Below are 280,166 nucleotides of genomic sequence, written 5' to 3' on the forward strand. Positions count from 1 at the left end.
GATATAAGACCCTTTAGGGACTACTTGTGTATTGGTATGGGCTACATAGGAGGATGGTCACCAGCAGATTGAGGGAAGTGATTATCCCACTCTGCTCAGCATGGTGAGGCCACATCTGTGTCTGGTTTTGAGTACCAAATTCAAGAGAGAAGGGGTGAAGCAGCAGAAGCCTCCAGCAGACAGGTACTGAGATGGTCACAGTGAGAGCACGTGACCTGCAAGGAGAGGCTGGGGCAGCTGGGCTTCTGTGGTCTGATGAAAAGGAGACAAAGATGTGAGCTAACAGCCATCTACAACTACTGGAAAGATGATAGTTACAAACATACTGGAGAAAAATTCCACCAGGTAGTGCCAGATGCCATAGCAGGGGATAACAGTCACATATCGAGCTTGGGAGGTGAAGGTTAGGCATTAGGAAAATGTTTTCTCTAGGTGGCTAGTACAGGGCAGGAACAGGTTGCTTGGGGAGGTTGTGGACTCTCCATCTTTGGAAGGTGTCAAGAGTTGTCTAGATTAAGCTACATCTGATCTTATCCTGTGTTGGCAGTAGTCCTGTTTCAAGTGGAAGTTTGAACTAGGTAAGATCTTCTCCAATCAATACTTCTGTTACTCTGCATGCTGCCCTGCCTTCGCTAGTCCTAGCTGGAATGGTTTGTGAACGCAAAACACTTGGAATACATACATGTTTTCACAAGCTGATCTTTAATATCGGGGTTTCACATCTGCAAATTCTTATTTTTAAACCCAAAATATATTTTCCAACAAAACTATATTTCTATTTTGTTCTAAATTCAATGCAGAATATAAAGTGGTTTCGAAAAGCTGATATGGAATGGAACCAACATCCCCCAGTTAATGATCATCCTCTTGCCTTACTAGTAGCTCTAGAATACTAGATTTCAGCATTTGCTTGCAGTGTTAGTGCTTATGTTTTATTCCTCCTTTTCTTTTCATTATCTTACTTAGTCTGCACAGCTTTGTGGTAAACACTACTGGTTTACAAAGCATGAAACAAAGTGATGTTGCTATAGAGATGTTTGCTATAATGGTAATACCTTATTATGTATTAAGATAATAGAATATTATACTCTCTGAGAGGAAGACACGTACAAATCTTGACAAACATGAAGTGCAGTGTAACATGAATATTTAATATCCAGCAACATCTCTTTCAGAATAATTTTAGATATATACAGTGAGACAGTGAACATAAAAATACATATTCTTGTAGATGCTATTTCAAAATTTATGTATGATGACGCACATTGATGTTATGGTCATGGTGGTGTGAAAGAAAAAGTGACAGAGAAAAAGAAAGAAATTAAATAATTTTGCCAATAACCAGCATCTGCAGTGAACCTCAAAATTTTGAAGAGTCTCTGTGGATAGGTGAGCACCTCAGGATAGCTACTGAAAAACTTGGATTTTCTAAACTGCATGGGTAGGGACATCCAATGAAATGGCAGACAGCTGTATGAAATCAAAGACCTGGAACTGCTATAGCAAAGGGTAGATGGGAACAGAGAACTTCTGCCTTTAATCTAAATCTGCTCTGAGACAAGCAGTTCCTCACAGCCAAGACTGTCCACAGTTTCACTGTGTTCTCATTTATTTCTCTAAAACTCATTCAGCTTCAGTAGCCACCATGTCTGCTGGCCTGTTTGCAGACCTGTTCTAGAAAGGAGGACATGATGGCAGTGTTAGGAAGCATCAACAGGTCACACCATCCCACCTCACTGAATTGATCAGGCTCACCCAAATGTTAGAAGAGTAAAATCTTCAGAACCAGTACACATTTGTGGAGCAGATAAGCCTGTTTTTTATTTACTCCTCCTCCTCCTCCAGTTTCCTGGGGTGCAACACTCAGAATAAAACTATGTGTTACCAGATCATTATCATGGCTTTTGGGCTATCACTGCATATGTGAACTTAGGGGAACATTTCTCTGTTTTTGAAAGCTAGTTATTTCACAGCACAAGGTGTGTATTTAAATGGTCTTGAAATTATCTTCACAGGAGCTGTCCCTTTCCCAAGGAGTAAAACAAAATATTTGACAATATTTTAGGTACAAAAAGGTACTGGTAATTTCAGCTACAATTATGAATCTGTGCGGATCCTCCAAAACACGAAACTATTGGCTTTCTCAGTGACCACAGTCAGGAACAGAAGTCTTCATGGCTGTCACCCCCTCATGAGTCTCAGGTATCTGTCTCTTCAGCACGCCCATTTCCCTGCTAGCGGAGGTGAATCAGGCTGGGAAGCACCGGAGCAACACCACTGGGAAATTATAACTGCAGCTGGGGGTTAGTAGCCAGACAGCTCTAGTCCCCAGAGCGTGGCAGTCTCCCTGTTAGCAATGATTTGTTGCCTTCCCTATTCACCAGCCCAGTTCTGTTCAAAAAAGTCCGTAAAAAGTGTGAAAGGCCATAATTTATTGATAAAAGTCAAGCAGCACAGTGTCAGACTATAAGCTCTTCAAAGCAAGGGCTCGGTCACACAACAGAGCGGTGATTCTGGCTGGGGCCATGTCTCTTACTGCAGTACAAATAATGAAAATACAAAATGTACAGTGCTGCCCAAATGGAGAAGCTAGGCACAATACAGATGCATTTTCACTCTCCAGATGAATGAGCTCTCTGTGCAAGAATCCAAACTGGATGTGAATCCTGCCTTTCTTCTTGAACTTTAGGAGATCTTCATCATACACGTAAGCAATGTTATTGCATAGCACCTGTCCCATGCTTTTAGCTGTGCCATGTAAAAAACCTGGAGGGCATTGTTTAAAATAATGATCAGCTTAGGTCCTCTTCCGTATAACTGCATGTGAAGCAAATAGCTGACTGGCAAATTGGTTCCTGTTCAAAAGTATCCTAGCAACAAAACAGGTAATGCAGCAAGCAGCAAGTCAGGCTGTATACTGTCAGCATCTCAAATGATGAGTTATACACAAAAAAGTGCTCTTTATATAACAGATACTTGTTCTAAGACTGAATGGTGCCTGCAGGACTACTTTGTGAAAATGAAGTCAGGAATACAAAAAGCTATGGCCCTCAGCACTCTGTTACAGCATTGTTATCCTCTCTAGTCAATAGTTTGCAATTTTTGGATAAGAATATAGGGGAAATTCAAACCAGGAGAGGTAACAGCTGCTTGGTCCTTTGTTAACGTTTGCTATAAAGAGAGACATCGATATTGTTAATGGGGCTTGAAGGACAAATAGGTGTTACGAATATCTCTTTAACGTCCAGTCAAATGCCATGCCAAAAAATTACCATTAAATCATGACCACAATTAATGCCTTTTCATTCTGACTCAAATATTTTAAAAAATTAGCTTTGCTTTGGAGCTTTGGAGATTTTTTTTTTTTTTTCAGTTGGCAGTACTTTGGGAACAGGACTATCTGTTGAATTTGTACAGCACCAGCCCAGTGGGAGCCTCTGGGCTAGGCTTAGCCTGCATTTTAGTCATCTAGTTGCCTTGGTGCCTTGGAAGCGCAGATGGTAAGAGGTCCCTCTCGTGACCTTCTGCCTCCTCCAGGCATTTTTCCCCCGCTGCAGGTTGCCTTCCCCTCCGCTGTGTGTAGCACAACCTGCCTGGCTCTCTGAAATCCCATATGTACATTTTCCTTCTGTTTAAACAGCATCATGTGAAAGTCCAGTTCATGCAGGTGGACACGGAGAGAGGCAAGTGGATATGACTGAGGAGGCAGCAAGGATCCAGTAACGAGTGGCTTCAAAAAAAGCAGGAAGGGTCCTACACTGGCTGTGCAACTGCAAAGTGCACCAGAGCAGGTCAGCAGGTGGTGAGCAATTGTGCTGTGCATCACTTGTTTTTTATAGTCTTTCATTAGTATTAGTATTAGTATTAGTATTAGTATTAGTATTAGTATTAGTATTATATTATCTTCCTTTTCTGTCCTATTAAGCTGTTTTTATTTCAACCCATGAGTTTTACCTTTTTTTTCAGTTCTCTCCCCCATCCCCCTGGGGTGAAAGGGGAGTGAGCGATGGCTGTGTGGTTGTTTGAGCTGCCTGCTGGGTTGAACCACACCACTGCCTCACATAACTACTTCAGAGGACGTTGTGATTAACTTTCAATATTATGCAGGGGCTCCTGCTTTTCCTTGTTTCATGTGTGAGATTAATTTTAAATTGAATTTCCTGATGTATTATTCACCTTCTAAGCCTTAGAGTAATCATGTTTCATTTTATTAATCTTCATCCAAAACTACTCACCGCCCTTGAGCCTGGCATTTTGAGTTTCATAGCGATTCCACCATAAATACGCCAGATCCTTACACTTACACCGAAGCCATGTTTTGCTGTACTTTGACAAAGGTGGTGCACTTCTATGTACACCCATCTTTCTTGGGGCTTTTTGTCTTTAGCACTCTCCTTTGAAGTTGTTAGGATATGTTTTATGGTGGAGGAGATATTTTAACTGTAAGGGTAAAAAGGAAAGTTTCAGAGAATCAGAAAAGCCGCAGTAAATAATGGTGGGAGTTTTAGTTATTTATAAATGGCGGGAGATGTTGAGGCCACATCTGCATGGCCTGCCAGGGTTGTGACTCTGCGCTGGGACTTGGTCCCAAAGCCCCAGGGAACTGCGGCAACTGAGGTTTGGGGATTTTGTGTGAGGGTTGAGCATGCCAACGGGTTTCTAGCTATTGACTGTACAAAATGAACAGGGACACTAAGGCAACAATCTTTCTGTGCCTAACACTGGGGTCATGTCAACACCTCTCTCCTTACTGATGAAGGCATTGCCTCGACAACCAGGGTGGTGATGATGCTTAATCACACAAATAATTAACATCATCCAGTCACACTCTGGAAGACAACAGCCTATAGCATGACACATCCCCAAGGTGACTTGTCTCCTGGTGAGACTCCTCATTGAAAGGGGACTCCTGGTTTTCCATCTGCAGCCCAGTCCTCCATACTGTTCTCCTCTGTGTAACCAGACGGGCTTCTCTCACAGAACTGAAAATTTAGATATAGACAAACGTGTTCGCTAACTTGCAATTTCAGATGGTGAGTTTGCAGGTGGAATAAGCTTTGAGCTCAGGATTTTTTTGTGAAAATTATGCGATAAAGCATTAGAAACCAAGCTCCAAACATTAGCAAAAACACCAAGGTTTCTAGCTACAGCAGAAATAGTCCTGCCCAATCAAGGGAAAAAAAAAAGAAAAACAGAACAATCAGAAATGTAACTGCTTCCTAAAACTGGTACAATGAAGCCACAGCATCAAAGAAAAGTCCTTTAGCAGCTTTAAATGCTACAGAGTGCCGAAATAGCAATTCTGACAGTGATACTGATTTAGAAATAGAAGCACATTGTAAAACAATGGATTTTTGCTATGGAATCAGAGTCAGCTATATCCTAATGGCATTTTGTCCTTTATTCTTCAAACCAACCAGCATTCACACACGTGCCCTGAGGAGAGAGCAAGCAATTTCAGACTTCTAATTTTCTGCAGATTTTGCACACAGCTTTTTATTGCAGGGGAAAAGGGGTCATGCTTTAAGCAGTTCATACTGAAAATGTTAAATTGAATACACGTGCAGCAGCTAATAGTACAGTTATTAGCTTTGGGAAGGCTCAGGTATCTCACACTGGAGAGATCTGGCAGATTAGTTTCTTTTGAATCAATCCACCTTAAAATATTAACAGAATGTCAAAATCCCTACCTCTCTATTTTTCAGGGTCAATCCTACATGTTCAACAAGAATGGTCATGGTGAGGGTCTAGCTACCAGGAGACAGTCAGACTCTGGAGGGCAAAATAAGCTCATTGCACAGTGGATTTTGGGGAAAGTTGGGAAAGGTTAGGTCAGTCATTGAACTTTAGGTGTTTGCTGAGGTCGACTGAAATCAGAGTGCTTTCCCCGGACAGACCTATGAGCCTATTGCTCAGTGTTGCAACTACTACCACCAGTCATCTTGTTACTACTCTCACCTCCTTCCCTATCTGAAACCTTCCCAAGCAGTGTCTGGGGTACAGGCACCTGCAGTCCAGCTCCATGATGTCCACCAGTGAAGAGCACAAACTACAGCTCAATCCTGCAGCCCGGGGGGAAAAAACCAGCTTTTTAACTCTGGTTGACACACACACACATGTTGCTTAGAAAAGAAGTCACAGGTGCATCTTCCAGTGATGCTGTAGTTGAAGTTAGAAAGAAATTAAAGCGGCTGGAAGACCCTAGGTCACTGTGGTCCCTAGTGAGGTCAAATGAAGAGGGGTGGGGCATCAGGTCAAGCTGATAAAAATTCAGGAGTGTTCAGTAATCCAAGCACAGGATGGCAATAGCCAGACATGGCACTCACACTAAGGACAGCACCAGCTTTTGCACAGCAATGAAATTTTGATAAAGGATGACATTAAACACACCAAAGGAGACCTGAAGTATAAGGACACATAGTGGCTGATAAGAGAGTTCCCCATTCAGCAATGTCTGAGGTTTATCATCCATCATCAGCTGACAAAAGATAATTAAAATCTCAAAGATATTCTTGAGATAAATGTTTTTCAATTGAATAAAACTGGATTTAAGGCAAATGGTTGGTTTGAACACATCAAAACATCTTGTTCCAATTTTAATGGGTTTTAAACAGTGACTTTTTAGTATAAATCAACTGTGCTGCATAAACAAGTCATTCTCAAGTGGAAAATGAAAATTTTCCTTTGAAAAAGGGTCAGTACATTGTATTCTGACATTTTCTCCATGTTGTTACGTTGCAGGATTCTTATGAATGGTTTAGGTTTCAGTAAATGCACATTTTGCTATGAAAAAAATCATAGTTAAGAAATTGCTAGTCACATCCAGAGACAATTATACAACCACCATATTAAAACACGACACATTATCATTTTATGAAAGAAATTAAAAGCCCGAGGCAAACAGGCAGATTATAGTGTAGGAATATTAACATTAGAAGGCAGTGAGGGACCCTTTTCAGCATATCGATGAAGATCAGCATATGCTAATCATAGACCAATCAGATCCATAGAGAGGGAATGTGGACTTATGTTCAAGGCTGTATAACCTGTCAGATGCAAGATTCACTCTTATCTTAGAAAAGACTTCATGGCTAATTAAATTTAAGCTGCAATGCAGAGGGTTAGCAGGTGAAGAGGACTGGTGAACTGGAAGAAGAGAATGAAGAAGTTAAATGTTGCAGCTTCCTATGCTGATGGGATCAGATTTACGATTCCAAGAATAGACATCAAGGGTGAAAAGCTGTCAATAAAATGATCATCTAGATATTGTATAATCTATAATGATGTTATTTTCATGGGCATTGCTCAGGAGGAAATTGTATCCATTTGATAACATACTATGTTAGTTCACTTTACTATATACATGCTATATTTTATTATATTTACCTATTTACATTTATGTATTGGAAGATATACATATTTGAAACGAGTACTGCCTTCAAAGAAGTAAATATTTGTGATGAGATTTAAAAATAAAGATATAGCTGAAATGAAAGCCTTAAAACTTATTGTAATGGAAAGAGAAGTCTTTCACATATAAACTAAAATGAATTGTAAAAATTCAAACTTCTTCCTCCTCTGACAATTGTCTTCAACTTTCTTCTGGAAGGACTAAATCTGCAATTTAGTTCACTTGCTGTGGCAATTCAATTCAGTTGCTGTGGCATTTCAATACTTGGCAACTAAAAAAGTAAAAATAAGGATTCCATTTATTAACACAAATTTGGCACAAAGCTATCTGCAGCATGATGTGAGTAGCAACAGTCCATTCCCCTTTGTTTCTCTTTTTGTTATCTTCCCACTCCTCACTGAAAAAGAAGAAAGTGAGGTGAAGGGCAGAAGCAGATCTTTCCCTTCTCAGTTTCAGAGAATTTTGAGAATTTCATATTTCACTTTTTTTTTTTTCTTGCCACTAAAAACATTGGATCCAAAATAAAATTCTGTCCAAGGGTTCTGGGAAAATGTCTTCCTGCTCTTACTAGTTTTAACTGAGAAGTGCCTATCATAGCACAAGGTTACTTCTTCAGTAACATCACTTTGTTACTTGACAGTACTTAGTTATGGCTTTTCCAATGCATTGTTTGCTAATTTAATCTTTTAATTTTCTGCCTTCATTCTGCCTTTATTATTTAATCTCTTCTAACAAGATGAAAATATAATTGACATTTTGTAAACAGTGCATTTAAGGTGAATGATATTTTTATGAAATACCCCCTTGACCATCTGTTTTCCAGATGTCTCTGAATGTGCACGTAAATACCATTAGCACTTACAGGAGCTATCATGCGCATCAGGGAAAAATACATGCTTTCCTGCATTCTTCTCCTCTGAGCATTACTGCCGTGTATTCTGTTGTGCTGAAGAGGCAGGAGGCTGTAACACTGAGAGAAGTTTTTCCTACTAGAGGCGAGTAGCCCATCTTCTAACCAATGCTTTGCTATTTGCAATTTCAGTATTTCATCATCTAGTTGAGAAATTTTGTGACATTAACAATACAGACATCTTTGCAGTTAATTTGGCACTTCTAAACAAATGTGCGTGTACTGTTCTCAGGACCCGATTAGGACAACGAAGCTGTCGTTGAAGCAGACAATACACAGCTGAAGTACTGCAGAAATCATTGCCACAGTCAAGTAAGGGATGGTCTCACCAGGACAGCACTCTATGATTGTCATATCATTCCATCCTGGGCCCCTAAAGTGATATGTTTAAGATGAAAGAAGACAACTATAAAACCAAAAATACCTAAACTAGTAATAACAATGAATGAAACTGATGAAGTGACTCCCTGAATTGTCTGAAAGGTTACTAAAGTAGAATGATCTTTTTGAAGTCACCTTGCTTTTTTTCTGTTGGGAATACCTCTTTCTCTGTACTCTTTCAAAAATGCTTGTCTTTCTTACTGATATTCTTCTGCAGTGGCCTCTGGCTCTGCATCGCCTCACTGCCACCACATAGTCTGGCTGGACCAGCTGCTGGTAGCAGGTGAACCCATTTGGCAAGTTCTAGCAGACGCAGATTATTCACTCCAGAGGATGCATGCAGCATGTGTGACATCCAGAGTCCATGGGATTTAAGAGGTTGGGTTTGCCTTTCAGAAATATGCTGCATATAGCAGGAGGTTTTTACAGGAAAGCCCATGAGGAATGCAAAGTTTGATGCAAGGAACAGCAACAGCAAAGAGACTGGCAGGTTTGCTGGGTCTCCCAAAATTAAGAGAACACGTTTAGGATACAGGTGGTGAATAAATGAAACTCTCCCAAGAGACTGAACTCCTGCAGGTTCACTGAAACTAAATCAAGGCAGGTTTGTCTCATTAATTCTTATTAGTGGCTGGTTACAGAGAGTGTGATTGAACAGGAAAATGTTAACGGTAACGATGGCTGACTTTGCACTAAACATAATTGAAAGTTGATGCTACTTAGGGAACTGGTCCATGCACCTAAAATCAAGACTAAAGATATAGCATTTTTAAATCAAGTGAGATAATTTCTTCTCATAGCCTTAAGTTCTTTTACATCTTAACTGAATAATTATAACCAAAAGGATATTGCTTTCTTTTGATGATGGACATGAAGGAAAGCTTTCCTTGTCTACTGACTTACTCAAACTTGCAACATCATTTCCCTTTGGTTAATCTGACTGTTATCTAATTAATTTGTGTGTCCATTAGTGTGTGTCCATTAGGTGTCCCACACCTTTTTTTTTGCAGAATCTTTTGAATCTGATGGTCAATTTCAACTAGTTGTGTCAGCAGGATTAAAGAGAATCAGGTTCCTAGAGGTTTTGTGAAAACTGGTAGTGCTTACACTATGGTAGGCGGTGTGAGTTCACTAGGCTTCTGTTGCACTTACCGTGGGGCGGGCCTGTCACCGTGCTGTGACAGGCAGCAACGCGCCATTTGGGATAGGCAAGAGCAGGCACCACTACTTGCTTAGTTCAGTAGTGAAGCAACAAGAGGAATCTCAGGTGCTGTGAAGGGTGTAGAGAAAGTGGGAAGGGGGGAAAGCAAGGTTTGTGGTGGTAAGGGTGTGTGCAAGGACATACAGGACAGACACATACAAATAAGGGACTTCGTTCTATTAGATCCACAGCAAATGGAATACCCTGGTTTGCTCTGGACACAGTATTGCAAATGAATTTCAAAATGTAAAATAGCATACATAAGAAAAGTATGTCTGAATATCGGCAACACACGCATGACTCATCTTCCCAGTTTTTGTTCCTTTTTCTTAATTGCTTCTTCCGAAGCCCTTTTCAGTATAGATTAATGTCACTGAATAACCTTATCCAAAAGCAGAGTAAAATGTGGTAGTAGTATAACAGCTAGCAGCAAATAAGACCAGAAGAAGTTGGATTTGGGGGCTTTTTGGTGAAACAGCAAAGCTAGTGTCAGAAACACACAAGGAGACTTCACAGAAATCTCCTGCAATTTCAGGGATAATGATTTGTGTAACTGCTATCTATTTACAAAACTTTTTGTATCATGAGAATAGTAAACATTTACCCAGAATTTCATGATGTAAATTCAGGGAACTCAACTCTTCCTGATTGGGTTCGACAATGGTTGGTGCTAAAATCTCCTCAGCTGTTGAACAAAGAGCACAGAAAATCCTGATGGCCATCAGCTCCCAAAGGCTTCGTCCTTGCACAGCTGATTAGAGATCAGAAGTAGAACTAGAGCCCCAGGGTCACGCTTGGAGTCAGGGAGTTTCCTCTTGTCCCCAACCCCTTACATTCAAAGATAGGATCTGAAGATGTATTTCAGGCTCCTTTCTCATTTTCCGAGCTTGAAAAGATGATAGCTGAACTTGGGCCCACTGGAGCACTGCACACTCCATGGTCTAATCGCCTCGCTTCTAATTAGTTCCTTCTGAAACAGTTGTTGTCTTAAAAACAGAGTTAAGGGTATGAATCAACTCCTTTTTAATATAGTTATATGAATCAAACTGTATTAACAAATTAACTTCACTGTGCAGGAGAGCTGTGGTTTATGTATTATTGCAATTTGTTTCCTTTTCTCAGAAGATACAACTGATTACTTTTTAATTGCATGTCACGCTTTATTTTTGCAATTTTTTTTGCTGTGTCAGTCACATTCTCTTGGTCTACCAGCAGAGTGTGCTGACTCACAAGGACAGTATTTTTCAAGTAAACATAGGGCTGAAAGGAGACTTGAAACAGAAATTTTAGGATAGTAAAAAGGTAAAAAAAACCCCAACCCAAAACCTTGTCTTTAGGGCTGCATATTTTTTCCCCACTTTTTTACCTCTGATGGCCTTAGAAATTCTGTTTTTATGAGTCGCCCAAACTGACTAGATGATAATAAAACTCACAGTTGATCATTCTAACTTTTAAATCTGAATTTAAATTTCAGGATAAACAAAAAAAAAAAAAAAAAGCCTTAGATATTTTGAACTCACTCCAAATATTTCTCAGGTTTTGTTCCCTGGAAGTATTTTGTTCCAAAGATTCTAAATTTTGCTCCAGAACTGTTTGGAAGTACTCTGTTCTTTATTCCATGATGTGATGATATATGATTACAGTTCAAATACAAACCATTAATGACTTTGTTATTTAATGCTAATTGAAATAAGTTATTTCCTGCTTTCAGATACCCACCTCTTGACTAAATTTCATTGTAGATCTCTGTGGCATCCTCAGGACTTTTTGTGGTAGAGCTGCAGAGTGCAGCAGAGCACAGCTAGCCCTGCTGCGTGCATGTGAGATTTGGGAGGTTGGGCAGAAGCTGTTTAGAGACATGTTGTCACCTCAGTGACAAAGCTTTAGTTGGAAATATTCTACATTGACTAGCCATTGTAGTACTGGATGCAGTGACAATCTCAGCCTGCAACAGCAGCTGGATAGAAATCATATATGCCCTCCACTGAAAGCTAACGGGGGGTGTGGGGTGTGGGGGTGTGTTCTGCATTGTGGTGGTCCCTGTGGCAAAATTTGCAAGTGTTTCCTAAGTTTGGGGCTTTCTAAATGTGTCCACGGGAGCTTCGTATTATTTCCTGGAACCAATAAATGAGAATAGCACCTACAGTCCATTTTGATTTTATGGAGTTGTTTTCTCTCAACTGTTTCTACCTACCTGAGTACTGGAATCTTCTTGGTCCTAACTTAAAAGGTGTGGGCTGTCTTCTCCAGCTAAACAGCTTCAAGCTTACCCACCAATGCTTTCTCCTCTACTGCTTCTAGGCAACAGCTGACTGAAGAAAAATCAGCACAGTTACAGCCCACACGATGCACACACCCACACACCGAATATGAGAGGCTTGCTTGAGGGTTTTCAAAACATTGAAAAGAAAGCTAAGTAACTTGAGAAAGAATTTGAATTGCACATTTTCTGAGCTTATTGACTGATTCAAATAATTTTCTCTTCCTAAAAATCTGAACACTGACTGTGAATAGTAAGTTTCAGAATACCATCCCAAGATGAATTTTTAAACTTTTACATATCTGAAGATATAGTTGAAGTATCAAAGATGCTTTTTGCAAGCATGTACATACCAATGAACTTCTTTAGGCTTTAGTGTTTAGCCACTGACATCTGCTTACATGGGCCAAGACTTAGTCCATCTAACTGATGAATGGTCGCACCCTAGGTTTTTTTTATCATGAGGTATCATAAGTCACATTCACAATGCATGTTACACAGGGGACAAATTTAGGGTTTAGGTTCTAAAGCAGCTTGCGCTTAACCCAACAGGCCCTAAATTTGAGGCCCTTCATCTGACCATAGATTGACCTTAGGACAGGCATTGAGTCAATACAGCTCGTGCTTAGCTACTTTATACAAACAAGCATTAATGTAAGAATGGTTAACCTTATTCTATCCGAATATTGTTCCTGGCACATTCTGGGCTACTTTTACTGTGAGCTTTCCCTGATCCTCTACTAAACACATTTGTGCTTGGGCAATAATCAGTCCTGAATATTAGCAGTACACTTCAGAAGTTGTTAAATGATGATGGAAGCAGGTAGATGTAAATAAGTAACCAGATATTCCCTTAAGGTTATGCAAAGGGGAAAATGTTAAGGAGTACCTAGAAGGGATTGCTTGCTAGTTGCAATTCTTTAGCTGCAACTGGTGATATAATCAGAACATAACTAGCTTAGTCTGTGGCCCTCTAGTTCAGGAATCAGTTGGGTAGTAGAAAGAATGCCTAGAACATACAGCTGGCCTCCATCTTGACTTATTTATCAGATATATTGATTGATACACCAGCAATAGTTTTGCTAACTGCCTGAATTTCTGCCTGTTTGAAAGCTAAGATGTCATACACAAAATGACAGCTAAGGGTCATACAGAAAACATGAACAAATCCATGTGGAACACATGGTTTGGATGTGTTCCAAACTTACCTTGGGACATCTGGAGTTTGAGTGGCCTGAAATACCCTTTAGACATGGATCTTTCTCTCCATCAACTATAGAGGTGGATAAGGTTATAACTTAAGTGTCCTGACTAGACGCATAGAGTTGTGATTCATCAAGCCAGAGTCTAGGTGGTCTTCCCCTTCCGTGTGCAAAGGATTCACTGGCATTACTGAATGGGGCTTTGCTAGAGCCATAACTCAATCTCAAACACCACCAAAACTGTTAGTGTTGTTCATGCATGTCTGCATAACTTTTGTCTAATTTTCAGGCTAAAACCAAAAGCAATAACCAGTTTAAGAACAGCATCTTTAATGATATGCTATGCACAGTTGAAAAACTGGATTTTTATTAGAAATATCAGACATCACAGAATCTGTCAGGACCCTGAGGGCACCAGTGGGCCTTAATGGCCTTGACCAGCCTCACTGGGGACATCCACCCACATTTTTTGCCCACTGCTTCAGGACCTCCTTTTAGTGCACCTGGAACCCTTAGATTAGGTTATTCAGGGCCCTGCCAATTCAAGTAATTTACATTTCTAGTGAGGAGATTTCACCACTTCTCTGGGCAATCTCTTCCAATGTTTAATTGCTCTCATGATGAAGAACTTTTTTTCCTTATACCTCACAACAGAGAACAGTAGAACAGTGATATCCAAATACTCTAAATAGATTAAACCCTTTCAGCAATTGACGTTTGCTTGTTAGTAGGTGTTTTCCAGTGGGTGCAGTTGTGTAGTTTATGCGTTGAACCAGAAGCACAAACGATGAAGTCCTGACTCATGTGGGATCAATTCTCTGTATTTTCCCTCTTTGCTATCTGCAACTGGAACTTTGATTTCCTTCCGTAAAGATATTGGCTGGCTCAAGGTGTCCCTAAACTTCTGGGGAGGAAACCATCAACAAATGTCACATTACATTTCCATAGGAAAACACTAAAGAAAGCCATCAGGCTATTGCCACTGCTGCTATGTCACATCATCCCTGTTAAGTGATGGAGGACAGGTCAAAACACAGTTCAGTCTTTCCATCCAGGTATTGGGTGTAACAAACCCTCCTTGAAAAACACTGAATTTTCAGACCTGGCAACACATGTTAAAACATGTTAAAACATGTTATTGCTGAGGTGACTGACAAGGTATCTGTATTCACCACTTGTTTTGTAATTGTTCTCTTCCTTTTTTGTTTTTGTTTTGTCTTTAGTTTTTATTTTTATTTTAAATGAGTTCTAACATCACCCAGAAAAGCCATCGCTTATGACAATAAGCTACACACTATTCGTGTCACACTGGGCTGATTTTACGTGCTTAAATGAAAAGAGCCATAATTAGTCAGACCTTAGTTTCTGGCATGATTCCTGGTAGACGAGGGTGAAAGCATACCATTAACATGACCTGATTCAGGCGGCTTCAGGTGATACAGACAGTGATCTCGTGGCATCTTCCTCATCCATATCTCAATCTATATAACTAATGGCTATTGAGCCCATTAGAAAAGAGAAGAGATTCATATGAGATGACTCTCATTTGCTCTCATTTATAGAATTCTATTTTTATTTTGCCATAGTTCTTTAGATCCATTTGGTAGTCAGACACAGATTATTTAAAGACAAACCCTTATTAAGAACAATAATGTTAAAAATATTATGAGATGACTGACAAACCATTTTGTCTCTTCAGATCAAAAGGTAATAAAATAAAGAGGGTGCCCCAAAACAGTTGTTCCCTATACTCAGTCCATAAGTGAAACAAGTAGAAATATATAAACTGACAAGGATTCAATTCACCCACTAAATTTTAAATTATGTCCTAGGGGAAGAATCAGTTCAGTTAAAGAGATCTACATTGCTGCAACTTCTGCTTCAGAAAGTATAAAATACTATTTTTCCTAGACATTCACTGGAATAGAAGTCAGTTTTAGAGTAGCAGAGGTCCTTTTGTGTTGATGTTTGGAAACTAGTCCAAAAATTTGCAATGACCACAGTTTTGGTGGGAAGGGAAAAATGAAATGCAAGACCTTTATAAGGGATGAATGAGAGCAACTAGTGTTATGCTGACATGAAAATAGAGCGGGGCATGCACTAGCCTAAAAGGGCACAGTGTAGATGGCAACACTAAGTGCACAACAATCCTCAGAAAATGTATTTTTTTAATGGAATGTGACAGCAATGACTGAGAAACTTCACAGCTGGTAACAGAACAAGAGGTCAGCTTCTAGATGGGAGGTCTCGGAAATTAGTGCAGGAGCCTTTATATGGTATCACCACAAAACATCACTGAGTGTGAGACTGCAACACAGAGATAGCCCCCATGAGTGTGAAACTAGGCAAAGCAAGCAGACTCCCACTGAGAAGCTAATTCCAGTCATGGGCTTTATCAATATCAAGGAGTGCTTGTCTTCACAAAGCTCTATGAGATTTAGCTGATTTATCCTCCTGAAGTTGTTAATCAATAAATACTGAGCCACAGTTTAGCTGGAGAGCTGGGAAAGAAATGTTAATTGTAAGAAATGTAAATTTAGTTCTTAGTGTTTCTCCTTTCTCCCAAAGTGCTAGTTTTGTGCAAAATTTTCAGTAAGCCTGTCCATTTCCATCCATAGGGAAGAGCTCAGCTGAGTTCCTCTGTTCAGTCCCTCCCATTTTACCTTTCTCAATCTGTTGGGTCAACTACATTGTTCTGCTCAGTTTTTCTGTTTTCTATCCTTAAATGAGTTTTGTTGTCCTCTTCCTTAGCCCCACTAGCCACTTTCTTCTCAGCTTAGTGTTGCTGTGCTCAAGACCATTCAAACTTCACCCCATTTCCCTGTTTTTTCATGTGCCCATAAAAACACCTTCTATTTATACAGTACTTGTATCAGACAAGATTTCTCTAAGCCTAGTCTGAATCTTTGAAAATATCAAAAGGACAATACCAAAAATCAGTAATTTTAAAAGGATAAGTGAAAATATTACCAACCTTTTTACTCTTCTAGTTTGGATGGCTGAGAGATCTGTCAGATTCACCCCAAGTCCTTTAGCAAGAATCCCAAAGAACAGCATCCCAGTCTGAAGTCTTGTGGCTTTTGAGAGAAAGAATCAGTGAAACCAGAATAGGAATGTTGACATCAGTGCCCTAAATTCACAGCACATACATACAGTAACGTGCACATACTGGACAATGGGCATGCCGGCCCTTGATATCTTAAATCAGAGCTTGCTAATAGTGCACTGAGGGGAAGTTATGGATGGTTCCTCTTCCAAAGCAAAGGTAGGGTTGGGAGCATTCCCGTGAGAAAGTTGGTCTGTGAGGCTTCTATAATATTTTTAAGGAGTGAATGGCTTATCTTTGGAAAGAACCAGATTCCCTCAGGTGGCAGAGATTAAAAAAATAATATTCTCTGAGGGGAAAGAGGCTAGCATAAATATAGCAGGCAGCCAAGCCATGTTTTTCCACCTGGAAGGGCCCAAAGTTTCTCCTCTGTATCACCTCAGTCAGCACATTTGTTCTCTAAAGTGGCCAAATCACTTCGAAGACCAGTTTCTCTACAAACTTTACAACTTCATACAAACTTTAAGTGCATTTATGGCTTGGCCAGTAATGAGTTTGATTGAATGTATATATGCAGTGTTCATCAACAGACTTTCCCCAAAATGCTGATGCTATGAAGCTCCAAATAATGCCAAATTATATTATTAGAATTTATTACCTTTTTAATTCAAAAAAGTCTCAAAAGTGCTTGCTATGCTATATAGAGGCAATTTTTTTCTAGAGAAAAATAATTTCTTTGGACACAAGACTGAATTCTGTTGGATACAGAGAGGACAGTCCTGGGAAATAAGAATTATGTCCATAAATGAAGCATTAGAGCATTAAGAACAGAATGAGAATGATGCCTTGCTTTGATGAATGCCTTTGTGGCTTTTATACTTTTCCTACCCTTCCACCAATTCCCTTTCTTTGAATTCAAAACAGGACTAAAACCTTTTCTCTCTCAATTTCTCTGCTCAGCAAGCAGGAAAAACACAAGAAGCTGTGCAGGCTGCTGTTCTGGGATGTGAGCTTGCCAGGGTTTGGCTTAGCTGAGGAATGAAACAGCCCACATGTGCAGCACTACAGGCCTTTAGTTGAGTTTAATTGCCAGATAAGAATTCTTTTAGGAGAAAGCACACCCAGCATCATCTGTGCCATAGCCTGGCTATGTGAATGGACTCTTTTCCTTCCTCATCCTTTCTACTCTGCTAGGAACTGGCATACTCCTAAAAAAAACAAGGGTGGGAACTGCACCACTGATATATTAGAGACAAGGACAAGCAAGGCATCCCTTTACCTGTTAACTTACGTCCTGCAGTTGTACCTCAAAGCCATAACGGAAGTGATGGCCCAGTTTTTCTGCATACTCAGGATGCTAATACTGAATGGCAGTCCCTTGATATGAAGAGTTTACGATAAAAATAAGTAAGATAGATAGAACAAATACTATTATTTTCTCCATTTTGCCATAAGGAGGTAAAATATCTTCTGAAAAATGGCACCCAGACCATTTGAAGCCTATGCTAGGATCAGCTAAATCTGCATCTCGCCATCTTCCAGCAGATGCAAGCTACAGCCTTGCCCCAGTTGCCAGTGCCAGTTGTGTCACCACAACATGGGAGAACAAAGAAGCTTTCTCAGGTGAAATTAGAAGAACTTAGCATTTTTTTTTTTTTTAAATCAGGTATCTGACACCAAGATACCAATTCTGCAAATAACTCAGAAATGTGTCCATAATATTACATATTTGAAAAATAGATGAGGCTAATGTTTTTCTTTATACATATCTCTGTTACTTCATCATTTCCAGCTTTGAATGTTCCTAGTGGACTTCTTCCCAATACACAACTTGTGAAGCAGCCAAAACCATAATTACTTATCAATAAATGGCAACCTTCTGCACCATGTATCTTCCTGTTTAAATGTCTCCTTGAATCCACATGCTTCATCCAGTTTACATAAGCTCTTGCCTAACTTCACAAAACAACTTACACATTCCTTTCTTTGCTCTCTTGGTCTGAGAGGTTCCTTATTTTTTTGGTAATCACTGAGACTAAATTATGACAGCTTGCTTTTGGTTTTTCATATTTGTTTGTTTATTTATTTTTCTCTTTAATGGCCAGACCTTGCCAATTTATTGTAAAGGAAATGGGAAAATAAACATAATACTGCCTTCTTCCTGGAAACTTTATTCCAGCTACTCTGTAATAATAAAGTCTCCTGATAGGAAGATGCCAGAAATACTACAAGTTATTAGCAGTGGAAAGACATGACCTTCAGAGGGCAGATACAGATATTTCACAGTATTCTTCCAAATAAAAATTATGAGTGTTGAATGGGAAACTGCAATGCTCAGATCCCTACCAAAAACTTACGTGACCATTTCCAGACTTATTTTCAGTCCACTGCCAAGCAAGTGTCATGTCTGTTGTACTGTATCCTGTTAAATTTATATTGAAGACAGTAAGCAGCAATTTTACATTTGGAATACCTTGGGCATTAGTTGACCTTTAGATTAAATTGCAGCAGCAGCAATATTTAAGGTAACGTTGGAGACACAGTGCAAGCTTATTGGACTGGCGCACCGGGAGTTTTTCCCCAGGATGTCCCCATCAGCCCAGTGCAATCATATCTCGGAGGTCAGTCAATAAAAGCCTTAAGTCTTAATTAAAGGGGTGCAGCTTTTGTTTCTTTCAACCTTATAAACGTAGACTTTGATGATCTCTCTTGGAGGAATGAACATGCTTCTGAGAACACTTTGCCTTCACTGTGTAAGGGAGGATATTCTGAGACACTACATTAAAGTTGCAGAGCACCCTTCAAGTAAGTTCCTCAGTCACCTTTTCTTTCATTATTGGATTTATACAAGGGGTTTGTGAAATAATGCATCTTTTAGATTGAAAAAATTATCAATTACGTCAATGGCAATGTTTGGTTTTTAGCGAATAATGTTACTTTTCAATGATCTATGAAATTATAACACAATGTTCAAGGAATATCAAAATGAACTTCAAATGAAAATTCTTATTATTCCTTTGACTAAAAACCTGAGTATTTGAGTATTTGTTTATTGTAATTGTGCGGTTGTCTCTTTATTAATGGTAATGTCTTGGCTTCTTTGGAGGATGTAACAATAAACAAAGCAGCTTTTTCCTGTAACTGTTCTCATCATTTACCTTGCAACACAAAACCACCTTTTGAATTCTGATCTGTTATTCATCGTTTCAAATCAGGCAGCATAAGTCAGAAATTGCCCGCTATTTATTATTTTGGTCATATTACTAAACACAATGCAAAGGTCAAAAGTCAGCTTCTTTTGACTGAATGATTCAAGAGTGCAAATGTTATAAGCAGGTGTTACCTTTTGTTCAAGACAGAAGGTAAAGGCCTTTTTTTAAGATGTTAATGTAGACTGAATTAATGTCCTCCTGAAGGGTGGGAATTTTATTCTCAAGTTATCCTTGTATGCTAACTTGAGTTGAACTGTGCATTTATTCACATTTTGGAGACTCTTACTCTGTAAACATTTCCGGTAATGGCTGGAATTGCTTGCTCCAAAAGCATCATCTAAAATGGATAAAGGACTGGACCTTTAATAGAAAGATTTGAATTCTCTAAAGACAGCTTAATTTCTGTCTTTAATAATGTTTTAGTGGCACTAGGTTGTCTAACTGGGTTGAACTTTAATAAAGTAAAAAATGCAAGCTATTTTTCATTAATAGTATTTCCTCAAATACTATTTCTGCAGTACAGCAAGATGATACGGTATTTTGTTTGCCGAATGCCAATTAATGATACTAACATATTTTTGCAGGTGTTACACATTTCTATAGATCACCTCTCACATTAATGTTCAGAAAATCCATTTTGGGGGTCAGCAACTTTGGGGTTGGCCATGCACCCCCTCCTCTCTCCCATCACTCTGAAAGCCCTATCTGAGCTCTACCACAATCTCCAGTTGCATCTCCACCGGCTGGAAGGTGTCGCCTCACTGTAGGAATCACTGCCATCAGATTCTACCCATAGATAATGCCTCCTGCAGCTGCTGCATCCAGTTGTCTCCAGTGTCTCTAGTTTTGGTCTCCTTTCCTGTTCTTCAGACACCACCGCTGTCCAATTCTTCTTGTTCCTTGAAACCCTTTTCTCAACATTCTCCACAAATGGCTGTTTTACCAATCTCTGTTGCCTCCACTATCAAGGGGTGAATTTTTTCTCACTGCCTGGATATTGCATCTGTTTGTCTTAGGCATGCTTGGATGCAGGATTATGTATTGTCTGCTCACCAAGTCCTGTCTTCATTACATCCCTTACATCCCTTCATTATGTCTCTTACATTCATTAAGTCTCTTAAATCTGATGGATTAAATCTGATGGTTTTCCTACACTGGCTGCTCTTTTTTAGTGCTGCCAGCAAACGCTTGATCTATAGTTGACATTATGCGCAGAATGAGCATTTCATTTGCATTAAGCAGAGCAGAAACTGACGTTCTTTTTCCCTTAGCTGCACTAAACAGCAATGAAAATAGCTTTCTTATATCTCTATCAGGGCACAACTGTGAAAAGACAAAACATAGGCATTAATGATATCATTATGTAGAACAGAAACACGGAAACCACATTAGCCAATTTTCAGCATCAAAATCTACCTTCTGAGAGGAATGCTTTTTTAATGCTGGATAAGCAAAGTTATAGTTGGCAGACTAGGGAATCTTGTGGTCAACTATAAAAATATTCCTCCTGTTATTTTCTCAGTAAAAAAAGCTAATGAACAAGAGGTTAGTTTATGTAGCCTTTCTTGTTTATCTTCACTGTGGACTCTTTGTCATTCAATCATGCATGAATTTTATGGCTTCAGCACCAACTGGCAGAGTAATTTCAAAAGTGTCATTGCTGTTATACTTTAGAGACTCCGTTCTTTCCAAAGAGCTGATCATATTTGACTAGATGATTAATGGTGACCAATATATCCTGCATGCTACATAGCACCTAGACAGCTGTGCCCTGATACCCCCCATCCCCACATGGAGCGATGAGCTAGCATGTGGCTTCTCAGAGCCAAATCAAAATCACCAAAGCCCAGTGTGCCTGAAGAACTCAAAGGAAGGACCCTGTGGTCTGGCTCACCGCTTACAAGCTGGCCAATGACTAAAAGTCAGTCTTTTTCTTGTAAGAAAGAAAGGCCTATTTCCTAACAAAATATTTGTTGCCTTCCTACTAAATCTTGTGAAGAAAAAAAGGCCAGAAGGAATGGCTGTGGTAAATATCAGAGCATAAAAGCAAAATGTTGTTTCTTCAGACAGTGGGCAATGTTCCCGTTGCTCTCTGTATGATTCAGAGGGAAGGATGCATGACAAAGGCTGCAAGCCATATTTATATCTTCTGTGATTGATGGATATTGGTGGCACATTGGTCTCTGGAATAATTTAGAGGGCTTTGAGAGGAGAGTTTAAAAAAGATAAGCCTTACCTGCTGTATTCAGCTGTTTCTGTATCGTGGTGCATGAAGCTTGACTGATTATTCCACACCTCAGGTGAAACAGCACACCTTTAGTAAGTAAATTAAATTTAGTTATAAAGGACTGGCTTCTGCTCTCACATTTATGTAAAACATATAATTCTCACAAAGTCAGAGGAGTAACCCTGGGAAAAAACCCAACCCAAACCAAACCAAAACTAGATACTAAAGAAGAAAAGGATTTGTCAAAATACTACTGGGTATATTTGAAACAGTTGCCAGTAGGCACTTATCATGTGTGTTATTGAAGTAAGTAAATAGGCTTGACCCAGAGTAACAATACTTTTGAATGCGATACCTAACTTGGCTGAAAAAAAAAAGAGAAGTTCCAAGTTTCACATTTTGGTATAATCTCATTTTTTGCTCTTGAAGATTCATGAGTTGTATCTGAATTTTATATAACTTCCATGAATGCATGACTTACCCTAAGAATAAGTTTGAAATTAAATGATTAAAAGAAGAAAAGAGAGCAAGGGCATATTCTAGCTATAAAATATTCACTTTTATTTAGAGGTACTATTTTTACAGCTATTTTTTTCCGTAAGGTGTAAGACTCTCCCGCATAATTCCAACTTTTGGTTACTAATGAACTTAACAAAAACCCCTTGACCTCAAAGATGTTGGTATTTGTTGATTTTCTAAAGAAAACAACACCTACAGTTTCTGTCATACTGTTTGCTATTTTATATAGAGTTTTTATAATGCATAGTTTGAAGGAATATTGCTGTGGTCTTAGTAGTATCTCCAAGAAACTGAGACATGTCTTTTTAAGTTGTGCTGTTCACATAACTTCTTAAGTATTGTGACTTCTTTTCTGGTCTTCATTGTAATATGTTGCTTGATCGCTTGAATTGTGTGAAAGTAAAAAAAAAATTCTTTGAAAGGTTTCATTTTACACATCTAGTGAAACATGCATTGAACATAATTTTGCCTTAATTATAAGTAGGTTTTGCTCAGAAAAGCAAGATATGTATATCACAAAACAAGAGCCCTCTGAAGAAATAATATCCACTGACATGCCATATACAGAAATCTGATAAATTCTCATCATGAGAATCAGAAAACAAGACGAGTGTAGTATCTGTAATTAGCACAGTGCCTATCTTAAATTTGTGACCAGGTTACAAAGGCGCTTGCTTTTCAATGTCATGAGCCAAGGTGTTCTCCAAGAATATTAGGCTTCACAGTGCAGGTAGTAGAAAAATTATTAAGTCAGTGGCATAACAGTAATAGTAAAAGATCCATTCCTGCTGCCTTTATTAATTATCCTTACATGACCCATGTATGACTCTCCCTGAATGGCCATTAAAACTGAATATTGCATGTTGGAGTTGTTTAGTGATGTCACACCTGTCACATATGATGAGATACCAGCAGGAGACATTTACTTCTGAATCCCACAGTTTTCCCCCTCCTTCTACACATATACACAAAGAACCTTGTTCATTTTTGCTGCTTCCAGTGCAAGTGAGGTGAGGTACACATGGGATCAAGTCAGTCAGAAATCAGTGATAACAACCTTTTACAATAATATCTAATCTGTGTTAAATTTAATTCAGCACAGTTTTTGGAAATTGTATGCAATGAAAAGGAAATCTGAAAATTCATACAAATCTCCCCCAAACATGCCACAGAACACTAAAGATAGAAGAGAATGATTCACTCCCTGTCACAGAGCAGCCTCCTCAGTGGATGAAAATCTACTGAAGTGACATTAAAGCTCTTCCTGAACCTTATTTTGATCTTCATCTTCCCACAATCTCTTAACCTCTTCAGAGCTCAGAAGCCTCAAGTTCTGCCTCATACTTTTAAAACTTGAAGTTTTGTTATATATAAGAACTAATTCCTATTTGAATTGTTTACCAAGGAGACAAAGGAAAAAAAACCAGATGCATTTAGCAACTCTATAGCTTACAGGTAAGACTAATTACATATTCTACTTCCATTCACTTGAGTTAAAGTATTTCCCTTAATTTATATGCAATCATATGCAGCACAAATGTTCAAGAGATTTACCTATCCACTCATCTGTAGAGTCTTCACAACTTATGCATCCCAGCTAATTCTAAGATGTTCCTGGATGGTTTTACAAAGTCCTGCAGAAGGGATATGTGGGGTAATGCAAATGGTTGCCTAGAGACACATATGGACCTTCCACATTGACTGGGGGTGAAGGGAAGTGTCTGGGCAGTGTCTTCTCATAGGGTGACAAAAGCACATACCACATGTAGTGGTATTAATATGTGGGAAGGTAAAGTTGCTGTAGCTTCCCTTCCCAGCATGGGTTTCTCTCTGACATTTTTACAAGGACAGTTTGTTGCTGGATCGTGGCTGGCTGAGCTGCTCCGTCCCTGCTGCGTCAGTAATGGGAACATTATGTATCCCTGCAGAGAGAGTTCCCCAGCTCAGCAGAGGACACAGCACTGTCTCCTCGCCTCCAAACATCAAAAGCTGCCAGGTTTTAAAACTGGCATTTCCATTTCTCTAACAGGTAGTGAACTAACAGATTGGAAAATAACCATGTTTCCTTTAGGGGCCTGATAATATTGTAGCCATAGGTTTGCATTGTAAAATTGCCTTCCAAAGTCCAGTGTCTACATCTATTTTTGGTGCCTAAGAGGCACTTTTGCAGAGGTACTGAGCACAAAGAGGTCCCAGTGAATGACTGAGTACAATGATAGGAACCTTGTCAATACGGATGTGCCAGCACTATTCTTTTATCTGCATTAATAAGGCGAATAAAGCAGCCTAATGTTCTTTTCTAGACTTCAAGACAAATGTCTCTTTTTAAACAAATTTCTTAACAATTTGGGAGAGACTGACTATAATGATATTAAATATTTCAGAACCTACCTTAAAATACATAGTAGAAAAAATACACTGAGGTTGTACTTGCTGTGAGGCAGCAAAATTCAACATTTTAAAAATAAATTGTGAATGTGTTAAGCCATTCCTCCTTCCCCGGGCATGAAAGAGTAACGCAAGCTTGGTGTAGATGTTAGTGTTCCGAGTTTTGACCTGCCTTTGGTAAACAAACATTGGATTAGATTTAAAAGCACAAATGGCATTAGGTTCTCCAGTGTGCAGACATGTGCTGCATGTATCTGTCTACAGTAAATTCTTTTAAAAATTAACTTTAATTTTAAAATATGATATTTCATGGTTTTAGCACATGTTCTGCTCAGTACAACTAAATATTGCACATCGGAATAATTTTCCAAAGGAAATTCTAAACTATAAAGGTTCAAAATGTCAAATCAAAGTATTCATAACAATTGGTGGTGTCATTTCTCAGTTTACATACCTGTTTATCTGTTGCATATTCTCCATAATTTTCTTGTTGAGTAGCCAGACAGACTTTTCTTTGTGATGGATTTGAGACACCACTAATTTTTCAGGATTATAGTAATTCGATCCTTTATGGATTAGTAAAGGCTACCTTGATATTATGAGATGACAAAGGCACAAATAAAATTGCAAATTAGCGTACAAATTATTCTCTGATACCAAACCCTGCAGAAAAGCCTGTAGACAAGTTGACTGCAAATAGTTAACTGCAAAATAGCCATACTAATATTTATAATTTTTCTGAAGCAAATCACTGCTTTTAGCAAGGTGCATTAAGATGTAATTTTTTAAATATTTTGCATTCTGAAATCTCTGTACATTAACAGCTACAATCATCCATTCAGTTAGTCATTCAGAATTTGCTAATAAGCATGCACCACTCTCTTGATTTAATTCAATAGTACTCTATTGATCTAATTCAGATGTCTTGGGAGCTGTTCTCTGCTTTAGAAATGTGAAGAAATATTTGCTAATTTGTTCTTTAATCCAATACTTGCTAAATTTCTCCATAATGTAACTCTTTCATTGTTTCTCTTCAGAAAAATGAAAAGGACTGATAATGAGAAGGGCCAGTCAATTATAATAATGAAGTGAAATGGTCTTTCGCCTTCTTTCTTCTGCAGTGGAATGGAAGAATGGTGGTTCAGCATGCAGAAAAGTAGCAGGATTTCACTTATGAACTCCAGGTAAATTAGAAGCAGCTTGCTAAATATCTGGCTCAGATATCATAACTTAGTGTGTTTTTTACAACAATCTAGCTTTTTTTTCCTTTTCACTTTGTGTTTGTACCTTAAACCTACTTAAAAAATGTCATAAACATGCACAGAGCATAACTACCACAGACCACTATTAAGCTCCATCATTTTGCTGAACAGGTGTTTAGAGCACTCATACACTTATAGCAGAGTTTGTGAGGTGTGCTGTGATGACTGTGAATCTTCTCTAGACTAATCTGGCAGGCTAATTACCGTGTAGGTCTGCATTTCCACATCTTCATCATTACATCAGTGGTGGACAATAACTGGGATATTGTGTTGTAAACACTCTGTTGTAAATATGTCAATGTCTATTATTGTTAATTTCTTTTTATTGCTCTCACTTCACAGCTTGTTTGTAGGTATCCTCCATATAACATCCTTCGGTGACATCATTTTATCCTCTCTGTACCGTATATGCACAGTCACGTGTGCGTAATTTTTTTTCATGAGGCCCTGATGTTTAAATAACTATATCCAGCATCAAAAGAATTGTTGCAAGGAAAGCCCAAGATCTTGCATTTAGTGCCTTTGGATTTAAATAACTTGATGGTATTTCTTTTCTAATAACCACAACAGTTGTGTGTGAAGAAAGCAAAAAAGATATGAGGGAAAATAAACTGCTTATTTAAATCATATTTTGGTATGAGGAACTGGAAGAAATCTGCAGATAGCAGCCAACCTAACTAAACCACTTTTCCAATGGTGCTACCATGGTCGTTGAGAACGCTGGGTCTCTGCCTATAGGCTGGCCTCTTAATGCGCTTAATATTTTTTTTTTAAATCTCATCTTGTTTGTCTACGCCATTCTATCTGTTTTTCTGCTGTATCTTTATGTGCAAGGGTCTGCTAGGAGACTTGATGATTTAGAAAGTGTTTTGTGCTATTAGCATCTTCTGAAATTCATATGAGCTTCACAATGTGTCTGCATAACTTTTATCCAAGACTCCACAGCTAAAGAAAAGCTTATCATAAATCATTTGGATATATGAAGAAAGGATAAGTTCTTTAAAGCAACCATTAATAAAAGTCTTTGCTGGACAGAACAGGGTGAGAAATTAATGGATTTGTAATCACCATCACCGAGTCACTCCTCCATTTTCCTGTTAACTGCCAGAACTGGGAAATCTGGATTTCTATTGGCTGGGTTTCATCCTTCCTTCCCATAACGCAAGTGGCAGGAGGGCACTGGGCCTCCCTCGCTGCTCCCTCTAACCTGTCCTTCTCAGCGATATCCCATAGCTCCAGAGCATGGAACCATGAAGCGCACACCAAATAGCCAGTGGGATTTCTGATGATGGCAGGGACTAAAGTTGTTACCAAATCTTAACAATATTCTGAAAAGAATATTTTGACCATAAAATGGTTTTGTGATTTTTCCACCTTTCTTCCTAATATGTCTGTGCAATTTTAGTGTGTTGCATTGCATGGAACAGACTGAAAAAAGGGAAGGATGAACAATCCCTGTCCTCTACAACCTTTGTGGGGATGGACCTTGAGCACAGACCTGCACAGTGAGACCTCAGTTCCTTATTTACTCAGGAGTTCCCCTCACCCCCCATCACCTCCCAGACTGGTGAGTGGAACGAGCTGGGACACTGACTTTTGCGAGTTCTTCTGGGAGACCTCAAAATTTTGGTGGGGCTTTCTCTTCATGCTTAATCCCCTTGAGCATATAGCACTGAGCACAGCTGTGTCAGATGAGCACCTCACCAGCCCAGTCTACACTTGCTGGGGATCCGAGTGCATGGTTTGCTCCTCCCTCAGTCTCTTTATCTCTGTTTTCTCATTGCTTCAGGAGTGTCAGACTCTAAGGCATAGTTTTCCCAACACATTGTTTGTCTAATAAATGCTGCAAAAGGTTTGAAATGTTTGAAGCTATTATGTACGAAAGAGAACATGGGACTTTCTGAGAAGGGGAGAATTAAATCACCTTATTCAGCATTGTAACAAGATTTTACAGTACTATAATCACTTAATCTTTTCTTTGTGCTCTTTATGGACCCTTTCTGTTTACTGTATTCAATGCACTATAAAATGTAAAAGCTATTTACACATAAATTATGCTACCGATAATATTCAAACCAAATACAACACCGTTATTGTTACCAAGAGACTGAATAAATCCTTGATCATTTCAGATGGCTCTGCTGGAATTTAATACTATAAAGTTACTTCGTTAATGGCATTAAAAGAAGGATAATTATTCTTTGTGCAAATGCATGAAAAAATCTGTTTCAGATCTGAACTGAAAATGTTATAGTAGATTTAAAGTAGAATGCTGCTCAGAGTTTTCCTGGCTGATGAAAAAATTACAAGTGCTAAACAGGTGATGTTTTAAATATTGATTGCAAATTTCATCCCTAGGGAGAGAAAATTAGATATATTTTTATTTCATGTCAGAAGAAATTTATGAGAAGTCTCTGAAGAATTTTATAAAGTTAATTTAATAGCAACAAAGTGAAAGGAAGCAAAATAAACTGTAATTACGAAATTGGTTTTGGTTCTCACTGACATTTAGAATATCAGCGAACAACTCTATTGCATTTGCCAGCAGTTTGGCTTTCATTTGATTCCTGTCTCAAGAACTGGTATTGTCAGAGGGAAACGGCTGTGTGCATCTTTGTGGTAGAGTGTGTGCAGGGCTATCCTATCACCAATGGGAAGGTCTGGCCTGCTCAAGCTTTTTGGTGGAGCTCTTCAGTGACTGCACAGGGAGACATTTCCTGTTTTGATTAGACAGCTTTACTCACACCTCACCTGGAAGATGCACAGAGATATTCCACATGTACAATAGAAACTGGGACAAGAATCCAGTCTCAAACAAATAAGAATAAATTTGTGAGTTTTGATAGCATGTATACAAAATTGAGAGGACACAGAAAGGTTTTGTCTCTCAACTCACTTTTTAGAGGGACTGACTTATCCAGAGCATAGACGTGGCCAGTAACAACCAACAGGTACTGCCTTTCAACTACAAGGAGCCAGTCTTTTTACATAGTCTAGATAAAGTTGGGCATGTACAGCTCTATTCTATTTCCTACTCTGTTCAATTAAATTCCTATTCCATTTTCTGTTCCCTCCAGCAAGATCATACAATTATAAAAAAGGAAGCAGTGTTGTAGAAATCCTGACTCACTTAGGTGTTAAGCTTTAGGATCAGGTCCGGGAATACTTAAGCAAACTGGACATACATAAGTCCACGGGCCCTGATGGGATGCACCCACGAGTGCTGAGGGAGCTGGCAGATGTCATTGTAAGGAAACTCTTGATAATGTTTGATCAATCGTGGCAACTGGGAGAAGTTCCTGAAGACTTGAGGAAAGCAAATATCACTCTTGTCTTCCAAAAGGGCAAGAAGGAGGACCCAGGGAACTACAGGCTGATCAGCCTCACCTTGATCCCTGGGAAGGTGATGGAGCAGTTAATCCTGGAAACCATTTCCAGGCACGTGAACAACAAGCAAATCAGCAGGACTAGTCATCATGGCGTCACTAAGGGTAGGTCGTGCTTGACCATCCTGATAACCTCCTATGATGAAATGATTTGCCTAGTAGAAGAGAGTGGATGTTGTTTACCTAGACCTCGGTAAGGCCTTTGGCCCTGTCTCTTGTATGATCATCTTAGAGAAGCTGTTGAAATATGGGCTGGATGAGCAGATGGTGAGGTGAATTGAAAACTGGTTGAACAGCTGAGCCCAGAGGATAGTGATCAGTGACACGAAATCTAGTTGCATGCCAATAAGTAGCAGTGTACCCCAGGAGTCAATACTACGTCCAATCCTGTTTAACTACTTCATTAATGATCTTGATGAGGGGCAGAGTGTGTCCTTAGCAAGTCTGTGGATGACACAAATCTGGGACAACTGGCTGATATGCCAGAGTCATGCTGCCATCCAGAGGGACCTTAACAGGCTGGCGAAATGGGCAGACAGGAACCTCATGAAGTTCCACAACGGGAAGTGAAAAGTCCTGCACCTGAGGAGAAACAAGCCCATGAACCAGTATATTCTGCAGGCTGCCTGGCTGGAAAATGGCTTTGACAAAGAGGACCTAGGGGTCTTGGAGAATAACAAGTTGAACATGAGCCAGCAATGTGCCCTTGTAGCAAGGAAGGCTAATGGTATCCTGGGCTGCATTAGGAATGTTACCAGCAGGTCGAGGGAGGTGATCCTTACCTTCTGCTCAGCAGTGGTGAGGCCACACCTGGAGTACTGGTTCCTGTTCTGGGCTCCCTAGTACAAGAGAAACATGGACATACTGGAGAGGGTCCAACAAAGGTCCATGAAGATGATTATGGGACCGGAGCATCTCTCCTATGAGGAAAGGCTGAAGGAGCTGGGACAGTTTAGCCTAGAGAAGAGAAGGCTCAGGGGAATCTTTTAATGTATACAAATACCTGAAGGGAGGGTGCAAAGAAGATGGAGCTAGGCTTTTTCCAGTTTTGCCCAGTGACAGGACAAGAGGGAATAGGCACAAACTGAAACACAGGAGGTTCCCTCTGAATATTAGGAAACACTTTTCTCCCTGTGAGGGTGACCAAGCACTGGCATAGGTTGCTCAGAGAGGTTGTGGCATCTTGGAGGTCTTGGAGATACTCAGAAACCATCTGGACATGGTCTGGGACATCTGACTCTAGGTGGCCCTGCTTGAGCAGGGGGGTTGGACCAGATGACCTCCACAAGTCCCTTCCAACCTCAACCAATCTGTGGTTCTATAATTCTATGAATCTGTGGTCTTTCAATTTAAATTACTAGATAACGAGAGGGGGTTTTCTGTCCCCAAGAGTTCACCATCAGCACCCTAATAGGCTGCTACAGCAACTTCAGAAGCTTCCGTTGCTTTGAGGATGCTCATCTTCCAGCTCCTGTGCTGAGGCTGGAATCACTATGAAGCACTGGCATAAACCGCGGCAGTTGCATCACCATGTGGTGCAAACACACTGCACCAAGGTCTGTGCTCAATATTTGCTCCATTTAACTGTGGAAAACATGCTGCTTATAAGCTGGCTTTAGGCATATGTTCTGTGACTTGAGCCTTGCTACTTTCAGGTGAAGTAGGAACAAAAATAGACTTCTTTTCTAAGTCACTGTATACCTCCTGGTACTGCTGTGAAATGTAGCTGATTAAGCTGGGAATAAAAATAATTGCAGAAAACATGTGAAAATAACATTACTATAATTTGTATTACACCTATTTCAATTTCTCTGTTGGTAATGGTTGTCACTCTGCTGTGTGAAAGCAAGCTTCAGGCCATTTCTTCAAAATGAGCTGAAACTTCATTCCAGGCACTGGAATGCATTTTAAGGTAATTCCTTTGACTGAATGAAGCTATGTTATAGAAACTGATAGGTAATAAAGTGCCCTTTGACAGTATCTGAAATAAATATTTTTATCTAGTCTCCCTACAGTATTTTTACTCTAGGTTTCTTTTCTTTTGCCATCAACTTGTTTAGGTTTTAGCTATCTGCCTTCCATCTATTAGAGAAATTTTACCAATAAGTGGCACTGTTTAGTTCTGCAGTCTCTCAGCACTTAGGAACAGTTTTTTCTATCAGGGATGCCATCCTTCATGAGATAGCCATTTGGTGTAGTCAGAAAACAGATAAATGCCTCTACTGCCTACCTACTAAAGACAGTTCACTAGTCCCAGGAATCTCTTAAGTTATGACTGAAATGGTTTATCACTGATTTCATTGCTAACTGGCTTTAAGGTCTGTACTGCAAACCTTACTGAAATACAGTAATAAAGAGTTAGAAAGTTATTTACCTCCAATACTTGTGTCTGCTCTGGAGGCCTCATGGTCACCAAGCCTTCTGGATTGTAAAGGAACAGAAATCTTTCCTTGTGTTGCTATTCCAAGGTTAAACATAAATCAGAAATACAGCAATATGTCATAGTACTGCTTTCTCTCATCAACCATAGTATAGGAAATTTACAGAACTGTGCCAAAATACTAGAAGCTAAGACCATGACAATTAGATTCTCCCTGTAAAAGAAAAAAACTACAAGCTTTTTGTATGTGGACCTCATTGAAATGGACCTTTCTGTCCATCTTCAATAGACTTTGGCTCTCATTCTCCGGCAAAGTCAAATCTCCAAAGAACCCATCTAATGCTTCAGATGCAAAACCTCTCTTTAATGTAGTTTAGATCTGAACAACTCTGTGTGCAGTGATGTTAAACACTTTAAGGACAACAACAATAAAACAATGAAAAGTGCTTCCTTTTCTAAAAGATAAAGCTTTGTTTTTCATGTGCTCTGATGAAAGAGTTCAAACTGCATTTGCCTACAGGAAAAGAGGTGATTACTCAAACCAGTAACAAACTGCTTTATGCAATATGGTTATGATTTATCAAGGATTTGTATTTCTTTCCCTCCTAGAGCAGAGGCCAGACAACCGTATCACTGAAATGAGCCAGATGGTTTCTGCTTGATGAGTGATTATATCTCCATGGCAAAATACCAAGAGGCAAATACATCAGTTTTTCTTCAAGCAAGCTCTCACTAATGCAAATAGGAGGTTTGCCTGATGAAGTATCATGTTTTGGCCACACACACACACACATACACCCCCCCCCCCCAAAAAAAAAAAAAACCAAACCAAAAACCAAAACAACAACTTCTATACATAATCTGACTGAAAGCCCACTTAGATCAGAAAACTTGTTACTGGTGTCCCTGATCTTTGTTCCAGGCTCTCCAGGAACATTATTTTCTTCTATTTTGTATTAAATCACTATGAACTAAAGGATTTCAGTTAGGCATTTGATTTCATCCATCACCAAGCAAAAATAGTCAATAAACTTGTTGTTGCTTGTATACAGTCTACTTGATATTTTCTATGAAATTCTGTAGGAAATTTAATGCACATAATGAGACACTTTGTAAGTAATCAATATAACTTATGAGGCCAAAACTCTAGGAATAGAGTAGTTTTCAATTAATTTCAAACTCTGCTGCACTTTCCAATTTTTTTTGATTTATTTTGGAATTGGTGAAACAAGACGCTTCAACAGCTTCTGAAAGTCAATCATGATCACCAGTCCTTAGTCTCTCTGTTCAATCTGGCAATACTTTATGTAGCAAAAAGTTTGTTTTTAAAGTGAAATAAAGCTACCAACTCATTTTATACATAGCTCTTACCTTCTGACTGTGTTAGCCTTAACCTCCATTTAAGCTGTGACCTACAGGATAGTCTTTTTAGCACCATGTATACTCCTGCACTGCTGTTGTTATGTGCCTTAAAGAGGCTGAACATTTAGTCAACACTACTGCAAAATGACCTTCACTCTTCCACAGTCAAAATAGCAAATTCTGCAAATCTCCAGCTGCTAGAGAGCAGATTCCCACACCAAAGCTTTCTGGCAGTTTGGCAGTTGCTGATATTAACAGTGCTCTGGATATGCTGTATTTCACAGACATGGCACTTTGCAGGCTCCTGTCAGTAGTGCCACTGCTAAGATTTCAATTGTTTGTGCATCGTGGTGACTCTTAGTTTTCATAGTCGCAGTGCTAACTAACCTGCTTACACTGAATACATTTGTTTGCCATGACCCCAATGCCCTTTTCACAGCCACTTCTCTCTGCAAGTGTAACCAAGTGTTCATTGTAGTGGCATGACTTTGGCTATAATAAAACACATTTTACAGTGCCCTGTTTGCCAGATGAACCACAGCATTATTTATCACTCTATCCATCTGTGCCATCTGTAAACTTTTCCAGCAACAATGTCATAGTGTCTTCATAGTCACTGAGAAAACCCAATCAGCATTTGGCCAGGAAGAAGGTCACAATGGTGCATTCATAGCAGTAGCTCATCTGAAAGCTGCCTGCAGGCAGGAAAACATCCATACAGGTAGGAAAAGAGAATGGCAAATAAAAGACTCCTTAAAACATATCTGGTGGGGTCTGTTCAGGAATAAGAATATGTAGTGTCTGAAGAAACAAATGTTCATGGTCTGTACATAGTTACACACACTGCTATAAGTGAAGACTGGTGTTACTGATGTAACATGATTGCAGAAAATCGCAATCCTTGATGACAACCACCTCAGCAAGGCTCTCTCAGAAACCACTCAACAGTCTGCCAAAGTAGTTCCTGCCTCCTGTGCCTTTCTGGGTATGGTGATCAACACCGTCAACTTCAGAATATGAAGTGAAACGCAAACTCAGTGACAACATTCCCTCATGCCTATGTGCTAATTTCACCCTGTCTGTGTGGTTAGATTAAAGTAGGTGGTTGCCCTCATAACCAGATGCTCAAGCTCCTGCCTTACGAAACAAGCATCTCTGCCATGGTCTATTTGCAATATACAAAACCATGGGCATGCGATTTCCAGTACTTCAGAAATCAGCTCAGGTCTGTCAGCTCAGATATTTCTGCTTTCCATGGTTTATTGTAGACATACCTTCTGAGTGCTGAGAGACTTTCACTGCACAGGTATAGTAACAGAACATTGCCTGAGCCTAGCTCATAAAGACCTACTTTTTCCATCATCCACTTACGTTTTAAATACAGATATTTTTTAATTAAAATCACATCCAATTGTATTTTCTTCTTCAGCTGTTGTCTTTGGGCTTCTTTATTTGTCATTCACCATGGAAACAACATACTTGAAAGAGGAGTGATAGCTTTACAAGAGATACTGGCATTTCAAGTTCATGACATTGCAACCCTTTGCTTACAACACGACAAACATGGAAGGAAGCAGCAAAAGATATACAGTGACAAAAAAAAGCAAACTTACAGAATCATTTTTCAGTGAATAGTTATATATTGGAGTTTTCCTTGAAAAGCAGGAGATTTGAAGTCAAGTATAGCTACTGCACTCTTTAATAGAGTCATTTTATGATGGCAAGATTCTAATGTTATGATCTTAAAAGATTACCTATTTATAACAGGACCAAGCCAATAATTGCTTTTTCAGTTCACAACAGCTAAAATCAAAATAATTTTGGTTTAGCCTGAACAAAGTTTGGATATTTTGGACTCTCACCATACTAAAATTTGCCAAGAATGATCTCTATGTTGTGAAATAAATCTTTCCTTTCAACCTAAACCAAAATATTACACTTTGAAGGACAGAAATAAAATGCAACTGGATTTGAAGTCCAGGCTCACCAAATCTGAATACATGGGATGGTACGATGCTGTTATTTCTCACTCTTTCTAGAACAATTATGCAGAGAAGATATTCACCCACAGTGTAAAATGTGAGGAGGAGGTCACAAGATAGATACACAAAATACAGCACTCCTAAGGCACTGTAGCCACATTTCCAAATGTAAATACTTGGGGTTTTTGCCAAAATGAAGACATATTTTATTTTTTAACCATTTCTTTGTTAAAACAATCGTTAGGACTGCAGAGTGCAAGTACTATTCCCAAGATTATACTAATTCCAAGGTGGCCTCCTGTCCCTTCTCTAGAGGCAACAAAGCCAGAGCCTGTTTCAGACTTGCCTGAAGTTTGAGGACAGGGAAGATGTCATTCCCACCACCACACTGCTGTCAGCTCTGATGACAGAGTAACCTTCAAGTGTGCTTTCATTTTCCTATGATGTAAGCCCATTGTCTACCCACGTATTTCCATAACAGCTGCTTAATCTTTTTTCTACTTAAGGACTGCTATGTCTTGCATAGAGAGGTTGTTTGTATTCCAGTGTGTCCACATCTCCTAGATATTTCACACATATTTAAGCAGGATTGCCCATAGATAATAAATGTTAAAGTAGGCTCTCTTAGTCTTTTGCAGTTTTTTCATCATCCAACTGCAAGAACTTGGTTTCCCATTCATAGTATCAGTGGAAAAAATTGTGCTCTTCTATTCCTCAGCCTACTGCCCACTGCTTTCTCCCAGCGTTGCAATCTTAGTGTAGGATGTGAACTTGTTCTTGAATACGTGCTTATGGAAGCAAGAACATCAGAGGCAGCAATGCTTTTAGAGCTTCTGTGTCTTTTTGGCAGTTGTTGGTTGTTAATATTTGAAATTAAAATGCTTCTGTATAAAAATTCTTTTTTATTACTATTAGTGATGCACCTACTGAGAAGGCATTTATAAACTATGAGTAACTGGATTGGCTTTTACCCTGTTTCCTCTCCACAGATGTCCAAAGCTGGAGCAACCAGGATGAAAAAGTTAACTTTAGTAAAAGAGTTGGATTCCTCCCCCATCCTCCTGATTGATAGTTTTTTACTTCCATTATAATCCAATAGATTGTAACATCTACCCAGACCATTTCTCATTAATAGGCGAATGAAGTCAAAGCCCAAGGCAAAGTACCAATTAGCCTTGTCTGTATCCATATTTTTTGTTGAAATTAGTCCTCCAAATATATTTTTATGTCACGTATTCTGATATATGCCTCTTGTCAACGGAACAGCACAGAAACCATTTCCACATCCAGACAATTTATTCTGGAGGTGACCTAATCACTAACAACTTGTCATTAGTCTACATGCTGTCATTTGCTTTTAATGCAATAAATTTCAGGAGCCACATTTTTATTTCCATAGGGCCAAATCCCAGTTTGTATTGTGCATAGCCATAGACGGGAAGCATGTGTCCACTCTTAAGCTTTTCAAGAGAAATCAGCTTTAAGAGTCAATTGACAGAAAGATGTTTTAACTGTCCAGGATAAATAAACCTGAGACCTTTATTAATTTGATATAATGTAATGGTTTTGCTATATTTGAAGGTGTCTCTATTTTCACATAGTTCCTTTCATCAGCCTGATGAATTGGGATTTGTTGGGATCTGTGCATAGTCATGGAGTAAGAGCACTTTAAGTAAGCTAAAACCTCACTGGAGAACAATCAAATCTGTCTACTTACTTTTGATAGAGTAGTCTTTTATTTGGAAAAAACTGCCATGAGATGACCTTTCAGTGTATTTTCCTCTCTTTCCTCCTTTATTTTGTTTTTTATTCATTGTTAGTACTTCCTTGACAGTTTGTGGACAGGAAGGGTAGAGAAAAGAATAAAGGGAACTCAATTTAGGTAAACCTATGGGGAATGCTTGACAAAGTGGTCCTTGGGAAGTGTGTACAAAGCAGAGCAGAAGAGATATGTACACCATGACTTCTGTTTATTTGAGGTTTTCATTTTGTGACATTCTCACCTTGCATTCCCTCATTCCTTCCCTCACATGAGCACCATAGCTCTGCAGCATGCTCAGCCTCCATGTCTTATTTGTGCCCTACCATTACTCCATTCCTCTTTTGCCTCCAGGATTTTAGCAATAGTTTCCAAGAAGGTCCAATGATGTGGTCACATAGAGTTTGGGATGGGCCACAACATGCTGCCACATGGGTAGTACCTTTGCAATCCCAGAGAGATTTGGTGTGGAGACCTGTATAGCGTGCTTGCAGTGGTCTCCACACACCTGGAGTTATCTCATTTCCCAAGCTGCTTGCTTGGTCAGTAGGACCGATAACATTGGTGGGCTTAGCTCAACTGTCCCTGCAGGTCATACAGCCTGGAAGAGGTTTTGAGAGGATCACAGCAAGCATTAAACAAGAGAATCAGGTATGCTATCCAAAACATATATTTTAAATAAAAATAACAAATTTCAAGATAAAAAAAAATGTAAGTACTGGATGATACCTTTAAAATCATTCAATATTTTTGCTTTACGCATTTTTCATAAAACTTATCTCTGGCTTGTTCGGGTAAGGAGGAAAGTTACTTATAATTGTGACTTTTTGAGGTTGGAAACACTTCAGTAGCACAGTGAAAAAGTTAGAAAAAAGTGAGTAGACAAGGTAATGGTGGAAAGTCTGATAAGAATGAAACAAGGGTAAAAGATCACCATTCTGAAGTAGTTGCACTTTGTAAATGGAAGTGTTGCCTCTCAAACTGGCATCCACAACAGAGAGAACTGAGAATGAACATCCTGTCACGGACCCACCAGAAAACTCTCAGGTCCATATCTTAAAAGATAATTAGGTCAGGAGCTTCTATTGATTTCCCATTTATACGCCCTAAAAACCTCTGTGCCTAATTTGCTACAAGGAAAGCTCAGCATGCTGAGAAGTCTGCAGGAAATGACTCTAATTAAAGTTTTGAAGAAATGTTAGAGTAATGGTGAGATGCTGCATTTGTGCAGCAAGCACAACAGTACATTCAAAAAAACCCACACTTGCTCTGGCAAATATTTCTAAACAATTAAAAAATATCAATGCTAATACCTTCTTTAAATATATCAGTTGAATCTACATGTTGTGGATGCCCCATCCCTGGAAGTGTTGAAGTCCAGGTTGGATGGGGCTTTGAGTAACCTGGTCTAGTGGAGGGTGTCCCTGCCCATGGCAGGGGGGTTGGAACTGGATGATCTTTAAGGTCCCTTCCAACCCAACCCATTCTATGATTCTATGAACAAGTTGCTATCCAAGTCTAAGATTTTAAATTTATAAAATACTTTGAATGTCTTATTCTTTTGCTTTAAACAAATATTAATATTGTTCTTTCATAATTTTCTCATTAAAAAAATGATAAATATTTTTAAAAATCTAATAAAATTATCCAGGATCCCTAAAGTTGCCATGAGAAAACAAGGACTGTTTATGAAAAATACAGTTATTTACACTACTGTTTATCAATTTCTAATGGCACCATAAATTTTAGCTGCCATAAACCAATGAATTTTCTGAAAGTTATTTTTATGTCTTAATGACAAAACAGCGGAAAAGAGCCCTCAAAATGTTGAATAGTTTTACCAGAATTAATACCTTTAGAAAACTTATGCTTTAGAACAGTAAAGACTTGCAAAGCTGCTAAATTAATATGTCCATCTGTGTCTGCATCTGGATTTCCTTTTTTAAGTGAAAACTTCTGAATTTGGATCCTCATTTTTACTGACTGAAACTGTGTTAAACTAGCAGGAAATAGAGTCACGAATATTGTTCCTTCCACGATATCCTATCTAAAAGATCTTTTCAGCCATCTGTTTGGCCATGCGAATAATTCATCTGGAAGGCACTAGTTTTTAGGCCTTGAGGTGGCTTCTAGATCGTATTAACTTGACGTGATTCATGAAAGCATCTTTTCAGTCCCTCATACCCTGGCATAAAATTAACTTAATCTCTGAAGGTGAGACTGGGCTCATGGGTAGCAAAGCACATTCACAGCCCCTGTGAGCAGCAAAGATTAGGGAAGTGGGCTGTAGCGTGACACAAACAAAGCACATGGGTGCGATGGATACCCAAGTGCCCAGAGTCAGGCCTCAAGGGACAGGGATCCCTCCCCTTCTGGCCTGCAAATTCTTTCTCTCTCTGAAGAGAGTAGCTACAGACAGCAGATGCTTCATTGACTCTTGGATGTTTACTGAACTCTGAATTTGCTATCAACTTTTCTGTCTAAACAATCCCACTCAGATCTTCTGCTTCATATCCAAACCCCTTATCTGAAGCAATTCTCCCTCTTGGCATTTTTCATGCAGTGAGGGAAAGCATGTTTTTTAACCGTAGCTCTCCTCCACCAGTACACAGATCTCTGTGGTCTCAGCCTTCTGCATCCATATGGTGGGTACCTCCAAATGCTCCTTCCCTGGGACTCTCCTGGATCAGCCTCCACCAGCTGAGCTCTCAGCCGACAGTTTTGAACAAGGCATCTCAGCATTCTCCAAGGGAAAAGTGTTCCCAGGAGGTTGCTCTCTGGCTCTAATCAAGATGAAAGTTTTGGAAGATAAATTCTCTGACACAATTCCAAAGTAGAAAGGTCATAGTACTTGCCTCATTTCCCAGAAGGCTAGATATCTGGAGATGCTGAAACAGACAATAAATCTGATCTTTAGTTTTAATAGTAAAAAATGCCAAGTGGATGATGTTGTTCCTTTTTTATTTTTTTTCCCCCAAATAACTACAGAGGTTTTATTTTGAACTTTCCACAGCCAGAGGTACAATGCCAATTTAAGACTTTCAGACCTTTCCCGTATGTGCAGACTGGGTGTATGGAATATATGGAACTGATACACCACAGCCTCTGCAGTACCTAAAAGACTGCAAATTTTAAAACTTTATTAAGCTTATATATTTATAAACTTTAAAAAGTTAAACTTTATATTTATAAAAATAAAACTTTTAAAAGTTTATATTTATAAACTTTTAAAATGTATAAACTTTATTAAGTTTTGGGCGTTTTAAATTTTTTATTTAAATACAGATTTCCCAAACTGATACTTGCACCCTTGACCAAAGGGTGAATGCTTTTGAGAAAGACTTTGGTTTCACTCAAGACTTTGTAAGGAAGAACTGCACAGTAAAACTGCCTGCAAACCCTATATGAATCTAGAATGCAAGAGTAAGAAATGTTCAGCAAACCATCTAAAGGGAAGTGACCCTTCTAGAATTTGTCAAGCTAACTCTTGTCAAAAGAGGAAGAAATAACAACAACAGAGACATCAGTCCAATTTGGATCAATCTCTCATTGCATTCAAAGAATATGTGATAGGGAAAACCATTTGACTGAACAGAAAACAACTCAACTTTTTTTATTTTTAGAGCATGCTAAGTAAAGTGATTCTGTAAAAACGTCTATAAAATTCCTCTAAGAAATGTGCCTGAAGGAAATGCTCTTCAGTTTTAAACACACCTAAAATCTGTCCTACAAAGAAAATGAATTAAATCCATGGAGGGAAGAGCAACATAGAAAGATTGCAACATTGAAAATGTGGGAGGAAAGATCATAAGTCAGGCTATACACACTGTTGTAAAGGTAGCTTCAGCCGCAGAAAGTCCTTCTTTTACAAATGGTCAGGTTACCTCAAAATCTCTGTGATCACCTTATGTTCCTTCCAGTCCAGGAAGATGTTTTGTTCTGTATTCTATATGCGAATGTTGACAACCCTTAGGTTTTCACCTTCAGTTCCTGGTTCATAAATGCTGAGAAGCAGAAATTTAAAAAGAGTTTTCTACTCATATCCATGTCTTAATCATTTTGTTGAGGGCCAAAGGAAGGTTATTACATGGAGCAGAAGACCCATTTGTCTACAGGCAGGATTACGCTGAAGATGCATGTCTTGGCAGAGATGCACTCGGCAGAAGCAGCTAGATGGCCTCTCATGGTATCCTTACTCAGAGGAGCTCTTTGGAATGGGACATGTCTCTGCTGCAGCCCCTCACCATCTGCATTGCTCCAGCCAGACATGAAACAGATGCTTTGATGGGAAGTAATTTCAAAAGTCTTAATTTTGAAATTTAGCTTCAAGGAGGAAGTTTTAGGTTAGACAGCTATAAAGTTAGATAATGATTATGTCTTGAGAGCTAAGCTGCTTCATTTTCTTCCAATTTAGGATGCAGTTGACGTTGACAAAGTTGAAATTTATAATGAAATAGGTGGTGATATTTTTAGAATATATCAGCTGATTGTTCTAATGATTACTGAATGATTCAGCTGCAGCTGATACTTAAATTGCAGGACCAAGACTAATTGGTTGATCTGATGGTCTCAAATGGATATTAAATCAGTCATCTAAACTCTTCAGCAACTCCTAATATTGTTACCTGGATCTGCAGACCTTTTCACATATTACTTATAAGAAGTAAGATAAATTCTCTGTGGAATAGCCAAATGTTCTCAACCCACGAAGTGAGCAATGGTATACAGATACAGCAATGGTATACAGGTTGTTTTTTACAGGCCACTGAACAAAAAATTCTGGAAATAAGGATTTTCTGTTGTTTTTACTGCCAGTTTTGCTATTGATTCCTCCTGTGTCTATCTTGTGAATACCATTACCACTTTTCTGTCAGAAGGCTTTGAGAGGCTCATTTAAACCAGGAACGATAGTTGCAATTAGCCTACTGTTTATATTGAGCAGAGTCCTGACCAACCCAGGAGTAGCTCCAACCCTAAGCTCTTCCTTTCACTGATTTCTTCTCTGCTCTCCTACAGCCAAAAACTTCCAGCAGTATTTCCATGGTTTTCCTGCCAATGGATTCTTTCTGCTTTATAAATACCTGTTGAAACATGGTTTTGCCCTTTTTAGTTTTGTTTTAAATTACTGCACCATATGGCCTGCTTGGCTTTGCTTGAGGTCTTATTTCTTTCTTTTGGTATGTTCTGCTTTTGCTGTTCAACTGGGAGATTGGGTTTCTGCGCCTCGTTTTTCCTCTAATCTTTACCCAATATACACACCACAGCTTTCCTTCATGACCACAGTAACATTCTTAGAAAAAGCACTATCATCTTCACTGATGTATCCATAGATCTTTATAATGGAAAACCCTCTCTGTATTACTGAAATTTTAAAATGAATTCTTTTCTATAGACATTTTCATCTTTTTCAAAGTGTTTTGCCTGGATTACTTTATTATCTTACATTATTTGCTACTACTCAGCTATCCCACCACAAAACCAGCATAAATTGATTTTTCACTGCAAAGGTTTAAAGACACTCTTGGTAGAACAGCATTATCAAGTCATAATGTCTGAACGCAAGCCTAACATTGCATAAACATTTCAAAATAAATTAATTTTTGCTAAATGACATTCTTGTGAGGAGATAAGCATTTTCCCAGTGTTAAGGACAGAAAATTGAAAAACATTATCCAAAACCACCCATTGTATCTGTGGTAGAGACTCAAAATCTTTTCCCCTCGTGTACATGTACCCATAGGGCATCACCAAATCCTATTACTGATTAATTATATTTTAAAAGCAGTGGTTTATACTTAAGCAGCCTGCAGAAACAAGAACAGAAATATTTAACTGAGCTAAGTCCCAAAATATTTCTGAGAGCAAGAAGTGGCTAGTTTACATGAAGGCAATGAATGCATGTCTACACTTAACTTTTTATTTGGAAAAAGAGAGGGATTTTCCAAATGCTGCAACACAAGCACATCTAATGGACTGCTTCCTTTTGCTTATTGATGTAGTTTACTCAAGGGACTGCAGTCTTTACAATAATTAATAATAATTAATTAACCACTGCAGCATTCCCTGGATAATATCAGTCTTCCAAAGGCAAAATGGCCCTTGTGAACTACCAGTTGTATAAGCTTGTAGAACTTAGAAAACCACTGATTTCAGTTCTAAAAATGTTTGGACAAAATTCAAAACTATCTGGAAAGCACAGATAAAAATCTAAGCTTCTCTGTTCTCGGTTTTGTGCTCTAACTAAAGTTAAGGTCCTTATTCTTTTCCTGGCCTGATGAACCTGTTCTTTACCACCCATAAAGAAAATCTCCAGTAAAGGTCTCATCTTCAGGTCCTGTTAACTTTAAAAGTCCACCCGCACTGCAGAAGCTAGCTGCGGAAGGACACCAGAAATCACATAATTGAAGAAAACTCTGGCAGCAGATCTTTATTGGAAACATGCTGTCAGGAAACAGAAGGAGATGGCAGGGTACCTCAGAGCCAAAGCAAGGAACTGGTTTTTCTTCCACTAGCTTTTTTGTTTACCAGCCTCCTTAGGTGCCTTGGCAGGATTGTAGGGTATGAAGGAAACAGACTGTTGCTTCCTCTGTGTGTATGTGGGCATAAATCCTATCCCTTGCAATGATAACACCAACAGAAGTTTTGCAGGATTCTGGAAAAAATTCAGGATGAAGCTTGTACAGGAAACATGAATAATTGCATGGCCCTCGTGTGAGCATTCTCCTTTCAGGCAGTGACTGGGCCCTGGCTATTAATATGTACTGATGCAGAAACAAGTTTCATCGGATATCTACACACTTCTAACCCATGACTACAACATTATAAAGCTGCTGAGACTATAAACATCAGTATTCCATCAAGCACAGAGTGCCCCACTGCATGTGTACAACTGCCTACACTCTTCCCAAGGCACAACAGAAACCTGTATGACAAGTAATTTAGTGGGTTTTTTTACTGTGTTCTGTGAAAATTCACACAAATCAATGCCGTATTTTGTAGTGTTCCCTGCTGTAGGGACCATGACATTTTACAGATTCTTAACCAAATGTTTCTGTGAGGAAGCTCTTGAGTTAATCATATGTAGTCTTCACTGTCACTATGCTTTTATAATGTCAGTGTGACCTAGGGTGGAACATCTATAAAAGTAATGCCTGAGCTGTATTTTTATCAGTTTAAATTCATAATTTTGTAATGCATTTCCAAGGTCGATCAGGTTTTTCTCTACAGGTGACAGACACGGGCCTGGTTGGCTCTGCCCCACCAAGGGCCCTGTCCTCAGGGCACAGGGGTCTCCCTGCCCTGCCCTGCCCAGCCGCTGGTCCCACACAGCTTGCAGGGCCCTGGCTGCCCTGCAGACGTTTTGCCCGTCTCAGATTTCTTAAGAAATTGTTCCTTGGAGTCCAAAGTGAGCTTGTTGTAAGCAATTTTTTGGCAATATCCTGCCAGGGCCTTGAGCGCAGTCCCCACTGAGGCTGGCTGCAGGGGACTTCAGCGCTGACGCAGCCCAGGGCGGCCCTATTTTGCTGTCACCTGGGAGAAGCTCCCAGACGCATGGTAGGGCAGCTTCAGCTATGGCCAACCCCCAGCCCGTTGGGGGCTGCTCTCAGCTGAGGCCCCACTGGTGGCATCCCTCAGCTCCAGCCCCGCCACATTGCAGTCAGGCCTGGGTCCGCCATGGGCCCTGCTAAGTCAGACCCAGGTGCACCTACGGGCTGATGTCCCGGCCTGGCCTTGACCTGTCCCCAGGGAGGTGTCCAATGTCCAGGGCTGTGGCAGCCCGGGCTGCCTTCCTGCCTCCCTGCTCCTTGGCTGGGGCACTGGGACAGGCCCTGGCTGTGGGGCCTGCCAAGCCTTCCCAGTTATACTCAGTTTCCTTCTTTTTTCAGTCTCAGGCTCAGCTGGTGAATGAAAGCTAAGCACAATGAAGGCAAGAAGGACTCTTGTATCCTTTTTTCCTTTCCCCTCATGATATCTATGATTAATAAGCTTCAAAGTGTACAAAATTCTCCAAAGAGAAAAGGTTTACATAGAAGTAAGTTTTAAATTTTCCTGATGAGAAGTTAGGGAATTTTCATGTAAGGACACTTAGCTTCTTTTTTGTTAAAAAGAGAAAATGTTAATATGTAAATTTTTTTTTCTTTTAATTTTTTTTTTTTGGATAATGGCAAGGAAAGGAAATAGTCTATTCTAGATGTTGCTTATTTTCAATTCTGGTATGCTTACTAGGAAAACATTAGAATATGGAAGTATTCAGTTGGTAAAACAGCCCTTTTTGTATTTATAACACTAATTTTCTAACATTCTCACTAATCTAGCAGAAAATAAATTGGGGAAGAAAATTGAATTGGATGAATGGACTGAAACTCATCTACTTTACAGCTTATATCCCTTAGAAGGATACACAGAGTGCTTTAACATGTGCCTGATGAAATGTAGAGGGATAATTAGTGTTCCATATTTTCAGTAGTTCTTTGGCCATTATTAGCTCAAATGTGCTTCAAAATTAAGGCTTTCCAGTTTTAATCAAAGATACACTGATTCAGTATTTTCTTTGTTAGTGTGCAAACAGAATGCCTGTTCCTCTTTACCTAAGGGGTTTGTTAACTCTGTAAACTAGTGTTATGCCACAGGAACATTAGCCTTGGGATCATTTTTTGCTTTTAAAGATAGAAGTGGAGAGCGATCTCATAATGATGAAAACAGTCATGTAACATCCCTGAAAGTATATCAAGAGGAGTGAACAGAGGACTTATGCAACTTCCCAGTGACAAAAATCTCTAGTGTGCTGAAACCTGAAATGTCTCCTTTTTCTGGCAGGATGGTAAAATCCTGACTGTGAATACGGTTAGTTTTCAACATGTTTAGGTCTCCCTTAAAGACACTTCTAGTAGGAACCCTATTTGTTTTTAATAAGAGCAATATCTGTGGTGTGCAGAAAATTTAGAAGTATAACATGCAGTGACAATTGAAATTTAGCTATATTTGTTTAATTGATTTTTAATGCGATGCACTTCTCAAAAAAATAACCAGTTACCTTTTAAGAAATTATCTAATGGTGCTGGATATTGATTTTGGTACCACCATCAAAATGCAAGAGAAATCAGGAGACTTTCCTTAGAGTGCAGTTTAGCTTGTCCTATTGAACATATGTTATATCAGCTTGCTTTTTTTCTGCTATGCTCTAACATTGACTGAGTCAAGTACCAAAACAAATGAAAATATCAGAGACAACACTGGTCTTTGTGAAGAATATAGGAACATTATCTGTCCTGGAAGGAAGTAAAAAAAATCTCTCCAAATACCAAATACTAATGCTGCAGAATGCAATTAGAGTGAAGATGGAAGAGAAATGTTTGAATCATCTTATTATTACAGACACCTTGTGATTCTGCCCTCACCACCACCCCCACCACCCCCGATATCCAAAAAGCTGTTATTCTGAAGATAGCATCTATATTTAAATAACATATTGACCTCTAAGAATCTGGCTTATCACAAACTCCAGATAAAAGTCCACTGCCTTCTAAACCTGTTCAAGAGTTTTGACATGAATTAACAAATAACAGTACTTTCTTCATGTCCTATAAATATGCTTCATGTGCTTCAGTGTAAAATTGTGTAAAATTCTCCATTGGCTGTAATTTATGTGGCCTCAGGCGTGATCATTCTTTCTGTGGAACAACAATATAAAGAGACCGGTTCCGAATATTTTTTCAGGAGATATTTAAATACTAGCAAGCAGAAATAGACACTGGAGAGTGATCAGTTTGCAAAGGCATTTCTGTATGTAGAAAATGAGTCAAAAATTAGACTTTTCCCACCCTCACTGTTTACAGAAATGAACAGGCTGCACCTGTATCATATGCAGAAATAATGTCAATGTTATTTTTAATGAAGAGGCTAAGATGTCAACATTTAGCTTAATTAATGTAAGTTAATTACAGTTATATAGTTCTTCATTCAGCAGTATTTGAGCACTCAGGTGACCCCATCAAAACTCAGCTCATTCAATGACAACTTAATATTTCCTTCAATTTGCAGCCTGAGTAGAGTTTCTGAGAAGTAGGGAAAGGGAAAATAATTATGGTTACAATATAGGGGTGTTGATATTCAACTTCTACTGAACACTATTATGAACAAATTATACTGAACAAATAGCTCTGTTTGGTCACCTGAATGTAGGTTACTACTTCTTACTTTGAGACATGCCAGGGAATCTGAGACATGAGCACAGGGCTGGCAGATATGACAGAGGACTTACAGGGTGCCTTTGGGGGCAGTAGCTGATGGTCAGGTGGGAGCATTTCAAACATGTCTAGACACCTCCCTTTGTATAAACAAGTGATTCCTGCCCTGTCTCTCTCCTTTCCATTATCTCAAATTCTGCTTGCTGATGCCCAAGGAACATGGGGGACTGGGCTTGGGCCTGGAACTGAACTAAACCCAGAACTGCCTCTCCGTGATTTCTTTGGCATTTGGGGGAAAAAAAAAAAAATTGTGGAGGGTTGAGCCTGGCTGGAGGCCAGGTGCCCACCAGAGCCGCTCTATCACTCCCCTCATTCACCAGACAGGGGAGAAAAGGTATAATGAAAGGCTTGTGGGTCGAGATAAGGACAGGCAGAGATCACTCACTAATTATCGTAATGAACAAAACAGACTGAACTTAGAGAAAAAATTCATCTAATTTATTACCAAGCAAAATGGACTGGAGGAATGAGACATCAAATCTTAAAACACCTCCCCCCACCCCTCCCATCCTCCCAGGCTTAACTTCACTCCTGGCTTCAACCTCCGGCCCCCTCAGCAGCACAGGGGGACGGGGAGTGGGGGTTACGGTCAGTTCATCATGCGGTGTTTCTGCCGCTTCTTCATCCCCAGGGGGAAGACTCCCCTGCTCCAGCATGGGGTCCCTCTCACAGGAGATAGTCCTTCATGAACTTCTCCAATGTGAGTCCTTCCCACGGGCGGGCTACAGTCCTTCATGAACTGCTCCAGCGTGGGTCTCTCCCACAGGGTGCAGACCTTCAGGAGCAAACTGCTCCAGCGTGGGTCCCCCACGGGGTCACAAGTCCTGCCAGCAAACCTGCTCTGGCGTGGGCTCCTCTCTCCACAGGTCCACAGGTCCTGCCAGGAGCCTGCTCCAGTGTAGGCTTCCCACGGGGTCACAGCCTCCTTCAGGTGCCTCCACCTGCTCTGGTGTGGGGTCCTCCATGGGCTGCAGGTGGAATCGCTACACCCCCTCATCCTCCCTCCATGGGCTGCAGGGGGACAGCCTGCTTCACCATGGTCTTCACCACGGGCTGCAGGGGAATCTTGCTCCGGTGCCTGGAGCACCTCCTCCCCCTCCTTCTTCACTGACCTTGGTGTCTGCAGATGTTCTTACATCTTCTCCCTCCTCTCTCTGGCTGCAAAAGCTCTCTCTAACTGTTTTTGTCTTTCTTAAATATGTTATCACAGAGGCGCTGATTGGCTTGGCCTTGGCCAGCGGCGGGTCCGTCTTGGAGCCGGCTGGCATTGGCTCTGTCAGACACAGGGGAAGCTTCTAGCAGCTTCTCACAGAAGCAACCCCTGTAGCGCCGCCCCCCGCCCCCCCCCCCCCCCCCCCCCCCCCCCCCAAATCTTGCCACCCAATACAAAATGGAAAAGCATAAATTTTGGGGAAAAAAAAAAAAATTGAAAGTTACAAAACCTCAACATTTATTTTCAAAATTGTTCTTGTGTATATTCTGCATTCTTTACTTTTCTTCTGATTTTTGGTTTATTATTTTTAATTTGGTTTCCTAAGGAAGTGAGATTTGTACGATCATATGGACTTCCCATTTGTCTGACTCCCCAGTTGTCAAATAAGTAAAATTTCCATGACAACTTAAAAGTTTCACTGGAATCAGTGGGTTTGTAAAGAAGAACTAATTGGCTCCCTCTCTGAGGGACCAGGAAGAAGAACACATTGTTATCCCTTCTGCCGGGCACTAATCCACAGTTAGTTAGTACGTAGGAATGGTACAAAGGTCCTTCTAGATGCTCTGCAGACTGTAATGGCTCTTGGCCAGACAGCAGGATACAAAAGGCAGCTAGAGAACACAAAAGGAGCTGGAGCATCAGAAGGTCCTATAGACCAAAGAGCTGAGGGAACTGGGAAAGAAGCAGAGGTACAGAAGAGACGGATAGGGAAACACTGTGACTGGCACGAAGGGCCATCATATGGGAAGAACCACAGTTATTCCAACAAAGTGGAGGTGACATAAGTGCTTTATCAGTTTTGTTGTTCATAGTATAAGTGTTCTTACAACCTGTCAGTAGTAACAGAACAACCTAACATGAAATCTCTGTGCTATTCTGTTCTAGCTATGGCATGCTATTATTCACAATCTAAAAGACTAAAATGTTGTGAACTAGTGTTATCAAGACAAATGTCATCGAGACAAATGAGACTAACCACTAGATACGCACTTGAGTAGATCAAGGGTAATTACGCATTTTGCACAAATATAGATACTCCATTTATGAATTAGTGCTGTAAGAGATCTGTGGATATTCACACATGTGGAGGCATTCACAAGTAAAACTCCATGGGTTGACTCCACCTGATTAGGAAGAATATTTTTCTGAACTCAAGGCTGACACAACTGTCCTAATGAGTTTTAAACTAAGACAAGAGGAATATATGAAAGACAGATGATCTCTGAGCCCATTTTTACAATACAGAAAAAATCTCCAGTGAAAGGAGATCAAGGAAAAATAGATAAAGGAACTCTACAAAATGAAAGGATGAGAAAGAAACTAATAGCAGAAGAAACAGTCAGATAAACAGTACTTACAGAGATGGGACTACACCACAATCTGGACAGGAAGCTGAATGAGATCAGTAAGAATCAGCTGAGAAATTAATACGTAAATTTGAAGACCATAGATAAGAACTGGAGGACTGAAGAACATAAAAATGGATATTGTAAAGGATAAAAGAGACAGGGAAGAATAATAATAATGAAGGGAACAGTTATTACAGAGAGGAAACTTCAGAAAATAAAGGTAATGGTGGATTAGCATTGTATATTACTGCTATGATAGACCATATTTAGAAAAAGGTATTACATAGATAAAACAAATTTTTTTGTGTGTGCAAAAATCAATTTAGGGAAGGGTTACTAAGAAAGAGTCTCCTGGGGACATATGAGGTGTCTGGTTCTGAATATAGATAGATTCTGCTATATTGCTCATAGAAAGATAACTGCCACTACAAAGTACTTCATTATAGGAAGCTCTAAACTTTCAGACACAAACTGTAGAAAGAAGTAGTACTAATCATAGAATAGAATTATAGAATCCTTTTAGGCTGGAAAAGACCGTTAAGATCATTGAGTCTAACCGTAAACCTAATACTGCTAAGTCCACCATGTGCCTAAGCATCGCATCTACATGTCTTTTAAAAACCTTCAGGGATGGTGACTCAACCACTTCCCTCGGCAGCCTGTTCCAGTGATTGACGACCATTTCTGTGAAGAATTTTTTCCTAATATCGAAACTAAATCTCCCCTGGTGCAACTTGAGGCCATTTCCTCTCATCCTATCACTTGTTACTTGGGAGAAGAGAGCAACACCCTCACTACAACCTCCTTTCAGGTAGTTGTAGAGAACAATAAGGTCTCCCCTCAGCCTCCTTTTCTCCACACTAAACAACCCCAGTTCCCTCAGCTGCTCCTCATAAGACTTGCTCTCTAGACCCTTCACTAGCTTCATTGCTCTTTGGATGCACTTCAATGTCTCTCTTGTAGTGAGGGGCCCCAAATGTCACTGATATGGTAACTTACATTCTAGATAAATATTGGCATCTTATCTATCTGAGGGAACTTTTTGCTAAGGTGTTCAGTTGGAACACCTTGGGTAAACTGGAGAAGATAGGTGTCTGAGACTGTCTAAGAATCTGAAGGTACACAAGTCCATGGGACCTGATGAGATGCATATGTGGGTCTTGAGGGAACTGGCAGATGAATTTGCTAAGCCACTATCTATCATGTTTGAGAAGTCATGGCAGTCCACTGAAGTTCCCACTGACTGGAAAAGGGGAAACATAATCCCCATTTTTAAAAAGGAAAAAAAGAGCGAGCCAGGGAACTACAGGCCTGTCAGTCTCACCTCTGTGCCCAGCAAGATCATGGAGCAGATCTTCCTGGAAGCTCTGCTCAGGCACATGGAAAATAAGGAGATGATTGGTGACAGCCAACATGGCTTCACTAAGGGCAAATCGTGCCTGACAAATTTGGTGTCCTTCTGTGATGGAGCTACAGCGTTGGTGGATAAGGGAAGAGAACTGACGTCATCTACCTGGACTTGTGCAAAGCATTTGACGCTGTCCCACATGACATCCTTGTGTCTAAATTGGAGAGACATGGATTTGACAGATGGACCACTCGGTGGATAAAGAATTGGTTGGATGGTCACACTCAAAGAGTTGTGATCAACGGCTCAATGTCCAAGTGGAGATTAGTGACGAGTGGTGTTCCTCAGGGGCTGGTATTGGGACCAGCACTGTTTAACATCTTTGTTGGTGACATGGACAATGGGATTGAGTGCACCCTCAGCAAGTCTGCTGACGACACCAAGTTGTGTGGTGCAATTGACACGCTGGAGGGAAGGGACGCCATCCAGAGGGACCCTGACAGTCTAGAGAGGTGGGCCCGTGCAAAGCGCATGAAGTTCAACAAGGCCAAGTGCAAGGTCCTGCATGTGGGTCGGCACAATCCCAGCATGACTATAGGCTGGGTGAAGAATGGATTGAAAGCAGCCCCGAGGAGAAGGACTTGGGGATATTGATTGATGAGAAGCTCAACATGAGCTGGCAGTGTGCGCTTGCAGCCCAGAAAGCCATGTGTACGTGTCTGGCTTATACCACAAACCTTATCCTAGAACTGAGAAACATTTGTAAGGTAAATTAAAAGCTATTATTACAAGCCATATTAAAAGGTAAATTAAAGCTGGACATGACCCGGCAATGCGCGCTCGCAACCCAGAAAGCCAACCGTATCCTGAGCTGCATCAAAAGAAGTGTGACCAGCAGGTTGAGGGAGGTGATTCTCCTCCTCTACTCCACTCTCATGAGACCCCACCTGGAGTACTGCATCCAGCTCTGGAGTCCCCAGTACAAGAAGACATGGACCTGTTGGAGCAAGTCCAGAGGAGGGCCATGAAGTTGATCAGGGGGCTGGAGCACCTCTCCTATGAGAACAGGCTGAGAGAGTTGGGATTGTTCAGCCTGGAAAAGAGAAGGCTCCGGGGAGACCTTATAGCAGCCTTCCAATACCTGAAGGGGCCTACAGGAAAGCTGGAGAAGGACTGTTTACAAGGGCATGGAGTGATAGGCCAAGGGGTAATGGCCTTAAGCTGAAAGAGGGTAGATTTAGACTAGATATTAGGAAGCAATTCTTCACTGTGAGGGTGGTGAGGCACTGGAACAGGTTGCCCAGAGAAATTGTGGATGCACCATCCCTGGAAGTGTTCAAGGCCAGCTTGGATGGCACTCTGAGCACCCTGGTCTCGTGGAGGGTGTCCCTGCCTATGGCGGGGGGGGGGGTTGGAACTAGATGATCTTTAAGGTCGCTTCCAACCCAAACCATTCTCTGATTCTATGATATCCTCACTGTATTTTTCATATATTCCTTTTAAGACCAACTTCTTTGGTCAGCTCAGCCTGACCAATTGCAACAGGATACTACAGCCTCATTAGCAAATTAACCTCTATTGTAAAAATGACTGTATTACAGATACAGGAGGTCAGGACTATCTGCTGCAGCAGGTCATGTCCTGGCTCTGCCTGCATGCCCGGATGCTTAAGAATCATCCAGACCCAGATCTCAAAGCTAGCTGGACATGTTTGCACATGTTTGTAGCAATCTACTAAGTTGTGCCTTTGAGAGGGACTTTCTCATACAGACACAGTTTGACATGTATATGGCCACGTGGTTTCCAGACTTGCTCATGCCCCATGGCTGTCCATGCCTGAGCATGTGAATACAGGGATATTTGTCTGGCTTCTGGAGCAACCATGCTGAAAGTTGCAGGTGAGGAAGGCCACTTTTAAACCTGCTGTGGGTATTCAGCAGGAGTGTTCTCCAATTAATAGAGAAAGGAGCAAGAAAATTGTGATAAGTAGGAGCTTATTACTTTAACTTTGCTGTTATCTTTGTTTATGATTACAGATAAACTTCACTTTTCTGAAGCTGATGAATGATGTGTAGAAGTTTCAGCTTCCCAAACAAGTTCCCACCACCATTTTGGCTTTTTGTAGTTGGTAAGTTTGTGACTCATTACCAGTGTCACGTGATTTTATCTTGTCTCAGGCTGAATAATTTTTCCTCCTCCTGCAACCTCCCAAGAACTTTCAAGATAGAGGTGTATACACACATGAATATTCATAACCCTTTTGGGAAACATTTATGCAAATGGGTATCCACTGGTATGAATGCTTTTGGAAACAAGAACAAAGAGTTCTAAGTGGGAAAGCAAATTTGCATTTTTGTTTCAATAAATAGGTGTGGATTTTTTTCCTGAGTATTCAATCAATTTGACAAACTGGGACTGAGTAGACCCCTATTGCCTAAATACTGTATAGTTAAAGATTTGCATGTTCTAGTTCATGGTTTGCTGGTAGATCATGGTGAAGGTAAATGGTGAATTCTGAAATCATCATTGCAGTCAAAAGGGCTGAAAAGGGTTCATAGAGGTTTGTGAGGAAATTTGGAGGGTCAACAGCCATCCACTCATGCAAAATGGTTAGAACTCCCTGGCATGATAGAAACTGGGAAAAGGGGAAACCTGGAGTGTTTAAAAAGAAAAAAACCTCTAGTGATTCCCAAGACACAAAGAGACTCACAGAGGTTAAACAATACAGATTTCCTACTTGCCCCTTGCAGGTCAACTCTGTGTTTTGTATAGCAGCCTTTATGAAAAGTCATTAGACTTTCTCCTTCCAGACTCTTCAAATTCAAGCTTTAGCACAAAGTCCAGTCACAGTGACACACATAACCCTGGTGTTTGCTACCCCTTATCCTCCTCCTGGGCACTTGCCAGGGAAGTCTGGCTTCAGCTTCTCTATCATCTCCCAGTAGGCAGTTGAGGACATCAATAAGATCCTCTTGTAGCCTTCTCCTTTTAAAGCTGAAGGAAACTAGTTCCCTCAGCCTCTTCTCATATGTCATACGCTCCAGCAAATGCTTCCATTTTGCATGGAAATGCATTTCAATGTAAAAAGTTTTGGGTTTGGTTTTGGTTTGGTTTGTTGGTTTTGGTTTTTTTTTTTTCTTTGGAGAGGGGAATAGTTTCATGACTGCTAGAAAACAGTTCATGGTAGAACAAGAAAGCTCTTTCAGGAAAAAATGATGATGCCATAATACCAAGGCTAAACTGCTTTTAATACTGAAGCCAATATTTATAACATCACTAAGCCATAAGACTATGAGAGAGTGGATAGCACCAGTTCAGGAGATACTGGTACTCTCCCTCACAGACCTCAAAAATTTGGCCAGAAGAGGTTCTAGCTTGGGATATGTGGTCTTCACAAAATAATACTATCAGATAAACTCTGAATAATTCTACATTTAATGATACTGATTTTATAATGTGGTTAATCTTGATCATCAGTGAAATACAGAAGATAATTAATGATGGCTTATTACAAATCAAAACACTATATTCATATCTTTTACATTGGAAAAGGATCAGATTTTCTTCTTCAGTAAAGGGTTGTACATATGTTTGAGGCACTTGACCAAATGGACAAATCCATTCCCATCCAGTTTACGTCTGTTGTATCCTGCAGAGCTTTAGCTGATCCAATCTTTGCCATGATGATATTTTCTGCTATGTTACTATAAAAACTATAAGGGGACAGAACAAAACTTCATATTAGAAATAAGTACAGAAAGGCAGTACCAGGGATATTTTTATAGCTTTAGTTTACCTGTGATACACCACTGACATAATGAATCCTTTGCAAGGTAAGAAGCATTAACCTGCTGTGGGAAACTGTAAAAGATGCTTTAAAGAATTATAGAGATATTAAAGTGTCATTTTGTATTAAGATCTTGGTCCTAGTAGCATTATAGATGTAGCATCTAATAAGTAATTGAATTTATCCATGTGAATGATCCTCATTTAAAGATATCAGGATTTGGTGATGTAAAGCATGTACAAGTAAACTAAAATGCAGTAATAAGCATTTAAAGAAAAGTTACTGAGAGCTCAGAAATTAACCATAAGGTTGTGCAGGAAGAATGGGAATTTTGGCAGAAGGGCAGCTTGGTTAAGTATGGAGTTTTACATGATCTAAAATGCCAAAAGAGAGTATGCAAGAAATAGAAACAAGAACAGGCAAGAAGGGAGAAAAATGAAACCACTCCAATATGGACTTAAGGTTGAAATCAGGAAAGTCAAAGCCCACTGGAACTAAACCTAAGTAGGGACATACAGTATAACAAGAAAGGATTCTACAAATTATACAAATATGCTAGCAGCATAAAGAATTTCAGAAAAAATGTGTATTCGTGGGTGAATGGTGGAGATGACATATTGGTGGACAACATAGAAAAGGTTGAAGTACTCAATGCCTTTGTCATCTCAGTTTTCCCAAGGAAAGTCTACTTCCAGGCCTCTGTATGCAGTAACATAGGTTGAGAAGAACATCCTACAGTCTTCAGTAGGATACAGCAGGTTTGGGGCTGCTTAGAGATATTAGTTGTGTTCACATCCATGAGGTTGGGTGGAATATACCCACAGATGCAAGGAACTGGCTGATGTGACTCTGAGGGAGGTATCACCCATGAAGAGTCTTGGTGAGTGGAGAAGGTAGAAGAAAAGCAAGAATGACACCTGCATAACTGTAGGTCAGTCAACCTCACCTCAATCCCATGAAATAACATGGACCATATCCTCTGGGAACAGATTTCCAAACATATGAAGGACATATGAGGAGTCAGTACAGGTTTATTATGAGAAAATGACACTTGACTGACCTGACTGCCTTCTATATATGACTGGCAAAGTGTGCTTACTTACTAGTAGAAGAAAAACCTGATGCATCAGCACAGGCTTGAAATAGACTGGCCAAGTATAGCTCTGCCAAAAGGGGTGATGGTTATATAGGTTAAATTGAATATGACTCAGCAGTATGTCCACCACATGCAAACTGCATTCTGATCTACAGTAGAATAACGTGGTTACATAGATGATAAAGTGTCCAGTTTTGGGCTCCAGTTCACAAAGAATTTGCAGAAACTGCGGGGAGCCCAGAGGTTTGCCAAGATTAATAAAGGCTACAGTACTTGACTTATGAGAAGACATTGAGGAGGTTGATCTCATTTCACCTGTCAACGAGGAGGTGAATGGGTGAGCTAATAGCTACCTACCACTGCCTGAAGGGGAGTTACAAAGATTAATGGAAGCAAACTCTTCTCAGTAGTGGCATGAGGAGCAGTGGCCAAAACTTCTGGCTTGGGAGGCTTTCCATGAGGGAATAATTCCTCACTAGGAGGGTAGAGATTTTCCTGAGCAGTTTGTCCTTGGACATTTTCTAGACTTAGCTAGACAAAGCTACAGCTTCTTTGATCTAGTTTTCAGCAGTCTCTCTTCAAGTGGGAGATTGGATCATAGACCTCCAGAGATCATTTCTATGATTCACACTGCTTTTTCACTTTGAATAAGCAATGCAATGATTATTCTTGGGTTTTTGCATTATTAAAGCCTTTACTATCTAATCATTAATTATTGACTTATTAAAATGGATGTATATGCATAGAAAGCATTGGTGCACAGGAAGTTAATCAAATGTTATTTTCAGGACCCTGTGTTTTCAAGAAAATAACAACCACAGCAAGTTTCCTTTCTGATATTATTTCCTCAGATTCAGGACATTTTGAAAAGAATCTTGTCAGCCCTTTTTCCATTTCAGTACTACTTGGGAAAAACTGGGCTGTTCTAATACTGTTAATCCTTCCCAAGATCTTTCTTGCTAACTGTAGCAGTTTCAAAAACCTATGTTTTTATAGTTAAGAATGACAGATAAGGTCACAAAGCATGTGTTATAAAATAGACTTAAGCACGATATTGTTTACTACAATATTGCACTTTTAAGATCAATAAATGCTAATGAATGTAGTTTGATTGGATAGAATAAATTTAGTAATAATCCAGTTTACCACTAAGGCATAAAACGAAAGAGGTGGTCAGGCATCTTTTGGCAATTATCTCTTCCGGTGGTCATCTCTTTTGGTGATTAGTTATAAACAGACGAGTAGGATGTAGCATAGAGTGGTGTCCTCTGGTGTCTATTTGCAGCAATATATTCATTTACCATGCTATTAGTTTAGTTTCAGGAAAATCAAATACCACGAAAATAAGACCTTAAACAGTCACTATAAATAGTCATGCATGTGCTAAAGCAGTGTATTCAAACACAGGTGTTGATACACATAGGTAAAGAAATAGAATTATTTCTTGTTGGTATTATTGATCTACTCCATAGTTTTTGCAGCATTCCTCAAACCTAGAGTGGTGTGGTGATCACTTGTGCTTTCAACATAGTGCCTGGTATTTTGTACACAATCTGTCACATTGCCTGTAAGTTCAGAAGGACAATATTGCTTTCTGTGTTTACACACTCAACAGTAGCCCTTTATTTCTCATTAATAAGGCTCCTGAACTTGCTTGTATTTATAGTTCTTCCATGGCAGCTGACAGTTTCTTCAGCTTCTTCATCTGGAATGCTGCTGTAATGAATGTGGGTGATACCTGTCAGTAAAAGCTGCCTATGTTTTAAATAAACCTGCCTAGAGATCCATTGCCTCACCTTGTAGAGAGCTTGTGCAAGTATTTCCTTTGGATTTATTTTATGAGGGTTAGGTCCTTCCCCTGACTCCTGCTATTAGCAGTTGTTGGAAAGTCCATAAGCCCTAAATGAAAACGCTGTCTGAGTGGAACTTCAAGAAAAATCACTCTGAGGCATCAGACTCTTCTGCAACTACAGGAAACTGCTTGTACACCTTTTGTGGAAGCCGTCCTCAACTTAGCTCCAAGGCTTATGTAGACTTAAGAAGTTGCAATCTTTATTGCTCTACTTGGTCCTTGCTTGGAAACCACTGCTGCTTTATCCTGGGATAGAGATAATAAAGACTTGCCTGAATGAGATTATAATTGAAACCTGTCAGGTTGTCTAGTACCTGTCTAGCTGTCTATCCATGTGGAAAGCTTCTTACAGATAATTTCTTGTTTCTTTTTCTGTGTAAAAAGCATTTAGAGATCTTTCAGAACAGTAGTCCTATCCAAAAGATCTTTTCCCTATTCAAAACATAAGGCCAGCACTTCTTTTTTTTTTTTGCCCAAACAGCTATGTCTTGAATTTTGCAATCCCACAGTCTTCTTTTGGGCTTTGGCATAAAACAACTCTTTCTCATGTGAAAACTTTCAAACTGTTGCTGCAAAAATCAAACTGATTGCTTGAATTACACGGCTACTGCTTTGACTTCCTGCAGTGGTCTCCTGTTTTCCATTCCTCTCCTGGAGATGTAGTCCCATCTGGCCTGTCATCTCTTAGAAAGTGAGTAAATAATCTCCTCCCCAAACCACTTCCACCTTAATTTTGCCAAAGATTCTGAACTTAATTGTCTTGTATTCAAGTTTTACCACAAAAAACTGAGCTTTTTTCTGTGTTGCTCTTTATGTAAAGGAGGGCTCTTCCACAAAATTTTGTGAGCACTCTTCATTTTTTTACCTTTACATCTCCCCTTCGACTCCTAACAAAATGCCTGAAACCAAACCAAACCAACCAACCAAACAAACAAAAAAAAACAAACCAAAAAACCGAAACCAAACCAAAACCTAAAAAAGGAAGAGATTTTGGGCCAAATTCGTCCTGCGTACCTTTGGATAATTATTATTTAAATTAGGAGACTAGTCACAGTAGGTTGTCTTTATCTGTCAATGAAGAGAAATAGTCATCACAATAGAAGGGTATGTGCTTTAATATTGCCATAGGCAATAATAATATGAGTCTAGGGCAAGAAAAGTGAGTATCTCACTTCAGCTCCTTGGTAATTCCAGACCTTGGTAGGCAGCTAACACATGGTGACTGCTCCATATTCGTTACCATGACCATTCCACTCCAGCTTGTCCTAACTCCATCTGTCTGAATCACATCTGGTGATTGTCTTTATTAAAACTGGGTCTTGTTTGGGCTTCTCTTTGGGTCTTTTGTGCAGAAGGGGCTGGCAGCTCCTCTTGAAGCAGTCTGAGTGCTAGAGGTCTTCAGCAGAGTTTTAGCTCAGGATGTATATTGTAAATGGCTTTTATTTTTTTGTTTCCAAACTTAATGCCTTTAAACATGTTGAAATACTCATGAAGTTTAAAGCCTTCCCATGTGATATGAAAACATTGCAAAAAGCTAATAAATGCATGTTTTGTAGTCTTGCATAACTCAGAAATGGCTGACCCTATGAAAATCAACATGATGTTGAAGGAATTATTTTCCATTTCATGTGCAAATATAAAATTTTTTCTCAGTTGTGGAAAGAAAAAGGATATGAAGATGGATCCAAGTCTCCACTATGCTTTCAAGTTTCTATTAGTTCCAGATCTCTTATGCCTTCGACATTTGTATGAGATCTTTGCCTGGAATTTATACTGACTAGACAGAAGAACAGGACTAAATTATTATTCCTTTTTTGTTTGATGCATTATATGGAAATGTAGTTAAATCTTTTTTATTCTTCTGCTGAGATGCAGAAGAAAAGAATGTTGTTGGTGCCTCAGACAGAGGCATTGAATATGTGTTTCTGTGAGAATTTTATCACGCCTGGAATTTGGGAAGGAGCAGATAGGAATGGGAGAAATGCCATGGAAACGCCCGGGTTTACAACTACATAAATGTGTAACTATACCATCACTCTACTAGAAAAAGCCTTATTTGATTGGTTTATTAAATCCTCATGCTCTACATTTATGGACTGTCCTTATTTTTCAATTTGTTTCTAACAGATTAATTTAAAGCACAATTATAATCCACAGAAAAGTTAGGGCTGGAGTTTGACTGTAGTCTTCACTGGCTAGGTTTCTTATTATTACTTCTCCGTGTTAACTTTTCTCTCCTTTTCAGTCATGTTGGGTGAAATTTTCTTGATGAGTACATATCACAATAACTTGAAGATCAAACCTCAAAATTCAGAAATCTGGGAGATTTAACACAGATAGATGGTGTTCAGGAGAAGACCAGACTTGAATTTTCCACTAGTTCAAGTATTTTTTTTGTTATGGTCAGGTGAATCAGGATTTCTCATCAAATCCATAGTAAAATACCACAGCAGATAACGATTTCCCCCATTAGCTGGGCATTAAAGTATTTAGCCAGACTCTGAAGCTGCAGTGGCCTAAGAATAATGCCTGCTGTCAGCAAGATTTTTAGATGCGCTGTACATGCTGCATTGGAAATGCCTATGCCTGTGCATACTTTTATGTTCCTGATGATGCACTTGGCAATCCAACAAATAGAAGCGTTGTGGTGTTGGTCAGTTCTTTCACTAGATGACAATAAGCGCCAGGGCCTTTAGTCAGTATTTGTTGTGCTTTCCACGGTGCAGAAGTCACTTGATTTCTGACATATCCGCTTGGTGCAGTTTTACAACCACTTGTGACTTTTTGGGAATTATTCAGGTTTCCGGTCCAATGATTCCTATCTCTCTAAAATTGTCTGAGCTCAGTCAGCCAAAAGGAAAGTCCAAAACTGGGAAAACATCCTATTGGTTTTAAATCTACTTGTTTTTTCTACATGGCCAACAAGTTACTTGCAGACAGGGATAATACAGACATCAATTGCTTTTATACCTAAGACTGGCAGTATTTTATTTTTTGACAATAAGTTTAAAGCTAGGTGAGTTACACAGCTTCAAATTCTACCAGGGTCTTTTTCCTATTGTTTTTGCTTTGTGATCTGGTGTTTGAGTCAAGTCTCTTTCAGTGGAGGCTCTTGCCTGTTCCTTCTGTGTGTTGTTTATGAGGTTGTGGCTAGTGAGATGCATTACTCCAGGAGTTTGCTCCATTTTGATGACCACAGCCTCCTGTTCTGAGAGTGAGAACAAGACTGTCGTGGTTTTGCCCCAGCCGGCAGCTGAGCACCACGCAGCCACTCACTCACTCCCGCCCATGGCGGGATGGGGGAGAGAATTGGAAGAATTAAAGTGAGAAAACTCATGGGTCAAGATAAAGACAGTTTAATAGGTAAAGCAAAAGCTGCGCACGCAAGCGAAGCAGGACAAGGAATTCATTCCCCACTTCCCATGGACAGGCAGGTGTTCAGCCATCTCCAGGAAAGCAGGACTCTATCATGCCTAACAGTTACTTGTAAAGACAAACGCCATCACTCTGAACGCCGCCGCCCCAAGCTTCTTCTTCCCTAAGCTCCTTATAAATTGAGCATGATGTCATATGGTATGGAATATCGCTTCAGTCAGTTTGGGTCAACTATCCTGTCTGTGTCTCCTCCCAACTTCTTGTGCACCCCCAGCCATCCTGCTGGCAGGGTAGTGTGAGAAGTAGAAAAGGCCTTGACTCTGCGGAAGCACTGCTCAACAACAACAGGTCTATATAACAAAAACATATTATCAACACTGTTTCGAGCACAAATCCAAAACATAGCCCCATAATAGCTACTGTGAAGAAAATTGACCCTCTCAGCTGAAACTAGGACAAAGACAAACAGTTTCTGAATGTGCAGAAAAATCATGACATCCCTGCCCCTGTAAGCATGTATCACATGATGGATGCCAACTTCTCCTGGTCAGTGATAGGAAAGCTAGAGAACTGGCTTATCTGCTGTAATTTAAAGTATGTAATGCAAGTGACTTTCATGATAGAGCTAAAGTTTTGAAAGCACAGATCATGTGTTGCTGTGGTACGTTACCATTTTATGTATGTGTCCTCTGAGCACATGGCTATGCGGAGAATAAACTTTAAACATGCAAATCAACAACCTGTTCACCAGTCTGAAATTAGAAAGGAAGTTGGATATGAAACAGACTTATGAAGTTGGACTAGAAAAGCCTGACAACTCACAGTGCAAAAAATAATTGATTTATCAGACTGCATTCTTTCCTCTATGCTGAGGGAAAATCTCCAGGAAATATACTTCCTGAGAGATCTTCCCTGTTTCTGTCTGTATCAGAAAAGCAACAGAAATAACCTTTCTGGTGGCTTCCTCCCAGTCTCAAACTGTGCAGACAAAATAATTTAATGATGTCTACATTCATTGTCCCCTTTGTAGTTGGAGAAATTCTACTGTTGTTTTTTCACTTTTTGAACTTCTCAAAGAGTGCAGTGTCCAGAGCCATTTACTATATGTGAAGATATGCACAATTTAATTTCTTTTTAGCTAATCCATTTCCTATATTTCTGAACATATAATGAACTTTTTATACCTTCTGGGCGAAGACAAAAAAAACTGCAGAAACATTTGAGCCTTGATACTGCATTCTGTCTTTACCCAAAGGAAACACAAATGGTAGGGCTCCAAGAAAGATCATTTTAATTATTTTTGCTTCGTGGAGCCTGAATCATAAGTATGTAACACTGGTGATCTTATTGCTATGATTTTAGACCTCTTGCTTTCCCATGAAAAATGTCTCTTTGCAATTTGTTTCAGTACATTTATTTCATGGTGCTGCTAATGATGTTGATCATACCCCAGAAGGGAGTGGGAGAATAGCTGGTCCTACATCAAATGGTTACAGGCAAGAATACAGCTTCCATCTACTGAGAAATCGGTCCCGTTTCCAGGACAAAGGTACTTTCCTCTTATCTTTCTATTCTCTTTTGAGCTCACTGTAATTACGGTGAACATTTCCATAGCTTCCAGAACATGGAAAAGGCAATTACAAATAACTAAAGTTTGAGCTCAATGAGTTTTGAATAACCAAAGTTCATGAAGTTAGCTGGCATAAATCTCAAAGGATTCAGCACTCACTTTGAATATTTCCAAAATTAAATCCATTAATTAAAGTAATTTAACTTGAATTACAAAGTTGTGCTGTAGCAATACAATGTCCAAAATGAACTCAATTTAGTGAGACTACTTGGTTTAATTAGATGCCACTCTATAGCATTGTACTTATACTAATGATGTTGGATGGCTTGGTTGAAACAACAGTTTGTTTATGTGAAGGACAAGACTTTTATTTCTTTCAGAATGATCTTTTTCCAGAAGAGTTCCTAAAAGAAATTGTCCTTGCCCCTTTTAATGTACAAAATGACACAGCCCCTCTAGACTTCTCTCTCCTTGAGTTTAGGTCCTCTAATGCACCAAAAAAGGTTGCAATAACCTTTTATTGCATCTTATTGTTATAGCATCTAATTTTTCAAATGGTAATTACAGATGAATGAAGAAGCATGAGCAATTTTAAACAGTGATTAGCAGCATTTATATGCCAGGGAAAAAACACAATATGCCAAAGAAAATGAAGCTTATCTGGCCTTTCCACTTGTCTTACAAATCATCTACAAATTAATAACCACTGACAGTTTCATGAAACAGTGTCAATCTTCATGATGACTGGCTGCTGTTCAAAGAAAAATGAGAAATGAGGGGATAAAAAGGTTTTATAGGAATCATCTATTCAAAAGCAAGCACAGAAGGAGGGGAAGGTGAGACAAAACAATGGAAAACACTTACACCAGCTTTTAGTCAATCAACAAAACTCTTATTTAGCTTATAGCACCAAAAGAATTTGGCTACATCAAAATGAAAATCAAGATAATAGGTAGCAATTTACCATACGAAATGGGAACTGGTTAATGTAAAATATGGTGGGTTTCCTTAACAGAATCACTGAATCCCAGAGGTCATAAAAAACTACTGTGGTTTAAAAGTTTCTGTGAAATCAAATTAAATATTTCCTTCCCATCATGTTCCACCAGTGAACATTGAAGCTTTGGGAGCTATCATATTCTCTAAGTCTTAAGGCTTGCTAATACTAAGGACTTTTTAAAGTTTCAGTGTTTATAAATCAAGGTGATGACTCAAGATGTTCTGGCTAGAATAAACATTAGAAAGACTGTTCACTTTTCATCAATGCATGAACAGGTCATCTATTACAATGGGGAAGCAACTTCTGGCATTTGATACAGATTTTAGGAGAGGGCTACTTATATGGAAAACACAATAATTATCTGAGTGCAGAGATGTTGTCCCTTCCACCATGTTGACTTCTATATCTTTATCTTTCTATTCCCAGCTACTTATTCCTTTCATTCCATTTCATTCCAACAGGTCATCAGCACATTAAACCAAATGTCTGAGACTATCAGGAACCATTTTCAGTACAGTCACCATTATCTTAATGGAGCCCTAGAACAGAGCACTCACTGTTAAAAAGGTAATGCTTGACAACAAACAAATCTTTCACGTATTATGATTTGTTATGCTAAACTTAATCACTCCCTCAGAGTGTTACTATTTCAAATAGCTCTGTGACAGAACTGTAGCAAGTGTTAAAATTTTGAAACTGCACTGTTGTTATACATTGCATGTTACTGCAATAAAGACTAGAGTTTCCTAGCAATTCTAGCCAGCAAGCATGTATGAAAATGTTGATTTAGATATTGCTTACCAAAATGATGCGGTGCCCTTCTTGATAATGTTTTTATAGTGATGTGTTTGTGTTGGCTTGTAAGTTTATGTGTAGGAACCATGTTTAATGATTTTAAATTATTTTTGTTAAAAACTTGCTCCATTTATGACTAAATATTCTACTGCTTAATCCTGAAAATTCCAGTTAAGTTCTGATTCTTTCACAGATAACCCAGGTCTGCCTGGGTAGGATTCATCTCCACCTAGCCTCAAATATCTACATCTGAACTAGCCACCTTGGAATCCCTTTAAAGTCAACACAGACAAACTGGTCTTACTGGAGTCAAGCATACAGTGCTCCTCATCTGAGAGTGCATATCCAAATTAAGTCAGATGAATCAAATCCTCATCTTTTTTCTAGTTCAGCCAGAAGCGCCCACATGGTGAGCCCCTAAAGAAGGTGAAATTAATTCAGGCTCTGAAACCTTCAATTCTACTTATACATGTTTGAGCTTGTGTAGTCCTAATGCTCCCAGTAGGTACTGTGCTTATGGCACTTGGGAAACACTTCTCTTGATATATAAGAAGTAACAAGTTCAGCTCGTTCTTATGCTTCATCATAAGAAGTGACTAAGAAGGAAGTAACTTTGAACTTACTAATGATCAAATCTGTTGAGTAACAAATTTTGGTATTTACATAATCACTTTCTATGAAACCTTGAACTGAAGGAACAGCAATAGAAAAAAATCACTGGAAAGAGAACTGTGAATAATTTTTCTTTTAATTCTTTCTCTGCCTTTTTTTTTTCTTTGCAGCAATTATCAGGCTGATAAAGTAAGAATTGCCATTCCAACAACTATAGCAAAAAGAAATTAGCACCAGATGAGATGTTTGATTTAGATTATCACACAGAGTCTCTCAAAACTGAATGAACAAAATATTGGAAGGATATCTAAACACAGGCTATGACCTCATTCTTCATAGAGAATGAGCATTTTATTGTTGCTTCCTTCATCTGGAGGCATACCAAATGCTGCACACACATGTGTGTCCAATAATTCAAGCATCAGCCTCTTTTAACCCTGGCCAGCACTTAGCTAGTCTGTGTAGCCAGCTGAGCAGGTTACTTGGGCAGAATTTTCCTGATTTCAGAGGACCAGCATAGATCCATGTATCTGGTTCTAACATTTGCTGATTTTCATTAGCATTTTGTTTCTCAGTGCAGTACTTCACAAATATCTTTACTGAATTTCATCTAGCTGCTTTTAAGCCATGTCTCATCGTGTGAATTTTGAGCCTGTTCTCCAAGCCCTTCTCAGGGCTTAATGTCAGCTAAAACCTTTATAAATCATACTCTGCATTCTGTTATTCAAGTTGCTGATGAAAATGCAACCAGTTATGACTCCAGTTTGGACCTTTGTGGAGCCTCACATGAGAGTCTTCCAGTTTGACATCAAACTCAGTTACGAACTGCTCTCTATGCATCTGTTTTATGACTGTTCAATTTGGACCCCTTTACTGCATCGCCAGCACCTCTTCTTAGGTCCAAACGTATAATGTTGGTTACTGCCACCTTTCCTGCTAAGCTATTTACCCTGTAAAGAGAGAAACTGGTTTGACAGTGTTTGGTTTTGACAAACGCATTTAAGCTCTTGATTTATCACCTTATTATCCTCTAAGTGCTTGTAACTTGATTGTTTAACAATTCCATTTAACCAGATGACTAGCTGGCAGGGAATATTTTGTTCTCAAAGGTTTTCAAGGTGGCATCTAATTATGCCAAAAAATGCTATCATAAGTACATCACTGTCTGCATGGGTTGAAACACAGGGGTCCCCCAGGTCATGCTGGAACTAGACCAACTACTACTGAATTAGCTGCTCTGGAAGTGGCCCCAGTACAGAGTTATGCAATGACACAGCAATTCTGACCTCAGGGCAGCTGCTCATGACTCTGACGGATGCCCTGCCGCATCATGCAGATATACCTGTTTTCTGGAAACTAGATCAGGTATGTCCAACATGGTTGTCGCGTACCAGAGAATCTGCCCCCCCTGAGTCCAGCAAGAGCACTGGTCCACAGCCCTGGCCATGCAAGGAAGCCATGTCAAGAAGCACACACAAATCATAAAATGAAAAATACAATAGAATAGTGTAGTGACAGGAGCCGGCCAGTGCAAGATCAGTCACAGCAGCTGCTCCTTAGACGCAGTCTTTCTGAGTATAAACAGTTTCAAACAGCTGAACACCACAGAAAGCTTGAATCCACTCAGACATTTTTTTAAAGGATGCACTCACAGCTCAGCACAGATTCCAGCACACCATATGCTATACAGGAGGACCAGTTTGGTGACAAAATTATTCTCTTGTGGTCAAGAAATCTATAGAACCCAGAGGAAACAAGACAAATAAAAAATTAACTCCAAAACATTTTCAAGTCATTGTCCTGGTTTCAGCTGAGAGGATTGATTTTTCTTCATAGTAGCTAGTGTGGGGATATGTTTTGGATTTGTGCTGGAGACAGCATTGATAATATAGAGATGTTTTTGTTCTATGGACCTATTGTTGAGCAGTGTTTACACGGGGCCAAGGCCTTTTCTGCTTCTTGCACTGCCCTGCCAGCGGGATGGCTGGGGGTGCACAAGAAGTTGGGAGGAGACACAGACAGGACAGGTGACCCAAACTGACCAAAGGGATATTCCATGCTATATGATGTCATGCTCAGTTTATAAGGAGCTTGGGGGAAGAGGGCGGGGGGGGCAGCGGCATTCAGAGCAATGGCGTTTGTCTTCCCAAGTAACTGATATGCGTGATGGAGCCCTGCTTTCCTGGAGATGACTGAACACCTGCCTGCCCATGGGAAGTGGGGAATGAATTCCTTGCTTTGCTTTGCTTGTGCGCGCAGCTTTTGCTTTACCTATTAAATTGTCTTTATCTCAACCCATGAGTTTTCTCACTTTAACTTTTCCAATTCTCTCCCCCATCCCGATGGGGAGGGAGTGAACGAGTGGCTGTGTGGAGCTCAGCTGCTGGCTGGGGTAAAACCACGACAGTCATTCAGTTTCCTTAGGTGATACTAGAAGTGATAGCTGATGATGTACCACACCATACACAAGCATCTGGAAATTACCCTGGTTATCTGCTATGGCCTGAAAGTAGTCTCTTAGGCACCATGACACATTTCCCATTAAGGTTAACAAGGGAAATCCCCAGGACTGACAGATTTTTAATGGAAAGCATCCATCTCTGAATACAGCTAATTTCAGCACCCTAGAGAAATGTTACAAAACATCTGACTTTCTTTTTTTCCCTACAGACAGAGTATTCTTACTAGTATTTTATTACAAACCTTCACTTCCATATGCTAAAATATAATCTATGTCTTAAAAAGATTTTTCTGTTTTTCTTGCTGTCAAAGAACCTATATAGCTTTGCAGGTATGCAACAGGAAGGTAAAGTACTAATAGCTTGTTTAGCATGCACATAGTAGATAGCTAAGGTTTCCTTTTGCCCGTGTGTTTTGCTTATATTTCTGAATGCTATTTGAATAAAAAGGACATTGTCTCCTACGTTTTAGAGGAGAAACACATTTTAAAGATATTTCTAGAATCCATAAAGTATTGATTGCTGTGCATTGCAGACCTTCATGCTACTGTCAGTCGAGAACGGATCTCTCGTGAACCTCTGTCATTAGGTGGCACTGTAGAGCAATTCTGACAGTTTTTAGACTTCTTACAGCTCAAAAGGGACCTTTTTGATTATCTGACTTCCTACATACTGTAGGCTATAGAAATCCAACAAGGAGTTCATGCCACACTCCAAAACTGTGCTTCAACAGAAGCATATTTTTAAATATAGAGTTTGACCTCAAGGAAAATTAAAACAAACATATAATACCGCAAATCCCTAACAGTCTGGGGATTTTATGTTCTCTTTCTGAGAACATAAAACAGTTTCTGTCCCAGATCTTAATTTCTCTATTAAATAATTTGGACTATTTAAACATAACTAAAATAAAATATCTGTTTAAATTCAGAGTAAGCAAAAGGATGCATGTTCCTAATACTGCAGAACAGACCAGCACTGAATTCAGCGTGACAGTAAATTCTCATTAAGTGTCTCCTTAGGGCAGCACCAGTCTCAGAAAGAAGTGTTTGCCTTTTATGAATGCTGGTACTCTGATGCCCCTACACGTCAATTCCATTTAAAACACTTTTACTTTTGACTGACTTTATCATCTCCACCTGTCCTTTCTGCTAATAGCCTATTTTCTACTGGCTGCGTAGAAGGTTGTGGCACGTCAATTTTTAAATTTAATTCCTCCAGCTGTGACTGTACACAATTTCCACTGTTCACAGTGGCATCAAGCAGTGACTTTGGGCTTTCCACCGAGAGCTCTGAAGCTTCATGCTAAAGAGCAGACCAAGTTGTGTTTATGCTGTTATCAATAGCTGTATAGTAACAGCTGTATAGTAACAGACTGCACTACAAGAGGGAAGGGTGCATGCTAACCCCTCTTCAGTTTTGTGATAAATTCAGACCTTTCTGTGTTTACTGCCACTCTCCAGCAAACACTTCTTGTGGAAGCGGGTTTAGAGTGCTTATAGATACAGTTATAGTAAGAGATCGGAAGAGTTGGTTCCTTGGGTAGCAGATGACAAACCAGTGGGAGACCACAGGCTCTGAAGCTCAGTAACAGCCAGAACTACCTCCAGCCCCAGCCTCAGATGACTGCCTGAGCCAGCCTTGATGTCAAGACCTCAGAAACGCTTCAGGAAAGGCCTTTTGGGTGAAATGATGACCAAAAGGCATTTGCTGGTGTGAGCAGAAAAAAAAAGACTACTTTATTGCTTCCTCCTGTACACAAGAAAGAGAGATTTGGTACGTATCTATAGATAAACAAGATCTATCAGTGAAATCTGACTCCATCAGTTCTTCCTAAATTGAGATAAGCTGTAAAACCAGTCAAAATAAGTAGTCAATATTTTACAATATACATATTTTTTAAAAAAATAAAAAATTAAAAGCTGTTTCAAAGTGGAAAGATCGAGGTATTCCATTCTGGAATGGTAAACCCCAGAACATTTCAAGAGTGTTTTTTCTTTTTGCAACCAGAAATTAATTTTGTCAAAACTGACATGTTTCAAAATATAATTATATTTTCCATTTTGAAGTGCTTTGTTAAGTCTCCCACCCAGTCTTGGTTTTTTTCCTGAATATTGTAGAGCTTTCAGGCAGGGTTAATCAGCTGTTATGACCTTCTTACATACAAAGTGAAGAATTGTCTTTGATTCTCTATCCAGAAGAGATGAGAAGGGTTCCTCCCCTTGGAGATTAGCAAGTGAAATCAAAAGACCTTGAGTTAGACTTTTCATTTCTTCCTGTGCAATTTCCATAGCCGCAGTCTATTTTTGTATGAAGTCCCTGTGGGTATCTATGAGCTAAGCAAATACACATTCAGAGCTTGCTTATTGTCAGTAATGAAGTAAAGGTCAATCTTTGTATGAAGCCAATGCTTGAGACTGACAGAAAGAAAAAACACTTGTATCATTTAGCATCAAAAGAAAGGGATGGCAAATAACCAGGTGTGCTAGGAACAAACACTCTTTCACTTGAATTAAAAACCCAGAACTTGTGAGAGCCAAATCAGACTCTCTGTTTTGTCTCTGTGATATCTAGTTCTGGTAAAGCATCCTGACCAAGATTCTGGTACCTTCTGGCCAGTTCCCCTCACAAAAAGAAAATGCACCTGTTGGACTGGAGGAAGTAGCTGTCAGCATTTCTCAAGGAATTAAGGCTGACAGCATAACAAGAGAAAAATCAAGACTGGCAAAAAAAGAGCTCATCTAGCGCATCCTTGAGATACAGAATCCTATAGTGACCCAGCGTATTTTCTGTTTTCATTAATGACCCTGGCCCCATTAGACATGAGGGAATAAAATTGGCTGATGACACAAGGTGGAAGATACTGGGAATACAGATGAATATCAGAGCATCCTGCTGCAAGAACTAGATGACCCAGAGGGCAAAAATAATAGAAGTGAAATGAAATGTAACAATGCTACATGCAATGCCATGAATTTAAGAGAAAAAATTTTTGCTGTAAGTCGGAGAATCTCTTTAGTTGGAAACAGCAAACAGAAAAAGATCAAGATACGAGTTTATCACAAGATAATCAATAGGTATAAATGTGATGTGGTATGAAAAAAGATAACATGGTATTAAGGTGTATCAGGAGTGGGCTTTCTAGTAGAGCCAGAGAAGTGATGGCATGTACAATTTCAAAAGTAGAAAGCTGGATGGGAAAAAAAGGCAGAGAAAATGTGAATATTGAAAATTATAAGCTCACAATAATGCAATCAGGTCTGCAAGGAATATAGGGTCAAAACTCACTGATGTAGATGGGAGTCATTCTATTGAACTCAGTGGAGGATGGGTGGATCTCCAGACTCATGGATGTGGCCTGGAAAGAAAAATCTCCATCTCATGTGTTTTAATCAAAAACACCTCTTTGTGTTGTTTTAATCCAAAGGCACTCAAGTCACAGTATTCCAATAGGCCATATAGGTTGTTCACTTAGTCTTTCTACTAATCTGACTCAAAAAGTTTATGAAAATTATGTCCTGGAATGCACCATAGTATTTATAATGGCTCCTGTTCTTTGTTTTAGCACCTGTGATTTGTCAAGCAATAGAAAAGTCTAGAACAAAAGATCACTGATACTTCCCCAGCACATTGACTGACCTTTATGCCTACTTTTGCTATTTATATTGGCAGTGAAGTATTGAGAACAAAAGTAGGCAGGAAAACTTCTGATTTTTAGGAAAACTCTTTTGAAAATTGTGATTCTGTTGAAGTCACCTCTTACCTTAGCTCTTCAACTTAAAATTTACTTGGCAATTTTCCATTTGTAAAGGTAGAAGTTGTTTGGTTGTCGTGTGGGCTTTATTTTGCTACATATTGCTGTATCGGTCAGGTAAACAGTTGCTAGGATGAAATAGAAAATCATTGACAGTCTTATTTTCCTGGGCCAGAACAGAGCACAGTACATTCTTTTCAAGCAAAGAGTAATGGAGTAATCTGTGAAAATGTAAAGAAATTTATAATCATTATTTCATATTGCTATGCTCTACTTGCCCTCTACAAAGATATAAAGCAGAAAGCAAAAAATAAGAAAAATCAGAAAGTCAGAAAGTTCATTATTCCACTCATTCTAATTAATAGCTACTAGTACCACTAAAACTTTTGATTAATTTCTAGGTGACTTTTATCTAAATAACTTGTGTTTCAGTGTAAAAGTTTCAGCCAGTGATGCTAAGTAGCAACTGTGGCTTCATCAAAGAGAAATATCAGAGTGAACATCACCATAAGTTTCATTTCCCCTTTTTGCTATTTTAATATGCATCCCATAATTTTTAAGCTGTTGGTACTTGCTTTTGAAAAATGAGTTAAGAAGTGGTACATTTCTTATTTCCAACTTCTTCCACAGCAGAACAGGTTTCATTGCAGTGAGCAATGTGAGCAGTGCAGTTGTGAAACTGAGCCCTCTTAGCCGCTACTGCACTTTATGACTTTGGCTGTATAGACAGTAAGGGAAAAGAGGTGCTTCCAGAGTCTGGAGGCTGGAAGAGGTGAGTGTCAAAGGCAGATTGGAAAGCAGGTAAGCAGGGCAAAGGCTGACTGAATTACTTTGAGAAACATCTAGGGCAATAGAGAGTAATCTGATAGGCTATAAGGTTGCATGAGGGGCAAAGGAAGAACGAAAGGCAATTCTCTATATATCTAGCTTTAAGAAATGTCTTAGTCCTCTCTTGAAGCTATCTAGCCTTATGTAGAACTACTGTAGATTTCACAGGAGTGGACAAAGAAAAGCGTCCTACCTAGTCACACGGATGAGGATGTTATATACAGAACAACCAGCTTTAGGCTGTCGCCTACGTGATGTACAAACTAAGAAACTCTGAAGTAAAACTTGTTGCACTCTCAGCAAGCCAGTCTGTTCTTATTCCTACAGGGTGTTTACATTTAGCCTTGAAATGTGTCTGAGTGGCTCATAGTTTAATTAATTGCTCTAATTTGCACATTTAATTCTGAAAGAATTATTCATTGCAACTCTCTCTCTCTGGGGCTGTCAGTCCTGTCCTTCCATTTAATAAATACACAATATTTATATTTTGGGCCTCTATCAGCCGAAATGCTGGTTTGTGTCTAAGCTACAAGCCATTCAAGCTTCTAGTTTGTGTTGGATGTATGTCAAGTTTCCCGTATGAATGTTTATGGGTTTGAGGCTGATTTTCCTTGTATGTGTTCCAGCCAGACCTTGTCAGTCGAATCCCTAAGTTATAATGCAGACAGGAGGTTATACTGGTAAGCATGTTCAGAGAGAGTGCACAGCAGAAAGCACAGTTCCTAACTCACCCACTGGCATTCTCGCAGGTCCTCCTTTTACCTCTGTTGCTTTGATCAATGGCCAAACGATACACTGTGCAAAAGTTTAGAGGCATAAGGCTTTCATTTTTTCCTTTCCTGAATTCTTCTCTAATTTACAGCACTGGAAGTCCAAAAGAATTTAAAAAGTTTCAGCACAGTTTTTTCATACCCACATCTGTGTAATATATAGAAGTCAGAGATTCTTGTCTCTGTGAGATAAAAATTATGAGTTTGCATATAATGAAGGGAACTCCAAAAGCTATTGTAACCATTAATAAATATGACCTTGCTTAAAAATAACTTATTCTTCAAAATGTCAATGCACATTGTCACTAAAGCTGAATATTTAGAAAAGTTTTTTTTTTAAAAAACAGCATTCACTTCATAATATATTATTCATGTTTTTTCTACATGTTGATTTGTCTATCCTAATAAGATATTTTTATTAGGATTCTTGTGCTAAGATCACCATCTCTTAGAAATTTACAGTATACTGATTTTTTATGAGACAGCCTATGAAGGACCTGAAGAACCTTGTTCAGATGCTGCCCACCTGATTCCAGGACTGGACCCTGCCTGACTTTTAGCAGTCATTTAAACATTCTTTGTCACTTTGAAACTGGGTCTTTTCATCTTGTATCTATAGATCTAGGCAGCTAGTGAAAAAAATCAATGTGTATTAAAAAAAAAGCACTTAGAATAAGCCAGATTTAAACCTATACACATTGCATTGTCGCTATGTACAGTGTGTCCCTTGTCAGGGACCTTTGTTAGAAATATTTTCTAGTAACTAGATGAATATGTATGATCAGGCAATTTTGTTACCTAAATGAAAAAAGAGAGCTGAAGTCTCTTTTCAGTTGTTCTTGAGATGAAATACTTAAAATTTAACCAGCATTGTTGCCATTCTGTGGAAGGTTTCCATTCTTGTTCCAAGATCCCAGGGGGAACTGTACAAAGCCCAGCCCGGCTGCCTTGTATCTGTCTAATTCCGCGTATCTTCCCATGTCATCATTTAAGGGCCTGGACATTTCCTTAGCGTTGTGTTTACAAGGCAGCTGCATATAACAACAGCCCTCTCTTGAGGCTACATCCAAACTGCCACAGAGATCCCTTTTCATTGTACTATTAAAATTGTGCTTTGACTACTTTGATGGCAAGAAGTTTTGCAGGCTATATCTCCACTGCAATGTACTTGTTCAAATTTTTGTACTGCTGTTCTGAAACTTAACGTCATTCATATTAGGCATCTTAGAAAATTTATTTTATTCTTTTTCTTTGTTTAAATTGATCTTTTGCTGGGACTCTGATGACAAAATGTATCAGTATAGCTAAAAATCAGTACTTTAAATGTAGAGGGAAGGCAGAGGTGTTTTCAGGTTAAGTGACTGCTGCGATTTCTTATACTGAGTCCTCACTCATCTGGTATCGACACAGATACACCACAGAAATGCTTTATAAATTGACTCTTCTGTATTCTTCCAAAAACATTATTTTGCTACAGCAGACCAAATAATATCTGCCAGAGGATATGGTGTGATTCATGTTAGCCGAACTGAATACTGAGTAGGTGGATTTTTAGTGATAAATGAGAATGAAATAGAGGCAGCATATAAACACATTCACAGGTGATATTGTAAGGACCGAATGAGATAGATTGGATTAGCAGAGATAGTAAAGGACAACAAACTTCTCAAAATGTGAAAGGAGGCATAAATTATTGTTCTCGAACAAATCTGTTCTGCAGCATCCAACTACAGTACCAGAGAAATGCTTCAGCAGCAGGCTGGGCTGGCTCTCAGGGTTTGGCCCCAGCTCCCATGCTCCCTTCCAGCTCGCCTTGTGGGGTCCCTGGGCTTCGGGACTCTGCCAAGGGCACTTCTCACCTCTTTAGCCTCCTCCATGCTGCAGGCTAGCGACTGGCGCATGGGGATAGCTTGGCTCATGTTTGCTGTCCTTTCTACCTCTTCCCTTTCACTCCTAATATGGAGAAGCTACCTGTGAGACTGTAAGTGTTTAGCCAGCAACAAAATTTTCCCAGCCCACTCCATTTTCTGCCCAGCTAAACTCTGTGGAGCTAGCAGTGGTTATCGCAGTGTGCCATGGCCATGCAGTGCCAGAGCAGCGCCTGGGGAGGTTTACGCAAAGCCATGGTTTGAACTGAAGCCAGTTAAAGAAAGTGATGGAAGTAGGGATAAAGCCAGGAGAGCACATGGAATATCTTGGGACAAAAGTATCTCCAGTAAGGCAGAACTACACAGCAAAGCTGAAGGAAGTGACCTCTGCTATTGCTGTAGAGGGGCTGGGGATGAGGATGGGGCAGATGAGCAGAAAAGAGGGGATTTCTCGTTTGGATTATTCAGCTGCAGGCAGACAGCTAATGCCACTTCATGTCCTCATTTTGCAAGTCCCATCCAAAGTTTGGACTATGAGTGAAGGAAGACTAACATGAACAGGAATGAGTTGCATTTTTAAACTTGAACTGATGACTAAGGAAAAGAAGAATCAGTCAGGATTACAGCTTAGCAAACAGGCGTGTGTGTCTTGGAAAATGCTGTGCTTTGCAGCTGTTGCACTGAGGGCAGTGAGGAAGGGTACAAATATTTGCATTTTGGCATTTTTCCCAGAAGCTTATTAAAAAAAGTAATCTGTAGCTGAATGAAAGAATTCCACCAGGATGGTGATATTCAGCATCTTGACAGCCCATTCTTGGCACTAAGGTGCAGGTAGCACTTTGAGCTGTGGGAAAGCTTGGTTTCCCTGAAGCCTTGTTTGCTGAGGATCTTGTAACTCTTCCCCCTCTCCTGGCTGCTGGGGCTTCAACAACCAACACACTGGCGTGGTTCCTGGAAAGACCTACCTCATCGCCCAGCACACAGCCAAGCATTACAGCCAAGCTGCTCCCTGCAGGTCTGTGTTTTGATTGTTTTAAGGTGCACTGAACCCCAAAACCTTTATTTTTCTATTCATTCATTCATTCATTTAAAGCAAGCTAAATAAGAGATCCCTCCTGTGCTGTGTGGCTGTGACAAGTGGGCTAATACTAGCCACTTTGCCCCAAGCCACTGGTCAGAAATGAAACTGAACTACACCAAATGTCACCTGGTGACCTGGTTATGACAGGAAGATGTGGAGTAAAAGTTGGTTTTTTTCTTCACACAAACTATAATATGTTTTTCCTTTCTCTGAGCAGTTCTTTTGCTGGACTTAGAGCCTAAAGGGCTGTGACCCAACAAGGGGGCTGTGAGAAAAGGAAAAATTTGAGAAGAAATTAATGTTTGAAGTTCACCCACTTTAGCTTTAGAGTTAGAAGCTAAGGGTACTAGAAAAAATAGGAGAAATGGAATAGGGAGAAAGCTATGGAATACAAAGGAATTGTAATTCCACAAATGAAAAACTAAATTAAAAGTCTCCATTTCTTCTCCAGATTGAATTCATATGGTGACAAAGCTTGTTCTTAATAGTAAAAATACTCTGATATGACAAGCAGGGAAATTCTTCACTGCTGCATAAAGCATCCTGTTTATCTGTTGCCATCACAGCCTCCTGAACAAAACACTGAGAAAACATGCTTGAGAAAACATGCTTAAGAAAACTAATGTTTAAAAGCTACATTAGTCTTGCTATTGGTATAAATTAAGAAAAATAAACGTATATTTATTATTTTTGTCACCTTCTCCTCCCCAGTCATCCTGTCCACAATTGCAATGCACCCCTCCAAAATTCAGGTCCCTCTGAAACAACTGGGGGTTGTCTCCACCATTGTTCTTCAGCTGCTGTTGACAGATATGAGCACCATTCACAAACTGCTGGCAAAGTGTATATGAATTAAGAATATGAAATCTTTGTCAGACGCTGCATTTCCAGATCAAGTGAGTATTCCAGTATTTCAGTAAGACCATCTAGCCTGCACAGCAACATCCATAGAAAAGGAAGTCTGAGCACATTCCCTGAGAATCAGGTCTGCAATGTGCTGGGGGCTTGAAAAATTAAGTTCTAAAAGGCAAAACCTGTAAGCACCATGGTGCAAGGTCTGGACAGAGAATGGAAGGACCAAGCTGTAGGCACAGCAGTGCATGAAGAGGCTGCCTCCTGCACCTGTGTTGCAAGGAGGCAGCTGAGCAGTGACAGAGGCAGCAGCAGCTTTGCCATCTCTTGGGTTTGCTCCTATGCCAGGAGTGGCAGGAGCCATGTGGGGAAGAAGCTGGGTACCCTTGAGACAGTAGTTCCCCATGGGTTCAGGACATCATACTGCATGCATCACCCTCGGCCCCAGGGCTGCATTTGGCAATGTCTTTTGCAGGCAGAGGAGCACCACCACTGATTCATTTACCAGATTTATACTACAGACATGACATCTGCCATCTTGGGCACTTTTTAGCTATTGGAGATCATGTTAGAGTTTTTAAAACAGGTTCCCTAAAGAGTTTCCCAGCACCTGCTAAAAAGAACTGTGGGTAGAACATCTTTCATATGTTGCTAATTTTTGTTGAATGTTAATTTTCTGTTTGCAGTAAAAGTATGCCTACCGGTTGTGCTGAACTGCATGGCATCCCCTAAATGAGCTGTCAGCTTGAGTATTGCAAGCATTTAAGTCAACTTAGCTATGTATATTGAGCGCAGCACCATACTCCTTGTAATACTTAAGGTGTCTCACTTAACAGCAGATTAGGAACCTTCCTGGGGTTAGGTCACATAGACAATATGTCAGTGCTAATGAAGCTTTGGAAAGTCTCAAATAATTTTATCTATGAAATACCAGCACTTCATATATATTTGTTGCTCTTTAGGGGTGACAAGGGCCCACAGCTAACACTGTGTCATTAAACGCAGAGATAGGAAGGTAGGTTTTTTGTCATTCAGAACAGTAATTATGTTACTGCTGCTCCGTAGAAGCCAGGCTGGCTGCACACTCACTGCCCTGTGATGATAGCTGGTTGCATGTGGTAGGCTGGAACAATGAAAGTTGTAAGGCAGAAATACTAATTGATACTTTAAATGGGAACTGCACTCAGCTCTTCTGAAAGTGAAATTAATTAGAGCTGTGAGAATTTTGGCAGAAGATGACAGTTCTTTGTAACCAAATTTTTTGTTATAAAAATAGATTTAGTTCACTGACATTTCATAGAATCATAGAATAGTTTGGGTTGGAAGGGACATTTAAAGGTCATCTAGTCCAACCCTCCTAGCATGGGCAGGGACATCTTTCAACTATATCAGGGTGCTCAGAGCCCCGACCAACCTGACCTTGAATGTAACCAGGGATGGGGCATCTACCACCTCTCCAGTGTTTAACCATCCTCATTGTAAAGAATTTCTTCCTTACATCTAGTCTAAATCTACCCTCTTTCAGCTTAAGGCCATTACCCCTTGTCCTATCACTCCATGCCCTTGTAAACAGTCCCTCTCCAGCTTTTCTGTAGGCCCCTTCAGGTACTGGAAGGCTGCTATAAGGTCTCCCTGGAGCCTTCTCTTCTCCAGGCTGAACACCCCAACTCTCTCAGCCTGTCTTCATAGGAGAGGTGCTGCAGCCCTCTGGACTCGCTCCAACAGCTCCATGTCTTTCTTGTATCAGGGCCCCCAGAGCTGGACACAGTACTCCAGGTGGGGTCTCACAAGAGCGGAGTAGAGGGGCAGGATCACCTCCCTTGGCCTGCTGGTCACGCTTCTTTTAATGCAGCCCAGGGTATGGTTGGCTTTCTGGGCTGCAAATGCACACTGCCGGCTCATGTTGATCTAATTTACCTTTTAATATGGCTTGTAATAATAGCTTTTAATTTACCTCAGTTTCTCAGTTCTAGGATAAGGTTTGTGGTGCAAGCCAGACATACCTAAAAATAGGATGTTGAGGATCCTCTGCCCACGACACACACTCTGGTCCAAATAAGCAATCTGAAATGGGGCCTCTTCCAAACGAGTACACCGACCGCTGCTGACTTGGATAAGCTTGCTCCAGCTCCAATTGTTGCAGTTTCTGAAAGATTTGACTTGAAATCTAATGAGAAGAGAGTTTGGGTTTGTGTGTTTTAAATCTTGATGTTTTTCATTAAAAGGAATTTCTTATCTAGACAATGTATAAGAAGTTTGATATTTAATATTTTTAAAGATTCTCTGAGATTTTCTGCCATTAAAGGTTCAGAAGTGTGCAGGATCTCAGGTTCATTTCAGGAGGTTAGATCAGGTCCCTAGTTCTTAACTTTTGTATAAGACTATATTTATTTTCAACAAAAGCATTCCCAGGAACTCTTTCTTCACAACAGCTGGGTTTTTTCATTCCTTCTGTTATCTGACCTTGTGCAGTCTCTCTCCAAAAAAAACCCCAAAACTAAACCACTCTGATGATTGATTGTTAAGCCCTGGTAATCAGAGATGGCAGATGACAAATTTAATTGTGTTGCAGTATTACTAGCATGGTTTTCTGTGTGAGAGATTGTACATGATGAAATACACAAAGGAAGAAGGACGCTGAGCAAAATGAGATGAAGTATTTTATTGTTCAGCATAGCTAAAAGCTAATCTTGCCCCATTGAAATTAATAGAATTGTTGCTACAGACTAATACATGTGAAGAGTCTGTCCTGATCTAAATGAAAGGAAGTAAAATCATGTTTCCTAAGAGCACTTGAGACTCTCACAACTTTTTTCATCCATGCTGGTGATCATATGGACCCTCTCTTAATACAGTGACATGCTGTGATTTTTTCTTTTTAGACTAAAATAGAGTAAAAGGGATGCATAAACATTTGCATTAAGGGAAAAAAAGCAAAACCAGGTGGCAGCAGAATAATAGTAGTCAGAAGACAGCTAGCTTTACAGGCATATCAGTGTGTTGAAAGAGCCTGGTCAACCTGATGACAATGACCTTTCTTGGCAAAAGCTTCGCCTCTACTTTCCAGCGCATCTTGTCTCTTGTCCTTCTTTTGCAATTATGCGTCAAAGAAAACCCAGCATTTTTAGTACTGTTTGTTGATGTTTTTTATACGTGAAGCCTTTGCCATTCCCAGTCCTTGTACGGAAGGATGGGTGTTCCCTTTCTGTCCTTGCAGTACAGCCACAGGCTGAATCAGCAGCAGAGCTCCCAATCCAAACTCGTCTCTCACTGCTGGAGAGCCAGCCAGTCCCACTGATGTCTGCAAGACTGGACACTTTGCTGGGCTGACGCCAGGCCTATAACTGTATGGCCTGCTGTCCCCGACAGACAGGGCAAGGCATATGTGCAAATGGTAGTTATTTTCACCTCAGATCTGAACATATGCCATCTTCAAGAGCAACCTGCAATGCAGAAGGAAAAAGAAGTAAGGTTTTCATTCAAGGTGTTGTGCAAAATGAATTTTAAAGGAGCACTAATCCCTAGCTCCAGGAGAGATACGTACCTATACTGATTAATTTATAGCTACCTATCTGTCCAAAACCCAGCATTTATCTAGCCATTTAGCAGAGAACTCTTCCTATCACAGGAGGTTATTACTCTTGGTAGCTCTCAGGACTGTATCAGCACTTCTATAATCACATTTGCGCTCATTGTTATGAAAGAAATGAACTATTTATTCTCAAAAAGGAGAAATATGTTTGGGCATGTCCAGTGAAAATTGAAGTCACGTAATCTGTTACAATGCAGAAGTGAGACTGCCTTCAGGCACCAGTGAAACATGACCAGTAAATATACAGCGAACATGCTGATAAGACTATCTGTCATGGTCAGGAATGCAGAAGCTGAAGAGAGAGTGGAGACCATATTTACTTCTGTTTTATTTTACTGTAGGCTGCTAAAAGCCAGAATCTTAATGTTCTGTAGTATCTTTTAAAAAACAGATAACATATTTCATTGAGTTTGTTGGCCAGTTTTAATCAGAAGGGTAGAGGTCTCAATGATAATTAAGTGCCTACAAAATTTATAAAAGGGAGTAGAGGAAAGGTCATTGTGTGAATATTTGCAGATTCACTCCACCACCTTTTAGGTATCATCAGCACTGTTACTCTGTTGGCCTGTGCCCTAGGGGAAGATGCCACAGGAATACAGGGCACAACTGAGAGCCTCTGACCAGTGTTCCCACTGGATTTTACATCAAGGAACAAGCCATAGCCAGGCTTCACCAAGCCTCTGGTGCTTGTGGAACTGGTTGTTTCCAGAGACATTTCTTCTTACTTCAGAGCTCTAGGAGCAAGACAGGGCTGTAAGTGAATTTTGACAAAAAGGTCCAGCTACGGGATAAAGGGTCCCCAGAGCTGCCTGCTATTGCCTTGCCCTCACTGTCCTACAGAGATCCTTTAGCACTGTGCCATTTTTTAACTTAAATACATATTTTGAATTATTATCCTTGCCTATTCTGGAGTTAATTTTCACCCTCCTCCCAACACTCCTCCATTTTTGTAATTCCTTAATTATTTGGATATTTCTATTGTTGAGTAAATAAGGAAGTGCAGCTTGCTAAGATAAACTGGTATGTGCTTGGAATCATAGATGCAAAACGAATGACACTTTTTGCGGTTAATAGAACTTCAATATTTCCAGAACACCTGAGGTTTTAATGTCCTCCTCGAAGTTTACTGAATTCATGGAGATAGTTGCAATCTCTTCAGATAATATCTGCAATGAATGTAGAAGTTTAATGATGTTTATAAAACTGCATAAAGAACAAGGAAGAAAAATCTGATGACTACACAACAGCTTTTTTTTTTTTAAAAGGGTTTCAGTTGGTCCTAGGATTACCCTGTCATACTTTTTCTTCTTGGTTTTTTAAAGGGGGAAAAAAAAAAAAGTTGATTTATCAAAGAATGAAGTCTTTCCATGGAAAGCTAGATATTAGTTTTGACTATTTAAATATTCAGGATATTAATCTTTGCATAACTAACACAAGAGACTATAAGAAACTAAGAGGGGAGACAATTTACCTCTCCCTCGCTCCTCAGTTTTAGGAAGAGAAAAGCTTTTCTAGAGACACTGATTTAGCTTAGTGGTACAGTGAAATACTGTTCATATAAAGGAAAAAAATGAAAACAACATCATAGCAGGATCAAGAGATTCTATAATGTGCGGTTATCAATTGTGACGTCTGAGCAAAATAAAACATACAGAAAATAAGAACTTGAAAAAACAATTAAAAACTTCAAATATTAACAATTTTGTCATAATTGATTTTGGTTAGAAATCTCTTGTATTTAAGAGTGACCAATAAACCATATTGACCTTGCACCATGATTAATACCATTTGGCATTATCTCACTAGGATAAATGATTGATGGGCTTCTTTGATTTCTCTCTATACAGTTACAGCTTAATTGTTCTGTCTCACCCACTGAAACATTTTTGGGTCTGTTTCCTTCTGCCAGTCTAAGCACTTCAGAGAAAACTGAGGACAAATGGATCACCGAGAAGACAAGCAGAATTCTCAGTAACAGGGATTCTCTATGGAGAACTCGAGGCAGAGTCTGAAGCCCTGCCACTTGCCTCACAGATAGCTTGATAGATATAAAAGTTATAAAACTCATTTGAAGAATGGCTGTAGTCAGCCACCCACAGATAAAACAGAGTAAAAAACCCATCTGACAACAACAAGCCCAAAACTGCCTATGTGGTTAGGTCCTTGACATGGCATCTTAATACATTGCATGTCTTTGTATGAAAAATAGACTTGCTTCTTGCATTTTAACTAAGAACCAAGGAAAGTATCTTTTTTTTCTCAAGGTATTAAAAGTAGGGTCTAATTAATTATTAGCTATGGATATTTTATACACTCACTTTTGGTTCTTTTCCCATTGACAAATAGATCCAGATTTTTCCCAGGCCGTAACAGGTCTCTGAATGGTATATGCAGGCAATTTAAACCACTGGGTGGCTCTTGAACCTCACCTACCTATTACTTCTATGACCATGGCCTAGTTTTTCCTCTGACAGAACTATAAACTTTAATAAGCTAAAGGATAGCTATTGCCTAAATGGGAATATAAAGAATTTTCTATAGTTTGTTTATGACTTACCAGCTGAAAAATCCAAAGTTCATCACATTTCTAGGATAGGTTTTCTTTTTAAAAATGTGAATGTTCATGCACATGTATGCAGAAATCATTTGTTCTTATGAATACTACAGAAGCAGACTGAGATTAGGGCAAGACTACCATCAGATTTCTCTCTGTTCTGTCTAATCTGGTCTAGAGAACAACAATAAAAAATCAGTGGGGTCAAGGAGAAACAGAAAGTAACATTTCTTTATGCTAAGGAACCCAGATGTTCTACACAGATGATGTAAGGTGCTTTCATAAGGATAAACAAGTCTTTACAAGGTACTTTATGTATGATTTTTACCTGCTTTTTGGGAACCATTGTACAATTAGCCTTTTTTTTTTTTTTTTTTAATTAATCACGGAAGTTTTCACCCATGCTTAAAAAGACAAAAAAATGTTAGACGATGAATCATCACACAGAGGCAAAGATCAATGATGACACCTTGTGCAAACAGCACTAAGAACTTTCTGTAATGAGAGGCTGCTGAATGATAACATCCTACAAAAAAGAAACTGGTTGATTTATTCCTTACATTAAGGTAACACCTATGAGCTGTAAAATCATGGCCCCACTGTGTTCAGCAAGTAGTAAAGACTACCATCTCTGTCCTAGAGTGCTTCGTATTAATGAGATCTTACAAGGGCTATGATGCTGTCAATAAATCTGGCTTGCGTGACCCCAGGCGTGTTACTGGAAAGGACACCTGCTAAGGACACCTTTCTCTCCTTCCCAGGCTAGTACCACCGTGGGCGGCACTCTCCCGTAGTCAGAACAGCACTGCATCTGCCCGTGGGTTCACCTGCAGAGGAGGAAGCAGTATAACATGAGCACGAGGAGCAGCTCTCTGCCGTACGTTGTTTGCCTTAGGCTGGACAGAGACTCGTCACAAGCAGTGAAAAGAGGATGCCTAGTTGTACCTCAGACTTGACCCAGTGCAGTGATCGTGCTCCGTATGGGCACTAGGTGCCACTGCTCCGCAGGCCAGGGAAGCAGGGAAAGGGAAGGGCTCTAGTCCCACCATCCATTCTTTCTCTATGGCCCCACAGGCTGTCCTGGTCAGAGACACCGCAAAGCCGTCCCGGGTTTGTGACCAGCAGGCAGGGTGCATGGAGAGGCACCTTCCCACACGTGCTTCCCTCCCTCATCCAGCCACTACTGTTCTCTCATCTTTTTTCTTTAGCCATCATGCTGAAAGTGTTCAGTAATAGGTACCAGGTATCAATAATGCCCTAGTTATTTCCTACATTTATATTAACTACAATATATGTAAATTACCTATCATAGGTATCATAGGTATGAATTACACCCTAAAGAACATGCATATGACATCTGTCCTCGCTCCATCAGTAATTTGCCATTAAAAAGTCAACATAATGGAATGCATAAAATATATGAACATCCTCATGTATGTCATATCCCTTCTGGATTCTGCCACTGCAAGGAACTGGAGAGGTGTGGACTAAGATGGATATTTATAATATATTATATGGATGGATATATACAATATATTTATAATTGAGCCCATTAGCTCTGACTCTATGACTCTCCACAGGAAAAAAGAAAAAGAAAAGAGCAGAGTACTGTATTAATGAAGAACAGCTCTCAAATTAAAAGGTAAATACTGATTCTCAAAATCTCACCAAGGAGGCTGTTTTAGCTCGCTCTGAACAGAGGCCTCTCAGCCCAAATGGAGACAAACAGGAAGGGTACTGGGAAATACAAAATTAATTGGCCTGAAGCAGGCACCAGGGAGCAGCTGCTATTTATTATTTGAGGAACAATCTGACATTCAGGATTCTTGTAATAAGAAATAAAGTTGCTGACCTGCAAGACTTAACTACTGTGCCTGAAGCTATCCGTAGAGAAGTGAGGGAATGAGAAGCAGACAGCTAGAGAGCTGCAGTCACAGCCAGAGCACAAAGGGGCATTCAGCTTAAAATCAGATGTCAGAAAAAATAAAGCAAGGAGTACAACTTCAGAATGGAAAGACTTCCTAGAAAAGCTGAAAGAGAAAATACAGTCTGGCATTAAAAGTGTTATTGCAAAATTGCTGAAGTTGAGCTGTCTGCAAGAGACACTTCACACGTTCAAGTGATGCAGTTGGTGTGAAATGTGATGTGTTATGTCACCGTTTCTCACCTCTTGGGCTCCTTTGTAAAGCTAGCAGCCTGACGGAGAAATTGCATCATTTTCAACAGAAGGTTTAGTTATTAAAGAAAGTGAAAGAAATTACCTAGAGGGACACTGATATTTTTAATTTTTTTTTCCCATAATAAAAAATGAACAGATGGAGCAGCAGTCAGGACAACACAAATCTGCTACAGCTGGGAAAATCTCCATTTAAAGTTCTTACATAGTATCAATGTGACAAGATGAGGCTATTTTCAAGTCACTCAAGACACAAATCCAAATCTCAGGCAATCAAGAGAATACTAGTGATAAGCTATTTAAAAATTCCCAGCAGAAGACGAAAGCAACAAGAAGAAAAATGCAAGGGAAGAGACAACTCAACACATTGGCAAGGGGAGAATTGCAAAGACTAGCAATTTGGGTTTATTTGAGAAAAGCATACCATTCAAAGTGGAATACATGAGACTTTTTTTTTTTTTTCCTCTAGAGAAATAGATTAATAAGCAGGAGACCAATGTCAGGGCTAACAGAGATGGAAATAAATGGAAGAGAAAACCATCAGTTCTTCCCAAGGCAACCCCAGTTACCAGAACTGTCCATGAGGGGAAGAATTAGATCTCCAAGACAGAGAATATACTTGTCTTGGACTGCAATATACTCAGCCCAAGCACTGACAGTGACAAATGTATCCAAAAAACTGCACTATGGGAATTTACAAAGAGAAATCAAACTACGTTCAATTGTGAATATGACACAATAGAACCCAAAAGGCATTTGTCACTGCAGTCAAACCAGCCTGCTTCCAGACTGCCAAGGCCCCTTGTGACTTCCAGCTCTTTGATTAAACTGAAAAGCTATCATCTATGACTTCTGCCTTCGAAGTAGAGTTTACAGACCTAAAGGTGTGGTTCTTTCCAGCAATCAGAGAGTAAATGGTTGGTAATCTGAGGGCACATAGCACTTGTTTCACTATTTTCTTCGTCTTTTAATTCAAATCTTTGCAATAAGTCTGCCCACAGTTTTCCTGAACAGAAGTTTTTCTTCCCAGCGAGCACTGATGCATACAATAGAAATTCTGAAAATCTGTCCTGCTTTTGACTGAAGCATACACTAAACTCACTGTTATCAATAACCCAGAAACTGTACTTTCTAAAGATGAGAAGTGAGTTAGGCTGCTAATCTGGTAAAGTATGGCAGGTACTTCTCTGAGCTTATTCCTAAATGGATACTTAAAAAGTGTCTTGAAACCATTTTATAAAGACCTGTCATCTGCACATCCTGCACATCTGCACATTCCATGTAGCATTGTCTTCCCATCCTTCCTTAATCCTTACAGGAGTTTTCTCTTTCAAGTAACAAAATTTAGCCCCTAACAAACAGAAACACTACTTCTTTTACATTCCATATAGGTTCTTATACATTCATATCAATATGTCTTGACGTCCTATAGTACTTAAATCAGCCTGTATTAGATGTTTGCCTTTTCATTCTCTTCTCAGAGGGACAAGTATTCATTTTTTCTTTTTTCCTCTCAACTAATTATTCATGTTTTTATTTTGATAGAGAAAGAAATGAAAAGTCTGTAATGGTCCCAAGTTGCCTGGGAACATTATTCAATCTTAAACGAGATCAATTCTGTCAGATATTTTTCCGGGAGATGTGCTAGTATAATAAGTTAACGCTGATTAGTGCTATGACTGACGTTACACAGAAGGCTGCAGTGTTCTGCTGTGATCTTGTACTAAAACAAAGCTTTAAATTGACATACCAAGATTTCCAGACAAAATAAAGATCATCATGCACCTCATCATGTTCCAAGTTTTCTTCATTGTCTCATCGAATACCCAACACTTGTATATTTAAAACAAGCAAAAACTGTCATAGAATCATAGAATCATAGAATGGTTTGGATTGGAAGGGACCTCAAAGATCATCTAGTTCCAACCCCCCTGCCATGGGCAGGGACACCCTCCACTAGACCACATTGCCCAAAGCCTCATCCAACCTGGCCTTGAACACTTCCAGGGATGGGGGCATCCACAACCTCTCTGGGCAACCTGTTCCAGTGCCTCACCACTCTAACAGTAAAGAATTTATTTCTAACATCTCATCTAAATCGACCCTCCTCCAGCTTAAACCCATTACCCCTTGTCCTGTCACTACACTCCCTGATAAACAGTCCCTCACCAGCTTTCCTGTAAGCCCCTTCAGATACTGGTAAGCCGCAATTAGATCTCCCTGGAGCCGCCTTTTCTCCAGGCTGAACAATCCCAACTCTCTCAGCCTGTCCCCATAGGAAAGGTGCTCCAGCCCTCCGATCAGCTTCGTGGCCCTCCTCTGGACTCGCTCCAACACCTCCATGTCTCTCCTGTACTGGGGCCCCCAGAGCTGGACGCAGTACTCCAGGTGGGGTCTCACAAGAGTGGAGTAGAGGGGCAGGATCACCTCCCTTGGCCTGCTGGTCACGCTTCTTTTGATGCAGCCCAGGACACGGTTGGCTTTCTGGGCTGCAAGTGCACACTGCTGGCTCATGTTGAGCTTCTCATCAACCAATACTCCAAGTCCTTCTCCTCAGGGCTGCTTTCAATCCATTCCTCGCCCAGCCTGTAGCTGTGCTTGGGATTGTGCCGACCCACGTGCAGGACCTTGCACTTGGCCTTGTTGAACTTCATGCGGTTCGCACGGGCCCACCTCTCCAGCCTGTCAAGGTCCCTCTGGATGGCATCCCTTCCCTCCAGCGTGTCGACCACACCACACAGCTTGGTGTCATCGGCAAACTTGCTGAGGGTGCACTCGATCCCACTGTCCATGTCACTGATAAAGATGTTGAACAGTGCCGGTCCCAGTACCTCCTAATGAAAAGCAGATGATGTAGAAGTTCTTATCAGACACAGGGGATGACAAAGGAACCAAAACAATACACTAAGAACAGCTATGTAATAAACTCAGGCCTTTAATGGACAGCAATTATAATCAACGTGTGTCAAAGCTGCCTAAGATGTTAGGGAAGGTGCAAGAGAGCATTTCAGAGCTTAAACATTTCTGTCAAGGGCACAGAAGAACACTTATAGTATGCATTTGACTGTTGTCAGAGCCTTCATCCTTGGTCCAATGAACCTCCTGACATCCTGTTGATGTGCTCAGACTACGACCTGCGCATATATCTCCAAAAGCTGGCAGAGTGCTATTTGTGTGTAGATCATCAGTCTCATGGCAAACACCAGGGAGATCCAAACTGTCCCTCTCCCTCATCATCCCTCTCACAGGAGTGTAGGCTTTTTGCTGATGTCCTGCCCTCAAGACATCAGGTTTTTCAGACATAGTCTTACAGGACTATGGAGGTGCCAGCCAGAATGCAACCTCCTCACTAGAGTAGAAGGCTCAACTTTTCTCATCTCACAGTACGTGCCAAAAGAATTCAGCTGAAACATGGCCCTAATTGTCTTTCTTGACTATTAATTGAGCTTAGCATGACTAGCTTAGATGGCAAGTGCTATATCTGATGTTAGGCAAGATGAAAGTCATTGCTAATTTCAGAGCTCAAGGAGCTTGGCGGCTGATCCTACGCTTAAGACAATACTGTTTGATTTAAGCCCATGTGCCTTCCTCTTCTCTAGAGCCGTGCAGTTACATTATTTACTGAGAGGAGATCCTCACTCTACCCAAGTTCTCATAAACCCATAAACTAACTTCTTCCTGGGAGGTATCCAAACTACTCTGGTTACCTTTCATAATAAAAAACAACCAAAGACAAGACAGGGTGCAAATTCTGATCTCTGTGGCTCAAGAAGCACAAAACTCCCCTTGAATAGTGCTAACAGCTGTTAGAAACATTAAAAGCAAAACAGACAAGGAGATACTTCCAGTACATGACTTCACAGTTCTGCACTTAACCCAAATAAAAGAAAATACCAAAGACCCTACAGCCTGACAAAGTGATATCTTCCAAACATCTAAACTGAATAAACTGTTAGTAAAAAAAATTCCCTCCTTGAACGCTTGTCAGTGAATAAACTGCAGTTTACCTTGTTACATTCCATAAGTGTCTCTTTGCATAAGCTTCCATTTAAGAAGACTGAGAATGTCATTCTGGCAGTTTACTAGTCCTTTCTTCTATGTACCTTGCTCTCTTTAACAGCCAATCATATTTTTTAAAGTTCATTTCACCTTTAAATCATCAGTCTAATGCTAATATAGTCCTGTAGCAGTGCTGCAGTCATTACTGCAAAGTATATTTTAATAAGAAAACCTGCTCACTAAATCCATGATGATATACTCCACCACCTTTTAAATTATTTATACTACTAAGCATGCTTTGCCCTTATGATTTCTTTTATTCACCATGCTTTACTTCCATTGCAAGTTCTGGAGCAGTTTCCAGAGCTTTGTGGAAACCTGAAACAAATGTGTATTCCATATCCCTGCTGGTGGAGGACTTCTAACATTTTGTGCCATGTAATGCTCAAAGCAGAAAGTTCTGCCAGTGTTTCCTTTTCCATGTCTGGTTTTTGGAGAATTGGACTATGACTTTCTCTTACAGTACAAACAGTATGAAGAGGTTAGGAATTCCTTTGTTCATTCCAAACTCACTCCATGCGTCACTTTTCATCCTGATGCAATTAATCTAACTGCTTAAAATTCAGCATATATTTAAGCATGCTTGCTACACTGGGATGACTTTGACTATTGCCTCTGTACTTCTGTATCATACTTCCCACACTTGTAAAGTCTTTTCAATGTTTTTGCAAATCTTTTCTCAGATACAAAACCATAAAAGTTTTCTTATGATGGCATAAAAGTCTTTAAATAAAAGACAGTGAAAAAAGAGGATTCATGTCACAAACATTTTGGTTCCTAAGTTATAAAAGAATTAAAGAAAATATGTTGCCTGTTTTAAAGATTGTTCAGGCAACTTCTCCTTCCTAAAGTAGCATTTTTTTAAAAAAAATTAATGATTTCCAAGTACTGACTTTAGCTCAGTCGTATAGCATGCAATATATTCATGAGTCTACCTTATCATTTCAGCAGTAGGTTATGCTTCCATAGCTAGTTTTAAAAGCAGCAGTTCACAAAGTCATAGTTCTTTCTTATTCTGTATTTATTTTGAATTTATGTCTATAAATAGGGCTTACTGCTCTGGTTCTTTATAATTATTGGAGCTGCTCCCAGACACCTGAAAATAGTCAACTGTAACTTCGGCTTGCTGTAGGTCTTAAATAAAAATATGATGATTAGTATTTTTAAACTGACACATTAGTGAGAGACTGATGTTGAAAAATATGAATATAGAGCATAATTAAAGTATGTCCAAGCAGAGGGGCTTTCAAATTCATGAATGTTCCTTGCTTCTAGTAGAAATTAGTGGGTTTATGGGTCATAATTAGTACTAATGCTATTAGTTACAGCAGAGTAGCACAACATACTCTGAGAGTTGATATAAGGTCATGAGTGACCCTACTGAAGCTGAAGAAAGCAAGGATTACACAATATCCCTTTGAAGAAGGAGCACAGTATGATTCCATACACTCAGACTCTGGAGTTCTAAAAAAATATATGCACTTTTAGTGACCTATTAGCAAATTAAAAGTTCCCATTCCTACAATAAAGCCCAGTAGAAAAGAATAAGTGGCAGCTTACTCTTTGGTAGTCCAAAGGCAATTCAGTTCAAGAATCATTACTGACTAATCTCATCCATTATTAAAAGAAGGTCTCTAAGCACATCACGGAAGGGAGGTAGCCTTTTAAAAATGAGCGTGTCAGGGGTTGTATTCTTATCATAACAGAAAGCAATGATAACAGCTGCTGGTCTTTATTGCTGGCTATATCCTATGTTTCCCAGGAGATTCTGGAAAAGCTAAAGACATTGGTAATGCCTCCACTCCTCTGTGTATGAGGAGAGGAGGAGGGTAGGCTGGAATAAACAAGTATGAAATTCCAGAAGAAGAAAAAAGAGTTGTTCTTCATCAGAAAGACTGTTGCAATCTGTCATCACAGAATGAGAACTGCAAAAGATTTATTCAGCCTTTCAAAATGACACCGATCTCTCTTTCCTGAAGACTCTGCCTTCAGGTTTCCTTCTATGCAGCCAAGAACACTTGCAGCCTTGGCAGTCTTGTTCAAGTCCTCTTGGGCTGCCATTTAAGACTTTCTGCTTTGGAGAAGGGCTATGTCTTGAATGCTCAAGGTTGGCTCTGCACCATGTGGCAGTCTTCTCCCTCAAGTCTCCCATGGCTCCTGGGGCGAAATAAGAGGAAATATCACAGTGCTGCAGAGTATCATAATCCAATAGAAAATAATTTCATTGGAATATTTTTAATCAGCTTTAATTACAATAAGTTCCTAGCGCACATCACAGCAAGACCATAGAACTAATTTTATGAAATCCTTTGGTATTTCTGGGTGAAATGTGCTATTACAGGGTTATACCAACTGAAGCTTGGGCAAAAAGGTCCTGGTACCACTACAGAAACATCCAGAGGAACATGGATTCTTCTGTATGAGAGAGGCTTTAACCAGACTCTTACCTAATCCCTTGTTGGCTTTTACTACTGAACCAAACTCTCCTGCAAAAATAGAGTACAGTGACACTTGAGTCATATTAGGAAGCCAGGTTCTCCCCAAAGCAGAGGGAATTCAGCTCTCCTCCAAGCATCTGACCCAGCAAGAACAGAGGATCTATATTCTCCCTTCACATTCAGTCACATCCCCAGTTAGTCTTCACACCTCTCATGCTTGTAGAGGCTCCATGTTTTTGAGAAAATGCTCATTTGTTCAGTCTCAATAATTGCTTTGTTCCAGAGGAGCTTCGTTCACAGTGATCCCCTTCTCCTGCAACATTCCCAAGAGTGAAACCTGAAGACATACCTTGCCATTCAGGACTCTTTTTTTTTTTTTTTTTTTGGGGGGGGGGGGGGAGGTGTGGAGGCAGTAAAAATAGGCAAATAGGAGCTGGTGCTGCTCTAAAAAAGCAGATATGGAAAGAGAGATGAGCGCAAATTTCCATGGCATAAGATTCTGCCAGTTTTGCTCCTTGCACTGTTTTCCCTTGTCTTCAGCTCAAACCAGTTGCCCTCTGCCCTTTTCACCCTACCTGTAAGCAATCAGCAATACTTCTTTTGCTGAAAGAGGCATCTCTGGGCTTCTGTGAAAAGTATCCTAGGAAACAGCAGGATAGCCCCCAGGGCAGGAAAACTACCTTTTCTTGTGTGGGAAATGGAGCCATGGCGATGGTGGTAAACATAGGAACCCATTGGCAATGTCAGAATTCCACTTGTGTTGGAGAATGGAAAGAAAACTGATAAACTGGACATTTCCAGTAAGATTTGTTAGGAAACTAATAATTACAGCACATAAATGTGGAAATGAGACTTAACTGAACACCCAGATGCTCTGCAGAGGTGCTTGGTACCATGCACGTCTCCCCCAGATGTTTCAAATTAAACTAAAGTCTTCAGTTTAAATAATCATTTGAATGTAAAAAGACCAGGCAGGAAGAAATGGTGCAAAGGAAGGTAAAACAGCAAAACCAGGTACCAGACCAGGTTATTAGCTGTACAAAGAGAACTAATAGTTTCTTCATATTAAATTGGGTTGGTTTCCTGCTGCCAGGTTAGGAGCTCATGCAGTACTATGGAGAGATGGGGAACTAAACAGTAGATGCAATGCATGTTTTAAGCCTGGTTCTTCCAGACCTACCTGAAAACACAGGCTCTGAGAACAGCCTTCTGTATTGACTTTGAGTCTTTGGCTGCAGGCTTACTTAGCCTCTGGGGAAACAAAGAGATTGCATTAAATATAATTAAATGAAGCATAGCAGAGAGTACTGCAGCAAGGTCCTGATCCAGACCTAATGATAACCTAATTAAATTAAAGCAATTAAGATTGGAAACAATACTCATAATCTGATTATTGCATTTTAAACCTGAAAGGGAAGACTGCATCATGGGGAAGGGAGTATAGCACCGGTATTGAATGCAATAAGATTCAAGACAAACCCACCATCTAACCACATTACATCCAAACCTACCACCTGAGAGGCCATGGTACCTGATAAATTGTTATATCTTGGATGCCTTCATACACCACACCCATATTTTCAATGCTATCACAAAGCAATATTTGACAAGATAGGCCAAGATCCAAAAGGCAGCGTTTACAGGCAGCCTGAACCCATGGAGAAAGTGTACTAGCCACTTTATTAGTAAAAGGGTAATCTCCTTGCACCATGTATTAGCATGGGCTGCCTCCTCTCTGGACTTGATGGCATCTCAGCCTTAAGAATGACAAAGCCAAGATTTTTCCCCACCCCCAGTGCTTTGTTGGTGAGATTCTCTATTTAACCACTTTTAGCTGGAACAGGCATACACTGCCGATCAGCTATGCACCGAACCGGGTTAGGAGCTAGTCCGTGTTATTGACCTTGACTTTACTTTGCAGCTGATTTACATGTGGTTTTTTTCAGTGTTGAAGGGGTGGTGGTGTTTGTGAGGGGAGCAGTTAACTCACTGTGAGACCTGTCTGGTGGTTTCACCCTGCTCTTCCTATGGCTGATTAGACTGGGGTAGGGGCTTAATTCACCACTGATTGAGTTTCCACAAGCATACCCCAGAAACTATTCTTAAAACATGCATTTATAAGCTATGTAAAAGATGAGCTGATTGATGTTGTATGACCAGATTCAAAGCTGACAGAATCTGGTCTAGCTATTTATTAATTTTGAGTCATAATCTCCTGGGTCAGCAGTTAGAGTAAGAAGTTGCTTTCTCTCAGTCAGACTGACAGTCACAGGCAACTCTTTCTACACTCAAGTGCCTGAGAGGAGGTCAGAGAAAGCCAGGTTGATGGCAAGATGGTGACTCTCTTGGTGGGAAAACAGAAGCAAAACTTATATTCCTAGCTGGGTCCCAGCTGGTGAAAAAGTAAGCAGAGAGCTGGTAATTGCTGTGTACAACATTGCATCACATCTACAAGGTGTCACCACAGCATGTTGGCATTTAATAACAATTACGTAACAGATTGCTGTTGTAGCAGCTAGTATTCCAATTTGCATTACAGAAAGATTTTTGCAATGTTATTTGCCTAGTTGAACAAAGCTCTGAGATTAAACAGATGTCATGAAAGCATCATCTGCCGACTACTGAATATATCAAAACTTTACTATATAAAGACTAGACCAACACAATTTGTGGTACTACTAACAGCAAGGAAAAATCAGATGCTACCTGCAGTTTTCACCAGGAAGTAAATTGTTCTCCTCAGTTCAACTTTAAATAAAAGGTGATGTCAGCAGTCACACTTTGCAAGGGCCTAAGAGGGAGGTTTTGCTTGCACTCAAGGCTATCAGTAGTAGAATCCTATTTCAAATGAAACTGAGTACTCAAACAAAACTGAGTTTTGGAGGAAAAAGAAGATAAAAAAATCAGAAAACTGTACATTTTATCACATAGTGCAAGTTTTGATGTTGAGGAAAACAAAGAATTAAATTCCAGTGTAGACAAATTCCTGAATTCAACTGTGTTCAAATTGTATCAGTAGCAGATGTATCCCTTGCCAAAATATTAGAAGATAGATTTCAGTCTGCCTCCTCCCATTCTCCAGATAATTCTTTCTTTAACAAGATGAAACAAGGAATGTAGCAAGGTAGAAGGAAGTTGTATTGAGGTGGGGAAGTTGTTACTGATTTGTTTGGGATGGTTCAACTCAATGAACACCCCAGGAAATTAAGAAAGAGTCTAATATTCAAGATATATTTTACCAGGGTTACAACAAACTTAGTTTAATGCAGTATTTGTAAATATTTCTTAAACTACCAAACTGAATTTTTTTGAAAGGTGCTGATGTGATATGTCAAAATATTTTTTTGTTTTCTGTCAAAACAGTGGCAACGGTGGCCCATTTCAAAGCTTTCTCTGCCCACATAAACCTCCCTTTTTCCCCTATGTGGTAAGGACTATTAATTTGTTCTTGTACTGGTTAGAGGTACGGAGTCAAGAAAATGAAATCAAGGACAGGAACAATTCATTTTACTGGGATGCAAAAAATGAAGTGCCAGTCTCCGGTATTTAAGTAGTATTAATGTGGTCCATTAAAGATAAGTGTTTGAGAGAGAGAGAGGGATTGCTGTCTCCCATTAATTACTTTGTCTCACGTGCTCATACGTTTGCAAGCAGAAAATTCAGAGAGCAGCCCTCAGGTTTCTGGTACGCCTAGATCGCATTGAATGCAAAGTGGGCTGCTGAGAAGCCAGCAACAGCCTCCTGGCTCGCTCTTCCACCTCCGTATGTCTCAGCATATGGCAGTGATGCTCACATTCCAGCTGTGCACCAATTCGAGGTCTGCTATAATGATTTAGAATCTGATCTTGAATTGTTATAAGCAAATGTTTTCCATTGGATGGTGGCTTACATCTGGCAGTGATGAAACATTAACATAAAGGTTAAAAATGATGCTTAGAATTTTTCGTGCTGTTAACGTCATTTGAGGCTGAAGAAACTTCATTGGCAAATGCAAACATCACTTATGAAACATGTTTAAAATAAGCCACAGTAACAAATTAAGTGCAGTGTCTAAAATATGGACAAGTTCAACTCCGATATTTTTCTCCATTAAATCCATGCTATTTCATCTTCCCAGTTTGTCACTTTTATATCTTGGCATTGTAGAAAGGCCAGAATTTTTGTGTTCCCTGGAGTTGCACAGAATTTGGCTGGGTAATGCAGAAGCTATACAATTCAAAATGACAAACTCCTGCTTCCTAAGATAAATAGTATAAGACCTCTGCGGCAACATAAGCATTCATTTCTCTGAGATTTATTGTAAGCTGTCAGAAATAGTATCTCAAAGGCAAAGAAACCTTTCACTTACTCCAAGTCTTTATGTAAATAACTGCTACCAAGATCTAGTAGTAGTTTTCTTATCATTTTGAGTGGACAAAAATTGCATTTCAGAGATCCCAGCATTTTAGAATCATCATCTAAATTAATCAAAAGAAGAATCTGTCCCATGAAAGGCAGGTAGGTATCAGGAAGTTATTCTGCTTCAGAGCCAACAGGAGCTCCTTTCAGAGTGTTCCTCCTCTCCCCCACACAAAGTGACATCAAATATTCCTCAGCCTCAGGTCTCCAAACAGCCCTTCCCACCTCCTAAATAGCCCAGAAATTGAGTCACTTACCTAGGACTGTTTCAAGTCACCAAGGCTCTTCAGATTCGGAATGAAACCCACATCTCCTCCACGCCTACGTGCCAAGCTGTTGGCTGTTACAGGAAATAGTTTTTCAATCAAGCCTGTTAGAGGCTATGCAGCATCTCATATAAAGGGCAAAAAAGCTGTAAATTAATGATTACAACACTCATTTTGAAACATGAAGTTAAGAGATGCCTAATTAAAATGTAGCTGGAAATTACATTTGTAGGCATTACATAATTAATCACTTGACGTAGCAGTTCTTTTGGGTAAATACTCCAAAAAATATTCCTGAGAACATGAAGATATAACTGCTCCAGTTAAACACATACAACATGTGTACCACCATGTGGTTTCTCTGGATAGCTAAAATGCTAGATGTTGTAAAGTATTGTTTATTTTGAGGCTGTTCACTCTGCTGGCTGTACTATGAAGCACCTGGGAAGATAAAACATTGCAGACGTCTGCTGGAAGGAAGCAGTTCCTGCAGTGGGAGCAGCTTCCCCTACTCGGAGAAGCACATCTTGAAACACTCTAACAGACCACAGATGGCAGCCTCCAACATCCCTTCGTACCAATTAGTTTCCCTCCACATTCAGTTTTCTTAGAACAATGCAGTGGGAGGAAGAGGCCACAGAAATTTCATACAGCTAAGGTCCTATTTTATACTTCATTGCGTTGCCACACAACTTGCTGTACTGGCACCAAGCCACAGTCAACATTCAAATTAAAGAGTATTTCTCTGCAAGACAGAATAATTCCTTTTATGCAGATTAATTTCCTTCAGTTCAACTTCTACAGAAACATTGTGACTCAAGATGGATGTGGAAACATTATTACTCCAGTATAATTTCTGAATAAAAGGTCTTGCATACATGTTTATAGTGCTGTCTTCCTAGAAGTTATGCTGAACCATGGGAAGTGGTGTGAGAACATAGCAATACATGACCAGAAGGCATGCTGGGTTCAGAGCTTAGAACTCTTACAAGCACAGGGCTTAACAAAGATTTCCAAAACTAACACATCCAGAAAGGTGCTAATATCACTAAGACAAGAGAGAGAGGTGGGATAAGAAGGAGTGGAGAGAGACAGAGATAGTTGTATACAGGTAAAAGCCAAGATAGGTTCTCAGGACCTACCTGGCTTGTTTGTGTCTAAAGCTAGACCCTTCATTAATTTGTAATAATTCAAAGTGAGATGTAGTTTTCAAACTAAAGCAGACTTTCCCCTAAGGATGGAAGAGTCCATTACCCATTACAGTACAACTACTACATGAGAACTCATTTAATTCTACTCTTTGAATGAAGGTTATGGATTTGGCCCGTTATGAAAGAAGAGGTTTAAAAAGGTGGAAATTAGCACCTACTGCTCACCATTAGATGTTCCCTTACGGAACAGCAGAGTCACCACCACACCTGCCCACTCCTTACTTTGCTGCTGCTCTGTATGTGTTATTACATATTCGAAGGCTTATTACTTGACTTTATTTCATTTGAAACTATATGTGCTGAGAAACATTAAAATTAACTTTCTTAATTTAAAGGGGTTTTTTCTTCAAATGAGAAAACTGCAGTACAGATCAACTTTTGATCTGTTTCATGACTAACAGCCTGCGTTTTATTGTGTGCAGGAGGTATACTGCATGGACTAACATTTTCCAGAGCAACTATGCAGTCCACGTGTAATGCACTACTAGAGCAAGAGCTCTTCAAGCAAAATTGAGACACTGAAGTTCTCATTGCCCAGAAGCAATAGGTGGGCTGAAGAAAGGTATTTAATAAAGCATTAATAAAATGCAGATGCAGACCTGGGAGGGCAATGCTGTTCTGAGTGGAGACAGCAGGTAAGCAGGTGCTTACAGAGACCCCTGACTCTTCAAGGCTTTGTAGGACCTGCACCTCTGATTCTTTCTTCTTCATTTTCTCTACTTATTAACTTATCAGTCAAGAAACAATTTCTCCAGGATGTAACTGAAACAGAGTATACAGGATCTTGGACTACAGCTGTCTGTTTATGTGTTCTGTTGAGTTTACAAATATGATAGTGCTCCGGTATAAACAAACTGGTTCGTCTTTAAAGCTGGCATAGCACCTATTTCGTTGTTTCACAGTGCAGCCAGGAAGAAAGCAGCTGTTCAAATTCAAGGAAGAGTTGAACCAGTAAAGCGAGGTGGGACTTAGATGTGGTTTTTAGGCGCCAGTGGAGTGACACTGGATATCCTTCTAGTTCCTGATGAGGACAAAGCTCCCACCCACCCACAAGAGAACCCACCGCGTTTGTATAAGGTCCACAGCTCGTGCTGCTCTTGGTCGCATGACAATGAGAATTGGTGTGTATTTGTGTCTATAACAGCTACAGAAAAAGGCTGCTCTTCTTAAATGGCTTCTGCCAGCCTCGCTTACCTTGCTAACATCCATATAAAGCAATTGTAGAATTAGAAAGAAATACCGTAGTGACTTCTATGGGCGGTGAACACATACAGTTAAAGAATTTGGTGACGAAATGGAGCACTGCTTTTGGGTACACAGGGCTGCAGTAAAAATCCTTTTCATGGGGTATTGCTCTTGCTGCATGACTGCACTGATCCCTGATGCCCATCCTCTTTTCATCTTTTGATTGATTTACTGGACTTGGAGTTTTTTAAACTTTTTCGACGAACCAAGTTTTGTGACTCCCAAGACTTCCTCTTTAAGCGCCATACTTTGCAACCACAACAGAACACGTTTACATCTAGTTAATGTTTACTGAAAAAAGGTCATTTTACTGTAAAATGATATTTGGTGACTCAAGTCATTAATGATTCTGTACACTTTCGATGGGCCTGGCTGGCCAAGATGCTGAGCACCCACCTGTTTTAGTTATGCTTTTGGTGCTTCGCATTTAAAAAATAAATAAAAGTTTTAAAAAATGTATCAGCCCAGGTGTTTATACTCTAAATAGACACTAACAGCTTTGTCAGCCAGCAAAGAATCTCAAGGGTGCTTTAACCTGATGTTATTGGATTTTCCTCAATTGGCAGTAAAGTTGAAGACTTTCTGGTGTCTGAAATAGAGACTTGGGCAATTGTTTTGAAAGCTCATTAAAACAGCCAGCCACAAAGGACTGTTTCCCAGAGACAGTCAAATTGCTTCTCTGGTATAGTATGGAGGAAACTATTAACCTCAGTAGCTTTTTTACAGTGCTGGCCACAGTGTGATCATGAGCTCTGCAAATAATCAGTTTTAATTGCCTTTCGAAAATATGTTTTGACATTTGAACTACTTCATTGCTTGAACTTCTCTCTTCTTTATTTCATAGCTACTAGAATCAACCTGAGAGTGATCTCTGGGAAAGTGCAGTTCAGATGAAACAGCTGCTGAGAGCACAATCAACCCAACGCTTCTGGTCAAGGATTACATGTATTACGGAATAGTAAGCACAATGAAAAAAAAAAAATCTTTCCTTCATGTAGGTTTTGAGCAAGGCTTCTTTAGAAAGCTAGAAAACCCAGATGACTTACAGCAATCCTTGCGTCAGAGTAGAGGGGGAAGGGTAGGAAAAACCAGATTATATCACAACCCATGCTGATACCCCAGCAAGAAGTTATCTGCCCAAGGAGAGGGTTATCTCCACTAGAGGTAATAAAGAGTAGATACGTACAAACTGATGAAGCTCTGCTCTCACATGAGCCTGTGGGAAATCTTGAATTCAGATTTGTAGTTTGTTTTTTGATCTGTCCAACTTGTGTTCAGAAGAGAAGGCTATCTTCCATGCTGGAAAAGCATGCCTTGCAGCAAACTAGTGCCGTTACTTCCCCGTTGATGTGAGCTGGTACTGCATCTGAAAGAAGCCCTCCTGCCTATTGATGAGCAATCATTTCTGGCCTGGCACAAGTTTTCAGTGTGAGGCACTTTTAAGCAGGCTAGTTAAAAGACAATAGCTAAAATCAAAAGGAAGATGGTTTTAGCTTAGATCCATTTGCCTGCCAGGTTCATTGCACAGCCAGCACGAAGGAATGCATTACCACTACGAAAGCAGTAAGAGGCTGAGAGTTGGCATGACTACTTTGAAACAGTGGGGAGAGGGAAGCAGTAATGATGGTTTAACAGTCATGAAACTACACTGTGAAGGTAATTTCATTTAAGTAAAGGTAACCTGGACTAACTTAGAAATGTAAATGGATCTTTAAGGTAGACACAGATGCGCTCTAGAGATTGTACACCAAATCCAAACAAGATTAGGCTGGAAATAATGCATGACTAGCAGTGTCTAAATATACTGAAATGACTTACGGACACGAGGATTCTCCATTACTTACAGATATTAAATACAAATGGGTTCACTTTCAAGAAGGTAGGCTCTAGTTCAAAAAAAAAAAAAAAAGAAGTCATAGGCTTAACACTGAAGCATATTCCACAAAGGACACCAGTCTAGGTCACCAAACCATTCCCTGGCAGGGTGGCTAAGTTAGAGCTTGGCTTGTCAAAAGACATCAGAACTCGCCCTGAAAGGGCCGTGCGTACACAGTACATGCTGCCATTACAAGCAGCTTACAGACCTTCGCAGAAAAAACACTGCCTTACCCTTGAAGATAAAGACGTTCCTCTTCAGTTCAATTCTAGTGCAAGGAAAGTATTTCTTTATGCTGAGCAGGTTGTACTTATTATTATCTAAATATGTCATTATTTGTCTGATACTAGCTGGACTGAATTGTAAATTGCAGATATAACTGTTAATTGTAAAAGTCTTCATGGTGAGACTTTTCCATTTTTGACAGAACACCAAATATTATGAAAATTAATACCTTTTGCAGTAGGAAGTCTTAAATTATAATTTTCAGTTGACACTTGCTGAGAAGAAATTACAACAGAAGAAACAGCAAAATCTTTTGCCTTTACGATTGAGATAAATACTACTAAAGACTGACTATGGAGATACAAAAAATTGCTTCCTTTATATGAGCTCAGTAGGATAGTACATACCATTCTTCAGTCAAATAAAACCATTCCCGTTACCAGCCCTGTGAGGCCAATGACAGGCCATACTGTCCAATACAGGTACACAAACCAGCTTTGTACCTACAAACAAATTATAGCGAGCATGCTAAAACATAGTTAATTTTCAGCACAGTACATAAGTCCACTGATCTAAACCCATGCTGACTTCAAGTAGTGTGATTTGAACCCTAGCATCCGTATACCCCCTCTTGATTTAAATATAACATATCTGTGTTTCGTTATTATCTCTATAGCAAAAATAGAGACATGGTCCTTCACATGTGGAACATGCTCTGACATACTTTTTAAAAATGTATTTATTTCTAATTTTAAGTATTTTTATAGTGGAAAATGTATCCATCAAAGCTGATGCACTTTGCAGAAAGTATTTGATTCCAGTAAAAATAACAAAAACATTGAAGAAAAGGTTTTGAGTCATCAAACATATAATTTTTGACATTTCCAAACCCCCAAATTCAGCTCTTTTCTGTTTCAAACAGTTCTTTTTTTCTAAGTCAGACTATAATTGCAACTTCATGGCTACTTAGAAACAAGGTAGAAAGGTCAAGCATTGCAGAAGGTAACAGTTGTTTGATCCCAACTCATTTTTTTCCTGTTTCTCAGCACTGGAAAGCCTTACGCATTTCTGCCCCCAAAATGAGAAGAGGGATTTAAAAAAGAATGTCCTTCTTGATAATGAACTCTGTTCTGCTTCCTTGTATGTCACTGTGGGAATGTTTACCATACTCTGGCCTGTATTTAAGACCAGTTTAAGAACCATTTTCTGCCCAGAGACATAGTTCTGCTCCCCTAACCCATCCCCTCCTCCATCCAGGCCCCCAGTCAAAACAAGCTTCTACCACACCTGCTGGACTTCCCCTAGCCTTACCTTATCTTTGATTTGGTTCCTTCTGCCTTTCCAAATTATCCAGTGCATTATAATTGCTTTCTCCTTTACCAAGAGTCAGAGCCTCTGCGTTTTTTAGCTCACAGCTGGCTGGTGGGGTAAGTGCAGAGCAGGTGGTGAAGGAGATGATAGAGGATCAGTGAAAAACCTGCAGTCTACCAGGGACACCAAATCAAAGACAGACCACATTTATTGCTCTGTCTTGACATGACAGAGGAAATTGCTTTCCCCTTGAGTTCCCTCCAGAATAATTCATCAGCTTCTTGCTTTGCTAATGGGTTTATAGATATTACATAGAGCTGAGTCAGCCCTGGTCCCACTGCTAATCTTGAGGATTACTCATGGTTTTTGAGATCAGCAATGGAAGCTTCTCTTATGTATCACTAACTTTTCCTTAACACATTAAGCAATTAACAATCACCTAATTAGGCCCCAAACCACAGTGGATTCAGAGTTGTTGATCAGAGCAAATGAAATCAGATCTCTTCAAGGGTAACTCCTTGCTTGCTGAAGGCACTTCTGACTGCAGGCGTGCCTCTACATGCTTGAAATTTCATGGGATGTATATTTCTAAGCCATGTTTTATTTTTTATTACTATCTAGTCAAGGATATTAAAGGAAGATTCTAAGCCAAGCAGTAAAAAGAATAGAGGAAGACTTGGGGAAAAGCCAGGTAACAGAATACCCTGAGTTAAGCCTCATTAGCAAGCTTTCAGTTGAACTGCTCACCCTATATTCAGTATTCACCTTTTCTGTTTTTACTGAAATCTTAAGATACGAAGGCACACGCTATTAACATCTTTCAGTTTAATTAAAGACAGCACACAAGATACTCAAGCAATCCAGAAAAGACATGTCTGTTTTGAGGGTCCTCTTTCTTTCCTAATCACAGACAATTCAGTTTATTTGATAAAAGATGGGACTTATTTCTGGATTTGATTCTTTTTTTCCCTCTGACATTTTAAATGAGCCTGAATAAGTAATTTGAACATTACGTGCCTTAGCTTACTGCATCCATAGAACACATTCCAGATACTGCCAATAATATTCCACCAACACATACTTGGACATAGTATAGACATTAATCAGGTTATGAAGCCATAAACCAACCCTTCAGTTCAGGCTACAACAGAACTTCGTGAACACCAAAAATGTGGGTCCAGATTTTGTATGATTTTTGTTTACAATGGACTCTAGAGCCAAAACTGACAGCAGCTAATATTCAGCTGAATCTTGTCCAGACTGCAAATTATGAAATTTGGCAATAAGTCATTTGTCCCATACCATTTTCTTCTAGTACAGAGGGAAGCAGTATGCCCAGGGAAGGAGAAAAATAAATTTAAAAAAAAAAAAAAAGAAGTAAAAAAAGGGGGAGAGGAGGAGGGGAAAAAAACAAAAAAGCTGTGTATGGGTTTCCCCTCAACCCTGAAAGCCCCCGCCTACAACCAGCTGTATCAGTCCCAGACACTAGGAAATGGCCTGGAGACTAACCACTTAACTTTGCACATATTCCTGTTGCAAAAGAAATGCAGTCATAGCACAGTCACCAGATAATCACAACACAGCTACCTATGATACATCGCTGTTCAGAGCTGTGGAGGAAGCCAAGCAGAGGTTTGGCAACATCGTGGACTTAGGACTTCCAGCATTACACAAAATTACTTCTTGTCAGCACTTCTTCAAGCCTCGCACCTTTCCCCTGCAGAGCTACTGTTCTAAACAAATGAGGAACCACGCGGCTCTTTGCATCTATTTAATTTACTTGCTGCTAGCTCATAATGACTTGCTAATAGCCCCCACCTTGGAAGGGATTAGCACATTGATTAGAAAGTAAATAAGCTCAGTAATCATAAACATGGACCATAATACCCAAAGGAAAAGCACAGGCTATTTTATAGATTCATAAAACATACATACACACACACACAAATCCCAAACTCCCAACAGCTAGAAAATATTTTAATGGTTTCTCATCTGAATTACATGAAAAAACATTTTTTTCCTTTAAAGATAAAAATCAGCTCCTATTCCCACCTGGTGTTCCCACAACATTTTAGATCTACAGAAGGATGTTTCTATAACAGTATCGTCCGTTTTGAGTCAGTCATCTCACAGAAAACAAAAGCACTATATCTAAAAGGCGTTCCAATGCTGTTTCTTCTCTGTTTCTGAAACTTAAAGACATCTATTCCAAAAATGAAGGCTACCCATATGGTAGCCTAAACAACAGATATTTTTAACATATAGCTACTGTAAATAGCCATGAAGAATGATTTCTAGTAGCTATTTTCCCCATTTTTTTCTTCACAAATGTCATACCTTCAGAACTTCTCTTACTCAGAGATACAAACATTTATCACAGAAAAAACACCTTCTGAGTCAAACTTGACTTAAAATTTATTATCTGCCAACAAATATTTTCAAGGTCATAATACAGAAAGCTGTCAAATTTGACATAAATTATTTGGTTAGAAGGAAGTGGAAAGAACTGGAAAATGGGCAGATTCAGCCAAATTAGTGAAACATTACTCTCCTCCAGTGTCTGACAGAAATATGTATTAATTTTGTGGAGTATAATATTTCTGACATTGTTGGAAGATATATTGTCCTTGATTCTAATTAGGAATTTTTTTTCATTAAAACTTTGGGGTGTCATTATGTATATACTTCATAGCATGTAATTTTTTTTTAAAATGAGCTTTCAAGCCCTTAGACATTCAAAACAGAAAGCCCAATTTTTTATCACAGTGAGTTATTGGTATCTACCCCAAATTGGAATGAGGTCTATATATGACAGGACTTCTACATCTGGGGAACTTTTTCAGTGTGGCTTAGATGTCACCCTTCTAGAAATTCAGTTATTCATCGCTGAAATCTGCTGTCTCCATAACAATTGCTCCAGATTTTTTATTCAGCTTATTGAAAGTCAGAATACCAAAAATGATGCCTATAGTCCTTGAGCAAAAGCTTTTTACTTATCAGCAAGAATTGCTTAGAACAAAGTGGGAGGAAGGAATCTTTCTGCAAGCTCATATATTAGCTAAAATTTTCAAACTACTGAAAAGACAATGATATTTTAGTAAAGAAATCAGAGTTACCAGTAAACATCTCCAGAAATCTCTCCAAGGCAAAAAACACAAAGGATAAAAAAAAAAATCAGTAATTAAATTAGATTTGCTAGAAAAGGTATGAGTGGCAATATGAGATTAAGTATTCCATACAGCAATCAACAGAACTAGCCTGGTCAGGGTATTGGCTGCTAGTCACCAGCATAAATAGGAAAACAAGTATGAAACATTAAAAAAAAAAATCCCATTGTGGACAGTAACAAGAGACTACCAAATAATTGAACTCACTCTGCTGCTTCACTGAATGAAGGGAGAACCAAATTCATGATTCAGTGTCCTTTCTGTCTTCCAGAAGTCAGGATTTTGCAGGCCTTCGTATGGATCAGTCATCAAAGCACACACACGTGCGCTCCAACTCACGTACAGCTCCTGCGTACAAATCTCACAGCCCATAACCAGACGTGCTTTTTTTTTTCTTCATTTCTTTCATGGCTGTCAACCAATGGAAAATAAATGATGGTGAGTGTTTTGGGTTTGCAAGAAGTTCAGTTGTGTTTGAGTTAACCTCCTGAAGCTCGAAAATATATCAGAAAACTTACTGATGCCGGCCACAGCAGTGCTGGTTTGTCCAAAGTATGATTTGGAAAGAAGAGTCCAGAACTGCGAAGCCAGGCCAGTGAAATTTATACCAGATATATTATCCCAGCCACATTTTCCTCTGCTTTTATTTGACAAGAGCTCTCACTTGTTGGATCCTATTTAAGAAAGAAAAAAAAAAAAAAAAGCAAGCCACTTATGTATAAGAAAGAAGCACTGCTTGTGCCTTGGTCTACAGCCTTTGTGCACAGCCCAGGCAGGGCTGTGTCTCTGCCTGCACTGAAAGCCTTGCTGGGTGAGGCTGCTCAGGGTATCTGAGCTCTGCATCGAAAGATGCTGAGCTGGTCAGCCTTGTCCAAGCTGAAATGCTTCCGGGTATGTGGAGGGGGACTTCAGAGTCTGGAGGACTTGAGGGGCTTATGAGTTCAGGTGTGTGCATTATGAGACGGCGGCTCTGGAGAGGTTCTTAGGGTTGAACTTTAAGGTTTTTATTTTCCACCCACAAAGCAGAGATATAGCAGTGTTTCTTGCATCACTCAGGCACTGTGAACAAAACCATTAAGGACTGTAAGATGATCCAGACACAGCTGCAACCTGGCCTATGCAAGCACTGAAGATGAACCGATTCACCCTATAGCAGCTCCGGCCTTCCAAGCATCTGCAGACTTGGACACTCACTTAATGTGTGTAATATATACACAATTCTGTGCAGAGTAAACTTGATGATCACTCTGAACAGACATTTAACACTTTATAAAATATTTGAAAAAGGCCTTACAACCCTGGAGAAATAAGATGAAATTTACATTTTCTGTTGAGAAAAGCAGTGGCCTTTCTGACAAAATAATTCCTAAACACTTATTTAGATACTGAAATATATATGAAAGACATATTTTCTTCTAGATTGTCTCAGAACAGATTAATTGCCCTTGCATGTGGAAGACTGCCACTAAGAAGCATAATGCAATGGCTCTGTAAACTACAGGAGAGAGATTTGCAGCCTGGGCCTTTAGCAGAAACAAGTAATAAACCAGCGATGAGTCCTGAATCTACTGGACAGACACGCAATGGACATTTAAAAGCCAGGCAACGGAAATGAACACAGAAAACCAATATTTAGCTGACTCTAATAATGCATCTATTCATATCTCTGATATGTACAATAGTAAGATATTAAATATTAACAGAGAAAAGAATATCTTTGCCTTTTGATCAAGTAGCAGTAAAAAAAATCTTTTTTCAGCATAGATGAAGAGATTAACTTTTTCTTTCGTCTGTCTAGGCTACTTCTTCCATCTAGGTTTCTAATTGCTTCTGTCTAGTTTTTTAGTACTCTGTAGTACTTTTGGAGTTCCGCATCCTTTCAACTGTCCAGTTTGGATTTGCCTCCATAGGTAAATATATCTTCTTTTAGGTGCTCATTTTCATTAACAGCATTATTATTGCCTTGTTCTTATAGAATACTGCCCTCAAAGAGATTTTTCATATTTTTTGTTAACTGGCTCTTAATCGTTTATAAAACTACAGCAGAATATTAGTAATCAAATCTAATTACTACTTATGCAACCGCCACTTTTGGTTTTTTCCCTCTCTTTAAATGTAATTGCAAAACTAAATTATATCCGTTAGTTTGTTGTGAGTGACCTAACGATAGCCTCAGAAATACTGTCAAATTGCTGGACATAAAGCCATGCACGTGCCAGCTTGCATACTGCTGCATGCATAGGGCGTAGGTATGGGAATATAAGCAGCCCTATTATTCCGTGCACAGAAATTGCTCCCAGATCCTCCTTTGTGGTAACTGCAAAGTTGCTGTAGCACTCCCGTCGCTGATGCTGGGTCCAGTATCGCTGTCTTCTACTTTCTGTAAGTCAGACTGCAGCACTTGGCTATCAGTTTCTAATTGTGTGTGACAATACAAGGGAACACAGCGTTATACTTGTGCAAATTCAAAGACCTACATACTCATAACTTACCGACAATGTAGCCCTTACTGAATGTGATTAGATGCTCGGTGCCAGCACAACCCCTGGACACTCCACCTCATCCCTTCATCCTTGGTCTGGGGTAGTGCATCAGTTCTGCCAGTTTATTTAATAGGAGGCAGATGAAAAAAATGTGATTGTTTTACTTTTCAGCATGTTTTTCACTCCTAATACTTCCACTGACCACATGGATCTTTGCGGTTAGCAAATGGCAATTAAACAATTGTTTATGTGAGGTATAAAAAGACGCATCCCTACTAAGATACTATACACACAGTATAAAAGGTCCAAATCTGCCAACTGAAAGGAAAGATGCTCTCATTTTGTGCTATATAACAAATGAACAGACCAGCAGTCTGATTTTCCCTATTAATGTGCCATTATTCAATTATAAACCCAACTGACATAGTTTAATAAAAGCATAAAATAAAATTAATTACATACAATAGAATTGTATATTAAGGTTATTTTTTTATTCACTTTAAAAAAATCCTCTGCCCTAAAATCAGTGTAATTTCCTGATGCTTTAAAAAATTGCTGGTAAATAAGTTTTTCATTTCCAGATCTGTCTGGTGTAATAGATGTGTGCAAACTTTTTATTTGTCACCATATTGACTAATATATACTCAGTACTAAGGAAGCTGCTTGGTATCTCAGATTAAGCTTTACTAAAAAGACAGGAAAAGCATCCAGCAGAAACCAGGCGATAAGTGGAGTGTTTGAAATGAAGCAGTGAATGCTGTCAGCAAACTGTTGTGTGTTTGATAAAGAGGCTGGACTGGAAATACAATTTGAAAACTCATAAAAAACCTGTAACTGCTCAAGAAACTCCTCAGCAGATTTCTCCCAGTGACAAAAATGAAACACAGTAGGAAGCAAATATTAAACTTAAGACATAACTGGACCATTCCAGTGTGTTCAGGAAAACACTAATCTCACCCAGACTCTCAGGTAACCACTCTGTCTATCAGTGTTATCGTTGCATATTTCACAGCTCTGAATTAGTCAAAATTGTTTTGGGGGCTTTCTCAAAAATGATAAGCCTGCTTCAGACTATTTTTAAGAAACAATGAGAGACACAAGGTAATCGATTCACAGTCTCCATCCTTGGAGATATTCAAAAACCATCTGGGCATTGTCCTGGGCAGCCTGCTCTTGGTTACCTGGAGCTGACCATCAGATGAGATGACCTCCAGAGGTCCCTTCCAACCTCAACCCTTCTGTGATTCTGTTGGTAATTTTTAGAAGGAACTTAAAAGTTCAAGCTGAACTGATGCTCTTTTATCAGATCTACAAAACAGTCTATTTTTTCAGATTCATAGTGGCAAGGACAAAGGGAATTAAATAGTCATCACACTGAAGCTAAAGTAGCTATTCCATTAATGCCCTAACTTCTATTTAAACTGTCAAGTAAAGCCATCTAATTCTGACTTTCAAGTCTCAACCAACTTATTCCATGCTGCTAAGTAAGTTGTGGTATTGAATGTCCTTTCCACTAACAGTTGTACCTCTTCTAGTTTATGTGGCTATAGCTTCAGTTTCCAACCTGCTATTTCCCACATCTGCTAAAGGCCTACCAATCTCTAAAATCTTTGCCCAGAAAATAAATGTAGACCTTGGTCTGAAACAGAGCTGGCACACCCCTTACTACAGTGGAATGATTTCACCATAGTTCTATGTTGGTAAATTAGTTGTTTCTGGTCTCCAGCAATGTAGAACAGGCTAGCCATTGCTATGAAGCATGTAACACAAATAAAAAGTTACATTTTCTGTTCTCTCTGTTCTGCTCAGGATTGTGGCTTGTGTACCAACGGAACTTTTTAAACCTTATGTCTTTAAACCATTTAAAAAACCATTTAAAACCTTTAAACCATTGAGTCTTAGACCACTCGGAAAGGCTCTCTGATTTTGTGGTGTCAGTAGAAAATAAAATATGATGATCTCATCTTCAGAAATTTAATAGATGGTTTTGTAAGTTTAAAAAAAAATCATAAATATTCCATTATAATGTGAAGACTAAAGTTGTTCTGGATTCTTAGTACTAAAAGTCAATAGTTCAGAGATGGCCTGATTTCCAGGGGAACAAAAAATTATTCTGGGAAGGAAGAGTAGGTTTGAGCAGAAACTGAGATATCTGATAAAGCTAGATGCCAAAGGATAAAAAACTAAGAAAGGTCTGCTCCTTTCTCCTCTCTTTCCTAAATGCCATCTTTCCTTACAGCTGCACACCAGACACCATGTAGGCACTTTGCCTCCACAAGTCACCCCCTCCCGTTACTCCACGCTGAACGGCATCCTCATCCTGAGCAGCAGAGTCTCTCACCTGGGCTACTCCGGTATGGCACATGGTGACTGAGAGGACGTGGGACGTCGTCGGCATCCTCGGAAACAGTACCTGCAATGATGACTAACCCTGGATATGGAAAACAGCTATCTCCAAAGCTTCTAGTGATTATTATAGTTGTATTATGGTCTGTCAGACCCAGATGTATAAATATTGTACAGCATCTTATTGTCAGTCTTCTAGTTTAGCTGCTTTGCTGGTCCCTCCTGCTGCTTTATGCTTGTTGGGTTTTTTTTAACTGTCAGACAAAGCAACGAGATGAATATTAAAGAAAATAAAATCCCCATGCTTATCACAGTACATGTATTCCTATTATAGACTATAAATAGCAACTCTGCTTCACATAGCTATTAGAAGTCAAGCTTCACATCAGAGGGTGGGAGTGTCTCACACTATATCACCCCCTCAAGCCTTAATCTACAAGTCTTGTAGATTAATTGTGAAATGGTTTCTTCTGTGAAGCTGTCAGTCTTTATTTTTACTTCATTAGGAAGTGGTCTGTATTTTAGTTGCACAGATTTAGCTTTCAAGCACCTGCACCTGGAGAATTTTTAATCAATTCTTGATACAGGTTTTTGATACTTAGGGAAATTTTAACACTACAAATAAATTGTGGTACTTGGTGCAATATCTCAGTTTATCTGAGAGCTTTCAAGGTTGAAGATAAAGAATGCATCAACATGGCATGTATTTGTAACAGTGAATAGCCAATTTCATTAAAATGCAACCAATATAGTTGGAAGAGAAACATATTTGTACAAATAAGAATAGCTTATTAAGTGGCATTGGCCTTACATCTTTGGGAAGCTACTGTAATTGCCAACTTCTAAAATCATCATGGTTTGCTATTTTCATTTATCTTGACAGAAATCACAACTCATTTAACAAAAGGTTATCAGCATTTTTGAATCAATAAATTTAAAAGAATTAGTAAAATCCTCAAGAAAGCATCTAGGACAGGGTCCCTATTTTTTTATAGAAAAAAATATGGCTGTTAGAATTGAGGAAGGTGCATTTTTAATCTATACAATTATATACGTACAAGCTAAAACCTAACAAACACCTGAATCTGTCTCACATCAGATAGCTTTCTGGTCCTCTTTCAGCTCCTCTTTCAGCTATGCATTCTGATTTCAGGATTGAAATTCTGCTTTCTTTAAGGTCAATACTGACACTTCCCTTAATACCTCTTGGGTCAGAAATTCCACCTGAATTGTATGACACAGGCAAAATAAAGACTCTCCAAGGAGCTGCATCTACAGATTTCAATGACTTAAACCTACTAAAGACATTGAGTAATAACGTCTCACACGACAGTATGTGAGACATTAATAATCAATGACTAAAGCAAATTCAGAGAAAGAGCTCATGAAGAGTCTTTAATATAACGCATAAAATACCAAATATTAGCAAATATTAGGGACTTGCGAAGGAAGGAAAAAGATTTCTATTTCTTTTTGTCAGGCTGCTAGATCTCAAATAATTCAAAGTGAATGGTTTCAAGGATTCTTATATTTTTTTCCAAGCCTTTTTAAGAGCCAACTACCAGTAAGGAGTGTGAAACATTAATCTCTTCATTTGAAATCTAATTCCATTTGTAGTAGGGTTTTTTCCAGGTGGTCAGCATATATTTGAAATTATACTTCTTTTTATATGAGAGGAAACACTCTGAGAATGAAAAAATACTTTTACAAGAGAAAGGGGTGAGCGGGAGAGATGTCCTCCACCTACCCTCGCACTTGTGAAAACATTAGCTAGGTCTCCTTTCTGAGTTCTGGTGGTACTCAGCTGATTCTCCAAGTGAATGCTCTTCCATTCAGGTGGAGTCCTATGATGCTTCCCAACACTACAGAGTTAATTCCATCATTTCTTATACTTCTCATCTTGCACACTGTGGTTCAGGTTAATTTGCATAAACCATTTCCATTCTCAGGACACATTTATAAAGTCATTTACATAGCTGACAACTGCATTTCAGTGAAAGATTCATAGCGTGGCTTCTGGTCTCCTGCTAATTGAGGTTAGAAAGGCATTACCGATGTAAAAATAATAATGATATCCTGCAACTCAGTACAAACCTACTAATAATTCAGCTCTGGAAAGAAAACAATCTTTTCATATTCTCTTCTTAAATGCCATTTAAAATCCTCATTAGTATTCCATGAAATAAAATGTTATCCATCAGTGTGTTACGGTCTCCCAGTAAGAGTTTCAATTGTTTTGCTGATCATTCACAGTAAACAATTTTATTTAGAGTTTATATTCTCCAGAGTTTTAGGAAAAATAAGCTCTTAAAAGATTGAAGATGAACAGCTGGACTATTTTTTAAATCTTGGCTAGATTTTTTTTGCTATCACAGTTCACATTGGATATTCCTGAAAACTAGTTTTATACAATACAGTTCACTGAACAACCTCAAAGTTAAGCTGTAACAACTCATCTAATTGACCTCTTAGCTAATAGGTGGCAAAAGTGAACCACAAAGCATCATATTCTCATTTTCAGGTGCCTATGATATTCGTATCCCTTATGCCATATGAGTATGCAGCAAGGACTCAATGCCTTTTGAGAATTCTGCCAGGTAAAGATGGTTGAATATCTCAGCTCCATTAGGACATCTCCTACACAGCATAACCTCCTTGCTTTTGTAATTGTACTGACCATAAACAAGGCTTTAAGTTATTTCTGCCTCCTCACGTATTTTCTTCCAGCCTAAGCAGGTCTCTCTCCCTTTTTTATCTCACTTCCCCGGTAGAGGAGGCTTCTCCAGCTATTGGGAGGATATCTGTCTCCCAGTCAGACTGCCTTCAGTCCCCTGAACCCATTTGAACACAAGCACTAGCTAATTTCTATCGAATTTTAAAAGGGTTATGGCCTTAAAGATGTTAAATTCCCACAAGTATCCTGAAAATACCAGACTAGTAAAAAAGCCCCTAATAACACACCAGTGGAAGGAAAGCTGTTATGCAAGTTCTTAAGCTTTTTTAACCAACAGAGAAAAACCAGAGGAGGAAGATTTCATTACCTGTATTGCTCACGGTAAAGCCTGGAGCTGACTACACCCCAGGCAGCTCTCAAGGTCCTTCCTTTGCCCCTTCTCTCCCTCCCTGCTCCTGGTTTCCCTCGGGACCAGCACCAAGGCTGCTGTGTGATTTGGCCAGCAGCGGGGGCAGTGGGTGCACTCATCTCCGGCACCGACCCTCCTTTAACCTGGGCACCTGAGGAGCAGCAGACGTGAATTGTCCAGGCTGGTGCTGGAGAAGCTCAGCCTGAGGCAGCAGTGAGACGTGCGTCTCTCATCTCCGGCACCGACCCTCCTTTAACCTGGGCACCTGAGGAGCAGCAGACGTGAATTGTCCAGGCTGGTGCTGGAGAAGCTCAGCCTGAGGCAGCAGTGAGACGTGCGTCTCTTCTGCCTTCAGTCCTCCACCCGCAGAAACCCCCCGCCCCAGCTGGCATGTCGGGGTGCAGGCATCCTTCTGAATATTATCGGCTGCTTCACTCCCCGTGGGAAGTCCAGCCTCTGAGGGCCGTGGGGGAGAGATGAATTTCCCCTTTCCGACAATCACTGTGTTTGGGGGATGCAGGGAAGGTCAGGAGAAGGCTTTGACAAAATCAATTGGTAGAATACAATACAACACATCTGCCTATTTTTAACCCAAACTGTCTTTGTCTAAATTTTAAAAAGTTCTTGTGATGAATCTGTTACAGGGTAATAGGTATGGAATATTTCTTGGTAATTCTTAAAATGCACTTTTGCTCCATAAATTATTCCTAGAATAGATTCTCATTACCAGCAGTGTAAGCACATACACAGAAGTTGTGTTTAGTCCGTAATAAATCGTGACCTTGAACAGCCTCACATGAAAGCTCTTTATATATAGCTTTTTGGTGATATGGGCAAATATAATTTTGCAAACTTGTCTGCACAATCTGTATTTTTTTCATAAAACTGGAAAATTCAGTGCAGCACCATCAAAACATATAGCTTCTTTTACCAAGATGTACACTATTTCTAACAAAAAGTTTTTCCACTTCATTCTAAAGACTTACATATATTAATATATTTTATATTATATGAATATATTTTTATTAAGTTTGTGCTCCTATTTATTTTTCCTTCAAATAGCTTTTTTGCTGCTAAAATGTGGCAGAAAATTTAATACAATAACGTAATAGGTACTACAGGAGTCGTAAGGGTTATAAGGCATCTGGGAGAGGTGTCAGGCCTTTGTATATAACTTACAAGGTGGACTATATCATCCAACTCTATTGTAATGCAAAAAATGATCATTCCTCTCCCACTGACTTTGGGGGAGGAACCATGTCTTCCTATATAATCTACATGATGGATTGGATCATTTGATTCTACTGTAATGCAAATAGTGGACATTCTTCTTCTACTGACTTTGAATAATACTTTTCTTTCCTAAGCCACATTTCAAGGCATTAGAGCAGATTAGTAAAACTGATTAAATAAACCTCTTAACATCCTTGGCAAGAAATTCACGTTTTAGTGACAGGAAAACAGAAGAACAGAGATGTTAAAGTTTGGCTTCATCTCATCATTTATTTTGCAAGTTTAGAATCCAATTATGCTCACTCTCCAACCTGCACATCACTTTCTAGCCACACTTTCTGAGCCGGCATCTGCAGGAGATATGAAGAAATGCTGCCCTTTCTCCAGGCAGCAGCATGTGAGCCTACACTGAATCTCACCTCTCATGTGCCACCATGACAGAAGGCACAAACCTAGAATTAGAGGTAGACCTGCTCTCCTGGCAGGTCACCAAGGTTTTTCTCTGGGACTTGGTCCAGGATCTTTTGGGTATACTATGACTCATGAAGATCATGAATCAGATCTGAGAGTGGTAGATCCAGTGACGCGTGCACAAGTGTGTTGAACTGGCACACGTACGGCACACGCTGGGTATGTTAGACTTCCATCAGATCAACCACACACCTGCAGTGGCTCCAGTGCCTCTCCAGTCTGAGCTTTGGCACAGGAAGAGCTGATCTGTATGTGCCAAGCAAATGCCAGGCATGAGCGCCAGGTGCCTCAGACCTACCTTGTTTGCTATCTGGTTTTGCTGTCCTTTTCAGACTTCCTTCTATTATTAATTTCTTAAGAACTGGGATCTCTCAAAAATGCCTGAAGCAATATGCAGTCAGTCACACTGTAGTTGGTCATGATTTGTCCAGATGCAGAAAATTGCATTTCTTAAAACAGAATCATGTGGCCAGAATCATCCCTACCTTTACTGTGGTCAGTGCTAATCCATGAAGGAGGAATGTGGTCTAAAGTTTATATCGCTGACTCTGCTGTTGGTCTACACTGTTCAGCGGTAAGCCATCAGAGCAGCTCTTGAAACCAGATCCATGACCATGTATCCTGTCAGGAAATAGGGATGCTGACTGGGGCACTAGGAGAATACTTCATTTAGTAATTACTAATTAATTTAAATATATGTGGAATACATAACTTAAAAGACAGTCTTATTTAACAACAGTTTTTATTTTTAATAAATTAGGTTATCCTAGTAATCTCATTTAAAGAAAAATTATCTTTATAAAAGAAGATTGTTTTTCTTTTTTTTTTCTTTTTTCTTTTTTTCTTTTTCTTTTTTTTTTCTTTTTTTTTTTCTGGGGTATAGGGACACTCAGCCTTGCTGTAGTAAACTAACATTTGCATTTTAACTGTATGAGTTTCCAGCTAAAGTATAATTAATTAGAATGATCACGTAGCATATGTATTCAACTCAGCAGCATCACTGTGAGTAGAGTTTGCTTGTGTAAGGTGTCCTCTCCATCCTTCCTGAACCCCTCTGGAGAAAGCTACTCTCTAGAAATGGTCAACCTGAACCTTTTCCCTCATTCAGGATCTCAGGAAAGAGATTTGGATAAGAGGGTTCAGTTGAATAATTGGATTTCCCGGGTAAAAGGATTAAAAAAAAAAACCAAGCCATCTTTACTCAGCTATGTAGAACTAAAGATGGCAATTATTCAAAGAGGTGGTGGTCATCTGAGCAGCAGGGACATAAAATGGTGTTTTCTAGGATGGATAAGCTGAATAAAGCCTCCTTAGCAAAGCATAAAAGGGAAGGAAAACATGCTGGGTAAGACAGCTGCTTAATTTGTCACAAGTCAAACAGCAGGGTGTAGAGTTCCAGCAGGCCAAGGCCAGCACTCAGAGATAAATGACATAAGAGCAGTCTGGCAGACTGAGCTTAAGCCAGCATCCAGTTCACAACAGAGCACTAGCTGGTGGACCTCGAACCAAGGAGCAGCCCATCACTGGACATGGGCTGGGGGACCTCAACACACTAGCAACAGGTTTGGTGGACTTGAACTGGGGTTAAATGGGGGAGAAACCTTTTTCTCCTGTAGGCAGTTCTCTAGACCTTTTGCCTGACATGATCCCTAAAGGGGCAGGGGATTCTGGTTATTGTCCAGTTATGGGTTTACGGGTATGGCTTGTATCCATACAGCAGATGCTTGTATGTGGTGACATAAATGTATACACTGTCATTTAATTCTAACTCATATACCACGTCCTTTCTGACTGTACAAGTGACGATGACTTTTCATGCTATTTTCAAGCGAAGATTACTTCTGTTGGTGAATGAGCTGTGTGAAATAAAATCTTTCTTCATGGTATAGCATAAATCATAACCTAAGTTTGCTTTTATCTACCTTTACAGACAACCACGAAAAAACCCACAACTGTTAATTCTGAAATATAATGATCCTTTCTCCACTATAATTAATGATCCTTTCCACACTATAATTACTTCAGCTTTTGATCCTATGCCATAAAAATTGATGAAATTTTGTTACTGACTTCATTAAAAGCTAGATAAGGTGCTCAGATTTTCAGTAAAAGAGCTTTTTCTTAGAGCGCATTGATGCATCTTTATGGAGAACGTTACACTTTCTTCCCAGTTGCTATATTGTATCTGGCAAATAATAGGAATACAGAAATTAAATATATATTCTTGTGGCATAATGTACTGCTATACAGAAACACACAAGTAAACTCTGAATCAGCCACTGCAGTACAGGAAGCCACGTCGTCCCATTAGCACCATGCTCCAGTAGAGGTGATTAGCCCTGCTGCTGCAGTCCATGCAACAGCCTAAGAAAGTGATCTTTATAAAGGTGCTTTGAATGGGGAATTTATTTATAATGGTCCTTCTGGAAAACAAGGGACTTGCAAGAGCTTTTGCAGATTTATGTTCAGGCATTAGCTTCTCTAATTAGTCATCAAACAAATCGTTTTGTGCATGATTTGTTGACCTATGAGAAAACTAAAGAGAATTAAAGAAGTACATGATGGTTTGTTGGTTTTTTTTAAGTAACTCTCCAGTGGCCAAGCACAAAGGTAGCACAAAGCTAGCTCCCGCATCCAGGAATCTTGATTCATATTCTGTTTTGCCTTGCCGGACAAGAAAACAAAGATTATGTCTGCCCTATTTGTCTTGAGAAATGTGCTATAGGAAAATGCTCTGCCTAGATACAGGTCTGCAAAATAGTTCTCCCCTCACTGAAATTCATTGTGCTTAAAGTCTCTGTTTTTATTGAATTCTCTATTTTGACTGGTGAAAGCCTTTCCCACATGTCTGAAAGGTCAATATAAACAGAACGCAAATCATCAAATTACTGTTTAATTGCATCTTATGAAGCATTGGAACTGTATGCTCCATTCATCCCATACATTTGTTTTACTGAAATGAAAAATTACTTTGACTTCCACTTTTTATTTTAAATGTATTAGCCCTCCTCTTTAGACATTACATTTATTAATGCTCAGGCTGCTGCAATGGCTCTGAATTCTTATCACTCATTCAGCTGATATTATTACCCAGTCAAAGCTGACATCAGAAACAGTACCTCAATATTAGAGAAAGAAATCATGACTGGAATTATTTATAGATTACACAGCATACACTACTTGGAAGACAAAGAATCAGCGGAGCTGGTTTTTTTTGAGAAAAATCTATAGCCCGATCCAAAGTCAATACAAAAATTCTCCATGACTTCAGTAAAATTTTATTCTAGCCCTAGGTTGTGAAATTTAGGGCAGAAACCAGCACTTGCGTCCATAGCCTTCCTTGTCTCTTTTGATGTAATTTAACAGCGCTGACAAGAAATCTATAAAAATGCAGCAGAGATTTCTGGGTGTGTTCCCTGCAGAATCAAAGAAGAGATGGAGCAGCTTAATTAGTAAAAAGTAACTAAAGGAAAGAATAAGCAGAATCATAGTATTTAGGAACAACAATTAAGCAAATACTATTTATATTTAAATCATATTATGCATAAAGCTCAATACTTCCCAAACCTACCTTATATCAAAGTGAGGAGAAAGATGACTTCACTGTTAATAAAAAAAACCCCAATGTCTTGTAAATGTGAAAAAGACTGCATTTTACTACTTTAAATATTTTCTTCACTTAGTAGATACTTTCTACTGATGGAACCATACATATTGCTTCTTACCTCAGCTGGTTCTTCGCTGCTGGTGCGTGCCTGAGCAATCACGCTCTTCGAGGCCTCCCTCAGGATAACACTTTACTATGACTAGAAAAACTGAGATGGTACTGAAATCAAGAACAAGAAAATAACATGGAATGCATTACAGCCACAACTGTGTACAAACATACACTGAGCAGATTTAGTGAGTTGTAAAATCTTGTTAGGAGCTTAGGTGGTTTTTCAACCTGTAATCATATACACGTGCAAAGCTATGAGATAGGGAGTCTTTATAGATACAAAGTGTTAATGACCCTTTGAACCTGCGTATGGAAAGGCCTAGGGTGACTAGGCATGGATGTGAGCAAGGAAGCTCCCCTGATTCCCAATAACATGGTTTTATCAAAGATAACAGGAGTTATGTTAGAATCTTGTCCAGGTATCTTCTTGGTATCTTCTAAAACCAATAAAAGGTTATTTTGGTAGATACTTGGCAAGGGTTTTATTAAAAGAATGTCATTAAAAAAATGAATGTAGTTTGAAAACACGAAACAAGGTAACTCCAAACCTCATCCCAGAAAAAGTTGCCATGTATGATGGAAACGCATTAAGACCAGAAGGAACCATTGTTCTCTTTGGCAGTATTTAATGAAGTTTTGAATCGTTGTGATGGGTAAAACTGACAGGTTTGTCAGTACTTGCAGTGATTTACCTACATTCGCATCATTAAAGAACTTGAATAATGACTGCACATACTTTTCTACGTGTGACTTGCATGATTAATTGTTTGCATGACAGTCTAGCTGGCAATGAGCAGCAGCTGCGATCAGCCCCCTTCAACCATTTGCAGTCTTAGGGAAGGTGTGGTTTTACGTGGCATCTTCCGGTTTTCATGACGGCGGTATTTAGAGAGTATAGCCAGGAAGATAAGGCTGGTGATATCCCAAGTCCAGTGTCAGCTTTCAGAATATAGGAGTGATTTGACTGAGTTTGTTTTAATAGAAGCATTTTGAGACTCTCATTTGCTAAATAGCATTAGAATAAAGCCGGATATGAAGTGACAAGGATACTGATGCAAGATGCTGACATTACTCCTTTCTGAAGATACCGAATCCTAATTAGAAATATTCTGTGATCTAGCTCTGCTTCTGTGTGGTTAAGGTAATTGTTTTATTTAGAAATGTCTCATCAGCTGTTACTTAATTGCACAATGGATCAAGCTTTAACTGGCAAACTTTTTTTAATAATTAAAGCTTACTGCTTAACAAAACAGTGATTGAAATATTTGATACTAACATAATATCATGCAATATCAGCTTTTCAACTCTAACGATGTCTGTGACTTGTTAGGTTGGTTTCACAGCCTATAATTGTTGAAAGTAGCAAGTTAATCATGACAACTGTGAAAACCTGTTTATCAAACATGTAAGAACACTGACATTCTGATTACTTATTTAATAATCCAATGATAATCATGTCATTGTTATTATCATGTTAATAAGATTCCTGGGCTTTCAGTTGTGTATTGGAAGTTTGATTACACAGGATCTTTTCAGACAGCTGCCTTGTTTGTTTTTATTTTTTCCTGTTTTTGTGATAGACTAATGGAGTAATGTATTAATAAAATATGTGGGCTATTTGCTATGTAAAAGTATTCATCTAGTTTAACTGGAGACAGTAAAGAGAACCAAAAAATGGTAGCAGTGGTAGGATAGTTGGGAGGACATGTAGGACACCCCTTTTTATAAAAGATCTCTTTTTTTAAAAAAAAAAAGGAGTAATTGTTCATTAATATTTTGGGGAAAGGAGACTACACCTTGCCTAAGCAGAGTGTCTGACAAAGACACACCTGTGTGGGCTACTATTAAAAGATTATAAAAACACGGTCAAGACAGATAAGCTTGCAAACTGCATACATTTTCTTTTCACATGCTTTTTCTTCCCATATGTTGTCACTGAGAAACAAAATGTTGACGAGTCAGTCACTTAAAACCACTTGCTGACTACTTGTTTAGGCATCCTGGCAGGAAGAACTGCAGATGCTAAGGAGCAGCTGCAGCCACCCCTGCTAACCAGGCACAGCTGGTTTGCAAAGCTGGGGAGTCTAGGGCTTGGCCTCCGTGGGGGAGAGCTGCCAGGGAACAGGCCAGAAGCCAATGGGAGTACAATTAACCATGCCAACATAAAAATTGTATTTATTTCACAGATTCATTCTGTGAAATTACTAATATGGATAAAAACAATCAATGGAAATACAACATAAACATAATGAATATTAATGATACCCAGTCAACCTCTACAACCAGCCTGTGTTGCAAGATGGAATCATGATTTCATTGTTTCAGTGTCAGGAGAACTATAAAACTAACTTTTCTACAAGGCACTTTCAGTGTATGAAAAAATATAAATTCAATGCAATAAAAATGGATTTGAAACATTAATCATGTCAGTATCATTTCCATGCTTTGCTGTGAGAAATGGTGAATAATTAAATGTGCTATCTATAAATTGCATATAGACTCAATATGTTATTTCAAAACATCATAAGCAGATTATAGACATAAACACTGTGAGCTGCAAATACCTTACATATGCCTAATTGGGATATTTTACAGAAAATTTAAGTAGAAATGAAAAATGAGCCCCTTAACAATGAATTATAACTACAGTCCTAGTGGGGAGATGTACTTTTTTTAGCTAGTTATGTATAAATCCATATTTATTAAAAAATGGAAGAAGAGTCATGTGGGGAAAAAAAGAAGGGTGACAAAGAATATGTAAATATTGTTAAGAAAAATCTTCTCATATAACAATGCCACCAAATGTAATCATTTTCTTGGATGGTGTATGAAGAAAAAAATGTAAATAAAATTATACATCACAATGACAGACTCAGCTGCTATTAAAAGACATTTTCCTATTGTATCTTGGAGCCTCAATTTTACTCTGTGGTTATTTAGTTACTGCATAGACTGTCACCCCAACCCTCCTTCAACAATTGTGTTTGATGAAGATATTGCTCCTAACAAAGCCCTAGTTCAAATCTGTAGCACTCATGAAGAAGGTTTTCTTAGAATTGTTCATTTTCTGTAAATTTTACAAGATCTAAAATTTGCTGGGTTAAGCATGTAATCGTTTCAGAGACCTCTTTGTCCTGGCAAGGTAAGAAATGGTTCCGTTTGTGAACTTCAGACAGTTTCAGCACGAACAGCATCTTTAATCTGGTGATAGTATTTTTCCTTTCTTTGAAACAACTGATGTATTTCCCTGAACTGATGTAAATCAAATCTCAAGTCATCAGTGATGGCAGCTTGCAAACTGCTGTAAGAATTGCTGAGCTACTGAGAAAATAATGGAGATTAGCCTCACGCTGTGCAGTATGGGTGACAGTTCTGCAGTTTGCTGCTTCTCCCTGGTCTTCTGTTCTGTTTTGTACAGGTAACTACTGCCTTAGTTGAAACTTTGGGTAAGCTGTTTAAATTATCAAATATTAAATAAACTATAAGGCCAATTTCTACATTATACTCATTTTACTCTTCATAATGCTGTTTGAGATGTGGGCACCCCAATGTGACTGAGAAGTAAATAAATGAACAACAGCTTCTCAGTATCTGTCCTACAGTTGGGCTGACACAAGACTAACATCTCAGTTCAACTTTGACAAGTGGAGAGAAAAGGAACGCTGCAGTTATTTGTGGTTTCATGCACTGCAAAAAGATAGGTGGGCTGTCTTACTGCAGTTACACAGGATGTCAGCGGGAGGGCTTACTGACAAGCTTTATTTTATTCTTCCTTCTACAATTTTACCTGCCTAGATGAAGAGTCATGGTACACTGCATGCTCACTGAAGCAGGAGCTTTGGTCTGAGTTTATATAGCTAGTCTAGGCCCAATACTGGGTGTCTTACGTCCTACCAGAACACAAATACCAAATAAATCAATGGTATGGTAACTTGTTGTAATTGGAAAAGCCAATCTTTACTCCAATGGATGCTGTACCTGAAATAGCAAACTCTGAATGGACTCCATGACATTGCTTTATGCTGGAATACTGACAAATCAGTCTGGTATCATCCTGGGAAAGAAATTAAATCCAATGGTATACAGAGTGAGTCACCTTTAATAAAATCAGGTAAAACCCATTTCTGATAAAGCATTGTAAGGGGTTAAAGAATGAAGGAGAAATTACCTTTGCAAATGAAATTTAAATCATTTGGAAAACTGAAAATTCAATAATAATGAAATCTGCAGGATTCCAGTTTGAGTTGCTGTATGCTGCAGTAGCATGCCTGTTACTTCTGAATAAATGGTGGGGAAAAAAGGTGGCAAAGCTCCACTCAGCACTGCATTTTAATTTTTTGAACGCCTGTTACAAGACAACCACTGAGAATCTCCCTTTTTCAAGCAATGAGAAGGTACTGATGGCCTCCTGAAACAGAGGCTGAGATTTTTTTTCTCCTTTCAGAATCAATTATTAAAAATTTAATGCAAGCTGAAATAGATAAGGTATTGAGTAAATTCACGAGTGGTTATATTTAATAGAATGCGCTGTCCTGAAGCTGCGGGGAGGTGACCGTGCAGGGAGGAAGCTGCTCTGCCAGGGCCCGCTACAGCTGGTGGCCTGGCTCTCCCACCATGCTATGTTGGCACTTTCTTCTGCCCCGAAAACCACTGCCTCACTGTCCAGCTCCCTGAAACGTACACTTTTAGTAAATCACATTTCCAGGGCCTATTGGCCGCACGGACAATGCGAGCCATCTGCCACACTCCCCTAAGAAACGGCATGCTGGTTCAATGCCTTGGAGTGCTGCGGGGAGACCCTGCAGACACCGTGCTGCAGCGCGGGGGAACTGTGCCCCCCCGGGGCTGGAGGAAGCCCGAGGCTCCGGGCGGGACCGCCTGTCAGGGACCCGACCCCAGCCCGCCCGCCGCGCACAGGCACCAGCGCCGAGCAGAACGTCTCCTCAGCGGCGCCGCACTACAGCACCCATCAGGCCCCGCGCGGGCAGCGCAGCCCCGCCCCGCCCTGCCTCAGGCCCACCGTACCCAGCGGGCCGCGCGGGGCTGAGCGCTGTCGTGGCGCTCGCCGGGTGAATGAGCCGGGCGGCCGAGCCGGAGCTGGGCCGCGGCCGCCCCGCCGAGCCCCGCTTTCCTCAGGCGCTGTGGGCGCGGGAGCTGCTTCCATCGTCCTCTTTCTCCTCCTCCCCCCCTTGGCAGCTCCGGGCACAGCGATGAGGCGCGCGGGGCTGGGTAAGCGCGGCGGTCCTCGGCGCCGGGGCCTGCAGCCCACCTGTGGGCCGGGCCGCGATACCCGCCCGGCCTGGCGGAGCTGCGGCGGTGGGCAGCGGCTGTGTGGCCTCTCTTCGTCCGGTGCTGGAGGGTCAGGCGGAGAGGGAGAGCGGGTGAAAAGCTCAGCGGGGCGGGCTGGGGCAGCCCGTGCTGTCGTGTGGGCCGCGCAGTGCCCGGGCCTGTGGGCTGGGGCTTCGCGGGGGGTCTCTGCGTGAGAGGGCCGTGCCGATGGGGGTAGGCTTGCAGCAGAGCTCGGGAGCTTTGGGTGGGAAAAGTATCGTGTCCGTTACCCGTGCTTCTGTCTCTCTAGCTCAGCTGGACTTACGGAGCAGCACTGGGATTTGTATTTAATTGTATTCGTGAATGGTTCTAACGCAGTGTTAGCTTGAGCCATGTTTCTACGGATGGACAGATTTGTCACTCTTCAGTCAAGTCCCTTCCAAATTCTCAGTGTTGGTTTTGGGTTTTTTGTTTGAGGTTGTTTTTTGTTGTGGGTGGGGTTTTTTTTGTGTTGTTTTGGTTTTTTAATTTTAGTACTTCTGTATGTTTTCCTGCTATGTTTGGGGGGAAAAAAACCCAAACAACCCAAATATTGTCAAATTATTACAAATACAATCTGGTGCAAATGCAATCTCTGGAGAGTTCCTGCTGAGTGTTTTGAGAAGTTTAGGCCTCAATGTTTCAACCAGCAGTCACACTGATGACTATAGAGAAACTTTGAACTCCCATGTCATAGTCTAGAACCATGTAGATGCTGTGACTTCACACTAAAACATAGGTGATGTTTATGCCTTAGAAGTTTATGACTGAGTTCTGGTACTTCTTTCTAGAAAATGAATCTTTAGGGGCTGATAAATGCTATATGGCTAAACCAGGTGTGTCTGTAACACTACCCTAGATTTATGTCTACACTTTTAATTTGTGTTGTGTAACAGTATTTTCACAAGATGAAGCAAGTCTTGGATATGCTTTCTACTGGATCAAGAGAGGTATTGGGATGTTTATCATAAAAAGGTGGGCATTTGATAATGCTTAGGCCTTCAATCCTTTTCTTTGTCAGAATAACAGCTTGCTCTGGGTATGAACTGAGAGGAGTTAGACTGAAGGCTATCCAGCTCAGTATGCTGTTTCTTAAAAAGTGAAGTGATGGATGTTTATGGAAGAGTGCAGGGGAAAGAGCATGCCTTCTTTTAGCATGAAATGGCCCACCGTTCTTTGGTTTCAAATCTTAGATTTGAGGTCTAAAACCGATTTTTGTCTAGACAGGACATGGCTTTAATTCTCCTGTGCCCATGCTATTGTTCAACTGCTGTCTGTAGATCTTTATTAGAGGTTGGAGGAAGTGAATGTGTGAGGCTGAGGAGCTTTCATTCCCTTCTGCCCCACGTACTCTGCCGAGTCAGTTGTCTGGATAACAGTCCTGAAGCTCCATCATCCAAAAAGCAAAGGTGGGAGTGGGAATAGGACTGCAGAACAGTGACAGAAACGGCAGTGTTCTGCTCTGAGGCCTGGCTTCTGGTCTGAGGTTCAGAGGATCAGAGTATGCTTTCTCCTTTAAATGTGTGATCAAGTAGTGTTTGTCTTTGTTAGACAATGATCTCAAGTTTATTATTTTCGGTTAAGTTTGTTGCTCTGTGTAGTGGCCTCAAAGCTTCCTTCACATCTCTGTGTAATGCCTAGGTCAATTTCCATAGAAGTCACCTGAAAACCCTCTCTGGGGAAAAGTTTTATAGTATTAAATTACAGCCATTCCTCAGTTTTCCTTCTTTGATTTGCATATTGAAAGGTAACTTCCACATTTGCAAAATGTTGAACCTCTGTCTTGGGAACACGCAGTACCTCTTCCTCATTGCCACGGGTGACACTAAGGAAACACACTTTTAAACAGAAAGAGCTCTTGCTCCAATGGTGTTTTCTGTCTGTAACTACTGGCTATTGTGTTTATAGGCGATGGAGCACCTGCTGGTAACTATGGCTATACCAGTAGTGGATACAGTGTTTATGAAGAAGAAAATGAAAGGTTAACAGAAAGTCTGCGTACAAAAGTCAGTGCCATTAAATCGGTAAGTATTTAATTCTAGTCGTATCATCACATTTATTGAATGAAATTATATGGACCAGTGAAGCAGTGGATTTAGTTTAAAACATAATACAGGAAAGAATTGCTGTCAGCCAAAATGCACAATCATTCATTTGTATAACTGATTCTTCCTTTAATTAGATTTTTAAGCTAGAGGTGTCCTTTCTTGCTAATCTAGAGGACAGCTATGGTGTTACTTGCAGCTTACTGTCCTACAGAATGAATTACTATCCCTGCAGAAACTAGAAACTTTGAGTTTAGGTCAGTAAACTGTCTCTGTTTCATTTAAGAAAATTTACCACTTTCTGGTGTTATCATTATGACTCATCAGCTTCTGCTGTATCTGCAATGTTAAAACAGCTGTTAGAAATAGCATGCTAATATCCTCTGAAAGAGAAGTTTGTTGTTTTAATGATTCTGATTCCTTCTGGAGATTGAGGACTTCTTTCAAGCAAGTCTAACTGAAAGACAGGTCTGTGATTAAAATTCTATGGGGTTTTTTTTCTGAACAACTTACGATTATTTTTTTTTAAAATACATTCTTAGCAATAGGTGCTGTTTCTATATACATAGTACAAGCCAACGAATTTTTAGGCCTAAACTCATTCAAATTCCTATTGTGAATACTGTTGCTTAAAAGTAATTTGTTTAGTCTCAAATAGAAACTAAAACCTTAGGTTTAGAATAATAGCTTAGTATAAGTTAAGGAGGTAAAAAGAAAAGCTTTGACCTTTGTTACAGAGTTTCATTTCTTGTCTGTTATATTTCAAAATTAATGCATGTCGACAGTGCAGTGCCCCATGGAGTAGCATGTGTGCTCTTTCTGCAGTTGCATCTTTTAGTGCAATGTAATGATCTTGGAATATGGAATAGTCTTCAGATAATCTTCCCAGAAGCGTCATGTAAAATTAGTTTTACTTTCAACTATAGACTGCAGCGAAATCTAGCAGTAAGAAATCATGGCATTGAGGTTATGTTACAAAAAAACCATACAGGTTTTGTCTAATGCAAAACATGAGGGTCTGGAGCACGTTTCCCTCCCTTCTAGGAGTTCAGCTGGTTGTTCCAGGCCAGCGTGCTGAGAAGCCTCTGTGGGGGTTCATCCCTGTTGCACTTGAGAGCTGCTTTTAAGCCAATGCTCTCCTGACTGGCCCACATCTTTCCTGTGTTGCTGCTGTGTTGCTGCTGTGTTGCAGCTCTGTCTGTGCCTGGTCTCATACCTCCCTGATTCTGATCCTAACCTGCAGACTCGACTTTCTGGCTTGACCTTGGACCTGTCTCATAGCTGTGGACGTGCTGGGTGATCACCAGGCTGTTGCCAGCCCTGGTTACTACCTTTGGACTGACTTTCACTTGCATACTCAGCTTGGTTTGTGGTCCTGCTGCACACTTGCTGTTTCATGACGCAAAGCAGAGAAGGAATAGACAAGTTCACAGAACAAATTCCCATTTATACCGTAGCAGCAACTTGTCAAAAGAGATGCGTTAGGAGGTTACAGGTGTCAACTCCAGCAACACTGAGTCAATAAGTGCTCATGGTCCTCTGTGCTGTGTGCCAGTAGTTTTTACAGTTGTTCCAAGAAATGGATAATAGCTACTTGAACTTGACTAGATCTTGAATTTTTGAAAGGCCACGCAGTAACTCTAATAAGGAATTCTTTGTTCAAGCAGAAAAGAGGAGGAGGAGCATTGAGTATCTTCTGTGACTCTCTAGACTCATCTAGTCAAATGACAAATACTTACTTTCCTAAGGGTTATTGACAAAATACTGTGCATGTTATTTTTTGAAAATAGCAGGTACTGCTGTCACATTTTACCTGGGAAAATGCTAGTCACATCACGTATTTTAAACTAGTTTCTCTAATCAATGTATAACTGATTACTCATATTTAATACTTTTTTTTTAATAGCTTTCCATTGAAATTGGAACAGAAGTTAAAAACCAAAATAAAATGTTATCAGAAATGGTAAGTGTTTAGTTACCAACTTTCTTTAAATATTGGGCAGGATTAAGAAGTTAGTAATGTAAAGCATTCCTCCTTTTGGTATGAACATTTGTATTAAAATGCTGACAGCTTATTGTTGACTGTAAAACGTAACTAATTCAGCAGCAGTATTTCTGTTCAAAAAGATAGATGTGCAAATGCATTACTTCCAAGTTACAACCAAGGTCTTTACACTTCAGATATGACCATTTATTTTTAATTAGCAAATGTATAGTATTATTAAAAAAGCAGTTCTATATTTAATTGTATTTAAGAATAGAAGAGGGAAGTAAAAAATAAGGAAGTCAGAAATGCCTTTTTTGCTTGCAGCCATCTGGATGAATGGACAAAATTTTTTCCTGGTTAATTTTCAGAAATCTGAAATAATTTTAGTCCTTATAGTGGCCTTCCAGTACCTAAAGGGGCCTACAAGAAAGCTGAAGAGGGACTGTTTACAAGGGCATGTAGTGATAGGACAAGGGGTAATGGGTTTAAACTGAAAGAGGGTAGATTTAGACTAGATGTTAGGAAGAAATTCTTCACTGTGAGGGTGGTGAGGCACTGGAACAGGTTGCCCAGAGAGGTTGTGGATGCCCCATCCCTGGAAGTGTTCAAGGCCAGGTTGGATGGGGCTTTGGGCAATGTGGGCTAGTGGAGGGTGTCCCTGCCCGCAGCAGGGGGGTTGGAACTAGATGATCTTTGAGGTCCCTTCCAACCCAAACCACTCTATGATTCTATGAAAATTTGAAAAACCAGGAAAAACTACACTTCAGAAGCTTTAGGAGTAGTCTTTTTTCTTCTCAGAGTAACATGGTTTTTGTTGTTTGGCTTGGTTTTAAATGTAGGATAATGATTTTGACTCTACGGGTGGACTTCTGGGTGCAACTATGGGCAGACTGAGAATGCTCTCCCGAGGAAGCCAGACAAAGCTGTTATGCTACATGATGCTCTTTGCATTGTTTGTTTTTTTTGTAATATACTGGATTATTAAACTGAGGTGATGCATGTTCCCTTTGGTTTAAATTGTGTAATTTCAACTATAAAGCAGTCTTAATTAATGAAGACATTGATCTAAAGTGGCATATTCTGTTGATAAAACACAGTGAAATTGTTGTAAATTGCATTAACTATTAATGCAATGTTATATGTAGTTTTCTTAATGTATCAAAATCTTTCCCATCATCCCCTGTTTTGGGGGGGATTATTTGTAAATATGCGGAAACTGCTAGCATAGTAGGTTGCTTTTTTAGGGAAAACAGTTTTTAGAATTGATTTTAAAAATACAGAAAACAACAGTTGTTCAGATAGGAAGTAGTTGCAGAATTACAAGGCTTTCTCTTTCATTCTGCTTTTAATTCTGGGCCATGCTCTAAATTAGAGCTCCAGTTTCAGGCATATAGTAATTTCTAGGGTGCAAAAGCACAAAGAATTACTTCGATCTTTCTAAATTGGTTTTCTCTGTGGATTTTGAAAAGGCTGGCCTGAAGCTAACAAATGTAATAGTGGTACCCCCAAAAATTATTGTTGTGGAGAGGTCTGATACTGTATGTGTTAAAGTAGCTTAAACTGTGTGTTTTGGGAGAAGTTACTCAAAACTGGATTTTTTTAATTTAAATGTGACAAATCATGCTTGCACATCTACTCTTAAGCAAATGCCTTTGGTCATTGGGATCAACCAATACAGACATAGCACAAATGTTTTCTTTATATTTAAAGTATCTAAAACTTAATGATTCCATTGAATCACTAGAACTTCTACCATTAGTATATTTACTTTTCAATCTGTGATGATCCCTAAATTGACAGTGTGTGATGTCTGAAATATGAGGTCAGATATTTTTAATTTTATATTAAAGTATATTATGATGCACCTGTTGGAGGTGCTGTCATATTAAGGTTTTTTATTTTGAAGACTTAGCTTTGGATCACCAGATAGTTTCTAACAGTTGAAGCTATTACATTGCTGAGTTTCACATTCAAAAAATTGTTTTCTAAGATATTGAAATTGTATCTACAATTTCTGAAAACCTTTTCTAGAAATAATGTATAACATTGCCATTAATAACTAATTACAAACTGACAAATAAAGTGTCCTGTAGTATTCTAACTAGTGTTTATATAATTTTTTTTTCTACTGTAGAATACCAATGTATTTTTTGGAAATGGTGCTGCATTTAAGGGGCTACACTTGTGTGAGGAGCACTATTAAAATAAGAAATGGAGGTGCATGCTACATTTCTTTCATATTAGATTTCACATATAATGGAAATATGACATGTCAATCACTTATCTAATACAAAACATACAGTGTGTAAAAGTAATTAAAGCTCAAATATTTCTAGCTGATTTAATATTTGACTGTTAAAAGGTCTATAGTACTTCAACATTCTGTTATTTGTAGAAGTACTAATACCAGGATAATGCATTTTCTTCATATGAGAATTGCTAGGTTTGCTAAACAAGTACAGCATTGCCAAAGCTAGTCATTACGATATAGTTTGCCATCCAAAATTGATGCACTTGTATAATTTTAATGAGACAGTGGAGTACAAGATACCTAACAAGTGAGATGATAGTTACTGAAATAAATGTTTGACAACTACAGTTAATAGTTCTTCATCTTCTAGAAATATATAAGGACAATTGTCAGGTTTTTTGTTGTTGTCTAGATAGGGTGGGAAATGGGGAGGAAGATTAAGCACAAGGAATATATGAAGCCTCCAAACAACTTTCTACATCTACATGTTTAATAGAAAACACAAGGGCATTTTTAATTAAGTACTAAAAACATGGTTCATTAGGCTCTTTTAAAGAGAAGGTTCTGAATTGAAAGGTAACTGAAAGTTACATAGTCAAAACTGACTATTTCTGTATGTTTTTATGTTATTTTATGAGATACAGCACCTTTCCTTTTCTTCAATTCCAGTAAAAGGTCAATTTTCAGTTTAAAATCTGAACTGGAATCCTGCAAGGCGATTTTATGTAAAGGTAAAACTGCTTTGAGAATATTTCACTCGGGGAAGGGGAATGGCAAGTGGTGGGCACCATGCATTGCAGCCTTAGAATTTTCCTCAGCAGCTGCACTTGCTTTACTGGTCATATTCAGGTAGAAAAGTTTTGCTCTGACTGACAGGACTTGAAATTCACAAATAGTTAGCAAGATTTCAGGATGCTACAGTATGACCTTATAGAATAAAATACACTATACAGTGGATACAATAGAAAAATACTAGTAGTATTAATTGTGCTTTTACAAAGTTGCAGTTAATAGCAGCTACATAAGAATACTGCTGTTATGATTATTCTTGGTTTTGAAATATTTTGTCTATAATTTTTACACAGTATTTTTATATTGCATTTCTCAGTTTACTGTAACTAAGACACTATCTAGCAACCATACAGATTATTTCCAGGTGGAAGGAAATACCATCTTTTGGCTATCAAACTGTTAACCTTACAGCATCATGGAGATTCCCTAGAAAACCCTTAATCAACACATCCATTTGATTACAAGGACAATTCCAGTGAAGGTTTTTTTGCAATAATACAGGTTGTCTCTTCTGGCTTAAATGGCTGTTGTAGGAAGAGTTTAAGTAATTGCACACAATTTTCATATTAACATGTTTATTTTTAGTCTTTTTCTTCAATAATTTCACACAAAACATGACACCTTACTGCTGAAGTTCAGGCCTCCAAAAGCTTCAGGTCCAATTAAACAGTTGTTTGTAGAATTCTACAAAAAGTCAACCCCCAGTCCCCTCATCAGACATCCATGACAGAATGCAGTACAAGTCAATGTGGACTTGGCAAAGATGACAGCTCATTGTGATGATTACTTGCTAAAAGTTAAAGTTAGGGAAGGTATTTGTAATTGAGAGCAAAATCACTGTTCCAGTATTTGAACGTGGCAGGGAATAATTTCTGCCTTAATTATTGATCTTGAAAGCAAAGCTACACTGAAATGAGATTAAGTTACTAGTGAAATCCTAGCTGTATCCACATGGAAGTTCTGTTTCTTAAGTGGTGGCTTAGATGCTCTCAATGTAGATATATGTTGATTAAAGAAAACATTTTTTCTGGGTCCTTACTGTGGATCACTAGACTCTTCAAAGCAGTAACCAACTGAAAACAACCTTGCAAGAGGCCACATGCTTTCAGACTGCTTCGTATCAACAGAAATTTGACATTGGAGAACACATAGAATGATAATGGTCAAAGACCTTGACAAGCATTTTGATAGGAAAATGAATGTTTTTGACTTATTTTACCCTTAAAACACATACTGGCTGTTACCTTTGTCGTGCAGTACAAGCCATGCTCTTGGTTTCTTAGTATTCAAGGAAGTGGAGATGTATCACTTGCTTGGAAGTGTTTCCATGTATTTGCATATGATGGAAAGCATGGTTTCATCTGTACCACCTCCTATTGACATTAATCTCAAGTCTCTGTAGAAATACAAAGAGTAGATTTAAACATTTGCATGCTATACCGATGGAACAAGTACAGAACTATGTGCCTATTTATTCTTCTATGCATTTATTATGGAGCCGCTTTTATTATATGGAAACCCCTTGTTTACAGAAGAACATAGATGGTGTGGACAAATGTGTTGTCAGTACCATAAAAACCCTTTTGTGTACAGGTATGTTGCTAATTCAAAAATCAAAAGGCTTGCTTACAGTATAATTTGACACATCCAATTTTCAGATTCTTTCAAAAATAACCTTAACTTGGCACAACACTGTATTTTCATCTTGAAATAAGTGAAAACCTCTCCTAGCATACAACTGCCCCTGCTTAAGCCTAGCCAGACCTCCTGCAGCTGAACTCCATACAGACTGCTGTTGAGGTGTTATCATTTTGGACTAACATATAAAGCATCACAGGCTCTTCACAAGGTTTTCTGCCTGACTGCACGCTCAAATGACTTACGTGTTACATCATACTAATGCAATTGTCTGCAGAACACCTCATCCTGGTGAGATGGTCTGCAATACTTCCCACAATGTCCCCGCTGTTCCTTTGCCAAAGCTGTAGGTGCCTAAATTGAATTTTAGGAGGGGAGAGAGCTTTAAGAGGGCCAGCGGCAAAGTGTTGCAGCACTTTGCTTAAGCTGTGTGGTAAAAAAGAGTATTAGTCAATCAGTACGTGAGGTATTGGAGAATTGTATGGAGAAGGTACAAATTTCATTCAAATTTTTTAACCAACAAGCATCCTGGTCTCCCTAATGACTATGTGAGATCTGGCATAATCTGTGTTACTATTATATAGTATCATAGTATATTATTATATTATTAGTATTATATAGTATTAGTATAGTATTATATAGTATATAAAGCTTCTCTGCTTTAAAAATGAATGGCTGCTCCAAGCTTATTTACTTTTGATATTTCTAATCACACTCATTTAAAAACTGCCATTAATATCACTGAGTCATCCCTAACAGTATTGCCTAAGTTCCCTGTGCTAGCCAGATTGCAAACTACTGCAACCTTAAGCAATTTTCTTCACAAATTTCTTTCCTCCTTTGGAGAGAAAAAAAAATCAAAACCAAACCCACCCCAAAACACTGAAACAGTTCTGCTAAACAACTTTTACTTAATTGACTAACCTGAAGACTCCCCACCTTCCTATGGGCCTTGAAGGCAGCAGAGCTAGAATGATGGTAGGTTGCTTGTTCTTCATGCTGCAATGCTGTCTGTTTTTTTCAAGCTGCGGAAAGCCCCTGCCAATGCTTAGCATTTTGCATCTTCACAGCACTGTACCAACAGTAAGTAATTAATCCTCAGACCTCCTCTGTGATGCAGATAAAAAAAATCCTCCATTTGCAGCAGGAATCCTGAACACTTGTGGCTTATTTATATGAAGTTATAAATAGGCAGTGGTAAGCTCTGCCTTTGGTAGTGTGTGACAGACATGTAGTTAGATGTGATAACCTGACATGTTTAAAAAAACACCTTAACTTAAAATACCTTTCATATATGTTTTTGTGTGGGGACACATATATATATATGTGTGTGTCTTTAGAAAATTGCTGGTGATTATATTTTTGTCTCTATGGGTGAGATAAGGAATACTTCCTACGGAATCTAAAGGCAGGCAACTAATGCAGATTTCTCGCCCGGGGAGACAGGACAGAAGGTTTCACCTAGTTTAAGAGGATCAAGATGACAAAGGACTCTAATGATTTTAATCTGGCAGCCCTCTTCTGGGAGAGACTTGCTTTCAGCGTAAGAAAAAACCACAGGACTAACTAACTATCCTGCCAGGAACTCTGTGAGGAAGCTGGGGAAGATGACATGGTAGAGTAAGCTTGTGTATCAGCTATTTATTGTATGTTTCTGATTTGATAGTTTATATCAATAACACATTATTAATACAGCATATACATATTTTAGTATATATAAATATTATAATTTTATTGCTTTAGGTAGACTATCCCTTTTCATCTGGCACAGCAACACTTTGCTTTCTGATTTCTTCATCACCTTTTTGCTGCCCCCATGACAGAGCAGCACATCCTGCACTACCTGGAGCCCTGCTGAGGCGAGTGCTGACCTGTGATGATGGCTTCACCCTGACCAAGGACAGGGAGGAACCAGCCTGCAATGTGCCATACAGTTACGTAAAGGTGTCATTTTGAGGGACCAAACCTCTAGCTGCTTGCTGAATGCTTTTCCTTAGTGGGAGTTTGCCTGAGGAAAGAGATAAATCCTGACCATTGTGTTCTGCCCCCTAAAAGACTCCCTGCAAAGAGTTTCTTCTCATTCAGGAAATCCCATGCACCTTAAACATCCACTGTAGATGATAAGACTTATTCTACTCAACCAAATCAAGAGATGTAAATGCTAAAAAGCAATCCATTTTTTGACAGATTAAAAAAAAAAAATCTAAATTCTTCAATGCTGAGTTAAAAAACTGCACTTATGAGAGAGGTTGAGGAGCCCTTCCCACCCACTAAACTCAATCCAGGTTACCAATAATTTCTAGCTAGGCAGCAAAAGGAACAAAAAGGACCCTCTACGTCATCGAATCAAGTTTCCCGACTCCATAGGTACCATGTTATATAACCTCCTTCAGAAAGGTATCAAGCATTGCTTTAAGGAAAAAAAACAAGCTCCCTTTAAGCTTGGACTATCCTAATTTGAAGGCCATCACCTAACAAAGTTGTTGTAATGATTAGCAACCCTCTAATTTACAGTCTGAATATGTTCCTGAGTAGTATAATCCAATATAGTCCTTCAGTTTAACATTCCTCTTTTGGATGGTGTTGACTCCTCTGCATCCAGAGCACCATTCAGCCCTTGTTTTACACAAGCCAAGCCATGTTATCCTGAAAATCTGGGCTGGTCCTTGCTACATTTTCCTCTTGAAAGCCACATGGCATTTGGATCTAAAAAGCCCTTTCTGTTCACAAGCACCCTGAGAGGAGCCTGCTGCACTATCATCTTCAGTGCAGATGCCTTCACATAACTTTAAAGTCCTGAGAAAATAAACTAAGTCATTTTCTTTCCCTTTTCCGGCAGTGATCAGTGCCGGTCAGACTTGGAGAAGAAAGCGAGTTTTGGTGACTCCAGCTGTTTTCCCTAGCAGCCTGGTTTCATGGCAGCGGTCCCTCAGAGATGCTGCTCCCTGCTTCCCTGGTTAGGAGGCCATTGGTAAATCCTTCCCAAGGTCTACGTGGCTCAGGGTATCACTGCTTCCCAGAAGGCCATTTACACATTGTTTCCTTTCAGCACAAATTGCACTTGCTTACAAAACATTTACCCTTTTTTGCTCACTATTATTATTTTAAAGTTGTATTACTGGCAAGATTTTTCTCCACAAAATATATTGATGTGCCTTCAAGTTTAATATTTTGTGACTTCTTCCACCTTCAGACTCACCTAGATTGCTTTTGGGCTGTCCAAACTAAGCAGCATCTAAAGGAGACTTTGATCCTGAGGGAAAAGTTCGAACTGATACCACCCAGGGTGGCAGATCTCCAGCCAGGCTGGCACAGCCCAGCCAGCAGCCAGTTCACATGGCCCTGTCCCTTTCCCCTAAGGGGCATTTTGAAGGGCCAGCTGAGCAGGATGAACATCACCTTGGCCTGCCCTGGAGCACAGCTCCGCTTTAAAGTCATCACCGTACAGTTACCTGCTTTGATTTGCCGTATTGGAGCTAGATGTCATGTGCTTCACCTCCTACGTTCCCTCTCAGGGTATTCATAAAAGTCAACCAAAGAGGTAGACAGGCATCTGTCTCAAAACCTCTGCAGAAAAAGGTTGAAACTACGGATTTGTTCACACAGATGACTGAGGAATTGTTATTAAGTAAGTCTTGTCCCAACAGCGAGCTACTGACTTCAAAGCAAATTGTTTTTTGTCAGAAATTGATAGGTTTCGTTTTGTCTGGTACAACCATAAATTGTGATAATGACAAAGACTGATTAAAAAACCCACAGTTCTCTACTCATTCTAGTTTAGACATGCTTTGTAAAGAATAAAAGAATACAAAAAATGAAGAATTAAACTGAATAAAATATTTCAACTGGCTTTTTAAATGTGCAAGGAATGCAAAAAATAATTTAGAAGGAAATGCATTACTTCTTATTAAAAAAAAAATCCACTTAAAACTATGTAGAAGTTTGATTTTTAACTATCTCGAATAACAAATAAAACTTCATATTGCAATACCTAGGTGACAGTTGAGAGAAAAAAAAAGAAATCTGCAGCTATGTGCATTTGCAATGCTATTTACACTTTATTTCACATGAGCAGTCAATCAATATTTTTCACTACTACTTTCTCAAGTCTTTCACAATGCAGCCAGTAAAGAAATGACAGCATTCTCCCCATCACATCCCACAAGAGTAAACCTTGTAAGAACTGGCAGCAGTTAGACACAGTGTTTAGTACTTAGAAACAATCTTAATTTAAAAAAAGAAACTTTTTTAAGAAGGCCAGACAAGTTCTTTCTATAACAATTGAAGTGTACATAATTACTATTTAAATATATAGCTCACTACTGAAATTTTTTAAAGCTCATGAAGTCTGAAAAATTGCAATATACTTGCTACAAAAAGTTTTCCTCGCTCTGATCTCTCACAACCTGGGGTTTTCATATAGATTGTGGGTTTGTTCAGTAATTGATTTTTTCCTAAGTCATGATGTCTTTGAGGCATTTCATACAGGGGAGAGAGAAATAAACAAACACAACTCCAGTCTGGTGCTCTCCTTCTCCAGAATCCTGCTAGTAGGGTAAAGTCTGGAAAATCCACTCTTACTGGTTTTTATATTGGCTTGTATTTTTTTATTAAACTCTTTGATATTTGGGCTCAAAACCTTTTTCAAACCCATTCTCCTTCTCGGTATCTCTACAACTGAAAATGAGACATTTACATATATAAAATCAACCCCGTATAGGCACCTACATGGTGAAACAGTTATCTTTAAGCCTTCTATAGAATATTACACTTTCGAAAAGTCATTTGTTCTACAGTGTTTAAAAGATGAATGATTAAAATGACAGACGTGAATAAAGTCTTTTGGCAGACAGTTTTGTGCCAGGTCTGTTTATTATCAACATTAATAACTAAAATTCAAAGACTTCATGCACTAACCATGCATTATGCTGTGTGCTCTTTGAGGAATAACAGCCCGACATGTGTCAAAGACTAACATTCCCTTGGAAACTTGGGAAGGATTATCCTACAAAAATCTTCCTACATTATGACTAGATGTCATGCTGTGCAGTTATGCTGCTTGCAATTTGACAAATATCACAGTGACGTGAATGGTTACTCAGACTGCTGTACAAAAAAAGAACCGCTTTAGGAAAGTTGCTGCTTTGCTTATCGTTACAGATTAACTGGATTCTGACTTGAACCTGTAATTGTTTATTTAGGTAATACTCCACTTCTGCCTTCCTGGAGCTTATGGTTACTCAGTGATGGAATTTTACTGATTCACAGAAAATTTTAGAGTATAGATATCACACCACCTTTAGCCTCATTTATAACAGTGCTTGTTTTAGAAACGGCAAGATATGTTTCTTTAGCCAACTGACACAGTTTATACCAATAGGAAATACTCTGGATTTCTTCTTAGGAAAAATGTGACTGCACTGCTGTACTTAGAAACCACTCTGGAATTCACACAGAAAAGCCCTGCCCACAGTTAGCAATAATATACTGGGCTAGGAAATCTAAAGACAAATCAAAGTTATATAAAAGCATATAATCTGTACACATTACTACATTGACAGTAAGTGCTTCCAGACAAGGATTTATTGTATTGAGAGTGCCTACTGCAGTAGCTTTTAACATCTGTATCACCAGGCACCCTTAGCTGCTAATAAAGAGGCTGTGAAAAAAAATAACTAAGAAAAACCATCATATTGACAGCTGGCTTAAAACCACCACCAAACAGCAGTCTGTACCTTCACCAGAAAATTTCAGGAATACACAAGTCAAAAAAGGTTGAGGATCTCTCTGACTTACTACAATGGCATTCTTGTTCATAAAATGCTATTAAAAATAGAAAAAGTAACTCAACCTACTGAAAAGCAACAAGCTTCTTACAGATTCTTTTTAAATGTTCTGCTCTCACTTTACACAGATACATTTACCAAAACTTTCAACTAACTGAACCACTAACTAACTTTGCTAACCTTGGTTAGGTATTGTATATATAAGGGCTGAACGGTAATCTGTTACTGCAAGAAAATGCAAGTTCCACTTTTTGATCCTTCTACAGAATATAAGACACCGGGGCCAGAATTTTCCTAACAGCTGTCAAGAAAAGAGTTTGCTCAGAGAGAATTTTGCTCTAAATAGATATACGGTAAAATTTGAAGGGACTTTTATTAATTTGCAAAAAGGCCTCTGTACCGTTTTAATGATCTAACAACTTGCTGGAAGCAGCTACATCTCTCATATGACTCACGCGGTATCTGGTGTGACTGATCAGGTGGAGACTGCTGTCAGAAAAGACTACTGCAGGACCCTAATGGTGAACTCCAGTTTCACACATATATTTGGGGAAAAAGATAAAGCTCTTTTTCATTGGTTTTGGAAGAAAACTTCTGGTTTTAGCTCTGTTCTTGTTATCAAGACTACAAGCAAAGACAAAAAAAAAAAAAAATCACTTGTTGGTAGGCTTCCCCTTTTTTTTTCTTGTCCTAGTGTTTGGCAGGTACCAGAGGACCATCAGGGAAAAGATGGAGTTTACTACTTTCACCTGTTATTCAAGCTAACCTGAGGGTAGTTTAAACTACACAGTTGTAATGCAAAGCCAACATTTGGCAAAGGAATAGTCAGCCTATGTCCTTACACGCACATGTCACCCCAAATTCAATGGCCCTGTGGATGCCCTTTCTTCCACAACGTACATCGGTGACATGCCATTCAGTGGAACAATACCATTCATGCTGGCTAGCAGGCGGTGCCCTTTTCAAGCGGGTGATCTTTTAGCAAGACATTTAAGATGCTAAATTTCAGTAAAGCCATTTCCTGTTTTCACCACTCACTCACCTGTAAAACCTGCTCACCAGAACCTCGCTGGTGAATCCCATTCCTCCCCAAAACTGGAGACAGCTATCACTCACTTCACGGGCCAGTCGACCTGCCTTTAGCTTAGCCATGGAAGCAAATTTTGTCACATCATTGCCTTCCACATAGAGAGCTAAAAATGAAAGAAATAAAGAAGCGCGGTTATACACACTGATCACAGCCTGCCTCTGTGGCAATCACCTCCCCATGTCGCTTTAGCCTGACAACGTTCTCTGCATGAAGAGAAGCACATCTGGGAAGGCAGATGTGGGAGCTCACCCACGGTGCGGTACAGCAGCGAGCGAAGGAGCTCCACTTCGGTTGCCAGCTCGGCCAGGCGGAAGTGCACGGCTTGGTGGTGCAGGACAGACTGGTCAAACACTTTCCGCTGGCGAGTGTAGTCAATAGTTTCTTGTATTATAGTTTCCAGCGGTGTCAGGACTTGAAGAAGCAAAGCACAAAACAAGACATCATTTTAACCACATCGGTTACTTTTCTTCTTGATGAGAAAGATGTTTTTTTTCACATTGTACAAATAATACATTAGGTGTCTTCTAAAATGACTTACTCCATACGCCTAGTTTGGGGTGCAGTTTCAATTCTGAAAAAAGTCTGCTATTTCCTTGTACCTTGAAGACCTCTTTACCCCTATTTCACCTGAGCCCCAAACTGCCAAAATTCGGAGGGAAGTGAAGGGGGGGTGGGGAGGAGGGAAGGAAGGAAAGTCATGAAAAGCAGTACATAATGATGAGTATGTAAACTTTATCCGTCAGGCCTCATTTGTGGCCCTAGAAAAAGGTCATGGCAACTCCTGCTTTCCATGTCCCGAAGGTCTGAAGGCAGACTGTGTGCTCACTGAGGAATGCTGTAGAAATGCAAATTCAAGGAAGCTTTCAGGGAGAAGGCAGAAACCTATTCAGAGATCAAGGAATACAAACAGACTACTTACTACATCTGCATTCTGAGATCAGATCCCAGTACTGAAAGGAAGGGAAAAACGTTAAGATTCACGGCCACTTTTAGTAAATGCTCAACAGTGCTTCTAATGGAAACGGAGTAAAAATAGGATAGTGCTGGAAGACAGGTGACAGAGATGGCAGACACTGCTTTAAAGCAAGCAAACTAGTTCACTGCTAATTTTTGACCAAACTTAGAGATATCCTCTTTTAAACAAAAAGAAAATGGAAAAGTTTCTATTCCAAGGCAAAGCAGCCTTGAAGTGAAGGGCTAGGCTATCAGTCTCTTGCAGCATAGGCAAGATAACAGCAGGAGCTGAATTTGTGGAGAGTTTTGTTTGGCAAACGTAGACCCATGTCACTACGGCAAGCAGCAGGGAGAGGGAGAGACTTCACAAATCCACCAGTATGAGAAGGCTCACGCTTTCTCTTCAAAATACGCATATCCACATCCATTCACATTTAGAATCTAAATCACAAAACTCTGAATCTGAAATGCAAAATACAACCAAGCCCTGGACTACTACAAAATCCCTTTTCCCACCTGCCAGTTACTCACATGACAGCTCCTTACAGGAGGCTGGTGTGCTTCCACATTCCTTTTTGCATCACTTTAAAGATCACCTCTATTTAAACTTCATCCCTATACTGTTCTGCATCCCACCAACTGCTCCCTGCCACGATCATTCACCAGCTCCTGCACAGAACGCTATTTTCCACATGCTGTCCCAACGTTCAGTAAGGTGACCAGCTTTTCTCATTCCTTAAATATTTTCCTCTCCTTTCTCAAACAACTAGCCTAAATGCTTATTTTTCAGAAGCGCTTATACAATAATGTCCTCATTTCTTCTGTGTTAATTTACCATGCTGCCACCCTAATGCTCGTTTTCTGGACAGAAAAATAAATCGTTGTTTTCAGGGACATCTCTTGTACAGAGGAACATCCCTGTTCTTCCAAAGAGGACCATGCAACACAATACTGTAGCATGTGTAACACTAACAGCTTTTTCACTTGTATGTGTGTGGTCCCCAGCTTGAGAGATGCTAAAGAGCGAGCAAGAAGTGTCTAGGCACTTCTTGTCCCTTGCCCCCCAAACTGATACCTGGGAACATTACCACCAAGTCTGAGCTGCTGGGAGGGAAACTGAACAGTCCATGCCAGTGCCAGGGGAGCAGAAGGGAGGTGGGAAGGATAAGAACAAGGGATTAGTCTTGCGTTGGTCTGTCAGAGCAAGGTGCTCCAGCATGGCCCATGTGGTTCCCAGCATCCAGCACCAGGGAAAGAAGAGATGGGAAACGGCAAAGAGGAGGCAGGAGCAGGACCGGCTGAGAAGGAACAGAACAGCACTTATTTAGCTCCTGCTTGCAAAAGGGCTGAAGATCATGAAGGGGTTTTGGCCCATCTCTGCTCAGGCTGTCACCACGCATCAGGCCTGGGAGTGGGGGACTTGAGAAAACTGCTCTCACAGTGTCCACCTCTGATTTACTGCCTCCTTCCTGCCCCAGCTGATCCATCCTCCTGTTTCCTCAGCTGCCATCACTGCCCTTCTGCTTATTCCTGGGACTGCTGTTTCCACACCGAAATAAACAGAGGAAACCTTCTAAGGACAGTCCTGGGCTGCATCAAAAGAAGGCTGGCCACCAGGTCAAGGGAGGTGATTCTCCCCCTTTACTCAACACTGGTGTTGAGTACTCCACCTGGAGTACTGCGCCCAGCTCTGGAGCCCACAGTACAAAAAAGACGTGGACCTGTTGGAATGAGTCCAGAGGAGGGCCATAACAATGATCAGAGGGCTGGAGCACCTCTCCTATGAAGAAAGGCTGAAAGAGTTGGGGTTGTCCAGCCTGAAGAAGAGAAGGCTCCAGGGGGGCCTTGTCACAGCCTTTCAATATATAAAGGGGGCTTATAAGAAAGACAGAGAGAGACTTTTTACTGGAGCCTGTAGTGACAGGACAAGGGGCATTGGTCTTAAACTGGAAGAGGGTAGATTTAGATTGAACATAAGGAAGAACGTTTTGGGGTTGGAACTAGACAATCGTTAAGGTCCCTTCCAACTCAAACCCTTCTATGATTCTAAGAAATTCTTTATGATGAGGGTGCTGAGACACTGGAACAGGTTGCCCAGAGAAGTTGTGGATGCCCCATCCCTGGAAGCGTTCAAGGCCAGGTTGGATGGGGTTTTGAGCAACCTGGTCTAGTGAAAGATGTCCCTGCCCATTGCACGGAGACTGGATGCAATGATTTTTAAAGGTCCCTTCCAGCCCAAACCATTCTGTGATGCTATGACTACAGGTATTTAGAACTATGAGCATAGCTCTAACACAGCAAAGCTTAGCCGTGTAGCAAACAGCAACGAAGCGCAGCACATCGTGTATACCAAGACTGCCAATAGCCTTATATAAGATAACAGCACACAATACTTTGCCAGTCATATAAGAGAAATGCCATTTTTAACAGTAAAACTAGCTTCTCTCTGAACTTTCTTCTTTCTCCCCCCCCCACCCCGTATTTCTGTTTCCTCTGTTGTCATACAATGTTCTCCACATCCCCAGACAAACTTGGCCCCATGGATTTCAACTGACAGCACATGCAGGAAATGGCACTCTAGGGCAGCCTAAGGAACGCATGGTCTACCACACAGCTGAGAATTGTGAAAGCATTTGAAGTTGCCAGATGCAGAATAATCTTTTCCTCGTACCTCCGTCCAACTGATATTTTTCCACTTGAAACTTCTGCTCACTGTAAACATACTTTGCCTTTCTACGTCTCCTCTTGAAACAAAAGGAAATTAATGTATTTTTATTAGGCTATGGTGGATCACTCTCTAGTGAGATGTACAATGAGCTCCAAGCTTAGCAATCTGTCTCTTAAGGACGTGCACTGCCGATGCAAAAGGATCTGTCATCCTGCTTACTGGCCATGACTCAATGGTGCTCATAAAACTGAGACTATAGGAGCAGATAGAAGTCATTAGAAAAGTGCCATTCTGCTCTCTCACACACACTGAACTCCCTCTTTGCCTCCAAGTTAAGCAATTCACAAAAAACCTGTTTGGTTTCTTGCCATAGCAACATTCTTTTCCTGTGATCAGTGCAACAGGTCCACAAATAGATGGTGTTTACCGAGTGTCACAACATGGGAGAGATACGTGGCAGCTCTTCTCTTTCAGTGAAGCAAGAAACGCAGCGACTTTTACCAATGCCTTCGATAATATGTCACTTGGAAAAAAAGACCACACCTGTGACCAAATATTGCAATTCCAGGAAATTGATTTTCCATTTATATTTTAAATCCATTTGACTGAAAATTCATTTTAAAAGGAAAAAAAAAGGTGAAGAAGGAAGGAAACTCCCCACACGTCCTGAAATCTGGCCACAAAGAAGGTAATTAATAAACAAAGAGAAGGCTGGAGCACATGATACTTGATACTAAAAATACATAAAACCAAAACCCAAAACAACCTCCCCCAAAACACAACAAAACAAATCAATGCCCAAAAAGGAAAGAAAGAAAAGAATGGCAGTCAACTGCCTCTTCCAAGTTTTAGGAAGCTGAAAGTGATGGATGCCAGGACTGGTCCCTAAAAGCAAACTGATGATTTTCAATCTCACATGAATAGTCATGAACTGGGAAGGAACAGAAACGTCCCTCTGAGGGCCAGAAGTGAGGACTAGTATTACATGTGCAGACCTAATCTCAGAACTACTGAAGGCATGTACACAGTTTTCCACACCTGAGCCTTCAGCAGAACACTTGTGGTTGAACATACATAAAACAATTTGCAGGACTGGAAGTTAACAGCTAGATGTCGTGGTGTAACAAACCACATCCATCAAGCACCTGGCTCCCCTCTGAACATCGGCTACTCTTTTTTCTTGTTCACCTCAACTCTAGGTTTGCGACTCGGCCTAAACCACAGGTCTTGTCCCTGCTCCCAGTGCTTTCATGCATTTTGTATCAGATAACGGATAAAAGCAAAACCAGAGGGCCCAGCAAAGTATAACACACTGGCCACCACGCTGCAGGAGGCAGCTCCCTCTCCCTTGGGGAGCTCCAAGGCTCTTCCTCCCTGACGGCCCCTGCCTGGCCACGGCGGGGGGGGACGACGAAGATGCCCTTCCCAGACTGCTCATCCAGGGCGAGGGTTGGCCTGCTCCTGCTGTGTTGTTCTGGGGAAAAGAATTGAAACCTGGTGTCCTGCTTCCTGGCAGAGCACGGTGACTGCCTGGCAGTTGTGCAAGGCTGGACAGTACCAAGCTGCCAGTGGTTTTAACAAGAGTGATCTAACCTGCCAGGCTTTGTGTTTTGATGCTGTGAGCACACGTCACTTGCCTGTGGCATGACTAATGCCGTGGGTTACTCTGCTGCCTGGGGAGTATCGCTGCAACCCAGAGTTTCTGATTGTTTTGTTTAACTTAGACTTCAAACTGCACAAAATGCATAAAAATGCACAATGTACGATCTTGCAGCCTGTGTGTGCTTTGATTAAAGCAGGACCAGCAGGAGACCACGTCTCCTCCTTGCCTGAGTCTGCGGTGGCATCCCTTGCAAGTCTAACCTCCTGTTCTTTGCTAAAACTACTCTCACATTTACTATTGATCTCAGGCTGAACTAAGAATTTTGGCCCAAATGAAAGATTTTTTTTTAAAGCATTTGTACTCTAAGATATTTGGTCTGGGATCAACCCACAAAAGGGAGTGATTTTTTTATTTGGTCACTGAATCAGAAAATCACTTCTTGGAGTTCCCGATTCCCCAACCACACTCAGACAGTATCAGACAGGGTATGCACAGGAACACGAATACGGTGAGATTATTTATACAACCCTGAAATTTAAAGGGGACCAATCTTCTTACAGTGCACCACATTACATTTAAGTTGAAGAAGCAAACACTATCAGGTGAGGGGGGAGGTTGGGAGGCTGAAAATGGACAAACCAGACTTGGATCTGGTTACCTGGAATATCCATAATCTGTATAACTCAACTATGTGGATTTGAGTGTGGCCTGAGTTCAGAGCAACAGGAACTCTGTGACAGCTTAACTTCAGGGAAAGGAACTAGGTGCTGTACCACTTATGTCCAAGGTGTACAGAGGTAAACCAGATAGCAAAACAAAGCTCTTACATCCTGTAAGAGGCACTTCTTTACACAGCCACTAAGTTAATTTTCTACAATCCAGGATAAACATCATAGTTTACTGTACTACAGGAAAAGTCACCGTCCTTCTATTTCATGCCAGTAGTTTGATAGCCTTTGTACTATATTTGTAGCAGACATAACACGATGTCGTATTTTCTTATCATCAGAAAAGCACCAAGAAAAAGAAACAAGGCAAAACCAGCCTCTATGATGTCTCACAAAAGATTTTCTATTTCAAGTTTTCCTACAGAAAGGGAACGTTGTCTGTATCCAGGCTATGACAGATTTCAAAAACAGATCATAAGAGGTCATTGCAATTTACAATACAAGGAAAGTGCTGTTACTCATGCGAAGGGTGACCCCTGTGTCCCCTGCCCGGCCCCAGAAGCACAAACGATGACTTACCAGTGGCTACTCCCCACAGCCGTTCTTCTTGGAATTGCAACATCTGATATGTAAAACCCTTTCCTTCCTCACCGATGAGGTTTTTGCTGGGGACCCTTACGTCTTCAAAAAAGATCTGAGCTGTGTCTGATGACCTCATGCCCAGTTTGTCTATCTTTTTAGCAACACAAACGCCTGAAGAAAAAGGGGTATTAGAAAGGCCACAAAAAAATACAAGCGCTATGTACAAGTACAGCGTTTTAACAACGCGAAGTTTGCAGATGTGAAGGTATGTGCCAAGACCACAGTGAAACCTACCTTTAGGAAAAACATAACAGTATTCTGGAATTTAAGAGTAAAATGGCCCACATCCTATTTTTAAGAGTTTTTCCATTTTATTTAACTAGCAAATCAGAAACTGCAATTGTAAAGGCCCACTTCTCATTATGTCCCCAAATAATCACTGTTTACTAGTAGTAATAATCTTAGTTCATGCACATCTTGAAACAATGCAGTATTTATTTGCTTATGTTTGATTTTTAGTGCACTATAATAAATCGCTGAGAATTCAATTTAGCAGTATTTGCTGAGTGCCTGTGCCGCTGTGAAACAGTAGAGAAGTAATTAACAATGTCATTTAACAATGACAAAAACAGAGCTAGGTTTTTCCCTCCTGGAAATCTTCTTCCTTCCTTCTCTTCCACATTTATCCTCCCCTTTCTAGCCTATGCTGATTTTTTTCTGGTACCTGTAGAAGAGAGACTTTATAATCACAGCACACCACTTTTTCCTAATAATAAAAAGTTAGACTCAAACTCCTAACTGCTACAAACATTCAACAATTCCATATCAACTCCAAATTGTGTTAAAACTATGTATTTTGTGATGGCCTACAAAACACTGTTTAGTTCATCTAAGTAGTCATAGGAGGGTTCATAATGATCACAATTCATTCCTCTGAGTCTTCCTGTGGACATGCTTGTGAACAGGGTTTGCTTCCCCCCCAGACCTCCCTATATACAGCACTGACTCTGACCCCACACGCAATGGAGTGTCGGAGATGAGCCTTTGAGTTTGGCCACGTAAGACTTCAGCTACCTGGTCACACAAGGTAGGACTCCTGCCTGTTGTTTGGTTTTTCCTAGCTACAAGTTCTTTCTTGCTATTGTTCAGATGCACGCATGGCTTACCACTGTGCCATGAGAGTTTAACAGACATCCACTGATTTTTTTTGTGGTGATTCTCATCTTCAGTTTTTACCTCCTTGTTACTCTGGGGCTAATGCGAATATTCGGGATGGAAGTCGAGAATGTTTCAGAGGTAAACTGAGGCCATCAACCAGGTATGAGGATTTGTACATCTGACAAATCAATATACATAAAGAGTCCTCCAAATCAGCATATATGTCTTTGCAGAAAATCAAACATTTTACTACCCACATACATGGTATTCTAACCAGTTTTGTGAGGAGGAGGTATTCTGGTAATATTTTCCTCTTTATTCTATTTTTTTTCTATCTTCTACTACTATCTAATGTGGCTTAGAGTTGGTCACTGCACAGAATGTTGTGGTTCCTCTCTATTCTTGTTCGTACCTTGCTATCCTTCATGGCTTTCAGTGAATGTCTCTTTCTGAACTAATATAGACATCTCAACTTCTACTGACAGGAGGCCTTCAGCCATGTGAAAATTACTTTGGTTTTGCAGGCAGAAGAAGTTGGCAGTCATTCCCTTCAAATTCACTCTCTCTGGCTGCACTGAATAAGGTTATGGAAAGTTGCATCTCTCCACAGAGATGAAATATTGACAACATTTCCAAAAGCCATGACTGCTCTCAGAATAAGGTCCACATAGACTTCCACACCTTCCACCCAAGATTCTTCTCCACCAGCCAATCTATCAACAGATTATGTGTTAGGAATACTTGCTTTGATGTGTGTTCAACACAGGAAGAAAATCAGGACAGCTGTATAAAAATTTTTGACTCTTGGATTGAAAATTATCCAGCAATTTGCAGTCATGCCAAAAAAGCATTTCTGGTTTATTTCTGTATTAAAATCAAAGCTAAACAAACACACACTGAACCATTTATAGGCCCAAATGATTTCTGGAACATCTTTTCTTGTTGGAATATTACTGCTTTGTCTCTCTGAGAGTCTCAGAGATCATGTCTTCGGTCTACTTCCAGCTGGTTTTATGCAATCACTGCTCCTCACCCATACAAGGATGCACTTAGTGCTCTTGTTAGTGGGTGGTTTACTAAGGACTCTACTGGAAAAAGTACAACTGCTGCCAGTTCTTTATATTCCCAAATCAATCCTGTTGTGTACTTGCCCAGATCCACATACAACAACAACTATTGAAGAAAGCTCTTACAGGTTTGGTTAGAGGAGCTAAATGTGTTAATGATTTCTATTCGTACTTCTTCCAGATCGGGTTGTGTGTTCAAGTTTCCTGAATCCAGCAGCATCCCCTCTTTGTTTTGCCTTACCAGTTTCACTTGCTTTTAGATTAATTTGTATTTCTCATTCAGAAGGAGGCCAAACTGCATCAGCCTCATGTAGTGCCCCCTGTGTTGCAAGCACATCCTTTATATTTTCTCTTTTTTTAAGACAATGATACATAATCATCTCTTTGGCTACAATATGGGCATCAAAATCTTCCCTTACTTCGTTTAGTTTTCTTCATTCTCTTCATAAGGAGTGCTACATACTAAAAATTACCAGCAGCAGTAGAATCATCTGCCCAGATAACTCCTGGAGTTAGTCTGTATTAAATAAATTACAAGCCATCTAATAACACACAAATCTTAATCTAGCAAGGCCAAGTACCTGAGTTACTAAAATCACTCTGACAGAGCCATTTGTGCTACTTGCACCAGTATAACTGAGATGGACTGCTATATCTCTTCCTGGGCAGTCCTTCCCAGGCGTCTTTTGATTTTTCAATTTTCTCCCATTCCTCCGGTCTTCTGACAATCTCTTTTATTTCCTATATTCTGTCTTGAGAGAAAGGCAGTTGCTCTCTCCTGACACCCTTTAGTGCCATTAGAAATGGAAAGAGGCACATTTTAAATTGCAGCCTGAGAAACACGCTCTTTCCCCTTTCCTGGGTGCTCTTCTCGGTTATCTCCTCCTTGCAATCTACCCTAGTGCTATCTGAGGACTCAGAGGACAAACCAGTGCACAAGTAGTTACCAGATTAGGGCTGCAAGCCATCTGTCTATATATCTTACACACAGATGTTTTACAACTTGTTAGATTCTCTTTCATCATATGAGAAAGTCAGCTTTTTTTTAACACATCATTAGTATGAGGAGCATTCACTTAATTTGGATATCTGTTGTGAATCCACACTGACGTTATCCAAATTCCCTTTATGAGAAATGTATTCAGCAGTGTCTGTCAAATCTACACCATGATTTGCTTCACCCCAGAATAGACACTGTACACACCTAAAATTAGAAGAAGCAAATCCTACTTCATATCTCCAATAAATTACCAGTTGTTGAATTTAATAATTCACTTTCAGACTTGGAACTTTTTTTTATCACTGCATTGTACAAGTATGAAACTATTAAGATGTTCATGAGAAATGCTGGACTAGTCTCCCATGGCCTTCCAGCTGCTAGCAAGGAATGAGTAACCGCTGCGCCATGGATCCCTTCCTTACCCTGCCATATAGGCTGGTGAGTGCAGCAGTTAGTCAGACATAACATGCTCGTTCTTGAGCTTTGACACACATACATCTACAGACGCTTGATAGTGCATCATTTGGTGATGTCCTCCAGGCACTTCCCGTACAGTCTTAGTCTGCTGCCCTCCAAGGAGCACAATCTTTGGCAGACAGACATCCTTAGGATGTACCAAAACAGCTGGGGCTTCCTCCTCACATCTGTGTCAAATGGCAGCCTTTTCCATACTTTTCCTCTTTGCCTTCCTGACAAATCTCACTTCTGATATGACCCACCCACTGAGCACAATCAACTGTCTTAATACTTCATTTCAAAAGGTCACCAATCTTGGTTACAGTGACCCTTTTGGAGGTCAATATCTGTATCATGAATGAAAGCACATACACTTTGAGGAGTGCCATTTTTGTGTCTAGGAAGACTTCTACACTTCTGCAGATCAACTTCAGGTGACTCAGGCAATTTTTCTACTCAAAATCTATTTACTGCAGGTAAAGAAGGTCTGTGTACAGGCCTGTTAGGTCAGTGTAACCTAACAACAACCCCCCACCCCAAAGCTACAATGACTCGCGCATCTTTTTGGAATAAGTAAAGTAGCTGAAAACCTCCAAGTCAGTTTCTGTATATGTGATCTGCCTCTAACAGTGGGTTGGCTGCTTTGTTGTTTTTGGAAAACTGATCTCAGAGAAGTAGTATTGAATTTGCACTCTGACCCTTTCCTGAAAAATCAGAAGGAGGACTTCATGCAGTTGGCTGATAAGTGAGTTTACCTGGAAATTCAGGGAGATTCTGGTTCCAAGTTACATGTTCGCTCATCACTTACCGACAAGGACAAAGTCGACAACTAGTGAAGCAGCTCAGGTCCATCTTCTCTGAGCTCCCTTTCAAAGCCTGTCTTGCATGAGCAACGGTTGTAGACACTCACAACCCACTCAGAACTTGGCTTAATTCCCAAGGCAACTCATTTGCTTGACTGACTTCACACTGAAATTCACTTACAAGACATTCCCTTAAGTAGCTGTCATCACCCTCTTTTGCAACACTGGAGACCTGGGTTTTGTTCGCAGTCTGATCCATCAAGTGAACATATGGACCTTCACTTCATTGCCACAGCGGTGTCCCTACATGTGAAATGCTGATGATGAGATGTATTTTGTATGTAAAATACTCTGAATTGACTGAACAAAAATGCTGTAGGTTTTAATATTTGTTATTATATATTAAATTAATTATAAAACTATTATAAATTATATATTATATTTTAAATATATATTATTTTTTATTTTATTATTTATATTTATATTTAATTTATATTATTATAACCTTAACTGTATCCTCTCTGAATGTCCTGTAAGCACAGAGCACATTATTCCTGCAAGGTCTGCAGACTACTCAGGAACAGACACCATGTGGACTGTACCACTGAAACTTGTACCCTTAGATCAGAATGTATTTCTTCAGTGTCTTCACCTAAATTACTTATCCTCTTCAAAAACAAACCCCTACTTCCAACATCTCTGAAGCTTTCACTCCAGCCCACCTTTAACTCACAGACTATTTTTGCAATTTAAACTGATAATGATAGTAGCGCCCTGGCAAAAAGAGCCATGAAGCACCCTGGGCATGCCTGCACTTCTCTTCAGCACGCCCACCAGGTTGGGTGGTGGAGGAAGGTTATCAGAGGAAGATCAGGACCATCCACACAATACAATCACAGCACAGCACTGCATCCTTCTAGTATTCAATACAACTGGTCAGTAAACCCACCCTGAGTCAGATATGGCCCATGGGCTCCTGGGAGGCAGGTGTTGGCATGTGGGCTAAGATTGTTTTGGGAGGTATTTCCCAAGTTTGAAATCTCTAAACGCTTTATCCTTTTATTTTCACATGTTTGAGAATCACTTTCAATATTTTCTGAAGAAATAAGACAGCAAGCTGAAAAATACTTCTCCATTCATTGAAAAAAAGTAGTATACATTCTGTTCACCAGTCCTCATACAAAACAGGAAAGATAATTTTGGAACATTTTGGAAATATAATTTAAGAACATTTTGCATATAGTTCATATGTAGCAAAAATCTATGTAAATAGAGTAATATGTTATTTATTTCATGGACTGTTTGCATCTTCATGCCTTTTGGGGACCTAAAAACAAGATAAAAGTTTTGTGGAACTTCTCCAAAACTAAAAGACACTGGATATTATAACTTCCAAAAAAATGTTGGCTCTATTTTTAGTGATTTCTCTGAGGTTGAGATTTTGTCCTTGGCATTGACTTGTCTATTCATTCTCACCGAAGGTTATGAAATATTCCCATGCAAATGTATCTGAACAACTTTTATAAATTTATTTTTGGCAAAAAGGATTCTCCATGTAAAATTATTTGGGAGTGACAGGCTGAAGTCTGCAAAATATTGAACTTTCTTCTCATTTCCTTGTCCCCTACTTTTTTGTGGAAGCGTGCAAATGCATTTCAGAACCAACTTTGTATGACAGTGAAACACCTAACTTAGAAGAGCATTTACGGGTGCAGTCCTTTCTGTCAAACACCTTTCCTTCTTGTATTGGGCATACACAAACACACCAAAAAAATCAAATTAGAAGAGAAAGAGTTCTGGTGTTATTACCGGGTAGATTCATTGGCAGACATATGAGAGATTTATTTCGATGGGGAGGTCCTTCACTGGTGTTTGCCAGCAGGCACATCCAGTCCGCTTGGCACCCGGATGTAGTCCACATCTTACCACCATTTATGATATATTCATCACCTTTTCTCACAGCTGTCGTCTTGATATCTATTTCAAAACATAGGAAATGAAGGGTTATTCTTGTGAAGGAGGGATAAGCTGGTCCCTGTACGACTGACAGAGTTCCCTTGCTCTCAGACAGACAACTAACATCTGGTCGCCCCTTCAAGCCTCTCAAGTCCTTTAACACTTCCAGGCTGCACAAGGCAGACCTGTTTGGACAACTCTTGGAAGGCAAGCCAGGGAAACAAGACCACTTCTCTCACCCTCCTTTAGGTGGAGTCTTCATCCCAGTGGATGAATGCAGAAAACTCTCCCTAAGTAAATTTGGTTGTCAAAAACTGTGATCAGAAACATTTCATTCTGATGTGATCTATTATGTGTTTCTGTTGCTGAGCATGTTAGTCACTGAGGATGCCATTAATTTCAGAGTCCTGACTTATACAAACATAAGCCTCAATATCTGTGTATGCATAAAGATATACGAACACGCACTTCCTGCATGTTCTTGGTCAGAATGGCGTAATAAATTCAAAGCTAGTAAACTTTCAAAAGGCCAAGTCTAAATGCTAAGAATGTCTGTACATGAAGGAGTTCTAAACATCTGCTATTAATACCCCCTGGCAAAAAACAATCTTATTTTCATCCGTGAATGTTCACATCAGGCTGCAAGCAGCCCTAGCTGCAACAGAGAGCCGGAGTGAATCATTAGTTATTATTTACGCTCCAGCAGAATCTCCAAAGGGCTGGCTTCTTTCCCCTGCAACTGAATTTCTTCAACTAAAACCCCAACTGAGGAAGGCTCTCTAACAGACACCTAGCTTTATGGAGGTGATGGTAAAAGAGAACCCTGCCACACCCCCTAATAGCACCTGTAAATCTAATGAGACTATAAAGTCCATAGAGCCCACCTACTGAGGGAGGCAGTAGACTTGGAGGGGTAGGAGTCAGACACCAAGTGAAGTGAGTGGGCAGGCACATTTAAGTCACCTGGTTATACCTTCATACAGACCCATCTCAGTCAGAACATGAACCTTTTTCCCAAAGGTTCTAAACATAAAGCAAAACCAAGTATCTGATCCTCATCTACAAGATAAACTGGGGCTGAGGTCAGCATGTCTGAAAAGAAGTCTTGTTAATGAACGAACTGGGGAAAAATGATGGGAGAAAATTGTATAAGGTATAAGACAAGGGAATATCAAATATAGCTATGGCTAAAAACTTACAAGCAGATAATGATGAACAGTGAGGGAAAGAGATAGTACTAATGTGGATAAAAACAGTAGTCATATAGCTATTTAGTCAATGAAAGGACTAAGCCAAATCTTTCCATGGGACTTGATATGAAATCTGTATAATAATGAAGGCCAAACAGAAGGAATCTAAAGTACTGATGCTCATAATACATGGACACAGACACTGGACAATCATATACATGGAGACTAAATAATAAATGAAGGACACACAAGAGTCTGAATAAGAAATATGACACTGTACTGAAGCACAGTGAAAAGGACGGGAGCATAGACAGTGATTTACATCATACATCCCTTTGCTGTGGAACAGCTACTGAAGAGATAAGACAGAGGTCACACAGAAGGTCTGCAGAAGAACAATGAACACTGTGATGTTATCACAAATGTAAACAGTTCTTGTAAGCATGGCATCACAGGGGAGTAACCACCCAAATACAGATTAAAGAAGAAATGCCTTGCTAATGGGAATGTTCAAGTACTCCCAGATGTGATGGTAGACAGTTTGCTTCGAACACTTGAGAAACGACTATTGAAAATTGACTTATGAAGAGTTGATTCTCTTTAATTTTAATTAGAAGAAATATGATGAAGTCAACAAATAAGTTTTATGTTTAAAATACAGCAGGCTTTGAAAACCTACTTAACAAAGTCAAGTGGACTCAGTTGCATGGATATTGCCAGGAAGATAATTTGGAATATTTGACTGTAATTATTCTCCTTGATAGAGCATAGCTCTGGGAAAAGGCTACTTCAGTGGGTGCTCCGTAACTCATTTTTGGCAGGTCCACACCATTGGCCCTGTAGTGCCTATAACTCAACAACTTACAAAGCATGCTGTGAGGGCCCCTTCTAGGAAAGGCCACAAGGCATCATTGAAAGGCATATGGTACAGCCAGTGCCATATAAGCAACCAGGGCTGGTCACTTCCCCATTCAAATCACAACATACTTGAGCCTCAAGTTTTCTTCTCCACTGTGCTCTTGAGTTCAGCCATATATCTAAATAGATGTGACATAAGGAAAGGCCGGCTTCAACTTTTAAGGTCAGTACTACAATCAAAGATAGGCAATAAGTATTCTTAAAGTAAAAAATGAAGAACACATATCTGGAATTTACATCAGCACAGGGGAAAAAACCCCAAAACTTGCATGAAATAGCTTCAAGTCTAACTGAATTAATAATCACTTAAAAAAACCAAGGTATGGCCTACAGGAAAGGAAAGGGATTCATCATCGAAGTAAGCTACAGTTTGGAGCTCAGAAGGTAAGAACTGCTGCAGGTCAAACTAAGTTATATCTTGCAGATGAAAACCAGCAAAATCAAAGATTGAGGGGGCGAACAAAAATGTTTTGGCCACAGAAATGAAAACAGAATGAGAAAAAAACATGAGGCATACAGAGGACACCTCAAAACTAAAGAAATATTTCACATGCAATTACAAAAAGATTCACAATATAGCTGACAAAAGCAAGACATCTACAGGAAGGACTGTACAGAAATCAAAATTAGTGAAAACAGAGGTTGTTGGTTTTGGCAATCTGCACAGCCTGAGGATACATTTGGAAAGAAAAAAGAATTCAATTTACCAGTGGTATCTTATTTAAAACTAATCTGATTTGTTTGTTACAAAAATGGACTTTCTAGAGAGAAGCACAACAGGAAAAATTCTGTTGGACCCAAGTAAACTAAAATTGATACTACTAGGCAACTATGAGTTAAAATTTTGAAAAGATAAGAATTAGGATGAAAGTGGAAATGCGGGTAAGGAACTTGGCAAAGGGGAAATTGCATCAGGTTGCATTAAAAGAGGAAGTGCTGATGTGCAGGGAGGGTACTATTGGAGCTCCTCCTTGGATATCAGCCTTTGGACAAAACTTTTTGAATATTTCCATTAATGATCTTTAAAAGAAGAATAGGAATACACTAATGAAATTTGCTGGTGACACAAACTTGGGAGATATCACCAACACACACAACTGAAGTACTGCCCAGCAAGAAAGGAACGATCTTGAGTTTTTAAATTCAACATGGCAAGTACAAATACTTAGGCACAAAGTAATAAAAATGATTGCTGTATCTTACAATGTTTCAATAGCAAACTGCTCATGAAGATGATCTGCATAGTTAATCACAAGATTCGCAAGCCAGCAAACTGTTATGTAACATTCCATATCAGAGGGTAATGTTTCCATTAGGGTTGGAGAAGTATTTGTGCCATTATAGACACTGTGTGCAATTTTGGGTTTTCGTGCTCAAAAAAAGATGACCTAAACCCAGAAAAGCAGAAAGATTGTATTCCATTGAGACAAAATGGCACAAGATATCGATGTTGAAGAGGTAGACACAAACAGGGCTACTTGGTGCAGTTGCCTGGAAGATGTAACTTGAAGAAAGAAGAAGCGTTTTCCGTGATGTGTTCTTACATTTCTCTCACAGACTATCAGCAAAACATTATATAAATTGTGGAACAGTAGCGAGAGAGAATGAGACAAAATCATTACAATCAACACAAATGTGTATGCTTTGTGGTACCAAGAATCCTGAAATTAAAGAAAGACACTTTCTATATCAATTGTTCTGTACTGTTCTGCTTGCCAAGTCATCTCTGTGCTAGTTTTGTCGTACATGGTCAATACTATGTACAATATACAACAATGACATTTAAAAGCAGACAGGTGCTCCTTCAAATTGACTTGAAATTTATATAAGATTAATATACACAGTCCTTTTTGTTCTGTTGAATTTTGAATAAATTCATTCCAGGCACCTTTCACTTCTTGTGTAGAGAAACTTTTTTTTTTTTTTTCCTTCTGTGTTCGCATCACCTTCAGTAATTTTGGAACTGGCAGAAGAAAATGCTAGATGCACCTTACTCTGTGTCATTCTTCAGTTGAAAATACACCAGCTCACATGTCAGAAGCATGTCCTCAACCTTCACAGATGAACAGTTGCTAACCTTTACTACCCCTTCATTTACCCAAGGGAGACAAACATCCCAACACCACGAGAAACCAAAGGAAGTATCAAGTGCAGTTTCATGCAGTTTAGTCCACCTTAAAGCTGGGCCACCTGGAGATGATATGTTCTCTCTGCCTCGTGCAAACCAGTGCTACTCAGAACATAAGCTAGTGCTGCTCATGCCTAAGTTGTCCATTTAATTACCCTTTAGAAGCATTGTAACCTGGTTTCTGGATTTATACCAGGGATCAGATCTTTCATGACAGGTGAAAAAGTATTGTCATTTCATCCTGCAGTCTGCCTCACAGCTTCAGTCTGGGTTCATCAGGTAATCCTAGTTGATTCCAAATTTCTCTTTACCTGTATTAATCCAAGTGTATCATACCAATTAAACTAGATGATAAACAACATGCAGCTAAAAAAAATATTTATGTTACTTATTATCTGGAACACTGCATCAAAAAATTAAAATCATATTTAGAAATTTCTGATAATCATCTAATTAAACTAGAGAGGCATTAATTAAAATAAATGATGTTGTATTTCCTACATTAGCAAAATTTAAATTCCAAATTATTTTAATGAAAAACAAGTCTATAAAAATTATGGCATTCTTCTTATGAACAAAATCAATTAATTAGAAAGGTACACAGCAATGGATCATGCCGGAAGACCTGGTCCCATTATTTCATTATCCCCATTACCTCTTTTGAAAACTACCTGCTGCACCCTTGCTCTAACACTGAATAATTACCTATTTGTCTTGAGAAAACAATATGAGTTTTGTCCAGGACATGGACATAGGACTCTGTTGATCAAAAAAACTTTTGTCAAACTTGGTGATTTTGTCTGCAGAAAGACATCTCAGTAATTTGTAAGAGTACAATGTTCAGCTTAGCCATCCTGCGTCCAACAACAAAACCTCTACAAGTGATTTCTTGTCATTCCTTTTTCCTTGAAGTCCACGATACACAGTCAGATGAGATATCTTTTACTTTTTCTACAGTATCTGTTTTAACACAACTGTTCAAATTATCTACTGCCTCAAGAACTTTAGAATAATAGTTTCATTTGTCCATGTTTTTAAACATATTCCTGCACTAAACCAAGAAAAACAGTTGCATGCAAAGTAACTAAATCACAAAGCTAATAGATTTGGCATGGCGAATTCTTCATTAGCTCTAAGTAAAACAATCACCAGTTCAGAGACATTTTTGCTGCACAAGAATGACAGAAATGGCTGAGGTGAGGTAAGAATGAGCAAGAGGAACCCATTGTGAAAGTGATGACGTCATTTTCAGAATAGACTAGCTCTGCAAGTTGCCCACGTTCAGTGGAGAGGTCTGTTTTAAGGAAGTGCAAGCTTTAGTACAGTTGAACACCCCCTACCATGTACGTCTGCAGGTTTGCACAACTGACGGTGGCTGTGCAACTACAGGAGGTGCTGGAGCTCGGACAGACCAGGGGAGGCAGCAGCAGAACAAACACTGGGAGAAATCTAGGGCCAGCATGACAGCTGCATATTACTCTGTTGTGCTCAGCCCGTACAGGGTTATAGCTATTGATTCACTGACAAATATATCCAATTTGATTGCTTTTGGATACATCAGAGGCATGCGTTACTGCTCCTGGAATATTACTTTTTTGCTCTCACCACACCAGACTTGCCTTCCTTTGTATTTCTTACAAATAATAGTGGCAAAATGAAAGGTCAGGGAAACCAGATTCTTTCCATTAAAATACCAAGCTGTCTAAAATTGGCAATTTGATAGGTTAACTTACTTGCGACATCTGACCCAGCTCCAGCTTCACTGATTCCCAAGCAAGCCACAAAATCTCCAGCTATAGTTGGTGCAAGGAACTGTTTTTTCAACTCATCAGAACCAAACCTGCAACATTATAATGGAAAAAAAAAAAATAGGATATTAAAAGCTTTTGACAGTAAACTTTATTTACAAGTTAGTTCCAAATTTTGTTCTACCCACACAGCGATCAATTTTCCTATGACTAGGTAAAACCTGTCCCAGAGCCAAAAGACTCTCCAAAGCTATGATTCAGAGCCTCCACCAGGAGTGCAGTCACAATCACTTTAAACAAGGTTTTTACAAACGTTCAGCCATCTTACTCCCACAAAAACGTGTGGTCTAGATGCCCAAAATCTGATCTTTATGACTGTTGTTTTGAGAGCTATCACATCTAAATAAACATAGTCCCTGTGGTTTCCCCTCAATGCTCCTGCACCAGTCTGCAGTCAGCCAGGATGGAGGACCTGCTCTCTGCATATCTTCTGACTTTTGCACCAGCTCTTTGCCAGGTTTTATTTGTAACTGAAAAGTTATGACATGTGATGGCCATCCTCTGCAAATATCTGAATTTACATTACTAATATTTCACATCTGCATTTAAATCACACAGTGAAATCCAGTAGTGCTTCTGCCCAGCTGTTCTTTTACTCCCCACAAAAATAAAAAGGGAAACAGCGAACTGCTGATGGAACTTTAACCAAAAAATTCAATTGGTCATATTTCAATCCAGTTAAGAGGCACCTTCTTTTTTTCCAACAGTTAGCTGCTTTCATTGATTCAAAACATGGTCCATCTCATTTCATGGTTGATTTTGTCCTAATTAACGTTCACTGGTTTGGTCCTGCAGTATAAGTATGAGTACGGTGAGCTCATGGTCTAGTTCTTGAACCTCTCCTGTGCTAGACTGAAATTCATGGATTTTCTGTGAGCAGAAATCCACAAAAGCCAAGTTCCTCCTCAGCCTCCTCTTCAGTATGAGGCTTCTCAGGTCAGCATCTCCACTCATCTCCTTAGGCTCGACGGCTGCCTAAGCAGGCTGCAGTTGCCTGGGCCCTCCTTCTACAGCACTGTCCCAGTACTTCCAAAGGAGTGATGCCATTTCAGCTAGGACTCTGACCCTTCCTCTCCACTCCAACGCTGACACAAAACTGTCAAAGGACACAGGATGGCCAGAGAACAGACTGGGAGCTGGCAGACACTTGCACTTTGTGCACACAGGGAGCTCAATTCCTAGTCCTATCCCTGCTGATAATCATGGCAGCAATCCCAAATAAATACTAGAAGTGAGCTTGGAGTGTTTATTCCTTCCTCCAGCATGCTGGGACAAAGTCCCCATGGCTGTTACGCAGTGTGCTTTGTTGTGTTGTGTTTTTTTTTTCTTTTCCTTGCGACATGATCAAGTATGGCCAGCTGAACATTCATTAGACAAAAAAACCTCAACCAACAACATGAAAAATCAGATTTTGAGAGGAGCTAGCTGGGATTTTTGGCAATGCTTTCTGATGCTTACAACGTTGCCAACCTTTAGTTATTTCAACAGAGGCTTTCCATGACAAAAAAATTTTCTCAGAATCATGTTTTTGGTTTGATACCTTTGTTCGGTTGGTTTAACTTCCAGAAAACAGTTCAGCTCTTCCCAAAATGAGGCTACAGAAGAATTTATTTTGCAATTAAAAAAAAAAGTCTGGCAGCACTATCTGCAGAAGATCATGGGTCTCCATGCCTTGCAGGAAGGACATGCATCTCAGCACGCAGCTAGCTATTGTGTTAGAAATATGTTGTTTCTGTAAAAGTCTACCCATCTTAAATGCATCGCAGAAAAATCTCAGGTTTGCATAAATGCAATAACAATTCTTTACAGTTTAACAGCTCCAGAATCAGAAAACTGTTTGCAATGAGACCGTGCTCTGGCTCAACGCAGCTCAGACTACGTCTGCTTTCTGGGCTGGGGCCATACACCAAAGCATAGTTTCCCCTGTGATTAACTGTGCAGCCTTAGCATCGCTCTAAAATATATTTCCATACATGTGTGTATGTATACACACATACACACACAAATCTACAGTCAATAAACCAGAGCTCCTTGTTAATGCTGCGTAACCCAGAATTCCCAAGTGTGAGATTCTGACACATTAAGAGTTGCGTAAAAGCGGTCCATCCTTTCTTGCTCCACACTTTATAAGTAACATGGGCGGAATGTCGTGAATACAAACACAAAAATGACAATGGTATACAATGTTGTAAATGGTAGGTAAAAGGAAAATAAAACCATGGCAAAACACAGATGTAAGAACACTTCCTTGATCCACATAGTTCTGTTTATGTGCTCTGCCAATTAGAAATTTGAAGTCATTGTTATTCATCTCAAATATATATAAAAATCTGGTTTCTGACAGGTTAGATTGCTACATTGAATGAAAATATGTCTATCGCACATCACTATTCTGACTTAATTGGGCCGATAATCATCTTGGTAGAACCACAGATCTTTTGTTTCTTCGGCTTCCGGGGAAAAAAGCTGAGCTGAAGTGAATTAATTAAATTAGTAAGGAAAGTTCCACTCAGAACTGACAGATACACTAGTATGATACACTATTAAGTCCAAATTGAAATTCTGAATATGAACAGCTGCAGGCAGCTCTAACTCAGCTCTCAGCAATTGATCAACTCAAGTTTTCTTGCAGTGGAGCTCACGCATTTGAGCACTACTCACCACTGAAGCAAAAATAAAGAAAAAAAAAAAGGAAGAAGAAATTTTCAGATGAACTATGCATTATTCTACAGTATCTCAAAGAGGACACAACAGTTTACTCATGGACTTCCTCTGACCTACTGCTGCTTTCCTTCTTACATACTAGCAAGCGGTGAATTTCTCCCAATTGTCTTTCTGTTCTGCTCCTACACTCAAACTATTAATAACTATTAACAAGCCACGTGCCACGCTTTTGCTTCAGTCCTGCACAGGCATCCTACCATCTGATGTCCAGGTCCAGCTTAGCAGTACTCCTTGGATCTTCAAGATACAGTAAAGCAAGAAAAATACCAAAAGGGAAGAGATGCTCTTTACAGGCACAGAAAGGGTCAGAAATGCATGGTGAACAGCAGCAAGCATCCTCGGGCAGCATGGAAGCCTCATTAAGTTCAGTAATTTACATAACCTGCATTTAAAAGAATCCACACCGCAATCAGCTTTCTCTCCTTGAGTCCCTATTTCAGTCAAGATAAGAAGACGTGCAAGTTTAAAAAAAAAAAAACCAAAAAAACCCCCACATTTAGAAAACTTATTTAGTTTTTGTGAAAGACAGCATAAGAAAAAAAGCAGTAAGTGCTCTGGCTCCCAGTTTTTATCAAGCCTTTAAGCTTCAGCTATTTGAAGATTTTATGAAATAAATTGCTCTGTTCGAGCTACTGCTATGTTCTGAAAAGAATACAGAAGAGAAGCCTGTATGAGGCTACCTGATGGGTGTGACTACCTCATGAAGATGAGACTACCTGAAGGGTTTTGGTTATGAATGATTACGTCAATCTTCTATTTATTTAGGAATGCATTTTGCACTAAGATGCAGGTGTGGTAAAAGAGGAGTCATATTAAAGATTACTCTCTTCAGATCATGCAGATTTTAAGAGCTACTCATGTGGCTGGTGTCCTGCTGCTACCACACCAGCTCTGGAGACCTCAAGGATGTCCACCAGACAACCTGCCACCGTAGCATGGTGAGGCTGTCACCAGGAGCTGGAGAAACCTCAAAGGCATAGGAACAGTGTGAAGCTGTTTTGAGGAAAGCCAGTTCAGAAGCAGCTGCTTGACTTCACATTGCCCCACCGTATTGCTCTGGCCAGGTTAGACCTTCACAGATATTCAAAACCACAAAGCAGCACAACTGGCTATGGATGCAACATAACTAGCCATCACGATAGCAATGCTTAATTCTACTTTTTTTTTTTTTTAACAGTATGTTGAAAGCTGCACCTATAACAGCCTCTGCTCTATCTCAGGGCAAGATGTGGTCTGTCTTAAGTGCGCTAACAAATTAAGTACCAAAAGTGAGAGAATGAGACAACTCAGTATGTCTGTTCTCCCAGAAGCACAAAACCAAGCTCCCCTGATGCTGTGCTCCTGGGAAAGAAAGCCACTCTGCTCTTGAATGACCTCCTCCCATTTTCACCCTTTTCCCAACTGATCCAGGGGACGATCTTGCTTTTCAAAACTGCTGTTCTGATTGTCAGCTTCTCTTTGTTTCAGCTTCTCTTTGTTACAGCAAACAGGAAAAGAGACAGTGGAATTGTAACCTCTTTGACATGAATTCTCAGATATGCTGCTGTTCAGGGTGGAGAAAGAATCAGTGATGAGAATAGAAAAGCACTCTTCCCAGCAAATACTCATCATTATCCTTACTGTTTTCCTATAAATAATAGGGAGTGGGGGGAGAAGAAAGAAAAAAAAAAAAGAAAAAAAAAGGAAAGTTTACTGCCTACTGCCAAGATAAAAGAGCTCTACACTGATCTGGTATCACTACGAATGTGTCACCCTATAGGTTTGTACAAGCCCAGGGAAATGCATCTCATTCACTCCCTCAGCTGAGAGCTGCTTTCTCCACTCTACTTGTAAGCATGAAAGCAAGTGAAGTATTACATCTGAATACATCTGAAAGACCTGACAGTTACGTTCAGAACCAGACACAAAGGTCAGATCAATGCTGACAAAACATTTTGCATTTAGTTCTCAAATTCAGAACTTCTACTGCTTCACTTAGAGGAATCTGAGGAAAAAAGAAGAAAAAAGAAAAAAGAAAAAAGAAAAAAGAAAAAAGAAAAAAGAAAAAAGAAAAAAGAAAAAAGAAAAAAGAAAAAAGAAAAAAGAAAAAAGAAAAAAGAAAAAAGAAAAAAGAAAAAAGAAAAAAGAAAAAAGAAAAAAGAAAAAGAAAAAGAAAAAGAAAAAAGAAAAAAGAAAAAAGAAAAAAGAAAAAAGAAAAAAGAAAAAAGAAAAAAAAAGAAAAAAGAAAAAAGAAAAAAGAAAAAAGAAAAAAGAAAAAAGAAAAAAGAAAAAAGAAAAAAGTCTGGGTATCTTCAAGTGAAACAAAACTATTTTCTCCAATATTTTTCTACACAATAGAAGCACACATAAATCAAAATCTGCAGGGTTGCTTCCAAGTATGACCATAAATACAGCTTTCTGAAGGCTGTCAGAAAAAAATCATCAAGAATAAAGTGAAAAGAGGCAGGAACAGGGAACAGTTAAACAGATATGGATAGCATTTTCAAAATGACTATACTTTTCGCAGTTTACATAATTAAAACTGTTACTACAACGTACTTCCCATTTAACTGAATATCTCAAAGGCCTTCACAAACTAAGCCTTGCAACAGCCTCTCACTGAAGCAAGAAACCCATGAAAGTTGCAGAAACAGCATCAGGAGGCAACCCAACACTAGATATTTTTCAGGCTTTATTTTTCCAAAGTATGAAAATGTAAAAAGGTGTAGTGTGTGTGTACGCATGCATATGCGCATCCATCCATCCAAACTACTGCACTGTCTATACATCTCACTGAGAGACATCTCTAATTTATACTGGCAGAGGATCTTCATGGTGTATCACATTCAGAGCTGGTTTGCAGGTGCACTTGTAGGTGCTAGATGAATGCTGAATAAAGCCCAAAGTTAGGAAAGCCAACAAAAGGCTTCAGACTAAAACACTCCCCTAGTTTTTTTAGGGGATGATGGCTGATTCCCATATTACTGTTTACTTTGTGCAACATTGATACATCACGTGTAAAAATGTGCAGTTAAGATGCAAAATTCGGATTATCTCTTTGAACTTCTTGAGGATCAGCATAGTACACAGATACCTGTAAAGAAACCATCCAGGCTGTGAATGCAATGTGAACCCATGACTCAGGACAAGAAGTTCGCCCTCTCTCTGTACTGCCTGCAGTAAAGCTGCACCAGTGCTAAATTTCCTGTAGCAACCAAGTTTCTCTACTCACAACCGAGTTTCACTTTTACATCTTAGAGTAGGACACTGTAGTGTACAACTAGTCAGTGGAATTGACTTAACAGTGGAGGAAGAGTTCACTAATACAGGTGCAAATTCAATTACAGATTTCATCGTAGTAATGATATTTTATATACTTACCATTTTATATACTTACCACGAACATCCACTTTAGGATTTCACTAGCACAAAAGTATATAGCCTCACTGCTTCACTACAGCACAACAGAGTAACATAAGGCCAAAAAACTGCAGTGGAGCAAAATCCCATCTTCTTTTACCCACAGATTTTTTTTAAACCTCTGGGAATAAAAGACCATCATGGGAGCAAGGTACTATTCTCTGAAGTCTTTTAAAATACTAGTCTTACCCTCTCAGTTGGACTGAAAAACAGAAGCATTATGTCTGTTGCAACTGACATAATGAACTCCATGCTTTCAGCAAGGTTTTGGTGTATTACACAAAGGAGAAGAACACTTTTAGAAAGATTTCCCATGGCTGAGACCTCCAAAGTTGTACATACCTAGCAGAAGGATACATGGATGTCAAGGTAACAAACAGAGCCTACATTCCAGGCTCTACAATGGATTTACAGGCATTTTCATCCAGAATGGGAAAAAAACCCAACAACAACCAACTCACCCCTTTAATACCCTTCTGTGCAAAAATTCCCCTCTTGTATATCTGTTCTGTGCAGAGAAATTTATGACTTCATCATCATTATTTGAATTTGAATTTAATCCCCACCACCACCTTCCAGAATTTTACGCATATCCATATTCCAGAGGCAAACTGCTGGACCAGCCTGTTGCCTCCCTCTAGTTTTGCAAACATCTGTTTTGATGTGAAACTACTACATGAAGAAGAAGTTGGTAACTGCCACTTTTATTGAGGGAGGAAAAAAAAAAAAAACCAAAACCAAACCAAAACAGATTCAGAAAGTGCAGAAGCCTGAACGATAGCAAGTGATAAAAGGGGAACACTGACACAAGCAAATGCGAAAAAGCAAAATGAGTAATCGCCTGGAATGGGTGTATTCAGGAAGCATGATACTTCTGCTACAGCTGTAGGACTTACACCAATATTGATTGTTATTTCTGAAAATTCACAGTCAGCGAGGAGCACTTTGTAAAGCTGGAAAAAAGCAAGTAAATTACAAAATAGAATTAGACTGATGCTAATTATTACAACTGAATGCATCATTAGTGTGACTGCACTGGGATATCTGGCTAAGAAAAAACACAAACATGAATAGGTGGATTCTGGAAGTAAAACTGTTTTATTGGTTGTGGCACCAAGGTTCTGTGTTTGTAAACATATCATCTACTATTAAATAAGGCATATGTTTTAATATATAATATTCCAACATTTTAAAAAAGTATTTTCTCCCCTAAACCAAACTGGTTGAGAGAGGTAGAGAGTAGGTTCCTTCCTCAAACATTACTGAAGAGCAGCTAGACAATAAATTTGCACAGCAATGATTTTTTTCTACTCCTATAGAGATTGCGTTTTAGGCCCAAACACATAATGATTTGGGTTTTAGGCTAAACCAAACTTTCTGAAAATTACCTTGTAAGAGCAGGAGTAGCCATGCCAGCTTGCACTCCAATAGCCATGGGAATACCTCCACAGCGGATACTTCCCAGCTCTTCTGCCACTGCAATGTTATAGGAGAAGTCCAAGCCCATGCCACCATATTCTGAGAAAAAAAACCAACAAATCTATGACAGTCATATTCCAGATTGGCATCAGTGACAAGGAAAAAAAAAAAAAAAAAAATAGTGCTACTGCAAAGGCTTGCCAACTGCAATTTCACTGCTAATTTTTAAATATTTGACAATTATCAGCTTTCCTTTCAGAAAAGCAATGCCACACTATTCTTTACAAAACCTGAACTTAAAATTACACCTGCTTTAATTACCCACGTGCACATCAGGTCGTCTCCGGATATCCTATGTAGCATCACTACTTTTACTAGAAACAGCAGGATAAAGTGACCGCTGGTGAAAACGACATCAGAAGGCAAAATGATTCTTTCTAACAGCAAGGTCACATGAACAAATCACCACACGGTAAGAAGTCCTTTTATTTCTCCATGATAACGCCTGACACCTGCCCTCACCCCCCCAATGCACTCAAGCTGAGCTCATCTCTTTCTCACACGCGGCAGCCAAGTCAGCCCAGAGCCAGACCGCGTGCATGCAGGTGGCATCCCTATGTTACGTTAATCCACGTTAGACACAAGTACAATGCCAAACACGTGTATTTCATATCCTGGCACCTGGCCGGTGCAGTCATTAAAGCATTTTTCATTAGCAGGAGGCTGACAATGCGGGCCGCTGGCCGGGCGCCAGCACGGGCCGTTCTTCCTCCCCACATTCCAATCTGCAAATTCAATTAAAGAGAATATTATTCTTCACCTCCTCCCCACGCCCAGCGCTGATAAACCCACCACATAGTGAAACACAGAAAAACGCTACATTGCTATGATGGATGAGGTAATTTCTAGCTGTAATAAATAGTTTACAGTCCAAAGGAAATATGGTGAGAAAGAGAAGGTTACTGCTTGACATCATTAGTTGACTGAGCAGCTTTGATTAGATAATAATTGCCAACTTTTTAGTTTTGAAGGCCATCTAAGAAAATTTCAAATAAATAGATACAATTCCCCACCCCTCACACACACAATTAAGGGCAGATGACCCTCTGCCATTTTCACCTGCTGACATCAAACACTATCTGAGCTCACCCCTCTACTGACTTGCTTTGAAATTTTCAAAAACCACCATTAATTAAAAAAATCAAAACACCACAGTGCATATAAACACAGGGCTTTGTGTGCTATCATCTGTTTCCTAAACCCACAGAAACTATCTTTGCATATCCTTTTTCTGCAGAAAGAAAGGAAAACGTAAATGTAAAAGACTAAGCATGAAGTTAATTTTTTAAATAACATTTCTCCTTAGGTCATCCTGAATAGTCTGGATTCTCAGAATTAAGAAAATAGCTACTTTTCCAAACTTTCATCTAAAAATAAAGTATGTTTCTTAAAAATATACACAAAATTAAAATTCTTACTGGGAGCTTAAGCAGTACAGTGAAACAACAGTACTATGGAAATGTGTTCAGCATAATACATAATCCAATTCTCCTCCATCTACAAAGCCCCCATCAATCAGTAAGTGCACTAAGGAATAGTAAGGAATGTATGCACACACAGAGGCACAGCTATTTAAGTATGTGTGGTATGAGACAATTTTTGCTAATTTTAAATTAACCTATTGCAGAGTTATAAGAGATGACCTCAGTTTTGGCACTGCACAAATACTTTCCACTTGATTTTTTTTTTAAAATTAGTCAAGCATTTTATTGCCAAACTACAGTAATTATTAAGCTTGTGTTTGGTTTTGTCTACCAAGCAGTTATATTCCTGTCTTTCACTTAATTTCACAAAATAAAACCTTAATTTCTTGATTTACCCAAAGCTTCACAAGAGGAATGCTATGCACAAAAATGACCCGAAGGACGACTGTTTTATGCAAGTGTACAGCTTACACACATTCTTTGTTCATACCACAACTCATTATATACTACTATGTAACAGACTTGCCTTGGTCTTATTTGAGATTAGTTACTAAGTGGTACGTTTTAAAACAAAATGCTGCAAAAAGCCAGCTCTGAAAGTGATGATGCTGAAGGAATTTCCTACCAAAGGGAGGACACAAATCAGAACGAAGCCTGGGGAGCTGAGAAGGTGGAGGAGGGAAGCCCTACCAGGCAAAGAGATGATGCATCCTCCGGAGATTTTATAATCTGGGGATCGATAACGCAAGAGACAACCACAGATGCGGCCAAGCAAGAAGGCAGAAGCAAACTCTAAGAACATTAACCAGACAGCAGCCAACTTTTCATCATTCTTGTTCCAGGAGCCCAGGAGAAAGGGTTTCATGGAGAAATGGGAGTGGTTTGATGGATGATTACACAGAACGCCTCTTCTGAGCCCAAAGCACTTGCTTGAGACAGACATTCACTTGTCAGTGAGCCTGTGCAGCTATGTCCCAAAGTAATTTGGGTAACTTACGCCGTAGCTAAAGACAGTTGTGTACTATCTCTTTGGAGAACCGGATCTGCGCATCGAGACGTGCTGCCAGCAGCGTCACACACAGCAATAGCAGACAGCACCGGCTCCAAGCACCGATGAAACTTACTTTTTTTTCCCAGTGCAGGGTGGCAGCCTGGCTTCCACAGCCCCGCTGTCAGTGCTCCAGTCTGCTGTCTTGGGGCTGGTCCGAGCACATCACCCTGCGTGCCCCAGGACTCAGATCTTAAACCGAGACAAAACCACCATTCGTGGTTTTCGTTTTTTGTTCTTATTTCCACCTGTCACAGCCATGCAGTGAATAGTTTACGGCATGAATGTTTAATTCTTATTTGGAATAAGGCTTCCTCTGTTTGGAATAACTCTTATTTGCACTAAGGGAATAAGTTGGTAGGAGGGTTATGTTTGCCAGTCCCATCAACAAACACCACTTCCTGGAAGTATCTATAAAACAATGTAATGCTAATAGGTCCATCTAATTGTCATTCAGAAAAGCAAACATCATGTCTAATATAATTTTTGATGAAAAATCCACAATGAAAGGAACCAAATCAACTTAAGATTTTTATTTTTTTTAAAGAATAACAAGCATATGTAAATATTCACATGTAAAATGTTTATGGGGTAAATATTTCATTTAACTTTAAAATGAGATGAGTGACCTTTAGAGAATTGTTTGGCTACATTTCCATTTTTAATTTGAAAGAAATATTAAAAGCACAAAGCACAACTAGGCAGAAAGTCTAATACACTAATGCTTTTATAATTCAAAACAGGTAGAAAAAGGCAAGTCTGCTATATTCAAATTGTTGCTCTTTTGCTGACACAACTTCCATCTGTTAAAATTAATATTTGATATCTTATCCTTTGTTCGATTTCAGGTTCTTTTACAGAGAAATTAAATTATAAAGCCCAAAGCAAGAACACATGAATATGCAGACCATGGGGAGGACCCAGGCTGGAGAAGGGGAAAAATGTGAGGAGGAAGGAGCAGCAGAGAGGAGCTGTCATGGACTGCCTGCAGCCCCCCCCAGCTACAGACTGATGGCCTGCAGCCCCCCGACTGTCCATCTGCACAGCTTGGGGTGGGGAGGGAGGCAGGTGAGTCAGGAGTGAAGGACTGAGGTTGAGCCTGGGAAGAAGGGGGAGGGATGGGGGGAACATGCTGGTTTAATCTTCCTTTGTTTCTCACTACACAAATTTATTTTAATTGGCAGCAAATTAAATTAATTTTTCCCCAAGCCAAGCCTGCTTTGCCCATGGCGGCAACCGGTGAGCAGCCTCCCTGACTTTATCTCGACAGTCGAGCCTTGCCATCGCATTTTCTCCCATCCTGCTGAGGAGGGGGAGTGAGCAAGCGGCTGGGTGGATGTCTGGCTGCTGGCCAAGGTGAACCCACCACACCATGGTCAGTGTATTAACCTATTTTTCTTTTAAATTGGCTTTGTGCTTTTCTACTAACCACCACCACATTATTTTATCCCCCCACTCCCCAAAAAAGCTCCTTATTTTACATAGGCAACATTTTCTACATGTTAAATTTGTGACACTGCCAGTGGAGCGGGAGTCCAAGAGAAAACAGCAAGTTTTAAAAAACAGTTCTTAAAAGATGCAGATGTACGTTCTACTAAATCTGACAATTTAGGGTATCAGGACTTTTATACATGAATATAGATGGACAGCAAAGATGATACTCAAAAATACAGATAAAACAGCAAGACTCTCTGACGTTCAGCTGCAACATATCAAAACACAAACACTGCTGAGATGATCAGTTGGCAAAACAAAGGCAAAGAACGTCTATGAAGAAGAACTTACACAAGCAAAGGAGAAGCTGAGATCTTTCATACAATCCTTTCATTTTTGTGAAGGCCAACACTTTTCTTGTCACTTGTTCTGCCACAGGCTCCCTGTTCAAATATGACTGTGTTCAATGATGAGACAGGCTTGAAGTCTCTAGCCCAAATTTCATAAGAGTTTACTCTATTTGGAATTTGCTTCTGAACCCCATCTGGTAGCTGTGAGTGGGAATGACAACATCTGTGGCGAAAAGGGTCTATAAGTGAGTTGAAGCATGGAGAAACGGGGGGGTTCAGAGTGTTTTAAGAATGTCACTGAGCCTGGAAAAAGGGATGGTGAGAACACAATACAGCTGTATTGGTAACTGAGTCTTAAATGCTTATATAATTCATCTTATTTGTTTACAGAGCTTCCAAAGTTCACATAAAGTGTATCAACGCCAAAGGAAATAATGAAGTATTATTTCTACTATTGGCACCTAACTCAGTGCAAGAAAACAACAAATGTGTGCTCTTATTTCAAGTGACTAGAAAGACAAATAAAGCATGAATCAACTCCCATTTTTAAGATAGGTCTGAGAGACTTCTACACCTGACACCAAGATGACAGAGCTAATTGCCAGTTTTCAACATAGCCTACAATTTTAAATCAACAGAAGCAAAATTAAGTGTTCAAACCTTACTCACCTGCTATAAATATAGTTCAAGAATTTCAACTCCAGAGGACTACGAAGAGCCTGGAAGTTACTTAATCGCAAACGTCACCAGGTAGGACAGCACAGAAATCCTACTGTAATTCATTTCCTATTCTTTACATAAAAGGAATTACCAAATGGTTAGTCTCCGTGTTGTGCAATTTCCCACAAACCCATTCTGAAAAGTCTAGGCTGAACAAGCTCAGAAAACACCTATTCCCTTCTTGGTTATTTGCTTCTTGCTGGATGCAGTGGAAAAAACCTCTCATTTCACGTAACAGAAACACTGTGCATCCACTTCAGCCTTGTTGAGATAAGCACATATTTTTTTGGTTATTTCACTTGGATCGGTTCACCAAAAAAGAAGAAAAAAACCGCCTTGTACCAGATGCAAAAGTTCCCCTTAACGGATTATCTTAGACAGATGGGTCGAATTCCCTCAGTTTGTCCCAAACTAGGAGGAATTATCGTGCTTTATATTTGTGTTTGGTTGATCCTAGAAAGATCACCACCACATACAGTACTTGATCTCTCACAGATACTCACTAGTTCATCTAAAAAATCCAAGGCAGGTAAGGACCTCTTCTGCTAGCTGAAGTTTCACTCGGTAATATTCCTTCAGGGATCCAGCCCTTTGGGAAAGGAAAACTACAGATTGGCTGCTCATTCCTTTTCAAACGTACACAGTTAGCAGCGTAAATACAATCCCTGAGCAATTAACAGTGCAAATTGTGTGTTCCTGCAATACTCGTTGCTACAGAAGTCACCACGGTTCCTGCTTCAGAAACAAAATTTACTGAGATGAGTGAGGTGATCAGATCTATCTAGCACCATTTTAGATTAAGACAGAGCTACGCTGGAAAATACAGGAGAAACTTCCCCCACAGCATAAGGGTAAAAAAAAACAAACCATAAAGAAACCACAAAACACCACATAGGAACTAGGCAGTGCCTGCCACTGAGCAGATAAACGCACCACAGGACCTGGCCCTAGCTGGGGCCAGCATGGACACACGTACAGAGAGTTCAAAGCTGTGTAGGACACTGCTTTAGAAAACCAGAGCAATATATTCTAAATCACTGGTTGACAACAGCTGCACTTGTTACCCTCTGACTTCCAAAAACCTCCCTCAGAAATTTGGTTTTCTTTATTTTCTAAATGGTTATGCAGTGTCACCAAGAGCCATCTGAGTCAGCAATCACATCTGTATAAATCTTCAAACTCAGAAGGATATCATACCTTTTAAAAAAAATAAAATTAAAAAAAAAAAATCACACAACCCCCCTAAATTGTATACAATGTTATGGGGAAGGAAAAGCTAAGCTGCACAGTACAATAGAATAAAATGTCCACATGGCAACACAAGAAATATTAACAGTGTAAAAAGACATAGTAGCAGAAAAAAAAAGAAAAAAAGAAAAAAGAAAATCCAAGATTGCAAACAGTCCCAAGCACCAGCTATTGCATCAGCTCCAATTCAGAGAAAAAAAACTTTATGCAATCACTGGTCACAGATTCTTCAGTCGTCTTCTGCCTGCTTTTAAACTAAGATTATTTTTCCCCCTCAGCTCTGACCCAACATCAACTCCACAGAAGCCTAGTTATTCCTACATGTTTTTTTCTTTAAGGTTAAAAAGTACAGATCTCAATTATTGTACATTTGAAAAATGTCAGTCAACCTAAATGCTACAGCATGAGGAAAACAAGAAAAAAAACACATGGAAAAATAAAGTCAACAAGTGTATAGGTTGAATATCACACCTCCTGAGCTTCAGCAGCAAAACCACGCTACTTCTCATGGGGTTTCTCTTTGGCAAGCTCATAAACAAACCATAGCCTAGGTTTCACCTCTTGCAACCTCCCCACTGCCTGAGGTCAGTCAATCCTGCAACCTGTTGCACGTCCCCCTGATTTAAGTTTTTCTTGTGGATGCTCAGTTAGACCCTCTGAGTCAGGCTTAACCAACAGGGAATACTGCTCCTCTCCAGCTTGAAGGTTGCCACCCTTCTGATGAACAGGCCAACATTGCATCAACATCCTTTGACATGGCGCGTGTCCACTGGAGTCCTACTGACACCACTGTGAATCAGCCCTCAGAGGCACCGAAATCTGCCTTTGGACTCGATGAGGCATCTGTCAGCCCCGTGTAAAATGTGCTCTTCCTCCCAAGAAAACAACTGCACAGCTGCTCAGCAAGCTTCTTTTAAACATGTTCATTCATTTTGAACAGGTAATAAACCAATTAATCTCACACCTGTACAAGAATGAAGGAGATACATCACCTTTATGTGCTGCTGGTGCTCCTATTCAGGACTCTTCCTCTCATGTGAACTACCACAAACTACTATGAAAAGTTCATGTTACTCTGCAACACAGAAAATTTTCCTCCAACAGGATCTGAAGTGTGAATACACAAATAGATATTATGAGGAATCTATGGTAATGTACAGACATTCCACATCCTGTAGGTGAACAGGGAAAGAAAATGGGAATACACTTATCAATAGGTAACAGACAGAGCGAGCCCAAAGAACATTCTCATTTAAGCACAGCAGAGAGAAAAGACGAGTAACAGGACTGAATAGAAGTATATAAATTTGTAAGGATTTTTTTAAAAGCTGGATGAAAAGGGGTCAAGATCTGAAATCAGAAGAAATTGTACTCGGTTTTTTAGCAAATCCTATCAGCAAAAAGCAGACTAATTATCTATCCACTTCTTAAAGAAGTCAGGATATAGAGTCAATATTCAAAAGATTCTCGCTCTTCTGAATTCCACATAAATAAATAATTAAACTAAAAATAAATACTACATGATTCAGGGATTAAACAGATTTATTACATTTGCTACTTATCAAAATTTCTACGCTAAGGTTTAATACAAATGCTGACTATTTATCAGTTGAAAGCTGTGTTTAACTTTCTTCCCTACAAGATCTTTTATTCCAGTCCACGGTGGTAAACAGCTTGTTGGAAATCCAGATTGTCTGACATGGAAATCTTTAGCCACTTAGCTCAAGATGTCACACCCAAAAGCATAAATTTTACTAGATCACAAGTTCCAAAACTTGCAATCTCCAAATGGAGTTATAAACTGAGAATTAAAATTGCAGGCACAGGGGGACATTTTTGAAAAATGCTGGTTTTGAATAAATTCCAGAAAAAACTATTTCAGAATGGGTGCAGTAAATAATTAAATGAACTTTGGACATGCTCTGGAGCTAGCCTGGCTAGCACAGGGGGTTTAGCTCAGTCACACGGAACTCTGAACACACCACAGGAGGCTTCCACAGGAATTTCTGATCAGCACAGGCTTACAGTACCAAATTATTTTCCAGTGGCTGACCCCTGAAGTCCTTGAGAAGCTGGACCAGACACAGAATAAAGCATACCATGCCATCCCAGAATACCTGTCACATTGCAGATCAACATATTCTTAGCACAGTCACATTGAACAAATTAGTAAAGAGACATCTATCAACTAACAAGGGCAAGTGTAGGGTCCTGCACCTAGGGAGGAATAACCCCAAGCACCAGTAGAGGTTAGGGGCTGACCTGCTGGGAAGCAGCTCTGCAGAGAAGGACCTGGGAGTCCTGGTGAACAACAAGCTCTCCATGAGCCAGCAATGTGCCCTCGTGGCCAAGAAGGCCAGTGGTATCCTGGGGTCCATTAAGAAAAGCGCGGCCAGCAGGTCGAGGGAGTTTATCCTCCTCCTCTACTCTGCCCTGGTGAGGCCACATCTAGAGTCCTGTGTCCAGTTCTGGGCTCCCCAGTTCAAGAAAGATGGGCAACTACTGGGGAGTGTCCAGGGAGGGCTACAAAGATGATTAGGGGACTGGAGCATCTCTTGTATGAGGAAAGGCTGAGAGAGCTGGGGCCGTTTAGCCTGGAGAAGAGAAGACTGAGAGGGGATCTCATCAATACTTACAAATATCTAGAGGGCGGGTGTCTAGAGGAAGGGCCCAGACTTTTTTCAGTTGTGCCGAGGGACAGGACAAGGGGCCATGGGCACAAACTGGAACACAGGAATTTCTATCTCAACATGAAGAAAAACTTCTTCACTCTGAGGGTGACCGAGCACTGGAAAAGGCTGCCCAGAGAGGTTGTGGAGTCTCCGTCTCTAGAAATATTCAAAACCCACCTGGACGCCATCCTGTGCAACCTGCTCTAGGTGATCCTAGATCCTGTAGCAGGGGGGTTGGACTAGATGATCTCCAGAGGTCCCTTCCAACCCCTGCCACTCTGATTCTGTAATGCTGTAGCTAGAAGCACACCCCTTTGCCATTAGGTAATTTCCTTGTTTATAAGTATTAACAGGCAAAATTCTTTTCAGCTGGCAACATCTGCATCCGCAGGCTGGTGCAGCCGTCAGCGCGTGCAGGGCTGGGACTGCCAGTTCCACAGCTCCTCCTGCCCAGCAACTCCCAAGCCCTGGCTCCGCAGGATGGACTGTTGCGCTGCTGGAGCATCTCCAGATGTTTCACTTCCTGGGTGCAGCAGAGACCAAAGGAGAGCATCTTCTATGTTTTGTGATTGTTTGTGAAATCTGTTTCATTTTGAAACTACATTGAGTTAGCAAAAACAAAGCAATAAAAGAGCATCCCTATTTCTGAGCGATAGAGTGTGGTTAGCTGTTTAAAACAAAACCCAAATGTTCTGTTTTCCAGAGAGTTTGATCTCAGACTGGGGAAAAAAGTCAAATAAAAAAAGCATAAAACTGAATGTTTTTACTAAATGAAATTGTATTATTTTATCAGGTTGTTTAATTGCTTTTTTCCAAAGGTCACACAAAGGAAGTTTCACAATAAAAATCCCTTCTGGAATGAAAATGAAAGATTTTTCACAATGTCAAAACAATGCATTCCCCCTTACTTTTCTCCAACAAAATAAAGATTTTAGTAAAACTGACATGTTCCTATGCTTTGTTCTTGATAATTTTAATGGAAAAAACATTTCAGTGATAACTTTTATTTGGTTTAAGGAGTGTGGACAAACACTTTAAGAACTATTCTAGAGCTGAAAATGCCTGGTCTAGTTCTCATTTTTGCCTATGATTTTGTGTGCATCCTTGCCTTTAAGATTTGTCAGCCACACCATATCATAAACCAGATTATTACTCTCCGTAAAAAAAGATAACACAAAAGGATTCTAATGTGAACTGCAATCTCCAATGTAAAATAATACTACATCAATATTTTTATTTATGTTGAAGTTGGAAGGTGTGCCTCATATATGGTACTGGCCACAAATGAAAGTATTTTCAGTGTAATTAATGATTAAAGGTATCTGTAGAAGAGTGACATAAGTTAAGGAAAAAAAACAACCCACAAACCAAAACACACAAAAATCTCCAGAAAATCCATTCCACCTTCCCCGACTCCCAGTCCTACCTGAGTTATAACTCTGACCCTAAGTGTTTATGCACCCAGTAGTACAACTATCCTTTTACTACACAAAGTAACTGTAATTCTTTACAACAGAAATAGAAAATAGATTTAGCCATAGCAAATTAAAGCCTATAGTAAGAGCGCATTTGCGCTACTGACTGCTATAAACACTCGCGGCTAAAGTCAGACCTCTCCTGATCGTGAATACTACGTGTGCTATATACGGACCCTTCAGGAACCCGAGCAGGGACGTACATGCGTTCAGCTACCACTCAGGAGCTCCAAGAACATCAGAGGCTGGCTATTCATCTCAATCACTTGGGTTTTTTTCTAAGTAGCTATACCACAAATTATATCCTAAATTCTTGTTCTTAAAATAACATACTAGAGGAGCTACATAGCAATAAATATATTCTTCAGGAAAAGAATATATGGAATATGTGGTCACATAGTAAATTTGCAAAGGAATTAAATTCTCTTGCATACACTGAGTAATTCCGAAAGGGAAAGCATATTAAATCAACATATATATTGTATATATTCATACTTACAGGATTGCTCTGAAACTGAGATCTAAAATATTCACATTTGAAAATAAAAGCAGCAAAACAAGTTCATATATTTGGGGGTGCAGAGGGAAATCCTTCTTCCCAGAAATTAAGAAATTATTCCAGGAGATGTTTGAAAAATAATCTGAGAAGTATTGCCACATACCTGAGTTGTTATCTTCATGGCTCACTAATCTAGCCAGTAACATACCTTCCTTTCAGATCAGAAGAAAAATACCAGTGAGGCTGGAGTCCTCTCCACCTCCCGAGGAGACAAATGTTCCACAGCCATTCTGCTTCCCCCATCTCTCCCACACACCTACAAGTAGATGGAAACTGGGGAGGATGGGTGAGGGAAAGGTAGTGTTTTCATGAAGGAAAAAGCACTTGTCAGAACTACATATTATTACTACTGTTTTAAGTTGGTCTTGTACTGTGCACTTTCCATTAGATCCATCTAATTGCAGACAATTTTAAAAACATGATAGGCTTGGCAACCATTCATCAGGTACCAAGGGTTTGTGTGTCCTGTTTCTAAATAAGCAACTGAAACATCTGAAATAAAAAAGAAAATCCCAGTCAATTTATTGGTAGGTTGGTGTAAGAATCTCCAGAAACAGAACACACAATTATAAAATTATGTTACTATGTTAAGGTTTTTTGGCATGTGTTTTGAGTTACATTCCTTTCCATCTCATAAGAGGCACTATTCTGGAATCACATGCAATAGTCACAAAAATATTTGCTTGATTTTTCACATGCCTCCATCCATCTAGCTGTAACACAACAGTTTCTGTGGCCATGAGACTCTGCTGAGTAGCACAGGGGTGTAAGAAAGGGAACTTAAGAGGATTTTATTACCACAGGCAACTTTTACTATGGTGAGATGGCTTACTGGGGTAGCCACTCTGCTAAAGTTGTCTTCCTGTGGTCTCCCAGACACTCCTTCTGTTCAGAGATAAATATTTTCCACTGCCTTCTTGTTACTCTTAAGCCACATCTCCAAAGAGGTGGCAGGTAAGCTTTCCAGTATTTCAGAGGCACCCTGAAGAGGTGCTGGGGTGAACCTGTTTGCTCATTTAGGGGCAGCGCACGACACGGGAGGTGGCTGGGCGTGCAGGGATCATCCTTCCCAACCACACGAGGAGCCCATCGCTGCTGGACCTCTGGAGTTCACCTGCAGCTGAGGTGCTGCAGGCCTTCCACATTGCTCAGCAGAGGCAGCAGACGTGCAGATGTCTGCCCTGGAACGGCTCCAGCTTAAAGATGCATTTCCAGTACAAAGCTTGTATCTCACACCCATGGTTCAACATCTCTGCATACCCTTAGTCTGCTGGAGACACCAATCCCACACGGACTCCAGACTGTCTTCATAAACTGCCCAAGAGCCAGATCAGTTGTTCAAGTTTGTGAAGCAGCTTTTTCAGCAACGTTAGCATGATCAAAGCCCAGAGGTAGATGCAGAAGCAGCAAAATGATATATAAGCAGCCACAGGTTTTAATCAGTGACCCATTCTGAAGCTTCTGCAATGTCTCACAAAAAATTATAATAAACGTATTAAAACTCATAAGCTTCACAATGTTGAGCATACTGCATATCCTTTCAGCACTGCATCATTATCATGTTTTCTCTCCTTCTTTTAAGGACTACAAGTATTTGCAAACTCATTATGTTTAATGAAAAGCCAGTTTATAGCATCTCTCAGCATTAGGTAGTCCCAAATTGAGCAATTCTGGCAACTAAATTAACAGCGAGCAAAGCAGCAGTGACTATGCTTCCTTTTTCCCAACTACATCATTATACTGAACCATGAAGAATGAGAAAGCCCACACCAAAGACATCAAATTATGCTCAACTCTCACTCTATGTTTAAAATAGTTGGGGAAGGGACAAAAAAAATTGTTCATTGAATACTTAATGGCCTCAAAATTAGCAATAAGGTTTAAGACTATGCTAAACTTCACTGAAACAATGACAAGTTACATGAACTATTCCTCAAATGTAAAGCTGAAATTCTCCTTCCACTTAAAAAAAAAAAAAAAAAAAAAAAAAAAAAAAAGGTGGTGGTGGGGAAGTGAGATAAGTTGTTCTATCTGGAAAAGATCACAGCATCTCCAAGGCTACCACCTCACCACTTCAAGTCAAGGGACATAAAATAAGTCAAATATGAATTAATGCATATCTTCTTCCTCCAAAAAAACCCCTCCCAGAAATAAAGGAGAAAATTGGCTCATTTATTTTGCTCACATTTATGCAAACATGGCAACTGTAATGACTGAGCTACAGATTTTCTGTTTTTCTTACAAGACCAAGTGTTGGTGAAGAGTCTTGTTTGAAATCCTTCTCACATTGAGACTGTGGCTAATGCTGTTTTCTCAATTTTAGAGTAGCACTGATAAAGTAGGGACAAAACTGAGAGTGATTAATTAAGGCAAGACATGAAAAACACGCCAAGTACAAACTCACCTAAATAGCACGCTAAACCACAGACCTTAGCAATAACACTTTCAAGCCAACCATCTCACTATTCTCTGCTTTCTACAGAGGTTTACACAAAAGAATCAGACACATTTCCTCATTGCACAGGATTCTTATGCGTTAGAAGTATTGCCATGAAGAGAAAAAACAAACACTAAAGAAACCCCAACCTATTACCATTTTAGGGAGAATCTGTGTTTGGGAGCTCTGCCGCTGCAGACTGAGGTTACCCTGGATAATGTTTTACCACTAGAAAATATCTCCCACTTGCAATTTAATTGCAATTCACTCTGCAAGATTGGCTTGCTCCTGATTTTGTGTTGGAGTGGTTGGTGCTGTTGAAGTCCTGTTTAATCCAGCCCTGTAAGCTGAAAAGATGTGTGCAGCCTGTCAGCTTCCAGAAAAATTGGTCTTAAGGCTAAATAACTTTGAGCAAAATAGAAAAAACCTAACAAACTATTGTATTGGAATGAAGAGCTTTAAGAACCTGGTTACTTTTATTCAAAGACAAGTATGGATAAATCAAACAACACATCTTGATATGATTTTTCTTTTTTTCCCAGTTGTTTTCTATCTCTCCGTGTGTCCTTCCATGCTGACTTTCCAGAACTAGGCTGACGCTTCAGACAGAGCTAGGCTGAGTCTTCAGACAAATCCTGTCCTCTGGTTTGTGTTACCCATCGTGACCTGGGATGAAACTGCTTCCCAATTTCTCCCTCATTGAAAGGTCTTCACCAGTGTAAATCCAGCTTTGAGCACTGTGCATCACCCAGCCCTGTTCTTTATGCTAATGAAAACCTATCTTCTTGTTTGCCATATTCGGGATGCTTTTGAAATATCCTAGTGATATGAATGGGCACTGCTGATCTGATTGCTTTGTTAATTATAAACACAGAAGAGATGGAAAAAACCAAAACAAATTCGTACAGATTTTACAGCTGAATCAGGAGCCCTCTCTGTTTAGCCTGCCAGCAATGGAGAATGTGCAACAACAAGGTTATATAAAAACTAATCATAGTGGAATTTCATTATCCCTAATGTTTCTCTGTTGACTCACTTTTTTTTTTTTTAATTTGACCTCTAGCTAAGTTTCTCAACCACTGTCAACAACAGCCACAGTATTGAGCTCTGCCAGCTGCTGAGCAAAAGCCCTCACCTCCTCACACCACCTTGTTGCTGTCCCCATTTCTTGATGGTCAGGTTTCACTTTGGAGATACAGGGTACTACCTGCTCTCAGGTCTTTCCTGCTGAGAAAATGTCATATGGCAGAAAGGGGCCAAACACCCGTACCTCTTATCCCTCATTTACCCGCTCATCTACCTTCATTTTTTTCATCTCCTTGCATAAGGAGAAGCATTTTGTACGACTTTAAAATAAATAGCCAGTGAGGCAATAAAGCCATGGCATTATACCATGGACTTTCTTTTAAAATGCCCTACTACTTAGTAAAAAGACAACAAATTCTTTCCCCTTAATGATGACAGCAAGATCCACAAAACTGGTAAAAGGCATGGAAGAGGATGGCATGAAAGAACAAAGTAATTTAGAAAAAGATGCATTGCCTGCAATTTAATATTGTGGTGTTTATGGTCTCGATGGCGATGCTGCAAGATACCTAACAGAGGTATAACAAGCAAGCCTCTTGATACACAAATTAAGGGATTTTGCCACAATCTTGAAACAGTCAAAGGAGAAAAAAAACCCTGAAGCTGGGAAGAGTGTAATTAAGGAACACAATAGAGGAGTAATTTCAGGGAAGTGCAAGGGGAAGGAAGGCAGGCAGATGGGGAGAGTGATGCTCTCCATCACACAAAACAAAGGAGAAGGAAGTTTAAGAATAAAAGTATTTTATTTTTAAACCTAATTCAATGAAGCAAGAGGTGGAAGGAAATATGAATCCTCACAACCAACTTGGTAGGTGCTCTAACTTGGAGATTCTCAAGCAACCAGTAGGAGAAGGCTGCTTGAGAGGCAGGAGGAGACCCTGGAGAAACACAGCCCAGCTAAACCGCTCAGAGTAACTCAGAGGCACTCCTCAAACACCAGCAGGGCAAGATGTAAACTGGAGGTCTCCAGAGCAAACCAGCCCTCAGGTGGAGAGAAGAAGTTGCCAGTGTCCACTCTCCGGAGCAGTGATATGGACACCACTGAGATCCTGCTAAGTTAAATCCAAAATTTTTAAATAAATAAATGAAGAAAGTCTTTTTTGCATTTCCAATTTTGCAGCCAGGCATCTAGTTGAATGATTTAATAGATTAAGTTTTTTTTATTGCCATCCCATAACCTTGTCTGGTGTAACAGTGGCCCCCATGGAAACGGGCGGACACAAGGCAAACCTAATCACAGGGTGAGGGCACGCAGCCCTGCAGAGACTGCCACCCCAAACACGGATTTGGGACTTCTACCAGCTGGGACCATCATTTTCCTCATCCCACTGTGAAGAATGATTTGAAGTAAGTGCAAGCAGCAGTCAGCAGCAGGAGAATTTTTTACTCTTGGAGCAGCAGTGACCAGCACACCGTCCTGCTGCTATTTCAGCCTCAGCATGACCTGCCCGTTTCCCCATCCCTCAGCCACACAACTGCCTGAATGCAACAGTCAGGAAATAACTGGTACTAAAAAGTAGCAGATTGGTTTAAATTATACTACAGTATACTTCAGTGGTTACTCTGTCTCCCTGCACAACATAGTGGTTCCTTACTTTTAATTCCTAGAATGGTACTTTTTTTTTTTTTTTTTTACATGAACTTGAAATATTTACATCAGCTTCCAAAGAAGCTTTGTGACAAGAAGGTATGCTTCCACTTAAAAACTCCCTTTTACTAATGTTACGACCAATGCTACACATTATTTTTAATAGAGCATCACTAACCACAACAGAAGGACTGTCTGAACAATGCAAAAAACAAACCAGATGTATATCAAAAACCTCCTGTCCCATATCCAAGCTCTCTATAAAGTTTCAGATTTGTTTGTTGAATCCTCTGCTTGGGGTTTTTACATGGCAGAATAGCAAAAGACATGAACAAAAATCACACCAATTTTGGTGGTTTGTTCCATAAAATTTACTTCAAAAGTTTTAACATCACATATACTCTCTAACTTCAATGTGCCTTAAAAAGCTGTCTAGAGGGAGTAACAGGAAAACTAAAGATTGATGTTTTTCTTGTTTATCTTTTTCTGTTTACAGCTGAGATTATTTTCTCATTAGTTTCATGATAAATGAATTCACATTTTTCACTACTTTCAATGATACCACGGGCCAGGTTTCTTTTACAGAGAAACAGAGCAAAACTTTAAAAAAATTTAAAAAATTAAAAAAATTCACAAGAAAACTCACTACTAAGAATTTACACCTGAATTTACAGATGTGATTGAAGTATTCACAGCAAATAATTTGCAGTCAGAAATGGATGGTCTTTCTGCCTGTTTGCTCACAGAGAACAAACTTGTAAACATGTATTTGAAATTGTTTATTAAACACTTTCTCTGAACAAATTTATGAAGATTCTAAAGACAAACTGCCTGTTGTCAACACCAACTTGATTCTCTTTTCATTATTCATACTGTGACACTGTTCACTGAAATGAGACTTACTTATATCTGTACCTTATCAATAAAGAAAGATGATCTTATTGATGATTAAACAATAAAGACTTGAGGACATGAGATATAAAGCCAGGTAACTCTACAGACAAATGTAAAAGCAGTCTGTATATAAATAAAAGAATATTCATTTCTTGAATTCCTAGTTATATATTTCATATCTATGTATTAATATTGACCATAGGAACTGCTCTGCTTTTATCTTACTTCCTACACTGTTAGGAAAACTAGATTTGAAATGACTCATTGCACTCTTATGTCAAAGGCAAAACCTTTAAAGCATTTCCTGAGTTTAATGGAAAAAACCCACACGTAGAGAATTAATTTAAGTCAGTGTTTTTTCAAAAAAAATCTGAAGAAAATAATAAAAATTAGATACTATCGTAACACAGAAAGCACTGTAGATAGTTGCATACTGAAGATTAGTAGAAGCCAGGACTCAGCAGTCACTGATTTTAGGCCAATGCTTTAGCAGCTCCATCACAGTAAACATTCAGTCTGGGTCAGGCACAAGCGCATTTGTCACGTTAGCCAGAGCACTCAGCATGAGGTTACCTGCTCTACGCCAACTCCAGAAATGAAAGATGCTACCTGATCTGGCCTGAAATCTGCTGGACATGTTACCCCTTCAAATATTTGTTAGCAAACTTACATTGGCATGTTACTTTTTGATACCTCTATGGCAGTTTTTTATCTCCCTGCTGTTACCTTGACTCCAGGACCAAAGTAACGATTCAGGAGAAGGTAAGTAATACATGCCACACAGCCAGAAGTTGAAAATAGCAAAATTGAATCTTGAAACAAGATACAAATTTTCATGAGTGAGTATAGCTAACTGCTATAACAATCTTGCCAAACAGCGCGCTGACCATTCCACTACAAAAATTAAAGTCTGATGTCTTTCACAGCATATACAGACATATGTAATATCTTTACTGCTCTCCTTTGTTTTGTTGGTTCCCCCCCCCCCTTCAGTGACATATTATTTTTACAGTAAATATTAAAAGCCTACTGACAAGAAGTTTGCTGTCCTCATTAACTTTTCGCGTTCATCTTGGAAACAATCTACAGAGATCCATAGGCCACAGGCTGAAACCTACTTCTCTAATTTATCCACAAGTACTGGATTTAATCAGTTGATTACTGCATGGAACTTAATTACCCATATTAAACCTGAAGTTAGATGACAAGCTCAAGCAGTCCCTTGCTTGCCGCTAAATCTGAATGAAAGTATCAATGAAATTAGAGAATGCCATGAGTTCCAGAAGAGTGAGTCCCAGCTGCGTATCTTCTGCTGCCCATTTAATACAAGTGGTATGTCTCCAGCAATAAGGTTTCCAACTTTTGGTAATAAGTTATAATCTCACCATTTTACTTGCTGGCAGTTTTTCAGGCTAAATTTCTACTTTTCTTCCACTGTCCTAAACAGCTCCTACTTTTCTTGTTTATGCCCGACACATGTAATCACATGCCTTTAATCACTCCCTAGCTCAACTACTGAGCTCTTTAATTGCTCCTACAAATTGATCCTTTGAGCTTTCTTCATTTTTTCCATGAACTCATTAGTTTGCCAAAAACTTTCAGGCCAAGACATGCCCAGGTAAGAGCTCCCATTCCAAATCCATCCTCAGTGTTAGTAAAATATGCAGTTAATTTCGGGTTTGGGCAAAGAGTTGTAGATGAAAATTCCCTGAAACACAGGAAAGGTCGATTCTCTCTTTTTTGAGCTTTCATTAGTAATTACGGTGATGACCCTTGCAACATGTGCGACAGCTGCAGAAAGCAGCTTTGTAGCAACAAGGAAAAAGAAAACAACTTCTGAAAATAAAGAAGGAATCAAATTCTGCTTGCACTTACAAAAAGGATAACTGCAAACTTCTGACAGCAGAACATAGTTCTGTGCTACTTACTGAACTTAGCTCTTTTACTCGCAGAAGCAGTCCAGCACCACAGCAAAGTTATTCCAACAGTCAAACGTGAACAGCTTTCAAAAGTATCTCTCTTGCTGATGAAAAGATGCTTTATAAAAAAGTTTGAAATCAAGATCACAGACTAAAAAAGACTATATAAAAATATATATATATATATATATATTAACTTGCCTCTAGCAGCATGTAAAAAGAAATGGTAATTTTTCAAAATTTTTTATTCAGAAAAAAACAAAAGAAGCATAAGAAATTAAGCTGAGTTAAAAAAACTGAAAACAGATCTAAGTTCTTTTTATTGCCACTAGACATGGCACATGCCAGGAAAAGGGCTCTGTTGTTTCTAAGCTCTTAAACAAATAAACCACAGCTTTCCTAGTCACTAATGTACACTGCATTAACCGCAGATAGTCAACTAAAAGACAGCTCACTTAAAAATATCCTCAGTTGCTATTTGGAATTTGGAGCAGCTGATGCATGGAGATCCAATACCCATTTTACTGCAATTAAGCAATCTTACTGTTCCTTTTTCTAAATATGAAGCGCAACAGAAACTGCAGTCACCCTTCCTACTACAGACTCAAGTCGTTCAGCCCCCAGCTCCTCAAGAAACACGAAAACAGCTACACCTCACCACCTATATATTTCAGGAGGCAGCTCTGCTTCCTTCATTCCCTCCCAAGAGAGGAAGTTGGGAGACCAACGGGAAAGCAGCCATGGTTTTGATGTCAGCGTGAAGAACAAACCCCCACACTCCATTACTGCAATTTACAGGAGCCGAGGGGCTCCGAAACGCAGGCCACCCCTTCGAATAGGAATTCATTTGGAAATACATGTTGCCACCACACCAGGAACAGTTGTAAACTCACAGAAAAAAGTCTGGCTAATATTTTCCCATCACAGTTACTACTGTACTGGTTTTAATCAGGCAGAAGCTGGGTTCATGCTGCCAGTCGAACAAAACGATGGACAGAAAAGCCTAATCCCCGCATCGCTGCGTGACCAGACACCACAGCAGCAGAGCAGCTTCTCAGGCAGCAGGCTCTCTGCTCTGCCATCCACACCTTTTGCTGCCCAGCAAGGTTGCAGGTACATGGGAGAAGCTGGCTAGCTGGGTGGGATTTGCACAGCACACCGCAGCAACGCTTCCGTGCCTGCAAATCCACTGCTAACAAGTCACGTCTGACCACTCAGCAAGTTGTAAGACCTTGGACTAAAGTCACAGGCAAGAACCAAGCTATCAGCAGAAAAAATGCACAGCGTTGTTTTGGAAAATGGGGGAAAAAACCCCCAAACCTATGCACAATTTTAATTTTTATTCTTCTAAGAGTGAGGTCTGAGCCTCCACATCTTTTCTGAATCTCTGATTCAGGTGTATGTTCTTCATGACAATTTGAGATTGCTTACAAAACTGCAAGAGTTATGAAGCATGAGTAAGCTTCCTTGCTTTATTCAAGCTGGCAAGTTTTCAAATTTCAATGATGCATTTATTGCAAATTTACAGTAACATCCATCTGCCCAGTAATGAGAATACAAAACTTAAAGAGTTTGTAATGCTTCACTGAAATTTCACTTGCTGATTAACAAATGAGCATCTCCAACTAGCAGTATGTCTACTAGCCAGCGAAAAAGCCCGTTGATCCTCTAACAAACAAGGCCTCCCCCACAGACCACCCATACCTGTAAAGTCAATCAGGAAAGGGCCTCAGAAAAATAGATGATGTTCCACAAGCAATGCAATTGTTTCGCTCTTTAAAGGCAAAATAAAAATTGTTCATTAACACTTCTTTAAAGTCTGGAAAAATATATGTACGTCTGCACAACACTTAGTCATATGGTTTAGTTTTAGGTAGTCCAGTGAGAGGCAGGGAGCTGGACTTGATGATCCTTATGGGTCCCTTCCAACTTGGGACATTCCATGATGTGTCTTAACATGCATATACACACACACATATGTATATGAGGACACGTGTATACACAAAGTGTATGCACGTACGCACGCCAGCAACGTGTCTTGCCACTATCACTCACATTACACAACCTGACTGAAGACCACCGACCATGAGGCTTTTATGCCACTAACCTCTTCCCCCTCTACAGATGGCAAAAAGGGGTAGAGAGAAAGCTGGAGAGATTTCCCTAAGTCTACTCAGTCACACCTGAGCTTCAGTGTTGATACAGAACCGCACCCAGTGTCTTCACAGAGACCGACTTCCTACCGTTCCTACATCTGCAGGTCTGGGTAATTAACAGTCAGTGCACTAGTCCAATTAGTTTCAAATTAAATCTTTTAAAAACTCACTAGGAAGTGCAGTGACTAAGCCATGCTAATTAAATATTGAAGCAATAAGTGGAAATAAGCATCAGGAGAGGTTTTTCTGTGCCCCACTCCCAATGCACAAAGGATTTAAGGGCATTTACCGGAACTCATTAATTGGACCTGTGAGCTTCTGCTTGACCCTTAATTTTTCTTTAACATATTTAGGCTGTGTAAAATATGTATAAATGCATGAATATGTAAAGCACAGCTACTGAAAATGTCTTTATAAAGATTTCCTTAGAAAAAAAAACCAAACAGCAAAACTTTTTCTAAAACGTCAAAAAAGCTTCATTGCCGTGTAACTAATATAGGAAAAAAATACATTTGACAGTAGTAACATACCATCTCAAAGCAATATAGAAACACTGAATTACCAGTGTGCACAATATATAGTAAAAAAGCACTCCTCCAAAAATAGAAAATAATTCCTCTCACAATAACCTGAATATATGCAATATTACAGCAGCCCACAAGCATAGAGTGAGGAGTATATATGATGAAAAATGAATCAGATGGATAATTTGACAATAAGCAGAGAAACAGTGAATATAAAAAAACACATTGGTGAAAGTGAAAGATGGGATAGAATCTTTTTTCATAAATATTTATGGCATCATGTGATAATCATTACTCTGCCTGGTGATCCAGCAAAGGAAAAAGAATTAGATTGTGATATTTTTTGCTATCGCATCAAGGGAAATCCTATCCAAAAAGCAGAGCTCCAGGTGCTCTGCTCCCACCACCCTGTGCCCCTCAGGGCTCTGCACCACCAGCTTCCCCCTCCATCCCCCAGGCAGCAGCATGTGGGGTAAGCGGCTCCAAACGCAGCTGCCCGAGCGGGTACGACAGGTATTGGGCCAAAGGAGCAGGCGACTCCAGCTCACAACACTGTGTTCCTCTTCTGGGTGGTATTCATCCCTGTCTCGCTCCTCTCACCCTTCAATGACTCTCAGACACACAGGAATTGGTTATCTTTGGGACTTTTAATTAATCCAGCTAAGCTTTGTAACATCCAGAATTGTTAAAGGAAACAGAGTGCTTAAAAATCTAAGAAGTTGGGGGTTTTTTTGGGTTTGGTTTTTTTTTTTTTTTTTAGGAAACCAAGCTAAAACACATCACAGCTTCGTAACAGCAGCTCTCGGAGCCCCCCGCCCTCCCAGCAACCACCACAGCAGCCCAGTAGCATCAGTTTTATTTCATCACAGGTAAAACTCTGCCCCAACTTCAAAACCTGTTCTGGACAAGAAAGGGGGTACGGTGACATCTGCCTGTTCCCAGAGCTGGCACATCCCTGTGTGGCTCAGGGAGCTTCCCTCATTACAGAGAAGTTGCACAAGACATTTCCTGCCCTTTAATCCAGGACTCATTAAAGTCAGTGAGGATGCTGCCTTTAAAATCACTGCGCGCAGGACTTGCCACCTGTCTCGTCTGTCCCTTGCTCTGCATTGCGCCAGCGTAATCGTTCTGGGAGAGAGGAAAGAGCTGCAGCACTTAAACACTTAGGGCAAACCGACTGATCCGGTTACGTGGTTCAAGGCAGCTTGAAAAGGCTTTGTTAGAAACCAACAAGGAAAGACGTGCTAAGGAAATAAACAGAAAGGAAGCATATTTATCACATCGCTTCTTTTTTCTTATTACAAACTCAATTTTCAAAAAATTAAAACTGCAAATATGTGCCCAAGTCTCACTGATGTTCCATACGAAAAAAGACAATAACTCAGGCCTTTGGAAGTTTATCTTGCACAGAGGTTATTTAAACAAAGATGATATTCAGCCCTAAGCAGATAAAAACGCCCAGGTAAGCAACAGGGATTCCATTATCTGAGAGTCTCAGCCAGCAGCCTGAGTGTTTAAAGTGCTGCTGCAAGAACAAGATACAACGCTGGCATATGGTCTTCACAGAGTATCATCTTGAAAACAAGCTTAACTATAATCCCTCGAGTTTGTGTCCTTCACAGAGCAGGTTGCAACACACATCTCAAAAACTAAATAAAGCAATGCTTTTATTCTGTTTTTTATTGCCCATCTTCACAAACATGATGAGTTCAAAGCCTATGTTGAACATGGATATTTTAATCTGGCCCTGCACTTTAGAATGACTTCATATTGTTGAGCTTTTTTTTTTGCCCTAAATGATGCTCTGATTGGTTGCAATTTATTACTTATGAGTAAAATTGCAGCTGACCATTAAAAATGCATTTGTGGTATCCTTCAGATTCTCCAGGGTCAGCTGAAATAAAAACCACCCCTGCCAAGTGATTTCACAGCCTGCTGTCTGAGCAGCAAGAACGTTTTTTAATATTTTAAAAACATTCCCCGTAATTCTGAAATTAATCACTCTCACAACAAAAATAGCTTGACTGAAAAACATGACAGAGAAAAACGGTGAGGGACAGGGGAAGCTGAGCGCGTATGTAAGGAGATGCTGGAGGCAAGCACTTCTCTCCGTGGTTCAGCTGCTGGGGTCTTTCAAGTCTTGGACTATAGTAATCCCCCCAAGATTTCGTGAAAGCAAACACAAACCATCCCGATCAGGAATTTCCTGTCTCCCATGTTCATCACAGCTACCCAGCCTCCTAAAATTAGGGTCCAGTTTCTGGCTCTGCTCCAGACTGCCTTTGCCACCTCTGTGTTTCAGCTCCCAGCTGTGAAGCCTCCTCATGGCAGCTGGCTCCGGCCGGTGACCAGCTCTGGCTGAGCATCTCCCAACCACCCGGCATCACGAGCCCTGCTTACAGCGGTGGCCTCCAGACACAAGCAAAAATAATTACAACCATATGAGAGTTTCCATCCTACTTTCATAACCCTGCAAGTGTAGCTCTTGTGTTGGGTTTTTTCGCCCCCCTTTTAAAGTAAGCCAGTATTTCTCTGGCATAAATAGAGATAAAAAACAAATCATGTAACAGCCTGTGCAGGTCCAAAGCCAGGGATAATTGCAAGACACAAGCCTTACCTCACCAGCGTTTGCTTTACTATGCATTTTGCAACTGTGGCCACAGGCAAATTGGTGCCTGCTACCTACATTGAGTTCTGATTTTTCCTCTTATTTACTGTATTAATTTTCTGCTTTCTTTTTAAATAATACATCAACTAAATGTCAAAACCCCCTCCTTTTTTTCTCTCTTTTTTTTTTTTTGTTTCCAAACTTTTATGTTTACATTTGCATGTCCATGACATTAACTACTTCACAGCTAGTAGATATTTGAGACTCTGAGAAGAATTTGGGTATTGTTCCATTTCACCTTTTCGCGCCAAGCTACATCTAAAAATTACTGATTTCAATTAAGCCCTTCATTAGTATTCAGCAGAGCTTATATTTAAATTCCTTCTCCCCAAAAAAACCTGTTAGCATGCTTCAATAACTAACTTTAAGGATATTCCCTTGCCAGAAATTAAACTGCAGAGCTTTGTGGTTATTTCTGAGTGTTGTCAGATTAAACTTAATATTAAATTAAAAGCTGTTTCACAATGTCAAAAAGAATGTTCTGTATAATAATCTGCCTTCTGATGGTAATTTTATATAATTAATGCCACCTTTTCGTGCAATCTTTTGTGTTCCAAAGTTTATTCTGTACTCCCACATGGAAAATGAGATCATTCAGCATGTGGAGGCATTTACAGAATACAGCTCACTACTACCCATTGAATCAGTAAAATACTGAAAGGAAGGAAAAACTTTAATACACGAACTAATTTTTCCCTTTAAGACCTATTAATATTTACATTCAAAAGAGAGCAAAGGGGATGATGATAGCTAGTGTTAGAGATCACCATCGTTCACAGGTGCTGCCCCATCTCCACATCAGGACACAGAAAGTTTCTCCTGGAGGTCTTCTCCATCTTTCAATACAGACGAGCTTGTTACAGCACTTGGTGGCAGACAAGGGCCCAGGTTCACGCCCCAAAACTACCAGTTGTGTTAATATACCCACTCTCTACCCAGTTTCTCCTCACTAAATCCGTCAGTGGAAGACGATCCACACCACACCAAGGGACAAACACAAATCTACCCAAATCCAGGCAAAACATTTTAAAAGCCATGCAGGGCAGCCACAGCCGCAGTCCTCAGCATGAGCCCCAGACAGCTCAGAAGTAGGACAGAAGACCTGGTGCTGTCTCCTGCTTCTCCATCATGCAGGCACAAGGTACAACACAGCACGTCCCACCCTCTCCACCTTGCTCCACACTTTTCCTTGCAGAAACCACACTATGCTACATATCTAGATAATGCTCACTCCAATGGTAAAAATCTCCAATGTTAATAATCTCGTATTTTTAGTTTTGGAATCTTAGATTGTTTAAAAACACTTGCCTTAAACCTTGGAGCAATTAAAACCTGTTAAAGCTTTAGCAAGATCTGAATTGGAAGATTTTGGAATTCTCTACGTTTACAATGTTTTATGTTTCAGACACATAGCTAAACTGCTTGAAAAACATCCTCAGAGAATGGCCAATTCATTTTGTTCCACTCTGTTTCTCTTGTTTCCAAACAGAAAACTGGCATTTACCCTCCTTTCCCTAATTTAGCAGGCAGCCCCACAGATCAGAATCTGGCCGGTGCATGCTTTCTATCACAGACAGGTGCAACACTGAAATCCCTGGAGTCGCTCAGGGGTTACGCAGTGCAGTGAGTCTATGGGCCAGGTCAGACCTTGTGCGCATCAGTTTGCACGAGCCTGTTCAGTGGGCCTCTCCAAAACTAAGGGTTCCTTCAGTTTTAAAAGTATCACCCAGCACAACTCATAACACCTTTACAGGTACATTAAAGATTTGTTGGTGACTCAAAGTTGATGATCAGTAATAGCAGACAAAGTTTTCAAACGCCAAAATACACATCTCTTCTAGAGAAGAGAAGAAACTGGATCCTCGGTAGCAGGAAATAAACGTAAAACTGGAATAAAATAAAATGAGCATCTTAGAAAATAGTTACAAAGCAAGTTTGCTGAAAGGAGCAGAACATTTCCTGTTGAAATGATTCCCACTTAAAGAATTTTCCTCCTGGTATTTGTTTCCTCTTGTATTCCCCTCTCTCCACATCCTCCTCTGGGACTATGGGACTCTGTGACATCCAGCTACGACAGCGGACGGGATTCCCAACACCGTGTTTGGAAGGAGATAAGGAGAAACATAGGAAACTTCTTTTATTCTTGAGAGAATATGGTTTATCCAGACATGTCATTAGCAACAGAGTCTAGGAGAGACCTGTCCCAAGGTAGCAAATGCATCACACTTTCTTTTACAGGTCCACCAGCCCACAGGTTTTACAAGCACAAACCAGAACGTACAGTTTACACAACTTTTCCCACAGAGGCACGTAAAAATACAATACCAGCTACAAAGGGGTCAGAGGATGTATCATGGTCAGCTCAAATCCCCCAAAGATGCCAACATCATCTCCTCCCCCTTTGAAACGCAGCACTGCTACAAGCCTCAGCTGCCATAACTATTATCTTCAGCAATGCAGAACCTGACATGTGCAGAATAGCAGTTAGTCTGTTACTTCAACAAGGATAACATACAGGTGGCATGGAAAAGAAAGCCAGTGGAGGCTTTCAACAGCTAAAAAAAAAAATTAAAAAAAATACTACATTTTACACAGTTCCTTTTTGTTCTTCCAGACAACCCCAAGCACAGTTACACTGTCCCACCAGCAAGGCTATCCTCCCTCCATGGTGCCAAAGGACCCAGCTAAATACAAAATAAAAAGCAGTCAGAGTGTGATTTTTTTAATTTTTTTTTTAAACACATGCCAAGCATGACACCAGCCTTGTGCACAGGAAGCATCTGGACACACTGGAAAGAATTTCCTGACTCGTTGCGAGTGACAAGCTCAGCTAACAGCTTCTTTCCATCAGCTACAGAAGAGCAAATTGCTCCTGTGCTGCTTCCCTTAGAAGAAAAGAGGAAAAAAACCCCTCAGTATTCTACCTAAAACAAACAAAGCCCAAAAAGCAAGTACAATGGATTCAGAGGTTTTTTCATTTTTGTTTGTAAATATGGACTTCCACAATACAAGGATTTAGTCTGAACTGCTCAGCTAAGAGAGGAAAGACTTGGAAAGCAAGTCCCTATTGGAATACCAAAGGAGTAAGATATTCTATTTATCTTCCAAAATAAAACTCCTGAAAAGGTTATTGAGCAAGAACAAACAAAAGACCAGGTAACGGAAATGCAGCATGTTACTAGCTCGAGGAAAAAATATGCAATTTAATCTTTAATAAGCTTTCCCCACAAAGCAAAGTCCATCTGTCTAAATTTCTCATAAATGGCACTGGCTTTGAAGAATAAATCCACAGCAAGTAGATGATAAAAAAGCCTCAATTTTCTCATCCTCCAGGACCTTAAGGTCTTCAGTACTGCCAAGAGTATCTGACATAAAGGATGATTTTTTCCCCCATTCCACCCAGAATTTCATTCATTTTTCACAAAATATTTTTATTACCCTCAATCCTTCCAAAGTTAAAAAAAAGAAGAAACAGCAAATAGCAGTTAGAGAAGTAACATGAGGATCCACCTGAATCCTCTGAAGAGGGGGAAAAAAAAAAAATGCAAGAAGAAAGAGGTAAGAGGTTCAGTGCGAAAACCCAGAGAGAGATGGCCGAAAACAACTGGTAAAGTTTAGAAAACAAATATGGATACTAATGACCTGCAAAAAATGTGATCATAACCATTCCAATATATGAAGTAGTGTTTCATTCCTGGCAAAACTGAGCCTGGAGCCAGTCTTTTCCTGCTAGACGTAGCTCCCCAGATTATTTTCTTTCCACACGAGCCCTGGCTCTGCCATGCCTCACCTAAGCCCCTAGCAGCTCTGGACCAGCTGGCTGCAGTCTGATGTCACCTTCCCTCTGGTGCTCCACCAGCATGTGGAGAGGGCTCTGATGGGGTGTCTGCATGAGCTCGGCCTTGGCTCACCAAATAGCTCTACAGCGGGTCAGAGCACTCAACCCTTTCCATCATAGTCCTGCAGCTGCAAAGTTCCCTTGGGAACAGGTAGAGAGAAATGCTTCAGTCAAGAAAACTGGACCTTCTTCCGGAGCTCTTCAGGGCCACGTGCCATCCTCCCCGACTGCACAGCAGGACCCACGCTGTCCAACTGAAGCACCAGGGCTTCACCTTGCATCGCAATGAAGCACTAAGCTCCATCCACAGGAGCACAAAACACCCTTGAGCAGTGTCTGTCATAACCCAAGACTGAACTCTGCTCTCAGGCAGGCTGACGTGACTATACCACATCTCAGCCCAGAGGGTTACTAACATCATGAGATAAAGTCCAGATTTCTGACATAAACTACAACCTCTTGCTGGGACTAAAGCTCTGATACTTGCTACTATCCACCTACATGCTACCTTCCACCTACTATCCACCTACTACGCTGCTTTGCCCACACCAGACTTGGGCCCCAGCACACAGAGCAGTGCTGGATGCCCTATGCAGGGGGGTATTAATAAGCCAACAGAGGCCACAGAGTACAAGAAGCTGTGAAATGGTGTATCCACCAGCTGAGTGAGTGAGTAGTTGATGATCAGAAATACAGTTACTCTCCCTCAGGTAACTGCGGATGGTCCCACCATCTATAAAAGCATTTAATCGGAATCCAGAAGCTATTACATTTTGCTCCATGTGATTTCTGCAGGATGAGTTTCACAGGTTATGCATAATGTAAAAAGAAGAAAAAAAATCCTTTCAGCAGGCTTATTAGTCACTGATCTTCCACTCTGCCAAGAGACCCCAGTTCTTGAATAATAAAGCAAGGGTGAGCGTAACAGTCTCATTCATTTCCTCTGATGTACAGAATAGGAAGCAGAAGAAATGCTGACTACAGTCACCTTCAGAGATTTTTAAACCATTTAACGATGCCATAAAAAACAAATACCTGCCCCTGTGATACTCAATCGAGGAAATTTTCCATTAATTCTGCCCTTTGTTTCCCCTGTCAGCTGTACAAGCTGAGCTAACTTGTAAATGCACAAGGTTCTGGCCTTGTGCACATTTTCTGCCAGCTTCACAGGATCAAGCAAAACGCACATACACAGGTCACGGTGTTTCAAAGGTCCTATGCAAAAAAAGTCCCTGCCCTGCTCCAGAGCCATGCTGCGTTCCTGGCTCCTGCTTTCCAGCGCTGAAGATGTTTCCCAGAGCAGACAAGACCACAGAGCGCATTTGTGGTCCTAGGGGACACAACAGCTACTGCACCAGAGAGGACTGAGAAACCAGCTCTTCTAGGCTACCCCAGGAAAGGCAGAAAGGTAACGGTCATGTTCTTCAGGAAATACCACTGACCTGCAAGAAATACTTTGTGTCTCCCAAATGGTCGCCCGTGCATCTGCTTGAGAAACAAAACAAAAGAAAAATCTGACGCTGAAGTCTGATTTCAAAACTGATTCTATACAACAGAAAAGTGATATTAGATTTCAGTGTATGTACAATCCCGGTGTTTAGAAGAACACTTTCCTTATCACACTGTCCTTCATAGCTGGCCAACACTTCAAATACTTCAACAGATACTTTTTAACAACTCTCTGCATGCCAAAACAGCTCCAAGATCTTTTTGTTACTGAAAAAAACCCTAGGTGATTAAGGTATTCAAAGGGTTTCTTGAGTGGGCAGAATAATAAAAAACAAAAAATGAAATTTTAATTCAGATTTCCTTTTCATGTTGGGTTTTTTTTGATTGGTTGTTTTTTGGGTTTTTTGTGGTTGGTTTGTTGTGGTTTTTTTTTAAACCGACACACACTTTTCCTATTTTTTGTTTTCTTCTCTTCAAACAGGGTGAAACTGTATTGCCTCCAAATGATCATGACTTTGAAATTACAGCACAAAACCAAACACACCTGGAATAAAAGTGTTAAATCTTCACACCATCTTATGTCTTCTTCCCCCTTTTTCCTCCTGAAACGGCTTATCCCATGCCAACTCCCCAACCTCTGCCCCAATAAACCTCAGACGTGCCTCCTCCCAACATCCCCGCCAACAAGGTCAGCTGCCAAATAACTGAGACAGCTCCTCAGATTTCACGGGCACCACACTGCAGAGGCAAGACTGCGACAACCTCTGCCCAGCACGCCTAATCCACCGGTCCTGCTCAGAGCTCCTTCCACCCCTAAAGACAGGTATTGTTTCACAGAGCCTTGGGGTTATGATATTTTCCCATCCTTCGTTTTTTCTTTGCATCGCGCACCCATTCCCCACAGAGATTGCAGTGGCACCTGATCCAGTTTGCCCTGAATGTTAACTGTGCGTGTTTCCATTTAAACATGATCTCTGCATCAATCTTTTAAAACATGTAAGAGAACAGATAAACAAAAGCCACTACGTTGAACTTCTGGTATTATGATGATGCTAGTCTGCAGAGACAGCATCTTACCTAAGCAGGACTTAAAAAAAAAAAAACCAACAAAAAACCCCATCCCCAAAACAAAAAACACACACGCACCAAAAAACCCACAACCACCACACACCCCACAAAAAACCCAACCCTACACACAATAAAAATAAAACCCAAACCAACCAACCCAACCCCTCAGCAGTTTCAAAAGGCACGTTTACTTATATTCTGTTCTGATACTATGAGGTGCACAAAAAAAGAAAACCTGAAAAACCTTGAGCACAAGTCAAATAATTTCCTTTGCTTTCATCCAAAATTTTAAGAAAAATAGCCATCAAATCACCATATCTTATCAATGACTTCTCTATCTAACTTAACATTTGTGTTGTTCTCTTTGGACATTATAGATTACATGGCAAGAAAGAGCTGAAGTGTGAGTATCTGACATCAAGTGGCAACCAATTCACAATCATGTCCCTTAGGAACCAAAGCAGTAAGACTAGACATTTAATGCATGTAAGCACATATTTAAATAAAAGGGCTAAAGGTACCTTGTGTTGCATGATCAAAGGTTTGAGGAGCAGCTGACAGGCCAAGGAGCACCAGCTTTTCTGGTCAACTGTCAACTGCCAAGAATATGCTGTCCATGTGAAAAAGTCCAAATATTTATGACAGATTTAAAAAGACTGGATAAACCTGTATGCTGAATTTATTTATTCTTTTAGCAAAGGGCACTCTCAAATCTTATTTCCTTAAAGCACAACACGTAAGCATATATCCAACTGCTTTGCTGAGAAGTTGTCTGCTTGGCAGATCATTTATGGTTTCAAGGAACAGGGTGATGCACTTAATTGTAAAAACTCTCTGACCCATGAATAATCATTATTCATGTGAAAATAAGCCAAAATAATGATTATTTATTTAGTGGTGTACAGAATACTCCAGATCAAATAATTTTATGCGTCAGACAAGAACCCTGAGCACTGGCTGGGACAGAAAAGTTGCAGGTCAGACAGAAGGACAACTTCCTTCTGGTAGGTCCAAGCTCTAGACACAGCACAGCCTGGCCATCCCCTGGGAGACTGCCAGCCCCGAGGCGCCGCCGAACCACTCGGCTCCTGGGAAATGTTATGGAATTGAGTAACTGCCAACAAATTTCAGAGCAGTTCTGGGGAACGGGACACTGCTTCTCATAACAGCAATGCAGGGGAAGCAGAGCCCACACTTTTTCTCCACTGTACCTATGTACGGCTGTCAAGGAGTATAGGGAGATGGTATGGATAGCAGTCACAGCGGTGTGTTTTTAAACACTAATCTACAGCTCCGTTTTCATCCAACGGAGGCACAACGTGGCACAATTCCTCTGGAGAGAATAAAAAATGATAAAAAAATGAATCTGGGAAAGAATAATAAATGTTGATCAGAACTGGTGAGTATTTGTGAATGATCAGCCCATGCATTCTTGAGCGCTTACAAATACTACACTTATCGTTTTTGTTTATCCCTGTGAATGAAGCAGCAAGAGTCCCAAGACTGTTCAGCTAAAGAGTGAAGAGCCCTAAAAGATGACCAGGACAAGCAGTCTGTGACCGCCAAAGCTTTGGGGTCAGGAAAGTGCACTGAAGGGCATGGTGGTCCCCAGACCACGCTTCACAGCTGGGTCACAAACTGATGGCTGTCCTCTGCTCGAGGGAGCCACGCGTGTCAGGGGACTAGCATAAACCCCTTATGATTCCAAATCTGGCTGCGGGTTTCCATATATTCAGACGTCATACACCTCTGAGCACCTCAAAGCAGCTTTCCCACCAGCAAACCCCAAGGCAGTGGCAATTATCTGACAGAAAAAAAAAAGTGAAGTATTTACTGTAGAAAGCCTCCCTATTGCAGCAAGTCTCCTGAGTAGTGCTCATGATATCTCAGCATTGCGCTACAGCAGTGTTATTTTAAATAGTAATATTTGAAATACGAACTTTGCACAGAAAGCAGGGACAGGCCTTTGAAATACATTAAAACAACTGGGCAACATTGGGCCGAACCAACTAGATGGATATTTCTTTAAGTTGTATAGCGGTTTAAGAGAACAAAAATCATGCCTATGCATGAGTCTATGCCTTTGCCTGTCCTCCTTTCTGGGATAAGTGCCAAAAAGGATTAGTGCTATCCCCAGGAGTCCAGTTTACAGCACAGGAAGCCCTACAATTGTGTTGCAAGGGTAAGGACAAGATTCACAAAGGTGGCTTGCAGTGTTAGTCACCTGTCAGAAAGGGAGAAAGATATTGCCAAGACCCATTTTTCACTTTTAGGAAAAGACACTTCACTGGTATGGGGACCGCTGAACTTCCTTACAGATGCTGGAGTGACTGAGTGTGTATGCAAGATCCCCAAGGATTAGATCATTAATGATGCTTTTGATTCTGCATGAACTGGGTCACTAGGGATTAGAAATGTTAGATCAGAATAGGACAACCAAAACTAAATGCATTTCTTGTCTTTTTTCCTCCTTTCATTTCTTCTTATTCAGCCACACATGTTCAGGTTTGCACAGCCTGGACACCAGCTTCTTGTCTTGCTCAAATGGGGAGAGATACCCTTACCTAGGAACAACACAGTTTTACTGCAATCTTGTTAATCCTCTCTTCAAGCCAGATGTCATTCAAAGTTTGTGATTTGGTTCTTGACCTATGGGATATGGAAGCATTGACAAGTCAACAGCTCTTCAGAGATCTTCCATGTCAACCTCAGAATGACTGTTTTACAGTATTTCTCCCCATTTCAGCCCCAGGAAAGAAATCAGCCTTCACTCCCAGCAGTTGATAATGCAAAAGTGAGTGGGCAAAAGTGAATCAAGCCTAGGTTTCACAAAGATAATTCTCCCACACTCTCCACGCTGGGTGTACTGACATGTCTCAAAGCATAAGAGGTGCATTTATATCTTTCAGAAAGCTTTCCAATCATGCCATCTGTGTTTGTGACAGATGTCAAGAATCTAGCATCAAACTTTTGAGACTGGGAAGAGACAGTTATGTGTAAATTAAGGAGACTTATAATACCAAGGCTATTTTAGTATAAGCTCATTCATTAGCCCATACTTTGTCAAGAGAGTGTCTTGCCATTCAATCCACAGAAGTATCAGGATAAACTAAAATCCTTTAATGAAAACTTCCAGACAGTATGTCTTACCTGAAAATGTCTCAACCCCTATATTCTTTTCAGGTGTCGTATCTCATATTTTTTTAATCTGTTCAGCTGTTCTCTTTAGTGTGTACTCTTTTCCTACTCACCATTACAAGATTAAGAACATCAGATTTTTATTTTTTTTTTACCAAATTTGCCTCTTCAAAAATCCCCAAACTCAACAATTTTCTACAAAACTGAAGGAAATTCAAACCCAAGTTATACACAAAGACCTTCAGAAGCATGGGAACAGGAGGAAAACGAAACCGAGAACACCCCACAAAAGGATAAATCAAAGAAGTCACCAAAATTAGCTGAAATATTCAAGTCAATCTGAGAATGTTTAGTCCACAGCTTCCGAACAGGTTGATCGCCAAATAAACGATCACAAGATACTACTAAGAGTCCTGATTGCTTCTTCCAGTGTTTTATCATGATGTTATGTTGAGAAATACCATCTGGCTTTTGGTCCAGTTCAGTGCCAACTAGTCAAATTAGCTCTCTCTCACAGGTTAGATACAGCTCCTGATTCAGCACCTGAACCTCAGAGCAGCATGCAGGTCCTCTTCTCACTTTTTATAGAAAATTATTGTTGCAACTTCTGCATTAAGGAGAAGAGAAAACTCTAGCTAGTGATGAGATTCATCTGTCCCGAAGCTTGAGGCATTAGTAGATAAAAAAAGAAGACAGAACCACTTAGGCAGTAGATAAGACCACAGTTTGGATTCTGGAAACCGAGGTTCTCACTCTGACACCATTTCAGTGTGACCTTCCAACAACATCACAGCTGTATCCTTACTTTTCCTCCCTGGCTTTTCCATCTTTATTTCTGCACTGGAAGAAGTTAGAAATGTCTTTCTCAATACTGTTTTGACAGTGGTACATGTACTAGATTTCAGAAATTCCTAATCTGCCCCTAAGGTATTGGTACACATATACCTGAACTGGATGAGTTACTGCTGTGTCCTGTGCTGCAAGTCACAAGCGTGAGGATTTGCCTTATCTCAAGGACAAAAGCAGAATCCCAGGAACTAATCCCATCCCTCTATCAACAACACATTTGAAAGATGATTATCTCTCTCACAAAGACTCACTGTCCTTCAGTAAGCCTGTTCTCTGCTGGGTGTTTCTACAAAACTGCTGTTGATAGCTGAACAAGCTATTCCCAGAGGTACCGCTACACTTCCTAACCAGCCACGAAGAACGAAGCACTTGTGTTTCCAAGCCATGTGCAGAGTCAAGAAAAAACAAGAATGAGCTCAAGTGCTCATTTCCTTGTCTGATCAGATGCATCTGATAATCTGTGAAGTGCAACAAACGGTCCCCTCCTTATCATTTTCAACTGCATTTCATCCTGCACTTGCAAGATGCTAGACAGGACTTGAATTGTCAGCATTTCACAAGAGAGGAGGAAAAAAAGTCTCACCCACACAGAACTTGTTTCTACGCATACAAAAACCTATTTTCCCGAGATTTCATTCCAATCCACCAAATTAAGAAGGTCAGATAAGCACCTGAAATTTCTTCTACTTATCTGATTGAGGTCTCCAAATCACTGTCATCCATCACTAACTTTGTCATCAATTTGATTCAAACAAAACACTGACTAATTTTGGTCTATTGTCTTTTCAGAGGCTTATCGAGGTTATTTCTTGATTGCAAACCAGGTATATCTCATAGCTGGTAAACATTTTAGAGTGCAGCTTTACCGGGTCATTGGTACCTGAAAATGTGGTGTAATGGCTTCTCTCAAACTTTTAGAGTGCAACTATTAGTAACTAACTACAGCTGCACTCCTTTGTAAGCAAGAGAGACCAAACAACTAGTTCAGCTGGCTATGCTTAAATCTACTAAACCAAGCACAAGCATTGCAGCTGATCCACTCCTACCATACGGAAACAGTTCTGGGCAAATGAATTCTCTTCTGCCAAATATATCCCTTTTAGCTTCTATTCATAGATACATCTGAAAAAGTTTGTTTCAATTACTCCCTCAGAGGCCATAAAACCCCTTTCACCTGAACTACTAAGTTCCGTTCTAGTAACTGAATTCACTGCTCCTCTCAGGTCCTTCTTTTGCTCATTCTATGTAATAATAAGACTTAGTAATACATAAAGGGAAAAAGAATAAAAGAAAGAGAAAGAAACTCTCCACTACCAAACTCTCATAAGGTCTCATTTCACCAGAGAAACATATACTTGTGAAGAAAGCAACAAAATTAACCTTAGAAGATAGTCTAGATCTATATTCCCACGTTCAACACGCAGACATGTGGAATAAACAGGCTTTCTTAAGGAAAGATATTGCAGCATTTTCCAATTGCAGTACAATCAATCATTGGAAACATTTGTTTTGTTTCATCAGATGCTTATCTGTCTCAAGTGACAAGAACATACTGTTTATTACTTTCTCCAGTCCTCCAGCATATATCCCAGCAGCAGGGGAAGGAGACAGCGTGAAACTATACTTTGCCATCCATGCACAAGTCTTACCACATAGTTTCCTCATTTTCCTGATATATTTAAGAATATATTTCTGCAAGTGCATTGCTAAGCGTTTGACAGAAATAAATGAAGGCTACTATTTGGACACGCCTGTCATAATTATTTCTACAAGCTAATGCATTCTGCTAAATATTCCTACGACGATGCCCGCTGTGGGTATTTCATTGCTCATGTCTCACAGTGATGTTATGTGAATATGCAGGACAGCAGACTCTGCCCTCTTACAAAGCTTTCTCTTCCCTCCTTTTTGCTTTCCCTGAGCCTTTACAGGAGGATTCCTGTACTTTTGCATCAGCTGATAAAAACAACTTTTAATCAACTGCGTCAGCATACGCGGGCACGTAACAGTACATTTTGAGCCTGTGTCTTTGGCAACACATCCTAAAATTTAGCAACAGCCAAGGCTGTGATTCATAAGCCATAAGATCACAAGTGACCGCATAGATCTTTTCAGCTTTTACTCCAATCTCTCATCTAACCTGCACATAAAACACTCCAAAGAATATGTCTTACCCACTTCCCTTAGCAAAACAGACAATGGCCAGCTATGAAGACTGTTTAAAATATTTTTGCTGTCTACTCTAACATTTAAAATATTTTTGCTGCCTACCCTAATATTTTCTGCCCTTAGTTTTGGGACTGTCAGCACCTCAACAGCCTAGAAACTTTATAATTTGAGGAGAAACACACAGTAAACATAAATGAAGAATAATAAGTATATAGAGATGTTGGGGTTTTTTTCCCCTCAAACTAAATACTTCAGGCTGAACTGAGTGATTCTGTAAAACACATTTTGCATAGAGCAAAAAGGCACTTTTTATGCATAAATAACGTTCACTTTTTCAGCATGCATTTTACTAGTAGAAAGAATTTCCTATTATAACAGAATAACACACACTTTTGCCCAAGGAAAACCAGTATATGCACTATTTTTGAGTCGTGTAAATAATACCAGAGCAGAGAAACAGTTCAAAGAGAAAAATCTTCCTCTGGCAGAGGACTGACCAGACAGTGTTGTAAGTTAAACCCCCGTATCATCTTAAGGATTCTCCAATTATGGGTGCATGGCTGGGCCTTGCCCACAGTGTTTACATGACCCCTCCAACTAACATCCTGAACTACTGTACTACAGCAAATATTCTGCACAAGCATAAACAACTGTGGAAAAAAATATAGAGGAAAAACCCTGACAAGTTCGTAGCCCACAACTGCATATGGTGGGAACTGATGGAGCCTTTGTAATACAAATAGTGCCCCAAATCAGTTCTCCACACAAAGTTCCAATGATAAGCGACACATGTAAGGACATTCTTCTTAAAACATGACTCCCATTAAGCAGCTCATTGTTCATAAAGGGAATGGTGTTTACACAGGAAAAAGTCCAGTTTCAACAAATCTGAAATCCAACAGATGTTTCCTTCTATCTAAGCAAAACAAGTGTGTGACTTGTTTCTGCCCAATCAGAAAGCTCCAAAATTAATTCTACAGGAAAAAAAAAAAAAATAAACAAACCAAAACCAAAACACCCCCAAAAAACTCACTAACTGTACTCGACAGAACAACCCTGGAAAACAAAATCAGAAAAACTTACATTTCAAAATTGCGGTTGCTAATAAAGTGAATTCACTTGAAAAACTTAGTCTTCTTTAAACAGAGTGCTTATGATCTGGGTTTGAAGGGATACAATATGCTAATTATAATTTTGGTTTGTGCTGGAAAGAGAAAGTAGGGCAGGTTGTTACTCAATGGCTGTGTCATGAATGCTCTCCTCAAATCAATTAACCTCTCTTCTCCAGACCTCTCCCAACATCCCCCCAAAACTCCCATCTCTTAAGATCTCTCTTCCTCTGCACACAGCAGTTAAACAGTAGAAGTGGCTGAGCAGAGTATAAAAGCTATAGGTTTTAATTTTTTATTATTATTTTTTAATTACTACTACCAGTACACACTAATCACAATCACAACAAGCATAAGCACTTTGTAGAAGGATGAAGAATTTCAGGCTTTGCCAAAGTCCTGCTGCTGAGACTGCGCTGTTACACATCTGACTCTTTCACTTACCATCACGAGAAGGTTTCAGTACTTTCAGGACATGCCTGGCGTTACTACACCACTGCAGAGCAAAGCTGGATCTGGTGACAGTCTGCTGCACAACTGAATGCTGCAAAGGCAGCATCTTACAGGGAGTTGGTGCATTTTCTGCACCAAGCAATACCTTGCTCCAAAAGATGAACTCAGAAGGACCGGGTGTCACTGAGAATTTTATCCATTTTTTTATAGCTTTTATAAAATGCAGCTGCAGAGGCCCAACAATTAGATTAACAAGTGTCAAAGCCAAGGCTAAAATATTCTTAGTCATGAGTATAACAAGCATAGTCAGTGCTTGCAGCCTTCTGTGCTCATCTGTGCCTCTACAAGTCCCTTCTTCACTAGATTTCACTCACATTATTTCTTGTCCTAGCTGTTGTAATTATTATGCAACGTTTTATGTGCTGCATGCTCAGGATTGAGGTTCTCTACCCCAGCCAAGGCCTCTGCATGCCCTGAGACACATATAACAAGATGTGGCTGTAATCGGGCAGCAACGCAACCATTATTACAACCAACATGAATATTAGCAGTGTGAAGAAGATCCCACTGAGACAGATTTCAAATCTGCCTATCAAACAATTATAGCAAAAGGTAGAGGTGGTTTTCTCCCTCCCCCAGTAATCCTATTTGTCCTTTAAATAGATCTTAAGTATAATTTCAAACTGTCAGCATTTTTGTAAAGAATTCCAGCTCAGACCTAATTGGATTTGTCAGACAGTCACAGCTAAACAGTTCTGCAAGCTCCAACAGCTGAACAGCTAGAAAGAAAAAACCTTCCTCGTTGGAATATGTAAGAATATGAAAGTTCATTTCAAGAGGGAAAACTTCCTCTGAAAGTGGTAAAAAGACATAATTTGTTCCACAGTTCAAACCCTGTCCCTTAGCAACTTAATGATGTGGCGTGGCATAGCTAAGGTTGTGTGAGCTGCTCCGTACAGACGATTATCTGCAGTTAACTGTTCAAACATTGTCACTTTGGGCTGCTCTGACTTCACCAGGACTGCTAAAAGGTTTGCCTATTCAAACTTACTTTTGTTTTAAACTTTTTAACCATGAATAAGAAAATGGGGGAAAAAAACCCCAGAGAATTCTGACTGGAACATGTAACAACAGCACTTGAAAAGAAAACAAGTATGTATTACATCACACACAAACAAAAAACTAGGGGAATATGTATTTTGGCTGAAGAACAGAAATGCCTCCTATTCCTCTGAACTTCCTGACTTTTTTCCTCACCAGTATATAAGTGTACACATGAAAATTGCTCTGTCCTTGCTGTGTGTATCATTAGTTTCTTGTTCTGTACATGCTTCTGTGGGCTGGAATAGTGGATTTTAAAGACAGTCTGGGATATAACGGCCTAAAATCCACACAAACCTCGTCCTCTGAATGGCGAGACAGAATACATTACAATGATGGAGAGGTTACAGATTAAGGAAATAAAACAGGCCAAATCTTACAATACTTTCAATGCCTACAAATTGTGGTTTCTTTAATGAAGATTATTTCATATGTGTCCAGATCCAGAAGAAAAGTCATTATACAGATTGTATGTTGAAAATTAAAGTGACATTTACTTCACTGACTTTAAAATAATAGTCACACAGGTTTTTAACATTTATATTTAGAAGAATATGAACTTGAGCACTCAGCAACATTATTTTCTGTACTTGCACAGCTGGTAACCAGCATGCCTGTGACTGAGGAGTATAGGTAAACTTTGCATTGAATTCCAAACCATGTTTTGATATGGGGCAAAAGCCACTTGAAATAATGTAATGAGTCTATCACTGTCAACATCAATACTCAGGAGTTACATATTCTCCTACCTGTTGGCTTATCCACACCAAGGAATCCAGCCTGTCCCAGGGTTTTAAATACTTTATGTGCTGGGAACTGTCCTTCTTCTTCCCACTTGTCCACAAAGGGATTAATCTCCTTGTCAATGATCTAGATTTGAAAAATAAATTTTAAAAGTTATTAACAAAGACATTCCTACAGAAAGACCTTTGACTGCTTTTGTTTAAAAACTTGACTTTAAAAAAGAATAAAAGCGTACAGGGAAAATTTTGAAAGCACATTCATTTTCTTACTTCCTGATGGATGTCCTTATTCTCCACTTACCCACAATCATTACAACAGATGCAATGAGGCAAATATAAATAATTCTTTTAGCACTTATAACTGCTACAACAGGAAGTCATCAGGGCTGATTTAAGTCTCTCCAAGACCTAGAAAAACAGTGGTTCCCCCTCATCGTTTGTTACCTTTTTGGGTACAGTTTCTAGAAAGTGACAGGAAGGGAAATCTGGATTATCCTTGTAGGGTCTTTGCCAAAGAAGGTAGATGATCTGTTCATGATGACTACACACAGTACGGAAGACAGGCAAGTAGGAGAGACCTCGCTTTCCCTCCCTTCGCCTGAAATGCTCTCAAGGACGTCAGGTGCTGTTCAGGGCACTCATGTCCAGCCTGCAGTTAGACTTCCCACGTACTGGAAAAATCTGGTCGTCTTCCAGATTTTATAGCATTTCCAAGTCTAGTCCCTGGGCAACTCTGAAGTGGGCTATTGCTGTATACCTTCCAGAAGTCAATGTCCTAAGCTGCCTGGCTACTGCCCTTGCTCTATTCAGGTGTCTTCTCCTACAGCTGTTGCCAGCAAAATACACCTGGAGTACAGCCACCACATTCAGTAACACTTTCAGGTTTCTGAGCACAAGGGTTGGACATCCCACCCCACAAGATCCCGGATTTCCATGGCCATGGGAAGGGAGTCAAATGGGCAACCTGCAGTTTCACAGCTGACCTCTAAGCCCGGCAGTAACTCCTGAACAGAGCCGTCTCCATGCCAAACGGCCCCACGCCACGGGGCGCATCGGGCGTTCGTGTTTCTGCCACCTCGTTCTTGCTCCTCATGCTTACCAACCCGGCAGATGGGGCTTCAATAGCTCTCATAAGGAGTCAGTTGTACAGTGCCCACCCCTGCCTACCTCCACAAGCCAAACCCGTGCCGCCAAGTGCACCGTGCACCTGGGTCAGCACGCACAAAACAGAAAAGCTACTCTCCTTCCCCCAAACCAACCTTACCAAAACAAACACCAATTCCCAATAGAAAGTTAATGTCTTTAATCCACGACCACAATTTTGTTGTTATACTGTTTTACCAAGAGAGAAATTATTATTTTAAGAACTCACTCCTCTTAGTCTTTTCTCCACGCTAAATAAACAAGTCCTGTGGTGCTAACTATTTCTTGAGCTGGAAATAGACTCCTCTCCCTCCTAAACTGCTGCGCTCATGAGACCCTGTGGAGCCTTCTTCTGAGATATCTATTTATTTCACATTCTTTGGAGAATTTCAGCCCATATATGGCTGCTTTCTGCTTCCCAGTCGGCCACAGAAATAAGGGTGCTTCTCTGTTGGTAACAGAAAAATCACTTTTTCACTTCTCTCAACAAATTCTGAGAAACGTATATGCTGAATGTTCAACTCATTCAGTAATTAGCATCTCTCTCTCCCTCTCATACTGAATAATGTAGGCCTCATGATCAATAGTAACAAAATACTCACCAGGAACACTATCTAGGATAGTCCATATTTAATTTCTATATTGCCATATCCTAAATGCTCAGATGCTAGGATGCTGACCCTTAATATTGAGTTACAGGCAGTGAAACACCTTTTTGATTGATTATAGTAACATTTGGTAATGCTCATCTGATAACCTCTTTCAGGCATTTCCCTGGATGTTATGAAGTACACACAGAAAGTTATCTCTGTCTTTTGATGGATCTTGGCAAAAGCACGAAGTGAATGTACCAACAGAGTTCTGTGCTTATTGTGGCTGGTACCAGGCCAAGTCTTTCACAGCCTACATACAAAGCTACCTTTGAAGTTAAATGGAGTCAGAAGAATGACTAAGGCATGAGAAAAGTTATTTTACATGATTTCTGCAGATTATAACCTGCTTGTTCCTATGCCTTTGAGTAAAACTCAAAACTGTTTAAACAAAGCCAAAGTTTAATTATTACCAGGTGAAGTTTGCCACGTTAAGCAAAACAAGATCCCCCTTGCATGACACAACAAAAAACCAAACCACAAATAGTTCAAGAAAAAAAATTAGTATCACAGTCTAGATACGGATATCCGCAGTTGTTTCTTAGCCACTGGACCATCCACCTGAAATTGTATTTTTGCAAAGAAATTAAATAGGTCTTGTCAAAAGCTTTTATGCTTTAGACGAAAACTGTTTGCAAAAAATCACACATGCTATTTACAATCATCATTAAGACTCTAAACAAGCTAACCTACTTTCAGGCATGCAATCTCATTCTTTTAAAAGTATCAGTCCTCAAAATAAGCCTTCGGAAAACACACATCCTCAGATAATTTGTACAGAGTGAGAGGGGAGGCTGTGGGGCAACCAGAGGCAGATGGCCCAGATACGAGAGGGGGTCTGGGGGAAACACCTCCCCTTGTCCTGTCACAAGCCTAAGCCATATCGCTGGAGAACTGCAGCGCTGGTCAACTGGCTAATGCTTCAGTACTGATCATTGGATATTGTCATCCCTTCATATAAAAGCAAACTAAAACAGAGAGAGAGATTTTCAAAGGGCCAAACCAACAACTGAAGGAACACAAGCAATTACAGAACGTGTGCTTAAAACGTTGCTAAAGACAGGTTTACGTGGATGCAGGTCAAATAACGCCGCATACCTACCCATTTAATTTGCTCCTTCCCTTGGCGTTGGCCAGTTCCTAACATCCGTGCCCCGTGAGAAATATTTCACACTTGAATTAATTTAAATCTTGACTAATTAAACTTTTAATTAATTCAATTTTTTTTGAATGTGCACAGCTTTAAGAAGCAAACACTAGCAGCTGCAGGCACAAATTACGCAGGCACCTTAACCTAAACCATAAGGTATACATGCAGTGTTTGACAAACATACAGAAACAAGCTTTTGGAAGTAGGTGAGCAGCTAGATTTTTTATTTTTAAATGCTTTATCATAAGAAACGTGGAAGTCACAGGTGACAGCATTTAGACTTGCATCACTGGGATACTGACTGTAACAAGACCTAAAACTCCTCTCAGCAGAATTATTTTAACGCAGCATACTACAGATGCTATCTGACACATATTCCCAGCCACAAAGGAAATCTTTTTACCTGATCTAGCTGGCCAAATCTCAATTGCATTTGGAATGTAAAGACAATTTAGAAGCCATATATCTTTCCCACCTGCTGATCAAGTACCAGCAAACCACAACAGAAACTCTGTTATTTTCCTGGCAGCAAGGGCACAAAGTCTCATGTACGGGACCAGTGTTTTTCTCAAGCTGCTTCATCCAAACCATGAAGATGCAAACCTAAAGGACCCAGCTGTGGAGGCAACCTTGGTTCAGCAAGAGTTCAGGCTGCTCTCCGGGGAGCCTTCAAACGAATGGCTTCAGGGATGGTATCAGCCACGAATTATTTCAAAAAACACTGTGGATATTTGCCCAGTCAGAAACTGAGCGAGCCAACAAACTCACTTTGTGTTGAATGACACTAAGAAAAATAAAAGCGTTTTCATTTAAAATAGTCTTGACAAAGTTTTGTGAAAACAACATCTGTAGCTTCCTGCCCAGGAATGGGGAAATGCGGTGGCAGGGTTGGGGAGGGGACAGAGACAGAAATACAGATAATTTTTTAAATAGATTATTCTAATTTCTCTCTAAATCAGAGCAATGAAAATCTGTCCCCAAAACATTGCAAGATAGTTGCACATTTTGATTATTTTTCCACTGGAAGTTAGTACACTATTGAAATGAGAAAAGAAACAAAACCACACATTTGGGCATTTTCCTTCACATGATACTCAATGTTTTGTGCTGATATTGTACCAGCAACTGCTCAGAAACATTAGCGATTGCCATTTAATTCTCACTGTATTCTAAAATAAATGCACTACTTCTACAACAGTAGAAACTGTAATTGAATTAATTTGGGTACTGACAGTGTGTACACATGTCCTTTACAGCAATTAAAGACTTCTTTCCATTATTCACCAGCAAGTTTATCTTCTATCAAGCAATTCAAATCAGAAATTAGAGGTCACGCCACTTCTACACACAATATGTCTTATATCTACCCTTACAATCCTGTAGGGTGGTGGTACATTTCAGCACAGAGACAACTCGGTGTTGCAGGGACGCCGGTGCTGAGGACAAGGCAGCGCTTTAGCAATATATAAGCCAGAGCCGAGGTGGTCAAACACATGGGCCACTCATGGGTGCTACCAAACCTGGCCACCAAAACCCACCCCATGGGTGCAAGGCAGCCAGGACCCCAGTGGCGAGCTCCTTGCCAGCTGCCACGCCGCAGCCTGTGCGGGTCCTCTCAGCTGCCCCTCGGGGGGGCCTCATACATCCAAACAGCAGCCGTTCATTTCCTACGTGGTGGCTGCCGTTTGGATCCCCCCCAAGGCATGCATCTCAAGCACACCAGAATGAGTTTTCCAGCGTATATTCCCTGTTTCTTCTTGCTCCTGGGCTTGGAGGCTGTGGCCCTCCTCAGCTCCCCCACAACTCCTCCAAAGCCCTAAACAAAGTTTGGTGGCCAATCCTTTCCCAGTAATACTCTTCAGAAAGGTAGGAAAAAGGTGCAGGGAAGGAGACTGGGACGTGGAAATACACTCAGGACAGAACCGGGGCAAATCAAGGCAGGTGAGAGAAGGAGGTCAGCTCCTCGTAGCTGCTATCTACTAGAGAGGCTGTGGAGAGACTGGTGTTTCTGCTGTGGCACCTCTTTGATGAGGATGTCTACTGGCACCTGGGGAGCAAAGTAGGGTCCTGCTGTCCCTGCTGCACTTGTGAGGTCCCTCCAGTGCTGGCACGATGGCAGCTGGTCCTGTGCTTCCAGTCCCCATGACATGTGCTAGGAGACCTCAGCAGAAGCCAGGAGCGGCCCAAGTGCCTGGATCACCCAGTTTGGTGGTGGCAAGCTTGGACCCACAGCAGTCAGTGCCCCAATGAAAGAGGCAATCGTTCAGTATCCAATGACATCACGTGCAGAAGCAGAGGCAGTATGTGACCACAACAGATTAAAAACAACCCCATCACACAAAGATGATTTAACCACACAGCAGACAGAAAACATTCCCTGCCGCACTAGTCTTGCCTGCTCATACAAAGTTATTTAGTGCGCTTTCTCTTGGCAGCCAAAGTCCAATATTGCCAGCTTGCCTGAGGTCTGAAATGATCTGGAGAGCAAAGCTGCAACTTACTGCTTCCTCTTTCAGGATGCATCACCACCACAAGGTGAAGATTTCCAGGAAGTTTTGCGGGACCATATTCTGGAGATTGGGTTTTTTTGGTTGGTGTTTCTATGTTGGGTTTTGGTCTTTTTTTGGGGGGGGGAGGGGGTTGTTAACATATATACTAATTGAAACAAGGGGGATAGCCCTCATTCCTTCTCTTATAAAATCATACAAGCTCTTGTTGGTTAGAACTCACCTAGGAGATCTACGTAAAAAATGACTTACCACTACACAAGGGGTCCTGTCAAGGCAGCAGATGTCCTAGATGCTGCCAAAACAAATCTCCTCTTTGCATGAGGAAGCCAAGTCTCCCTTGTGCCCACAACATGGAAGATTTGGCATTTGGATACAATCTGTGCCTCATATTCTGTATTCGCACTTTTCTACCCAGGCAAACGTACAACGTGACACCTGGACAAATGACTGTCTACAAGAGATGTCACTGAAGAATTTGCCCTCTATGAGTACAGGATTTGGGACCGGACCTCAAAGATGATACGGAAACTTCTGTACTCTGACCTGTCATCAGACTGTTGCTGGGAACAAACCAAGAAATGTTTTCCACAATGATACAGGGTTGAACTGAAAAAGTTCAATTTAAGTGCAGACATCCATTTCATGACCCTGTGAAAAACACTTGGCAGAAAAAACAAAGTCCTAAAAGCAGAATATCCAGATAATTAAAATAAAGAACAAAAATTAAGTAATTTTGACTTAAGCTTTTTAAAGCATCATGACTCATTTTACAAACCCCAAGCCAACAAGTTATAAAATTATAATCTAGATGGCAGTTCCTTGTAAAGCCTCAATATTTTCAAGCCATCATGAAGATACTAAATAATAATGTGAGCGTAGCACATAGAATAAGGAGGAAACAGCAGGAAAAAACTACAGTATTTAAGTATCTCTCTAACTTAGAACTTTACAGCCAATAGCAATGAATCGAGAGAGTGTGGTCTAAACTTTCATATAAGGGTTTGAAGTAAACAGCTTTGATTTCTTTCCATATTTTTCTACTGGAAACATTTTTTTCAAAACATTTTGTTACTCTACATAGAATTTTCAATCTTATTTCCCCCCTGTGAAAACCTAAAACAAATGAGGAATTACCACACATATCCATGTCTTTTGTAAAAGCATTCACTGCATTTGAAGGAAAAAATACCCTCCAAGTTGTATCATTGGTTTACTCTCCATGTCTTTTTATTACATTTTTCCCCATTATACTTGAGGACTAACAGGTCTAATCTGAAATGTGACTGATTTAGCCTGTATAAACAAGCTCAGTGATATCACCCCAAGTACATCCCATAAAGGAGAGACACACAGACTGAAATTCACGGACTAAAAAGCAATCGCATAGAAGCCCTTGGTAAATAAACGGTATTAAACAGTGGGATGGCCTGTTCTTACCAGCACCTTTTTCAACACTAAACAAATACTGCTGAGCAAGAAATGAGTGGTTGTGGGATTTGTTAAAAAGAGAAGGTAGGAAAGTTGCTCTTGAAACTTTGTCCTTCATTCACAAACTTTGAAGAACACACTATGCACTCACAAACCAGGCAGGACAGCTGCCAATGCCCATCCCTTGAAAAGGTTCAGAAGACCATGCTCCGCTGTCTTTGCCCTTCAGGTCATTTTGGTCTACCCAACTTTTCATGCATTTCATGTGCAGAACCAAATGACTCTACATGGCACCTGCAGGACAAGATGCGTCCAGCCCAGTGAAAAAAAGACTGCTGGATGAAAAGGACACTTCAAGCCAGCCAGAAGATATCACTGTGAAGAAAAAAGAAAGCCAAGTCAAACACAACTATATTTTCTCTTTTTTTTTTTCTTTTAATTCCATACCTAAAAACCTTAAACACATGTTGAAAAGCAAAATCATAGTTCCATCAACTCTCTTCAAACGTATTGCCAGTCCCCTTGCCTTGCAGGATTACACAGAGATAAGGTTAGGACCACACTGAAGCACCTGGCTGAGCACGGGGTCCATGGCAGGCACGCATGCTCACCACCCTCTTTTTCCATGGACTGCATTGCTGATCCTTTATTTTGCTTATAAAAGTACTAAGCCGGAATAAAGAGATGCATCAACCGCATCAGGTGTGTTACATATAACCCCTCCTGAATCTACTCTGTGCACATGCACGTATTTAGACGTAAATACACACAGATTTCAGGTTGTTTAGCTTTCCCCTTTTCCCTTTCCCAATGGATGGTACGTAAGCTTGAGACACTAAGAATTAAGGAAAAAAAAGTCATTCCAGCAAGTACTATAAAGCCAGTTCAAACGGGCAGATAACACTTTGTCATTAGCACCTCGGGTATCTTTAGGATACTTCTACTTCTCTGTTCATTGCTGCAAAGCGAGGGAGGACAGGCCTGGCTCACGTCTGGGTTTCTCCACTGCCATTGCACATAGCTGTGGCCAGAGCTGAGCTTCCAGAGAAACCTCCAGTGGATTTAAAACCAGTATTCAGTAGGCTCATATAAGAGAAAACCAGAAACTTTTCCTGAGTGCTGGAAAATGTATGGCTGGAATGGGAAGACATGTATTTAAAATTTATTAATTAGAGCACCACAATTCCTTTTTGTACCTTCAATTAAGCCATGCCACAGGCAACAAAGGAATCGTGCAATCTGCTACAGCACTGAGTACCGAAGACTGCAGTGATCAGCAAATACTGGAACAAACTGCTACTAAATGAATTTTTCCCTTCTCAAAGGGGAAAAAAAAAAATCACGGAGGCAAAAACCCTGTAACATAAGAGTTGGCAGCATCTCATTATACAATAAAACATACCTGCCCTCATCTATTTTTACAAAATCTGATTTTCAGAAAAAAAAGCATGCACTTTATGAGTATTCTGCAATTTTGCCTGGTCTATTAATTTGGCAGTAACTGGACATGCTTCTGTTTAAATCATTGCATTTCCTCCCTTTCACTAGGACAGTTCCTCACAACGTATTTAATACACAAAACAAAGCTGATTATTGGTTCAGAAATTTAAATGCTGCAAATCTTTTGGTCCCACACATCTGGCTACAGCTTTTACTTTAGGAGACACAAAAAAAAAACCAAACACAAAACAAAAAAACCAACCCAAAAAATATCCACACCCCCAAATCCTGAATCAACCACAAGGTTTTTACCAACGCTTACCTAAAACTTAAAAACCTGCCAGGGAGTGCAGAAGCATACGCTGCCCTTCTACCCTGTGCAGCTGCTGGTGCATCTGGGAGCCCCACCACTGGAGCAGAAGGCACACATCATCACCATGTCAAGAAAATAAAAGGTCCAGTCCAGGACCCGGGAGCTGAACCCAGCTTAACCTTTTCCTGAGGAATGAGATGTTGGAAGACCAGCTCCAGCTGGGGAGGGACACACATGACCCTCGTCAACCCCTCCTCCCTCCCTATCTCCTTCTACAATTGCATGGGTAAATGCCCCCTGCACAAACCCAAATGTCTTGGCAATCCCTGCACACTCGCAACCACAACCCCTTCAACTGCCCTATCCAAGAATATGGCAGAAAAGGGAGGATCCCAAAACTGCTTCTCACTCTGGACTCCACAAACTGCAGCTACCATACTGAAATCTGTTCCCCAGCAGAGGACAGGAATGCATTTGCAAAGCCTCCTGAGATCAGGCACTCACTTCTGTGTTGAGTTCCATGGAATTTCTCACCTTCTCTCCTTTGAGCACATGTAGACTGTATTTTACTTAAGCTACCTCTCTGTTGGTAATATCTACTGCATCTTCCATTCAGCCACACCAAAAGGGGCAAAACAATATGCCATCAAAAGAGCATTTCTCACTCAATACTCAACACCATGGGTTTTAAGCCATGTGGGGCCCTGTGTTCTTCTTGGACAAGAACCACGTGTGCACGTGGTGTCATTGTGGGGAAAAAAACAGATCAAAGGAATCCCCTTTTCCACCTTCAACCAGCCATCAATTGACTGGGTTCAGACTCACCCACTGTAACCATAAATTCTGTTCATGAGAATCCTTTGTATTTGGTAATGACGCAACCTCTCTAGGTGCTCTGTGAGCCTGTCCACAGCACCAACTCCACAGTTTTCATCTTACCATCAATCCTCCCCTGCACACAAATTACAACATATCTAAAGACTCCCATATGGGACTGTCTCAATCAACTTGATTTCAGCTGGAGGGCTCATCCCAGAAGGAATCGGAACGAGCACAAACCACACACTTTCAAACATAATAGGCAAAGACTTTTTTTCTTTTTTTTTTTTTTTTCCCTCCTGGCCTGGCATACAGGGAACCCAGAATTAGTGAGAAGAAGCGAGCGCTGAGGGCATGGCTATTCCTTGGATCTGAGGGCAGATGCATTCAAGCCAGGGTAACCCTACAAGAGCGAAAATGTGTGTCATCTCAATCGAGATGCTCATCTCAGACAAGCCTTTAGGAAGGCTGGGAGCTCTGGCTACTTGTATCCAGTTGTGAAAGCGATGCAGAACTGACTAAGTGAAGGGTTTTTTTTTTTGTTGTTTTGGTTTTTTTTTTGCCCCTGCAACTCACACTATCCAACAGAGAGATGCTGAGGTATAGTGTAATGCTCACCAGGGGTTGGGATGTTGGGGTTTGCATCCTGCTTTTGACTCTGGGTTACATCCTGCAGGAACAAAACAAGTTATCTCACTGTGTCCCACCTCATCCCAGGCTACCTGTCCACTGCAAGGTCCTAGAGCATCATAGAATTCTACGATGGGATCCAATTTCAAAGGCATATGCCTCTGGACCTTATCTGTTTCTGCCACCTACACACCATTCCCCATGAAAGGGCTCAGCACTTAACTCAGCAGAAGTGCAAACTGAAAATTTGGTAACAGTTGGAGAGACTGACTGTGTTAAGCAATGTTGTATCCAGTCCTGGCTGGGCTATACCATTCACCTGGACTGATGGTTTTCCTTCACCAAGAGATCTCTGTTAGCAGAGCTTCCAAATGTTCATGATCCTTTTTCAACCAATCAAAACCATGAGTGGCAACCAGAGTCTCCTGTTGTACTCCTAGGACTTCCCAGTGCATCAGTGGGCCATGTTCAGACAGGGATATCTGTGCTGTCACACCCATGTCCAGGACTACTACTCCGGGTATAAAACATGGTTTACTGACTGCATCCAAGAGGCCCACATCGTGACTGAATCCTTTAGACATAGCAGAAAATAGTCCTAGGAACTGATCCTAATTCTGCTGTTGCCCTCACCTTTTCTTTGTCTTGGGTCACTGAAAGATGAAAAATATTCTCTACAGGTGTTCAAAGAATGGCTCTGCACATGCCAAACTGTAGATGGAGACTCACCGCAGACCCACAGCTTATGCCAACTTATATATGTGCTGGCACTTAATCTATGCTCATCACCTATCAGCCAAGTACCTAATAAATTTGAGGTATCCTCAAGGATTGAAACAACTGACCTCACTGAGGGTCTGCTAGTTCATAATACCAAATCATCAGCTAGATTTGGATGTCCTCTGAACCACAAGAAGCTTACACAGGATCTACCTATTGCATTGCCCCAGCACCACGTGAAACATTTTTATTCAGCATGCTCTAGGGAGTTCCTTCTATTTTCCATTTATCTCTGTGTGTGTGTGGCTGGGAGAAAGCTAAGCTGGAATAAAATGTTCCACATTTCTCCCCAAACAAGATGATTTTCCTCCAAGATTTTATCAGTTTCCCCTGGGAAAGGTTCATTTCTTCTTAAGAATAAGAGAGGAGTTTCTAATTTCCTTCGCTGCCTTTGAAAGTGCAATCACAACATACACTGTTGTGCTTATCCCACTGCACGCTTTTAATAGGAATACTTGTGACAATACTTGAGGACCCACTCCTGAGAAACCCTCCCAAATCTGCCTGAAGAGCAGCTCCGCTTCTCCAACCCAAGCCTCCTGTCCACAGCAGGTTTGAGGGATGCTGACAAAGGAGAAAGAGGGCTCCCAATGACAGACAAAATCCTGCCAGTTCTGCAGCAGTACTGGAGACCAGACACCAGTAGACATGGACAAGAGCACTTCAGAGGATAGTCCGTACTCCAGCCTTTCAGTCCTTCAGCTTTCACAGAGCACATACTTCCCAGGTGCCTCGACATAAGCAGGGAGCAGAACATCCACCACCAAACAGCAGCTTCAGGTGTGACAATTTGGCTACCCCACTACTCCCTTCTCCTTAGGATCTCTGCACCTCACTGTCTCAGACACTTCTGGCACCTTCAGAAACACAGCATGCCACCCATACCAGTTTGCCCAACCTCAAGTTTACATGGCATTTTTTAAAGGCTGCCATATATAAAATGGCAGATTGCAGATATAATGACATTTCTGGAAATACTTAAAATTATTAAGTTTGCCCTTGACTTATTCCTACAAAGAAACTAATGCTCTAGGTTTGTTTTTTTTTTTTTTATGCAAAGTCAAAAACTAGTCATTGAAATCTGAGGGAACATACAGCTCAGGTGGTGCTACCAGGATTATTGACCAGGGATCTTCAGCTCTTAAAAGATCTTGAAAAATCTAACAATTGATGTCTACCTGCTCAAGCCTGGCTGCATGACAGAAAATAATTTTAAGATGCACACTAAGCATCCTGGAGGCCTCCTCATGTAATCTATCAGTGTTCACCTACCAAATTTCATCTTCAAGGACTGGAGCTGGATGTAGGCTTTCACGTTCCATCTAGTCCAAACGGGGAAAAAAAAAAAAAAAAACCTCTCCCAGAAAGTCAAAGTCCAGAGCCAGGTGAGCTGAAACACAGACCAGCTTTCAGAGCACCCCAACACCTGGCTGGGAGATGTCACATTCATTAGAATGGATACATGGGCAAGGGGAGAGATTTAATTACACATTTCCAAGCAAACGTGACCTAAAAAGATTTAAGCAAAGTTACATTTTCTCAACAGTCATGGCAAAACCTATATAAACCCCAGATGTTGCTCAGTCATAAACTGCTTGCTAAGACATGATTTTAATTGTCAGAACCCAATCAGGTGTGACAATGATGAAGCAATATAATAGCTAGACCTGAACCACAAAAATATCTCTTAGACCCAGTTCTCCTACTAGGAGATGCTCATTGAGAAGTCCAACTAGACGCAGTGGCAATTTGTTCTAACATGAATATGGAGTAGGAAAAAAAATCCAATGTTTGGACACAGCAACTGCAATCTCAGATGTATGCACTACTGACACTGAGTAACAAATAAGAACATTGCTCATAAAATTGCCTTTACTGCATTTTTGCTACACAATGAAGGATTTGTACACTAAGTGACACTTTTCTGATTATGAGAAAAAGCTTTTTACAGAGCTTGCTTTACTGTGCTAAAGCTCTTTTTTCTCCCCTAAACTGATTTAAAAGCAACTCTTGGTAGGGCACTACTGAATGTATTGGTTGGTTCCTCTTATTATAGTGGTATATTCCAGCTGCCTCTTCCAATAACAACAAAAATCAGTTATGAAAGTTTCCTCTCTGTTAAATTACCACCAAAAATTGGCAGTAGTGAAGGATATTGCTGTGTTTATCTATACCAGAAAGAGAACTAGCCCCTAAATGTTTATATAATGTTTCTGTCAGACACAAGATGACAAAGGCTACTGCAAATACCCCAGAATCTGGGAACGTTTTGCTTCCCTTAGACCAAAGGGCACTCAGTGCAAAAACCTTGAGCCTTACTAATGTCACATTTTAACTGTCTCCTTCCTGAAACTTTTACCTTGGATGCATGATAAGTAAGGTTTTAAAATGACAGATGCAAGTCATGTATTTTGCAGATTCAGCTGTGTTTATATTAATAAACAGAAACTCATGACATAGTAGCCAAGAGTGGCAAAAAAAGGTAGCAGTGTCCTTTCATGGAGTCTCACTGTTGCAGGGGAAATCCCCCTTATCCTACAAGGATGTAACACAGCGTAACTAGACCAAGTCACTGCTGAATATAAAATGAAATCTCATTTATACTACATGCAACTCCAGCAAAACATATGCCAATCCTTTTCAAGCCTATTTCCCAAAGCCTCTTACTACTAATGCCAAAGGAAGAACAGACAGCATGTATATATCCTATTGCATACTGTTATGCATATACACACACAGAGTAGGTTAAATCTTTTTCCTTCCAGCCAGCTATAGTATTTAATCACTGCAGCAAGCTGTAGGATACCACTGCAGTGCAAGCATTGTTCAACAAGTTAAGGAAAAGTTACATTTTCAATTTCCAAGAGGAAGGGTGGTGACCTATAAAGTTGTAAAGGAAACCACTCACAAGTGTATTTCAATACCCTTGCTAAAAACAGCCCCTTGGAATTACAAGAGTCTCTTCCTCATCCTGCTCAGAACAATTGGAAAATTACAGACTGTTTAACATACATTAATTTAATACATTAAAAAATAAAATGGAGACAAAAAAATAACAGTTCTCACTCATGGAATTGCACTGCTCATTTCTCCAATTTCTCTGGTAGTTGCATCTGGATTTAGCTAGATGAAAGAGTTACCCAAATTACATACCAGGTACACTTAAAATGTGTTACAGATCCTGAGTGGTGATTCTCTCCCAAAGGCTTTACTTTTCAGTTTACCCTAAAGTCACTGGGAACAGGTTTAACTTAAGCCAAAATAAACATTGATTGCCAGAAGCTTTGGGGTGAACATCAGACTGCATTTGACATAACCTGGTGATTTATTTTTTCTTCTCTATATGATCAGATAAAATCTAAAATAAATGCTGTATAAGCATTTTGTAAGATACAGGACCACTATAAAATTGGGTTTATGTTGCTTACTGTAATTTCTTCTACAATGTGTTCATCACAAGGATTTATGTGATGAACGCAGCATTACATTCCCTCTTAGCCCATGATGCAATTACCTGCACTAAACCCAGCAAAGCAGGGCATGCTGCTTGCTGTGCTTCAACAGGCATGGGGGCAATAAAAACAAGGGGGGGGGGGAATGTTTGCTAAAAAAAAAAAAAAAAAAAAGCATTGTGTCACACAGCAGAGCAGCAAACACTGCACCAGCAGCCACTAATACAGCCACTTTCCCCCAATCTCTCAGTAAACACACAGCTGCAAACATCTGAGAGACAAAATAATGTGTGCCTTCACCTATCCCCGACAAAGCAGGGCTTCTAAAAATCTTCCAGATGCAGATTACTGCCTTCACAAGGTTTGGCCTTGTCCTCTGTATTTCAGAAGGATGTTGATTTTCCACTACTGCAATTGTAGTGCCCAGGCAGGTAAGAGGGAGCAGTGTGCCAGGGGACGCGTTCAGCAGGCAGATGACTCTGCAGATATAAAGAGCGAAGGCTTGCTCCAAACGGGATCAGCACAAACTCAACACTATGGTACTAGCTACAAAATCCTGTACTATTAATCCACGTGAGCAAAGAAGATTCATTTCCAACTTCTACTAATCCTTTCTGTCAACTTATTTCTGCTTTGCAGAAGGTCCAGGAGTTTAGACTAATGAACTAATTTTTTAGGAAATGGACTGGCCATGCATTGCTTTTCCTTACTGCTCAGGTTTCTTTTTTGTAACACATAAGATGAACCCACAAATGCTAAAGCTCAAGGACAACAGGCCTCATGTTAGTGACAGAAAACTTGATTAATTAAATGGCCTTTGGGCTATCCTGTTTTAACACTGGAAATGTGAAAGTTAATTCCTAGAAATAAAAAACCAAACCCTGAAGTAAAAGTCACATGACTGAGAAGTAGTTCCACTATCTTTTGCCCACAGTGAACTGGGAAAGAGGTGACATTTGGAAACTGTTAAATTTATCCATGAATATATAAGATTCCTCAAGTAATTTTAAAAAGCATCTATTGAAGATATGACAACACAGCTCCAAAGTCACATGAATGAGTTAATATTTGGCAATCCAGTAGTATTTGGCAATCCAGTGCATACTGTTTTTGAAAAGCTACAGCAGTGCACTGCAGCACCAGCTGGGTCTTGTAAACTCAGCTGCAGGTAAATGACAGACTAGCCCTTACAATCTGTAATGCCTACCTCTGAATGCACATCCTGCTTGTTCATAGGTGGCTGCCACAATAATGCCGTTTACTCCTTGCAGTAGGCACTGAACCTCAGCCCTGTTCTCATCAGCTCATAGTTTAAAGGCAGACTTCCCTCACACACAGCCCCCGCAGTGTGCACCACGCCAGGGCTTTCTGCCTCCAAACCCCCTCATTATCTAACTTTCACAGGTGTACTTGATGACACCACAGCCTTCTACAGGTGACACTGACCTGTCAGCTGGGAATAAACAGAGTTCACCGACACCACCATTACTTACAGACTGTCACCTGGCATTCCTTTGACGCGTTACCTTACCAGAAGTGCCTCCTTTCCTCTTGATTTATGATTCAGTTTTACAGTAACCTCCCATTACTCCCCTTCTAGAAATCGTGCCAATGACAAACGGGCTCCGCTCGGCATCCACAGACGGACCTTAACCTTGCACTTCGCGGCAGCCCGGAGGGAGCTGCGGCCGGGCAGCGGGGCAGCAGCACGCAGCGCTCACCCCGCAGCGCTACACCCACCCGCTCGGCCCGCGGCAGCGGCACACGGCAGGGAAGCGTTTTGCTACTCCGCGGGACACATGCAGGGGACACACGGCTTCGCTTCTGGCACCACTGGCAGGGGGAAGTTTACTCATTCAAACACATCCCGAGCCGTTCCGGGCGGCTCGGTGCTCTTGTCCCGCTTGCTTTCCCCGCCTGTTTCGGCCCACGGGGCAGCACGGCCTAACGTCCCACCGTCCCCCGGGCCCGCCCGCCGCGGGGAAACGCCGCTGCCTCCGCCCGGTACCTTCCTGAGGGCCGCCCGCAAGTCGCGGTACTGCGACGTGTCGCCGCCGCGCCCTCCGTCCCGCTGCCCCGAGCTGCCGCCGCGCCCCGGAGCCGCACCACCGCGCAGGGCCGAGGCCAAGCGCGCCCAGCCCCGGCCGCCGCGCAGGGCCATGGCCGCCACCGCCTGCCCCGCTCCGCTCCGCCCCGCTCCGGCAAAGGCAAAGGCAAAGGCAAGGGCCGCGGCCTGGCCCGGCGAGCTTTAACGGCTGGTCCGGGTCGCCCCGGCGGCCCCTGCACCGCCCCGTCCCTCCTCCAGCTCCTCTCCCCCGCAGCAAGCCACGGCAGGCTCTCGGGTTACAGGCAGGTTTTCTTTAATGCCAACGATCAGCCATGAAGCAACCGATAAACGGGTGGCGAAAGCGGGCGTCGCGAAGCGAAAGTAGCCGTCCCCGCCGGGGGAGGAGGGACGGCCACGCCGGGGAGCGGGGGACAGCCGTCCCTGCCGAGCGACCGACGCGGATCTCGGCGGCGTTCGGGTTGGTTTCTTTATTTTTGTAAGAAAAGAAAAACAAACAAACAAAAAAAAACCACAAAAAAAGAAATCCGCTCCTGTGCTCTTCAACAATGACCGGCGGCGGTGGGGACACGCTAGTGACTCCCTACAGGTACAGGAAGAGTGTCTGCTCCGGGTGGTTCGTTTCCCTAAGCGATGACACAGCCTCCCTTCTCCTTGAATGGGTTCTTGTCCTCGGGAACCCCCTTCACCAGCGGGTCCTCGCCCGACCGCTCCTCGATGTAGTTCTTGATCTCTTCGGAGCACTTGGACACCTCGAGTGAGAGAACAGAGAAATGGCTGTGTTACCGCCGGAGCTCACCGTGTACCTCAGAACAGCAACCCAGTGAATTCACATCCTTCTTTCTCTTATTTACTTTCCCATCAAATATAAAAGATCTGACCACAGAGCCAGCACTAAGCATGTGCAGACTCAGGTTCCTTCCACTCTTTCACAGCCCGATATTCACAGAACATGTGAGTATCACTGGGAATTTATATGCCACTCGAACAGCAGCTGCTGCATAGTTAAACTTGGTGGGTTTGGTTTTTCTTTAATCATTCAATATCGTTTTATTAAGCTGCAGGTCACACTCTCCCTCAGCATCAACATGACTTACAGCCAATAGGTTCAGGATCAGTAACTTTCAATTCAGTTTCAAAGTATTTATGACTTTAGGTGTTTTTCCCAAACAAAACATTCAGTAATGATTTTTCCATGGTAGTACAAATTCTCACCTTGCGGTTCTATAATAGCAACCATGTGTCTTGAAAGCCAGTAAAGACCTGACTAGGAAAGACAATTTACTTACAGGTTACCTGGGGTTATTTTGAACAACAGTTAATAAAACAGCCGTTAATAAACAGTGTTATGACAGAACATAATATGCATGACACTTTGCATGACATTCATAGCAACCTAGCACTGACGTAGGTAAGCCTGCACAGAACCCGCCTGTGAAGAAGAAATGGGATTAGCGTGTGTTCACTGAGACAGGAGCACAGGCAGCACGTGTAGGAACAGTGTCTGCGGAGCCTGAGGGTGCACAAGCAGGCCCCATCAGCTCCAGAGGATCCTTGTCCACGCACATCTCTCGTTTCCCTTCCCTATGTCAGCGGAAACCGTCCTTTGGTGCCCGAATACCTGACATGTCTGAGGACACGTTCCTGGCGGTGTCCCCACCTCCTCCCTTCCTACCCGCAATCCCTGCGGAGGCACAGCAGTGCAGAGTCAGCAGCAGGAACCAGCTGTTGGCCAGGCCACTAGATGACTAGTATTTCTAATTTAAGGCCTCTTGCCTTCTTTCTTAATTATATTTTACTCCATAGGTAAAATTATGACAAGAGAACCAATGAATTTACCTGCTCTATCATAGACTAACAGAGCATGGCTGGTGCAAAATTAAGTTTTAAGCCATCAGAAAGAACTCAGAGTTAATTCCCAGTTAAATAGTGCATAAAATAAGGTCTAACTACCTCTAGCTGCCTTACAGAAAAGAAGAATTTGGACCTACAAATCCCATTACATGTGCCTTTCTCGTCTGTGCCTCACAAACTCTGTTCATTCAAATTGGGGCACCTTATGCCACGGTAAAGTCATGTTCCAAAGTATATACAGGACCAGGGTTTGGTTTACTTCAGTCAGCACTATCAGGACCTTTTCCACATATAAGAAAAAATGTCTCCTTAAATACACATTCAGACATTTTTATTCATTCAAACAATTACTCAAAAGGCTATTTCCTCTTTGTGCTGTAAAGGTATAGGAAAGGGTCAAGAAAACTTTGGCTAAACATTTTTACTTTTGGTGACAAGAAGAGTGAGGCTTCTGCATTTCCCTGTCCCTGTAACACCCCCACAGGTACCAGGGGACTGTGACAACTACCACACAGATTTCATTCTCATAGTAATGTTATAATGCACTGGTAAAATTGAGGATGTTGTCTGTACTTTACTACAGGTGATTTGAAAATACCCATTTCCCTAAAGCGATCAGGCTTTTGGTTTATTCCAAATATTTAGGCAATAATAATAATAATTATTATTTAGTATCATCTATACATCCTACAGAGTCTATTTCAGTTGCTTGGGAACTCTCTGAGGGATGATATAGATATCTATAGTACTTGGATGTGGAGCCCTCACTACTGCTGCAGCTTTAGACTATACCATAACATCTACAGTCACTGATACCTAACTGACAGCTAAAACATAACTGGCTTTCTTGTATTTTCCAGTCTAAACACCCAGACCTGCAATGTAATTAGCATGACTAACGCCACTGATTCCCACGTATAAATGTATTTTTAGTCCTAACTAGAAGCATTTATTTGGATGTAGTTTGCTTCTGCAGGCATGCAGAATAAAAAAGAAAAGAAACATTAGTTTTATCATGGAGCAAGATCACTTTTGCATGCCTTTCACCTATAGAAAATGTGCAAAAATACAAAAATTTCACTGGAAACTACTTCACCTGTGGAAAAGAACCATGGCTGTTCATGACTGAAAGTACAGTGTTTCTTTCGGACCAGCTGGATGGATCACGGCTCTGCACCAGCAGTCCTTCGGCTCCTGCCCTCTGCCCGGGCACCGCACAGCAAGTGAAGCGGGGGAGCGGTGCCGGGGGGAGAGGGCGGCCGTGGCCCGGCGACTTCTCCCGCAGCCCGGCCGGGTGCGGTGCGGTTCCGGCCGGGCCGGGACGCGGAGCGGTGCCGCAGCAGGGCTTCCCGCCGGCACATCACCCCCGCACTTGGCACTGGCAGATTCCAACGCGCTTTACAGAGGAGGGGAACTGAGCTCAACGCGCTCCTCCCTCGCCAGGCAAGGCTGCCTTGCGCTGCCACGGGGCTCCGGGGACCGGCAAGGGAGGGGAAGCCCAGGGGTGCCAAATGCAACGCCAACAGCCGCGGCCGGCGGGCCCGGCCCCTCGGGGCGCCTTACCCCGGGGTCGGAGCGCCCCTTTCCTCCCTCACTCCACAGCCACCCCGGTTAAAGACCGGCGCTCCTACGCGCTGCTAGCGGTGGTATGTCGGCAGCGCCGTCACCGGTCCCTGCCCCAAAGGGGGTGGCTGGACCCGACGGTGCAAACTGCGGGCGTCCCAAAAGAGCCGGGGCTCTCCCGGAGAGCGGTCCCCAAAGCTCCGCTGAGCCTGTCTTCGCCGGGCCCGCCGCGGAGGGACGGGACGCTCCCGCTCCGCGCTGGGCTGCCGTGCCCGGCCCCGCCGCCCGCCCGACGTGTCGCCGGGCGCCGCATGAGCCCCCGCACCCCCGCCCGGGGAGTAACGGGCTTCTCCCCGCTCCCGCCCCGGTCCCGTTGTCCGCCCCGGCGCCCGGGCAGCCCCGGGCCCCTTCTCCGCGGCCACTCACCGGCTGCCTCTCCAGCTTCACTTCTTTCCGGAGCTGCTCCACTTCCATTTTCAGTTTGTCCTTCTCGCTCAGGTCCTCGATGTTGATGGCTGGCATCGTCTACGCTGCCAGAGCGCGGAGGGAGGGATGGAGGGAGGAAGGGAGGACAAAAGGTTACCTCTGGGCAGCGAGGGCGCCGGGGCCGGAGCCCCCCGGGAGGGCGCGGGGCGGTGGGACGGTGGGACGGCCGCCCCCGGCCCGCCCCTGGGCTCACTCAGGCGGTGCCGTCCGGGCTGCCCCGCTGCTCGGCGGCGACCGCTTCCTCTCCGGCGCGCCTGGCACCCCTTCCCCGCGCCGCTCCGGCCTTTAAATCGCCACGCTAATCCCCACTAACCGGATTAAAGCCCGCCGCCCGACCCGGCACCGCGGACGGGGCGCCGGGGCGTTGACACGGGCCCTGCCTGCACAGGGAGGGTCCGGCCGTCCCGGTGCGGCCCCCGGGCAGGGCTCTCGGCCCCGCCGCCGCATCGCCCCGGCTCCCCACGGAGCGGGGAGCTGCAGCGACCCTCGTGTGCTGGTCTCCCCCCTCCTCTGCATCTCCGCCACCACTGTGGGGAAAACGCAGCGAGGTCGACCGGGTGTTTTGGCCCAGCGGTGAGGTCTTTCTTCCCCTGCCACCTCCTTCTGCTCCTCCTGTCCCTCGCAATGATTCTTGTTTGCCTGTGCCACCAGCATCCCGGGGCTCTGTGCTCCTCTGCCCAGCAGCTAAGGTAGCAGCAGGTGGTTTGCATGGGCACATTCTTTGATACTTGGACATGGTAACTATAAACGGACTGGACTAAAACGTAGAGAGGGAAGGAATGGCTCTTGGGTCAAGTGTCCCGGCAGGTGGCCAGGCTGTCAACGGCAGACACCGCAACTTTTGTTGGTAGGCATGTCGGTATGTCTGCAAAGCAGAATTGCAGCTCTATGTGAGAGGGATGTCATGCCTGGCCTGCACAAAGCATCTCTGGAGACCTGGAGTTATGTCGGGTGTTGAGGAAGGGATGCTGTCTGTAAGAGAAGTGATGGGTTCAGAAAACACAAGAAGGAACTAGGCCATTCTTCTCCTGTGGTTGCATATACTTTCAAGGTCTAGATTCCAAACAGGGGGCTATGCTCTTTGGAACAGGGTGGTCCCTCCATGTGTGTTTGTACAGCACCTAGCATCTCTGATCCCCACAGCTGCTTTCCTACAATACCAGTGGAGGCAGAATCTACCACCCCTTACCATGAACAGAGCTGCAGGCCTGGAAGCAGCTATTAGAATGGGTCCTTCTGTTATCTGATACTTCAAAGGTCCCTATAGGCAGCTGCTCCTCCCTCTTTCCACCTCTGGCTTTTCCCCTAAAGATACTCCTTGCTTCTCCTCTTCCCACTCACCAGATGTAAGCAGCTGCCAGCAGTATGTAAGATTTACATCTTTCTTCTTCAGTGCTGCTCCTATAGTGCTCTTGGGGTTTGTATTTGTGTTATTTTAGCCAGTTCACTAAAATCAGTTCCTTTTCCCCTCCTTCTGGCTATGATCCCTCCCTCCCAGCTGTTGGTATGAAATTTCTACACCCCCTTAACCGACACTGGCAGCTGCATCCCTTAACACTACCAGTTGCTGGTCCCTGGGCCAGCCAAAACAGGTGGAAGGAGCTGGCCAGCCAGGGTCCCAGGGGAGCCAGGGCTGTTGGTGGGAGCAGAAACATTGTGATGCATGTGGTGTGGTGGTAGCAGGCGTAGGGTGCGGGAGTGATGTGAGAGTGGGCTCTCGCACACGGTTAGGATGGGAAGGACAGCTTGGTATCAATAACCGTGTCATGGAAAGCCTGCAGTGAGCTGTCTGCTGGCATGACTAACTGACTGCAGTTACTAAAGGACTTTCTACCACTTGCTATGTTAACTTTTACTCTTGTTCATATATTTTTTACAGATACTTACCTAATCTAAGTGAACTTCTTTGCTGTTACTGTGCTGCAGCATTGATGGACAGGTGAGTTTAGCTCAAACTTTGTGTGCACAGAGGAAATGGAAAATATGGGAAATGGTATTTGCATGACAGCATTCATTTTGCTGCTATTGTTTACAGTGGTATTTCAATGACTTTCTTTGCAATTCCAACAAAATTTGATGAAAACTAAAGGACGTCTAGTCATATTAAAATCACATGAGAGTTTCCTAATATTAGAAAGAAGGCCTTTTGATTTTTGTCTGGAAATAGAAAATGTAGGGGGTGGGGGGTTGGTGTGTGGGTGGTTTTTTTCTACCTAAGCTTTATTATAGTTGCTGTGCTTAATAAATTTAACAAAGCCCCCCAAAATAAGGACATCCGTTACTGACAGTTGTAGCTATAAGACTCTAAAACATGGCAGATGTGTCCCGTGGTGATGCCTCAAACTGTACCAGGGCTTATTTTCCTGCCACTAAAGCACCCACTTGTCCTTTGGCCACTAGAGATTCTGAAAAAAGGAACAGTGCTGAAAAAGGAGGGAGAGAGGTGCCATTCATATCCTCCCAGAAGCCACCTAGGTGAGGTGGCGGTTGAATTTGCTCCTTTTTCTTGCCTTTATGAAAAATAGAATGTCAGAAAACTAGGTGGTAATCCTCCGTGATATAAGCAAAGAAGCCACGGGGAGAAAGTAAATTCCTGAAATAATCAGGATGCTATAAAGTTCCTCCTCCTTACAGCCCATATGGACTGTAGCTTCTTTCCTGCAGGCCACAGATTTCCAGGGCCCTGTATGCAATCCCATCCCGGGCACCACCTGCCTGAAGGACGAGGCCCAACACCATTGCTGTAAAGGGAGCGGAGAAGAACAATAGGAGATCAGATTAGTTTATTGTTATCTATAGATAGCACGCCTAATTTGCAGCTGCTTTTATCTCTCTTACTGTCTTAAATCTGGAGTAAACACTAATTAATGTAATGGCTCTAATAGATTAAAGAGGGAAAGTATGCTGTTTGGTGCTCACCCCCTCCTCCCCCAGATCACACTGCATTGCCTGATGGGGTTAAAACCCCACAGAATAAGACAAGTCATGGTATTTTCTGAAATGCAGCTTTGAACTAGCCAAAGGTTTCATCCATTCAGCCCCTTGGGTTTCCCAGCAGGCCGAGCCCGCTGACGGTGCCTCGGTTTTCTCCAGTTCATCAGCGTTATACAGAAGGGTATTAAACCAGTAACGCGGGTTGATGGCTGTTATCTCTAGCGGCTCCGTGCCTGTCCCGGCTGGATCAGGACCTGCCCCAGGCTCCCGTCTTTGATTTGCATGTCCTGCCGCCTTCTGCCCAGAGCCAAACGGGGAGCGGCCGCCACGGGGGCGAGGGCGAGGGGGGAGAGGACTTTCGCTAAGTGACCCGTCCCGGATTTCGCCGTGATTAACAGGAAATGCTCTTTGAGCATCATCCCGTAGTGTGTGTGTGTGCGTGTGCGTGTGTGTGGCGGGGGGGGGTGTCAGCTCCCCGTAGCGGGGCGGGGGGCTGCCCGCTCCCCTCGGCGCTCGGGCTCACGCAGGCGCGCAATTTGCCGCGCCCCGGTGACCTGCTGTCCCGCTGAATCAGATTCTCCCCTCCCATACATGCGCAAGGAGGCGGCCCGGGACAGCCGTCTCGGCGCATATAAAGCGCTGCCGTCGGGGCGGGCAGCGCCGCTCGCTCCCGGGACCCCGCTGCCACCCGTCCGCCCTCCCTCCCTCCCTCCCTCCCGTCCGCCGCCGCCGCGACATGGCCGCCGGCCGCCGCCTCCCGCTGCCCGCGCTGCTGCTGCCGCTGGCCTGCGCGGCCCTGGCCCCGCGCACCCTCACAGGTAGGAGCGGGCGCTCGGCGAGACCCCGCGGGCGGCTACGCGGGGCCGGGGCTGCCTCCGCCGCCGAGGTGGCTTCAGCCCCGGTCTCTGGTGTCTCCCGCAGAGAAGCAGCGCGCCTGCCTGCTGCCCCCCGACGACGGGCCCTGCCGCGCCCTGGTGCCGCGCTGGTACTACGACAGGTACACGCAGAGCTGCCAGGAGTTCACCTACGGGGGCTGCCACGGCAACGCCAACAACTTCCTCACCTTCGACGACTGCGAGAAGAGCTGCTGGACCATCAAGAGTGAGTCCAGGGAGCGGCCCCGCCGCCCTCCTCAGCCCCGGGGGCCGGCCCGAAGGGGCCCGGTTCCCCGGCGTGCCCCCGGGGTGGCAGGGGGACGGAGAGGGTCTGTGGGAGCACCGGGGAGGCTGCGCTGCTTGCGGGATGCTTTGTACCCACCCCGTCTGTCCCGCCTGCTTGCCGCGACTGTCTCGCTGATGTCAGTGTTGTGCAGAGAAAGCAGAACCAGTTGTTTTGGAGGCGACGTGCGGAATTTAACTATTAATATTTTAAATGCAACTTAATCTTATATCTAGTTGCTAATCAATGCATCAGATTCCTTCTGTAAAGCGTATCTCACTTTATTAAAGAACGCAGGTAGTGAGACAAGCTATGACTTGCCTGCGACCGGAGTAATAGCGTTTTGTCTGCACTGCCATGTTGTTCAGTACGGGGAGCACGAAGGGTTGATTTTACAGAGGATGAAATTAATTTTTTTGCAGAAGTGCCCAAATTATGCCGGATGGAAGCTGATGGAGGACCTTGCAGGAGTCATCTAAAAAGATATGCCTTTAACTTGAGCTCAATGAGGTGTGAAGAGTTCATCTATGGTGGCTGTTATGGAAATGGCAACAACTTCAGAGATTTGCAGTCTTGTGTGGACCACTGTCTGCCAGAGAAAAGTAATGATTGTTCCAAATTTTTAATAAAATAGATGGTTTGAAAGCGACACGAAGATGATATTTTATTTTATATTTTCCTCTGCATACCCATAAAGTGGTATTTTTGAAGACTTCTGGGAAGCAGATATGTATATTTTCTGCAGACTTTAATGTGTCACTTGTCTCAGCTGTTACTGAAAGAGCAAAAATGCTGTGCTGGTTTTAATATTGTGACCTTAAATATGCCCACAGCTACACCCAACCAATCTCTTAACTTATAGAGAGCTGTACATGTATAATCTGAAGGGAAATAAGGTTGGAGATCTGTGTTGAGGCAGATGTATGAGACATTGTGGCAGTCACCTTCAGGGCAGTGATATCCTATTATAAAATGGAAGCGCCTTTCTAAAATTCAGGCCTGAGAGATGGGGTTAGGTGGCTTGGGTTGTTGGCACTCGCCAGCTCAACTTCTGCTAAAAGTTTTTTGTCTGACATGACCCTTCACTGTCTCTCCATATGAGAGAGGTGGTAATTATAAGCAGGTGACTAAAGCTAAGTGTTGTCATAAACACCAGATTAATATCCCGTGCAAGTAGGATCTTTGAAGAAGAGAGATCTACCAGAATGTGCAAAAGCTGTCACTGCTTTATTAGTGCTTGATGAGACAGTTATTTTTGGCTGAAGACAGATTGCCAGTGTTTTCTTAGGTGAACACTGAGTTATTTTTAATTTCTCTGTTGCGCATCCAATAAATTGGTAAAAGGGCTCCAGCAAGAATAGTAAAATTTTGTTAAGGCAAAATGAAACGTGGTTCTTGTGAGGAAAGTGGTGGGTTTTGTACTTTTTGCTGTAAGTGGGCAGGATTTGCTGGCAAAATCATAGCAAGGATAAACAGAATAGTGCCTTTTTCCTCTACAGAGGTAGTTCCACTGGAATCATTGTTATATTCCTGTATATATATGGAATAAGACTTTTGACCAGACTATGTAAATATCTCAGCTGTCGTACATGTGACACCACAAATGGGGAAAGCTGATGAATTTCACTTGTGGGATAGTAATCCTATTTTCTGGGACTGTCTGTTGCTTTCTCAAATTCATAACTCACAGGAGTAAAATGTAGTAAGTCTCTGAAGTCATTGGTAAGAGTCATGTCAGTTCAATGGGAACAAGAGCTGTTTAGCCACAAAATTATTGCAGGGTAAATTTTAAGAAGCCAGGCACAGAGATTACATTTATGTAATTTGTCTTTTTCTCTCTTTTTTTTTTTTCTTTTTTCAAGCTGGTCCCTTGCTATGCTATAGCCCAAAGGATGAAGGATTGTGTTCTTCTTCTGTGCCTCGCTATTACTATGACACCAAGACTAAATCATGTAAGGAGTTCAAATATACCGGCTGTGGTGGAAATGCCAATAACTTCGTTACTGAAGCGGATTGTTACAATGTCTGCAGAAAAGGTAAGATTTTTTTTGTAATTTTTTCAGTTACAAGCACATAAAGCAATCCAAATACTCACCTTGGTTTGTTACAAGGGTATGCTTTTTGAATTTTGGTCTTGGTGTTTTCAAAGGCAGGGAAAACCGAGATGCAACACTAAATCCTTCTGACAAGTGCGATGCAAGGTGGTTACACCATTTTTGAATGAAATGTAGAGTAGAGCACACAAAAAACATTAATTAAGTTACTAGAGCCCACAAAGAATCAGTCTTTAAGCTGATCAGTACCAGCATGAACACTTAATTAAGGTCTCATTTTCTTCCAAGTATTTTAAAGTAGGATTAAAGTTGTGAAATCAATTTACTTTTTTCCTTCACATTTTCAGAAGTTATCAGCCTCTCTTGATTCCCTGCTGCCTGTTCCTGTTTCCCATTCCCATTCCTGAGGATTTCTGCCTCCTCAGTTGTGCTGAGTCAACTGTTTCTGTGGTTGTAGGGGGGGAAGAGCTGAGAATGATAATTGATTTTTCTTAATGGTTTTATTCAAATCAGCTACTGGCTGTGCTTGTAAGTCAAAACAGTTGTGCTTTTACCTGCAGTCCTGTGTTCATACCAGCTACTGCTAGTTTTAATAGTCTACTTTAATTCATTTGATATGTAAATCAGTGAGAGAAAAGCATAATTATATGTTGATCCCCAGAGGACTCAGGAAGCAGACACAGCACAATACTTAAAAAATTGATACTAACAGGAAAAAAAATGAAGGCTATATCTAGCATGTACATTGACTTTGGGGGAAAAAAAAAAGCCAAACAGTAGCTCTGTTTTAAACATGAGATGCACAAGGTCCAAGTACTTCAATATTTAAGATGTGTAGGCAGAAGGCTTAAGTCAGGAGACGATGCTTCAGTTCTGGGCTAGAAATCCAGGGCTGGGGCAAGGATTGCACCCTGAGCACAGTCCTCAGAAGTAAAAATACTGTCTGCCAGTTAGTCATGGCAGTAATATTTCTGTGGGTGACAAATCTCAGTGTGTCTCTGCCATTATAGTATTGTAAGGGAGTCTTTAATAGCATGGTAAGTCTATCTGAGATGCTTGTGATTATCTAATTTGCATCTATTACTACCTGGAAAATGGTTGGGCCAGGCTCCAACCTAAGTGTGCAAAGAGAGAGGAGGAAGGAGACTGCCTCTTCAGCATCTCGCCTCCGCGCTCTGCCCCTGCCCACACCCAGCCAGAGCCACCTGGGGGTTCTCCCTTCCTCACTCTTTTCCTGGAAGAAAGAAGCAGGGAAATGCTGTCTCCTAACTAGAGCACCGGATAGCCAGATGTAAAGGATCGATTATAAGCTTTTTCACTAACTTGTGGATTTCACAATTCAATAAAGCTTGGTAGAGCTGAAGCCCATAGTTAAGGGCATAATTAGTGCTAATTAATGTTGTGCTATACATATTTATTTCTATAGCTTGGGAGTGTACAGCACCATTAAGGAAAACTTTTAAGGCAACTTAAGCCACTCCTTCTCTCCTGCTCCCATAATTCCCTCCCCAGCATCTTTCCTGTTACCTTTTGGAGTCTTGACTTGAATTCAGTTGACCTTCCCTGTGCAAATATGCAACTGCTGTTTAAATTGATCTATAGCTTTTGGAGCAAAAAGGTTTCTGATTCATTTCATTAAAAAAGTTTATATTGGAGAAGAAAATAAATATGTTGGGGTGACAGCGAAAAGATTGGGAACTGGCCACAGGGGTTCCTCATGCAGGTAAATATGTAGCATAAAGACAAAAGGTTTTCAGTCAGGTTTGCAAAGTACTTCTTTTCTCAACTGCACGCACACATTTCATGCGGCCTTTGTAAGCATTTCTGGAGATAACCCCGATTGTCTTTGGCCACTCTGCAGCTTGTGTGTGAAACCCAGTTCTATGCAGAAGCCTTAAACATTTTACCTGTTCTTCTCCCACAAGCATTGGTTATATTTTAGACTTTGCCCCAGTGTTGTTCAGAGAAATGTAGTAATAGTTCTTCATGGTTTGGTTTGGGTTATTTTTGGTTTTTTCCCCCCTCCAGATAGAACAGCATGTTTACTTCCATTCTGCTGTCAGTGCAGGACAGCTAGGAAAGACTTTGATGTTTACTCAGGAAAAGAGCAGCAAAGTAGGACTCCAGTGCCAAAGGAGACCTTACAGTGTGTGAGAATAGGGAGTCTGGAACACATTTTACAGTTTCTGATATGTTTGTTATTATTGGATCAACTGCTTGAACAGCATAATATAAAAAAACCCCAAACCCAAACAACAAAGAGTAGTAACAGTTTTTTCATACTGCTTCTGTAACTGCTTCCTTTGTTTTCTTAGCAGGGACTCAGAAACCAAGAATCGACAAGCCAATGAATGTATTCCGCAGAAAAATGATGAGAAAACTGATTAAAAAACCTCAGACGTATAACCCGAAGTCTTAAAGCTGATGTGCACTTGGATGTTTGAAACATCTTTTGATTCCACTTTCTTCTTTTGTAAGATAGTTTTTACACAGTTTTATACACCGACATAGTTCTGTCTTTCAGAACTGCTTTTTATTTCCAATTTACTTTTTATAAAGAACTGCATTTAATAGAAGAAGAATGAACCTGATTTTGGTTCTTCTGCTCTGTTGTCTTTGCAGTAATACTTTGGCAAAGCCAGGTATTTAGATTTCCATGTTTTTATGGGGGAATGTTACGACTGCCTTGGGAGAATATTTCAGCTGTTACAAATAAAGATTTGAAAAATCAATTATATCTTAGTGTAACTAAGGAGAGTACAAAACTAAATCTCTACCATGGATTTTTTTGGGCGTCCTCTGCTTGCTAAAGAAAAGGAACCTTTCAAAAGTGTGTTGAGAGGTTTATTACCCTGCCATTTTACATACTTTTGCACTGTCATTTAAGTACACTGTCTTTTACAGTTATGTTCATAGTCAGTGCTTTCAGAAGCCTTCATAACAGTAACAGAAGTATAAACTTAAATAAACTTATAAACTTACATCCCACAAGAGAAAATTTGGAACAGGGATACTTTGATAAACATTCTGACAAAGGCAATGAATAAGCTACTTGAGTATTAAAATGAAAATGTAGCCATTACTTTTTCATGACATTTGAGATTTCTGCAAAGTTACGCTCCAGATCCTTGTGTAGCATAAATCAGCATATTTTTATTGATTTTAATGGAGCTACACTGATTACGTCTGCTGAGGATCTTGATACTTGTGTTTATGCGGTGGCTGTTAAAGCAGAAAAGCAGAATCTTCTGCAAATCTCATATAATCCTTCTTTTGAGGCACTATTGTATTTCTTATGGTAGATTATGCCTGTGGTGATATTATTGCACCTTCTTTCACATTTTGTATTTGAGCCATGTCTGAATTTCAATTCATTTCACCTACAATATTTTCTACGTATGAATTCATAAGTAATGTTAATAAAATGTTTGGGAAAAAAAGGAGAGCTTGTTCTGTCATATGCTTCTGTTAATTATATTAAATTAGTTGTATATACCAATATGTGTAATGGAACCTGTTATTTACTAATTATGACTCTAGAAGAGTTTAGTTGTCTCTTAAATCATTTCCTTACGCTGAGGTCTGTCTTTCAAGAAAGCCAGTAAATTGCATTGATGTCATTTATCCCCAGCAGTTTTTATGGCTCAGCTGGCTCTCTCTAAAGAGCTGCTCTCAAGATGCTTAGTTAAGTTGATGGTCTCCTGTTTGATGTTCCACAATCTGAAGAGCTTTTGTGTGGGTAGTGGGCTATTTGCTTGAAATGACATTGACTTTCAGTTCGAAAATTTCAGGTGTTTGCTTTATCCCCATGTCGGAGAGGGAACATGATGGGAAAACTAGTCAAGATTTGGTTTTCTTACTGATTTTTCTCTCACTGCTGGATTTTCAATTAAAGCAGTCGGCTGTGCTTGCCATAGTCTTTCTACCACGCCATTTCTGGTTCTTGATCTCGCAAAACCTTATTTCAATTAATCTGTCACTTAGTGCAGATGAATGGGCACATTCTGTGACAGAAAATTGCAGGAAACTAGTGGCACGGTTCTGAGTGTTTGTCCCATACCAAACCTCTTCTCTGGTAACTAGCCTTTGAACAGACGTGGGCCCAGTCTAACCTCCCTGGGGGAGACAGGGCATGCTACCCATGGACACTGCCTGTGTCCCTTCCCTTGGGCTGCGAATTTTGGCAGTGCTGCTTAGAGCAGCAACCCAGAGTGTCCCTCTGAATATTTTTTTCATACCTTGCACTAGCATTTGGGGCACACCAGCTGCATTTGTTGCAGATTTCTGACTATGGCTTAAAAAACCCACAAGCCCGTTTCAGAAGTCAAAGTTCAATTTAAACACTGTTTTTAACTGTAGAGGATGGCCATCTTTTAACAGCATCGCTGTGGGGCATAATCTCTGGTAACATGTTTGGGAAATGGACTATCGCTCCTTACCTCTCTGTGTCTTTGACTTTCATAGGAGTATTTTGGGGTGAGATACACAAGTGGACCTGGGATTTAAAGGGAGCCCAAAATCTGAGAGCAGCTCCCTCTCACTTTACTTTTTGATCTTGGAATTGGGTGCCTGGTCACACATCATGACATATCCTGGGCAATGCGATACCTAGATAGTGTCCTGGAAGGGATCCAAGAGTTTGATAATCTGCCCATGCCTCCTCAGGGACTCAGAGCTTTCTTGAGGGACCGGGCTCCCCCCAGGACACAGGAGTGGTGACCACTGCAGCCCTTTGTCATGTGGCTGCTCCACATGCTCTTTCTTTTCTTGCATAAAAACATAATTCGAAGTCCAAGGGTTTACTGCTAGGGTACTCGATGAAATATCAGAGGCTTGAGTTTTAATCCCTTATCTACCTGATACCACACAGAGATTTAACCTAAACCATCCATAATTCTTGCAGGGTTTCCTAGTGAGCAGGCTGTAGAGTATTCGGGAGGGCAGTGGGGGGAGAGAGGGGGGAGAAGAGGAAGGGGAGAGGCCATGGAAGTTTCTTTCAGTCCCTTAGTGAAGCTATTCCACTTTGTATAAATTGTACCTCCTTTCCAGGTAAATGCCTTAATATCCTTTTTTTTTTAGCTACAAAGAATTTCAGTGGCCACTGTGCTGCTTTGCTTCATGTTCTTACATTACTCTAATATCCCTCCAGACTCCTGTGGCTTTGACTAATCTAAATAATTCTCTATCATCTACAGCATTTTACATGACTCATGACTTACTTCCTTTTTCAGGAAGGTTGGGTCAACTGTTAGCGTTTTGCCACGTTGAAAATTAATGCAGCCCATGCCATCCTGCAAATTAACTTTTATTATAGTAGCCAGTGTCCAGCAGCTGGTATTATGTGTCACAGAACCAATTTCTACTGCAGAGGAGGGAAGCAGTGATTATAATCGGTTGGGTTCATCTTGTCTTGCATAGGCAAACTGCCCCTTGAACTCATGAGTAGTGATTTGCACGGGACAGTCATACCTGCTGCTGAACAGTGGTTGCTGAAATAAGCAGATTTGACTAAACTCCAGTGCAAATAACATCACTGCTCTTTAACTTTCCATTGCAACCCATAATTCCAGTTCTTTTCTTAGTGGCATCTTGTGAAGAACTGTATAAAAGACTATAAAAATGAAAATCTGCACTGATTATTCATCTTTAGTCTGTGACAACACTCAGGGAATTGCTTTGTAAAAGTATTTCAAGAGTTGGAGAATGGCTTCATCTTTATATCTGAGTGGAATTTTAATTATCAAAAAGAGAAGAGAAAAAAATCCATGTGGAAACATGAAATTTTTTTTTACTGATAATCTAAATGATTGTAAGCAAACTTTCACCACACCTATTTTAGCAGTGATTGGCCCCAATAAAAGACTTTCTCACAATTCCATATTTTAGGAGCAAAACGGCGATAAGTTCAGCTTGTATCCCTGGAGTCAGATTTCTGACTGCCAGGAGTGTCCCTGATCCTTTATTGATTCTTTTCATCTGAGGAGGTGGAAAACATGCAATATTTATTTAAAAAAAAATAAAAAAATTATTAGACACAATGGGCCACATTTAAAAAAAAAAAAAAATTCACTGAAGCCGTGTCTCAGCTCACAGGTGAAAGATGGAGTCCCCAAGCTTGAAGTCAGCTGTACTGCTGAGGGCACAGTTCTGGATCCAGGCAGTGACAAGAAATCTGTTGTGCTGGGTAAACGCAGTCCAGCTGTGGTGATGTAAATCTGGAAGAACCACACAGTGGATATGCCAGAATTATTATGCATTTACATTAGTGTTATTGAAAGCAAAATCTGCCTCATTATCTTTCTAGAAAGCTTTTTTTTATTATTATGCATAACTATCACTGGTGATAGTTAGTTCAGAGATACTTGCTTCTGTTGAAGTGAGCCTAATTTTTCAGTGTATGGTGGTCCTGTACAGTAATGTCTATCATCTGATAAATTACTTAATTGCCAAGGATGAGGGGTGTTAATCATAGTATATAAAGCCTAATGACCAGCAATGATATTAAAAAAAAATCTATGTAAACGATATGCATAAAAGCATGCTGTTTGAGGTATTAGCAACTGATGGGATCATGAGCTGTGATTTCCAAATAAATGTCAGAGAAACAAGCATTCCCAGCTCATGTCTGAACTATTCATAGCAGAGAAATAGTTCAGGCAAGTTAAATACTAATTTAGGAAATGTAAAACATTGTATCTATTATGTGGGAATAAACCAAGCCCCTTTCAATGGCAGTTCCCTTTGTACTGGCAGCACTGACCATAATTTCAGATGAATATGGACAGAACGGACGCTCTTCCAGACACAGCTGGTTAGATGCCTGACTGCTTTTGCGTGAAGGACTTTTAATGCAGTTTGAACTCAAAGTACATCATGTTGTCTCACTTGGTGGGGCCGAACTTCAAGCTGGTCATCATGCAGTAATATTAAGCCCTATTTTTTCTCATGCTAGATCCTCATTAAAGGCCTTGATATATTAACTACACGTTAAATTCTTTCATATAACTGCCAGCTGAATTACAACGTTTTTGCTCAGTGAGCTTTCTTGGAAGCTTACTACTCACTAGCAAGTGTGCAGCATCTTTTCTAAGAGGACAATGCATGATTAACATTTTTAAAGCTTAATATGAAATAGAGTAATAAAACTCATAGTACCTAATAAATGCATATGAACACTATTCTCTATGGGATATTTTTCTCTGTGTGTGGGAAGCAAGATAAAGGGATAGATTATACTAATAAAAGATATTTAAAGAGTTGAGAGAGTAAAGGGTGGAAAATATACCTCATTATCAAACCAGGAAAAAGTTTTCCATCATCACAGTAGTTTTCAACAATAGGAAATCTTGAGTCTTACTGATGTTAAAAAAAGAATATTTTCTAAAAATGCCTCTAGTAGAAAGTAGCGAGACTTTTTTTTCCCTTTTTTTTTCCCCTCTAAAAGTGGGAGGGAAGTCTGCTGAGAAAATCAGTGATGACAAATGGTATTTACTGCTCTCTCACAGACCCAGGTTGCCGCACTGGAGCACAAGGAGCCTGTACAGCTCCCGCGGTGGCAGCCGGAGGGACTCTGCCATTGGTCCTGGAGTAAGTCCAAACACTTTGATAACCTCCTTTAAGTGCAGAAACGTGATCTTGCATAGAGCAGTGTTCTCCTGCAGCAGTACCTGTGTCTGCTTTTTTTGAGCTCTTCTTTGTCAATTTTCATCAGTGGGTGCAAGCAAACAAACAAAGGCTAAACAGAAATATCCGACCTTTATTTCGGCACTCAGCTGCTGGATGTATGACGTGAATGATTGCGTGCTCTGGTGGGGCAATAGGTTCCTTTCAGGTGGGAAAGGAAACTCACTCATTTCTTCACTCCAATGTGTCTTCAGGTAGGATTAGGACCAAAACTGCTACAAAGCCTATTATATAAAAATGCTGGAAGATATCTAACATTAAATGCATTTCCTTGATTAGGTTTTATCAGGGTTTGCTCTTTCCAACTTTTTCAAGAATCTTCTTTTAAAATCTAAAGTAATATTCAGATAAATAGAGATCAGTTTATATTGAAGGAGGACTTTTAAAATCTCCTTAATTTAGTTTAAAGTCTTCAGATAGCTTGGATATTCTTCCTTCTTATATATTATACATTTGTAGACACCTATTTTAAGTGTCACTTTTGTACCGGCAATTAAACTGGGTTCCTTAATTGATCTCCTAATAGTAATTTTGCATCCTTCTAGTGTGAATTAATCTAAGCAGAACTAAAATAAAACTGTACAGTATGAATCACAGTAAGTTCTAATTCTCCTAGAACTAGTCAAAGCTACAAACACCTGAAAAAAGTAAATGTTGCTGAAGTCACATGATTTTGCTTTTCAACTTTGTATTTTTTGAAACTGAGACTGAAAAAAGATTACAGACTGTAGTCTGCAGTTATGCTGATAGAAAGCTGCTCTTAATCTCCAGATATACAATAACGAAGCTCTTTCCAAACCTATTGCAATGGAGCTGACAGAGAATCATCCAACTCTTTATTGCCTCACTTTTGAAGAGACACCTGTAGTTAATATTTCTATCCCCAACAGACAGAATTATGCCTTTGAATGTGATAGTGAGCACTCAGTAGCATTTAGGATTGAGGTTTTCTTCTTTAAAAAGCTCATTTTATTTTATTGTTTCTCAGTTTATCACTGAAGCACCCTGAAGGCTTTCTCGTTTCAGCCTGAAAGGCGTTAGGGACGACTGTGCTGAGTCTCAGCTGCACAAGGTGAGGCTCTGGGCATCAGAGCCACAAAATGCCCTCCAACTATTTATTGCTGAAACCCTTCACCCCAAGAAGAAACCACTGAAAAATAGCTCAGATGATAGCTCTGTGGAGAGAAGAGAGGTAGGATGTATCTTAAGCACTTGAGAAAGCTAAAGCAGGGGAAAATAAAATAGTCACAGCTCTTGCAGGCTCTCTCCTGGTCACGAGAGACATTTTTTGCGAGTTGTGCAGCGATGTTCATTCCCCGGCTAGGGAAGCCTAGGCTGGAGGGAGGAGGGGAGACCCTTCTCTGACTCACTGCACTTGCTCCTGCTTCGCTCGGGTGAGCAGCCTCTGCCCGCACCATGTTCACGCAACGGCCAGGAAACGCCGGATCCGATCATTCCCTTGGTGTTTATTAGCCAGGGCTGGACCAGATGACCTCCGAGCTCCTCTCAGCCCAAATTTTCCTATGAGTATGAGTGACTGTCTTAAACGAAAAGTAATGTAATGTTGGAAATGCAAATAAGTTTTCTGAGGACATCACAGAAAAAATAAGGATCTGAATGAGTCCATCCTGCTGGGCACCCCAGGGCACTTCCCACTGCCATTACCTGGGGAAATCCCTATTCCCAGTGCAAGTCACAGCCCGTGCTGGGAGTTTTGCTTTTTTTTGGGGAAGATGTCTGTTCCAGAGCTGTGCGGAGTTACGGGCAGCTCAGTGCTGGGGACATAGGCTGAGAGGTACAGAGCAAGAGGAGCAGGGCATGGGGAGGTACACAGCCCCAGGTGCATCACTCTGGGTGGAAACGGGGAGGTGGCTACGGGGAGAAGGAGAGCAGGAGCGAGCAGGGGGGCTCCCACCACGCGACCTGGCCCGCCGGGGTGCTGAGGCTGGCGACGGAGCCCTCCTTCTCTGCCCCTTCCAGCAAATCCATCCCACTGCCTTTTCTGTACACTAGGCTCTATGGTCAAAGCAGCATGTTTTATTTTAGGGAACAATATTGATTTACATCCTTTGAGCACTACGTGATAAACTTATTGGCCACATGTCATATTGCAGCACTGTCATACACCAGCTAATGTACAAAAAGCAAAAGAAATTAATAATTCAGCTATCTGGTTTCTCAGGTGGGAGCATACAGTATTGATAGAGCTTTGAAATGCACCACTGTACTCGGCAAAAGCCTAAAAGTAATATTTTTCTCCTTCAGACATCCAAAACCATAAAATAATGACTATTTTGTTTTCCAGCTGATGCAATAAGTCTCAGCAGCACTGGACTGAATGCTCTATAAAGCACACCAAAACATGACTTCAGGATTTTTGCAGCTGCTGAATGACTGTGACAGCTCTTCCTCTATTTCATTGCATTCAAACTAAGCAGATGTGAAGAGAAATTGTGATACATAACTAAATACATACCTAGCAATGGTATGCATTATTAGTAGCATTCAATCACCGTTGCCATACCTATTCCTATTCTCTTACAGATACTTGTATAGTCACACTCAGTCTACACATGATTAGGTAGAACTCAATCTTTCTGTGTGTTTTGTCTGCTAATTTCCATTTAACAGTCAGTCAACGTTCAAGAAAAATGATTATTTTCCTAAGCAATAGGTATGGGTACTCTTTCTTGTCTCAGAGAGACCTTACTGGATATGTTTGATCTGTACAATGTCCCCTTTATTAGTAATGCAGATATTGCAGCCTGTACTTTGATCTCCGTTATTTCCTCAGTTTTAGTAATGAGGGAGAACCAAAAGGAGGTTGTTGGGGAAGGAGCTGCACATGTTGCATTTGTACAGAGAGTGTTTGTACAGCTGAAGGTGAAAACAGAAGGGATCAAGAAACAAAGACCACATTTACAAAGGTGTTTGATTTGTGGGATTTCAGTAAGTGTCTATTGCCTAACTCCTTGTCCTGGTTTTCAGCTGGGATAGAGTTAATTTTCACAATAAGCTGGGTGGGGACACAGCCAGGACAGCTGACCCAAACTAGCCAAAGGGGTATTCCACACCGTATGATGTTATGCTCAGTACATAAGGGGAGGAGGGATCGCTGCTCGGGATGGGCTGTGCATCAGGTTCCAGGCAATGACCAAATTGCATTGTGTATCACCCACTGTGTATATTCTTTTGTTAGCATTGTTGTTGTTGTTTTCCTTTTCCTTTACAAAGTAAAGTCCTAGTAAACTGCCCTTATCCCAACCCATGAGTTTTACCCTTTTCTTCTGATTCTCCTCCCCATCCCACAGGGTGGAGGAAGGAGTGAGTGAGTAGCCCTGTGGTACTTAGTTGCCAGCTGGAGCTAAAACACAACAGCCCTATTGATAGAGTGGGAATTTCCCAGGCACTTCTTGAAAGTGTCTAGGGCACCTTATCTCTGACCTTGGACATTTATCTCTGTTTTTATTTATTGAGGTAAATATCTTTGAAAATCTGACTCCACCTCTAATTTTCAAAATGATTGAAGACCAGATGGTTCATGGTTCATGCAAATTGTCCTGCTCAGAATTGCACACTTTGCCATTGCCTAACGTTGAAGCTCTTTCCCTTCTTGTGTGCCAAGCACCAGGATCCCGCCATGCAGTGCTCAGTGGGCTAGGTGGCCAAGAAAAGGATGTGCAGAATTTGGCCCATTAGGTGGGCAGCTGTCTGGAACAGGAAAACTGAAAAACAGGAAAAGAAGTGAAAAGGCACATGCACATATAAATGCCCGACGTGGTGCAGCTGCTGAATTGGCCAGAAATGAGTGTCTCCTGCAGAATCCAGGGCCAGATCCCAGTCCATGCTGCCTTCTGCTTTTGAGTCAATAAATTTGGATCAGTGCATTTTGTAATATTAGAAGTTGCCCAAAATGTAATTATTTTGATTAAAGAGAAAAAAAAAAAAAAAAAGTAGAATTTCCATAAATGCTGCAGTATGAGAAGATATCAAGATGTGAACCACCCCTGGTTTCAGTTTTGCAAACCAGAAACCTGCCTGGCATTTTGTGCAATCAAAACCACTCCCTTTTCCATTCAGCTCTGATTTATTAACTAGAAAGCTCTCATGTCATTCCCTCTTTCCACAGTTGCTGGTACTATCTACATTTTCAGATAACATAAAAGAAAGCCTGCTGTGCCAAAGATGGCAGTGATTATAATTTTCATTTTTTAACACAGTTACCATTTTCACATTTCTACTTTCTGTGTTTTCCAGTTCTGAAATGAATCATACATATAAAAAAATAAAAACCTTCATATGAAATTAGTCTCAGAACATTAAGAAAAATCATCCACCACACCCTGTGATTAATTCATTAATCCATCTTTCAAAACAAGTAATCTAATTAGCTTGCAAACAAGAACATGACGCACACGTGGCTCTTCAAATAGTGTTGACATACTGAATAGTTCAGATTCCTGTGATACCCTGCCTTTCACTTGCTGCTTCCAGTTCCAGTAAGAACCAAGACCAGAATGTTTTTGCTCTCCAAGATTACTTGGTGTACAATATGGAATGAGCTTGTGGTCCGAGGTTAGGATGCAAAGAACAGATCTCTTTGAAGAAAGTTGAAATTTCTAGTGCCTCTAACTGACAGCCCTAAGCACAGTTGACTAAAAAATAAGCAGATTTTAAAAGACCCAAGAGCTGTCATTTGGCCTCTTCATGAGTGCTAAAATTCAATCAAAAGGTCAATTGCTCATGCCAGATATGTATGTATTTGTATACATGCAAGAGAAGGAGAACTGGGGGAAGTAGACTACCTGGTGAAGAATGCAAGGAGACAGAGGTCTGTCAACTCAGGTAAGAGATCTACACCATGTCAAGAGGCCACAAAGCAGTGTAAAGTAAGGGTCATAGATTTGGGGGGGCGGGGCTGAACCTGAATTTCACATACGCCTATCATTCAATTGAAAGGCAATCCAGAAAAAGCACCCAATAAAAACATTACTATTCTATTCATAATGATACAATTAGCTTTAAATATTTCAGAAAGATTAACCAGGATAAACAGGCTGGGTTTAATCTGTTATTGTAGCGTATTTTTGTCCCTTTTTATGTTAGACCCTGCCGTCATGTCACAAGATCTCAGAAATGAGACTGAGACAAGCATTTGGTAACTGCCAAGGTCTCTGTCATTGCACCCACATTCTCAGTCCTTTCAGCTAATGGAGGTGCTGCTGCACTAAATTAATCCTTGTCACCATCCAACAGGGAGGACTTTATTTTCTGGTATTAACTTCTTGGCTTTTTGCTAATGTTTTTTTGGCAGAGATTGTGATATAACTGGAAATTATTTTTTAATTTTTATTTTTTTTCAAAGTTCAACCCAAAAGAGAATTTAGGAATATTTTGTTTATTACCTTCTTTATTTTGGAAATCTGTAGGGGACACAGTTTCTGAGAATTAAATTATCCCACTGACCGCTGAAAAAAAGAGGAAAGATATAAACGCTACAGCAAAGACAAGGAAGATGAATGATCTATCAGATTTACCCATGTCTGACAAGATGTCTTCTGTCACACCTAATACTTGGTTAGTGGCTGGGATGGGTGGAGATTAGCATGGGAAATACATATACACCTTACGTGTTGTGTAATGGTTCTTGCATTGGTTCCCTGCACATGAGCTGAATCAGAAAGCTCTTATGGGGTGGCCTTGTAGCAGATTATGGGAAAGGCCAGAGATTTGGGTTCATGTGGATCCAGTCATGCTAATAAAACAGCAGGGAGGTTCATGAGTGCGTTGATGGTTGAGAATGACCAACGCAAGAGTAAGTAAATAACAAACTGACGGAATTTGTCGTATAGAAACTGCCCAGTAAGGAACTTCCTGAACTTCCAAGAACGTGGTCTGGAAGCAATCAGGGCACTCAGTACGTATGAAATGCAGCCCTGGTAAGCAGCGCTGCTTGTCAAAACCCAAAATTTCTGTCCTTTGGGTAATCTTGCAGTTCCAAATATTTTCTTCCACTGGTAAGCTGGAACAAAATAAAAAAAAAAAGTAGAAATACCAGGTTTTTAATGAAAGACTAGGTTTGTAAGATTGAACTTCATTTCAGATGTGTCATTTTTACTGAAAGAAGTACAAAAGTAATCAAGTCCAACCAAAATGTATTGAATGTAAGGAAGCAAAATGTTTTTTCTTTTCTCCTCTATGAAGTGCAGGGAGAAGTATGTTCTTCTAAACATAAGGCACTAAACAGTCAGTCTCACTCAGACTGACATTTCTCAACAGAAAGGTTGTTCTTTTTGTAATGGTGGGACAAAGCCTTGTCAGAGATTTCATGTATAGCCTGTTTGCATATACTTCTCATGCCAATGAGAAATATTGGAAGCCTAGCAGATGAAAATTCAGTATGATCATTTGACTGAGGATACCATGAAGAAAAGCTGGCAAAATCAGTGTTACATCATCTGAAGATCTACAAGGACTAGCAGTCCTTTCAGGGTGCTTATATGTCCACCATTAGTGCAGTTATTTAATCTACAGATGGGTTCCTTTATCTGGGCATTAGGGCTGAGGTTGAGTGGATAAGTGAACATAAAAAAATGTTTCAGCTTCTGCAGGCACACAAATTGCTGCAGAGCCAGCTCATCTGTCTCTGCATTGTGCCTCCAGGGCTTTCAGCCTGGAGTCAGCAGTTACCAGCCCAGTCTCAGCCTTGCATGAAACCACCAAAGCTGCTGCTGGCCTGAACTGACTGAAAACGTAGTAAGCTGCATTTGCTTGACATTGCACATGAGCTTAGAAATCCTATGGACAGGAAAATCAGAGACATCTCCACACCCAGCGCATGGCAAAGCCTCAAGGTGATGTGTTGTTGGTTCTGCTTATGCTTCCCTGTGAACGAGGAAGGTCTTTTCACGATGATTTTGCGGAGTAGGAAACATGAGCCATCCCCTGAAGGACAGCTAGACATGTAGCTTTCACAAAGTTAATGGAAATTTTTTACAAGTTTGATCGTAGAAGAGCTAACTGATTCCCTAAAACAGCACAGAAAGGTTGTTGTAGAAGACAAACTTCACTTTGGGTAATTCTGGTACCTAATGCCAAGAAAACCAGCCCCTCAAATAGGTTATTTGTTTTAGCACTAGTACAGTCAGGTCCAGCCAGATCACAGCACAAGCAAGGCAAAGTTTGTCTGTCTGCAGAAAGCAAGGTGGACATACTCTTAGTTTATTTAGCCACGTGTTTTCTATTTCCAGTTTCTATGTTAATGCAATTTTATTTTATATTTAGTCTTCTTACATACTTTTTTTGTGCTCTGCATTGAATACTTGGATTCTTTCCCTTTAAACACGTAAGTTCGGAATCTGGTATAATGGAAAGAGCAGATACTGCAGCACTATTTGACACAGGCAGATAGAAGTGGGAGTCTCCTCACATATCGTTGACCCATTCCCATACGTCAAAAGTGTTTCAAAAAACAAAATCCCACCAATTTTTACAAGCTGCAGAAATAGCCATACATTTTTTCCAAAGTTAAATCTGCTTACCAGTTCCTCTTTTTGCACAAGACTATCCTTTTTTACTTAGGTTAACAACTTATTTAATGTTTTGCAAGACATGATCCGTAAAGGTTTGTCATCTAAAAGACAGATGCATAGAACACAAATTATACCGAGAAATGTATAACTTTAGTGAGCTCACTTGGATTCCTTTTTTCTAATCATAAAAGTGGGCACAGAAAACTAAATGTGGGTAATAGGCTGTTCCTGTAAAGTCATGGTCTTCAGAGCAAGCATGTATTTTTTGAACTAAGTGTTATTAATACACTGAAGCATGAAAGAGGCTATTGTCTCCCATTTAGTTTACTACATAAAATACTGGCTAGTTAGAGGTATTTGGAAGAAACATAGATGATTCCTTCACTTCCTAAGTCACATTTTCCCCCAAAGTTAAAATAAAAAGATTGGTTTATAGAGTGTTTGCAGTTTGCTTTTATTATGTGCCTTTTTTATAGCCCACTATTTTATGATGTTCCATAAAACTAACCCAGAAGCATCCCACCATGTTCTTCTTATTATCCAGGAGTCTAACCCTCCACCCTTTTCCAGGCAATAGTCTTACTGAAATTCTCAGGAATTCTTGGGAACTTCAGTTGAGTAAAGACTAACTTCATACTGTAGGATTTGGCTTTAAAATCTTCTTAGGTAATTTGACTTTTGCATTTCCTCTAGCAGTTTTAATTTCAGGCATGCCCTACCACAACCAAATATGACGACGTCTTTCAGAAAATCATACTAGCTTTGCTCCATTAGTTTACTTCCTCTAAATTCTTGCTTTCCACTGTTGTAGCCCATGTAACTCAGCTCATACTTTACTGGCTTTTACTATTGATAAACACTACTTAACAACTCTTCCCGCACATATTTGGTAAAAAAATGAAAACCAGTTAGCAATGCCAATTAAACCAGGAAATGTTCTTAAAAAAATACCAACCAGGAAAAATGCTAAAGTAACTCTTCTGTTATTGTAACAAGGTTTTCTTTTCAAGTTCAAAAAGTCTTTTGAATTCTCCTGAGGACTGTCCATTTTCTTTTTTCTTTTGATTATATAATAATAAATAAAATATCATAATAATATAATGTACAATCTCCAAAATATGACTTTTCCTTCTGTAAAATCATACTTTTTCATTAATGTTTTTGAGAAATCATTTTTATCACTCAGAAGGGAGATAAATTCACTTTTAGAAACAGATTTCCATCAGATTTCCCAGGTCTTGCTGTCACAGTGCCATGCAGCTTAGCCCTCATTGTACCGTGTTTGTTCTGCTGGGGTTTGGCAGCAGACTGGGCGGAGGAAGTGATCACCTTCTGTGTTATTAGAAGGTTTGGAACATGCCAGGCTGGATTTGGACAGGCCAGCCACATGGCACTGCAGGACAACCACACAATCTGAATTTTCACTATGGAGCAGACCTTACCCTGTCCCTGATACAATTCCTCCTTTTATTCCGTTCTGGTTCCAAGGCCACACAGAGCTGACATATTACACAATGAAATGAGATACCATTTCACTAATTACTGGAAAACAGAACTGGAAATTATGCTCAATAAGCTTGACTGAGAAGTTTCTAAAAATACAAAATTGAACCCAATTGGAAAATCATTACAAAAGTAGATTTATCTCATTGCTCATTCCAATCAGAAATTATTCTTGATAAATGCTGAACTACTGCAAAGCACAAATTCCCTCATCTTCCAGGAAAGCCAGTTTTCTGTGAGACCCAACCTGCATATTATAATACAGCAAGAACCTCAGAAGTATTTAGCTGTCCAGTTCCCTGTGATACACACACAGCTTCTTGTGTTGTGCCTCCCTATCAACCTGCAGGGACTTGGAAACCTTCCAGAAGTGCCGTGCTGGGTGATTTTCCTTCTTCTCCAGAGCAAGAACTCCCTGTCTGCCTCCTAAACAAGTGTGGTGAGCACTGGCCCCAGTTGCTGCCGTGTCCACCATGTCCCGATCCTGCTTTGCACTCTCCAAAACCTGACGAGAAGACACCTTTTCTATATGCTCCGCAGGCTCCCTCCTTGCACACAGGCATGTGTGCCATATGACCGAAGCCCACATTTGGGGGGTCCTGAGGCACAGCAGCTTGAAAAGGGGCTTCAAAAAGACAAGATTCAAATCATACTAAGGCAGATTTTTTTTTTCCTCCTCTCTTTCCAGCCTGTTAGAAATCCCAGGGAGTTTATCTTCAGAGCTCCCAGGGCCTTTGAGATTATTTTTGTACAGACAAATGAAATCCCTCTTTTCATGTGAGGGATATTTGGCTCATATGCAGGTAATCTGAAGAAATTAATATTTCATATCCATGAAAATTTATGATAAGCCTTGATCATAATCTGTTAATGCCATATAGTGGATGACTAATTTTGCCTATCATATAGCAAGGTAGAGCACTGTTAGGCTGTAATGAACACACCCAACAACGCTTAGTTTGTTAACAATCACCGGGAAGGGTTTGTGACATCTGATATCGACTATTATCATGTTATTGCTGTGAAAAGATCCTTGACCTGCTACAAATTGGCCCTGGTCAGCTGGATGGGTCAGCCGAAGACCTGTACAAACCCTGTCCTCAGTGACACAGTAGTACTGATCTATCCGTCAACAAATTTTCTGAGTTGATTGCTGTCTTTTACATAGGAGCTGCTTTCCTGCTGACAAGGAAATTAGTGACTCAGTGGCTTAATAATGCAAGGAACTGTTTAATAAGGCAAGGAACTGTTTTAAACCATTTTGATCTCTTCCGAATTGGATAGCTTAAATATTTGGAATAGTACTTGAACTTCTGTCTGAGTCTTTTCCGAAATGTAAGCTACATTTTCTTTGTTTCATGAACTGTTGATTTTCTGAGTACCTGCATCAAGTATCTCAGGAAATATCCCAAGGATGGATAGGTAACAGGACTTTTCCTTGCTCCCCTTTCATGCTTGTTTCAGATGAATCACATGGAAAGGGAGGGAAATGCTGAAGTAAGGTAAGCTGAATTTATTCTTTTATCTAATTTTGTCTGTACATAGCCCGCCTGAAGAAATTCTGCCAAGGGTATGCCTGTACAGAGCTACAGAGTCACTAAGAGCAAGAATGAGAGGATAGGGAGAATATCAGGTTAGAAAGGAACAGTGAAGTATTGTGAAGACAAGAGAAAAATGACACTCTTTTGGTTAAAGCCATTTCACATAGAGTCCTATGAACATGGCATTTACTTAGAGGTATTAGCTGCACCTCTGCGCATGTTAGTTCAATCTCTTTTTTATCTGTAGCATTTAACCCCAGATCTCTTTGTTGTACTGAACAGATAAATAAACATTTAAAAGGATGTTCTACCTGAAGTGGTAGAAAACATTATTTCAAGCTTCAAAAAGCCCATGTAAAGTCTTAAGACAAACAAGCAAGAAATATTTCTGGCTGAAGGGCCCTGTGGCACGCTGACATACAGCATCCTGTGGGAGGCTTGCCCTTCAGAACCGCTCTCAGATTTCTGCTCCCCAGGCAAAAGAATTTGGGAACATTTAGTAGCTGATTTAGATAGTTTCTAGAGAGACAACACAAACATGTTGCAACCACTGGCCACAGAAGTGATGGAGCACTCTGAATGTTGCTGTTGGGGGAGTCTGCGTGTCCTAACCTTGTGTCTGGGGGGGTAGATACCATGATGTGTGCTTGTCTGGGTGCCAGTGGAAGATTTGAAGTGTACAGGCAAGATTCAACTGTCTTCAAAATCCTCATTATTAGTTAAAAGAGCGTTAACCAAACAAAAGAAAAAAATAAATTCAAGCATACTTATTCAGCCTCATCACAGTGCAGAAACACATAGCCTCCATTGACATTCTTGAGGCCTCTAAACTGTACGTTGGGAAGCTTAACTGCCAGAAAAGAGGATCCATCAAAGCTAATATTTAAGGTAGCCAGTAAAAGCTGGGCTGCAAGTGGACCAGTGGGACTCCATTCAGTCTAACCCCAACACTGGCCTATCATTCCAGTTAGGAGTCCCTGCACTGAACCCTTCCTTGGAGGGAAGTCTGTACAAAATAATATTACTCCTACTGCTTCATCCATGAGCTTAATGGTTACAGCCCTTACCTAGATGTGAAGACCCACAGTCAGTTTCTTCCTCTGTTAAGATGTTATGAATCCACGCATTCTTCATAAATACTCTAGCCTCACAATATAGCCTATTTGTAGCTGAGTATCTCCCAATCTCTCTTGCTGAAATTATTCCATAATTCAATATTATTTGAAAGAGAAATATGTTTTTAAACATAATTACATTCCAGTGGAATATACAAAAAAGAGAGATCTGGATTCCAGAAACCTGCTTCAGGGAATATTTTGTATGAAAAACTGAAGTATCTACCATCTGAATCTCTGCCTCTCCAGAAAAAAACAGCTTTACAGTCAGATTCTAGCATCTAGTTGATCTCCCATGGGCCCTGTGGGTGCAAGGCTTTTCTCATGTATGTGCTCTAAGAATGCCAACATCTCGGCGATTATGAGACATGAAAGAATGAAAACTTGGTAAATCTCACGAGGGTAGTTATGAGTGAGATGTTGGTTTACTTCCAGCCATGGCTGAATGATTTTTATTCAGTTGTGGTCTTTGGAGAAAAAAGTGTAGATACCTACAGAATTTAGGAACTCCAACATTGGCTGGAAATCTAAGGACCCAAAATTTGAATACAGACAGCTGTAGAGCAGTCACTGACAAATACACAAAGTTTCTTGTATGTATGCTTTAATCTTGCCCTTAATAATTTCCTGGGTTGGTTCTCCAGTCTACTACTCCTCTGAAGCCAGTGAGTGCTGTTATACTGGCATACTCTGCCGGTGGGCTCTGTCACACTGCTCGCACATTTCAGATGTGCTTCTGCAGTGAACGCCTTCAGCACCAGCCTCTTTTCAACACCAATCTCTTTTTAACATTTTCAGGTTTTATTCTATATTGCTATATATCAAGGAAAGTAATCCCTAAAAGTGCCCGTGAAACAAAGTGCAGTTACAGATCAAGGACTAAATAACAGAGATTAAATGTTCCCCCTGCCAGATGAATTACTTCACCCTAAATATTTCACATGTATTTCTAAGTAACTGCGTGTTCCTTCCAGAGAGTATCATCTGACTGACTTCAGTTTTCAAATGCAATAAATCCTGTAGGTTAAATAATTGCAGCTGCTGAGCAATCGTGTTTCATCCATTCTAACTAAACATTGCACAATGCAGACAAATAGCCAAGGAAGTTGTTCAGCTAATCAGTTCCCCATAGTAAGGACACCTAGGCTAACTTGAGGAGTCCTTGTCATACTCTAAAGACCTGGGTTTTTTTGTGGCAATATTTCCAAACCAATTGCTAGACCAATTCCCTGTCCCATGGAAAGGAAAGCACCATCTTGTGTTGTGATTTCAATTACTTTAGGCTGATGCAGACAACTCCCCTTTCAGCTGTGCCTCTGCCTGCTGTGAGAAATGGAGGAGGTTTAAATGCATCAGTTTAGAAGACAGTAAGGTTAAATGAGTGCAGATCCCTACATGGAGATACTTAATTTAACCATTGAACACAATATCTTTGTAAAAAGGATTCTTGGTTTGGCGGGGTAAAATAATTTGATTGCATGTAAAATGCTGATTTCTCAGTGATTTCTTAAAATATACTTAGGGCCCAGCTGTATTCCCTGGACAAATCATCTTTGAGCTAGGCAGAGAAATTATAAAATACCTAAGAAAAGAATTCTGGCAAACGAAATATTGCCATGATGAGTTCATCCTGAGTACATGCATAAAAAATACCACAAATAATGTCCCGGTTGTTAATTTTTTTCTCAGATGATTTTTTAAATAAAGTAATGAATACATTTATAGCTACAGAAATAAGGTGATGGATGAAATGTTATTCCTATTGAAATCAGTGGATGGATGTAATCTACCCAGTCGGGGTCTAGTGTTTCACTTTATTTCTTCATGTTTCTAGGAAAGCTGACCACCTCACTTGCCCAAGTAGGCTCCAGATATCTTCTTCTAAACTAAATCAATTTTCCATTGAAATGATTAACTGAACACAACATGAATAAAATCCCCAGTGGTGACTGATCTACATTAAAATACTGATTGATTCCTACATTTAGTCTCAAAAGCAGATGATCATGAATGTATGTAAACTGATTGTGAATTTGATAGACAAAAGGTGGTTCAGTGCTTATCTCACCGAGGAGTGTCAGAAATTGAAATATCTTGCTCATCACAGGCATAGTGACTTTTTTGCACCTCCAAATTCTGCTCTGTTTTGCTCCATGCCTGAAACAGAGAGTGTGCAGGTGTCTCAATAACATCCCGCCATTGCTTTGTACGTTATTATGGACTACCCTAGAAAAGCAAAGAAAATAATCTTCTCTACCTTTTCCTTCTTGTTTTATACACATTTGTGCTATTATGTTTTTACTCCAGCTGGGACATCTGTCAAAGACTGAGGAGAAGAAATGGAAGAGGAAATGGCTTGCTAACTCCAGATTTGTGTCTACCAACTCGGCAGTCTTAAACATCTAATGAGAGTTAACATATGCATGCAAACCCTTTGCTCCTTCAAGAAAACTTACACTCAGCCACTAATAGACTTGTGCATATAGAAAATCTTTCTCAATTTTTGTTTTACACAGGGAAAAAAAAAAAGAGACGAGCATCCTCACTTATACAAACAGGTAAAAAAACAGGGTAAAAACAGGTAAGAAAGATGCTGTTTCTACTGAAAACTTTCTCTAACTCTAAATGGAGAGGAACTTCTCTCTTTTGCTGGACAAGAAAGCTCTTAGCATCCACTTCTAGCTCTGGGTCTCAGCAAAATAAGTGGCAATCCACACCAAACAAGACCAAGCTGTTTAAATACTTGGCATTGTATCTCACCTGGACCTCTAATATTGTTTGCTAAATATAAGTGGCATTCATTTCCCATCATTATTACTGCTGGGTAGATAGAAAACCACAGCCTCCAACAGTCATAGCTGCTAGCCAAGACAACACATTTCTCTTGTAAGGAGACTGGTCTCCCGATGGTAATGTCCACATCTAAGCAGAGTTATCTTTTATTGTCACTCCTATGTTTGTTTCCACAGCAGTGCTGCCCTTATATCCCGCTTATGTTCTTCCAAGGTTTTTGGGGTTTTTCTGTAATGTCATCTTGATAGCAATTGCAAAAATGCAAACAGAAATTGTTGGATTTCACAGTTCAGGCTGGACTATGAGGACCCAGATATTTTGTCTAATGATATGTTCATGGCCAGTACTATGACAGACTATGCCTCTCTGGCGTGGGGCCTCTGTGTCGGCTTGCCTTTTATTTTGAAAAAATCAGACAAAACAATGAGTGTTGTTGCTCCAGCAATTATACCTATGCAGATTGCAAGTGGTTTATTGTATGACTTAGCTTTTGGGGTGTTGTTTTTTCCTTTGCCCTTTGCTTATACAATGCCTCCCACAGCAGTGCCCTGCTCTGGCAAGAGCTTCCAGGCTCTCCAGAGTCTTGGCAAACAAAACCAGTCACAGCAATGTTGAATATTGAATTAATTCCCATTTGGTAGCAAATGGCAATGCATCCTTAGGCAGTTCTTTCTTACACTTACTAGATCTGAGATCACTTTTCTACTTCAGTTTTTTAGGTCTCCTGAAAAAATGCTTCCAGCAAACTGAGTTAAATGTAGAGGGTGTTCAATGTGTTGTTTGATGATGTCCTAACAGTGTAAGGAACGGATAAGAGGAAAATATTAATATGAAAATTGAGCACTTTGCAAAAGAAAAAGAAAAAAATTGTTAGTATCAACAGAGCAGGTGCTTTTTTTCCTTCTGTTTTATAAAACTGAATAGAATTCATGGCCACTATTGAAATAGTAGGGAATGACTTAACACTTTCCAGACTGGTTGGATATTATAGCAATACAGAGGATAGGAAGAAGAGTACAGAAAGGAGCTTTGGTACAAGCCCAGTTGTTTTACAGAAGCATATTTATCACCTGGAGACAACCCAAAGAAGCCTGAAGAGCAACACGGTTTGCTAAGGTCAGCAAAAAATATTATTTGTAGAGCACACGCACTACAGGGAGCCAGCGATCGGGGGCGTTATAAGGGAGAATTATGCATTTAGATGTGGGGAATAGCTAGCAGAGATAAGAGAAAATATCTGGTATGTTGAGGAACCCAAGAGGGGGAGGGAAACAGTTGGCAACGGAAGAAGAGAAGGAGTGGGAGCTGCTACTGCAAAGCTGACCCAGTGGATACTGACATTATTCACAGCAAGGTTAAGAGTGAAGATGATCATATTTTCATGCATTTTCTCAGAGGAAATTTCAGAAGTTTGTTTTTATTTTTTCCCTTTCACTCTGCAAATATAAAAATGTTTTCTTACGTGTCAAACTTTAACTTTATTGCGGAGTTTCATTTTAACTTTTATTCTATGCTTAATTCAGTATCACATTGACATCATATGTCTAAATAGTTAATATTGAGTTATGCAGGATGTTTGAAAGTTGAAAAAAAAGGAAGTTTATCTTTCAAAAATGGCATTTTATCTTTTGTAAGGGCATTTCAGTGGGAATTCCCTTCAGGTTCCTTAAAAAAGATTTGAACTGATACAAGTAAAATAAAACCTAAACTGGGAATTTTATACAAAGATTAGCTAGTTGAGTGTCTATTAGCACTGTCAGGTTATAGAGACTCTGAATTATGTTAAATAGAGATAAATGATTTTCAGCATTAAATGAGATTAAATGAGGCAGAAGTAAACCTTCAGGCAACCTCTGAAAATAAGCGCGAGGAGAAGGAGAGCTGCAGAGTTCAGATGAGAAAGCTGTCGGTGTGCCTGCACCAGCCAGCAAAGCCTTGGCAGGGATTTCTCCTCTGGGCAGTGCTTACCTTCCAGATCCATACTTCATTGCCATAATCCAAGACCAGGGAAAGCTACTCCTCTGTTTTAACCCCATAAAATTGAGGAGAATTTCACCAAGGGATCCAAGATAGAGGTGACAGAAGTCCATGCTCAGCTTTCTCTTTAAAAGAAAAAAAGAAAGAAACAAAAACCTCCAAAGCTTTGAACTTGCAGGATGTTGTCACTAGTCCTGATCACTGTTTCACCCTTTCGGGGCACTGACACACTGTCCATGCCGTATGCTCTCTGCATGTAGAGGAAGTGGTGTTCACCTACTGCATGTGTTACAACACACTGCTGGAAAGCTTGGCTGATTGGGTTGACCACTGTGCCCCTTGCCTTCTGGAGCAGAGGATGCTGCATTACAGACCTTGGAAGAGATCAAGCTCCCATCTGTGTAAGCACGACCTGCAGTACCACTCATGAACTAATTTACAAGGGTTTGTTGGAGCACAGGTTCAATGCTGTTTCCTTGGATTTGCAAGCAGACGGTTGTGAGCCAGTACCAGTGGTGAAGGCAAACAGGCCCTATAGGGCAAGAACTGCAAACGGAGAAGCTTCAGATGTTAAGCTCTTTATAGTAAATGGATTGTATAGTTGAATGCAGACTTTGCAGATGTACAGGAAACCTGAAAAAAATACCACAGATGAAATTATATTCAGCTCTGAGACCTCCAACATAAGAAGGACATGGACTTGTTGGAGTGAGTCCAGAGGAGGACCATGAAGATGATCAGAGGGCTGGAGCACCTCTCCTATGAGGACAGCCTGAGAGAGTTGGGGTTGTTCAGCCTGGAGAAGAGAAGGCTCTGGGGAGACCTTATAGCAACCTTCTAGTACCTAAAGGAGCCTACAAGAAAGCTGGGGAGGGACTGTTTACAAGGGTGCGTAGTGATAGGACAAGGGGTAATGGCCTTAAGCTGAAAGAGGGTCAATTTAGACTAGATGTAAGGAAGAAATTCTTCACTGTGAGGGTGGTGAGGCACTGGAAAAGGTTGCCCAGAGAAGCTGTGGATGCCACCTCCCTGGAAGTGTTCAAGGCCAGGTTGGATGGGGCTTTGGGCAATCTGGTCTAGTGGAGGGTGTCCCTGCCCATGGCAGGAGGGTTGGAACTAGATGATCTTTGAGGCCCTTTCCAATCCAAACCATGCTGATTCTATGATTCTATAACCAATGCAAGGAAAATCTGTGAAGAAACACACTTCAAGAGTTTTGAGTAAGAAAAAGCAGGACATTCTAAAAACATTCAATTTCTAGAAAGTTCTCAATTCCAGCCCTTTTGTAAATCAAGTCTTTTATTGTGCAGCACTGTTCTGGTTTCAGCTGAGACGGTTAATTTTCTTCATAGGAGCTAGTATGGGGCTATGTTTTGGATTTGTGCTGGAAACAGTGTTGATAATATGCTTTTCTTATATGGACCTGTTGGTGTTGAGCAGTGCTTACACAGAGTCAAGGCCTTTTCTGCTTCTCACACCACCCTGCCAGCAACATGGCTAGGGGTGCACAAGGAGTTGGGAGGGGACACGGACAGGACAGCTGACCCAAACTGACCGAAGGGATATTCCATACCATATGACGTCATGCTCAGTTTATAAGAGACTTGGGGCAGAGGAGGGACTGGGCGGGGGCGGCAGCATTCGGAGTGATGATGTTTGTCTTCCCAAGTAACCATTACGTGTGATGGAGCCCTGCTTTCCTGGAGATGGCTGAACACCTGCCTGCCCATGGGTAGTGGGGAATGAATTTCTTGTTTCGCTTTGCTTGTGTGTGCGGCTTTTGCTTTACCTATTAAATTGTCTTTATCTGAACCCACGAGTTTTCTCACTTTAACTCTTCCAATTCTCTCCCTCATCCCGATGGGCGGGAGTGAGCGAGTGGCTGCGTGGTGCTCAGCTGCCGGCTGGGGTAAAACCATGAAAAACACATTTTCAAAATCAGTCAAAATGGTTCTTTAACCTCAGCTGTTTGGATGCTGCAGCAAACTGAGCAAAAGCAGAATTTATTAAGCAACTTCAGTTTTTCTACATAGTTATGGGGAAGTCTATCTGCCCAGCTTCATAAATGTTTTGTCAGGCTAAGATGAGGCATATCAGTGATAATTTCATTTTTTTTCTTGAAATGACAGACTAGGGATTAAAAGATTGCTTCCCATTGCATAAATGTGATTCTTAACAGCGTACTGCTGGGAAATGGTAGGTCAATGATAGGCTGAGAAGCCTTAGTAATTTCAAAATAAAACAAAAAATAGTTCATGAAGCGAGTAATATGACACAGTTGGCTGGAACAGCTGAGATCCAGAACATGAGTTTTATCCTTAACTTGAGTTTTGACTCTCAGATATAATGGTGTTATCACTGATCCTCTCATGGCAACACTTTAGGTTTTCAGAGAAGGGATCAGAGTTAGAAGAGACTCATCATTTAAACCAGTCATCTGGCAATAAGTGGGGTGTCACCTTCGAGAATGAAAAATCCAATGTTAGGGGAAAGTGCTACTGCTACAAAATACAGCTGTCCTGGGAGCCTCAAGTGCTGAACTCACTCCTTCTGTGTGGGAAAGCAGGCAAGGAGACAAAGAAATTGTAGCATTGTTATGATGATTCATTATTTCTTCAGCTCTGACCCACCTCAGGGCATCTTCTGGTGATTCTTCTCCCTCCTGTGATTCTTCCCACGCAAGACCTTCTGAAATATCATGTCTAACAGTTTATAGCACTGACACCAACACAGATTTTATGTTTGGCAGCCACTCGGAGTCTTCTCCATTAACTGGGGCCTATAAGGAACCACCGGTTTGTATTAAGTTAGGAGAGAAAGAACTGGACTGTATGAGCATTTTACACCATCAGCTTGAACTACATCACCAGTCCCACTAGTTATTTAGAAAAGGTTCTTCTAATGAGCTAAGCTGTCTGGGTTTGTTTCAGCTGTTGAAATTCTCTCATAGGTACAGAACAAAAGATTCATGAGTGGAGAGTGACATGCTCCCTGGCAGAAGCACTCTGAAAAAGAAAAACAACCTTTTGACCTTAAAGAAAATATAAAGCTTGAGCAATTCTGTCATCTAACAAAAAAGCCATGACAAGGCTAGGGCTCAAGGGGTGATTGGGAAGATTCATTCACCTCCTTAGATGCAGTTAAACCTGCTAACAGTATAGTAGATCTGCTGAAGGACAAGCCTGGATGATACATAGAGGACACAGAATAACATAATGCAATTCTTTTACATGACGGCATAAGTGCATTAAAAAAAAAAAAAAATCTTTCATGAAGAAAGAAATATTTGGACCAAACCAGTGGCATATCCTGGTATGTCGTAGTTGTACCAATGGGAGCTGCTGCTGACCGGGTGGACCACGCTTTGGCAGAGCTTCTGCACATCACAGTCAGTCAACTCCCTGTGAGGTGCTGCAGCTACCTGGAGACATTTGGAAGAATGTATTTTGACTTATGAGTTTGATGGTTGGGAGGAGATACAGAGATGGCAATCTCACAGGGATGTTTTAGACTCTCTTCCCTGTGCCTACGATGTTTATGTACTTAAGCTTAGCAGTTATCAGACAGCACCTGAGAACGCATAAATAAAATATAGCCTGTTCTTCATCCCCACGTCAAAACTAAATTTTTCATTCTTTGCACACTATTATCCATGCCCACAGGTCTGTGGGTCTTTCTCTGCCTAGCAGATGACTGACAGCACTTTTTTTCTCTACACATATATTTTTCATGCCATTTCAGCTGTAGAAAGGCACTTTCTGCTGCAAACATTGAGGGTTATACTGTTAAGTTGAAAGATTGTCCTAGACAGTTTTTCATCTGTAGAACAATTTAAAATGTTTTCAAGAATCCAGTTAAACCATGGCAGAAAACCAGGTCCAAACGATGTCTAAAAGGAGATCAGAAGTTTTATTTTAATTATAGCAGGAGCAGAAAGGAAATGAGAAAATCAGAGCTGTTCCACTGGGCGCATGATACTCTTGTGAGCAAGTTTTCATTATATTAGTAATTCCAGTAGAAGACAGGGAAGATATATAAATGACTTTTCAGTTTGCTATGAAGGGGAAGTAATTTTACTGGGCCAGGCCTATACTATGCTATTTAAAAATCAGGGTCAGGGACTCTGAGAAAGATCTGCTTCAGTCAACCACAGCAACATATCTAAACTGTGCCCACAAAGGCAGTGAAACAGCTGAACAGCTCAGCATCCCTGACTGTCCCGGCTGGAGGCTGCCTAGGGTGCACCATGGCTCCCACCTATGCAGTAAAGTTTGTGCTTCCTGAAAACAGGCAGTGGAGAAGGAAAGAAGGTGAAGGTGAAGATGCAGTGAGCTTGCTTACTGAGAGAGATGAGAAGTTGTTTGAGAACGCCTGGTTTGCATCTAGGATAAAGCCACAATGTTAGTCATGTCCTGAACAATGTTGGGACCAGTAAAAAGCCAAAAAGAGTCTTGGATTCCGATGTTGGATATAGTGCTACAAGTCTCAAAAGAGATTAATTTTTTTTGTTGTTCTGCTCCATGGACAGTGAGAGGTCTGGCCTCAGTTTCTTCATCCTTTAGAAAAGCCCCAGTGCCAACAAAGTTCATTACAGAAGACAGTTTCCATTCTCACTGGAGTTTGCTATGTGGGATGTGGTCTTATATTATTACACGCACAAAAGTACAGGAAACATCTACTCATCACACCCCAAATAAAGTCTAGAGAAATCACCTCTGATTCCTGCTAGAGACTGGACCCCTATATTTTGAGTTAAATCCTATTGCTGACAACCTTTTGTGGGTGAGGAAGATTACTCTGAGAAGCAATTTATGATTAATCTGGTCTACCCTTCACATGAGAAAAGATACCACTTCTATGCCCTTCTTTCTATGCCCAGTTATCATAAAATCATAGAATAGTTTGGGTTGGAAGGGATCTTTATAAGTCATCTAGTCCAATGCCTCCTGCAATGAGCAGGGACATCTTCAACAAGATCAAGTTGCTCAGAGCCCTGTCCAACCTGACCTTGAACACTTCCGATGATGGGGCATCCACAGCTTCTCTGGGCAACCTGTTCCAGTGTCTCAGCACCCTCACAGTAAAGAATTTCTTCCTTATGTATAATCTAAATCTATCCTATTTTAGTTTAAAACCTTTATCCCTTGTGCAATTGCTACAGGCCCTACTAAAAAGTGTCCTCATCTTTCTTATAAGCCCCTTTTAGGTACTGGAAGGCTGCTCTAAGGTCTCCCCAGAGCCTTTTCTTCTCCAGGCTGAACAACCCGAACTCTCTCAGCCTGTCTTCATAGGAGAGGTGCTCCAGCCCTATGATCAGCTTTGTGGCCCTCCTCTGGACTTGCTCCAGCAAGTCCATGTCTCTCCTGTGCTTAGGACCCCCAGAGCTGGATGCAGTACTCCAGGTGGGGTCTCACCAGAGCAGAGTAGAGGGGGAGAATCACCTCCCTTGACCTGCTAGCCACGCTTCTTTAGAAACAAGTCATTCTGTTTTGCTTTTCTGAGGCACTTGCATGGGTCTCACTGTCCACTGCTAACACTAATTGGACGTTAGAAATGCAGTGTCACCACCTACTCAGTGATGCTGAACAGCTCCACGACAAAGCCTGAGAATACTACTGTTCTTGGACCACAGTCCTTGATCACCGTGCCAGATATGCAAACAGGGATCAAACAGTTAACCCAGTGTGTATTTGCATTTCACACTGCAACTGGCTTAAAGGAGCAGAATCTGAAAACATGAAAACCACTCCAACTATTATCTGCGCTGGCCCCAGTGTAACAATCTCTAGAAACAGTCTTTCTATAAGAAGTTATTCTATGTTAAACATAGAGACTTGGACCACGTGCAGCATTAAGCCACTGTTGGCTGTATCTACAGTGCTCTGAGAGTCTGAGAATGACTAAAGCACATAGTGCACAAGAAGATGCACTTTAGCAACCCGTTGCTTACAAACCATACAGTTCCTGGCAGGATGTGATGCCAGACACATTGAGGAGGAAGCTTGACTTAGTTACCTTACAGAGTTTTTGTCTGAGTATTTTTATTTGTCAAAGGATGGAATGATTTTAAGTTTTGCTTCCCATCAGGATCCAGTGCTTGGCCAACCTCCAACCCTGTGGGCTAGAGACCAGCTCAGACTGTCTTTGAATTCAAGCAAGGCAAGCCTGTGACTGAAATGAGAGGTATTTGCATTGACTCATGAAGTAGTTACCAAAATATCCAAGTGCTTCCTTGGAATATTACGGCACCTAACTGTGGCAACTCATTCTTCAGTTGTCAGTCTACAAACTTCATTTCACAGTAATTGTTTTGCTTATATTTTATCTTGGAGGCATTATTAGATCTTACAATTATGGTAGGTCAACACAGTTCTCTTCTCTGCCTTTTCAGTTTTCCAAATGGTTGTGTTAAAAACAAATTGCTCTAACCCTCTACTTAAACATATATTTCCTGGTGAAATAAGTTCTGTAGCAATGGACATGTATTATGTAATGAGAAATGGTAAATAAAGAAAAAAATGTTTTATTTTGTACTTTCTCACAACAGGTAAGAGTATGGCTTTGCAATTTTAACTCAATTTAATGTACAAATTACCTAAGAATTATTGTATTCCTCTCTCATTCACAAGGAACTGGAAGCACACAGAAAGGGTAAGAACAAGCAGTAAGGAATTTGATCTTCCTGACTTGCCACCCTGGACCCGAGTGACTTGCAGTCTTGGTCCTCATCCCCTGGAGATGATTTGAATGCACCCTGCCTGTCGCTGGAGTCATGCAGGTTCAGTGTGTGACAGTTCTTGAATAATGATTTGAGAAATGAGCCAAAGCTGGTTGCAGAAAACTCATCATATTTCATGCAGAGAGCTGCCAGTCTCTGCACTGTTTGCTGCTGTTTGTCATTTGTGTCTTCTGTCACCTAGATAAGACATCACCAAAAATAAATATCCAAATCCATAGAACAGAAAAAATGTGATGGCTCTGCAAAGCTTGCTGTGTTGTTTTTTTTCTCAGCAAAGCTGTGTTTTTCTCTCCCTGTATATATATTGTGTTATTCTTTCCCTAAGGTCTAAAGTAAAAGAACAAAAATACAGATGTACTCTCCTTTTAAACAGCCCGTAAGAAAAATATTATTAGGTACTCTTAGTTCAAACACATAGAGTCACTTTTTAAGTTAAAGGTTAAGTTTTGATCTGGAGAGAGGTTTTAAAAATCCGGGATCTGTAACATTTATCCTGTGTCTTTTGAATAATATTTTCACTGCATTAGCAATAGTCTTAGATCTATAGGGCAATGCGTTCAGAGAAATCAGGCTGCTCTGCGTGGGGTTCACTACTAAGTAAAAGTGGCCTGGTTTTCTCAGACATCCACTGCCTGCAGCCCTCTGAAGAAGCAAGAGCTCTGTGTCTGAGCCTGTATTTATCTGGGTATCTGTTTCTAGAGTTAGGAATGCATTTTTAGCAGCCAAGTGTGAACATTTTGGAAATGTAAAAATTGCTGCTGGCAAGAGGTGGAGATGAGGAGAAAATCTGAGTTTCATCAGCGCCATCAGTGAGATGTAATTGACAGACTGACCTTATTATTTCATGGAAAACCATGTAGTAAGGGACTGATTCTACCTACATCTTGTAGCGATGCAGATAGTGTGAGACAGAAAAGCCCTATCCACTCGATAAGGCCAAGGGTCATGGGAATGCAGCATTTCTTCCTTACTGATTTCTCCCTGGGTGTTACCTGTCCACGAGGGAATATGAAGCAGAGTTAGAGGTAGGGCGGAACTGCATTTTTTTCTCTGTCCTAATTTGCTTTGTCAATAATGATGGCCAGTCACTGACAGGAAGATGTGCTTCATCTTTCCCAAGAATTACAGAGCTACTGCTCTGGATGTGCATATTGGATCAAATTCCTACCAACTGGATTCATCTACCGGATTTCAGCCACAGCACAGGGACTGCTGCTGGCTCCCCTCATCCCAGTGTCTCAGGGAAGCCCAGAATAACCACAGCCCAAATTCAATCTTAATTTGTTTTTCACCTTATATTATCCACCAGGAAGAACTGAATGACCCCAGAAGTAATCATCACTCTACTGCTTAGCAGGGCTCTTCAACTCAGTGACATGGCTGCATCAGTCCTGTTTTGTCGATCCAGCTCCTGCAAGCGTTAGCATGGGGATCCTTACACCATGCATAGCTCTGAAAACATGATGGATCTTTGCTGTCCTCAGACAAAGAGCAAAACAAAGCCTGAGATGCGATGTGGCTCCTCCCCGGCCATGATAATTGAGCAACAATGTTGGCACAAGAGCAAATGGAATAAACAAATAGTGGCCAATTTAGGATAGAAATTCTAAAGTGGTGTGGATCATGAGAGCAGTGAGGCTTTGGAACAGCTGCCCAGAAAAAAAGGGAGCAAAAAGTCCTTATTAGGTTTAAGAGGGACTTTAGCCCTGTTTTTATAAAAGAGATTTTAAGATGTGGTTTTCTGAGCAGGCAAAGACTCGGTCCCTTGCAATCATATGTGCTGTGTTGGGAGATGTCCCTTCCCTCCCAATCCCCGTGTTTATGTGGCCATCTTCCAGATGCAAGTTTGCCTGGTGCTCCAATAAAACCTGTGTTTATGTGCACAAATGACACATTCTCCAGACAGATGAGGCTGGCACGGGCCTGATCATTATATATACGTGTCATACTGCTGCTCACCTCTTGCACAGTTTCAGCATTCCTTGGAGGAGCTCTACTGTTTAATTAAACGTAAATCTGCAGGCAAAGCTTAGCTATTCTTTTGTGCTTACATCTCTGTTACCTCTTTTATCTGGGTCAAAGTAAACCCATTACCCAGTGTATTCTGTACATGGTAGGAATATTTACCTAACAGAAACTGTAACTCTTTAATGTTTTTTAAATGATATATTGATTTGCTTAACCTTGGAGTCAGTCTCATTTCTAGCCATGTAGATGAACCCTGCAACACTTCTTGTATATTTTGATAGCAATGTTTCAGGACCAAAAAAGATGCTCTGTTGTGCAAAACCCACCCTTGGGTCCTTCGCAAGTTCAAGACTTGCACGGCAGTGCTATGTGGGTGCCAGGCCATACTATCCTTCTGGTGTAGGACAGGCAAGGGCTATTTCTCTGAGCAGATTCAGGAACCCTCAAAGGCTCACCTCTGTACAGACCGTTCCCAATGGGTGTTTGTGCAACTGTCAGTCTTGCCAACTCAAATCTAAGAGAGATCTTCTATGAAACATCTATTCCCATTTCAAAGCTGAGTGACCATAGGCAGAGGCAACCCATCAAAGCTAGCCTTGTACAGGCAGTCTGCAGGGACTCGCTCATATGGCAAAGTTCACTGCTGGGAGGTGTGAAATTAAACTTTACATAGGAAAAGGCAGCTGGTTGTCTTCCTCAGGGACTTGGCAACTGCAGATTCTATAGCCTATTTTGCAAATGATACTACTTAGACATATTTATCATTTGCAAGTTTGTCCTAAAATCTAAAATACGTCTTCTCTGCTTCTATTTAACCTGATTTTTTGTCTTGCTCTACCTCCACAGGCTGCCTAGAAAACCACCCCAAAGTCTTTTCATATTGTTCAATTATGTCCTCATTTAGGTGTCTCATTTCTATACCAATCTAATTTTCTTTCTTTTTAGGTTTATATTTTCTAAATTTCAAATAATTTCTACTGTTCTTTGAATGCAATTTCTTTTAGAGTCTTTCTGGGTACCAAAACTAAGCTACTCAAGCTGTAATTATCTAGATCACAGTTTCTTCCACTTAAAAGAAAAAAAATCTTTCTCTTTATAATATTTGTCCTTCTCCAGTCTTCTGAGATTTCACTATTTTTTGTAACTGTATTTTTTTGTTAAAAATAATAATTACTCAAATATATGCCGTTTGACCGGTTCCATAAGGAATCAAGGGTATGTTCATCTTGTGCTTTCGGTCTGAATATATCCCACTCACCTAAACAGTCTTTAATCTACTCTTTCCCTCTCCTGATGTGGACTTGCCTCTTCAATATTCAATAGACTGTTTAAACAACAATTGCTACTAATATTTTTGTGAAAGCTACAACAAATAGGTCCTGAACAGTTTAATCCTCTTCCTGATATTCATTTTATCTCCTTTTCTCATAAGCAATATATAGGTGAAAATGTAGTGTATTACTTCCTACGCATTCGGCCAACATTGGTTTTAGTTGCAATTTTTGCTCCTTTCTCTTTGAAATTATTTTTACCCCTCTGCTTGTGGCAATCAACTATAGATATCTATAGTTACTAGCACTGTTTTCACTTTTTATTTCTCTCTGATTTTCCTGTTCTCCAGGTATGCCTCATCCAGCTTGATTAACCACTATGGCATTTTCCTATTTTTATTCCATAGGAGGACAGAATGGTGTTGCGTCCTTGATATTGCTTTGTATAGGAATTACCATCTCTCCTGAACTATTTTTTTCCCCTTGGGATCCTTCTCCATGGGCATCTTTCTCGCCAGTCTGGAGGCTGTTATGTTGGCCCTTTTGAAGCACATTGCTAGCGGTCATCATCTGGTCAGGTTCATTCCTTCATCTTAGATCCATGAACTCTATCAGGACAAGATAATTTTCACTCAGATTGCTTTTGGTAGATTCTTTTAAATGTTCTGATCAAACACAGTAAAAAACCAAGGGATGCTTTTAGAGACTCTGAGCTCTAGGACAGAGAGTTGTGCTCCAAGCAGCCCAAGTTATCATTGTGCTGTCTGAGTTGTGCCATATTGCCTTTTCTATGAATACCAGGAAGAAGAAATGTGCCAAGAAAGCAACAACAGATGCTCATTTTTTGCAGCTGTAAGTGTGAGAAAGGGAACACAAAGCAAATATGCTGACTATATAGAGGAATATGTACAACATGAGTCCCACTCTCAGAAGGGCTGAGAAATGCAGGACATTTGTGCTGATGAAGGGAAAGGGTGGCACAATGGTTTTAGCAGCAGCAGCTTTACGGGCAACACCATCTCCCTGCAGAATTGACCTCCCTGTCGTATGTGAAACCCCAGCTCCGCATGGCAAAGCCAGGCAATTTTCCCATTGAATGGTGTTCAGGTCAGTTACCCTTTCTCTTCTTCTTCTGGTCCCCTTTTCTATCCCTCAATGCTCTTCAAGTAAGGGGTTGCTTATTTCCCTGCTGTCTTTAAATGCACAGGGTGCTGGCAGCCCAGCTTGTTTCTTGTGGAGCTCTGGGAGAGGAAATTTTTATCAGATGCGATATTTTTTGCTCTGGTAAGCACTCATCTTTTACTGAAAGAGCTACTCTTAACTTGACTAAATTGAGTCACCACCCATCAGCAATTGCAAAGACATAAGGAAAAACTACATTCAGGAAGTGTTGCAAGCAGCAAATAGGTAAATGTGGAATAAACAGTGCCAACTATTTTGCATCTTTCTTCTTCTCCAGATATTATCTCCTTTCTATTCTTCTTCCTCCACTTCCACCATCATATCTTAGTTGTTAGCCACTGAAGTGTTTCATGCCCCAGGTAGCAGGGCAGTTCATAGATAACATGGCATGAACTCTCTCCTGCTCAAGTTTGTACATAGTTGTAATCGTGTGGTATCTGAGTATAGCCAACAACATTGAACAACAATGCTGGTGCCTCGGAAAGTTATATAGAGACCATTGCCTAAAAAATGTAGCAGGTGAAAAAGTGTAGAAATTAGATGATTTTTTTTTCCTGCTTTCAATTATAAAAAATATGAGAACAAAGCTGTTCTCAGAGAATCCCTATGCAAGGGGTGCACAAGCAGACCCTTAGCACCCATTGTTGGGAATAAGATGCCAGCAGGTCTCCTCTTGTTGGATTATGGCTGTTTGCAGAAATTTCAAGTGTCTCTTCTCTAGCACTGGTGCCAGTCTACCAGAAAGTTTAATGAAAACTGCTGAAAACCTCATGTGAGCTTGCTTTCTGGCGACAGCAGGCTGGCAAAGGCACAAGGTCCCCAGCTCCAGGGCAGACCCTTCCCACCTGCTCACACTCTGAAGTGCTTGAAACCCCTGCATTTATCTCTGTTATTTTTGCTGGCAATTGATATGGGATAATTTTACATTCTTAATGTAGCTATAGAAACCTACGATTTAGCTCTTTTAAAGCTTTTCTGGAAAGAAAACAGGTAGACGGAGGCCTGCAATGCCTTGCTAAGGCAGGGTGGTGCCCGCACATATCCTCTCAGCTTTTATTTTTATAGCTGTGAGAGATAAGCAGACTGCCCCAGTGAAACTTGCTATTGTCATGGAGTTTTTCAACATCAGTACAACCCAGGTATTTTTATTTGGTCGAATAAAAAAATCTGCATAAGCATGTATGTGTGTATGCCTATGATGTATTTACTGAATTGGTTGCTGCTGGTGCTTGTTCAGCTAAATACTATTTATGCTTTGAAATAAGAAATAATTTTATGTCCATTACAATCTCGAGCTCCAAACCTATTAGAATAAGCATCCTGACATTTAGAAGAAGAATAAGCATATCTGTGATTACAATATCATCATATTCCTTAGAGAAGGCTGAAAATATTTAAAAGGAAGATGAACATCTGCTTTAAACTGGAAAGGTGGTGTGCTGGTTTTGGCTGGGATGGAGTTAATTTTCTTCATAGTAGCTGGTATGGGGCTGCATTTTGGATTTGTGCTGGAAACAGTGTTGATAACACAGAGATGTTTTAGTTGTTGCTGAGCAGTGCTTACACAGAGCCAAGGCCTTTTCTGCTTCTCACACCACCCCACCAGCCAGTGGGCTGGGGGTGCACAGGGAGTTGGGAGGGGACACAGCTGGGACAGCTGACCCCAACTGGCCAAAGGGATATTCCATACCATATGACGTCATGCTCATCTTATAAAGCTGGAGGAAGAAGACTCATTTGGAGTGATGGTGTTTGTCTTCCCAAGTAACCATTACATGTGATGGAGCCCTGCTTTCCTGGAGATGGCCAAACACCTGCCTGCCCATGGGAAGTGGGGAATGAATTCCTTGTTCTGCTTTGCTTGTGTGTGCAGCTTTTGCTTTACCTATTAAACTGTCTTTATCTAAGCCATGAGTTTTCTCATGGGGGAGTGAGCAAGCAGCTGCATGGTGCTTAGTTGCTGGCTGGGGTTAAACCACGACAGGTGGGAATTAGTTCTTTGTTACATTATTTTTTTTCACACAATAGTTTCTGACTTTGTTTCAGCATTGTCTCTGCACTAGACTATAGATCTTAACACTCAGTGTTAGATCCCAAGTGGTTCTTGAGCATTGCTTATAATTCATATGTACAGAATACTTTCACAACTTGACATGAATATTTTTGTGTCTGTAAATTTCTTTCTTTAGATGTGTCTCTCAATGTCTGTTTCTTCCTAATAAATGAAAGCAGCAGAAGCAGCACAAATGCACTGCCCTGAGAGGCCCAGTACAAACTGTTTCAGATTATTTCAGCACGCCCCCTGAAATGAAGCCTAGAATGGCCCATCTCTGACTCAGCACTCATAAGTACTTTAGTCCTGAGCACTGGATATATTTGCCAAAAATCTGCCCTACTCCAAGTGCAGTCACGCACAGTAAGAACCCAACCCCAACTCCTTTTTGTTCCCAAGATCTCCCTTAAACTAAAGACACAACAGAAGTGTAAATGGTGCAGGTTCCTGTCTCTCAAAGGACATCTATATGGTGGTGTTTTCAGAAGCACCTTACAGGCAGATGTCCACACCAGGCCATACTGTGATGCGTAGGCCTGTTCTCTTCCAGCGCCTGATATTCCCACGATGTTTCCAGTGTCAGTATTTGCACAGGCCCTCTTGCATTTTACCAAAAGTCCCTCGCTTTTTCCCTTCGGCAATGCTTTTCACATCCATATTTTTTTCTTTTCACATCCTCTACTGAGTACTTTTGCTCTAGTCTGTTTTACAAATGCAAATTCTTGGCAATGACATTAGTTGACACCTGAAAGTATATTTTCCTTTGACTATATAACATCCATTCAATTTTTGGGAAAAATAAGCAAAAAATCTTAAATCTTTAGCTGTCTACATCAAATTGTAGACAAATTGTGCAAAGCACAGATAACAAGGTTATTTATACATGCATTTGGCAGGACAAAGGATTCCTATTTTTGAAGCATGGGAGAGATGGGAAAACATACTACTTCCTTCATTTTATGAACTATGTGCCAGTAACACGTTGTCTGCCACTTCCCCCCGCAAAACTCTGCGTGGAGCCTGGCCCTGCAAAGCCTAAAGAATTGACTCAGGATGCCTCACTCCTGCAGGTTACGGCTGAGTTTTTGCTCCCAGGAGACAGACTCAGTCATGTCGGGGGAGGGAAAAGCCAACCCAGAAAGCAACTACTACTACTGCGTGTCAAAAAATGAAAAGCCTGACGCATTACTGTACACAAAGTAGACTGTGAGACGAGACACTCAGTCTTCAGCGCAGGCCCTTCACTCACTTATGTGACAACCTGTGATAGGAGCAAGTTGACATCAGAGGTATAAATTCAGCCCACAGAAACAGCAGACTTGAGACCAGGTGTCAAAAAAGCTTCTTTACTTGATATGCAGCAGAGTCTAGATTCCAATTCAGGATTTATTTTGATCTTCTCATGCCTAGCTGATGATTGAAGTAAGTTGCATGCTTTACCAGATAAATGTCTCCTGAAAGCTACATTTATTTATGACATTACCTTAAAAAGACGCTATTCTCTGTATTGATTATTCATTTTGTAAGCTGCTTGGAGTGGACCATAGAACAAGCGCCCTTTCTTTCTCCCAACATCACACACATAAGAAAGGAAGTGTTGGGGTTTTTTTTTCCTTCTTTTAAATAGCCAAACAAACACTGAGAAACTCATCCACCTAAGGTTTTATAACAAATGTGGCATTTTGCCCAATTACACTGCAAATTTTCCTCAGTCTGCAGAATTCTTAAATTCAACCAAAGTTGAGAAGTTCAACTAATCACCTATCCAACAACCTGCACCTTGGAGACAAACACTTTTGTGGGGTCCTTTTACTTCATGAGGAGGTAGTGCAGGCAGTCCTGTTTTGACTGGTTTACAGTGTGTTGCTTCGGTTGGGCTATTGGAGATGCCTGTTGTCACTCCTATAGTCTTCTGTGCATTTGCAGCTGCCAGAATAGTCCTCATACCCTTGAGCTAGCCCCTTCTCCCTCCCTACCTATTTTTTTTCTCATACCCATAGCCTGACTCAACCTCTGTGTTTTCACAGGGCTTTTAACTACCACCCTGAGGCATGCTGGAAGGAGAGGAAGGAAGGGAGTACACCAGGAAGCCACTAAGCCAATTTCCCATTAACCAAATGAGCAGAGTCCTGTAAATTTTCCATCTTCTCTGAAGCTTGCTTGAGGTCAGGAAGACTGAGCTGTGAAAGTCTCCCATAGCCTTCTGTAGGTCATCCAGCAATTCATGGCTTATTGCGGCTTCCAGACACTGTCCAATACTGATTTTTGCTAGCAGGGACATATCTCAAGCTGCTAGTTTTCAGCCTTGAATTATGTGCATAGCAGAAGAGAGAGTCATGGCGTAATCCCACCCAGAGGTCCACTGGGCTCTGCTTTCTTCCCTTCACCCATTCAAGTGATCCATGTCTGGCCCAATGTTGGGGTCCCTGTAACGCCACCATGTGTCCTGTTAAAAGTCTGACGTGTACCCCAGCACACATCCATCTGCTTGAGGCACCATGAAGTTTATTGAGTTGTGACCTATGAGTTGTCTTAAATGTCCACTCCTGTTTCCACATTGCCCTGCATGACTGAGTGGAGGGAGTGCTTCCACTAGAAAGATCAGACAAATTCTTCCCCCATGTAATTCAAACTTTTTCTTCCTAGCTGTATTAACTTGTATTTACTGTAGCTTTCTTATTTTTGAACTCATGTGATTCCCTTTTCTTTTTTAATTAGACCTTGTTCTTAAGTAGGCCACATACATACTAGAGTATCATCTGATAAAGTTAACAAATAGCCTCTTTAAAAGGAAGATGATCCCCAGGAAGAAGGAAACAGAGAGCTTATGAAAGCAAGCTGCAAATGTGATAAAGGCTGGCTGATATCTACTGCCTTGTTCCAGTAATATCATGACAGACAGGCTTATAAAAAATTAGTTCTCCTTTGTAAAGTCAGCTGTCAATCTCCAGCAACTTTACTCTAAACAATGTGGTAGTGTTGGGTTTTTTTAGGAAAAGGAAGCTAAAAGGAACTTCCTTTCGCTTTAAAATAAAATGCATCCATTTCAGTTTGGAATTCATGCAGAATTTGAGAGTTGAACCTATTTCATAAACACATTAAATTTATTTTAGAAAGCAATTTTTTTCTGGACTCAAACATAGATTTGCACTTTTTTTTTGCAGAGACCAAGAAAATAACAGAACAAAGATATCACTCCTTAAGTTAATTTTTGCCATGTTTTGAATTTTGCACTTCACAGATTAAAAACTCAAGATTTTTGTGGGAAATTGGTGCTGACTGTCAAAATCTAAATAGGATTTACTGTTCAGGATAGACACAAAGGAGCTCTGTGGAATTCCTAGGCAGACAAAGAGTTGCTCAGTAGTTTCATGTCACATAATGTATAGTGTATATATATACACACACATACGTATGATTCATCCCCATTTCCTAGAAAGATGAGATGACATAGTAAATCCACATTGCTGGATGAAAGGTTATACTTTTCATTAGTATGTAGTGCAACCTCATAGACAATTATCACCATTAAAGAAAGTCATTCTAAGAAAATCTATATAACATACTGTTTTTCTTGGACAAACAGAAACTATTCCTCACTAGAAGCTCTGGAAATCTTCCTGGGGAAAAAAGTTCACCTTATTCTCTCATCTGGAGCAAGACTTGCTAAAAAATGATCCAAAATGTCTTTTCTAGTCTCTTCTCCATGTCAGAAATATTTCACTGTGGGTTATACATCCTCTGGAATTATTTATTCATTATATAGGCAGCTCCAGGTTCTTGCATTCCTGAAAGCAAAAAGTATTTGCTCTCCGTCAATCCATGAACAAACCTCAGATTTTCCTCTTCAACTTTCGCACCTGGTTGCAAAATCAGTTTAAGAAGTTCTTGGCCCTTCTCTTCCATGGGTGCTCACATTTCTTCCCGTTGCTTCATTCCTGCTGCCGCACCACACTGCCCCTTCGTATGCACTGGTACTTCTGCTGCAGGGATCTGTGCTGGGAACCAAGTTAGGCACTTGAGCTAGTTTTTAAAAAATAAAAATATTTAGATATTTTAATTCATATCAGTCCCTGATCTGTTTCCGAGCAGGGCCCCTGGCAAAAAAAGCAGCATTATAAAGGTCATATCCTACAACAGAAAGGCAGGAATGAGGGAGTAATGTGGAAAGAAATCTTGAAAGTGGCTGAGAAGTCGAATGCCTGGGTGCTGGCTTGACCCTCACAGAAGGTAGAAGGACACATCAGGGAATGACGACAAAAGACAATTACATTTTTTAAAAGTAGAGTCCCAGAGTAATACTTAATGAACCGGATTTTTAAGTGCTATCCTTTATTTGCTGTGCTTTGTCTGTAATGGACTGTGGGAGCTATTTTTGACACCTGACTTGTTAAAAGAGTACAGTCATTGAACAGGAGTGTGGCAAAGTGCAGCATTCCTAAAATAATAGCACGATGCCATTTATAGCCCAGGGGCTACAAATTATGGCCAAAGTTCCATGGTGATCTTTGCAGTCAAACTTACTTGCAATGTTCAGATTTTGGGTAAAAGGGAAAATTCTTCTTCCCATTCTCAGGGTACAAGGATGATCATCCTTGTATAACAAGATTCAGAACTTTCTAACAGTTTCACTATGTAAATTGACTTACTTGCTAGTCTGCTCAGCTGTATCTGTTTGGGAAATGCATCAGGAGATGTCTTGAATTTGATTCACAAGGCATAGCAAAAAGCATTGGCTGAACAGACTGACTTGCTTTCGGGAGGTGAAAGACACTATGAAGGGAGGGAGGTAAATTGGACCTCATATGTATTACAGTAAATGCTCAGCACATGCAATGGACTAGATGGGAGAAATATTCCAAGTAAAGCTTTATGTGAGTCATCATATTTTACCAGGTGACTGATCAGCACACCCCCAAGGCTTTTCTGTGCCTTCGATATCTCCTACTTGTGATTAGATATAGCGTCATTCAAATAGAGAATAATTGGGTTCTTATTCTCTTCGCTCTTACATCAATGCATGAATGCACACCAGGAGCCAATGAAGTCAGAGGGGTGTAAGGGTATTAGCTCTAATTCCCAGGCTTTCATATGAGCAGCCTCTTATTGAACCTTTACAGCAAAATAGATTATTTTCAAGTTTTATCCTTAGTATTATTTCCTCAGCTGCCCTCCTATCTCTCGAAGAAACAGCAGTACCCAGCATAGATTCAAGCAGGAAAGGGTAAGCTTAAGCAGCCATCTGATGCTCTCTGAAGAGATCACTGTCTGGATATAGCAAATCCATTGGTTTTTTTCAAACTGCAGTCAGTAAGTTTTCGCATTGAAGATGAATCTCTAGGAGCTACTGACGGGCATAGTAAAACTGGAGGTTGCTAGTCTGCTGATGAGCAGGAGTCAAAGGCTAATAACTTTCTCCATGCTGAGAAGGACTTTCTGCTGCAGAAATAGACAGCTCTGCCTGAAGAACATGTTTTGTTTCAAAACCTATGAATGCTCCTCTTCCTCCTGTTCCACTTCACGTCTGTTGGGTGTGTCAAGTCACACAGCTGCCATAATAAGTAAGTTCGTAAACAATCTCCTCCTGGAGGCTCTGAAAAATCACCCAAGTAACATCCTCAGAAGGAGAGAGTGAGCAAGAGCAAGAGCTCTGAAAGAAAAAGCAGTTAGAGAAGTATTTGCAGTGATCTGCAGGAAGGAAATGATTGCAAGACACACTGAGATGCACAGGAGGATGTAGGTGTCTGGAGCTTAAGCATGGTGGGGCTAGTCCTGGGTCAGAGGACAGACATTCATCCCTCTCCAAATGGGCTGCAGGAGTCTGCACTGAGCACCTGGGTGGCCCCATGCTCAGCAGACAAAGGTATCTCACCCAAGGAAGTGCCCACATTCTCCTGAGGCCCCAGCCTCAGGGTGACAGCCTTTGCCACCATGGGCAGCGGTTTTGACCTGACACCCTGCTCTGCCCCAGAGGGATGAATTCACCTCTAGAGCATTTGGCTTTCTCAGGGGAGTGACCTGCTGGGTATCAGCCAACCTGCTGCTCAGTTGGCTGAGCAAAGCGCATCCATGTGCCAAGGCTGGACTTGGCACCTTTGTGCAGGAGATGCTGGCTGAGCTGTGAGAGAGCTTCGCGATAGAGAAGGAACCCACATCCCATCCTTGCTTCTGCCCAAGAGGCATCTAAACTGTTTTTTTCTGAGGAAATCTAAGAAGACATCTCAAATCCCAGAGAAGAGTGACATGCGAAATTTAACTCTTCTGCCTGAGCTTTCTTCGTGGACAACTTCAGGTCCTGTCTTCAGGAGCATCAACCTCATGGAGTGTCCCAGCGCCCTGCGTGGCCGTGGCCGTCCAGGGGCTGCTGGCCGTACACTGCTTTCAGCTCAGCGGCCTCTTTGCTGCTATTCAAGACATTGTTTAAGCAACGGGCCAAATATTCTTCTTGTACTTAGATTTACTCAAGAGAAGATTCAATATCTGCACATACAGAGACCTATCTCATCTTTTTCAGTGATTCCATATGGCTCTAAAGGGAATTAGAAAGCCTTATTTTTTGGCCTAGGATTACCTGACTCATCCACAACTGGAGTGTGTTAAAACACAGATTCTTTGAGGAAAGAGATGTTTATGCCTGATTCAATAGGAATTTTCCATCAGCAGCATTTCACCATCAGACTGAGCCCTGAGGGCACATTTCAGATGCATTCTTAACCCTGAGAATCTCCTAAGCTTCTGGGGACACTAGATTTATCCTCCAGGACACAGGGACAACTCTCAGCTGGACTCATCGTTTTGCTGCCAGTGTCAGAAAAACTAGTAGCAGCTGAGAAGTGCCTTTTTTCTCGCAGCTCATGAAATGCAGATACAGAGATGTGAAGTACAAGCCCACAAAATGGGCTAACCAGCACTGCTTTGGAGTCATGGATCTGATAAAAATGTTCTCTTCATGCCAAAAGAAGTCTCCCTGAAGCACACTTCATTCTCAGTTTTAATAAATTACAAGTATTGTGATATTAGCCTTGCTTTGTTATAAAAAACACTGAAACACTAAACCAGAGTATAGAAGATTAGAAGATTCTCTTTATAAGAAAAATATCTATGCTAGTTCTCTGAATAATGTCTAGGGGGTTATTTTTTTAAATGACCTTGTGCATTTTTCTCTCAGCTTTTTTTACATTGTGTTAATGTGTTCAGAGTTATTTCTAGAATTCAAAAAAGCAGGAAAAAATCCCTCATTTTCTTATAAAAGCAGACATTTTCTCAACCATTACCAGTAACTAGGTGTTAATAGAAATATTGATACTACAGGCCTCCTGATAACACCAGTAAAACAAACTGAATTTTGTGTACTGACAGACTCATGAAGAACACATTTGTGTATATATATGTGTGTGTGTGTGTACATATACGCACACAGATTGTATAATTTTTAAAATAGAAAATTCTTTGAAATATACAGAAAAGGTTGTTGCTACTGTCCATAGAAATTTAAAGAGAGGACAAGATTGACACTCCCGTACCAGCAGCTTTATGAAGGGCACAGTGGCAAATGTTTGCCATATCAAGTGAATGAAAAATAGATAGTCAAAAGTCTCCAGTCTTTGATCTAATAAAACGTTTTAACTTGACGCTGGACACAATACTTTCAATGGGTTAAAAGCCTGGGCCTCTTAGATGTCCTACCCCCATGAGATCTGTCCAGACAAACCAACCACTTCCTTTCCTGAAGGATGTTCATACCACAACAGGAAAAGCCACAAGGCCTCGGTCATCTCCTCTTGTGTAAAATCCCACAGCAGGAGAGGGGTTGGGGGGCGGGGGAGAGCCCCTCTGGTTTTCACCACCACCAGGTAAATACTGATGCCAGAGCTTGCCTCCATGGAGTCCTACTCTACGTACAGCAATCAGCCAAGCCCACCATCACAGCTCTTTATCAGCCGTGATCCTTTCAAGATACCATTTCAAAAAACTCCATGAGCTACAGCAAATCAATATTTTCTATACCACAGGCCCCAGGGAAATCTTGATAAAGCTCCAGTTTTTGCAATATTTTCTCAAAAAAAGGCAACAATGGGGTTTATGGTTTCTTTCACTCTTCCAGCTCCTCTTTGCCATATATGCTATGCACTGTCTGTTCCTTTAGGTGAAGAGATGGGGCCTCAACTTTAATAGTTTCTACATTCTTTCGCTGTCTCCTTTTCCACACCCTGTTAAGATTAAGGTTTTTTTGGTATATAAGAAATTAATATCCATAGTTTTGAGTGTTGCTACTACTTTCTATTAGCTATATCACTTTACAGTCAATGGGGACCAATACAAGAGCTGCAGAAGTAGGTAAATTATAAAAGATAGAAAAAGTATATCACGTAGCAATGGTTGCACGTGACAGCGAACAAGCAAGTAGTTTTTGCCGTGAAAAGCAATATCATGAAACACCGTTGCTGTTATGAGTGTTGTTATGAGTACTTTTGTCTCGTAGACAGTGTTATGAGTGCTCAATGCGTCTCATAGAAAAAACTTTTCCTCACTGGGACACAATAAAATCCCATTTCACACCCCGTGCCTCTGCAGAGGCTCTCGGCACTGCAGGCAGCAAGGTGAACCCCCTCCCCTGCCGCAGCACCACCTCCAAGGCTGCAGAGGCTGCAGAGACTTTTACCGCTCCAGCTGCTCGTCTGCCTCTTCTCAGCTGTAGCATCCCTCGTAGCCACAAAAATCACTGGTGGAGGAAAGGCACTGGGGTTTATAAACAGAAGTGAAAGAATTAGCTGGAAACCACTGGGAAGCACAGATGCAACTGAGATTATAACTGAGCTTGGTGATTCCTAATGACCAGGAAACATGTTCCTGAATGGAGAAAAGCCAGAATGTGAAAGGCTCAGGAAATCTGCTGTAACAACCCAAACAGGAAACAAAAGACAGCACCTTCATTGACATGGCCCAGATAGGACAGGTCTACCTTCAGACAAGATTTCTACTTGCACATTTTCTCCTCTAAGAAGTACATGGTCTTCACCTTCGACTAATTCAAAGTAACTGTGGCCTCAGCAGATCTAAGGTAGCAGCTCTTGCTCTGCTTGGTGCTTCCTCAGCACTTTAGGTAACAAATCCAAATAAATGGACTCCCCTACCATGAACAAGCGAGGGGCTAAAGTTATCTGGCTCACCAGATGGATGGTTTCACTATTCATTCTAATTAACTTCTGTGCCTCTGCCAAGGCTGAGTTGCTAGTTACGCGTTCACTTGTTTTGTGAACGGATTTAAGAGCCAAAGAGAGAGAGTTCAAAGACAATCCAGCTGTTGCATGAATACACACAGCTCTGAGCATGGCACAGACCTCAGGACAATACCTCTTAAGAGTCTTTCCTTTCAAAATATTTGGTGATCATAGGGCTGATTGCTGCATCTTTCAGAAATGTAGATGTGAATGCAGGACCACCTTTTTGAGCATGGCAGGTCCCACTGGTCACCAAGCAAGAGATGGAAACTTACTGCAGCAGTCCCGAGTTCTTTTAATGATGATAAAGGAGTTTCTTACTGGTGCTGTACTGGTTGCCTTCAGCGCAGAGCTCTTTTGAGCTTGTCCTTTATCTGAACACTGTAATTAATAGCCAGTTTGGGGGCTGACTGAAGCCTTTGGGGTCAGTGAAGAAAGGGACTTCTATCAGCTTTTGGGCAGCTTCTCCAGTGTCAGTGAACTGAGTAAACACCAGCATTTGATGTCTACCTGGACTGACAGGTGGGAGGAAAGGTGGAGTCTAGATGAACATGCTTTTCAGACTCACAGATGACTATTAACAGGTCTGATTTGCTGTCTGTTCTTCTTGTAGCTGCTTATAATCAGAACTACTCATGGAGAGAATAAATATTATATTTTCTTCTATTAATTAAAAATGAGAAACAGCAGTGAGTCATCTGCAGTCACAGGGAATAAAAAATGAATCAATTGTTATTAAAACCAAAACCACTGTTTGTCACACTAACACCATTTGCATTTATCTCCTGCCTTCTTTCCAAAGCACTTTGCTGGTTTCCTTGAAGACTTCCTTGCAACTAATTAGGATTTCACATTTGCAGGATTATAACCTCATTGAAAGCCAAGGAAACGGCAACAACCGATGAACCTCTAAGCAGAAAAGATGGTGTTTTCATGAAAAAGGGCAGAAAAATAAATCACCTTCCAAGTCAGGAGATGTAAATGTTG

The 280,166-nt window shown here is 40.6% G+C and overlaps 4 protein-coding genes and 1 long non-coding RNA gene across 7 annotated transcripts; 2 read left to right on the forward strand and 3 right to left on the reverse strand.

Annotated features, from left to right (window-relative positions):
• Positions 1–123,034: 123,034 nt before the first annotated feature.
• On the reverse strand, positions 123,035–123,753 carry LOC142600581 (uncharacterized). Its single transcript, XR_012834142.1, has 2 exons — positions 123,622–123,753; positions 123,035–123,266 (listed from the first exon to the last, which is right to left on the reverse strand). It is a non-coding gene; the product is annotated as an uncharacterized LOC142600581 (long non-coding RNA).
• On the forward strand, positions 123,608–135,777 carry BET1 (Bet1 golgi vesicular membrane trafficking protein). Of its 2 annotated transcripts, none has more exons than XM_075746164.1 (4): positions 123,608–123,825; positions 125,812–125,927; positions 127,855–127,911; positions 134,360–135,777. In XM_075746164.1, exons 1-4 carry the CDS (start codon positions 123,807–123,809, stop codon positions 134,570–134,572), a joined length of 405 nt encoding a protein of 134 aa, XP_075602279.1. In that variant the 5' UTR covers positions 123,608–123,806; the 3' UTR covers positions 134,573–135,777. The 2 variants fall into 2 exon arrangements, with proteins under 2 accessions (XP_075602279.1, XP_075602281.1); XM_075746166.1 differs by lacking the exon at positions 134,360–135,777 and adding an exon at positions 128,775–130,036 and having other exon boundaries at positions 123,614–123,825.
• LOC104633363 (putative acyl-CoA dehydrogenase 6) lies at positions 131,537–222,779 on the reverse strand. The gene is made up of 9 exons (XM_075746161.1): positions 222,496–222,779; positions 206,179–206,299; positions 165,963–166,092; positions 158,377–158,483; positions 152,261–152,428; positions 145,965–146,138; positions 139,742–139,903; positions 139,445–139,595; positions 131,537–132,374 (listed from the first exon to the last, which is right to left on the reverse strand). The coding sequence occupies exons 1-9, from the start codon at positions 222,646–222,648 to the stop codon at positions 132,284–132,286; spliced, it is 1,257 nt and encodes a 418-aa protein (XP_075602276.1). The 5' UTR covers positions 222,649–222,779; the 3' UTR covers positions 131,537–132,283.
• Positions 222,780–223,051: 272 nt separating this feature from the next.
• Positions 223,052–226,792, reverse strand: LOC104629405 (guanine nucleotide-binding protein G(I)/G(S)/G(O) subunit gamma-11). The gene is made up of 3 exons (XM_075746167.1): positions 226,652–226,792; positions 226,396–226,498; positions 223,052–223,304 (listed from the first exon to the last, which is right to left on the reverse strand). Exons 2-3 carry the CDS (start codon positions 226,489–226,491, stop codon positions 223,179–223,181), a joined length of 222 nt encoding a protein of 73 aa, XP_075602282.1. The 5' UTR covers positions 226,492–226,498; positions 226,652–226,792; the 3' UTR covers positions 223,052–223,178.
• On the forward strand, positions 226,658–235,381 carry TFPI2 (tissue factor pathway inhibitor 2). Of its 2 annotated transcripts, XM_075746163.1 has the most exons (7): positions 226,658–227,028; positions 228,335–228,394; positions 229,990–230,207; positions 230,311–230,490; positions 230,970–231,149; positions 232,410–232,583; positions 234,917–235,381. In XM_075746163.1, the coding sequence occupies exons 2-7, from the start codon at positions 228,387–228,389 to the stop codon at positions 235,018–235,020; spliced, it is 864 nt and encodes a 287-aa protein (XP_075602278.1). In that variant the 5' UTR covers positions 226,658–227,028; positions 228,335–228,386; the 3' UTR covers positions 235,021–235,381. The 2 variants fall into 2 exon arrangements, with proteins under 2 accessions (XP_075602278.1, XP_075602277.1); XM_075746162.1 differs by lacking the exons at positions 226,658–227,028; positions 228,335–228,394 and having other exon boundaries at positions 234,920–235,381.
• Positions 235,382–280,166: the final 44,785 nt, after the last annotated feature.

Source organism: Balearica regulorum, chromosome 2, assembly GCF_011004875.1.
Source record: "Balearica regulorum gibbericeps isolate bBalReg1 chromosome 2, bBalReg1.pri, whole genome shotgun sequence".
Classification (NCBI taxonomy): domain Eukaryota; kingdom Metazoa; phylum Chordata; class Aves; order Gruiformes; family Gruidae; genus Balearica; species Balearica regulorum.

Coding starts and splice junctions, on each gene's coding strand:
- BET1 (XM_075746164.1), top strand. Junction 125,928..127,854: donor AAGTCAGTGCCATTAAATCG/GTAAGTATTTAA, acceptor TTTTTTTAATAG/CTTTCCATTGAAATTGGAAC. Junction 127,912..134,359: donor ATAAAATGTTATCAGAAATG/GTAAGTGTTTAG, acceptor TTATTGCTTTAG/GTAGACTATCCCTTTTCATC.
- LOC104633363 (XM_075746161.1), bottom strand. CDS start 222,648: ATGGCCCTGCGCGGCGGCCGGGGCTGGGCGCGCTTGGCCTCGGCCCTG. Junction 206,300..222,495: donor TGCGGGCGGCCCTCAGGAAG/GTACCGGGCGGA, acceptor TTTCAAATCTAG/ATCATTGACAAGGAGATTAA. Junction 152,429..158,376: donor AGCTGGGTCAGATGTCGCAA/GTAAGTTAACCT, acceptor GTTTTGAAATAG/ATATCAAGACGACAGCTGTG.
- LOC104629405 (XM_075746167.1), bottom strand. CDS start 226,491: ATGCCAGCCATCAACATCGAGGACCTGAGCGAGAAGGACAAACTGAAA. Junction 223,305..226,395: donor TGAAGCTGGAGAGGCAGCCG/GTGAGTGGCCGC, acceptor CTCTCACTCGAG/GTGTCCAAGTGCTCCGAAGA.
- TFPI2 (XM_075746163.1), top strand. Junction 230,208..230,310: donor GGCCCCGCGCACCCTCACAG/GTAGGAGCGGGC, acceptor TGTCTCCCGCAG/AGAAGCAGCGCGCCTGCCTG. Junction 231,150..232,409: donor CCACTGTCTGCCAGAGAAAA/GTAATGATTGTT, acceptor TCTTTTTTCAAG/CTGGTCCCTTGCTATGCTAT.